Source organism: Lynx canadensis, chromosome B1 (genome assembly GCF_007474595.2).
Source record: "Lynx canadensis isolate LIC74 chromosome B1, mLynCan4.pri.v2, whole genome shotgun sequence".
In the NCBI taxonomy this organism is placed as follows: domain Eukaryota; kingdom Metazoa; phylum Chordata; class Mammalia; order Carnivora; family Felidae; genus Lynx; species Lynx canadensis.
Genome location: NC_044306.2, coordinates 205588565 through 205868806, shown reverse-complemented (window position 1 = coordinate 205868806; position 280242 = coordinate 205588565). Strand labels below are relative to the sequence as shown.

Sequence of the window (280242 nt, the reverse complement as noted above, 5' to 3'; positions counted from 1 at the left end):
GGTGGGATTGATAATTGATGCAACCACTGTGGAAAATATGGGGTTTCCTCAAAAAATTAAAAGCAAATACTGTAGGATCCAGTAATTCCACTACAGGGTATTACACAACAAAGACAAAAAACTAATTCAAAAAGATATATGCACCCCTATGTTTATTGCAGTTTATTTGCAATAGCCCAGATATGGAAGCAACCTAAATGTCCGTTGATAGATGAATGGATAAAGAAGATGTGGTATACACCTCATGCTAGTCAGAGTGGCTAAAATGAACAAAACAGGAGACTATAGATGCTGGAGAGGATGTGGAGAAACGGGAACCCTCTTGCACTATTGGTGGGAATGCAAACTGGTGCAGCCACTCTGGAAAACAGTGTGGAAGTTCCTCAAAAAATTAAAAATAGATCTACCCTGTGACCCGACAATAGCTCTGCTAGGAATTTACTCAAGGGATACAGGAGTGCTGATGCCTAGGGGCACTTGTACCCCAATGTTTATAGCAGCACTCTCAACAATATCTAAATTATGGAAAGAGCCTAAATGTCCATGAACTGACGAATGGATAAAGAAATCGTGGTTTATATACACAACGGAATACTACTTGGCAATGAGAAAGAATGAAATACGGCCTTTTGTAGCAACGTGGGTGGAACTGGAGAGTGTGATGCTAAGTGAAGTAACTCATACAGAGAAAGACAGATACCATATGTTTTCACTCTTATGTGGATCCTGAGAAACTTAACAGAAGACCATGGGGGAGGGGAAGGGAAAAAAAAGGTTAGAGAGGGAGGGAGCCAAACCATAAGAGACTCTTAAAAACTGAGAACAAACTGAGGGTTGACGGGGGGGTAGGGGAGAGGGGAAAGTGGGTGATTGGCATTGAGGAGGGCACCTGTTGGGATGAGCACTGGGTGTTGTATGGAAACCAATTTGACAATAAATTTCATATTAATAAAAAAAAGATGTGGTATATATACACAATGAAATATTACTCAGACATAAAAAGAATGAAATTCTGTTATTTATGGCCTACGGGTTACTAAGTGAAATAAGCTAGACAAAGGAAGACAAATACCATATGACTTCATATGCAGAATCTAAAAAACAAAACAACAACAAAAACAGAAACAGACTCATAAATACAGAGAACAAACTGGAGGCTGTCAGGGTGGGGGAGGGGTTGGTGTAGGGGTGTGTCAAACAAGTGAAGGAGACTAAGAGTACAAACTCCCAGTTATAAAATAAATAGGTCAAGGGGATTAAAAGTACAGCATAGGGAATATAGTCAATATAATAACATCCAGTGTCAGATGGTGATACTTACTGTTGTGAACATTACATAATTATTAATTGTTGAATCACTATCTTGTACATGTAAAACTAATGTAATGTATGTCAGCTATACTTCAATAAGAAAAATTTTTAAATAACTTTTATCTTTTTAATAAATTTTTAAAATGTTTATTTACTTTTGACAGAGAACAAGCAGGGGAGGGACAGAGAGAGAGGGAGACACAGAATCTGAAGCAGGGTCCAGGCTCTGAGCTGTCAGCACAGAGCCTGACACGGGGCTCAAACCCACCAACCGTGAGATCATGACCTGAGTCGAAGTCGGAGGCTTAACCAACTGAGCCACACAGGCACCCCTAAAAATTTTAAATGACTTTTAAACCTGTTATTAGACATGTATACATTGATATTTGTTATATCTTCCTGATATATTTACTTTATGTCGTTATGAAATATACCTCTTTATCTCTGGTAATACTCTGTCTTAAAGTCTATTTTATCTGATATTAATACTGCCACGCCAACTTTCTTTTGATTAGTGTTTGCATATAACTTCTCCACCATTTTGATTTCAATCTACTGTGTCTGTATTAAAAATGTATTGAAGGCTCTTATAAATGCAAAACTTAGGTCCTGCTCTTCTATCCAGTCTAACAATCTCTGCCTTTTAATTTGGAATATTTAGGCCATTTACATTGAATGTAATTATTTGTAGGTTGGATTTAGAGCTGTAAGTTCTCTATTTGTTTTCCTTTTTGTCACTGTTATTCTATTTCTTTCTTGCCTTTGAATTAATTTCATAGTTTTTAGTAGTACATTTTATCTTCACCATTGTCTTTTATTTTTTAAAAAATGACTGGCACTATCTTTTAGAATAGTTCTGAGTGTACAGAAAAATTCATTGGAAAGTGCAGGGAGTTCTCATATTACACTCCCCCACACATAGTTTCCTCTATTAACATCTTCCAGTAGTGAGGTACACTTATTATAATTGGTGAGCCAGTGTTGATACATTATTATTAGCTAAAGTCTACAGTTTACATTAGGGTTCACTCTTTGTCTTGAATATTTTATTAGTTCTGAGAAATGTGTAATGACATGAATCCACCATTATATCATTTATCATTATATAGAATAATTTTACTGCCCTAAAAATCCACTGTGCTCCACACATTCATCCCTCCCTCCCCAAAACCCTGGAAACCACTGATCTTTTTACTGTCTCCATAGTTTTTCCTTTTCCAGAATGTCACACAATTGGAATAATACAGTATGTAGCCTTTACAGACTGGCTTCTTTCACTTAGCAATATGCATTTAAAGTTTCTCCATATCTTCTCATGGTTTAGCTCATTTCTTTTTAGTGCTGAATAATACTCCATTGTCTGGAGGCACCAGTTTCTTTATCCATTCGCCTACTGAAAGCACTCTTGGTTGCTTCCAAGTTTTGGCAATTATGAATAAAGCTGCCATAAACATCTGTAACTGGCCAGTGTCACTTAGCGAGAATTCAGCTCCACTTCCTGCCATGAAGATCTTGGGACACAGTGTGCAGCTACATGCAGGGAACTTAGAGGAGCAGGGTGAGATCCCTAATATTGGTTGTGCAGAGACCCACAGAGCCCATGTCAGGAGAGGGTGAGGACCCGGGAAGGGAGGCCTATATGAAAAGAAATCCTGGATTACTTGGCATGTTTGGACACATGAACATCATGTTTTCATTTTTGTCAAAAGCTGGGGATGAGTTGGCCACAGGTTCATGGAAAACGTCAGTCAGTTGTTAATTTCAAGGAAAACAAGAAAGATAATGAGGTCATGGAACACTGTATACTTCACCAGTGGATGATGTTTATGATCTTAATAAAGTAGAATACTGGTTTTGGAAAAAAAAATCCAGAACTATTGGCATTGTGAAGAGAAAAGGTCGTGTGTTGAGTTGGGAGTGCCAGGAGTCTATCCCAAAGTTCAGTAATAAGAAGTCAGTAATCACACCCAAAATGGGAATAATCAGAATAGCAGTGTACTCATTGTTTCCCATAAATACAGAAGCATATTACCAAAGAAAGGGCTGCTTATGGGGGTGGAAATACAGAGTAGTAGGGCAAAACGATAGTAAAACTGACTGAAATGATGCATTATTAGTTTGATTTAACATTGAAATATAGATGAGTGTAATTTACCACAGTAACAGATTAATCGAGAAAATAAATGACTATGATGATGAGAGAAAAGCACTGATGGAATTCAATACCAATTTATACAAAACTAAACTAAAAATAGAAGAAAACATGCTTAAAATATGAAAAGATATCTACCAAGAGCCCAGGCAAGCCCCATACTTAATGACTTCAGTCCTGTCATCCCCACCTCTATTCAAGTTTGTGTTGGAGATCTTAGAAAGAACACTTGGGTGGTGGGGGGCGCCTGGGAGGCTCAGGTGGTTAAGCATCGGGCTCTTGATTTTGGCTCAGGTCATGCTTTCACAGTCATGAGATTGAACCCTACATCAGGCTCTGTGCTGACAGCATGGAGCCTGCTTGGGATTCTCTCTGTCTCTCTCTCTCTGTCGCTCTCTCTTTCTTTCTCTCTCTCTCTCCACCCCTCCCCCAATAAACAACAAAAAGCTTCTTTCTAAAAAAAGAAGAGAAAAGAAAAGAAAAGAAAAGAAAGAAAAGAGAGAGAGAGAGGTGGGGGGAAGAGGAGGGAGGGAGAGGGAGGGGAGAGGAGAGGGGACACTCGGGCCAGAAAACATGGCAGAGGGTTTGGAGACCAAGAAACAAAACCATCAATAATCACAGATGATATTGGAAATTGGTTATTAGAACTGAAAAGAAATGTTTGCAATGTTGCTGGGTACAAAATCTGTATACAAGATCAGTAATAGTCTTTAAACCAAACAAGTAGATAACGTAGTTTTCAAAAAGACAGCATTGACAATAACCACAAAACTTGAAATGCATCTCAGGGAAAATCTGACACAAGTCATGCAAGGTATTTACAGACAAAAATATGGAGATTTATTGACAAACATATAGGAAGACCCAAACAAGTGAAGAGAGAGACTTACTCAAGGATGGATGAACGGGCTCACAATTGTTGGGGTGGCATTCACCCAGATTAACATGAAAATCCAGTGTGGTTTCGTTCCGCACCCCGGCAAGGCTCTGCATGCCAAGCGACAGTCTCATCTAATATGCATGTAGAAAGGGCCAAGAACAACGCAGAAGAAGGCACTGAACAATCAGTACAGACACCTCTCTATTAAAGGGTGGAAATGCAAGTGAGGACACGGAGACACCATTTCCCAACAAAAAAGGAGAAGACAAAGCGAAGGGGTGCTGAGATGGGGACCTGGGGCCATGTGCTGCTGGGGGCTATAACTCTCTGAACCCCCATCTCCACACCACACGGTACAATCACACATGGGTGTGGGACCTACAGAAACAGGAAGACAGGTAAAGCATTTTCCTTGCCCTGTGGACTATGAGAGTGAGAGCGGACATGATCCAGGAGTGACTTACTGCCATTTGTCCGCACAGTGGAATCAGTGGGACACAATGTGTCAGAGGAAATATGCCACAGGCACAAGGAGCACCACAGATCAATCTCAGACACATAATGCTGAGTGCAAGAAAGCATACTACGGGAAGATCAAATACAGTATGATACCATCATGTACAGTTTAAAAACATGCAAAAACAATACCGTATCCTGTGCATGGACACACACTTTTGCGGTAGAAGGACAAAAATATGGCAATGGTCCGTAACCAGCTTGAGTGAAGTGTGGCCAGAAAGACGAGGCGGGGGCTCTGGCTGCTCCCGTAATACATTACAGTCAATAGATGTTACCTGTATAGATTTAAGAGTAAAAGAAATGTGGACCGAACATGGGAAACAACACTTCAAAATCTTAAAATTTGGGGTTTTAGTTTGACGTCTGATAGCAGCGCACACTGAATCTCAATGCTGATACGTGTGTGTTCGTTATATGCAAAGCTTTGTGTCTAACATTTTCCTCAATCAAAATAAAAGAAGCATGCGAGAGGCTGCTCTAAGACTCTCCACACGCAGCTACTGGGCATTTGAAATGCAGCTGGTCCAAACTGAGATGTGCTCTATGTATAAAATACAACCAGATTTCTGCACTTAGCGTGGAAAAAAAAAAAAAGAGAATGTAAAATCTCTTTGCCCTCCAGTTCCCCCAAGAGCAAGCACAGGCACTCGAATCAGGGTGAGTGGCAGGTTAGGGAGTGTGGGGCACCCTCTGGAACCCCCAGCATCTGGCCCAGCTGACAGTTGTTGAATGAAACACCGAATGAGGTGAGTTAGCAGAGTGCTGAGTTGAAGAGCTCGGAGGTGGGTGTGTACAGGGCACGTAGGACAGGATTCCGGGGGTGGGTGATGGGAGTCACTCAGCCAAGAAGGGGAAGCTGTGAAATTTGTGGCAAAAGCTGAGTTCAGGGTCCTCAGGGACCTGGAAGAGGGACGTGAGCAGGTGGCTGGTTATAAGCACCCAGGGGTCAGAAGGGACGTGGAGATTGTCACACTACCCACCCTGTGCCTGGGTTTACAAAACTCCCACAAATGCTGCTTAGAAACAGAAAATTGGTCCTGCCTTGCGGCTGGACTGAGTTCAGATGGCAGTTCTCACGCCGGCTCTAACCTGGGCACAGAACCCAGTTCCCCAAGTCTCAGCTTTCCCACCTGTAAAACCATCGTTTTCAAGATTAAAGGAGGCAGTGAAAGCAAAGTGCCTGGCCCATGCCAAGCACTCCATTCAAATTAGCCATTGATCAGGTGGTGCCCAGGCCACCCACAAAGATGATGGTGTGTGCCCAGGTGAAGTTTGAAAATATCCAAAAACAATACTGTATAGTGTGCATGGACGGACCCTTGGAATCCCGGGGGCTGGCCTGCAGTCTTTATAAATGCTTGTTGGTTGGGCAAGTGAGGACAAGACCTCCGGCAGCTGGCGGGGCCGTCTTTCCCCCAGCCTCAGGCTGGACGGGGTCGGAAGAGGAGAGGGAGGCGGCAAGTGGCGGGCAGAGCTCATGCTGGGAGTGGCTCCACCGTGGAGAACCAAAGTCACGCACTTAGGGAAAAATAACCTGAGTTACACCAAATAGGCAACAGGGACCCTCAGGGGCACGCCCCCGGGGACAAGAAGGGGGAATAGAGAGCAGACGCTGTCCTGCAGGGGAATCAAGGGAGGTCTCAGCAAAGGTGATGTCCCAGCTGAGCCAGGACCAGAGGACACAGGGTTGGGGGACAGGGGACGGGCACTCTTACAGAGGCTGGGAGGGGAGAGAGCAGGCAGAAAGAAAGCTCCTAAGATGAGCAAGATGGAGGCTGACCCAATGTCCTGCAAAGGCCCTGGGGTAGAGGGGCCTACAGGGATTCCTGCCAGAGGGAGAAGGTCACCTTCAGAATAGCCTGGGATCCTGAGGCCTTTGTTTCCCAGAAGGACTGGCAGCCCCTCCCCACCTCCCAGGCACTGAAGCCACTCCTGCCCCAACCCTACACGGAGAAGAGAATGACATGTGCCAGTCTGGATTTGCAAAATAATTCAGTTACTGTGGCTGTTACCTCAAAATATTTGCAAATAAACCAAATATAACTTATTTTCAGAAAGCATTTCCCCTTGGGCAATTAATTTTAATGTTTCGGCTTTTTTTAGAATATTCATCTGGAAGATCTATTCAGCTCCGTAAATACCCATGGTCTGATGAGGGCTCCAACGGCTTTATTCCCCAGCAGCACGTCCCAGGGAGGGAGTGCCTGTCCTCTGAGGTCCTGAGCAACTAGACCCGCACAGAAAGGCTTGAAGGCTTCCTGCAGAAAAGAATGAGCAAACCACAAACCTGAAATGAGCTCTGCACTGAGTTCAAGGTTTGTCCCCCAAAATGCTGGTCCACACAGAGCGTGGCCTTATTTGCAGGTCACGCTGGATTAGAGTGGGCCCTAAAGCCAATGAGAATGTCTTTGTAAGACACACAGAAGGGCACCCAGAGACAGAGGAGAGGGCTGCACGAAGGCAGAAGCAGAGATTGGAATGATGAGTCTCTAAGCCCAGGAGCACCAAGGAACACCAGCATCCGCCAGAGGCCGGGAGAAAGATCTGGAATCGATTAGTCCTCAGAGCATCCAGGAGGAAGCAACCCTTCCAACACCTTGATCTCAGACTATGAGAGAATAAATATTTGCTGTTTGAAGCCACCCAATTTGTGGTACTTTGTGACGAAAGCCACAGGAAACGAACTTGAGCCCCAGGTACCTGAGGTGGTCCAGGCCCCCACTACCAGCCCCACACTTGGCTCCAGAGACACACCCTCCTTCCTCAGCCAGTCAGCACCACAGCTGGTTCTGCTGTTCCACTGCACACCCAGGATCTGATGTTTGCCACACTATTCATTCAAAGGGCCCTACCAGATAGGAGCCCCTCGTCAGACTGTCCCCAGGCCCTGATGGCTCACAGAGAAGGCTGCGGGGTCAGGCTGGGCTGGGTCCACGAGATTTTGCTTCCCTTCAGGAACAGGGCAGTTCTTGAAGGCCAGTTTCTTAGTAGGACAGCACAGTCTGTCCCGTGTTTTAGGGAAATGTTGCATCAGGAGTAGAGGCGAAGAAAGAAATCAGGCTGGTGGTTTAGGAATAGGGTAAGGACCACAGCAGGTGCACAAGGTCAAAGCTGGGGCCTGAGTGTTGGGGAGAGGGGCAGGTGAGGTGGGGCACCCCTCCAGCAGCCGGGGAAGCCTCTGTCCACCCACTTACCTGTTCTGCACATTCCTGGTAGACCTGGCCACACTCAGGCACAGTCTTCAGGGCCAGGACAAGAGCCATGCAGAGACAAGGCATAAAGGATTGTTGGCACGTTTAAAGGAGTGTGTTGTGCTTTCACACAGATTTTATTGACCCTAAAGCGGCAAGACATATTATTGGCATTCTGTTGAGGATAGATGGCAGATGAAAAGGCAAATCAGAGATCAGGGCTTCTCTAGGTGAAATTCTCATGTGTAAATCGATTCCCCTCAAAACATGGAGATTTTAAGAAAACTATTAGAAACACGGCTCTGTGGTAGGAACCACCAGGCTTTCTCCTGCCACCCCAAGAAGTCCTTGGAGAACCCAGATTGGGGACATGACAATACATGAATACTATTTTCCTAGGTTAATTTTTTCCCATTTTGTTGGTGTTTTGTTACTGTGTTAAAGAGTGGCAAATTAAGCAGATATTGGATCATCTGGAAAGCAAACCAGTTGACATTAGGCTGTGGCCTCTGTCTCATATAAAAAACAGGTACACAGATATATAAAGTTCGCACATATCTTTATGCCAGAATTCATTTTTCTTATGGTCTCTATCATTTATTAATGTTCTTTCTTGATGAGAAAGCAGTGATTTGAGGGTAATAATAACCTTGAGGGCCCCATGGGACAGCGTGGCATGTAGCAGCCCTTGCTCAGCGGGGGAGTAGACCTCAAGGTGACCCAAAGAGGTCAGCACCAACCAAGCCGTGGCAGTGTCTGCAAAACAGGGACCCATCCAGGCACCTAGGAGGTCAGCCTGCCCCACAGCACTCGCACGGATGCCAGAGCACCTCTGATGTGGCTTGCTGTGCTGTGCAGGCATCCAGGTAAGGGGTCACCCCGCTATCTTCCCCGGCACGTGACAGAGTGTGCAGGCCTGCGTGAATCTCTGCACCGCGTGCCTACCCTCCACGCTGCAAGGGGACGCGCCAGTCTACAGTCGGGCCTCTCCAACTCAGACAGATTCTACCCGGACACCCCAGGCAGGGCTGCTGGCCTGGCCCTCAGACACTTCTCATGAGGCACTGTATGTGTGTGTGCTTGCGTGCGTGTGTGTATGCCCCACACAGTGTGTGTGTGCATGTGCAGACATATACACGTGGAACGTGTGGGCACTTATTCCTACACATGCATGCATGTGCATTTGTCCTTGTGTGCACGTATGTTCACTCGTGTGTGCCTGTACTTTTGTGTGCATTCACGCACCCGCACGTGTGTGTGTGTGTGTGTGTGTGTGTGCATGTTCAAGACTTCTGCCTGAACTGTGTCCTGACACCAGCCAGGAGTAAAATCTTTATCACCAGCAGTTTGATCTTCATCACAAACACTATCTGACTGGTTTTTAAAATTAAATGATTAATTGACTTTCAGTCAAAACTTCAGTTGCATGGTTCAGATTTGTGTTGCCAAGGGCAGAACACCCCCTCTGACCAAAGAAAGTCCTGTAAACCCAGATGCCTGAAACCCTGGGAGGGCCTGTTTAGCAATCTAAGAAAACATGCCTTGTTTGGTGGCTACCCCCTGTGTTATCTTAGTTAAATTATTCCCTTAAAAGTAAACAATCTTTATGTTTAAAATAATAACTTACAAACTCAGCATTAAGTCATGTAACAATGCTAAAATGTGTTTAGTTTAGTTCCGGTACTTTGTCATAATCATAAACTCTTGATCTGGCCTCCACCAGGCCAGGCGTTCGTTACTTATTATTCTGAGAGGCAGAGTAAGACCCATTTTAGGAAAGTTCCAGGAACTGGCACTATTTTCTAGAGCACAAAGAATCCATTTTAAACAACTAAAACTTACGGGAAGTAGAATGGACGTGAATAAGAAGTGAGGGCCGCGAGGCGGAGCCCCGCAGGGGCAGGAGTGGTCCCGAGGAAGTCACTCCTAACTGGAAGGAGGTTCAGTAGCTTCCTAATTCTCCACTCATTTCCCTGAGTACTGATCTTTGGAACAATGTGAGTTTGGGGAGACTTGATTTTATTTCCTCTCATAAACTCTAAAAAATAAAACCCTGGTATCCCACATCATTATATCAGCCTCAATAAAGTGGAGTTGACAATATCCGTGGAGTTAGACACACTTGCATCTTTAAAAATCTCATCTAGTCCGTTGGGCATGTAGAAGTTTGCCAGGGGAAAAGGAGCTGCCTGCACACCCCAGATGCTCCCTGCTGCCCTGGCCAGATGACCACCCACATGGCATGATGCTCCTGTCGGGCTCCTGTGCTGGCCCCACCCACCTCACCCCCTTCTGCCTTCTGTTCCATCTCAAGAAATGTCTGAAAGTTGAGAGAGGTCACTGATTTGGATTGCAAATTTGAAAGATTCATAAGGCATATGACATTTTAAGCTGTACAAACCATGGAAGATGAAACACTTCAGAAAACAAGAAAGGTACTGGGAGGTCTGACGTCTTGTGTCCATGCTGCCCACGTGTTTGCTCTGCTGGGGTGGTCCTTGCCTGGCGGCCTTCTGCAGGAACCCACCGTGTGCCCGTCTATCCGGCGCACAGTGGCCTAGCCACCTCCACTGGGTGAGCTCTGGGTGGTCAGCCCTGCAGCTGCCTATGAGGTCTCTGCTCCGGGAGTGGAGAGCAGCCCTGCTCAGGAAGCAGGAAACACCTGGCAATTCCTTCTTGATTTGACTTAGGTAGGTGGGGAAAAGTATCTTAAAAGCCACTTTTGCTGCCACTTATCACATTTCCTGCTTAGGTCGATGACCATCGGGCCGGTGGTACCAGGGCAGGTGCTGGGCCGGGCTGCGAGGACCAGCGGTGGGACTAGTTGAGCCATGCCCTCAGCCTGGCTGAATCCCGAGGCTGAATATGGACCAGTATCTGAAGAGGCCTGTGGTTCAGAACCTACTAACTTGGCTGTGAATCATCCTCTTTCCTCAGGCAGCATCAACATAACAAGGAGATCGCCATGTTCCACAGCAAGGATCAGGTGCTGACCGGCGACAGGTCCCCTCCACGCCTCTGCATGGAAGCCGGGCCTCCTCTCTCCAGCAGCCTCCACTGCAGCTGGGCAGCCCCGCCAGGTCCAAGCTGGGGTGGGGGCCTTGATTGTCTAAGTACAGGAGACTGTGGCTTTGGGCAAGGAACGTGGAGCTGAGGAGAGGTCTTATCCCAGAGCTGGCACCTGGAAACTCCACCTCCATCCCTAAATCCGGCTACTTTCCCACAATCAGAAGTGAACCCCTTTACGCTGCAAAGACATTACACATTATTTGTTTATTATCACCTAAAGTGTGGTGCTCACCCCTGGCAGAGCACTGGGTGTGTCCCTACCTCCTTTGGCTCGAGGCACACGCTATTCAGGTCAGGGTGGGGCCATTCCGCTCTTCCGCTACACTATTCTGCTCCAAGCACCTTAAGAATCATCGGCACACCTCCCTGGCGCCACAATCCCAGCACGTGGGGTTGTGCTACCTTTTGCCCGAGACTCTGAGCCTGCTTGGCTCCCAGCCAGGCCACCAGACTGGATGGAAACGTATTTTGCCGTCACCGAGAATACATTTCATATTGTGCGGGTAAGCATCCTAGGGATTTAAAAGTATGACCTTCACATCAGTTAAGGCTATTTAAGGGGTGTATTTTAAATGAAATGCTATAATATGCAAAAATTACCAGATCACTGAATTAATCAACAGGAAAATAATCTTTGCCAGAAAAAAACTATGACTGTGATTTTCCAAAATAGGATTGGATTGTTCATATATACTAACCAAAAATAAGCTCAGCTTTGCAGTAGAAACCCCACCGCCAATTTCCAAAAAAAGAAACGTTTGGGACCTGGTACACACACAGGGAAGTGAACTGCAGGAAGAGGTTGGATGGAGGCAACCGCCCAGCAGAAAACTCCAACTCAGCGTTTGTCTGACCAGGTCCAACCACTGGCCCCAAAGCGGGTTGTGTGTCGACACCCTCTAACTCCAATTTGATGAATATCTCCAATAACATAGCAATTAATTTAATAAAGGAACTAACCAATTTTAAATTGCAATAAATTTACCAAACATTTTCACTGTTTATGGAGAGCTTTACAGTAAGAAAGTATCAACAAAAGCAGGCACATCCGTGTACAAAGTGTCGCTTGTTGGGTGCGTTTTCACTTCTGCCATTCTGCTCCTTCTGTCCTCTCGGCGAGGGTTCTTCCTCCCGCGAAATCACCCTCTCTTTCTGAGCTCTCACCCTGGACCGGACTTTGCCAAAGAGAAGTGCGATGGGGGCGAGGCAGCCCCGAAACATTTATTGTAAACTTTAAAACGGAATCCGGATACGAACAGACACAGAAAAGAAGAGAAACCTCCCAGACACAGAAATGGTAATACTGGAGGCCCAGTCTCTCGGCGAGGGGCCCTCAGCGACGCGAGGCCAGTCCACCCCTGAAGGTGCATCTCCGCGGCATGTCCACGGCAGGCCTGGTCCTCGCTCGCGGGCGGCGGGCGGTGGTCGGCCGGGGAGGCCCGCGCCGGCTGGCGCGCCGCCGTCCGTCCGTCCGTCCGTCTTTCCGGGGAGGGCCCCGGGGCTCAGCAGGCCCGGCTCGGCTCCCAGGGGCGCGCGGCCTCGCAGGGCTGCCGGCAGCAGTAGGGATAGGAGGCGTTGAGGTCGGGGTCCGAGGGCGCGTACCCCGGCAGCTCCACCGACGGGTGCCCTCCGCAGCACACCTCCACACCCGCCTCGTCGAGCGCGTGGAAGACGCCCACGTTGATGTAGGAGACTGCGTGGTGCGCCCCGAAGCCAGCGCAGTCCCCCGGGGCGGCCACGTCCGAGTCCTCCGGGGACAGGATGGAAGCGTCGCTCGGCCGCGGCTGCAGCCGCCGACCGCGCCGGCCCCGCCGGCCCCGCCGCGCCCGGGAGGCTGGCGGCTGCGCGCGGAGCCCGGGGCCGCCGCGGGGCCGCGCCAGGGCCCGGGCCGCCCTCCGCCGGCCGCGCCGGCCGCGCCGCGCCTGCGACGCGCGGTAGTTCTTGACGAGCAGGAGGCTGAGCAGGCCCAGCAGGCACTCGAGCGAGTTGAAGACGGTGGAGAGCACCAGGCCGCGCTGGTAGTCCTTGAGCTGGCGGCACTTGGCCGACGTGGCGCTGTCCAGGGTGCTGCGGGCGCGCGGCGCGCCGGGGGCCGGGCCGGGGGCGGCGGCGGCGGCGGCGGCGGCGGGGCCGGGGGCCGGCGCGCGCGGGGGCAGGCAGTAGTGGGAGTACTTGCGCTCCACGAGGGACACGGTGTCGCCGTCGATCACGGCGCCCGCGAAGGCGCTGAGGACCCCGAGCATGAAGACGAGGACGCCGAGCAGCAGCAGGTTCTGGCTGCTCCCCGGCCCCGAGGGCCCGGCCGCGGCCCCCGGCTCTCCCGGCGCGGCCTCGGGAGCCCCCGCCGCGGCCGCGGGGACCCCGAGCCCCGGGCCCGGGCCCGACCCCGCGAGCGGCGCGTCCCGGGGCCCGCAGCAGAGCAGGGCGGCGCCGAGAAGCGAAAGGCCGGCGGCCAGCAGCAGCCCCGAGTAGAAGGCGCCGGCGGCCGCCCCCAGCCGGAACGGCTCCCCGCGCAGCTCCGAGCCCAGCGAGAAGCACTTGAGGCCGACGGCGGCGGCGCTGAGCGCGCAGGCGAGCAGGAGGCAGGAGGAGAGCGCGGCGCAGGCCCCGCGGACGCTCCACTTCATCCTCCGCGCCCGAGCCGGCCCGCACCCCGCGCGCCAGCCGCCGCCGCCGCCCGCCGCCGCCCCCGCCGCCTGCGCCTCCTCCCGGCGCCGCGCGGCCGGACCGCCGGCCTCCTCCTCATCCTCCCGCGTCCTCCCGGGCCCGCGCCGCCGGCGCCGGAGTCCGCATCCTCCGCCTCCCGCCGCCGCCGCCGCCGCCGCCGCCGCCGCGGCCCCGCGCCGGGAACCGATGCGGCGCGGAGGACCGCAGGGCGCGCGCGCCCCCTCCCCAGCCCGCGGCGCCCCTCCCTGGACGCTCCACTCCCCCCACCCCACCCGCCGCCCCGTGCGCCCGGCCCAGGCGCCGCCTTCCCCCGCCCCCCTCTCCACCCTCAACCCCCGCAGCCCCTAGGACTCCCCTCTGCCGCCTCCCCAAGGAGAAGTGACCCCCCTCCTCCCTCGCGCCTCTCCGCCTGCCTCCCACTCTCCCGGCCGCTCTGGGAACACGGCCCCCCACCCCCACCCCAGGTCTTTCTACCCCGGACTCCTCTAGGGGCCCACTCCCCAGTACCTCCCACCTCTCGGGCCCCTAAGGCTGCGCTTCTCCCGCGACCAGGCTCCACGCCCACCACCGGCCTACCAGCGGCCTGGAAGCCTGAGGAAGTTGGCTTGGGGTGCAGGGAGAGGGGGAAGAAGGGAGCCCGGGTGCTGGTGGGGTAGGAGGGAGAGCCTGGGTGCAGAAGGGGAGGGGGGCCAGTCTGCGGGACAGGGGAGGGAGGAGGACAGAGGAAGGGAGAGAGTCCAGGTGGGGAGGAGAGGGGAGAAGGGAGCCCAGGGAAGGGGTGAGCCTGGGTGCTGGGGGTGGGGGTGGGCGGGGGGGATGGGTGCGGGGAGTCTGGATGCCAGGAAAGGGTGGGCGAAGGAGATCAGGCGCTGCTGGGACGCTCCAGCGCACCCTGGAAATCGCCCGCTGCTGTGCGTGGGGGTGGGGGTGGGGAGAGGCGGGGAGGTGGTAGGGACGCTGCCCAACTGGAGGTGAAGCCTTGGACGTTAGTCTAAAAAAGCCCTGCTCCGGGATCATGCAGGAATTTCACCAGGGCTCGGGTGAGTGTGAGTTAATTTCATCAGAAGGCGGTTCACGGCCTGAGTGCCACGGTTGGGGGGAGGGGGCGGTAAACCGCCTCTTTCTGACCACCGGACCTCAAGGTGGGTGAAAGGAAGGCGTGGGGTGTGCGGGGCGAGGGGGATGGCCTTCCCCCAGGCCTCTCCGGGCCCTGCATCCTCTTGCTGAAAGGCGATCTGGGATGGGACGTCTCTGGAAGGCCCTCTGAGGTCCCACCGGGCCGAGCGGCTGGGCCTGCGCCCGTGGTTCCTTCCACACCGTCTCCGCTGCTGCAGCAGCGAGGCCGGGGGAGCAGATGACTCACTCTGCCGGCTAATTGCAGCGTTAAATAACTTCGCGTTGCATCCAGAAGCAGGCGTGGCCGCAGCTAGGGGAAGAGCTGGGGGAGGGGGCGGGGAAGGCAGGGGTGCTCTGGAACACACCTCTGTTCCTGCCACCTACTCAGCAAGTTCTGGCCTGCGGAGACACTCCCCCCACCCCCCCGAGCTCCCAGCTTCGTACCCCTTCCTGCACAGAGTGCCTGTCCATCGGCGCCTGGTGAGCACAAGACCCCAGCGGCTCCTTGCGTCTGCGGAAGGCCGCACCCACATTCGCAGGGGTCCCTCGCCCACACCTCACGGACACCATCTGCCCAGTAACTGTGATATGAACCCCCCTTCCTGCGGCTCTCTGGACATCTGCGTGGGACTGACTCGAACCGCAGTAGCTGCGAGGAGAGGAGCGCGTTTCGCTGTATTTTTAGCAGGGAGTGCAGATTTTAGAACATCAGCTGAACCTCCTCGTTCCGTCCTCTCCTCTGGCTGGGTGCCTTGCCAGAAAAGTGGGGATAGTGAACCTTCTTTCACATTCATGGCGTATAGGTTTGAAAAGGACAGTGTGTAAATCAGCTTGTATAATAATCGTGGCACCCACGCGCGTGAGCGGAGTTGCCATGAGCTCACTTCCAATGATTATTCCGGTTTCCAGGGAGACGAGGTTTGCAGCCACCTCCGTGGAGAAGCCTGGAGCAGCCCCTGCATTCCCCTTGCACGCCGCTGTGGCCAGACTGATGAGGCTCTGGGGGCAAAAGTGAACTGATGTTGGCTGGTCCTCAGCTCTCCCCCATCCTGGGAAGGAGGCCCCAGTCAGCCTAGGCCCGGCGGGGAGCGGGGAGGGGCCTTGCTGGAAGGCGCTGTGTGTGGCAGCTACCACTGGGTCAGAGGCTTAGGATTTGTTTTGAGATCTAGCCTTCCGTCTCCTCCAGTTCCCCTTCACGCCCCGGCCCCGCCATCAGCCCTTCACTAGACACTTCCATCCCCCTGACCACCTTCCTGTTCCTTACACTCATCCTGCCTCTTCCTGCCACAGGGCCTTTGCATATGATGCTCGGTCTTTCTGTTGTATGTTCCCCTTGCCACATCCTCACCTGGCTTCTGCCTTCTCATTTCTTACATCTTAGCTTCACCTCACTAACTTTTGCTGGGTGCCTGCTGTCCTCCAAACACGAGAGTGTTTGGGTTTTCTTATTCAGTCCTTGCAACAAACCCTGAGGCAGGCAGCCCTGTCATTCTCGCAGAGGCTTTCCATGAGTACGTCAGTGACTTCTGGAGCCAGGGTTCGCCCGGGCTCTGTGCACCACCTCCCTACACCTTCACCTCTGTCCTCCCCACTGCCTCTCTGCCCCCACCACCCTGCCCCCCACTGACTCCCTGTCCTCCCCCTTCATTACTCCTCTCCCTGCCTCCCCTTCTTCTGGTGACCCCTCCCCACCTCCCTGCCTCCAGCCCCTGGCAGAGGGTCCCCCATGACAGGTAGGATCTCCTGGTGGTCTAAATGTCTGCCTTCCCCATCAGATTAGGAACTCAGTGCAGGCAGGGCTCATGTTCAGCTTGTCCCCAGCTCCTCCCCATCAGGGCTCAGTCCTGCCCTGGTTGTGGGGAATGAGAGAGTAAGTGAGTAAGTGAATGGGTGGGTGGGTCGTCAGCTGCTAACCTTGGGTTGCTCTGTCTTGTGACAAAATCTAAACGTCTGCTTGGTTCTGCTCACTAGGAGACCCGGCCAGGCCAACAGGCAGAAGAGGTGCCCACGTATGTGTTCAGGTAGGGGAAGGCTCTCTAGGAGGGAGCCAGAAGGGAGGAGGGAGCTGGCAGCAGGAGGAAAGGCGGAGACCTGAGGAGGGAGCTTGGAACTCTTGGAACTCCTGGAACTTCCAGAGAAGTTGGGGGCAGAGAGCAGGTGACCTGTCAGGAAGGGTACTGAGCTGTGCCAGTTTGGGACTCATCCTGAGGGTGGGGAGACCCTAGAAGGGCAGGAGGATGCTGTGGTGTGTGTTTTGGAAGGAACCCTTCCAGGCGCAGACTGGGCTGAGGAGATGAAGGCATGCAGGGGTGGTGGGAGTGCTTGGGGTGCAGGCGGAAGGGTCCAGCTCCCATCATGGTGCCCATCACATGTACTGCAATCTTCCCGATTTGCTGTTTGGCACTCAGCATAGAGTCACCTGTCTTCCCGTCTGTCTACAGGGAGGAGGGACAGCAGTCTGAGGTCCCTGTTATACGGAGGTACCTTTTAGGGTGACCCAGTACCAGTCCCTCTCTCACAGGGAGGGCCTCTGCACCTGACGTGGTTTCTGACACCTGTAACCAGGAGCATGAATTGAAATGACCCATGCATATTTTGAATGTTCTTTTTTTGTTGTCTGCTTATTTATTTTTGAGAGACAGAGAGCAAGTGGAGGAAGGACGGAGGTGGGGGGTGGGAGGGACAGAGGATCCAAAGCCGGCTCTGTGCTGACAGCACAGAGCCCGATGTGGGGATTGGGCTCAAGAACCGTGAGATCATGACTTGAACGGAAGTTGGACGCTTGACCAAGTGACCCATGCACATTTCGAAAGCTGATTCTGTTGCTTTCTGGTGGAATCCTTTCCTCGTTCCCTTGCCAGAATCACCTGTAAAGCCCCTTCCCTCCCAGCCACGTAGCATAGCCAGAGGGGCCCCCTCGAGGGAGCAGCCATGGTCCACAGTGGGGTGATTTGGGAGGCTCAGAGGTCGGGCAGGGGGTCCACTCTGGAAAGAAGCACCACCCCAGTGAGCAATGACTTTAGACAGGTTGTTGGGGAAGGAAGAGTGACTTTAATCATCACAGAGCCCACCATGGGCCGCATACTTCCACAGACTGGTGTAGCATCTCCATGTGGGACACATCACTGCCTGATTCTAAAGATGGGGAAGCAGAGCCCAGAGATGATGACTCCAACAGCCTTGTGTGTTTTTCTGATTACAACAGTAATCATGTATCAGGTGAAGAGTATTTTCTTGATCACCTTTAAATTCATTCTAATGTTTATGTATTTATTAGCATTTGAAATCCAGTCTCCTCGAGTATCGATATCGTATCGACTTCAGTTAATTTGGCTGATTCCAATGACTTCTTTCTAATTTGTTTATCATTTAAGTTTTCAGTATTTTTTTAAAAAAACTTTAATGTTTATTTATTTCTGAGAAACAGAGAGAGACAGAGCACAAGCAGGGGAGGGGCAGAGAGAGAGGGAGACACAGAATCTGAAGCAGGCTGCAGGCTCCGAGCTGTCAGCACAGAGCCCGACGCGGGGCTCGAACTCACGGACCGCGAGATCGTGACCTGAGCGGAAGTTGGATGTTTAACTGAGCCACCCAGGCACCCCTAAGTTTTCAGTAGTTTTACCCTGTATCTTCTTAACTGGCTAAACACTCAGATTTTTCTTTTATTATTAATTCTCAGCCCCCTTTTTTCCAGGAACAATGAATACTGGTCTTCACTTATGGGTGCGTTGTGTGCAGTCATGTGCCCACTCTGCATAGGTGATGGTTCATCTAAAGAGCCCACTCTCACAAAGCCAGAGCCAGGGAGTCGTGGGAGACACAGGGATGCACTTCAGTGTTATTTAAATGCTTTGATCCTGTGAAGTATAATAGATCCACAGAGAAATCCATAAAATAGCACGTAGCAGCTTAGTGACTTCTAAATGAGCATCCATATACTTGCCACCGAGTCCAGGAACAGTGTTTCAGGACTCGAGTACGTAGCATGCCTCTCCCCAGTCACTGCCTTCCCCCCAGAAAGGTCCTGCTCGCTTCATTTGAAACCGTTTCCTTGCCTTTATTTATTCTTTTAGCGCCTAGCATGCAACCCTAAACACTTTAGTCTGGCATTGTGTGTCTTTTGAGCTTCATATAATGGAATTATAGAACATAATTGGTATATATCTGTCTTCTTTCATCCAGCTTGATGTCTGTGAAATTTATCCCTGTTGTTTTATGTGTCTGTAGTTCATTCCCTTTTGTTGCTAGATACTACGCCATTATAAGAAGATGCCACAATTTATTTATCTATTTTACTGCTGATGAACATTTGATTGTCTATAGCTTGGGGATAGTGTGAATAAAGCTGCTGTGAACTTTCTTATGTGTGTGCACTGATGCACTTTGGTGTGCATTTTGTTGGAACGTGAGTCATATATATGTTCAGATTTTTGTGCCCTTTTTTACTGAGATACAATTTACATACAGTAGCAATCAATAATTTTAAGTGTACAATTCCGTGAATTTAGACAACTGCACACAGTGTGTAAGTCGCCACCACAGTCACGATGTGGGGCCAGTCCAGCTCCCCCTGAAGCACCTCCTGTCACTCTAGCTCCCGTGCACCTGCACATCTGCGTTCTGTGCTATAGTTTTAGGGTAAAATTTCATATACCTGGAGTCATAAAAGACATATTCTTTTGTGCCTGGATTCTTGCCTCTGGTATAATGCTTTGTTTTTATCCATTTATTCATATTGCTGAGCAGAATTCCGCCAAAATTTGTTTACCCATTCACAAAATGGAGGACATTACAGTTCTTTTTCCATTTGGAGCTGTTATGAGTAAAGCTGCTACTAACATTCACGTACAAGTCTTTTGTGAGCGTGTGTTTTCATTTCTGTTGCATACACACCTAGGAGTGGGACTGCTAGGTTGTATAGTGAGTTTGTATTTAACTTCATAAGAAACTGACAGACTTTTCCGGAGCGGCTGTGACATTTGACATTCCCCACGGCCGTGTATGAGAGTTCCATACCCTCACCAGATCCTGATGTTGTCACTGTCTTCTTAACAATGGTGACCATGCTGCTGGGTCTGCAGTGGTACCTCACTGGAGTTGTAATTTGCATTATCCTGATGACCAATGATGCTGAGCCTCTAATATTTCTTCTTTGGTGAGGTGTCTGCTCCCACGAGCTCCTAAGAAGTTAATAACTTATGGCATTTCGTTTATCTTCTTTACTAAAATATCTTTCTGATTCTTTTGCCAGTTTTTAAAAATTGGTCTGTTTTCATTTAGTTGCGATGTAAGAGCTCTTTGTGTATTCCAGACACAAGTTCTTTACCAGATACTTGTGCAAATATCCTCCCTGTCGTGGACTCAGCTTTTAATCTGCTCGTCAGTATCTTGTAAAAAGCAAAACCTTTCCATTTGATGGAGTCTAACTTATTACCTTTTTCTTTTATGAGTTTTATCTAGGAAATGTTTGCCAAAACCAATGTCACAAATATTTTATGTCTTTCAACTGTTTCATAGTTTTAAAACATACATGTTTTCCATACATGGAATGGTCCACTTTGAGCTAATTTTTATGTGTGGCCTGGGGTGATAGTAGAGGCTTTTATTCTTGTTGCTCCAGCACCATTGCTGAGAATACTCACCTTTCCCACTGGACTACCTTGGCACTTGTACTGAAAGTCATTTGTCTGTAACACTGTGGGTCCATCTCCATGTTCCCAGTTCTGTCCCAGTGACCTATACGTCTGTCCTACACCGATACCCTACTGTGTTTATTATTGTTGCTTCCTACTAAATCTGGAGATCAGGTGGTGTAAGTCCTCCAACTTTGTTCTTTTTCAAAATCATTTTGACCATCCTAGACCCTTTGAATTTCCAGATAAATTTTAAGTTGGGGCATAACTGATTTGTTAGCAATGTTAAATTTTCTGACCCACGCACATGAGTGGCCTCTGTATTTATTTATGCCTTTATTAATTTCTCTCAATGTCTTACAGTTTTCAGTATACAGGCCCTGCACACATTTTGCTAAATTTATCTATAAGTATTTCATATGTTTAATGCTTTTGTGAATGTTACCTTAAATAATGTTACATTGGGGGCGCCTGGGTGGCGCAGTCAGTTAAGCGTCCGACTTCAGCCAGGTCACGATCTCGCGGTGCGTGAGTTCGAGCCCCGCATCAGGCTCTGGGCTGATGGCTCGGAGCCTGGAGCCTGTTTCCGATTCTGTGTCTCCCTCTCTCTCTGCCCCTCCCCCATTCATGCTCTGTCTCTCTCTGTCCCAAAAATAAATAAACACGTTGAAAAAAAAAATTAAAAAAAAAAAAAATAATGTTACATTGTCCGACTGTTTGTTACTAGTATGTGGAAATACAACTGACTTTTTAAAATTGCCTTTTTATCCTACAAGCTTGCTAAATCCACTTATTAGTTCTAACAGCTATTTTTGTAGGTTCCTTAAGATTTTCTAGCATAATCTTATCATGAGTAAGTAGAAAGAGCTTTACTGCTTCCCTTCCCACCTACATGCCTTTTATCTCTTCTTGCTGGGGTGTACCTGCTTGGCCCTCATGCAGAGCAGAGGTGGTGAGAGTAACATCCTTGCCTTCCTCCGGATCTCAAGGGAGATCATTTGGTCCTTCATCCTTCAGTCTGATGGAAGCTGTAGGCTTTTGTAGAGAACTTTTACCTGGTTGAAATCTCCTGTTTGCTGAGAGTTTTTATCATGAATAGGTGATGAATTTTGTCAAATGCTTTTTCTGTTGTCATAATCTATTATCCTTTTTACACATAGTTGGATACACATATCCTTTTTGCATATTATTTTGTTGAATGTTTTTGAGTCTGTGTTAATAAGGGGTATTATTTATGGTTTTCATTCTTGTAATGTTTTTGTCTTGTTTTAGTGTCAGAGTGATGTTAACTTCATTAAAGGAATTGGCACATTCTCCCTCATTTTCTCTTTTCTGTAAAGGTTAGTATAAAATTGGTATTATTTCTTCATTAAGAAATACTTAAGAAAACACTTCCTTAAGTGTTTGGTAGAATTCACTTGTGAAGCCATCTGGGGTTAAAGTTTTCGTTCTGGGATGATTTTAACTATAAATGCAAATAAATTCAAAAAATTTCTAAAAACAATTTTAGGGATATTCAGGTTAATTTTTTAAATGAATGCTAATAGTTTGTGTCTTTTGAAGAATTTGTCCATTATATTTACATTTTTAGATTTGTTGGCATAAAGTTGTCCACAATATTCCCTTATATATTGTTGTATCTGTTGAGATTATTGTATGGTCTTTCTTTTTCAGTCTGTTAAGTTGGTAAACGACATTTGTCAAGTTTCAATATTAAACCAACCTTGCATTGGGGTGCCTGAGTGGCTCAGTCGGTTGGACGGCCGACTTCGGCTCGGGTCATGATCTCACAGTTTGTGAGTTTGAGCCCCGCGTCGGGCTCTGTGCTGACAGCTCAGAACCTGGAGCCTGCTTCGGATTCTGTGTCTCCCTCTCTCTCTGCCCCTCCCCTGCTCATGCTCTGTCTCTCTCTGTCTCAAACATAAATAAAACATTAAAAAAATTTTTTTTAAATAAAAAAATAAACCAACCTTGCATTCCTCAGATAAATCCCATTTGGTCATTGTCAAGCAAGTAGCATCTGTTGCCTATTATCAGGAGGAGAAGTACAAATACTTCTGCCCACTACATCTTGGCATTGGAGTCACAAAAAAGAAAAAAAAAACCCACAACACAGTCAAGTACTGAATGGAACAGGTTCACTCATAATAGAAGTCACAGACCAAGATCAGCTTCAGTGGTGAGGGTCAATCCTCCACGGCCAGTGAGTCCCTCCCAGTGGCTGATGCATGGCCAAGGACCTGCGTGCACCCTTCTTATGCTGCAGCAGGAAAACTCCAGCCCTCGCTGCATGGACAGATATAGCAGTGGACTGGGTCAGGTACCACATGGCACATACACTTATGCAGAACAATGGAGCACACACTGAATCTAAAACAAGGAAAGATATTCCCCCACAAGATGATAAGCCCATGGGCATTTAGAAGTGACTTTCTCACTTCCTCCCACATTAGCCAATGCCACAAGTCAGTTGCCTGAGGTCAATTGCAAGGATGGAGGGGGTGGATCTCAATCCTGTTACCAGAGTGTTGGCCACTGCTTTAGGATCCCAGCTGGGCAATAGTGTCTTATCCTGGCTCCAAGTCCTGAAGCCACCTTGCTTGCAGCTATAGTTTGTTCTGGGCAAACTGACCCTTCGAGCCAGACTATTCCATCAAGGGGCTTTTAGATCTCCTTCTTGGTCCTTGGGTCTGTGATCATCACTTGAGTTTCTCTCTCCCAGTCCTCTGTAATCACACATCTTCTCTGAATTGAGGAACTTGTCCCTTAGTACTTATTTTCTAATGCACTCCATCTAACTCTTCAGTCTCACTTCTCATGGTGAGTCCTACTCTGAGATTCCAGGCTTGAGACATGCCAATCTCCTTGCCCGGCTGAGAAAAGGGGATGAGGAGGGCAACGAAACCTATGGTAAACTCCAGTCCTCAATGGTGCCAACAGTGCTTCAACCAAAGCCTGCCCCAGCAGGTGCCATTGGATGTTTATGGGACCCGATTTTTGTTCAAACATTCATCTTCTTCCAAGTAGCCCAGGGACAATGACCCTCCTGTTAGTTTGCAACCTCCTTGGGAGCTTCCCAGGTGAAATCGGAAACAGGTCTCCATATATGGAAGGCAGGGAGAGACCAAAGAAAGAGGCAATCTACTTCAGGTTGACAAGTGGCAGGTTTAAGAAGCAAGGGAACTTACATATGAGGGTTGTTTTGGGTGGGCACAAGACAAATAGATCTTCACATCCGCCTTCCGGAATCTTAAATGTTTACATAGAGGTCTTAACAGGATTCGGTCACATATGCCATCTAGATGATCTCAACACATTACTTTCTCAAGACTGTTCTTTGAACAGCTTCTGGGAATGGAGAAGTGAAGCAGAATGAACATTCCAAGGACAGGCGAGGGAGTGAGCAGCCTCCAATTACCCAGGTCCAACTCATGGGTGAACCAGCAGTCACGTCCTCTCAATCACTCCCTCCGACACCTCTATCAGCTCTGGGCGGGGCGGGGAGCTATGATCAAACTAAGCCAGAAGATAGCAAACATTTTCTGTCAAGAGCCAGATGGTAGGGGTGCCTGGGGTGGCTCAGTAGGTTAAGTGTCCGACTTTGGCTCAGGTCATGATCTCACTGTTTGTGAGTTTGAGCCCCTCATAGGGCTTTCTGCTGTCAGAGCAAAAGCCACTTCAGATCCTCTGTCCCCCTCTCTCTCTACCCCCTCCCCACTCACTCTCTCTTTCAAAAATAAATAAAAACTTAAATATATATATATATATATATATATATATATAATTAAAATAAAAAGAACCAGATGGTAAACATTTTAGGCTTTGCAAGCCACATGGTCTCTGTTGCATGGGCTAACCTACAAGTAGCCTATTGTGTGAAGCCCGTTGTGAGCCACCTCTCCCTGGAGCACGTGCCCCTCAGGGGTCCCTCCCCTCTCTGAGGTAGGATCTGACGGACTCTGACTTGTTGGGGGCCCAAGCTAAGCCAGTCAGCACATGGGGTTTGCTGGCCAGTGTGGGCACTTGTAGCCCTGACTGCCACCGCCACCAGCTGGGGATCCCCCAGTCGATGCTGAGGGGTGCAGAGCTGGCAGGAGGAGAAAAGCCAGAACTTGAGCTGCAGGGACCCCTGGTTACCCACCTTCCTGAGCTTAGGTTGTGTGAGATGCACATTTCCTCACTGTTTAAGGCAGTTCGAGCAGGTTTCCGCTACTGTCCTGGCTGCTCTGAGCAGGACCTCACGGCAGCATTGAGCACCCAGATGGCTGGGTCCCAGGTCACCATGCCCACCCCAGGGCAGCTCCAGCCTCATCTCTGAGGCCGCACCATGTAGCATTCACATCCCATATGTGCGGTGCTGGCAATGGTCTCTGGGCGGGAAAGCCTTGTCTCAGTGCTTGGATGGAACTGGGAGGCCTCCATGTGGAAGATGAGCAGAAGCTCATGAGACAGAAGCAGAAGGGACGATAATGCACGTCTAAGATCAGGGCTGGCTCGGCCCCAGCAGTCATCTTCAGGGGCAAGCATGGGCTTGGGGTGTCCGGTAGGGCTGGGAGACTGTGGCCTCGGAGGGCCAAGTCCCACTGGTTATCAACCCAGCTTTGTAGGGCACAAGAGCTGATCTTTAAGCAGCTGCAGTGGTGAATTTTATGTGTCACCTTGTCTGGGCCACAGGGTATGTAGATATTTAGCTAAATGTGATTTCTAGGTGAGTCTGTGACAGATTAGCATTTGAATCAGTAGACCCAGTAAAGCAGATGGCCCTTTCCAATGTGGGTGGGCCTTGTCCAACCCACTGAGGGCATGCACAAGACAAACACTGGAGGAAGGGAGAATTCACTCCTCTGCCTGACTGCTGAGCTGGGGCATCAGACTCCTGTATTGCATCCCTGGGTCTCCAACTTGTGGACAGCAGATTGTAGGACTTCTTAGCCTCCATAACTACCTGAGCCAATTCCTTAAGATAAATCTCCTTCTTGCTCCCTAACATATCCTATTGGCTATGTTTCTCTGGGGGTCCCTGACTAGTACAGTAACGGAACTTTGACGCACACATAAATAAATCTCTCGCAATGCTTTCCTTTGCAGTTACAGAAAAGCTGCTCAAATGGCTGGAATGACAAATTGTTAAGAGAGGGAAGGTTCCAGCTCCAACCCCCCCCCCCAAGTTCTTAGGCTCTTCCCTCCTCTGGTCTTGGCTCCACCCTCAGACTTTCCTTCCCCAAAACAGCTGCAGTTGGGGTAGGTCCAGAAGAAGGAAAGAACCGTGATTCCGCAACATGGGCCAGGAGCTCCCTTCTGCACCTGTAGCAGTTGCCGGGAAACATTCATCATGGCTCAGAGCTGGTCCCCAACCAGTCTGGCCAGAAGGCTGAGGCTCAGACCAGGCAAACTGTGGCCCTTGGGCCCAACCTGGCCCACCACTTATGGGAGTCATCTAGGACTGCCTTAACCAAGTACACAAAGTGGAAGCTTACAACAACAGACATTTGTTGTCTCTCAGTTCTGAATCAAGACCAGAAGTCCAAGATCAAGAGCAGGTTCCCACTGGGGGCTATGAGGGGAATCCACTCCAGGCCTCTCTCCAGCCTCTATGGTGGTTCAGGCAATCCCCGGTGTCTCTTGGCTTTTAGACCACCCCTCCAATCTCTGCTTCCACCCTCAAATGGCCTTTTCCTCTACGCCTCTTCTTATCAAGACACCAGTGGTTGGATCTGGGGCCCACTCTAATCCAGTGTGGCCTTGTTTTCAATTGGTTACATCTGCAAAGACCTCATTTCCAGGTAAGATCACATTCACAAATTCCAAGTTAAAAAGCAAAAGGCACAAGTTAATTCACCACAGCCGCCTTTGCTGTAGTTTTTTTAATATTTTATTTATTTTTGAGAGAGAGAGAGAGAGAGAGCGAGAGAGCACCAGTGGGGGAGGGACAGAGAGAGAGAGAGAGAGGGAGACACAGAATCTGAAGAAGGCTCCAGGCTCTGAGCTGTCAGCACAGAGCCCAATGCGGGACTCGAACCCACGAGCTGTGAGATCATGACCTGAGCTGAAGTCGGACGCTCAACCGACTGAGCCACCCAGGTGCCCCATCTTTGTTATAGTTTTGAAAAGGAAAGACAAGGCAAACCCCTGTGTTATGGAGGTGTCGCCCTCTCCCACTGCCCTCTCCTCTCTGAGCACCTATCCCAGGAGGCCGCGGCTGGCAGTCACAGCTATTGGTTGGGTGAAGTGAAACCACTGAAGTTCTGTAGGCTTGAGAAACTCCACCTCTTCTGCCCTCTTCCCCTGGGTGCGAATCTGGTAATAGCCCAAGCAAGTGCTCTGGCCAGCCGGCCAGCACACGAGGCCTCTGTTCTCATGGAGTGCCATCGGCAACAAGGGGGGAACTCAGGGCTCCTCCATCCACTCTCCCGCCTGTTCCAGAATGGGGCAGAGAACAGGGCATCACTTATTCTTCTTCAGATCACAAACAGAAACATCCTAAATGTCCGTGGAAAGGAGATTAAATAAGCTATGGAAACTACATAATAGAATTCTGTGCAGTCACTGAAACTCGTGATGGGCAGGCTACGAAACGTCGTGTGTCCTGTGGTTTCATCACAGAACGATTCACATCGACATGCATGCAAAGAAGGGGCAGTCTGGAGAGATGTGACACCATCAATACGCGTGAAGCTCTTGGGGTGGAAATGGCATTGGTGAGTGAGGTGTGCATCTCCTACCACAGACCCTTGACCTCTTCGCAGCAGGTGGAGGCATGATTCTGTCTCTGCATCTCTAGCTCTCCAATGACTCATGCTTTCCTATGTGGCTTCTACGTGTTCTATTTCGAAGGAAAAATTGCATCCTATTTGGTGGTGATATGCTGGGCACATTGTGTCAGACTCACCCAGGCCCTCGCCTCTGGTCCACCTCAGCCACCTCCGACTGGTCCACTGGGCCCACCTGGTGCTGACCAATCTCTTGCCCAGGGAGGCCACCTTCCCCCCCTTAGCAGGCTTCTGCTGCTTCTGGCTGGGATGAAACACCACCCTCTCGTTTTCTGGATGGCTGCCCAAGGGGGTGGGAGTACCCCCTGCAGGTGTGGAGAGCTCCTTCCCCATGGGTAAACTGACCAGTGCCAAGCAGGAGACTGGACAGAGTAGAGAAAAATTCCCCTCCTTCTGCAGCTCTTCTGAGGTGTGGTTTCTCTGCAAGCCTGCTGAGCTCCTAGGGTCCTTGAGAGCCAGGGCTCAGGGTGCTAGTGTGGATTTGCCCCAATCCTCCCCAACTCACTTTGTACCCACCCCCATTGCTACCTGGAATTGAATCACCCTTACAAAGTATTCACACTGTGACACCTAGGGGGTTCAGTCAGTTAAGCATCCACTTCGGCTCAGCTCATGAACTCATGGTTTGTGGCTTCGAGCCTCACATCAGGCTCTGTGCTGACAACTCAGAGCCTGCAGCTTGCTTCAGATTCTCTCTCTCTCTCTCTCTCTCTCTCCCTCTCCCCTGATCACACTGTGTCTCTCTCTCCTTCAAAACTAAATAAACATTAAAAAAAATTTTAGGGGTGCCTGGGTGGCTGTCAGTTGAGCGTCTGACTTCGGCTCAGGTCACGATCTCACAGTTTGTGAGTTCGAGCCCCGCGTCGGGCTCTGTGCTGACAGCTTGGATCCTGGAGCCTGCTTCGGATTCTGTCTCCCTCTCTCTCTCTGCCCCTTCGCCGCTCGTGCTCTGTCTCTCTTGGTCTCTCAAAAATGAATAAACGTTAAAAAAAATTTTTTTTAATTTTAAGCATTCACACTTTATCCATGCCCCAGGCTCTATTTTCTAGAGAATCCAGGAGTATTATATTTTCTGTATGCCCCAAAACTTAGTGGTTTAAATAATTTCATTTGTTCATGGTTCTGTGGGTCACTCATTTGGGTTGGGCTCAGTTGGGCAGTTTTTCTGCCAGTCTTGCCAGAGGTCACATTGTAGCCTGGTCAATGGGCAGTCGGCCTAAGATGACCTTTCTCATAAGTCTGGAAGGTGAAGGCAGCCCGTGGCTGGTTGGACTAGGAGACCTCAGCTGCTGCCACAGCTTCTACCCTTCCCCTCCCTGACCTGCTGCCCCTGGGGGTGGGCTCACCAGGGGCAACCAGTCACAAAGCCCCCAAGTTGCTCTCTGAAGCACTCCAGATCCTGCTGGAATGAGGCAAGGGACGCCCAGATCATCAGAGGGATGTGTGTTCCACCTTCTGCCCCCACATCTGCCCTCAGTGTGTTCTCTTATTTAAGAGCCTCTTATGGTTTGCCTCCCTCTCTGTTTGTATCTTATTTTTCCTTCCCTTCCTTATGTTCATCTGTTTTGTTTCTTAAATTCCGCATATGAGTGAAATCATATATTGTCTTCCTCTGACTTACTTTGCTTAGCATAATCCACTCTGTTCCATCCATGTTGTTGCAAATTTCAAGATTTTATTGTTTTTGATCCCAAATAGTGTTCCATTGTGTATATACACCACCTCTTCTTTATCCATTCATCAGTTGGTGGACATTTGGGGTCTTTCCATACTTTGGCTATTGTTGACAGTGCTGCTACAAACATTGGGTGCATGAACCCCTTTGAATCAGGGTTAGGGTTAGGGTTAGGGTTAGCTAAAGAGACTTTTTTCCACTGGATACTCTTTCCTGCTTTGTCAAAGATTAGTTGGCCATACACTTGTGGGTCCAATTCTGGGTTCTCTATTCTATTCCATTGGTCTGCGCATCTGTTTTTGTGCCAGAACCATACTGTCTTGATGATCACAGCTTTGTAGTAAAGGCTAAAGTCTGGGATTGTGATGCCTCCCACTTTGGTTTTCTTCTTTAATATCACTTTGGCTATTCTGGGTCTTTTGTGGTTCCATACACATTTTAAGACTGTTTATTCTAGCTTTGAGAAGAATGCTGGTGCAATTCTGATTGGGATTGCACTGAATGTGTAGATTGCTTTTAATTTTTTTTATGTTTTTATTTTATTTTTGAGACAGAGAGAGACAGAGCATGAGCAGGGGAGGGGCAGAAAGAGAGGGAGACACAGAATCCAAAGCAGCCTCCAGGCTCTGAGCTGTCAGCACAGAGCCCGGCGCAGGGCTTGAACTCACAGACTGTGAGATCATGACCTAAGCCTAAGTCGGACGCTCAACTGACTGAGCCACCCAGGCGCCCCAAGCTTTTAATTGATATTTTAACACTATTTATTCTTCCAATCCATGAGCATGGAATGTTTTTCCATTTCTTTGTGTCTTCTTCAACTTCTTTCATAACCTTTCTATAGTTTTTAGCATACAGATCTTTTACCTCTTTGGTTAGGTTTATTCCTAGACATCTTATGGTTTCTAGCGCAATTGTAAATGGGATCAATTCCTTGATTTCTCTTTCTGCTGTTTCATTATTGCTGTATAGAAATGCAACTGATTTCTGTACATTGATTTTATATCCTGCAACTTTAGTGAATTCACATATCAGTTCTAGCAGTTTTTTGGTGGAGTCTTTCAGGTTTCCAGGTAGAGTATCATGTCGTCTGCGAAGAGTGTGATATGCAGAAGAATGAAACTAGACCACTTTCTTACACCATACACAAAAATAAACTCAAATGGCATGAGAAACCTAAATGTGAGACAGGAAACTATTAAAATCCTAGAGGAGAAAACAGGCAGCGATGTCTCCCGATTTATCTTTGACTTACCTTTGCCAATTTGTATGCCTTTTATTTCTTTTTGTTGTCTAGTTGCTGAGGCTAAGACTTCCAACACTGTGTTGTGCAACAGTGATGAGAGTGGCCATCCCTGTCGTGTTCCCGACCTTAGGGGGAAAGCTCTCAGTTTTTCCCCATTGAGGATGATGTTAACTGTGGGCCTTTCATATATGGCCTTTATGATTTGAGTTATGTTCCTTCTATCCCTACTTTCTTGAGAGTTTTTATCAAGAAAGGATGCTGCATTTTGTCAAATGCTTTTTTTGCATCTATCAAAAGGATCATATGGTTCTTAACCTTTTTTTTATTAATTTCGCATATCACATTCATTGATTTGCAAATATTGAGCCAGCCCGGCAGTCCAGGAATAAATCCCGCTAGATCATGGTGAATGCTCCAATCGAAAGAGACAGGATATCAGAACGGATAAAAAAAACAAGATCCATCTATGCTGCCTACAAGAGACTCTTTTTTTATTATGAAATTTATTGTCAAACTGGTTTCTATACAACACCCAGTGCTCATCCCAAAAGTGCCCTCAATACCCATCAACCACCCACCCCTCCCTCCCACCCCCCCATAAACCCTCAGTTTGTTCTCAGTTTTTAGGAGTCTCTTGTGTTTTGGCTCCCTCCCTCTCCAACCATTTTTTTCTTCCCCTCCCCCATGGTCTTCTGTTAAGTTTCTCAGGATCCACATAGGAGTGAAAACATATGGAATCTGTCCTTCTCTCTATGACTTATTTCACTTAGCATAACACTCTCCAGTTCCGTCCATGTTGCACAAAAGGCCATATTTCATTCTTTCTCATCGCCACGTAGTTTTACATTGTGTGTATAAACCACAATTTCTTTAGCCATTCATCAGTTGATGGACATTTAGGCTCTTTCCATAATTTAGCTATTGTTGAGAGTGCTGCTATAAACATTGGGGTACAAGTGCCTGGGTACAAGTACCCTGTATCCCTTGGGTAAATTCCTAGCAGTGCTACTGCTGGGTCATAGGGTAGGTCTATTTTTAATTTTTTGAGGAAACTCCACACTGTTTTCCAGAGTGACTGCACCAGTTTGCATTCCCACCAACAGTGCAAGAGGGTTCCCATTTCTCCACATCTTCTCCAGCATCTATAGTCTCCTGTTTTGTTAATTTTAGCCACTCTGACAGCGTGAGGTGATATCTGAGTGTGGTTTTGATTTGTATTTCCCTGATGAGGAGCGACATTGAGCATCTTTTCATGTGCCTGTTGGCCATCTGGATGTCTTCTTTAGAGAAGTGTCTATTCATGTTTTCTGCCCATTTCTTCACTGGATTATTTGTTTTTTGGGTGTGGAGTTTGGTGAGCTCTTTATAGATTTTGGATACTAGCCCTTTGTCCAATATGTCATTTGCAAATATCTTTTCCCATTCCATTGGTTGCATTTTAGTTTTGTTGATTGCTTCCTTTGCTGTGCAGAAGCTTTTTATCTTCATGAGGTCCCAATAGTTCATTTTTGCTTTTAATTCCCTTGCCTTTGGGGCTGTGTCAAGTAAGAAATTGCTGTGGCTGAGGTCAGAGAGGTTTTTCCCTGCTTTCTCCTCTAGGGTTTTGATGGTTTCCTGTCTCACATTTAGGTCCTTTATCCATTTTGAGTTTGTTTTTGTGAATGGTGTAAGAAAGTGGTCTAGTTTCATCCTTCTGCATGTTGCTGTCCAGTTCTCCCAGCACCATTTGTTAAAGACACTGTCTTTTTTCCATTGGATATTCTTTCCTGCTTAGTCAAAGATTAGTTGGCCATACTTAAATTGAAGAAGATATAAAGAAATGGAAAAACATTCCGTGCTCATGGATTGGAAGAATAAATATTGTTAAAATGTCAATACTACCCAAAGCTATCTATACATTCAATGCAATCCCAATCAAAATTGCACCAGCATGCTTCTTGAAGCTAGAACAAGGAATCCTAAAATTTGTATGGAAGCACAAAAGGCCCCGAATAGCCAAAGTAATTTTGAAGAAGAAGACCAAAGCAGGAGGCATCACAATCCCAGACTTTAGCCTCTACTACAAAACTGTAATCATCAAGACAGCATGGTATTGGCACAAAAGCAGACACATAGACCAATGGAATAGAATAGAATAGAATAGAATAGAATAGAATAGAATAGAAACCCAAGAGACTCATTAGATCTAAACACATTTGCAGATTGAAAGTGAGGGGTTGGAGAACCATCTATCATGCTAGTGGAGGTCAAAAGAAAGCCAGAGTAGCCATACTTATATCAGACAAACTAGATTTTATTTTGCTTTTTAAGTTTATTTGTTTTGAAAGGGAAAGAGAGAGAGTGAGTGGGAGAGGGGCATAGAGAGAGGATCCCAAGCAATTTCTACTCTGTCAGCACAGAGCCCAATGAGGGGCTTAATCCCATGAACCGCTGAGCTGAAATCAAGAGTTGCATGCTTAACCGACTGAGCCACCCAGGCACCCCAGACAAACTAGATTTAAAAAAAAAATCAACATTTATTTTTAAGAGAGAGAGAGAGAGAGTGCAGGGGAGAGACAGAGAGAGAGGAAGACACAGAATCCAAAACAGGCTCCAGGCTCTGAGCCATCAGCAGAGAGCTCAATACAGGGCTTGAACTCACAAGCCATGAGATCGTGACCTGAGCCAGAGTCAGACACTTAACCAATTGAGCCACCCAGGAGCCCCATGTCAGACAAACTAGATTTTTTTTAATTTATTTATTTTGAGAGAGAGAGAGAGAGAGAGAGAGCATGAGCGAGGGAGGGGCAGAGGGAGAGGATCCCAAGCAGGTTCCACACTGTCAGCACAGAGCCCATTGCGGGGTTCAGTCCCACGAACCATGAGATCATGACCTGAGCCAGAACCAAGAGTTGCATGCTTAACTGACTAAGCCACCAAGGCACCCCAGACAAACTAGATTTTAAAATAAAGACTGTAACAAGAGATGAAGAAGAGCATTACATCATAATTAAGGAGTCTATCCATCAAGAAGGCCTAACAATTGTAAACATTTATGCTCCAAATGTGAAAGCACCCAAATATACAAATCAATTAATAACAAACATAAAAAAAACTCATTGATAATAATACCATAGTAATAGGAGACTTTAATACCCCACTTACAACAATGGACAGATAATCTAAACAGAAAATCAGCAAGGAAACAACTGTGAAAGACACACTGAACCAGATGGACTTAGCAGATATATTCAGAACATTTCATGTTAAAGTAGCAGAATACACATTCTTCTCAAGTGCATATGAAGCATTCTTCAGAATAAATCACACACTGGTTCGCAAAGCAACCCTTAGCACATACAAAAAGATTAAGATCACACCATGAGTATTTTCAGATCCAGTGCTATGAAGCTTGAAGTCAACCACAAGAAAAAATTTAGAAAGTCCTCAAATACATGGAGGTTAAAGAACATCCTACTAAACAATGAACAGGTTAACCAAGAGATTAAGGGAGAAATAAAATACATGGAAGCCAATGAAAATGAAAACACGATGGCCCAAACCCTTTGGGATGAAGCAAAGGCTGTCCTAAGAGGAAAATACATTGCAATTCAGGCCTGTCTCAAGAAGCAAGAAAGGTCCCAAATACACAACCATCCTAACCTTACACATGAAGAAGCTAGAAAATGAGCAGCAAATAAAGTCTAAAGCCAGCAGAAGGGGAATAATAAAGATTAAAGCAGAAATAAATGATATAGAAACAACAACAACAAAAAAAAAACAGTAAACAGATCAATGAAATTAAAAGCTGGTTTTTTGAAAGAATAAACAAAATTGATAACCCCCTAGCCAGACTTATCAAAAAGAAAAGAGAGAGGACCCAAGTAGACAAAATCACGAATGAAAGAGGAGAGATCACAACCGACATCACAGAAATTCAAGCAATTATAAGAGAATACTATGAAAAATTACATGCCAACGAACTGGGCAATCTGGAAGAAATGGACAAATTTCTAGAAATTCACACACTACCGAAACTTAAACGAGAAGAAACAGAAAACTTGAACAGACCTGTAACCTGCAAAGAAATTGAATCAATTATCAAACATCTCCCAACAAACAAGAGTCCAGGGCCAGATGGCTTCCTAGGGGAGTTCTACCAGACATTTAAAGCAGAGATAATGCCTATTCCTCTCAAACTGTTCCAAAAAGTAGAAATGGAAGAAAAGCTTCCAAACAGCCAGCATTACCTTGATTCCAAAACCAGACAAAGACCAGTAAAAAGGAGAATTATAGGCCAATATCCCTGATGAATCTGGATGCAAAAATTCTCAACAAGACACTAGCAAATTGAATTAACAGTACATTAAAAGATTCATTCACGATGGTCCAACACGGTTCTCACCCAAGGTTTGCCCCCCACCCCAGGCCAGCACGTACCCCAGACAGGTGGCTTCAACAGCCCCTCCTCCCACTGCCTCCAGCTTTGCACGTCTCCCTCTGTACCCCCTCCACTTAGGCCTCCGTCATCTCCCACACCCCATCCCACCCTTCTCCCCCTGCTCATGCGGGAATGGGGTACTCTGCAGCCTGCTGTCAACAGGATGTGCTAATGCCCATACCACATGCTTTACATCACCCTTTCTCACCCCCCCCAAAAACATGGCAAGATCCTGTTGGCCAGGAGCCAAACAGGAGCCCAGAGAAGCTGAGACACTGCCCTGAGGTAAGGCAACAGGTGAGAGCAGAGGATAGAGCCAGGGTTGGGGTGCAAGCCCACCTTCAGCTCACACGATGCCCCAGGCCCCACCCTGGGGTCAGAGTCTGAGGCATCTCCCTGCTCAGCCCACCCCCCACTTTGCCATCTGTCCTTTCCCAGTGGCGACCCAGCCAGGTAACACATCTCCCGTCGTCCCTCCGGCAAAACTCATCCTGTGGACACTCAGGTGCCTCGTGGATATGTCCATTTCTGCACTGCATTACACTTCTGCACTGGAAATGTAATGAGATTTCTGAGTGTGAACTCTGATTTTCACATCCCTGCCATCCCTCTTGACTGGTTAATTTTAATCTCAGAGCATAATGCTCCTTATGAAATTGCATCCTCCCCACGGTTTGGGACAAGACACTGGAGTTCTCTTCGTGGAATAGCTATTTAAGACATATTCCTTGTTATAAATGGCTCCCGGGGTGTACTTGGTAATTCTGAGATTCCACATTATGATGAGGTCAAATTAACAGGAACCTAGAGAGCCCGTTTGTCTTCGAACATCTCCCACGTCCATTTGTGGAGAGCTTACCCGTTGTGTCGGATGGGCCCTTGCACACGGGTGTACATCACAGGGGTATCCACAGGCCCGCCTCGCGGGTATACCTCACCGGTGCGCCTCTCAGGTGTGCTCTGCAGGGGTGCGTCACAGGCGTCACTGATGGCTACCTCTCAGGCTCACCTTCAGGCATACCTCGCAGATGCACCTCGCAGACATTCATCGCAAGAGCATCTCGAAGGTGTGCGCACAGGCACAGCCCACAGGTGTACCTCAGGCACAAGCGCCCCTCCCAGGTGAGCTCACAGGTGCATTTCATAGGCTTGTCTCGTGAGTCTGTCTCCAACCGAAACAAGAGCCCACCCTTTCAGGGCTGTGCAGGGGCCCCAGGTAACATCAGTGGGTGTGTCAGAAAGTGAGACGAGGGAGGGCAGGAGCCAACCCAGAATGTGTTGCTGAGCAGTTGTCCTGGGGCCCCCAAGGTGGGCAGCTGGGGTATTTACACACAACCCCGTGAGTCACAGGTCAAGGGCTTCTCCAGGGGCGTTAACTTCTGGTGTCTCTGGGCTCTCACACCTGCGAATACTGCAGGCTCAGGGGCAAGGAAACCCACAGGTGAAGTGACACAGGTACCACAGGGAAGGTGTGGTGGGCACACTGTGTAACGGAGGGTTGGAGCAGGGCTCACCTATGCTCTGGGCTCTCTTCTGCTCCAACCCACCACCCCAGGTTTCCGGCTAGCGCCCTGAGCTCCTCAGCCAGCCCCTCCTCTGCTCCCCACCCGTTCTGCCAGGAGCCCCCTCTGCTCCACCAACACTGAGTACATCGTGCCTCTGAGCCCATGGCCATGCCATTCCCACTGCTGCGACCCAGCCCTGCAGTTGCCAGACATAGATGCATCCCTCACCGAAGGGCCTCCCCTGCCCCAGGCAGGTAAGCTGCACATCTACACCCCGTTTCCTCAGCCCTGCAAGGAAGGAGCCAGCTGGCAGGAGCGGGGTGCAGAGGCAGGGAGGGTTGTGCAGCCCTGAGTGAGCCTCAGGATGGGGCGAGCCAAGGATTTGGGAAGCGTCCCCCACAAAGACTCTGCTGCCCTGGGCCTCTCGGCCAGATGGCTGCCTCATTGGCATGGCCCTCACATCAGGCGTAATTTGGACTGCAGCTCTGAGTGTCTGGAGACAATATGCTGGAAGGCTCTGGAAGCTGTCTGGGGACTGAATTCAGGGCAAGGTGACCCCCAACCCTGGCCCCAAATCCGAGCACCACAGCACCCCATCCACAGCACCTGCCTCCCTGCTCTCCCCCAGTCCCCAGGCAGAACTCACTATTTTTAGGAAAAGTGGGATGCTCAGAGCAGATCCCTGAAAGGAGTCTGCTGCATGACTAAGCACAGGCAGGAATGTCATAGCACAAGGGCCTGCGCCGGCGCTCGGCCAGCTGGGCCCATTGTGGCCAGCCCAGCTGCCAGGCGCCAGCCCAGAGCCCACGCGGAAGGTCCCCCGGAACCAAGGCTTGTGCTGAGAAAACGTGTCTGAGCCCAAGAAGTTCCCTGGCCCCACAATCACACATGCATGCACACTCACACGTGTGTGCATATATGCATGCTCCCACACGCACAAACACATTTTTGCCAGCTGAATGCAGTGAAATGCAGAAGCACACACAAATCCCGCATCCTGGTTAAAAGGTAACATGAGGGAACCTTAGGCCTTTTCCTCAGGCAAGGCCCCTGGTTCGTGATTCCTGGTCCTTGGCTTGGAGAGGCCTAAAGTTCTTCCAACAAAACTGTTCTGCCTCTGCCTCTGCCTCTCCCTTTGTGGACAGAAACGTGGCTGCTGCCTCAGAAGATGAGTCCAGAATGCCAGGTGCCCACCTGGCACGCCTCATGGATGTACCTCACAGACATTCTGCTGGGTGATGTGCACAGCCGGTTCACACTGCGGACGTAGCTCCGACCCCCAACCTTCCAGCAGTCCCTGGGCATGCACACGCATGCACACTCATGCACGTGCACACCCAGCCCACATGCACACGCAGGCACATGCACGCCCAACACACCTGTACGTGCACACCCAGCGTGAACACACACACTCATGCGTATGCACACACATTGCACGCCAGCGGCTGGAGAGTCAGACAGACACAGAACAAGCCACCCCGTTTGAATCCAACCTTTTTGTCACGTCATGGCCCACAAAGAAGCTAATCCCTGTATGGCACCCAGGCAGGTGGATAAGGAGAGAGGATCTGCCTGCTGTCCAGGCACGCTGGTCACTGTTTGAGGCACAACCAGGAACAATCTCGTCTATAGAACATGGCAGTACCTGCAGTGTGGTTGTGGACTCTGTGAGGAGGGGGTCTGGCAGTTTGAATGAAGGTTGCCCGGTAAGTAGGAATGGGGCCAGGGAAAAAGATGTGTGGTGGGGGTTCACTGAGACTTCTAAGGGCACTAGCTCTTAACAGAGAAGCTCTGTTGTGCACCCAGGTGACCTATTCTCACATGCAAAGCCCTCACCTGCAAGACCAAATGCCCAGGCCACCTCCTCACCATCAGAGAGAAAGGAAGGTCTCTGCAAACCCCCATCTTGTGGCCCGACCTCCACACTGGATGCCGGACCATCTTCCTCCCTTCTCCTCACTTCCTTCCATGAGGACGGAGCCGTGGAGCTGCATTTGTTGACCTCTGGCACCATAGGAGGGTCCCCCTCTCCCTGCCTGGGGCTGGGCTGCAGTTCCCCGAGGGGGAGAGCTGGTGCCCCACCTCTCGAGCACACCTGAGCCCAGGTATGAGGGCCAGGAGATGTGGGGATGCCTGTTGGGCCATCCAGAATTATCAGGCAATCCCCCAGGCAGAAAGGGTCACGGTGTTTGTGGGATTACCCCTCTGGAGGATTAGGTGCGAGGGGCTGCTCCGGTGGAAGCCAACTCCCTACCCCCAGCTTCCCAGGACCCCTGCCACAGGCAGAAGCCCCTGAGCTCCCATCATCACCCACCCCTGGGAAAATCAGACCAAGTCCAAGATCTAAGGCAAGGGGGGCAAGCGTGGGTGAGTCAGCTGGCGTCCTCCCAGTCCTCAGTAATCGTCACTAAGAAAGGCTTTGCTGATGACAGTGTTTGCTGGGAGTCTGTGTGTGCCTGGGGACCGGCCACGACTCCTGGACGGGCAGTGGGACACCATGAGCCTCAGCGGGGAGCAGGTGCAGCAGTTCCTTGACCAGAACCCCAGTTTCGCGGACCAGTACTTTGGGAAGAAGCTGAGCCCCGAGAATGTGGCTGGCGCCCACGAGGACGGACAGCCGGTGGACTGTGCCAGCTTCCGCGAGCTGTGCCAGGTGGAGGAGAGCACGGCCCTCTTCGAGCTGGTGCAGGACATGCAGGAGAGTGTGAACATGGAGCGGGTGGTCTTCAAGATCCTGCGACGCCTCTGCACCATCCTGCGTGCCGACCGCTGCAGCCTCTTCATGTACCGCCAGCGCAACGGTGTGGCTGAGCTCGCCACGCGCCTCTTCAGCGTGCAGCCCGGCAGCGTCCTAGAGGACTGCCTGGTGCCCCCCGACTCTGAGATCGTCTTCCCACTGGACATTGGGGTGGTGGGCCACGTGGCTCAGACCAAGAAGATGGTGAACATCAAGGACGTGACAGAGGTGGGTTCCGGGCCACGACTGGTGCGGTTGGCGAGAGGTCCCTACCCGTCCCACGGCCAGCCTGCGGGCCATGTGGGGACCTCTTCTTTTAGGAAGACAGCCTGGGGCAGTGGGGTGAGCGGGGTGAGTGGGGCGGCTTGGTCCAGAGCTCACAGAAAGGAAGGAAGCCAGCCTTGAGGTGGCTGGGAGGGTGGCCCGGACAGGCCCTGCTGCCTCCCTGACGCATAGGCCCCTGCTGCACAGGAGCTTGGGGGGGGGGGAGGGGGTGGGGGGGAAGGGGTCAGAGCAGGGAGCTGTGCAAAGGCCCAGAAAGGAAGGGCCAGTTGACCCTGGAGCCTGGAACTCACAACCCCATAGGAGACCATGCTGCTTGCTCGCACAGGCAAGTTTGGGGGTTCGGGAGAAGCAGCAGGGAGACCAGGGCTGGTCCAGGCGGCGCAGGAAGGGTAGGCAGGAATTCGTGTTGCTGAGAAACAGGACAGGCTCTTGTTGGGTGGGAAGGAGGGCGAGTGTGGGGCTAGCACAGCAGGAGGACAGGGGCCCTGGGGTGGAGGCCAGGGCGGGTGGCACTTGAGGGAAGGAGGTGCCTGTTGGACACGTGTGAGGGGCAAGGGCCTCCAATGTGGGCATGGGGTTGAGGAGCTCCTAGAAGGAGCAGGAAGAGGCCGCTGGGGCAGAATGGGAGCCACTGCCTTCTCCCCTCTTCTCCCTTCTCGCCTTGAGAGGGGCAAGCAGGAGCCCTGAGCTGGACCAGCCTCTTCCACTTTCAGTGAAGGAATCTAGAGCGGGTTGCCCACCAGGGTGGGCTTCTCTCAAAACAGCTTCTGTCCCCTAGTTCCTGGAGGCGAACAGACACGTGCACATCCCCCCAGGTCCCTTGGGAAGGAAGTGGTGGCAATCCTCTTAAACTTATCTGCTCTGAACAACCCCAGGTCCAGCGACCTGAATATAGTAATCTCTGGGATTAGCTTCATCTCCACTCCCGTTTAAGAAATGGGTCACCCATGCATCAGAATATCAGGAGCCTGAATTAACAGGAAAATAAGGAATTCGGCAGTGGGGAAAGGTGCGGGGGGCTTGCACTGAGTGGCTTCCCCTGCTCCTTCTCTCTCTACATCTTGACCCCTCCCTTCCTGAGTCTGAGGCAGACCCCTCAGCCCCCAGGGGCCTGTCCTCCGACTGGCCTCCCAAGCCTGTGCTGGGTGAGGGTCTGGGTCAGGTGGCGTGGCCATCCTGGGTCCTGTGCCTCCTCTATCCCTGGGCCCTCGGCTTCCTCAGACCCTTCCGCCTCCATGAGGACAGCCTGCCCTAATCTGTCCCCCGGTGGGCCAGGGGCATAGCATTGGCCTCAGTCTTCAGGGCTGTGCTGGCTCTTGTTTATCTCAGACGCGGTAGCACTGAGAACAGAGCCCACATCAGCCAAAAAGCACACTTCCATTAAGTGTGTCACAAAGCTCTAAGCGTTGCCGATGTCAGGCTCCCAGACCCAGGTTGTCGGCAAAGGGGATACTGAGACAGAGCCTTGCTCCGTCCGAGGCTCCAGCACCCTACTCGCGGGATGAGAAAAGCATGGAAGCTGTTTTCGGAGGGTAGTGTGTGCCAGCGGGGCAGGGAACCCTTGCAGGCAGCCGGGACAGCCAGTGTGTGGTGGCAGGAGGACACCGCAGGGCTGCAACATCACCCCACCACTACTTTGCAGCTCCTAAGACCCCCAAGGGTTCATGGCAAGCAGCCAGGCAGAAGGGACATGGTTCTGGGACAGTCTCTGACTCCCCTCCAAAGAGCTGTGGGCCCAGAAACAGTCCATCACAAGGGTCCCGCGTATTGCCAAGGCATCCAGACCCCAGTTGGGGCAGCCAGCCGTTGGGGGGTCGAAGGAGGCTAGACTGGCATTAGGGGCACGGCTTTGTGGGGAAGGTCTAGGAGCCAGGCCAACTCTGAAGAGGGAGGAGGGCGACAGCACCAGGCCGGCAGTGCAGAACATGGATAGATGCTGCAGGAGAGCAATGAAGAGGGTCTGGGCAGTAGGGGCAGGGTTAGGGGCACTTTCGAGCAGTCACGGGACCCCTAGACCCACTGAGGCCAAGGGGGAGGGAGGTGCCAAGGAGACACCAAGTTCCCCTCCATGGGGTGGTGGGTGGCTTCCAACCCCTGGACTGGGAGCACGAGAGGGCAGACGTTTCGGGAATGAGGTTTAGGATGCCGTGGGGCTGGGGCTGCTCCTACTCTCACACTCTGCTACAGGAAGCTCTGGTTCCAGGGCTTCTGGGAGCCTGAGCATAGCCCCCTGCCCACAGTGTGGTAGGGGCTCTGAGTGAGGTGGGGTCTGCTTCAGCAGAGAAGCCGGGGTGGGAGCGTTGAATGGACACAGTGGAGAAGAAGACGCAGGCAGGGAGCCTGATTGGGCACAGGGTACGAGGGTGTGGCACGCAGGTGACTCCAGCCCTGGGGTGACTCTGCTCAGACCGCACAACTCTGGGCCAGAACCTTCCTGAGGCTCCCTTCACCTTGTACCTAGGGTGTTGTGGGAGCTGACGAGCTACCTGCAGGGACAAGGAGAGGCTACAGCCACGGGCGTCAGAGTTAGGGTCCCAGTGTGGCAGGAACAAGAGGGGGTGTTGGTACGGAGGGGGGCACCTGGGAGTGGGGGTGCTGCTATGGCGGGGGGCACCTGGGAGCAGGGGTGCTGGTGGGACCCCAGGTGGGAAGAGGGGAACACAGCTGAAGGGCAGGAAGGAAAGTCTGGGGCAGAGTCGAGGGCCTGCCAAGAGACCCAGCCGTGTGGCCAGGAAGGTAACTGGAGAGCTCACAAACACCGAGGATGGGAGCGTGAAAAGGGCCCTGAGCTCGTGCCTGTGCTCGGCCTGGGGTGGGGTGGAACACCCCCTTTTGTGTCACGGAACACTGGTGCCACTCCCCACGCTGCTGCCACCTCCGGGGCTCAGTACTGATTTCCCTTTGTGGCTGCAGGTGACAGCTACCTCTCCAATCATCAGGCAGGAGAGGAACTGAGAAGATTGGTGCCAGACGCATGCACCTCTTCGTGAGAACATGGGATGTCCTCGTCCCCAGCAGGCTTCCTCTGACCTCCCATTGGCCTGAACTGTGGCCCTGCTGCCCATGCAAGGGAGTCTGGGCAGCGGACGCAGCGTCCTTGGGCCACATGAGGGCGGAGCCACAGAGAAGGCGCGGGAAGTCACATGGGGTCAGTGACTCCTCTGTCTGCCACAGGACCAACAGTCCTTGAGTAAACCCCAAAGAGCTCTTTTAACAAGTAATAATAACCAAATGTAGGGAGCGTTTACGGAGATTGCCTCGCTCAACCCAAGCTGACGGGTGAAGAGAGCAGCCCAGGGCTGTCCCACCCTTGCTGGAGGTGACACGGTGACAAGCCCAGGCCCTGACCCAAGCAGCCCAACCCTGAGCCATCCACTGCAGCTCTGTGTCTGGTCACTTGGGCCTCATGTAAATAAATATGAGCACCAGGAAGTATGAGGGTAGAGCTGGAGTCACATCCACTCTGAAGGACAGCCCCAGTCACCTGGGGGACCTCATCCTGGTGACACTCCGTCCCTTGTTCCCTGTGGGAAATCCGTCAATCAGCTCCCAATCAAGGAGCGACCCGGAGGAGCAACCCTAAAGCTAGCGGGACTTGCCCTGGGGGCCAGACGCGGACACATGCCTTATCGTAGGGGCAACGGACCCCACGGAGCACCTGCTGGCTGGAGCATGACCCCAGGAGACTCCCAGGGGACCCTCCACCCCGACTCACACTCACCCTTTATTTAGCCAACACACTTTTTGGGAAGGAGCATGTGGGGGCTGGCCCAGAGGGAGGTGAAGGTAGGAGAGGGCGGCCTGATCTAGGAGGGGCTTTGGGACAGGTATCCAACAGACCTGCTTAACCGGATGACAGCAGGTGCGGAGGGACCCAGGCCTGCCACATCCAGGCTTGTGAGGGCTCAGCAGAGTCTATGATGGAGAGCTGGGGTAATTGGCTCCAAATCGAGGGATAGGGACTGCGCCAGGCTAGAGCCACAAGGACAGGCCACGGGCTACGTCTTCCTGTGCTGCCTGGGCTCCCGACGCCAGCACCTGGGTCTTAGCACTGGCCTGGGCAGTGGACTCTGTGCAGCTTAGGCCCGGCCTCCCCGGGGTCAGGGTGGGCCACGTCCACAGACTGACTGCCTCTCTTTTCTCCCCTCTTGCTGCCCAGTGTCCCCACTTCAGCTCCTTTGCTGATGAGTTGACCGATTATGTGACAAAGAACATCCTGGCCACACCCATCATGAATGGCAAAGACGTCGTGGCCGTCATCATGGCCGTGAACAAGCTTGACGGCCCGTGCTTCACAAGCGAAGATGAAGACGTGAGTGTTGGGGGCCCTTGCGGGCATGGGTGCCTCCGTGTGTAGGCCACCCCGTCCCCAGGTCTGTCCTGTGCTGGCGGGGCACGCGTGTGTTCTCTTGGTGTCTGGGTGTAGACCTCCCCTCCTCTTAGCTCTGAGAGCTCGCGCATGTGTGTCTCCTGCACGCCTTGGGCCTGCGTGCGCTGAGATCAGTGCTGCGTACGGGCCCTGCTCCGGGCAGCCGGGCGTCTCTGCACCCTTGCACACCCGAACGCCTTCTGAAAACTGGGGTTTTGAACTCGTGCTGTTATAATCCCCGTCTCAGGTTTTCCTGAAGTACCTGAATTTTGGCACGTTGAACCTGAAGATCTACCACCTGAGCTACCTGCACAACTGTGAGACACGCCGAGGCCAGGTACCCGCGCGTGCACCCGGCCAGGGCCATCCCGCCCCAGCCTCCCAGCCCTCCAAGATGTCCAAGTGTGTCCAGGTCCCCGTGTCAGTCTCTCTGGACAGAGACAGTGCGTGTCCAAGCTGGGCCAGTTCCAGAGAGCTCCAGGGAGCTTCCCATGGCTTTTTGTGGTTGCGGTGTGATGCTGTGAGTGGGCCGGCTACAGCGAGGCAGTGTTGGGAAGCCGTCGTGCGGCTGGGACTCCAGAGAGGTTGGGTCTCTCATCCCGTCTGCCCACCCTGACCCTGACCGGGCGGGTATGGGTGCCTGTGAATGCTGCAGGCACTCCTTAGAAGCTCCCTCAAACCCTCTGTGGCAGGAGCTGGGGCAGGAGAAGAATGGACAACAGCCACTCATTGCCTGAGTCTCCTGGTGGGTTCAGCCCTTGCTACACAGGATAGCAATTGCTTCCAGGGCTGGAATCTGCTTCCCCCCAGCGAGGAGGGTGTGGGGCCTGATGCAAGCAAGGTGGGGCCTTGTGTTTCGGGAAGAGGTGCAGAGCTCACGGGCACATGAGGTAGGTTCCCTCTGTGTCCTCCTGCCTCGGGCCAGGGCCCACTGGAGCCCTGGGAGACAGTGAGTGGGCCTGGCAAGAGGACAGAAAGGCAGCTCCTGACACTCCGGGCCTTGGGCTGGGAAAGCTGTACGAGACGTGGCCTTCAGGCTGAGCCTCAGAAGATGCTGAGGATGAACTGGTCACTCTAGGCCATCCCCACTGTCTGTTCTGTCTGCAAACGCTGGGTGCATCCTGGGCACCTGCTGTAAACTTGCTTAAAATGATGAGAGGTTCCTGTGCTTCTCTCAGAAAGGTTGTCTGGGAGCCCCCTCCCGACCCACGAGCTACAGAAGGAGCAGCCTAGGCAGGTGGTCTGGGATCCCCTGAGGATCTTTTGGCCAGAGGCCAGCCCTATTGATAGAGAAGAAAAAAGCCTCTGAGAGAGACCTCCCACAGGCTATGGCCACATGGGGCTAGGGCCAAAGCCCAGGGGGACAAGGCTGGCCATCCTGGTGCTCCAGCATGTCTGTGCAGAGGGGGTGATGGGAGGATCCTCTGGTGAGGACAAGAGGGTGCCCTGGGCAGAAAGAAAAACATGGCCTGAGGCCTTAAAGGACATGATTGCTCAGTTGGGGGCTGGTCAGGCAGGGCACAGAGCCGGCGGGGGAACAGCTTAAAGGGCTGTGAGGCCGGCATGACACTGGCATCTAGAAAGGCCACCAGGTTGACGGTGCCCTTTGGAGGGAAATCGCTGTGAGCCCCACACTGTGGGAACAGGGGTTTGCACCGGAGATATGTCTCCCCTCGCCCATTTATTAATTTATGCAATAACTTATTTTCATCAGTTCGGAGTCCTGAGTATTTCGATTACAACCCTAGTCAACTTTATTGATTTTGTTGTTCAATCTGTTCTGACTATAGCCACTGGGAGCCTCTCAGTGAGCTCCTGTGCCATCTGACATAACCCATTGACCCCATTATTCTGGGGTGTTTTTGTTTGTTGGGTTGGTGGATGGGTAGGTTTCTTGGTTTGGCGGGGGGAGGGTTTGCACATCACTTTCTTTCTATTTTAATTTTTTTTTTTACATTTATTTATTTTTGAGAGACAGAGCACAAGTGGGGGAGGAGCAGAGAGAACATCACTTACTTTCTGATGCTCCAGGGTCATTTGTATATTTCCTGTCCAGTCCTGAAATCAGCAATTCCTCAAGGAGCCCTGGTTCCTTGTATCGGGGAATGTCTTAGAAACAAAGATCTGGGCACTGGGTGTGCTCCTTGCTACCGGGGTGTCAGCTTCAAGGTCTGGTCAGCTGACAGAGTAAGGAAGTCTATGTGTGCATACTAGCCTGTGCATAGACACATCTACAAATATTTCTACATGTAACCATGAACCCATATTAAGTTAAACTTGAGTTCTTGCTGGTGTCCACAATGTAACCTGACACCACAAGGATGTTCTGGCCTCCTCCTCTTTCTGGTAAGCAAGTTTCCACTCTGACAGTGAGATACCTGGCTTCTGTCATCCACCACTCATTTACTTAATTGTTCAATTCTAGTGCATGTGCGCAGCAAGAACAGAATTGTTAACCCATGGGATACAACTTTACTAAGCAGAGGACAGTGTTTAGTCTTACAAGTCTCTGCTCATTTCCAAAAATACTTCCATCAGCACCTTTTCTCTGCCTCCTTCAGTGAGGTAATTTCAAGTGTTACAGTTTGATTTTCTTGTCAGAGTCTGCATTCTTTCATCCCCCCCCCCCCATCTGCTAAATGACTGTGCTATTGGCACACATTAAGGTTCATTCTTTGTGCTGTAAATTTCTACCGGTCTTAACAAATGCATCATGATAGTTATAAACTCTCACAGTATCAAAAAGAATAATTTCACTGCCCTGAAAATCCCCTGTGTTCCACCGTTCACCTCTCTCTCCCCATCTCCACTGAACCACTGGCAACCACTGATCTTTTTACTGTCTCCACAGTTTTACCTCTTCCAGAATGTCATATAGTTAGAACCATGCGGTGTGTAGCTTTTCAGATTGGCTTCTTTCCCTTAGTAAAAGGCATTTAAGATTCCTCCACGTCTTGGGCCGCCTGGGGGGCTTAGTTGGTTAAGCGTCTGACTTAGGCTCAGGTCATGATCTCACGGTTTGTGAGTTTGAGCCCTATGTGGGGCTCTATGCTCCCAGCCCAGAGCCTGGAGCCTGCTTCAGATTCTGGGTCTCCCTTTCTCTCTGCCCGTCCCCCCCCCTCAAAAAAATGAATAAGCATTAAAAAAAATTTAAGGGCACCTGGGTGGGTCAGTCAGTTGAGCATCCAACTTTGGCTCAGGTCATGATCTTGCAGTTCAGTTCACGAGTTCAAGCCTCACATCGGACTCACTGCTGTCAGCGCAGAGCCCGATTTGGATCTTCTGTCCCCTTCTCTCTGCTCCTGCCCTGCTTGTTCTCTCACTCTCTCTCTCTCTCTTTCTCTCTCTCTCAAAAATAAATAAACATTATATTTTTTTTTACTCTAAGATCCTTCCAAGTCTTTTTATGGCTTGATAGCTCATTTCTTTTTAGTGCTAAATAACATTCCATTGTCTGGATGGACCACATTCACCTATGGAAAGACATCTTGATTGTTCCCAGTTTGGAGCAATTGTGAACAAAATTGTTAAAAACATTTGTGTGCAGGTTTTTGTGTGGATGTAAGTTTTCAATTCAGCTGAGTATATACGAGGAGTGGAACTGCTGAATAACATGGTATAATTACATTTAACTCTTTAAAAATTTTTTTTCAATTTTTTTTTTTTTTTTTTGAGAGAGAGACAGAGAGAGAGTGTGTGTGAGCTGGGGAGAGACAGAGAGAGAGACACAGAATCTGAAGCAGGCTCCAGGCTCCAAGCTGTCAGCACAGAGCCCGACGCGGGGCTGGAACTCACGAACCGTGAGATCATGACCTGAGCTGAAGTCAGCTGTTCAACCAACTGAGCCTCCCAGGTGCCCCTAATTGTACTTAACTTTGTGAGAAACTGCCAAAAAGCAACTGTGCTATTTTGCATTCCTATCAACAATGAATGAGAATTCCTATCATCAGTTTTCAGTATTGTCAGTTACTTGGATTTTAGTCATCCTAATAGGTGTATCTCATTTTTGTTTTGATTTACAATCCCTAATGATGAATGCTATTGAGCATCTTTTCTTTCCTTTTCTTTCTGGATTTTTCTTTTTTCTTCTTTTTAACTTTATTTTTTATTTTTTTAAATTTACATCCAAATTAGTTAGCATATAGTGTAACAATGATTCCAGGAGTAGATTCCTCAGTGTCCCTTACCCGTTTATCCCATCCCCCCTCCCACAACCCCTCCAGCAACCCTGTTTGTTCTCCATATTTATGAGTCTCTTCTGTTTTGTCCCCCTCCCTGTTTTTATATTATTTTTGTTCCCCTTCCCTTATGTTCATCTGTTTTGTCTCTTAAAGTCCTCATGTGAGTGAAGTCATATGATTTTTGTCTTTCTCTGACTAATTTCACTAGCATAATACCCTCCAGTTCCATCCACATAGTTGCAAACGGCAAGATTTCATTCTTTTTGATTGCAAGTAATACTCCAGTGTGTGTGTGTGTGTGTGTGTGTGTGTGTGTGTGTGTGTGTATACCATATTTTCTTTATCCATTCATCCATCGATGGACATGTGGGTTCTTTCCATAATTTGGCTATTATTGATAGTGCTGCTATAAACGTGGGGGTGCATGTGTCCATTCGAAAATGGCATACCTGTATCCCCTGGATAAATGCCTAGTAGTGCAATTGCTGGGTCATAGGGTAGTTCTATTTTTAGTTTCTTGAGGAACCTCCATACTGTTTTCCAGAGTGGCTGCACCAGCTTGCATTTCCACCAACAATGCAAAAGAGATCCTCTTTCTCTGCATCCTCACCAACATCTGTTGTTGCCTGAGTTGTTAGTGTTAGCCATTCTGACAGGTGTAAGGTGGTATCTCATTGTGGTTTTGATTTGTATTTCCCTGATGATGAGTGATGATGAGCATTTTTTCATATGTCGGTTGGCCATCTGGATGTCTTCTTTGGAGAAGTGTCTATTCATGTCTTTTGCCCATTTCTTCACTGGATTATTTGTTTTTTGGGTGTTGAGTTTGATAAGTTCTTTGTAGATTTTGGATACTAACCCTCTATCTGATATGTCATTTGCAAATATCTTCTCCCATTCTGTCAGTTGCCTTTTAGTTTTGCTGATTGTTTCCTTCGCTGTGCAGAAGCTTTTTATTTTGATGAGGTCCCAGTAGTTCATTTTTACTTTTGTTTCCCTTGCCTCCAGAGACGTGTTGAGTAAGAAGTTGCTGTGGGCAAGATCAAAGAGGCTTTTGCCTGCTTTCTCCTCAAGGATTTTGATGGCTTCCTGTCTTACATTGAGGTGTTTCATCCATTTTGAGTTTCTTTTTGTGTCTGGTGTAAGAAAGTGGTCCAGGTTCATTCTTCTGCATGTCGCTATCCAGTTTTCCCAGCACCACTTGCTGAAGAGACTGTCTTTATTCCATTAGATATTCTTTCCTGCTTTGTCAAAGATTAGTTGGCCATACATTTGTAGGTCCATTTCTGGGTTCTCTATTCTATTCCATTGATTTGAATGTCTGTTCTTGTGCCAGAGCATCTTTTCATATACTATTTGACATCTTTATATCTTATTCTTTGGTGAAGTGTCTGTTCAGATATTTGCCCATTTTTAAATTAGTTTTCTGCTTTCATTTTTAAAGTTTTTATAAATTTTGGATGCAAGTCCTTTATCAGATTTCTGTTTTGCAAATATTTTCTCCAAGGGTATAGCTTGCCTCCTCACTCTCTTAACAGTGTGTTTGGAAAAACAGAAGTTTTAAATTTTAATAAAGTCCAACTTATCAATTTTTCCTTCATGAATTATAGTTAGATGTTGTATCTCAAAACTCATCACCATGTCAATTGATACATGAATGGATAAAGAAGACAAGGCATATATATATATATATATATATATATATATATAGTGGAATATTACTCAGCCATAAAAGAGAATGCAATCTTGGCATTTGTAACAATATGGATGGAGCTAGAATATATCATGCTAAGCTAAATAAGTCAGTCAGAGAAAGACAAATCATACCATATGGTTTCATTTGTATGTGGAATTTAAGAAACCAAACAAACAAGCAAAGGGGAAAAGAGAGAGAGAGAGAAAGGCAAACCAAGAAACAGACTTCTAACTACAGAGAACACACTGAAGGTTAGCATAGAGGAAGTGGGTGGAGGGATGGAGGAAGTAGGTGATGGGGACTACAGAGGGCACTCGTGGTGATGAGCACCGGGTGATGTCTGGTACTGTTGAATCACTATATTGCATACCTGATTTAACATAGCACTATATGTTAACTAACTGGAATTAAAATAAAAACTTAAAAAAAAACACCTCATCACCAAACTCAAGGTCATCCATATTTTCTTCTATATCATCTTTTAGGAGTTTTATAGTTTTGTGTTTTAATTTCTTTCAATGTTTATTCATTTTTTGAGAGAGAGAGAGAACATAGCGTGAGTGGGAGGGGTAGAGACAGAGAGCACAGAATCAGAATCAGGCTCCAGGCAGGGCTTGAACCCACAAACTGAGATCATGACCTGAAACAAAGTCAGAAGCTTAACTGACTGAGCCACCCAGGCACCCCTATAATTTTGTGTTTTATAGTTAGGTCTATGAGTTAATCCTTGTGAAAAGTGTCAGGTCTGGGTCTAAACACACTTGTTTGCATATGGATGTCAAATTGTGCAAAGATGAACCTTTCTCCATTGAATTGCCTTTGTTCCTTCATCTAACTGCAGTTGTCTGAGTCTATTTCTGGGTTCTCTATTCTGTCTTATTCATCTATGTGTCTATTTTTTCACCAATACCATAGTGTCTTTATCATTATAGTTTTATAGCCTTGAAATCAGAAACATCAATTCTCCAACTTGTTTTTTCTGTAGTATTATGCTGGCTATTCCATGGGTGGGGGGAGGGGCCTTTCCAATTAAACTTTAAAATCAGGGGCTCCTGGGTGGCTCAGTCAGTTAAGTGTCTGACTTCGGCTCAGGTCATGATCTCACAGTCCATGAGTTCGAGCCCCGCGTTGGGCTCTGTGCTGACAGCTCAGAGTCCACTGCTTGCTTCGGATTCTATGTCTCCCTCTCTCTCTGACCCTCCCCCGTTCATGCTGTATCTCTCTCTGTCTCAAAAATAAATAAACTTTAAAAAAATTTTTTTAACTTTAAAATCAGTTTGTCTATATCCACAAAGTACCTTGCTGGTATTTTAATTGGGACTTCATTTAATCTGTACATCAAGTTGGGAAGAATTGGCAACAATAATGGGTCTTCCAGTTGATGAACAGACAATCTTTCTCCATTTCTTTAGATTTTCTTTGGTTTCTTCAGAATTTTGTAGTTCTTGCATATAGATTCCACATATATTTTGTTAATTTGCACCTAAGTATTCCATTTTTATGCTAATATAAGTGATATTGTGTTCTTAATTTCAAATTCCAATTATTTATTGTTGATATGAAGAAAAGTAACTGACTTTTGCATATTAACCTTATATCCTGTGACCTTAAAACAATCTCTTATTAGTTCCAGGAAGGTTTTTTAAATTGACTCCTTGGTATTTTCACATAAACAATCATATCATCTGCAAACAAAGACAGTTTTATTCCTTCCTTCCCAATCTATATGCATTGCATTTCTTTTTCTTGTCTTATTGCACTTGCTAGGACTTCCAGTACAATGTTGAATATGAGTGGTGAGAGGGGACATCCTTGCTTTACTCCCAATATTAGCAGAAAACATCCACTGTCTCACCATTAAGTTTGATGCTCACTAAAGGTTTTTGTAGAATTTTCATCTAGCTAAGGAAGCTCCCCCTCTGTTTCTATTTTGCATAGAGTTTTTATTCTGAATGAGTGTTGGATTTATGTCAAATACTTTTTCTCCATCAATTGATATGATTGTGTTTTTTTCTTCTTCAGCCTGTTAATGTGGTAGATTATATTAATTGATTTTCAAATGTTGAAACAGCCTTGTATCCCTGGGAAAAATACCACTTAGTTGTGGAGCATAATTATTTTTATACATTACTGGATTGATTTTGCTAATATTTTATTATGAATTTTTGCATCTAGGGGAACTGGGTGGCTCAGTCCATTAAGCAACTGAGTCTTGATTTTGTGTCAGGTCATGATCTCATGGTTTGACATAATTTCTTCCCTGTGTTTGGTAGAATTCATCAATGAATTCATCAAGGACTGGTACTTTCTTTTTGGAAGATTATGAATTATTGTTCTAATGTCTTTAATATGTACAGTTCTGGGGATGCCTGGGTGGCTCAGTCAGTTAAGCATCCAACTCTTGGTTTCAGCTCAGGTCATGATCTCACAGTTCGTGAGTTTGAGCCCCACATTGGGTTCTGTGCAGACAGCTCAGTGCTTGTTTGGTATTTTCTCTCTCCCTCCCTCTTTGCCCCTCCCCTATTTGTTCACTCTCTCTCTCACTTTCTCTCTCTTTCTCAAAATTAACAAATAAACTTTAAAAAATGTTAAATGCATACAGTTCTATTCAGAGTATTCTATTTCACCTTATGTGGGTGTTGGCAGTTTGTGTCTTTCAAGGCATTAAAAAAATCATTTTACCTACGTTGTCACATTTTGGGGCATAGTGTTGTTCTTAATGTTTACTATTTATGTATTATTTTTTTTTTCCTGCTTGCTTTATGCTTAAATTGGTTTTCTTTTTATAGTTTATTTTCTAGTTCTTTTTCTAGATTATTGATTTTGGATCTTGCTTCTCTTCTAATATGTGCATTTAATATCATAAGCATCCCTCTAAGCACCACTTTCACTGCATCCCACAAATTTTAATAAGCTGTATTTTCGTTTTTATTTAGTTCAAACGCTTTATAAATTTCTCTAGAGACTTCTTCTTTGACCCATGTATTATTTAGAAGAGTTTTTTGTCTCATATATTTTGTAATTTTCCAGCTACTTTCTGTTTAATTTTGGATCCTTAGTTTAATTCCACTGTAGTATGATAATATATTACTCCTTGTGGTTTTTATTCTTTCACATTTGTTAAGATGGGTTTTATGGCCCAGAATATGGCCGATGTTGGTGACTGCTCCATGTGACCTTGGAAGTACATATTTTCTGCCATTGTTGCGTGGAGTGTGTGTTGGTGTCCGCTGTCTCCGGTGCTCTTTTGACAGCTCTTACTGATGTTCTGTCTGCCAGATATATCGATTACTGAAAGAAGAGCACTGAAGTTGCTGACCGGTTGCTCTCTCAAGTCCCATCAGTTTTTGCTTCTTGCGATTTGCTGCTCTGTTGTTAGATGCATACGCATTAAGGATGTTATCTTCCTGGAGAAATGACCCCTGTACCATAATGTAATGTCCCTTTTTACACCTGATAATTTTCCTTCTCCTGAAGTCTGCTTTGTCTATAACTGACATGGCTACTCCAGCCTTCTTTTGATTAGTGTTAGCATAGTATATATTTCTCCCTCTCTTTACTTACTTTTCTAATTATCTTTCTTGTGCTAAAAGAAACACTATAAAACTTGGTATCTTAACCATTTTTAAGTCTACAGTTCAGTGGTATTAATTACATTTATATTGTGTAACCATTATCACCATCCATATCCAGAACTCTTTACACATTTCCAAATTGAAACTCTATGCTCACTAAATACTCACCCCCCCCCAGGCCCCTTGTCCCCAGCACCTGGCACCCATCACTCTACTTTCCATCTCCATGATTCTGACTACTCTAAGTACATTATATAGGTGAGATCACACCGCGTTTGTCTTTTTGTGACTGGCTTGTTTCGTTTAACATAGAGTCTTCAAGGTACATCCATGTTGTAGGAAGTATCCAAATTTCTTTCTTTTTTAGGCTGAATAATATTCATTGTCTGGATAGACCACATTTTGCTATCCTTTTGTCCATCAATGGACACTTGGGTTGCTTCCACACTTTATTGTGAATAATACTGTTATAGGTATGGGTGCACAAACATCTCTTTGAGAACTTGCTTTCAATTCTTTTGATTACATACCCAGAAGTGGAATTGCTGGTTCATATGGTAATTCTACTTTTAATTTTGGGGGGAATTGCCATACTGTTTTCCACAGCGGCTACACCATTTTCCATTTTCCATTTTCCCACCAACAATGCACAAGGTTCAAATTTCTCCACATCCTCACCAATACTTGTTGTTTTCTGTGTGTTTTTCATAGTAGCCATACTAATGGGCATGAAGAGGTACTTCATTGTAGTTCTGGTTTGCACTCCCCTAATGATTAGTAGTTATTGATCACCGTTTCACATGTATATTGGCCATTTGTGTATCTTCTTTGGAATGTCTGTTCAAGTCTTTTGCCCACTTTTGAATATGTTTTTTTTCTTTTGTTGTTGAGTTTTAGGGGTTCTCTACATATTCTACATATTCACTCCTTATGAGATACGTGATTTACAAATATTTTATCCCAATTTAAAGGTTGCCTTTTTGACCTGTTGATAGTGTCCTTTGATGCACAAAAGTTTTTAATTTTCAGAAAGTCCAATTTGCCTGTTTTTTTTCTTTTGTTGACTATGCTCTTTGCTGCCCTATCCAAGAAATCATTGCCAAATCCAATGTCATGAAGCTTTTTCCCTATGTTTTCTTTTAAGAGTTGTGTAGTTTTAGGTCTTATGCTTAGGGCCTTGATCCATTCTTAGTTAATTTTTGCAAATGATGTGAGGTAAAGACCCAGCTTAATTCTTGGACTCTCTATTCTATTCCATTGATCTATATGCCTGTCTTTATGCCAGCATTAAGGAAGCTTTGTAGTAAGTTTTAAGTGCAAGAAGTATGAGTCCTCTTTGTTCTTCTTTTTCAAGATTGGCTATTCAGGATCCCTTGAGATTCCTTGAGATACAAACTTTAGGATTTTTTCTAATTTCCACAAAAGAATTTATTCAGATTTTGATAGAGATTACATTGAATCTGTAGGTCACTTTGGGAGGTATTGGTATTGTAACAATATTAACTCTTCCAATTCATGACTAAGGCAGTTCTTTCTCTTTATTTATGTCTTCTTTAATTTACTTCAGCTATGTTTTCTAGCTTTCATTGTTACAATAATGCTACATTTTATAATTATCCATGTATTTGCCTTTATTGAAATCTTTATTTATTCATGAAGCTCTGAGTACCTGTCTTGTGTCCTTTCATTTCACCTACAGGGCTCCCTTTAATATTTCTTTCAGGGCAGATCTAGTGGTAATAAATGTCCTCAACTTCTGTTTACCTGGAAATGTCTTAATTTCTCTCGCAATTTTTAAGGACAGTTTTGCCAGATATAGGATTCTTGGTTGACAGAGTTTTTTTTTTTTTCTTTTAGCACTTTGAATATACCAACCCATTGTCTTCAGACCTCCAAAATTGCTGATAAGAAATCTGCAGACAACCTTACTGAGGATCCCTTGTGTGTGACAAGTCCCTTTTCTCTCACCATTCTCAAGACTCTCTTTGTCTTGGCTTTCAAAAATTTGATTATAATGTGTCTTGGTGTGGATATTTTTAATTCATTTTACTTAGAGTTTGTTGAGCTTCTTGGATATTAATATCCATGTGTTTCATCCAATTTAGATGGTTTCCAGCCATTATTTCTTCACTATTTCTGTGTGTCCTTCTGCCTTGGTAGGGTCTAGCCCACCTCCCTCACAGCTAGTGTCTTGAGTGGCTCTCATTCTGCCCTTGCTCTGTGGTCCCCTCTTCTCCCAGGAGTAGTTAATGCAGCTTTCTCTTGGTCAGGCCCCTTAACTTAATTGCTGTGAGGACATTTCCCCATTTCTTACCATCAGCTGCTCCCAAGCAGTGACCTCAGGCTAAGATTCAAATCCAACCCCATCTTCCCAGGTATGTGCCTCAGAGAGGCAAGTCTGGGAGCATTCTCTTGGCCCTATCCCACCATGCACACTTCCCCCCACTGGGTATTCCTCAGAGGCAGGGGACACAGTTCCCTCCAGGAAAGTTGCATCACAGGAAAAGCCAGGTTTTCAGTTCGCTGCCTGTCATATCCTGAGCCCTTACCTCCCTCTCCAGCTACCCCTGCTAGAGTGCTCCCCTTTATAAACACAAATCAGGGCCTTGTCTGCCGCTGTCATGGACACATCACAGGGTCCTTCTCCCTCTGCATCTTGTCAGCCCACTCCCACTCAGCAGTCAGAGCCATATTTTGAAAACTTAGGTCATGTCACTGGATGACCTCAGGGGCTCCCCTGCACTGCCCTTTCCCTCCTTCTGGCTCTCCCCACCCTTGCTCCACCCCAGCCATTGTCCCTCAAAGGGGCCTTTACACCTGCAGGTCCCTCTGCCAGGAACACTGTTTCCACACACCCTGTGGCTCATCTGCAGAGAGCTCTCCCCTGCCCTGAGCACCCCCACTTGAGCCCCGCATTCCCTACCCAACCCTGCCTCCTGTATCCCCTCTGTCTACTCATCTACTTGCAACAAGCCATAAGGCTGTTTATTCTGTTCATGTTCTAGCACCCCCTGTCCCCACTTAGAAGTGGATTCTGAGACTCAGGGATTTTGGTCTGTCCTGTTGTCCAGTTATGCTAGACCTAAACCAGCAATAAGTATCATTCTGGCAAATGAATTGCCAACGCTTAGGAAATGCATTGTTTCCAGCTCCTCAGACCACACGCGTGTACAGACATGCTTTAAGTCAGAGCTCTACTGTGGGCTTCAACAATGGATTCATGTTTCATTTGGGTGCTTTGATTTTCCACTCAGACATCACCTAGTCCTAGTAAAAAGCTGTTTCTGACACCTCATACTATGAACAACGTTTTTAAGAACCCTAATTAATTTGTGCAGAGCACAGGGCTCTACCTCACAATCCCTTTTGGAGCAGAAACTCTAAAGTAAGTGAAGACTGGCACCAACACGGTTTGTAGTTAAGCCTGGCACCTGCTCCTTGCTTTCTTTCCCCCTTGTGCTGTAGGAGAGCAGCTACTTGGGAATTAAAGCAGTTCTCACGAAGAGGGTGTCCCCCCCCCCCACCTCCTCAAACCTTAGCAGCTCTCAGGGTCCTGAGACCTGCCCTCCATCCCCCAGTCAAGAACTACTCAACCCTGACTATGCTCCCTGCAGACTCCACCCAGGGCCCCCTGCCAGTCCCTTCCTGACAACACCGAGGCCTCTTTAGTCAGAGGTGACAGAACCAACAGGGTGCACATTAGGTTTGGTCAGAGACGGTGGAACTCTCCCTGATCTACCACATCAAGCTGACTGGCCCGCTTTCGCTGAGTGGTCCCCACTCCCCAGCAGTCCTTGTTGCCTCGTCGGTGAGGACTCTGGCCTCTCCACCTTCTAGGCTGCCTGTGTGCCATGGCCTGCTGGCTGGCTGAGAAGACCACAGGATGCACGACCCCTGCCAGGACTAGACAATTTCAGAAAACCACACAGACAGTTGGGAGGAGATGTGCCCTATTCCAGATCATCTTCCACCATAAGTAGCCTCAGGAGCACAGGTGATAGCGAACTGCAGTGGGATAACGAGGAAGCAATAAGGTTGCACATTGGTACATTTGTTTTAATATACTTTTCTTATTTTTGAAGTTTACATCATTTCATTTTAATAATGGCCATGTCTAACCACTGGGCATCACAATCTCTGAAGACTGAGCAACCAGTTCTCAAAAGCTTACAACTCACTAAGAGCCCTGGGAGCCAAGGCTGACCAGAGCTCACTGGCTCACCTTTCTTGTCTGCCCCCCACCCTCCACACATCCTGACCTCTCCCTCCTGGAGTATGAGTGCCAGGTTGGGCCTCACAAGACCAGCCTCTCCATTCCAGGAGGCTGTACAGGCCTCTGTGTTGTCCGTCCCCACATGCAATTGGGCGCCAGGGCCCAACTGGGCTCCTCACCATCACCCCCATATTTCTCATTTTGGAGCACGAATCTATGAGGGGCAACACTGCAGCCCCCGGCTGATCCTGGCTCCCGGTCCCTCCATCACCTGGTGCTGGGTTCACATAACATGTGGCGGCACTGGTGTGCTGATGACAGCAGGCACAGGCTTGAGGTCAACATGTGGTGGCCACTCCCTGGAAAGGAGCTGAGGTCCAGAAGACGAGAAGTGAGCTGCACCCCGAACGGTGGGACATGTCCTGAGCCACACGAGGCCCCAGTCTGATTCCACAAGTTTTCCTACGTTTTAAAGGCTGGATTTCACTTAAGAATCTGGGTTTCTAACTTCTCTTGAAAGTCTGGGGCCCATTTACGGACCCTTATGTTTACTCCCTGAGGGTCCTGGCCTGCTAATCTCCAGCAGGCAACATAGACGTTGTCGGCCAACGGGTGTCAGAACTCTCCTTGGTCTGAAGTCAGGGGAGGGGGAGGCTATGTGGGAACTGGATGAGCAGGAGCAGCCTCAGATGGTCCCAGGTTGGAATCAAGGCGGTGGCAGAGAGGGCATCCGGGAGGCCCAAGCCACTGGGGATTCAGGAACAGCACCCCAGAGTGACACAGAACAGGGACCGCATGAGACACCTCGCTGAAGTTCCAGAGCACTCCGGGGCCGGAGGTCACAAGAACCGTTGCCGAGACAGAGAGGGTGCTATGTCGACCAGGGACTAAAATGCTCTAAATTCTGACTGCACAGGTGTGTGCCAACATAAAAATCCACCCAGCTGTGTTCCACCGCACTCGCCTACCGAATGTGCCAGACTCAACTCAGAAAGTTAAAAAAGGAAACAGGGAGAGAGGGGAATGCAGAGGCCCTCAGTGAGCCAGGACGCCTGGCTTCAGAACACTTGGATGTGTTGCCTAACCTGCTAAGCCCCTATTTCCTCAAGGCCATGGAGAACCTGCTTCGGAGCAGAGTCCAGCAAGTGGCAACGGGCCCCTGGTCTGACTGGAGCGGCCGAGGGGCGGGGCGTGACAGGAGGCGCTCTGCAAGGAGGGCAGGATGGGACGGGGTGCGGGGTCGCGGAGGGTGTCCCTCAGATGCTATGCTGTGAGGCACAAGTCCTTCTGCTCGCTGTCCTCCTCCGGGGGGACAGGCTTTGGGGACCAAAGTACTCAGGTGACTCAAAACTTGGATGTGCAGCTCAGGCATACACCCCTGCCTGTGCTCCAGCAGGACCGGGGACAGCTGACCCTGACGTCTCTGAGCACCCAGCCTTCCCCCCGCCTGACTCCCCCAATTCTTATATCTCTGGTGTGTGTTCTGGTCCTAGTCAGGGCTGTGTGCCCAGGGGAAGCTTGGTGAGTATCTGTGGAGTGCACACCCAGGTGGCTAACACACTCATGTGCACACTCACAGACATGGGCTCCCGAAAGCCAAGCACTCTTCTCGGAGCCCAACTCCTGCTCCATCATTCCTCTTCCCAGCATCGTTATCCCCATTTTACAGGTGGGGAGGCTGAGGTCTGGAAGTTAGCCAACCTTCCTGAGGTCATAGAGCTGAGGGGAAGCAGATCAGCACCCTTATCCACCATGTGTGGGGGAAAAGGATGAAGGCTTCTGTGTCCAAGCCACTAGCCGCGGAGGACCAGGTTGCTAAGCCAGCGGCTCAGAGGTGAAGGAGACACAGTATGGTGGGTGTGGGTGACCACAGAGTCCTGCCCTCCCCTGCCATGCATGTGCAGTCGTCCAGGTAGCAGCTGGCTACAGGACCTGGAATTCAGACAGTCTGCCTTAGAGCTTCAAAGCTCACAGCCTTCTGTGCAATCAAGAAACACACAGGTTTCAAGGCACTCGGGCGTGAAGTACTGTGTAGCCATGAAGAAGCTATGCCTTCTGGCCTCATGGAGCTTGTGGTGGAGTAGGGAGACAATGAAACTGCACCTGCATGAGGTCAGAACAAAATGGAGTGTTGGGAGGGGTCAGGTTTGGTGGGTGCTCAGACATGCCTCCCAAAGATAACTTTAGGCTGAGACCCAAAGATGAGGAAGCCCTGGAATGAGTGCTGTAAAAGCAGAGGATAGAGCTTGTGCAAAGACCCTCTGGTCAGTCACAGTGAGGGCTGAGGGCACTTGGTAATGCCTTGGAGAGGGATGGGCAGAGAGGGGGTGGGGCCAGGCCACCAGGTAAGCCTCATCCACCAATGGAGAGTGGTGGGTGGGACCAGATCTCCAGGAGCCTTGTGCACCAGTGGAGAATGTCAGGGATAGGGTTAGGGTTAAGCGCCTCCTGGTGAGAGGCTCCAGGGCAAGTGGGGCCGCCAAAGCCCATTCTGCCATCACAGTAAAGGGTGGGAGCTGCAGAAAGCCTGAGAGGGGCTGGCAGGAGGGGAAGCAGCATGGCGGCAGGAAGGGCTTGCCCCAAGCAACACTCCTTACAGGCCAGAAGACATGTGCGGTGGTGGGTGGCACAGGCTGGAGTCACCTGCCTTTGGGCCCTGGCTGAGGAAATAGGGAAATTCCGCCCGGGCAGGAGAGGGGAGAGCCCCACAGGGTTCATCTGAGCCTGGTCAGTGACCCTGGACAGCAGCCAGGGTTCAGTTGGGGTGTCGACGTCCCGGGGAGGGTCTGGCCAGGGCCTCGTGGAGCATGTCAGTGACCTGTTGCTCTCAACTTGCTTTGTGACACCCAGAACACAATGACCCCGTGTTCTCAAAACCCAGCTTCTCAAGGCTGATAAGGGAAGGCTGGTCAAAGCTTTACCTTTCAATTCTAATGCATTCACTCTTTCACTCACTGACCCAGCCCAAGGCCAGCACGAGACAGTGAGGGTCCGCGACGCGGCCGAAGCTTGGAGGGCTTACCTTCCAGTAGGTTTCAGGGCACCTGGGTCAAGGAGCAGATAGCCTTGTGCTTGGATGAAATCCTGGGTGATGGCACTCTGTGGAGATGCTGTTGGGAGAGGCACCATCAACCAGTGTCCCTCTGGGGCTCTGTGGTCAGCTGCATGTGTGCCTGTGTATGTTTGGTGTGACAGTTCACACCCAGGTGCTGCTGTGGTCACACAGGTGTGTGTGTGTGTGTGTGTGTGCGCGCATGGCACCACAGGCTCACCAGTGTGCCCCGCCACCAGGTGCTGCTGTGGTCAGCTAACAAGGTGTTTGAGGAGCTGACAGACATCGAGAGGCAGTTCCACAAGGCCTTCTACACTGTGCGGGCCTATCTAAACTGTGACCGGTACTCAGTGGGCCTCCTGGACATGACCAAGGAGAAGGTGAGGCCCCGCTGTCCCACCAGCCTCCTGGCCAGGCTTGACCTGCTCCAGACTGACTCACTAACTCTCTCCCCTCTCTTCCTGGCTCAGGAATTCTTTGATGTGTGGCCTGTGCTGATGGGAGAAGCTCAGCCGTACTCAGGCCCACGCACGCCCGATGGCCGCGTGAGTCATGGTGGAGGGGGGACAGGTCCACTTGGCACACTGTGGTTTCCCTGACTCCAACTCAAGTTCCAGGGCAGGAAGGGGTCTGTCCCAGCTTGACCCAGGGTGGGAGAGGGAGGGTTTTAGGAAGGGTGTGGGGAGGTGGGAACAGACCACTGGGGCCGGCTGGCTGCCTGACTGCTCTGAGTGCTTGTCTGCTGTCCCGCCTGACTCCACCCCATGCTCTTGGGCCAGGTGGGGCAGGTGCTGGTCTCCCAATAAGTGTCATCAGCCTGGTTTGAATAACCAGCATCCGTCCTGATTGGGTGGTCCTTCCGCTGCCCCTTGAAACCACTGTAGCTTCTCCCTAATGGGGCCATGTGTATGTGTGTGCACACGCGTGTGCATGTGCATGACAGAGGCAATATGAAAAGTGCATGGGAACATGGGCAGATACCTGTGCCCCTTATCGTGTGTGCATCCAACCTGGTACACACCACCCAGCCTGGCCATGCTTCAGTCTCCCCACCTGCTAACTGTGCCCTCCTCACAGGGTTGTGTGTCAAGTGTATAGACGAGTTCCTGCACAAGGCTGGGCTGTGACCATGACCTGCCACAGTTTGTGTGTGTGTGTGTGTGTGTGTGTGTGCGCACGCACGCAGGCCTGGGTGGCTGTATGCACATGTATGAAAGGGTATGGGACCCAGTTTGTGTGTGGGCTTGAGTAGGACACAGACAGAATGAAGGTAAGTGTGTAATGTGTGTTGCACAAGTGTCATTGATGGTCTGCACGTGTGTGTGCACATGAGGGTTGTGTATAACTCTGGGTGTGGAACGTGCTGTGTATGCACATGCATGTGTGTGTCTGGGTGGGGCACCTGGGTGGCTCCTCTCACCCCTCAGGGAGGCTCCCGCTGGGAAGCTGGCCCGGGGAGCACCTCACGACTGCTGTGGTCCATTTCACAGGAAATCGTCTTCTACAAAGTCATCGACTATATCCTCCATGGCAAGGAAGACATCAAGGTCATCCCGTAAGTGCCAGGGCTTTGAAGGAAGCACCACCTGAGGGTGGGAGCACCCTCAGACCCATGCTGGGTTGGCTTTGGGGATTTATCACAATGGATTCAGCAGCCTTTGGCCCCTCGCACAGACCATGGTGCTCCCTATGCTGTAGGGCAAGGCAGAAATGGGGTGGGAAGGGAGGGTGACTCACCAATATGGGAGGAAATGAGTGAGGATGTGGGGAGGGAGGCACAGAGCATGTCCAGGGCGCACTTTCAAAGGCTCAAAGGTAGCCCTGGCAGCAGCAACTGACCTTTGAGGCCTCAAGTCCATTCCTGGTTCACCCAGCCACCCACACAGGTGGGGTCCCCAGAAGGCACACCCAGTGGGGCAAGATAGGGGGGATGTCTGTCCCAGTGGAGGCACAGCTAGGCAGAGGGCAGGGAGGGGCTCCAAACTAGACAGACTGGGGAGAGGTGTTGGCCATTGCCAGCTCTATAGCTGCATGACCATGTGACCCTGCAACCCCATAAGCCTGTCAGGACCCCACCCTGCAGGTCCCACGAAGGGTCTGGGATCCAGGTGCGAAGCCACAGGATAGGTGACTGACACTGAGCCCTGGGGCTGGGTTGAAGCGTGGGGCCCCCAGTGGTGAAGGGGGCTGCTACAGGGTAAGGGGCCTCAGCATAGGCAGAAGAGGGATAAAACAGCACAGTCATCCCCAAACTTAACCCCTGGCCTCCTCCTGATCTCCCTGAGGCACAACCTGCTAGCCTTCCCGCCCCGCCCAGAGCTCAGAAAAGGGAATGAACGTTAACACACACACTGTGCCAAATCCACACGCACACATCGGACAACCCATCCACCATCTGCCCCTCTGTTCTCTCCCCCAGCACACCCCCAGCCGATCACTGGGCCCTGGCCAGTGGCCTTCCAACCTACGTGGCAGAAAGTGGCTTTGTGAGTCTGCTGAGGCTCTGTCCTCAACTGGCGCCCCAGCCCTTCCCACCAGCACGTGCACCTCTCCCAGCTGCCCTGCTTCGCCTGCTTAGAATCCATCAGGCTGGATAGTCTGGTTTAGAACCATATGGTACATTTGGCTGCTTCAGGTGAAATTGTTTTCCTGATCCTCTTTCAGATCTGTAACATTATGAATGCCCCCGCCGACGAAATGTTCAAATTTCAGGTATCTATCCATTCATTAGAGAAAGTATGCCGTACTTAGGGAAATGATGGACTGAATTAGTTTTCGCTCCTCAAGAAAATCTCAGGCGCTAACAGCAGCAAACACGTACTTCCCGTGCTCAGGTCTCGGGTTGGTGGGGCAGGGCCAGGCCACAGTGAGGTTTCCTGCCCCTTGGGTCCTCCTCTGGGGACACAAGGCCCAATACGTTCTTTTCTGGAGGGGGCCAAGAGTCAAGTGGGCCAGTGCAACCGGCCTTTGTCTCCAAGGCCTCTCCCAGGAGCTGGCCACTGCTCATATCTCACTGGCTATGACCAATGGACGGTGAGACGATTCGTGGGGCCCAACAGAGTGGGATGCAAGGCCCCGTGCTCGACAGCCATGAAAAACTTTAAGAGCATGGCAGCAGAGATTCAAATGAGCGTGGGAGCCTTCCAAGAGAAGGATCCTGCGTGACCACAGAACTCACACCATGAAGCCGCCCTGGCGGGCAGAGAGCGTCATCCTTAGCTGGTGGGAGAAGGCACAACACAAACCCATAGACGTGAGGTGCTCGTGCATGGGGGGAGTGAACACACAGGAACAACAGCCCAGTCACCGCAGTTTGAGGGCAGCAGAAAAGAGGTTCACACTCTCTGGGTGACAAGCCTGGGCCAGGGCCAGGCCCAGAGTAGCAGGTGTCTCTGGACGCCTCTCCCTGCAGGAAGGGCCTCTGGACGACTCAGGGTGGACCATCAAGAATGTCCTCTCCATGCCCATCGTCAACAAAAAGGAGGAGATTGTGGGGGTCGCAACCTTCTACAACAGGAAAGACGGGAAGCCCTTTGACGAACAGGATGAAGTCCTCATGGAGGTAAACACCTGTCCCAGGTGCGGCTCTCAGAGGTGACACCTGTGTGATGGCATGGGACACAGCCATGGGGAGTCCCGCCCCCCCCGTCACCTACTTTAGCATTTGGACCCAGCGTGAGGCCCAAGGAGAGTGGGGACAAGGGGGAGCTTGAGGCCCCATCCTGGAACCCCCTTTCACCCCGGAGACCCCATTAGAAGCACTCACTGCCCCAGAGTGACACTCCACACACCAGGACACAGGGCCTGGCACCCAGCGGGCACACGGCAGGTGGTGACGCTGCTTCTCTGTCTGCAGTCCCTCACTCAGTTCCTGGGCTGGTCAGTGCTGAACACTGACACCTACGACAAGATGAACAAGCTGGAGAACCGCAAGGACATCGCGCAGGACATGGTTCTCTACCACGTGAGATGCGACAAGGACGAGATCCAGCTGGTCCTGGTACCGCTCCTGTCACAGCCTGGCCCCCTCTCCACAGGCAGCACATCCCAGTAGTTAGGGCACGTCCTGTGCTCAGAGGGCCCAGCCGGTCCTGGAGTCCCACATGCTCTGCGTGGCCAAGGGCAGTCCCTGCCCTGTGTCCTCAGCTGTGAGCAGCGTCCAGGGCCCTCCTGGTTGTGCTGTGCAAGGGCTCCATCAGTTGTCCATGTGGACAGCACAGAACAGTGCTGGGGGTGGGGGGGACACGCAGGAAATGTGAGGTACCCCATAGGCACTGTCACTTACCTCTGAAGCTCGAGGCTCCAGCTGTGGCTTCCCAAGGCAATTGTTGTCTTGTGCCAGACGTCACCTTGTCTCACAGTCATGAGGGGTGTAGTGCTGTCACCTCGTCCCATGCTCGTGAGGGGCATAGCTGGCACTTTCTCTGTCTCAGCGCCTTTGTTTTCTCTCCTAGCCAACGAGGGAACGCCTGGGGAAGGAGCCTGCTGACTGTGAGGAGGATGAGCTGGGGACAATCTTGGTCAGAACCTGACTCCCACCCCTCAGGTGGAGACTGGAGGGGCCTGAGGGTCGGGAGAGACTTCCTCATTCCTAGGAGACCAGAGCATGTCACTTCCTGATGTCTGCTGCTGTCTGCATATCCCTGTGCCTGGGTCCGTGTGTGTGTCTGTGCATCACGTGTGTGCCTGGATCTCTTTACGTGTGTGTTTTTGCATCTGTTTTCCTGACAACACCCCTGTACTTGTTGTGGGGCCTTGGGTGGGGGCTGAAGCGCAGGGCATGTGAGTGTCCCAGCCACAGGCCAAAGCAACCGCGAGGGGGGATGTCACCACACAACTGGGGCATCTGAGGCTGGACAGAGGGTCCTGGGAAGGAAGAGAAAAGCCTGCCTCCCTCAGCCCCACAATTCTTCCCACAGAAGGAAGTGCTTCCGGGGCCCAACAAGTTCGACATCTATGAGTTCCACTTCTCCGATCTGGAGTGCACAGAGCTGGAGCTGGTCAAATGCGGCATCCAGATGTACTACGAGCTGGGCGTGGTCCGAAAGTTCCAGATCCCTCAGGAGGTGGGGTGGAGTCGTGGTGAGGGGGTCCCAGATCCACTATGAGGTGGGAGGTCCTGGTGAGGGGGTCCCAGATCCACTATGAGGTGGGGGGTCCTGGTGAGGGGTCCCAGATCCACTATGAGGTGGGAGGTCCTGGTGAGGGGGTCCCAGATCCACTATGAGGTGGGGGGTCCTGGTCAGGGGTCCCAGATCCACTATGAGGTTGGGGTTGTGGTGAAAGGTTCCAGATCCAGTGGGAGGTAGAATTTGGAAATGGTTGGGAGCCCCAAACCCCACAAGAGGTGGGAGAGATGTGGTCAGGAGTCCTAGGTCCTATAGGAAGTTTGGCCACATGCTCATTACAGAATACACACAGCAGGTATGCCTAGAACACATCACCGGATGAATGTATCCGCGGATAGATACATGGATGGAATGTCTGATAAATACTTGTTCCTGGCAATTTGATCATCAAGTGCCTTGTTGGGCAACAGCAGGGCTTTGGCGTGGGGTGGAGAGGAGGAAACAGAAGGAGCCCATCAGCTGTGCAGAAAGCACAGACCTCTCAGCCTAAACACAGAGACCCCCAGAAGTCACCCCAGGGAGGAGGGGTGGCCCTCCCAGCTCTGCCCTGAGCTCTGCTGCTGTCCTGAGTTTTCTGCCACCACACTTCCACCTCGTGTGCCCGCCCCCCCCACCCCCCGAGAACAGGTGCAACAGGCTGGCATTGTCAAAAGAAATTTTACTAAACACTAAAAGAAAACACAAAGGAAAAAGGTGTAGAAATCATTAACTGAATTTCTAAACTTCAGAATCATTCTCTGACACTAAAAATCACAGTGGAAGCAGCAGGGGCTCCCTTGGCCCACATTCTGTTGTCCAGAGATAACCGCCCGGCAGAAAATGTGTCACGTTTTATTTCTGCATCACCCTTGCCAAGTACCCACAAATACTGCCCCATTCAAACACGCATGCCCAAAACAGACCTTTTCTTCTAAAACACCCTGTAGCCCTTGCCTGGGGTCCTCTTCCCAATTTGGGGCTGGGAAGTCAGGTGGAGGCCCGGGAAGCCCCAGGAATGCTGGAGCTATTCCTAGCTTCGACTCTGTGCCCCACAGGCTGCCTGCCACCCCTCATGCACCCTGCAGTGACAAGCAAGCCCCTCCCACCCAGGAAAGTCGTCAGGGGCCAGTAGTGTGAATCGTTGGGACAGAAAGGGTCATGGAGGCCTCGGGTACAGGAGTGAGCAGGGTTTTCACACCAAGCTGTCAGTCTGTGAATGCTTTGGCGGGACTGACATTCAGTGTCCAGAGCCCGTGTTTCTCTTGGCTTCCCGCAGGTCCTGGTGCGGTTTCTGTTTTCCGTGAGCAAAGGGTACCGGAGAATCACCTACCACAACTGGCGCCATGGTTTCAATGTGGCCCAGACCATGTTCACTCTACTCATGGTGCGTGTACCGTCAGGGGCCAGACATGCCTCCCTGTCATCCCTCCCATCTGGCCAGGGTCCTAAGGCCTCTCCTGGTTCCATGGGCCGTGCCCCAGGTGCTTGGAGGTGGGGATTCCTCTGCGTGGGGGGTGGAGGCCTTCAAGGGCAGAGGGGAGAGGAAGTGGAAGCCCCTCCCACCGGTGTCCACCCCCAGCCCCGGAAATGGGTACAGAACACCAAGTCTGGGGAGGGCCCAGCTCCCCACCCATCCTGCTTGCCCCACCCCCCGCCGCCCCCGGCCCAGGGAAGGGAGGGTGGGCGAGGGGGCTGACAGAGCTGAGCTGCAGAACTGTAGGTGCGTGTCTCCTCAGACCGGGAAACTCAAGAGCTACTACACAGACCTGGAGGCCTTCGCCATGGTGACCGCTGGCCTGTGCCACGACATCGACCACCGTGGCACCAACAACCTGTACCAGATGAAGTAGGTGGCTCGCCTGGGCGCCCTGGGGGCTGAGCAGGAGAATCTGTCGCGGGGTCCCACGGGAGGCGCCTGCCTACGGCTGGCTGAGGGGCAGGGAGGGGAAGGACAGGAAGCCTAGAAGCCGCAACCAGCCACTCTGGGGGCTTTTTAAATTTTTTTTTTTTTTTCAAATTTTATTTATTTTTGGGACAGAGAGAGACAGAGCATGAACGGGGGAGGGGCAGAGAGAGAGGGAGACACAGAATCGGAAACAGGCTCCAGGCTCCGAGCCATCAGCCCAGAGCCCGACGCGGGGCTCGAACTCACGGACCGCGAGATCGTGACCTGGCTGAAGTCGGACGCTTAACCGACTGCGCCACCCAGGCGCCTGGGGGCTTTTGACCAAAGTTTCATTTTAGTAAAACCTCTGTAACAGATCCCAGAATCCCTTAGCCAAGCTCCATGGCTCCTCGATTTTGGAACGGCATCACCTGGAGTTCGGGAAGTTCCTGCTCTCAGAGGAGGTTCGTGTCCAGTTAGTTACTCGCCCAGGGCGTTTCTCCACCCACTGACCGACTGACCGTCGCCTGCACCCCTGGCCCCTCCCACCTCGGTATCCCGCGGGGGCGGGGGGGGGGGGTGGAGGAGGGTCATTGGTGAAGCACCCACCGCAGGGCGGGGTGAGCTCAGCCCTCAGGCCAAGGTGGGGAGGGCCACGGCTAGGGGTCAGCGAGCCAGGCCACCGGGGTCCGGTGCCCACGACCCAGGGGGAGGAGCAGGCCAGCAACGTGCGAGGGACAGACGGACGGATCCTGGGAGGGGGAGGGGACAGGCGGACCGCTTCTACCACCTGAGCCCCTTCCCGCAGACCCTGAACATCTACCAGAACCTGAACCGGCGGCAGCACGAGCACGTGATCCACCTGATGGACATCGCCATCATCGCCACGGACCTGGCGCTCTACTTCAAGTGCGTGCCGCCCTCCCTGCGGGGAGGCGTCGGTCAGGGGCTCTGGGAAGACCCAAGGGACCCCTAGGAGGTGGTCCTGGCTCAGGGGTGGGGTGAGGGGCTGGGGGTCGATTCTCTCTCTCTCTTTGTTCTTGGGGTTCAGGAAGAGGACGATGTTCCAGAAGATTGTGGATGAGTCTAAGAACTACGAGGACAGGAAGAGCTGGGTGGAGTACCTGTCCCTGGAGACTACGCGGAAGGAGATAGTCATGTGAGCAGCGGGGGAGACAGGGGCCATCTCTGCCCTGCTTAATCCTCAAACCTCCCGGGACAAAGATAGGAAACCCCACCCCACCCCACCCCGCACCCCCATGACCCGCAACAAGAACAGCTGATCTCTAAATGGCTTTGACACGTCAAAATAAATGCTCCATCTAACCTGCTCCTCCTTTTCTGGGAAGACCATACAGGATTTGGGGTCAGACAGTCCATTTCCTTAGTTTGTGGATTTGGCAGTATTTTACTTATTTTATGAACCTCCGCAGATGCATGTACAAAATGGAGATTCAGAACTACAGTCCTCCCCCAGGCCTATCCCAGAGATCCACCAAAGCAAACTGTAAATCACGGGCACTTAGAGGCTGCCTGATAAATATTTGTTGATTTTAGCTTGTAGCTGCAAGAAGGAGGGAGAGGTGGAGTATGAGGGGGGTGGGCTGAAGTGTGTGTGTACAGTAAGATGCCTACTACTAGAAGGACTCTGGAGCTTGGACCTGTGCCCAGAGGTGGAGGTGGAGGGGAGGGAGGGAGGCCAGCCTGGGCATGCCTGGAGCTCCATCTCCCTGCAGGGCCATGATGATGACGGCGTGTGACCTGTCTGCCATCACCAAGCCCTGGGAAGTCCAGAGCAAGGTCAGAAGTCATGCAGGGCCCCCACCTCTTGTCAGTGCCTCTTGGGATTGCATCTAGGGGAAGCCTGAGATAGGCGGACAGAGCCTTCATTTGCAAGTAGCACTGAGGGCTGCCCCTTTGCTCTGGGGATGGGCCAGCAGCCACCATATTGGAAAGTGCCAATGTGCTCACTGTGTATTAGGCCCAGTCTGAAGAATGGGGATCCCAGAGGGTCTGGGGCAGAGAAGACTGAGGGCACAGAGGCTCCAGGCAGGAGCCTCCTTGGTCATTCTCTGACCAAGCACTAAGCTCCACAGGATGACTGCCTTTTACATACCTCCCAGGTAGCTCTGTTGGTGGCGGCTGAGTTCTGGGAACAAGGTGACTTGGAAAGGACAGTTCTGGATCAGCAGCCCATTGTGAGTGTTAATTCCAGAATCCCCATTGTGGTCCCTGGGAAACTCAGGCCTCACTTAGTGGAAACAGGGGACTCCCAGGGATTTGGGGGTCCTGGGACCTCAGTCTCACTTTGTGGGGTCGTGTGACATGAGCTGAGTGTGAAATTAGGTGACTCAGGAAATGGGTAAAGTTATAGAAATAATAGGGTTTGGATAAAGCTGTGGTGCCCATGCAGAGATGGAAAGCCATTATCAAAGCTGGTAGAAGCAGGCTGTGGCCCGTAACCCAGAGCCTCCATGGCCTAGGAAGCTCTACAGAACCTCAGCCAAGCTGTGAGCTGCTCCAGAAAGGCCTTCAACTGGGAAGAGTACGGTGCCAGAGGGAGCCAGTGGCTGCAGCCCAGGGGCCCACACCGTGGCAGATGGGCAATGCTGAGATCTTCGGGTCAGCAATGTGGGGCCAGGAATATGCTGCTAGACTACAATGGCACCTGCATAGGAACCAAGGGTATGAGGAAAGCATAGTGTTGTCCAAAAGGCATGTGGAAGAAATGGAAAGTCAACTCCAGTCAATGAGTAGCTGTCTCAACCCTATGGGGTTGAGAAGGCTTTGGGGCCAGGTACAGACTGCAGGTAAGGGTATCCTGACCAACCAGCCAAGTCCCTTGGGGGCCAGGCCTCTAGGTCCTGCATGACTCACCCTTGCCACATGGAGCTTCAGACAGTGGGTAGCTATGAAGAACAGACTAGCAAGGGCCAACTCAGGTAGTCTGGAGTGTGTAGACAGTATGGACAGCCCCTCCAGAGGCATCTGAGTTTTGCCCCCCAGGGGTCTCTGGTCAGGTCTTGAGTCAGCACCATGGATAGCTCCCAGGGGACTGGGAGAAAGGGGCTCAGGGGACAGGGAACTGGGAGCACCATGGTGGACCTAGCCCTGGAACTAACTACTAGATGGCTCAGAGGGGACAGGGGTGTCCTAGCTGTCTCCTTTCAAGGGCCAGCATCTATCAAGGCAGGCCAGGCCCCAAGGCCAGAGGCTTCACCTTCATCCCATGGACACTGCTTAATCTGTGTTTCTGTGGACATGTTCATCCAAGCTGGGTGGGGCTGAGTGAGTCCTGTGGGCTCAGAGAAAGTGTCTCTGCTCCCCCCCCCCCAACCAAGCCAATGATGGACCGGAACAAGGCAGCCGAGCTCCCCAAACTACAAGTTGGCTTCATCGACTTTGTGTGCACATTCGTGTACAAGGTGAGCAGGGCCTGACTGGGTTCACAGGAGGAGGAGGGGACTGGTGTGGGTTCACCCAATGGCCTGACTTGCCATAGCCCCTATCTCCTCAGACTTGCACTTAAAATCTGAAATCCTCAGCGTCACCCCAAGGAGAACCTTCCCACCTTCACCTAGCCAGCCCCTCAGAAGCACTTCATGCTTACCCACTGGCTTCCTCCCTCTGGAGGGTCCTCCTGCTCTCCATCAGGTCTCACCTCAAATGTGCTTTCCCAAGACCCTAAGGCACCCCCACCTGTGGCCTGCGTGTTATTTTCAGGGCACTGACTGCAGTTTATCTGTGGGTGCATTTGTTCAGTGCCTGTGAACCCAGGAGGACAGGGATGGGTCCACCTGTCACAGCTGGGAATTCCTTGCCCAGCAAACACATGTTGCACAAGTGACAGTGGGACACTGTGCTGAAGACATGTGCTGTGACGTCACTGGCCAGGGAGTATGTTGGCGGGGGTGGGGAGGGCTCTGCAGTCAGAGCCCCCTCCCCGCAAGTGATGCCCACATGCCCATGGACTCCACTCCATCTGGTCCTGGGGGCTGCAGGGTCCCATGCTCTGAGGAGGAGGTTGTCTGGTTCTGAGTAAAGTCACCCCTGACTGGACCAGTCCCATCCCCCCTTTGACCCCCACAGCTCCTGTGCTCCCCTTTACTGAAACACCATCTCCCTTTGCTACCCCCTCATTGGGGCTATAAGTCCTGGGAAGGAAGGCAGGACCAGGATGTACATCCCAGTCCTGAAGGTCACAGGTCACAGCCCCACTACACTGCTCCCCTCCCACTGCCTTCCCCAAGTCCATCCACATGCTCCATAGATTGTATGTGTGTTTGTGTGTGCACACATGTGTACATGGGTGATGTGTGCATAAGAGACCAGAGAAGGAGCCTCGGGACTTGCTTGTCTGCCCCCGTGTTCCCACTCCCTCTGCCAAGGGACTCCCCTTCTGCCATTGTTATTTTCTATTTTATTCTTGGGGGCCTCATCTGTGCCATAAGCATTCATACCCCACATCTCCCCATCCTATCTTCTCCATTTCCAAGGCTTTGCTGGGAAAGTGACGTCTCAGTGGCAGGCAGACCCCCTCCCAGGTTCTCCTCTTGGGGGAGTGGGGCAAGGTGGTGGGGGGACAGGCTGGTGCCAGCAAGGGCCAAGACGTGGGGAGACCACCTGCCCCAGCGGCCCAGGAACAGTCAGGCGGTGTGGGCAACTTCTTCATTCCCTGTCCAGGAGTTTTCCCGTTTCCACGAGGAGATCCTGCCCATGTTCGACCGACTACAGAACAACAGGAAGGAGTGGAAGGCTCTGGCTGATGAGTACGAGGCCAAAGTGAAGGCCCTGGAGGAGGAGAAGCAGCAACAGGAGGAGAGGACAACAGTCAAGAAAGGTCTGGGCTGTGGGGGCGGGCACTTGGTTAGTCCCCACGTTGAAGTGTATGAAGAGATGGAGTTAAAGACCAGAGTCAAGTCTCAAGAAAAGGCAGGTGCCAGACAGCACTGTGGCTGGCGTGCTCTGGTTCCTCACCGCAGGGGCGGCCATCCCTCAGGATCGGCCCTGCTCAGGCAGTGCACCCAACACTCCCAGACTGGAAGGTCTCCTTGTGTCTCTAGCCAGGAACTCTCATTTTCCCTAATGAGGTAACTGAATGTCACTTCCCTTGTAAAGGGGAGGAAATCCCAGCCAAACGTCGTGAACTCTCAACAGGTCTTTCTTCCACCATCAGGCTGCAGTTCCCTCCTAATTAACTCAGAAAATCTACCTCTACTCCCACGCTATCCTCAGAAACAAAACAGAAGACCTTAAAAAATAAGCGAGCTATTTAAAAAAGAACAAAGAAAATTAAAAGAAAAAAAGTGAGCTCAAAGAGCCAAGTGTGCATGACACCCTTCCCTGTGCCGACTCAGAACGTTTCTTTACCTGTCCGCCCCTCCCCTTGCTGTGGGAATGTGGCTTCATCGCAATGAGTCAGCACACCCCCAAGATGGAATCCCCGAAGTTGTTGCCTGTGCTTGGCCACCTCAGCTCTGGGACTTCTGTTGCGATTTCCTGCTATGGGGAGGGAACCAATGTAAACAAGACTGTTTCAGGGTTGGGGGGGGCGGGGGCGGCAGAACTGAAAGTGTCACCAGAGCTAAGATAAGAAAGGCTGAGCCCTGGCTAGACTAATCGGCTTAGGGTCCCCGCAGGTCCCACACTCTGCCCTTCATCCTGCAGGGCTGGTAGAGGACACGGGGCGGAAGGGAAGGAGCAAGGCCAGTGCACACGGTTCTCACTCAGCGTCTTGTTTTCTCTTGCAGGGGGCACAGAGATTTGCAATGGCGGCCCCGCCCCCAAGTCTTCAACCTGCTGCATCCTGTGAGCTGCTCCGGGGGTCCGGACCGCTCTTTCATCCCGTACACCTCCTGGGACTCCACCTCTAACCCTTTGCTACAGGTTAGGAAGCCCAACGAAGTGACTGAAGACAATTTTGAATATTTTTTTTTAAGGCTTGCGTTTTTATAAATGAAAGTCAACGATGAATAATTTAAACACTTTAGCCTACCTTACGCTCATCCATCTTTTGGGTACATAGCAATACCACAGAGATCTTCGGAAAGGGTCTGCGAACTGTGTCTGAAAGCATCGGGTGAGAACATTCACGACTGCACATTTATGTGTGTATGGGCAAGTAAGATACGTAGGTACCATTGCCTATCTGGTTTAAGGGAAAATAGGACCAGAAATTCAGAAAAAAAAAAATACATCATCCTTGTTTTAATTCGGCAGAAATTACAGGCACATCACATATGACCTGTTGGAAAATTCTGCCAGAAAGCTCAAGGCCATGAGTGAGGCAGTGATCAGACACAAGTGACCTGTGCATAAATACGTTTAACAGCCCTGTGCACAGAGGTGCACTGACAGACCCTGAGATCAGGGGGCACACTGCCATGCCTAGGGTCTGCCCAACTCCTGTACCAGTGAGGGTTCCCTTAATGTTTATGAATTGGCATAGCCACACCCAAACAGAACACTACTCCCATTTGAAACAGGTACTGATTATCTGGTAGAAATTAAGGGCTTTTAACTTGAAGTCCTTATAATGTGAACTCCAAAGCATTTGTTCCCCAGACACTAGACACTTAACCCCTCCTCTCAGCTGCAGGTTGAGACTGGTCGCTGTAAGGCCAATTCAGATGCCACCCAAGCCCTCTCCTAGAGCTCCAGAGCTCATGGGGTAGGTGGGGAGAGAGAATGGGGAGCACCCCCCACCAAGCCATCCAGTCACAGATGGAGGTAGTTTCCATCTCAGCAGTGACACCTGGTGACCGCCTGTGATTAGGGCCAGGTGCTCCTCCAGAGGGACTCAGCACCAGCTGGCCACACTGGAACAGATCCCACCAAATTCAGGAGGAGCTGAGGTGGCCTCACTCAAACCTCACCAAAACTAAAACCAAGGCTTTAAAATGTTTATATGCTTGCTTCTCATTTTCTCCTCACATTTGCAAATGAATTCGTCCTACCAATGAAATTTGGGCTCAAAGCCTAGGGAAATCTGCTCAAGTCCTGTGACTGGGAAATAGTAACATTCCAATACCTGGCCTCAGAGGTTGGAAGGGGCACAGCCAGGAGGGGCAGGACCCGGCTATCAACTCGGCAAGAGCCTGAGTCCGATAACGAGCTTGTGCAGCACCCCAGTCGGGTCCCCGGGCGGCCACATGCCTTCCTGTGGGTCGAGGAGAGGATCACAACAGGGGGATAGAGATCCAGGTCCCATCCCGACACTTGCACGGCCCACCCAACGGGTGGCCTAGGGCTTAGCAAAGACCAAGCAGCACTCACAGCACCCAAGCTGGCTGTGTCGCTACTATAAACTGCTCCCTTTGGGCCACCCCCCCCCCAGATGCCCAAGAGAAGTGGAGGAGTTCCACAGGCTCATTTGTGCACTGCATCCTGAGTCTGTGATGGCTAGTCAGTTCTTCTGAATTCCCCCTCCCCATCCCCACTCCCACTGCACATAAACCAAGCCCAAGTCCAGAAATGAGACAAGCGGGGACAGTCCAGGAGAGCATCACATAACAAGAAAGAAAATTTTATTCATCCGCACTTCCAGGGAGGCAGGCTCATTTTAGTATGCTGTCATCTTGGGCTGAAAGGTTCAAAAGAAAACATACGTGTTATTACAGCCTCAGGCGATCCCAACAGACCATCTCAGCTCAACATCATCCAGTCTCTAGTTACGGCGCAGCCCGACTACGCTCTGCTTAAAGCCTTGTCCTTGGTCTTCCTTGTGCCGCACGTTCTCACTGGAACCTGCCAGAGCAGTCAGTGGGATGGGTGTGCCTGGTTCCGGTCCTGTGGGCCCCTCTCAGGTGGCACCACCAGGTCACATTCCCAGACAACTAACCTCTAAGGCCCAGGGACCTGAGCCTCACCAAAGGCAAGGCGTCATCATGTCCCCGCACCCACGCCTCTGCTCCACCCCCCCCCCACACACCCCCAGGACCCACAGGGCCGGTGCTGGATGAAGACAGGGGGCTTCTCCCTCCGCAGTGGGGCCCCGCGAAGCAGCACTGTGTGTCTAAAATCCGGCGGAGGGCAAATCTGTACGATGCAGTAATTCGAGTACCTTCTGCCAGCTCTCTCTCAATCCGTTTCCGTTCATCCTGCTGCTTCTTCTCCTCAGCGGCGATCCTCCTTTCCTCTTCCGCCCGGGGTTTCAGGTAGCCTGTTTAAGGCAAACGGGAAGGTGGGGAGACACTTGAACTTCCTCACTGAAACGCTGCCTAGCGGGGCTTCAGTCTCTTCAGCTGCACTGGGAATGCCGATGCCCCGGCTTCCCACCCTTTACTTCGATGTAGAAGGCCTGCCGCTGCCGCTGCCGCTCCCGCTCCGCAGAGAGCCCAACCCAGAGGGCAGCTGCAGGGTCCCCGCTGCCACCCGGCTCGTACTTCGCCCAGTCCTTTAGGTCGCCAGAGGCCGCCCCGCGTCAGACCGCAGCACTCCTCCCACACCCACCTGGCACCACGTGCCAACTGCAACTCACCGTTTTTCTGTTCCCCGGGGGCTGCCCTGCATCAGGATGCACTTGGGGTCCTGACCGCCTGAGCCAGTCCCAAATCAACCCACACACCTGCCGCGTCCGCTCGGGTTTCTGGCGCCTCCCACTCTGCCCCCCTTCTCGCCCTTCGCTGGGGTTTAGCAGACGGCCCTGGGGAGCCCCAACAGGCTTTGAGAAGCCCCAGCGCCCCCTCTGCCGTCGGCCGAGACAGCGGCGCGGCCGCCCGCGGTCACTCACTGTAGCGCTTGGCTCCGTAGGCCACGCCGAGGAACAGGGCGGAGTAGCGGCCGAGCTGCGGGGAAAGGGCGGTCAGAGGCGGGGTCGGGGTCCGGTGGGGGTCCCAGCCCGCGGCGGGGTCGGAAGCGCAGGGCGGGGATCCGGGGAGCGCGGGGAGGGGGGAGGGGGGAGGGCAGGTCGCACCCGCGGGGGCGCGGGTCCAGGGTTCCCTGAGGTCGCGCACGCGGAGCCCACACGGAGCCGAGCACGCGGCGACGGCCGCAAAGCCTAGTCACCTTGATGAGCGGAGAGACCTGCACCGGCGGCACCATCTTGTCGGTAACCTTCACGCCGGAAGCACAATCCGAGGAGGACGCCGCAAGGGCTCGGAGAGCCGCGGAGACGTCAAAGCGTACCAGGGCGAGCGCATGCGCCGTTGGCGACGAGCAAGGGCACCGCTGCGCCCCCCGGTGGGCGGAGGTGGAACGGCGTGCGCCCGCTCGGGGCGGGGAAGTCACCGGGCGCGCTGTTCGCGACCAGCTGCGCGTGCGCGACTGCCGAGCAAGCGGGTTCTGGCTGGGCGGCGCGGGTGATTTTGTCCCGGGTGTGAGGCGCTGGCCTCCCGCCACGTCTCCTGCAGCCCCGGACGCTGTCAGGCCGGGTTGAGCAGCAATCGAGCCCGCCCATTAGATGTCCAAATATTTGAAAACTACAAGTCGAAGTCACAAAGTGTAAAATAGATTGCACCGTATCCTCCTGCTTTGCCAGGGCTCTCCCGTCAGGGCCTGGAAAGTCGGGGAAGGAGGCCACCACCACCCACGCCGGGCGGCTGGAGTGCGGCCTGCGGCCCCGCCCAGGCCTGTCCAGGTCCCTGGCCGTCCCAGGTCAGCCTCAAGGACCGACTGGGAGGGGGCCTTGGCCGGGAAAGGGGTTTGAGGTTTAGGACAGGGAATACCGGGTCTAGGTACTACTAAGTGTGACCTGAGCGCTGGCCCCCTGGTCCCCAGGCTCCTCGCGCATTTGGGGGGGGGGGGGGGGGGGGGGGGGCTGTGGCCAGACCCTCTGCACTCAGGCCTCGCTGATTATGGTGGCCTCAGAACCCCCTGCTGGGAGGGCACTGCCTTGGGAGCCCCTTCCAGCCACCCCCCCGCCCCCAGTCTCAGTCCCCAGTCCCCTGGCAGAGCAGAGCAGAGCAGGAGCTTCTCCGGCACAGGGGGCTGGGGTCTTCCTGGGAGCTAGCAGACCTGCTCCCTGACTGCTGCCCTCCAGACCCTGCAGTTCGAAGCTCCAAGGTCCACCTCAATCAGGGCCCCTGGGTCCACAGAGCCCCCAGATGGGCCCTCATTCTCCCACTTCTGCTGCTTAAGTGGGACGGGTAGGGGGTAAACCTGCCAGTTACTCTGTCCCCCTCAGAGTAGCCGGTTTCCCCCACTTCTGTGGTTAGTCCTGGTGAAGACGTGACAGGTCAGCTGCAGCTGTGCAGAGACTGCCCAAAGATGGGGCAGTGGTGACCAGCCAGCCGGCCTCCCAACAGCGCTGGCTGTGCGGATACGTGGTTCCCAAGGCAATCAGGTGGGGGTGGGCTGACAGGAGGACCACTCACCCCCTTGGGCCCTGCACGGATCCAGGCAGAAGCTCCCTGAGAACCAGAGTTTGGGGCTCACTAGGGCCCCCAATACGACGGAGGGAGCCCACTTTTCCCTACTCTTCCATACCCTTCTGTTTCCAAAGACAGCCTAACTATAAATCTAAAGAGAATGGAATGCAGAGGCTAAAACTCCAGGGCACAAAGCAGGTGCTCAGTAAATCTGCATGGAGGGAGGCCCTTCTGGCTCGGCAGCTTGCTCTGGAGTCCTGGCTCTGGGACTCCAGCCGAGAAATTGGAAAATCACCTGCGCTGTTTCCTGGGATGGCGGTGGGAATAAGGAGGCCCATCCTACAGGGTCACCAGGCTCTTCTCTAAGGACTCTGAGACCTCTGCCTGATGCCTCCACTGGTGCTTCTGCCCGGCCTGGGGTGGGGGGAGGGCCTTCCCAAGCCCCCTCATTGCTCCCTGAGGAGACTGTACGCACATGTTGACCCCACAAGGCACAAAATAACCCTCTTTCACCAACATGCCATGCGGCAATCCAGAGTGCACACCCCCTACCCCCTTGAGCAGCTAGGCGGATGACCTCGGGTGATGAGTGTGTTTTCCCTTCCCTGGATTTTAAAATAAACAGGACTCCTCAGCAACTCCTGCTTCCAGAATCAAAAATAAATGTCTCTTGGGCTGAAGATGAGGCCAGAGTGCTGGTAGGGAGCACATACCAGTAGCTTCTAGTGGGGCGGGGGAGACGGGGAGGGGACCAGTGGAGGGCACACACAGGCACACGTGCCCTATGTACATGGCTGCCCAGGGAAGACCCCTAAAGCTGAGGGAGACTTCCTTTGGCCCAGGGCCCTTCCTGAAGGCTGAGGGGGCTCCCACCTGGCTCAGAACACTGGGACCGCCTGCTGATGCCCCTGCACCTGTCAGGGCCAGCTGTCCATGTTGAATCCCGATATTCTCCCAGGAGCCAGACTCCACGGCTATCTTTAGTGCTACCAGCCCAGGAAACCTCCCCAGGGTCCCTGCCAGTGTCTTCTGGCCTTCCTCACATCAGGGGCCTTCTGAGCACAGATCCTACATGCCTTCCCTTCTCGTTGCAGTGGTCCCCACTCCCGCAGCCCTGCTAGGGTCTCCCCAGGCATCACGGTCAGACCCTGCCCAGCTGAGAGTGCAGCCCTGCCTGGGTCTCCCACATTAGTGACAGGTTGTCCCTCTGGGAGTCCTCCAGGCAGAACCCCAGGAAGCCCCCCAAGTCCCCCCAGGCATGTCACGCCTCCCTAGGTTCTGCGCAGTGTCTGTTGTCTCATACTTAGTGGAGACCAACAGTGAGCTGCCCCTGGGATCGCCTCAGGGGTGTCACGTGATGGAAGGTGTGTGCCCCAAGGGGCACGACCCCTGCTACAGTGGCACTCACATGTGATGTGGTTCCCAGACGCACCTGCAGACTGGCTGCAGCTGATGCTTCCCTACCAGGTGCAGGCACAGGGGCTCTGAGGGCTTGTTCCCCAGGTGTGGAGCTGCAGAATCCTGCCTGCCCACTTCATTCGGCCACCAAGCGCCCTCCTCCTGCTCAGCCTACAGACCCCACCCCCGTCTTTTCCCACCCCTGACCTTCACTCCCCTCAACCCAGGACCAGGACATCCAGCCCCTGATTCTGCGGTGACCTTGGTACCTGGCACCATTCACAGGCACCTGTGTGCCCTCCCCAGCTTCTGCCTGCTGGGCCCCGATGTAGGGGGGAAACTTGCCCGAGTAATGGCCCAGGGCCCAGCCCATGTGGATGGCCCTTCATCCCAGAAATGCTATCCCCACTGTGTTCCAGGCAAGGAGTTCCCTGCCATGGGGACGGGGCCCTGGGACTTATCTGCCACCGAGGCAGATAGGTGAGGGTGCACACAACATGCTCGAGGAGTGCATGGTGACCAGCCCCCAAGGCCACTCACAGTAACTTTGTGCAAATCTGGGAAAGGTGCTCTTTCCTCTAGTTCCCATAGCTCCCGGGTCTTTGGTCCACATGTAGGTGGCCCTGGAGATGTACAGAAAACAGGAGAACAAAAGCTTCTGGGTGAGGGGCAGTGGGGAGGTGCCTGGAAACCTGGGGGCCCTGCTGGGCAGGGCAGGATGGGCATCTGAGTCACCCGCCAGCTGCCAAAGCTCACTCTGCAGTTGTCCAGTCCCCAGGGTAGCCCTGCGCCTGCCCTTGTAGGGAGCGGCAGCCGGAGCCCGAAGTGTCCTGGGGGACTGGGTAGGAGCTTAAGACAGGCGACCTAGGCAGGGAGGGCACAGACCATCGCATCAGGCAGACCTAGGCATGGTGAGTGTGGCCCGCAGGCCACTGGGGCAGGAGCGAGTGTGAGTGTGTGTGTGTTTATGCACAGTGTGCGATTGTGACTATGTACACTTGCGTCACCTGCACAAGCGTGTGGTGTGTGTGTGTGCGCACACCAGTTGAGTCTGTTTACGTGTGTGAGGGTGTGTGCAGTGGGGAGGAAATCTGTGCTCCGTGGCCGTCTCCATGCAGGTCTGGGGCTGAGAGACGAGGGCCCTGGCCTTCACCCTGGCAGGGTCCCGAGAACAGCCCCACCCACTTGCTGGCCACCGGCACAACCCATCCGCTCCTTGGGTATTCAGGCCCAGCTGGTTCCTCCTGGCTGGATGGCAGGGCAAAGCTCGAGATGAGCTGCAGGTGCTGTGCTGTCAGGGCTCCTCACACCCACACCGGGCGCCTACAGCCATCCCAGCCCAGGGACCCGGGCTTGGGGTTCCCCTGGAGCCCCTGGTGCTACAGTCCCTGCGTCCTCTGCCTTGCCTTCCAAAATGCCAGCCTGGAGGGCCCTCAGCCTTGCTGTCCTCACATTAGGCCAGCAGGAAGACCAAGAAGAAGGAAGGGGGGGGCCTTCGGGCCCAGAGAGCATCATCGAACGTCTTTTCCAACTTTGAGCAGACCCAGATCCAGGAGTTCAAGGAGGTGAGGCTTTGCTCTTGTCCCAGGTCCCCTCCACCCAGAAGCTCCTGACTCAGGGGCCCCCTGGGAATCATAAGGCAGGTGACCCAAAGACCCTATGTGAGCCTCGCTCCAGAGCCAGTGAGAGTAGATGCCTGTCCTGACATGGTGTGGCTGGCCTGGCAACCTAGCGACCCTGGCTCCGGTTTCAGGCATTCACGCTGATGGATCAGAACCGAGATGGCTTTATTGACAAGGAGGATCTGAAGGACACCTATGCCTCCCTGGGTATGTGCCGTGGGGCAGAACCCCGCCACACCCCACCTCAGAATGTCCTCCAGCCCTGGAGAGCCTTGCTCTACACTTGGGCCCTACAGCCTGACCTGACATCCCACGTCCCATGGGCCATGAGGAGGTGGGCCGGGTCTCCCCTGGGGGAGAAATCCCTCTCTGGTTTGGCCAGGGCATCACTAGATGCCCAAGCACAGGCATCATGGATGGGGGGGGGGTTGGGACCAAAGCTCCAGGGAAGGGCTAACCTCCCAGAGAGACACCACTGCATGGGGAGGCTTGCCCTCCTGCCCCCAGGCATGCTAAGGAAGCCCGGAAACAGACCCGGGAGAGAATGTAGAGCCAACTTATGCTCCTCTGAAGAGCCAAAGACTGGCCCTTTCCCCCTCAACTTCCCATCTGGGGCCATGTTCTCAGCCTGAGGCAGTCCCAGGGGAGGACAGGTAGGTTTCTTTCCTCTGGGCCCCCTTACACCCAGGTAAGATCACAGTCTCCCTGGACCCCATGCGTGGCCTCTTCCTCCTCCTCAGCAGTCCATCTCCCCGGGGCTCAGGTTTTGGGGTTATGCCGACGTGCAGAACCTGTACCCCACCACACTTGGGCCAAGTGTCCCCCCCATCTGCTCACTGCCCTCCTTCTGGTCTCCCAACTTGATTCTGGGGTCACCTGGAGAATGATGGAGTTGGGAGGCCAGTGGGGACAGCAGACACATCAACAACAAGAACAGCCAGGGTGAGCGTGACATTCCTACCCGGCATCCCCGGTCTTGTATTGGCGACAGGCAAAACCAACGTCAAGGATGATGAGTTGGATGCCATGCTCAAGGAGGCCTCGGGACCCATCAACTTCACCATGTTCCTGAATATGTTTGGGGCGAAGCTGACGGGTGAGAACCATGGGGTGGGGAGCACCATGGAGCCAGGCTTCTCCCTGGCCAGGGGCAGCCTTCAGGCCAGTCTGCCAAAGCCATCTGTATTTCGTTAGCTCCTAACACTTACAAACCCAGGCATTTCACATAAAAATCCAAATTTTCCAATTTGATGAAAAGCCTAGCATTCTGGTACCCACATCTGTGGGCCACACGCCCAGCCTACCTCCCATCTGCCTACTGGCGACAGCCTCTGTCCCTCACTCGCTGAGCACTCGCTCCACCTCTGGGCCTGGGTAGAACTCTAGGGACCCCCAGAACAGTCCCCTCAGGGTGGGTAGAACTCCAGGGACCCCAGAACAGTCCCCTCAGGGTGGGAGCTGCAGAGTCTCCCAGGCGCTCAGGAGCTGGAGGTGGGAAGGCTCTGGGATGGCCCAGAGCAGGACTGGAGCCCTAAAAGCCCCTGGTTCAAGGCCTTTTGTGGGCAGGTACGGATGCCGAAGAGACCATCCTGAATGCCTTCAAGATGCTGGATCCTGAAGGCAAAGGCAGCATCAACAAGGACTAGTGAGTTTGGTCACAAACGCCTGGGTGTCTCCCCTGAGGGGCACCAAGCCCCCCCCCCCAACCTGGGCATCTCTCCTGAGGGGCGCCAAGCCCCCCCCCCACCCCGCCCCAGGGTCCAGGTGTTGGGCTGCCTGCCCCAAGGTCCCAAGTCCCTCAGGGTAACTGAGGGCAAAACCAGTCCTACCCACACCAAGGCGGGGGCACCCAGTAACCCAGCTGGTCATGCCACTTGTACGATCACTGGGTCTTCAACCCCCTTTGAGGGCTACATCAGCCAAGCACTGGGAGTGGGCACATTTGGTGTGCCAGGCACTCGCCTCTAATCCCTCCTCAGTCTCCTCCCTGCAGGTGGAGCCCCCCACAAGGGGTAGTGACCCCTGAGTGTCAGGAAGGACTCCCAGTGACCACTCCCCGGTGCCTAGGACTCCCCCTAGAGCCAGGCTTCCAAAAGACACCTGCACTGTGAGTGGGTGGGACTAGAGGGTGAGCGTCCCCCCCTTGAGGCATCCCACACAGAAGAGCCAAGTCACGCGGCACCCCTGGGGCCACCCCTCCGGTTCTTCTGGTGATGGTCCCTTTCTTCAGAGCAGCCTAATTTGGCTTCTCCCTCCTCGTCCTCAGCATCAAGCGGCTGTTGATGTCTCAGGCAGACAAGATGACCGCTGAAGAGGTAACGGTCCACTCCGCCCCCACCCCACCCCCTCCCCCGTGGCCCTCCGTGCAGCTCCAGTGTGGCCCTCTGGGCTCCAGGGGGGATACTCCCTGGGCCTCCAGAAGCTGCACCATCAGGGTGGGCAGGACACCCAGTGGCTGGGCCCTGGTCCCACCCCTGGCTCCCCACAAGCAAAAACAACACTGGGAGCTGGCTGGAGTGAGTTGCCTGTAATTCAGTGGACCATTTTGCTCCTTCGCCTCCTCCCGGGCCTGACCCGCCCCCACACCACCCGGGCTTGCAGGTCGACCAGATGTTCCAGTTTGCCACCATCGATGCTGCAGGCAACCTGGACTACAAGGCACTGAGCTACGTGCTCACCCACGGGGAGGAGAAGGAGGAGTGAGGGGCATGGCCCCGTCCCCACCTGGGCTGCAGCCAGTTCAATAAACATGAACCCACAAACCTGCCTGCCGGTGTCTGCAGAGGGAGAGGAGGACGCGTCACCTGGGGGTGGGACAGTCTGCAGGTGGGGAACTTCCGCCTGGGCGGGGGAAGTGTCTGCCTTGGCAGGGAGAGTGTGGGGAGGGTCCACTGTGGGTGGGAGTGTTTGCTTGGAACTAGGAGAGTCTGGAGGGGAACGGCCTGCTGGGGTGGGAGCATCTGCCTGTGGGGTCCTCCCTCTGCTTCCCCTCCCCACCCAGCCTGCCCCCCACCCCCACGCTGTGCTAGCACTCATCCCAGGGCGTTAGGCCACTCAGTGGTCAGCAGAGGTTGAGTAAAGCTACGGGTTGGGATCCCCCAAACACGGCCTTTCTCACAACGGTCGACTCCAGACTCGGTCATGCTAGGGGCCCCCAGGGCCCCCAATCCCTCCACGTCCCCCTCGGCTCTTGTCTCTCTTGCTGGGTCCACTCCCATACGCTGCTCCAGCACCAGCCACCCTGGGTCTGGCCTGGCCACTGGGGTGTCTGCTTGTCGCACGGCACCAGCAGTTCTTGCCACAGCCACAGGGTCCTCTCTGGGCCACCCTGCCTTGCCCCAAGTCCCCCCGGCACCTGCATGAAGCTGTCACCCTGTGACCAAAGCCTGTCTCTCCTGGCCTCCCCTTCATGTCCCCAGAACCACTTCTTGATCACTAACTGCTCTCTTAGCTTCCAGATCTCGTCAGGGACCCTTGTGACATCTCTGCAAGTCCTGAGGGTTCCAGGGGCTCAGGGCTCCCAGGAACAAGAAGGCGGGGGCAGGAGAACAGCTCTAGGGATGAGTGGCCCCGAGCTTCCTAGGGCGCCAGTGCCGGAGGTCGTGTGGATGCCTCAGGGGGTGGCTGCCGGGTGGGGTTCGCGGTCCACGGTCGCAGGGGACATGTCCTCCTGGATGGAGCAGCTCGCACTGGCCTCAGCCTGGAGGCGCCGGTATGGTGTGTGGAAGAAGAGAACCAGGAAGCAGCTGAAGAGGGTGCAGAGGCCAGCCATCAGCAGCATGGACACTGGGGAGACACAACCCAGCTCTGTTCTGAGGCTCGCCCAAGCAGCCAAGCTCCCCACACGGGACCCAGAGTAGCCACACGGCTGGCAGAGCCCCCGCGGGCCCCACTGGCCACGACCAGAGAGTGACCTGGAAACAGATCTTGCCCAGCATCCAACGGGCCCTGAGGGCATGTTCACAGACCCAGGTGTGGTGAGATCCAAGGTCGACGGCATGGGGTCCCTGGACGTGGCCATCCTCACCCCTGTCTCTCTCTCTCTCTTTCCTCTCTTTGCCTCGCTCTCTCTTTCCCTGATCTCATTTTTAAACAACTCACGTGGGCTTAAAAGTTGAGCTTTCATCAGGGCCTCAGGGCTGCTCCCACCATCCTAAGCCTTGGTGGGGAAAGGTCGGCCTTGTTGCCCTCCAACTCTACCCCGCCCTAGCCCTGTGCGTGCCCTGCACGTGCCAAGGAGAGCAAAAGGTGCCGAGAGGAAGGGGCCCGTGGAAGGGAGTTTCCAGGGCCGGAGGTGGGGGGGCTAGGCCCTGAGGTCCCATGCAGGCCGGGGCACTCACCCTGCCAGTCCAGTGGGCCCTGGCCATCCTGGCAGGTGGAAACAGACGGCTCCGCACGGCGCACGGTCAGGGCAGTCAGCAGGACCATGATGAGCACGCCCTCGGCCTGCCTAGACAGCCACGAGGCCTTCAGCCCTGCCCCAGGCACCGCTCACTGCTCTCAGTGCCGTCGGTCATTCTGAGGGCAGCGTGCTGTTCCGGTCAGCGTGGACCCCAGCAGCCAGCCTAGGACTGCACGCAGCTCAGAACGTGCAGGTGACCCACTGTGTAGCCTGGAGTGGGGTGAGGGGAGGGTCTCTGGGGTCCCAGGGAAGTGGCAGAGGGACCGACACTCACCCCAGCACGAAGATCAGGCCCGCAGCCGCACCCTCACCCACAGGGAAGGAGCACTCAACGGCCAGCTCCATGGCAATGGGTGCCACCGCGAAACCGAAGAGGCCAAGCAGTGAGCAGATGGCAGCCAGCGCGAGGGTCTGTCCCTGCAGCTGAGACACCTAGGGGGCAGTGAGCCACACAGAGGGATGGGACACCCAGACCCAGCCAGGCCCTGTACCAGCACCCTGTCTGAGCTAAGCGGGAGACAGGGTCAGGGGACCGGGGAGCTCATCCCACCCAGGGACCACTCCAGTGGGCAGAAGGTCGAAATTTCTGCTTTGACCCAGTTGCCAGCTGCCCTGCCCCAGAGCACCCCACTCCCACCACTGTAGGGTAGTCTTGGTTCGAGGGGACTCTCACCAGAGCAAAGGCCACACAGACCACGGAGGTCAGACAGAAGCCAATCTTGACAGCTTCGGTGAAGAGCTTGGTCCGGTCCACATACAGGCTGAGAACCAGGGCCCCCAGGACCCCAAACACAATGAAGAGAGCCCCGCAAAGGCCTATGAATTCCTGGAGGGGAAGAGGGGGTGGAGGGCACCCCATCATTGGGGCACAGTGACACCGGGGCCCCAGGAGGAGGCACTCACCTTCAAGACACACACCATCACCAAGAGGCCCATGGCAGGGTGAGAGGGAAGGCTCAGCTGTAGGATCAGCTATGAGCGAGGGGTAGCATGTCCTCCACTGGAGGCGCCGCTTTCCTGTGTCGCCATGCCCCGGGAACTCAACAGTTGCTAAAGGCAAGGGCCTGGTTGCTGTAGCCACCCTTCAGTGCCCACGGGCCCCTCATGAGTTGGGAACATGCCAGGCCTGAATCCCACACCCAGGGCTGATGCCAGACGGGGGAGGGCATGGCCAGAGATGCTATGAGCAGAGCAAGGCCTTTCCAGTCTCCAAATATCAGAAGAGGACCCTTCGGCCCTTCAGGGTTGAAGCCATCCTGGGTGGGACACTGGGAAAGATAGCGGAAAGCACACACAAAATCCCAGGCCACATGGGCACCGCCACCATCCCCTCCTCAGGGCCACCACTCATCCTCAGACTGTATTTGGCACCTGACACAACTTTTCACACACGGCATCTCAATACCACCCACAACAGGAGGTTACCCTGTCTAGGTGTGGAAATGCAGCACTGGGGGAGGTCCTGGGCCACCTGACGGAGGCAGAGGCAGACGGCCTTCAGGGTGACAGTAATGGCCCCCAAGCCCCACCCTTGAGCAGGAGAAAGGGTCAGGGTGGGGCAGCACTCACGTTGGAGTAGCCCCTCACACAAAGGACCTGCTCCAGGAGGGCCGAGAAGCTGGAGAAGATGCCGATGCCGCCCCCGAAACACACGGCCAGGACGACATAGGCTCTGTTACACAAGAGCTGGGGGAGAAGGCGCCGCTCAGCACAGGAGCTCCCGCAGGACATGCAGAGGCTCCAACAGGGCCTGTCCTGACCCCCTTCCCTCCTCAGCTCCTCCCCACCCCGATGACCCCAGCCCGGGATCCCACGGCACCGACCAGCTTCAGCCCATCCAGGAACTTCTCTGAGGTGGAGTGGATGGCCCTGGCGGAGGGTGGGGTGGGGGGCACGCTCTCCAAGAGGCAGGCGGTGGCCAGCAGGCAGGTGATGCCGGCAGGGATGATATAGATGCCCAGCTGGGGAGAGGGTGCACGTGAGTGTGCGTGCGTGTGCAAGTGTGTCTGCGAGCACACGAGTATGTGTGTGTGCGCAGGCCCTCGCAAACACGTGCACATGCACACGAGGGCTTCACGTCCGCCGCTCTGGGCACCAGGTGGCACACGGCCCCCCCTTGCTAGCCACCCCCACCGGCCATCCCTAGGCAGACAAAGGCAAGCCTGGGGGTCTGCTCGGCTTTGCTTCATCCGGAGCCCTGGCTTTCGAAATGTCACACAGAGAGACTTCCTCGGTGACAACCTTAGCCCCAGACTCACCCATCCGCCTGCCAACTGAACCTTCCTTCCTGCCTTTGTGAATGACCCCAACACTTACCTGGCTGCACAGCTGGAAGCCCCTCGCCTCTCCCAACCTGGCCTGAGCTACCCTCCCCCGCCCCACCCAACCGAAGTCCCAACGCCCCGCCTGGACGCTGCAACCGTGTCTTTGGCTCCCCGAGTCTTTGGGCCAGGTTGAATCGCTCTCCCCCTAGACACCCCCGGGGTTTCCATCACATCAATGGCAACCACCTACCACCTGGCTGACCCTTCCCTCCACGGCAGACACGCTGGCCTCTGGCTGCAACCCCTACCCCTCAACCTCACATCCACCTCAGGGCCTTTGTTGGTCCCTCGTCTCCCTCTCCGGCCTGCCCCATAAACACTGCCTCCTGCTCCAGTCAGCCCCTCAGCTCACCAAAGGCCTCTCCCCACCAAGGAAACCAACATCCTGGTCCCTAGAGCTGTGTCTGACGAGGTGCCTAGGACTCGCACATGTGGAGAAATCCCGCGTGCACCGGGGCCACTTGCTGGTGTGGCCACAGGGAGGGGCAGGTGCATACTCACACTGGCTCGTGCACACATTCCACACAAACACTCACGTACACACGTGTGTGCACACGCGAGCCCATCATGCCCACACACACACACCGCACACAAAGGCACACGCGTGTGCCTGTACCTCATGAGCTCCCTCACCATCATGGGGATGTCCTCCTCCTTCTTCACCAGGGCAGGTGACAGCAGGTTGGCCACCAGGATGCCCAGGGGGTTTGCTGGATGGACAGATGGAGACACATGTCAGCTCAGCCGTGGCCAGGCCTGGTCCCCAGCCCACAGGCAGAGCCCTTTGCTCTCTGAGAGCTGGGAGCACAGAGGTGGCAGGACCCTCTCACTAAGCCGCGGGAGACCATCAGCCTCACCCCCCGCCACTCACACATGGTGCCAATCATGTTGGCCGTGGCTCGCTGGTGCTCGGGGAACCACAAGGCAGCCAGCTTGGCCGGAGAGAAGACGACCAGGCTCTGGGCCAGGGCACAGAGGCTCTGCCCACCCATGAGGAAGGCAAATGGGTCCTGGATCCCGCCGACCATGAAGGGCAAGGTTCGGAACACGCTCCCGGCAAAGTTCAGCCATGCGCACACGATGGTCTGCAGGGATGGGGTTGGAGCGCTGCCTGGCCAGCCCGGACTCCCGGCCCAGCACCCTGCCCTCCGCCCTGCCACCCCAGTGGCTCTGCCTGGAGATCCCCAGAGAGGAAGCAATGGCTCTCGAGCCCTCACTCGAGGACCCTGCCCCATTCAAGAGCTGACCCTCACGTGGGGTCTGACTCACTGCCCAGCGGAGCCCAACAGAATCCAGAACCCAGATGGCCACCACACCGGACGGGATGGACGCCACGAGGTAGACTCGCGAAAGCCAGTTGATCTGCTCGGTGGAGAGGAGGAAGTGGTGGGCAATCATGTCGGCCACGGGTGCGAAGCTGAGCCACAGCTGTGGACACACGCTGGCGTCAGCCCACGGGGCAGGTGCCACGGACACCATAGCCACCCACTGTCCCAGGCTCAGCCAGCCAGTCTGAGGGAGAGAAAGTGCCTGGCGATCCCGTGAGGGCCAGTGTCTTCATCCAGTCACCTCCAAGGGAGTGCACCAGGTTGGGGGGGTGGTCAGACAGTGTGCCCGGGATGCAGAACAGCACCATCCTGCAGGCACGGTCCGGTGGGGGGGGGGGGGGAGACAGAGGCTGAAGATCCGGCCAGAGCCTGCGGGACCGTAAGCCCTACCAAGACTGACCCTCTAAGGAGAAAGCCCAGAGGGCTGCCAGTGAGAGGCAGATGTCTGAAGGGGGAAGGGGAGCTCTACACAGTGCATGGGCATGAGGAGGCCTAGACCAGGTCCTGGACAGCACTGGAGCCTGGCAGGGTAGAAGAGGGGGTCTGGATCCTGGCACCCCAGTCGCACAGATGTATAGATGGCCCAGACTGGCTGGGCAGAGGAGCGCATCTGGGGGGACACTCGGTGCCTGCGGTGAATACCCAGATGGATAAGGGTAGGAGGCTGGGTGGGCCTGCAGCCATTGAAGGGATGTTTCCACGGGAGGGCGGGGGGGGGGGGGGGGGGCAGAAAGGGGCCCAAAAGGTATCTCTAGCTTGTCTGCAAACTCAGTGATTGAGTCCCAGGTGGAAACACCTGGATTATGCGCTGGCCCTGCCCAAAGCCAGCCCCACCTGTCCTACAGGAGACCCAGGTGTTTGGGACGCGAGGCCCTCCCTGACAGGTGACATTTCCCAGCTGTAGGTGCTGTCGAGTGCTGGGACTCAACTCCACAGACCTTCGGCCAGCAGACCTAAGGCAAGACCTTAAGCTCGACTGGGTCAGTGGGGAAGACCACTGACCTTCCTGGCAGAGCTGAGACCCCTGCACGGGTGAGGCAAGAGGGGAGGAGGGGCTCTCCAAGGATTACTGCAGGTGGGAGAGGGGAGATGGGCCAGGGATGGACCAAAGACAAGGGCAGCACAATTCAAAGTGCACAATCACTGCAAATCTGAGAGACCCAGAAATGCAGGGGCTGGCCCCAGACCACACCCTCCGTGGTGAGGCCAGTGAGATCCAGGCTTGCTGACCCAAACAGACATTGACCACAAAGTCTCACATGACAGAGAACTTGGGCAACAGCTGCCTTTTCTTCCTTTTCCACCCCCTTTTTTAGGACAAAACAGAGGACAGATCTTCCAGGTTCAGAAAAAGACCTGTTCCTGCCCAACTGATCCAGCAAAGACAAACCGAGGGGTCTGTGCTCCAAACCCGCCCTGCTGAGCCGAGCCCATTCCTTGCTCCTCCCCAAAGCTTGTGGCTGGCAGGGCAGAGACAGGTCTAAACTGTGCAAGGCAACATGGGGACAACAGTTTATCTCCACTGCATACAAGAATTCCCTTCAGGCCACTCCAGCCCTGCCGGGTGCCTCCTTGTATCCCTTGAGTGTGCTGACAGATGCCCCACGTGCTGGCTCTTGCCCAGACCACGAGGCTATCTCCTTGGGTCACTCTGAGGCCACCCAGACCTCACTCCAGACACTGTTCCACCTGCCTCTGACACTGCCCTCTCAGAACCATGGAGCTGTGGTCACCTGGCTGCAGACAAGTCCACGAGGGGACATGGCTGGGGTTAGCCTCATGGTCGGTGTTCATCGTGGTGACCAGAGCAGGGACCGTAATTCCCGATGAGAGTCCTGCTTGCTCCGTAACGATTTGTGGACCAAAGGAGCGTGCAGCAGGATACTGCCTCAGTGTCCAAGGGACTTCTCAAGGCCACTCATGATACCCATCCCCTCTCAGAGTCATCAGAGCAGTTCTAGGGGCTGTGTCCTCAGACCGCTGGGCCCAAAGCCAGCTCCGGCTTCCTAGCAGCTAGAAGCACCTGGCCGACAAGCCACTGTGCAGAGTCCCGTAGAGAAAAGAGGTTTCCAGAGTCACAGCAGACTTCAGCCCAGGCCATGGATGCCACCTGGTCCCAGCACAGGGCTGGCTCTCCACACGCAGTCAGCAAGGAAAAGAGGCAAAAGGCCCTGATCAGTTTGGAATAACATCCAAGAGTGGTTGGACACCTCCCTGAGGTGTCTGCCCACACTCAGTTCACCCCCACTGAGCCCGCTGTACGTGACGGGCTAGGGAAAGAGGGGCCCAAACCTCTGCACAGAACAGCTGAGGGCTCAGGGGTGAGCTGGAGAGAAGCAGGTTGGGGAGCTGAGCCCCTGTAAGTGGTAAACCCTGTTCTCACTGCTCAACCGGTCTCCGGTCTCTGCTCTGTGTGGGTTTCCAGGGCAGGGTCACTGCCAGCAGTGGTAACCATTCTAGAACAGGTAACGGGTCACTGGGGACCCCAGCTGGGGAACTGTGGAGAGGCTGTGCACACAGGTAAGGAAGGCCCCCTGTGAGGGTCCCGCATACCGACTCAGAAACCCAGTGAAGGCTCCAGGGCACAGGTAAGCAAGGCGGCTGAGCCCTGCCTGCCTTGCAGACTGGGGTGGGGAGTTTGGAGAGGGAGGGCAAGAGCCAGATCATGAAGGCCTGTAGCCAGACGTTGGGTGTTCCGGAGGAAGACCCCTCTCCAGCTATGACAGTGACCCCCACCTCCTCCTGAGGAATGGAGGGACTCTTTCGAAACCACCACAGGTCACAGGGCCCAGGCTGGGCCGCCTGGAGGACAGATGCCAGCTTTACTGCCTGTGCAGCCACAGCGGGGAGAAGGGCCTCTGGTCCCACGGCCGCGCGCTGAGGTCGCCGGCGCCCCCACTCCCAGCGGTCCCATAGTGCACACCGACCCCGCCCTGGGTGCAGCGGGACACTGGAAGGTGCGAAGCGCGCCGACTCAGGCGGGGTCCCAGCTCGGGCCGCCCGCCCCCGCCCGGAGGCGACCCCAGGCCCCCATACCGGGGCATTGGAGACGGAGGCGACCCCAGAACCCCGCACCGGGACATTGGAGACGGAGGCGGCCCCAGACCCCCTACCGTGGCGTTGGAGAAGCTGAGAAGGCTGAGCACCAGCAGAAAGACCCAGCGACGCGCGTAGACGCGGTAGTCCCACAGCGCGCCCAGGGCCTGGGTCACGTCGGCCCCCGGCCGGTCCCCCGCGGGCAGGACCATCGCCCGCCGCTCCCGCCGCGCGGGTTGAGGAACGCGGCGCCCGGGCCAGGACCGCCCCGGAAGGTGGTGCCAGGCGCGCGGGGCGGGGCGGGGCGGGACGGGCGCTCGGGGTCAGTCCCCGCCCCGAGGGACGGCGGTCGATGCTCCGCCCAGGGGGAAAGATACCAGTCATGAAGTTGGACCCAGCTCCGTCGGCCAGGATGGAAGTCTCTGCCACAAAAACAGGGACAAAGTCCCCTCGCCGGGGCGAAGGAGGTCACGGCCTCTGTGCGGTCGCAAGGCGGACACGCCCACGCGGGTGGGTACAGGAGAGGGCACCCAGGAAGTAACCCTGCCCGGCACGAGGTCCGCATTTCCTGAAAGGGGTTGTGGAAGGGTCCCCTACACTTCCCCCCACCCCAATCGCTGCCGTCCAGACAAGTTACAGGGCGCGGCAGGAGGCCAGTGGAAGAGGAGGCTGGGGTCAGTTTGCCAAGATCCTCGAATCCAGACGGGGCATTAGATTGGGCCCTTGTTGGGAGCAGGAAGCAGGGGACTGGGCAGAGTTGGTGCTGCTCAGGAGGAAGGCAGGGTCCAAGGCTAGCCTGGCCTGCCCAGGGAAAGGGCCTGGGGACCTGGGGGCACTCAGCCTCCCCCATCCGGTTATTGTCTGCAGTTTGCAACTGAGGAAACAGCTGGGGCAGAGTGGGGCGAGAACCGTGAGCTGCAAGGCAGAGGGGAGGGGATGTCTGCTGTCTCTCCCACAGAACACGCTTGTGGTGGGCCGGCCTCCTCTCCAGCTTCCTCCTCACCCAGAGGTCCACCTCGGAAATCTTCCCTTCTACTCCCCAAATACTACTCTTCCTAAGGTCGCCCGTGATCTCTGTGGGGCTGACATGAATGGACGAGATGCTATTCCTGTCCACCTCTGTGACCCTCCTGCTCAGCTTGAGAGGGCCCCTCCTCCCATCCTTAGGGCTCTTACGTGGAGTAGGCAGCTCAGTGAGGTCGCAGTCGTATTTTTTCATACCAACGATGGACATGTGGAAACTAAAATTAAAGACACAATACCATTTAAAATTACTTTGGACAATTAAAAATTTTAATCTTTAAAAAATTTTACAGACCCTCCCCCCCGGGTCGGTAAAAATTAATAAAAGGAAACCTCAATAAAAATGGAGTCAGTGGGGTGCCTGGGTGGCTCAGTTGGTTAAGCATCCGACTGCAGTTCAGGTTATGATCTCCTGGTTCATGGGTTCAAGCCCCATGTGGGGCTCTGTGCTGGCAGCTCACAGATCCTGAAGCCTGCTTCAGATTCTATGTCTCTCTCTCTCTCTCTCTCTCTCTCTCTGCCCCTCCACTGTCTCTCAAAAAAAAAAAAAAAAAATTTAATGGAGTCAGGAGTCCAGAAGGGGGAGCTCTCATGCAGTACCATTCAATATCAGAAATTGCCAGTACAGACCCTAACAGAAGAATTGTCAACAGGAAAGAATCATCAGTTACAGGCCCCAACAGGAAAAGATACGCATGATGCATCTCCTGCAAGGAATTAACCACCCCTGCAACTCAGCCAGTGAGAAACTGTCATGACTGTACACTCTTGTCTTTTTCCAGTGGACTTTAATTCAAAACAACCCCTCCCAACTTCCTCCTTCTCTTTAAAATAACATTCCTCTCCTTTGTTTGTTGGACTAGCCTGTGATTTTGGCCGTAGCTTGCTTGTCCCAAATTGCAATTCTTTGCTATTCTCAAGTAAACTCATTTTCTTGCTGGTAAAATAATTGACTTATATTTTTAAGGTCAAAAGGTATAAATTTAGCAAACTGTACACAGAACTTGTATGCTAAAAATTATGCAACACAAATGAAAGAAATCAGTGAAGACCTATAAAGAAGGGAGAGATGTACCATGTTCATGGATCAGAAGTCTCAACATAGTAAAAATGTCAGTTCTCCCCAGATTGATCCGTAAGATTAATACAATTCCTATCAAAAGAGTTTTGTAGGGGCGACTGGGTGATTCAGTTGGGTAAGCGTTGGAATCTTCTTGATTTTGGCTCAGGTCATGATCTCCTGAGTTCATGAGTTCCAGCTCCTGGAAGGGCAGAGCCTGCTTAGGATTCTCTTTCTCTCCCTTTCTCTCTGCCCCTCCCCTGCACACAAGCACACACATTTGCTCTCGCATGCTCTCTCTCTCTCTCTCTGAAAAGTAAATAAATAAACAATCAAACAAAGCGTTTTTTAGACATAGAGTGGGAGAAAATATTTGTAAACCACATATCCAACAAAGGACTGGTATCTAGACTATATAAAGAACCCTCAAAACCCAACAGTAAAAAAGCAAAGCGAAAGTTCAATTAGCAAAAGACATGAAGAGACATTTCACTGAAGAGGAAATACAAATGGCAAATAATTATGAATGGCTAACATCATTAGTCATTAGGAAAATGCAAATTAAAACCACAATTAAAAAAACACAATGGGGACGGCTGGGTGGCTCAATTGGTTAAGCGTCCGTCTGTCGGCCCTGGTCATGATCTCGTGGTTCATGAGTTTGAGCCCCGAAGTCAGGTTCTGTGCTGACCGCTCAGAGCCTGGAGCCTGCCTCAGATTCTGTGTCTCCCTCTCTCTCTGCCCTTCCCCCACTCGTGTGTGTGTGTGTGGGGGGGGGGGTGCGCGCGCTCTCTCTCTCTCTCTCTCTCTCAAAAATAAATAAATATTAAAAAAATTCTTAAAACCACGATGAGATACCACTACACACTTCTCAGAATGGCTAAAATAAAAAACAATGACATCAAATGCTGGTGAGGTTGTGGGTAACTCGGTTACTCATCCATTGCTGATAAGAATGTAAACGGTACAGCCACTGTGGAAAACAGGTTGGCAGTGTCTTATAAAACCAATAAGCAGTTATCTTATGACCTGGCAGCTGTACTCTCAGAGTTTATCCCAGGAAAATAAAAACTTATTTTCCACAAAAATCTGTACCCAAATGTTCACAACAGCCTTATTTGTGATACCTAAAAACTGGAAATGACTCAGATGGCTTTTAGTGAGGAAATGTTTGAGCCAACTGCAATGCATCCAGACCGTGGAGTGGGCTCACTGGGAATGGACTGTTCATACAGGAAGCAGTCTGGGTGAATCTCAGGGCAATTACGCTGGGGGGGAGGGGCGCAGAATCCAAACTCAGAAGGTTATATCCTTTATGATCTATTAACTTTAAAAATAAAACCGCCACTTATTTTACCAGCAAAAATGTGTTTATTTGGAAACAGCAGAGAATTGCAATCCAGGGCAAGCAACCTACTGAAAAACCATAGGCTAGTTTGGAGAACAAAGCAGAGGAGGCTCTTTCCGAGAGGAAAGAGAGAGTCAGGAGGGCAGAAAGTCCAGCTAGGAGCTGGAAGTGTAGTGGCTTCTCATTGGCTGGGCTGTGGCAATCTCTCATTGGCTGGGCTGTTGCTGGGGGAGAAGGAAACCTTCCTCCTGGTGGGATAATAAAGCAGTGGCAATCTAGCACTAACCTAGGAGGTCCCTCCCCTCCTGTTGATTTGCAATTAAGAGCTTCACTTGTGGAAACTCCCTATTCCATTTTAGTGAACTTTCCCTTTATTAATTTTCACAATTCCATTTGTTAACATTTTTGAAAAGATAACATTTTAGAAGTGGAGAGAAGATTAGTGGTTTTAGGCATGAGGGGGCAAGTGGGAGATAGGGTCCTCCTGGTGATGGAATCTCTACCTTGGCTGTGGCAGTGGGTACAGGAACCGATATGTGTGAAACAAGCACGTGAAGCTAAGTACACACATATGAGTGTAAGCAGAACTGGAGAAATCTAAGATTGTGATTCATCAATGTTGGTATCAGGGTTGTGATATCATACAGTTGTGTTTTGAAGATGTTATCTTTGGAGAAACTGGGCAAAGGGTACAAGGAATCTCTTTATTATATCCTACAACTGCATTTAAATCTATAATTATCTCAAAATAGGTTTAATTTTAAAAACTCACATAGGGCACCTGGGTGGCTCAGTTGGTTAAGCGTCCAACTTTGGCTCAGGTCATTATTTCACGGTTTGTGAGTTCAAGCCCTGAATAGGGCTCTCTGCTGTCAGCTCGGAGCCTGCTTCGGATCCTCTGTCTCCCTCTCTCTCTGCCCCTCCCTTGCTCACACACGCGCAAACTCTCTCTCAAATAAATAACATGAAAAATAAAATAAAATAAAAACTCACATGGGGTGGAAAGCACATTTGTTTGGAAACAACTCTTTCCACTCTCACATTTTATTGAAATTATGGACAACTATCTTCAACATAGCATCTAAGCTTTTCAGATTTTGAATCCAGGTATAGCACCATCCACAGAAGTGTCTTCCTGAGCCCAGAACACATCCGCACACCTTTGGGACCCCCGCATCTTGAAGAGGCCCTTTAGTGATCTCCACCTGGCGTCTTCCTTTTGACATGACCTTTAAAGACTTGTTTAAAATAACACTCAACACACAATTATGACTAAATGTGTTTCAGTTTTTTATCTCCTTTTTTCTTAACCAAATACAGACTCCCATCAGCAACCCAGACTAGCACTAGTCAAGACTTCTTCAGGCTACCCGTGTCTTCCCTAAATAGTGTCTTGTTCACAATTAAGCGATTGAGAGCAGTCCCTTTGCCAAGAATAGAGTAGAGGCAACGCCTTCTTCACTGACAGTATCTGGGAAGAAATCTTACCTTATCTGACGAGATGGCCACAGCCCGTCCTGTTTGTTTGGTCTTTACTTGTCTTTTATCTGCTCCTCTCAAGAGAATGTCAACTATTTGAGGGCAGGAGCTGGTATGCCCACGCCCAAATCCCTGGAACAGGATACAGCCAGCACACAGCTGCGGGAGAAAATAGAAGTGTGTGGGGTGGGTGACCTTCTGGCCTGTCTAGCAGGTTCTCCACAGGGTGGCCCACTCCCCTGACCCCACCCTGCAACGCACATCCTGGACAACAGCCTCTGGCCTGTCTGATTCCAGAAGCACACCCTCCCTTCCCAGCACCCACACCTTCGTCCACTCCGTGCTGCTTTCCCTGAGTTCAAGGCTGCTGAAAGCCCACACACACCCAACACTGCCCCACAGCAGGGAACTGAGCAAGCAAGCAAATCAGAATCTGGATTCGCAGGCTGCCTCAAAAAGGACGGCGTGCCCTAGTCCTTATCCTTATGGGAGGCCAATCGGGGAGTCGATCTGAAAACAGTTCACAAATCTGCACCGGAATGTGTACCTGTTTAGTTAAATGAACAACACCCGTGGCCGCCGTGGTCTGCACTCCAGTTGGCTCTCACCAGCAAAGCCCTTGGGGTTGCCTCCCCTAATCTGCCCTCTGTGTCTCTGCCACAGTCCAGGGAAGTCAGCCTGGGAGGCTCGTTACATCTTAAAGTCATGACAAGTATCCTCCGCCCCAGCTGGCCAGCCCCTCCCAAGGAGGACTCTGGGGTCCATTTTTTTCGTGCTGCTCAGACCTGTTCAGCCAGCTAAAGAAGAGGGGGGATCAGTGTTCTCACAGGTGCATATGCACACACTGTGAGGTGGCCAGTTGTTCTGTACGTGCATGGTGTGAAGTGGCGTCTAGTATGTATACGAGAGAAATAAGGATCTAATGTTGCGCATGGCCTGACGTGCGCCTGTTTTGTGTGTCTGGTACGGGATGGTATGATAGTGTGTGTTCGTGGTGCGTTATGTAAGACTGTACGGTTTTTGGTACGTGCGGTGCAAGATGGGTCTCTCGCACGTATGCGTAATGGTGTGAAATGCTTATCTGTTTTTTTCTGTCTGAATGGGTGGGAAAAACAGGCATCTAATTCTTTGGTGTGTATTATGTGAAGGGTGTGTGTGTGGGGGGGGGGGCATAAAATGAGCATGTGTTAAATCAGAAATTGTGCTGGGTCTGAGATTTTGCTCTACTTGTAAGCTAACAAGGTAGCCTACCGCAGGTCACGTATGTGTGTATGCAGGAAGCACGGGACCCAGGTCAGAGGTGAAGGGCAATGCCTTGTGTTGGCTCCTCGGGTCTTATCTCCATGGGCAGACAGGTGGCATGCACTGCAGTGGGGTACGTTTCAGAGGAACCCTGAAATAGGAAACTCTTATCTTAGACAGGACTACTGTGACCCTCCCCACCCTGCGTTCCAGAGAGAGACCTTCTCTTCGCACTGGAATATGAGCAAATCTTCTCTAGGGAGGGGAAGGGTGGGTATTTTTCCTGGCTATATTGGAATGTCTCTGAGACAAACATTCCTAATCAGGCTCTAAACGACTTTGCTCTGACGACCTGGACCATGCAGAAACAGAAACATGAGATATTCATGGAGAACTGCCTCCCAATAGGATCTACCCTTCAAAAACACCTCTACGAGGACCTAATTTTTTGTTTGAGGATATGGCATGATGAATCTTTTAACATGGTGTTCTGAGGTGGAAAGTAGTGGGGGGGTGGAGAAAAGGGGGAGACATGAGTGTTTATTTGTGAGATGGGTGTCTAACCTTTTTCTCTGTATGGTTGAAATTAGTATCTCAGTTTTCTGTGTATTATGTGGTATGACATTTTGTGTAAGTATGATATACTTAGGAAATTTTTCATGTACATTGGAAATGAATGGGTATCTGTTTGTGTAGAGTGATGTCTTTATTTGTGTGTGTGCTTTGAGGTCATTGCAGCCCACCTGATTGTTGTTTTGTTGGGGTTTTTTTAAAAAAATGTTAATGCTTATTCATTTTTGAGAGGCAGAGATAGAGCATGAGTGGAGGATGGGGCAGAGAGAGGGGACACAGAATCCGAAGCAGCTCCAGGCTCCGAGCTGTCAGCACAGGACCCACAGGGCTCGAACTCACGAACCATGAGATCATGACCTGAGCTCAAGTCGGGCGTTGAGCCAACTGAGCTACCAAGACGCCCCGTTTCTTTTGTGGTTTTATCCCTCTCTGTTTTATGAGGGGATTCAGAGAGACGCAGAAGTCCTGCTACTGCCACCAGCCGGCGGCAACCCACAAGGATTTTAACACGGGCAAGCACATAGGAAACAAGCAATAATCCCCATTTACTGGGCAAGTGGCAGCACTCTGCACACCCTCTGTCCACACTGCTTATCTCAACAATGCGGTCTGGCTCTCGTCGCTCGTGGCAACCCCGTGACAGCATAGATGGGTATTTGCCTCTCTGTTTGCAGCCGCCGGGACCCACAGGGTGCAGACTCGATTGTTTATTAATTATCACATGTGGTACCATGTGGACTGGCTCGTTTTTTCTATTACAAATTATGCCTCAATTAGTAGCCTTGTTCATGCTTCAAAAAAAAATTTTTTTTTTGCATTTTTGCCAGTGTTTTACCAGTTTTCCCAATTTATCTTTGGGATAAATTCCTACTTGGGGATTGCTGGGCCAAAGGATAGATGCCCACCTAGTTTTGCAGGTTATCGTCAATCTCCCCACGGTTTCCAATAGCAACGTATGAGGGTCTTGCTATTATATATTGGCACCGTTTAATAAGGTGAGTTATCAAATGGCGAGGCTTTGTCACCAGACTGGTCAGGAGAGGCCTCAGGTGATATCTGACCATAGGCCTGAGGAAGGAAGGAGCCCCACGGGCACCAAGGATGGGCCATCCAGGTCTAGGAACGGCTCTGCCAGGCCTTGAGATGGGAGGGCCTAGCGTGTCCAGGAGAGCCATGTGGTTGGAAGAAGTGAGTTGGGGAGAGCAGCCAGGGCCGGGCCAGAGTCAAGGCAGGGCTTGAGCCCAAGGCAAGACCTTGGAGGCTCAGAGCATCCACTGGGCTGCTAAGCAGAGGCCTGGCACCCTCTGACTTAGGCATTGAAGGATCAGCTTATTGGCTGCTCTGTTCAGCACAGACTGGGGGCGGGCACAGAGGCTGCGGAACCAACCCAGACAGGATAGGTGGGTTCAGGCCATGGCTGCAGCTGTGGAAGCCATGGCTGGATGAAGGCATATTTGAAGACAGAGCCAACAGGACTTCCCCAGGAATTGGATGTGGGAAAACAGAGAAAGAGAGTCATCAGGAATGAGTCCAAATGTTTGTGCCCCAGTAACAGAAAAGGTAGAGTGGCTATGAGAGAGGAAAATGGAGGGAAGCGGGTCACCCGGGAAGGCCCAGAGTTGTGTCCTGAACCTGGTGGGAATGATGTCTGCTGTTCACTGGAGGGACACATAGTGCATAAACATTGGAGGGCAGCCAGCATCTGGACTGAGCTTAAAACCATGGATGGAGTGGGGCGCCTGGTGGCTCAGTCGGTTAAGCATGCGACTTCAGCTCAGGTCATGATCTCACAGTTCACGAGTTCGAGCCCCGTGTTGGGCTCTGTGCCGACAGCTCAGAGCCTGGAGCCTGCTTCAGATTCTGTGTCTCCCTCTCTCTCTGCCCCTCCCCTGCTCACACTCTGTCTGTCTGTCTCTCTCTCAAAAATAGGTAAACATTAAAAAAATTAAAAAATAAAATAAAATAAAATAAAACCAACAGGGGCAGAGCGATCACCAGCCAGGAGAGGAGCCTCAGGGAGAGGAGAGGAGGCCTGACAGGAAGAGCCCGGGAGGACAAGAGGATGGCAGAGGGGCCAAGAAGGTGCTAGTCAGGGGGCAGAGCATGAATGGAGAACCAGGCAAAGGGAAAGTGTTTCAGGAGAGAGCAGCGCAGGGGTCACGGAGATGACCCTTGGAGATGGAGATGACAATGGCCCTTGGCACAGCTGCACAAAGTCTTGGGTGTCTGGACAGAGCATTTTGTTGGAGTGGGGGCAGAACAGAAGTCTGAGGGTTTAAGAGAGAACATGGAAAGGGAAAATGGAGAGGCTGAGTGTAGACAGCTCTTCGGAGAAGTCGTGCTGTGAACATAAGCAGAGAAGTACACCATCAGGAGAGAGCCTCACTCTGAGTTTGTAAGCAAATGGAGTGACCCAACAGAGAGGATGGCCTGTGGGGGAGGGGGGGTGAGGAGGGACAGCTGGGTGGGTGAGCAGAACAGGCCAGTGCCCAGGGATGGCTGGGTGGCATAGGAGTGAGGACAGCTCACCTTCCAGGGAGGAGGAAGCAGTGGGCTGGGGGGCAGCCTCCTCTCACTGCTTGTACCATGGTCTCTGGCTTCTTCTTTCTTTATTGCTCTATCGGGGTATAACCACACATACGTAACCTGTACACTTTGATGAGTTTTGACCCACAGATACACCCATGAACTCATCACCACCATCAACACAGCACACATTTCCATCTTCCTAGGTTTCCTTGGGTCCCCTGTAATCTACCCGCTCTTGGGCTTTTGTTCTGAGTGACACCCCTTTTGAGCAGAGGAGAGACATACCTTGACTAATGTGTTATGGCAGTTACTATTCTGTGTTGAGAATAGGTTGGGCGGGGGGCAAGGAAAGAAGCAGAAAGACTAGTCTGGAAGCCATGCACTAATCCAGGAGGAATCAGTGGGCTTGGGCCAGGGTAGGGACGGAGAGCCATAGCCAGATTCTGAGGGGTCTGCTGACAGCAGTTTTGGGGTTGGAAGAAAAGACCCCACTGTCTTGGCTTAGCTGGCGTGATGGGGCCCTCTCCTCTGCAATGGGGGCTGGGGTGGGTAGCAAGGTTGGGGGAAGATCAGGAGTTGATACTCTGATATCAGAACCTGAGCTCCCTAAAGATATCTCAGTAGAGATGTGGCCAGCCAGTTGAATACAAGAGCCCAGGGTTCAGGGTCAAGGTCTGGGATGTTGTTGCTGACAAGGTCTCGGGAGAGAGCAGGCAGGCCAGATGTCTGGTCTGCATCCTTTGAGAGAGACCAGTGGCCATGCGTCATGCACACGCTCCTGGCTCTCCCCCCTTTGCAGACAGATGGCTACGGTGTCAGAGGGCCCTCAAATGACTTCCTAGGGTCACTGTGCCCTCCACCCAGAACTGATCCCGGCCTGTCGTCCCCATTTTTGACATCCAGGCCTCTACTCCCGTCTGGGCCAACTTAGCTGCCATGTCACTGGAAAATAGAGGCAGCTGGATGAGAGGGTGCACAGACCCCCCACCTCCTGCATTGGGGCTGCCTCCTGCAGCGTGAGGGCCGCCACAGCCCAGCCCCATCTCCAGATCTGGTCCCTGGCCCCAGGTGAGGACTTGGGCTCAGGCAGCCTTCCCTCTCTCCAGCGTGGCCAGCCTCCCCCTGCACTGCACCAGTACCACTGAGGCTGCAGCCCAAATGTGAAGCAGCCCTCTAGTCCCAGAAGCTCCTCCACAGCAAACCACCTGGAAAAGTTGCCTGTATTTACCCTCCTCTCTTGAGCCCACCACAATCCAGTTTTTACCCCTACGTAACCTGTACGTAGGCCAAGGCCCCAGAAGGGTCTCACTCCCCTTGCCCCTTTCAGCAGCTGACCAGACATCACTCCTTCTCTCCAGCTGTCTCAGTCTCAGTCTTTCTTACTGGATCCACCTGGACTTGCTGATTTTTCCACGTGGGCAGGGGGCTCAGCCCCCCAACCCTCACTCACTCTTTTGACCAGCTCACCCATCTCCACACGCTGCAGACTCATCCTACACGTACTACACAGCGGCTCCACTGGGGGGCCAATGGACCTTACAACTACACTCTTGACTCCACCCTTGTGCACTCCATCATGCTGCCCGGACTGTCAGCAGCCGCCCACCCTTCCAGCTGTTCCCCACCCATCCCTGCCTCTTCTCAGGCTGATCCCCCAGCAGTTCACACTTCCTCCCCTCCAGGGCACCACTTGCCTCCTGCTCTGCTCCTGCCAGACAGACACAGCACAGCCAGAGGGAGGCTTACAATGCCAGCACCATGCCGTCACCCCTCTGCTCATAACACCCAGGGACCTCTCCCTCCGACCTCATCTCCTGCCTCCTCGTGCCCCATTCCCTCTGGCTTCCATGCTGGCTCTCTTCAATCTCCCCACTGTGCAGCTTGGTGCTGGCAGGACAACTTGCCTGTGAACCCCACCTGCCGATACTCGCAAGGCCCTTACCTCTATGTTCCTACTCTGTGCTTCTATGGCGCCTTCCCCTCTGTCCCTTCCATGCCCACCCACCCTATTGTAACTAACACTCCAGACATCCACGGCCTCCCCCAACCAGTTTATCTGGCTCCCACATTATATCAGATTTACTTTTTCTTGTTATTGTCCCCCTCCCGCTAAGGTGTGGACCGCACGAAGGGGTGGACGTCACGCTCCAGGGCAGGGCCTGCGCAAGGGTGGACACACAGAGTTTCAGGGTCGGCCCTGCTGCCCACTGGACTGGGGCCCGGAAAGCAGGGCCCTGTCCGTGTGCGGCCCCCGGCTCCTGCCTGGTGCATGGAGAGCTCTCGCTGCTACGTCCCAGGAAGGACTGAATTGCAAGAACGAGACGGATTCCGCCACAGGAAAGCCCCGGTCAGGTCCCGGAGCCGGAGTCGGCGTCAGCTGCCTGCTGAGTCCAGTGTACAGGAAGACTCATGCCGCAGACCTCACCCCCTTGGTCCACGCCCCCTCGGGCCACGCCCTCACGAGCCCCCGCCTCCGCCGGGGGCCCCGCCCCCGACACCCTCCCCTCTCCAGATCCCTCGGCCTAGCCCTGCCGGAACGCGCCTGCGTCTTATGACCACGCCCAGGCCCCGCCCTCGGGCTCCGCCCCTCCAGATCCCGCCCCCCGCCCGGCTGCGGGGTGGGAGCCGGGAGGGCAACGCGCATGCTCCATGTGCGGCGCCCCCGACTCGCCGCTCGGCTCCGCTCGGGCATTTCCGCCTCTTTGTTTTAAACTCCGGACGGGTTTTTTTCTCCTGCTCTTGGGGGGGACCCGGAGGGAGCGGCGCCCCCCCCCCGCTCCCGGCGCTGCCCCCGCGTGCGCCCCGCTCGCCCGCAGCCGAGACGGCAGGTCAGTGAGTCCGCACCCCGCCTGGCCTGGCCCGAGGCGCCCGCTCCTCAGGCCGCGGCCTCGGCCCGTGTGCGGGCCCCTGAGGCTCGGAACCCCGGCCCGCGCCCCTGCGCCCCTGGTTGGCCCGGCCCGCGGGAGCCCCGACACCGCTGGGCAGGCCCCGGGTGCGGGCGCGACCCACGGGGTCGGGACCCCGGGCGGGTCACGGGGAAGGTGGCCGGACCCCAGGACGGGTCATCGGGGAGGGACCAGGGAGGACCGGATCCCGGGACGGGTCAGCGGGGAAGGCCAGACCCCAGAACGGCTCACCGAAGAGGGCCAGACCTCAGACCCACCATACAGGGACCAGGAAGTGCTAGACCCTGAGATAGGTCACTGAGGAGAGTCAAACCCTGGGATGGGTCATCCAAGAGGGTCCAACGCCAGCTCGGGTCACTAAGGGGGATTGTGACCCTGAGACCCGACAGGAACCAGAGATGTCTGGACTCTGAGACAGGTCACTGAGGGGGGCCAGCCCCCAGGATCTGGCAGGACCTAGGGAGGGCTGGGACACGAGGCTGGGTCACTAAGGAGGGCCAGGACACGGAGGCTGGTCCCAAAGAGGGCTGGCATGCTGAAACAGTCCTGTGAGCACTTCTGAGACCCTGAGACAGCCCCTTCTGAGTGGGAGGCCAGGACCCTGGGATCTGCCATGAGGAGGGTTCATCCCATGTGACAGGCTCCGGGGATGACCAGGCCCCAGCTAGGTCATTTAGGGGTATCTGGATGCTGGAGCGGGACCATGAAGAAGCGAGGCTCTCAGGGAGGGCCAGGACACTGATAAGAGCTGGAACTTGGAGACCGGTCCCTGCCAGAACTCCTGAACAAGTCAGTGGGATGCACCCAGATCCCAGGAGCAGAAAGGAAGGCTGGGACCCTAAGCCAGCCCTCCAGGGGTTTGGACCCCTGGGGCAAGATCCAGAGGTGCCTTTAATGTGCCCATTCTACTCAACTGGACCCACGGCTGTGAAGGCTTGGGGGCATCAGGGACCCTGCTCGCCTGAGCCCCACAAGTGCAAACCTCCCTGAGGCCCCCGATATTATGAGCACCGGGGCCAGCCCCACAGACCTTCTGACCTTCAGCAGATGCTGCCTGGCTGGGCCCCAGGGGCAGGTGTGAGGCAGGGTTAGGGTCTGTCCTCTTCCTTCTAGGGGTTCAAGTGGAGCTCCTAGTCCACACTGGCTCCATGCCCCAGTGCCCGCTCCCCAGATCCAAGAAGCTGTCTCCTACCCTGTTCTTCCTGCCCCTACTGCAGGGCTGCTCTTCTTTCCTTGTGGTCAGTGTCCATCACCTTCAACCACTCCTGGCTTCCCCGCCCTCCGTTGCTGGAGGTCAAGTGGTCGGGTGGGTGTATCCTCCATCCAGGTGTGTTTTTAGTGTCCAGGAAGTTCCAGGAGGAGTGGGGTTCCTTAAGGAGTGTTGGAAGCTTAAGGAAATATTTGGGGGGCACTGGGCCCAGGGTAAGAAGGTTGGAGTAGGTGAGCATACATGTCAGGTGAGTGGGTCAGGCACCTTCTCCACTCCAGGAAAGGAAAATATTAAAGGACCTAGCAATGGGGGTCTTTGCTTGTTTGAAACCTTTGGATGAGACTTTCGTCTAAAATTTGCCCGTGTGTTCCTTTAATTTGGAAGTGTTGATGAAAAAGAAGGGTATTCTATGTGCTGCTCTTTGATTGGGTAATGACTCCAGAGCGTGTCCAGTAAGGTAGTGCTGGAGGACTTTAAGAGAATGAAGAGCCAGGAGGGCAAGGGCCTCGTCCAGCTCAGCTGCCAGAACTGGTTCCCTGGCCTGAGGTCGGCCGGCAGTGCACGACTGTTGAATGAAGTGAGTGCGTGAATGAATGGATGAAAGGCAGGAGTACTTTTAGAACTTGTGTTAAGTTTGCAAACTTATCCACAGGTTGGACAGTAGGATGAGGTACAAGTCTAGAACTCTGAGCTGTGTGGACTCCCAGGGGAGGCACCTGAATTGGTCACTTCAGCGTCTCATTTTGTGCCACAACGTTGCCGCTTGGTTACTTAGGAGAAAACCTAAGATTTGCAGTTGAGATTTTCAGATTGACATTTCATAAGACCGAATCTTAACCAAATGGAGTCCCTGAATGGTCTAGCTTAGGAACTTTTATTTGCCAAATGTATCCATACTTGGGACCTTCCTACTCAACACTTCTGATTTTTTTTTTTTTTAATACACACTTTACTTTTTTAAAAACTTAATTTGTTTTGTGAAGTTTTGGAAAAGACTTGCAAAACTGGGCATTCAAGTTTGGTTAGGCTCTGTTTTCCTATTTTGGGATTTTTAAAGGTACGATAGTGCTGTGTGGTTGTATTATTTATATATTGCTGTCCAACAAATTACCCCCAAACATAGTGCCTTTAAACAACATCAGCTATTATCTTACAGTTTCTGTGGTTCAGGAATCTGGGCGCAGCTTAGCTGAGTCCTGTGGCTCTGGGTCTCACAAGGCTGAACTTAGGGCGCTGGCTGGAACCGTGGTTTCATCTGAAGGTTTGACTGTGGGATCTGCTTCCAGGCTTGCTCACTCAGCTGTTGGCTGAAGATGTCAGTTCCTTTTCACATGGGGCTCTCCACAGGACAACTCAGAGGGAGCCAGTGATAGAAGAGAGCGAGCAAGGAGGCCACAATCTTGATGACCTAATCTTGGCAGGGACATCCCATCCGTTTGGCCACATTCTCTTTGTTAGGGCCTAGTCACTAGGCCCAGCCCTCACTCAAGAGGAAACACGTGTGTACTGGGTGGCGGGGTGACACACGCTGTGGCCATCAGGGTTCCGCTGATCTAGGGCCTGCACCTGAGAAATACCCAAGTAAATTAACACTTGTGTAGAGGGTAGCACGTTGAAGTACAAGGTTGCAGCAGCCCGGCTGTCTCTTTAATTGTATCGGTTCCTCTGTTGTCGCCATTAATGACTGAAACCACTGGAACTTACACATGAGGGAAGATAAATTATAAATAGGGAAGATTGTTGGGAATTAACTTCTAATGTAACACACCTGTAGCAAACCGTGACCCGCCCCCTCCACCCCCACCCCCGCGCTCAAATTAAGTGAAGTGGTGTGGAATTCATTGATAGCTTCAAGTGCAATGATTTCAATGTTTCCCAAGAGTCATTTTATTCCTAGCAATGATTTTGCTCCAGAAATTGTAAACTGACCTTTGTAAGAAGTTTTTAAGAAGTCAGATCCTGAGATGTTTTGGATATTTGACATTTGTAAGGAAGTCATGCTCCAGGAGCCTGTATGCAAGGTCCTCGGTGCTTAGGACCTGTGGCTCTGGGGTACCTCTGTCTGGCACTCTGGGCTGGGCTGTAGCATGGGGCTGGAAAGGACACCATCCGGGGCCCGTATGGGAGGCCTCCATGCAGGACTTGTCCCAGGAGCCCTACGTGGACGGAACTGTCACCTGTGCCCAGCTCTCTAGATCTGCCAAGGCCCCACCCAGCCAGTGTGAGGCGGGGCCCTGGGCCAGTGACTGGAATGACTTATTTGGGTTGTTTGGGTCTATACTGTTAGTCTTTAATCTATTAAATGGCAGGATTTATTAATTCATTTGGAGCTATTTGCTTAGTGGTGAGAATCAAATTTGAAGTTGAAAACGTATTTTTCTTTTACTGTTGAAATATGTTGAGGTTTGGGGACAGTTTCTTATTACCTTTCTGGTATTTGCTGTTAATAGTCCAAAAATGCTTCACAATCCCTTGTCCTTCAGAAAATGGAACCACAGGATACTGTTGTACAAGTGATAGTGTATCAATTCAATTGTAAGAAGACCTTTAAAAATAATAGGACTGTCATTTCTGATGTGGCATGTTCCTCCCTACAGAACTGAATTATCTGAAGGCCAAAATGACAAAGAGCTATAATGAAACACTTAACACATGACGAGAGAGTTAGTTAGGGTGTGAGCCTTGCTTAGACACATTTTCAGAACTGTCTGTTGAATTAAGCAACGGCGTCTGTTGAGAAGAACTAAAACTCACTTGAAAATACCGTCCTTAAAAACTGTTGGGTTGACTGTTTTTTTTGAAGAGAACTTCTAATATTTAGGTGAATTTGGAGAGTGGAGGTTAATTGGATTATTTTGCAAATGAATCAATATTTGCTGGACTTTGCTACATGAACAGCAAGTTCCAGATGTTTAGCAAGAAATATGCAAACTGTGGAAAGCTGTCTGCATACTTCTTTGAAGCCCCTGCTAACTGACTGTGGGCTTCATGGAGGCAGTGGGTGTTGTGGTGAATGTCAGCCGAGCCCTGGCTGGTGTGTGTGGTCCCGTCCCGGAGGCGCGGTGTGTGCGAACCTGTTTAGTTCTCAGAGCCATCCGAGGACTGCTGTTTGATCCCCCCGCCCGCCCCCCATTTGCCTGATGAACATGCAGGCACAGGGCACAGTCACAGCTAGGAAGTCAGGAGCAGAGAAAGGGTAGCCTTTCCTTTTTTTTAAAGTTTCAAGTGATTTCATTTTACTTCCCCCCCCACCCCCAAGTTTTAATTTCAGAGAAAACACAGTGGAGAAGAACAGAAAGAATTCTGCACTGAGCAGTCTTACACCCCTGCCCCGACCCAACAGTTATTCATGCTTTGCCATATTTGCCTCATCTCTTTTTTCTAAATACGTATTTATCGTCATTGAATCATCTGAAAGTAGTAGCCACAGACAGCCTACCGTGTTCCTTAAGTAGTTTAGAGCACACAGGTCACAGGACAACCACGACATCATTATCACACCCGAGAAGTGGGCTCTTACTTCACATACTAGCTAATTTCCTGTTCATTTTCAAGTCTCCCCCCTTGTCTCAAGAATGTCTTCCATGTGTTTCCCTTAACCAGACCCAGGCAGGTTCCTGGTGTGGCACAGCGGGTCACGTGCCTCCTGAACCAGACATAACTGGGTTCCCAGAGTGGCACTGGGGGTCATGTCCTTCCTAAACCAGACACAGGCAGGTGCCCTGAGTGACACTGAGGTCATGCCCCTCCTGAAACAGACAGGTAGCTTCCCTGCATGGCACTGGAGGTCATGCCTTTTCGGAACCAGACAGAGGCAGGTTCCCCGTGTGGCACGTCCCTTGGTGTCTTTTCAGGTTCCCCACTTGCCCTCCACAGGGTTGACTTTTCTAGGCCACCTGTTACATCTGGATTTTTCTGAGTCTTCACTATTTGTGTCCTCCACTTTTGTCTGTTGTCCCTGTGTACTCTGTAAACTAAAGGGAACGAGGGAGAGGCCGAGTCAGGCTCGAGATTTGGGAGATCACTTCATAGGAGCAGTGAGTGAGTGTTTCACGCGACTTTGGGGACATGTGTTCAAGTGGTGGTTACTCGGGTCCGTGCTGCAGGCCATACTTCTGGCGCCCCGGTCCCCAGTGCCAGGAGAGATGTGGAGCCCCAGCACAGGAACCCAGGGGAGAGTCCCACTGTCTTCAAACAAAAATTTTTTTTAATTTTTTTTTTTTTAACGTTTATTTATTTTTGAGACAGAGAGAGACAGAGCATGAATGGGGGAGGGTCAGAGAGAGGGAGACACAGAATCCGAAACAGGCTCCAGACTCCGAGCTGTCAGCACAGAGCCCGACACGGGGCTTGAACTCACGGACCGTGAGAGCATGACCTGAGCCGAAGTCGGCCGCTCAACCGACTGAGCCACCCAGGCGCCCCAATGTTTTATTTATTTTTGAGAGAGAGAGAGAGAGTGGGGGAAGGGCAGAGAGAGAGGGAGATACAGAATCCGAAGCCGTCAGCACAGAACCCGACGCGGGACTTGAACTCAGGAACTATGAGATCATGACCTGAGCCAAAGTCGCACGCTTAACCAACTGAGCCACCCAGGCGCCCCAGAGAGTCCCACTGTCTTGCGATAGGGCATGTCCTTCCGGGCCACCTCATCCGTCTCTGATGGGGAGGTGCCCTTGGCCCTGTTAACCCTTCCTCACAGGCACACAGGGGCAAGTCCTACTTGTCGGCTTCCATACTTTTTAGCAGACTTCATAAAAGGTTTAGTGGGTGGAAAGTGTTTGAAATTGTTCGTGGAAATAGGACTTCTGCTGACAAATAACGTTTCCCTTGCATAAAGCAAGTGCCTTTCTTGCTGTAGAGACACGGCTGGCTAGAGACAGCCGGCCTTTTATTGAAGGCAGCCTGGTGAAGAAGACAGACATCAGAAACCAGGAAGGGGCTCAGTCAGCTCAGCCGCTGCAACAGAACGTCGTAGATGGGGTGGGGTGCTCACACGGTGGAGACTGAGAGGCGGCGAGCCCTCTTCTGTCTCTTGTAAGGACACTAATCTCATCACGGGCCCACCCTTGGGAATCTAACCCGAATCGCCCCATGGGCTCCGTATTTGGAGATGGGGGCTTAGGGTTTCAGCACATGAATTTTGGGTAGGCACAATCCAGTCCCCACCAAGGGGCTCTAGCTTCTTCTGCTGGTTTGTTAACCTGTTCCTTGTCACTCCAGTTGGGAGAATAGTTGCCTAATGAAAATGTTTCCGGGGTTGGTGGCCACTCTGTATTTTACATGCTGGGGAAACTGACCCTGTCTTCTGCTATTAATTCCGTTTCTTTTAATACCGTTATGTTAATTTTGTAATTCTGCATCGCAAATTGCCACAGAATTAGTGGCTTAAAAGGACACCAACTCATTAGTCACAGTTCCATGGGTTGGAAGTGTCGTGCAGTGTGGCTGCCCGCCCCCCCTCCCCCCCCTCCCCCCCCTCCCCCCCCCCCCCCCCCCCCCGCCCCGCTCAGGGCCTCAGAGGCCGAAATCAATGCGGTGGCTGGGTTGCAGCTCTCATCTGGGACTCAGGTCGTCTTCTGAGCCCGCCCGCTGTTGGAGAACCCATGTCCTGTGGTTGTGGCACTGGGGTCCTGCTGTTCTGCTCACTGTCAGCTGGGGACTGCCCTCAGCTCCTGGAGGCCCACGGCTCCTCGCCCCAGGGCCATGAGTGCTTGACGGGTCCAGTTGCCCTGTGCCAGGCAAGTAGGACTCGTCCCTCTGGCCTCCTCTTCTGCCACCAGCTGGGAAGAACATTGCTTTGAAAGGCCATGCTATTTGGCCAGCAGATACTTGCTCTGTTTCAAGGTCAGCTCATTTGGGACCTTAATTTGCTCCTTAAAAATCCCTTTGCAGCAGTGCCTGGGCTAGTAAGGCAAGAGGTATGTGTATGCCAGGGCCTTCTCGAGGCTACCTTGGAATTCCGCCTGCTATAGTCCCGGCCCTCCCAAATTGATATCCCCCCAAATGCCAAACACACCTACCCTTCTTCTGAGGTTCCCCGGGGTCTCCTCCCACTGCAGCACCGGCTCAGAGTCCCAAACCTTGCCTGAGTCCCAGAACTCCAGAGTCTCATCCCCCGGGTCACCCGCTGGGTACCGCTTCCGGGCACTTGCGGACCAAGCGACACAGTTAGCCTTCCCAGCGACCCCCACGCAGCGGACAGGTTGTGGGACCACAGGTGTAGATTGGCCAGTTCAGAAGTGGGAACTGGACACAACAGGAAGTCCTGGGCCCAACACGGTTCTGAAACCCAGCGGGGGATCCCCAGTCAGGAGCTCGGGGTGACCCCCCTGGCTCCCTGCTTCGCTCCCTGGGCTCCCGTTTCTGCCCTGAGTCAGCCTTCCTCGTGAGGGGGATGCGTGTCCGTAGCTGAGCGGCCTCTGTTGGTAGAAAACCTGGGGCCCCACAGCCCCTTTCACGGCATGTTTTTTGTCTTCTCCAGGGGTTGGATCTGGCAGTTAAAATGGATGTGATTGTATCATGATCTGTTATACAGCTGACTTCTAATCTCCCTTCCTTTTTCCTTACATTGCCTGACGTTACTGTCTCCTGTTCCAGATTCTCAAGGGTTGCATCTGAGCCCTTGTCCTCCTTGCTCCTCTGTCCTCGTCCCCCTGCCCTGTCTGGATGCCTCATCCTCCAGGCCAGCCGGCTTCAAAGTGGTCATTGTACGCTTTGGGGGATCCCTTGCCCCGTCAGTGGGGTGTCTGCTGCTCTGGCCCCTGCCTCCAGGCCCAAGGTCAGATGTCCCTCTGCACCGGCTCTCCTCTGGTCACTTTCTAAAGCAGCCCCTCCACCTGTTCTCTGCTTCGCTGCCTTGACCTACTTTCTCAGTGGTGCTCATCTCTCTTTGCTGATGAGTTTGTCACGTCTCGTCACCAGCTGGAACAGGAGCTCCATGAGCACCAGGCCTGTGATAAGGTGTGAGCACCCTGGTTGGCTCAGTACGCATGCTTCGGCTGAGCACTTGAGCACTTTCCTCAGTGCTCTGAAAGAATCGCTTTCTTACTGGTAGGGTTCACTGTTGCTGATGAAAATGCTATCTGATTCCCAGTCTGTCGTGGGGAGGGACCTCCTCTCCTCCCAGAACCTTCAGGGCCCTCTCTTGTACCCTTGATGTCTCGAGATTCTAGGACTTGGTTAGACATGGGTCATTTTCATTCTCTGTGCCTGGCACTCAGGCCTTTGCAGCCTCATGGTTCTTCCAGCGGGGGGAATACTTGGATAATTTTTTCCAAATCATGAAATAAAATATTAAAGTATATTTGGAAGCTCCGTATCTCGGTTTTCTGTTTTTTCTAAAACACCTGTTGCTTGGATGTTGGCTCTTTTCTATTTCCTGTCTTTATCTGCTCTTGGAGAAGGTTTCTCAGCTTTATCATATAACCCTTCCATTGAATTTTTAATACTGCCAGTCACATGGCTGGCATCGTAGTATAGGGAGATGGGTAGTAACAAAATAAGTAAATTATAAATTCGAGGGTAGTGTCTTAGATTTGTGGTGTGTACCCACATAGCATGTAGTTTTAAGTAAGATGGTCTGTAACAGTGTTGCTGGGGGTAACATCTGAGGAGAGGCTTGACAGAGATGAGGGGCCCCGTGTAGCCATATGACAGAGAATGTTGCAGCTACAGTAAGTGCAAGGGCCACGAAGAAGGAGCACACCTAGAATGTTCTAGACCTAGCAGGGTCCACCGTGGCCACGGTGGACTGCGAGGCAGCTTGGGCATCGCTGGCCACTGGAGCCACTGGAACGCTTTGGAGAGTCTGTGCCACAGCCACCTGCTCAGGTGCGTTTTCATGGGATCCCTGGGAGCTGCGTGTGGGCAAGTGTGGCATGGTATGCCTGGACAGCAGGGCCAAATGGGGTAAGTGTGAGGGGTACAGCTGCCCCTGTCTCTTGCACACGGGTGTGCGGTGGGCAGAAGGTGCAGGAGGGATGGCGGACACGCAGAGGAAACTTGGAGATGCTGGCACCCGCGTGGAAATGCCCTGCCTTCCCAGTGGAGCATAGGGAGTTGACGTCTGAATTTGGGGTCCGGGAGTGTCGAGCTGGAGGAACAGGAGGCACAAACACGGAGGTGGGGGGCCAGTGGGACGTGACTGGAAGTGAGGGTTGGCGTGGGCTCGGCCACAGGGACTGGTGCCCGGGAGCAGCTCGGTCCGCTTGCGGTGGATGTCACTGATGGGGCGGGCCTTGGTGTTGCTCAAGACATGTGCCTGGGATCCCACCCTGGACTGTATGTCAGGTCACTAAGTTACACCCAGATATTTGTACAAACTCTTAATTTAAGAAGTAAAAATTGGGAATAAACTCACCAGTAGAAATGACCATCAGTCTGCCGTATCGTTGAGCAGGTATTCATCGAACGCATGTTAGTGGGGTACTGTGTGATCCTCCGAGCACCCAGTGATGCAGGAGGAGTAGCCGGGGGGGGGGGCACGGTGTCCCTGAGTGGGGAAGTGAGGACGAGGCCTGGGGAGGGAGCCCCGTGCAGCTTTCTGCAGGGCTGAGACCATGGTGACCTGGGGGTGACGGGATGGCAGGGGTGGAGGTGGGGCGTCGGGTCCAAGTTAGGGGAGAAGGTGGAGCAGGGATTTCACTGTCCTTTGAGTCACAAACCCTTTTGAGAGTCTAAATTCAAAGCATTTTTGTTATTTCATTACTTTTTTTAAAAGCTTTGATGGTGGTATGTAGCCATGTAGAAATACATTTAAAGTTTCCCTTTTTCTCGTAATCTTGACCTGATTTCAGTGACCCAGGGAGGAACATTCGTGATCTGGTTCTGTTTATCTGGAGGTTGCGATAAATCCTGGGTGTTTGGCCCCCGTGCAGAGCCCTGCTGGCGGCTCCTCCAGGCCCGGCTGGAGGACCTGGTGACGCCCTCACGGGGCGCGCTGGCTCGGCAGCTGTCAGTGCCACGGCCCCACTGGTGAGCAGGACTGCACCACGAGCGGGCAGCAGTGTGCGAGTGAGTTAGCTGGGTGCCGGAGGGAGAGCAGTGAGGAGCCAGGGGTCTGGGAGGTAGGCCCCAGGCAAGAGGCTGCAGTGGACCAGGTGGCAAAAAGTAGGGTTCTTTCTTAAGCACCTGCTGCGTGCTGACTCGGGCCCTCTGGCCGGTGGGAGAGAGAGGCCCATCAGATGGGGCACGGCGTGCGGAGGCAGCTTCCCTCGGCCTTACACGTAAACATCCCGACCGTAGCAGACTGGTTTGTGAGGCGAGGGTGTTGGACGTGGGGCAGGTTCAGCAGTTTGGTGATTTTTGTGTAGAAGTAAGTACAAACAGGACTTCTAGAGTGCTTAGGTGAAGATAGAAATCTCTCTCGTTGGTTGCTCAGTGTTGACTTCCTGAGCAGCAGCTCTGGGGTGGGCACGCTGCCGGACACGACGTCCCCCAGGGAGCTGCAGCCTCAGCCTGCCTGGGGGTTCACAGTGCCATGGGAAGCGGCCTGGGCACGGCTCTGAAGATGCTGACGGCGTGGGAGTTAGAACAGCAGCTGGCTTTAGACCTGGGGTTGGGGGGCCTTTCCGGGAGGCTCAGGGTCTCACTGACAGCCTGCTGCCCTGAGGTTGGAGGGCCGGGCTGGCAGGAATGGTGCACACCGGTGGCACTGGCACGGACGAGCGCTCCGACACGGACGGGCTCTGCCCGTGGATGGAGCCTGACCTGGACAGACGTTGTTAATGGACGGGGCTGGTGTGGACAGAGCCTGACGTGGACGGGGCCAGCGTGGATGGAGCCTGACCTGGACAGACAGTGATAATGGATGGCCCTGATGTGGACAGAGCCTGATGTGGACGGGGCCAGTGTGGATGGGAGCCCTGATGTACATGGGGCTGGCGTGGCTCATCAGGAGTCTGGACCCTTTCAGGGGTTTCGTGCAGGAAGGACATGTCTGATTGGCTTTTCTACATGTTGCTTAAACTTGTCCATGAGACTGGGTGTAGGAAGGCCTGTTCTGGATGGGTCTGCCATCCAGATGGGAGCCATGGAGTGTCCAGGGAATGGCCGTGGGCTCAGAGGGCGTGGCATTCAGGGAGGAAGGGGCAGGACTGGGGAGAGGATGGTGTGGGGAGGAAGGAGAGAAGACAGAAGGACCCCCACAGGGCAGCTGGAGCTTGGAGGTGGGGGGCGGGGGGGAGCAGGTTGGCGATTTCTTAGAAAGTTGTCAGATAGCCGTGTGTGGCTCCCCGTGGTGGGCATTTACTCCAGAGCGTCTGTCCACCCAGAGGTGTGGCCGTGAGTGTTCACAGCAGCCTTAGTCCTCACAGCCCCACAGGAAACAACCCAAATATCCATTTGCTGGTGAGTGGGCCAACAAAATTTCAGTGGACGCTGCTCAGGAGGAGAACGAGCTGTTGATGTGACAACGTGAGCGAGCCTGGAAACAGGATGAGGGAGACAATTGTGCTGTGTGACCCACAAACACAGTGCCCAGAACACGCCCCCTCGGTGCAGTTGTTGGGCAGACCGGGGGGTCTCTGGGGCGAGGGTCCTCATCTCCGTCGTGGTGGTGGTTTTCAGGCAAACGTCAAAACTTAACAAGTTGTCTCTTTATTTATTTTTTTTTTTTAATTTTTTTTTTCAACGTTTATTTATTTTTTTTGGGACAGAGAGAGACAGAGCACGAACGGGGGAGGGGCAGAGAGAGAGGGAGACACAGAATCGGGAACAGGCTCCAGGCTCCGAACCATCAGCCCAGAGCCCGACGCGGGGCTCGAACTCACGGACCGCGAGATCGTGACCTGGCTGAAGTCGGACGCTTAACCGACTGCGCCACCCAGGCGCCCCCCAAGTTGTCTCTTTAAAATACGTGCAGTTTGTTTTGTCAAATATTTCTCCTTAAAAGCTGTTTAATAAAGGTTATGGGATAGATAGATGAATAATCTAGAAAAATACAACTTAGCAAAGCTAATGAAAAAGCAAGTGGATGGGACGCCTGGGGGGCTCAGTCAGTTGAGCATCTGACTCTTGATTTCAGCTCAAGTCCTGATCTCATGGTTCGTGGGATCGAGCCCCACGTCGGCCCTGTGCTGACATCTCGGAGCCTGCTTGGGATTCTCTCTCTCACTCTCTCTGCCCTCCCCTGCTTGTGTGTTCTCACTCTAGTGCAAAACAAATAAATATACTTTAAAAAAATAATTGGAAAACTTTAAGATTCTTGTAAGATGTGGTTAACGAAAGGAAGGGATGACCCCTGGGTGTTTGCACAAGGGGGTGGATGCAGGTCCCTTCTCCTGAAGGGTCCCCGGGGCAGGTGGGCCTAAGGAGGGTTCGAGCCGCACGGGAAGTTGGGACCAGCCGGAGGGGGTGCTTCCGTCGGGGACCCCACGGTCACGGAGCCGCCATCGTGCCTCGCATCTGTGGGCAGGGCACACCACATGACGCTGTCCTCACTCAGCTGCGGCTGAGGCCCGAGGGCCTGAGCTCTGGAGTCCACTTGCCGTGTGTGCTGGCACGGGAAGGTACCCCCCGTGGTTGACTAGTTATAATAACCACATTGTAACGCATCATATTGTAGTCCGAGGTTGGCTTTTTAGTAAAGATGGAGATCTGTGTATACGTGTGAAAAGTATTTAAGGGTGAACCCACAGAGGGAAATACACCATCACGCTAAGGACGACAGCTCCTTTTTGGTGATTAGGGTTGTAGGGTTCTTTTTTTCCTTAATATTATTCTTTACTTTCCAAATCACGTTCAGTAAATGTGCGTATTGCTTTCATATTGCAAAAGAAACCCAATGTACTCACCTAAAGGACAGTAATGCAGGATGTGGGTGTGATACGGGGAGGGCGGGGTGGGGAAGTATCCACTGAGCGGTGCCCAGGGGCTCGGAGGGAGGGCGTGCTCCGGATCGTGGAGCCGTGTGCAGCAGAGCGGCCGGGACGGAGGCACTGGCCTAACAGGAAGGACTGTCCGTGGTGGAGGAGGCTGGTTGGAGGGGCGGGTCGAGGTGAGTGGACAGGGAGGCAGGACCTCTTCACACAAGCATGGCTGCCTCTGGGTCCGAGGTGTGCCTGACACACCACCCACGCCCTTCTGGAATGCTCCGGCACCAGTGCAGCCAGCCTCCGTGCACCACGGCAGGGAGCCACATGGGAGAGGCTCGGGTCTCAGACTGGAGGGGTTGGCCAGACCACGGTCGGGGCAGTGACCAGTGATCTTGGATACAGGTTATGTTGGTAGCGTCCTCGTCACTGGAATCTTGTCAAGAGCAGTTTGCTGGAGTCGGGGGGTGGCAGATGCCAGGGAAAAGAGTGCGCTGGTGTGGGGGGCCTGTAACACCCTCACTGAGTGTAGCTTGCATTTTCTGGGTTACTAGTGAAGCTGAACATTTGAAAATATGCTTGTTTGGATTTCCCTTTTTGTGAAGTGCCCGTGGTTCCTTGTACGGTCCGGAGCCGATGTTGGCAGATGTCTTGTGTAAAGAACCGGGCAGCAAACACCTTAGCTTTTTGGGTCATCTGGTGTCGAGAGTCCTCAGTCCCAAAGCGGTCACAGACAGGACACAGGTGAGGGGGCGCGGCAGGCCCCGTCTCGCTTTGTTTCCAGGCCAGCCTTGCCGAGCCCCGTCTGGACTGTAGTCTTACCCACGGGGGTGTTTTCGTCCACCGTGGCCTCTTCCACTCTTGTGGTTTTCGATTATCTGCTGCCCTTCTCTTTAAGAAAGTTGCTCTTCCTAGGGCGGTCCGTCTGTGGTTAGCGCCTTCTGATTGTTTGGTAACCTTTTCTCACTGAGGTCAAGATGATGTCCTCCCCGGGATCTTCTCACATTTTGAATTGTGCTTTCACACGTGGGCTTCATCCACCTGGAGTTGATCGTTTGGGGGTGAGGTAGGGGAGATCCCTGTTACGAGGTAGTAAGAGTTGGTTTTCGTTTCGGTTTTCCTGTTTCATGACTGGGGATGGCATTGACGGCAGTTTTCTTCATTGTAAAATGCACTTTTTGTGGAGGTGTCGTCTACACAGCCTGAAGCTCACCACAGTCTTCGGTGTGGCTGGTGTCCCTTGGTGCATCTGTGACCGCACCCCAGTCCCGACCCCAACTGTTCATCCCCTCAGCCTTCCAGCCACCGGTCCCTGCCACCGGCCGGTCCACAGGCACCCAAATCTGCCTTTTCTAGAATCGTGTGTGCGCTGGGACACGCACTGTGTGGTCCTCGTGTCTGGCTTCTTTCCTGCAGCACAGATTTCGCCCCTTGTTCATTTTGGTTGCTGAGAAGTACCAGCTGTGTGGATGGGGCACTTTCCGACTCCCACCACCCGTTGATGGGCACTGTAGCTGTTTCCAGTGCGGGCTGTTATGAATAAAGCTGCTTTGAACATTCAGGCATAAGCCTTTGAGTGCGTATTCGTGTTTGTGTCTCTTTTAAATTAGAGAATTTTTATTAGCTTCTAAATTGGTGAAGAGGTTTTTGGTGGGGTTTTTTTAATGTTTATTTTTGAGAGAGAGAGAGAGAGAGAGAGAGAGAGAGAGAGAGAGACCGCAAGCAGGGGAGGGGCAGAGAGAGTGGGAGACAAATCCAAACAGCTCCAGGCTCCGAGCTGTCAGCACAGAGCCTGACGTGGGGCTCGAACCCACGAACCATGAGATCATGACCTGAGCCAAAGTTGGACGCTCAACCGACCAAGCCACCCAGGCATCTAAGAGTTTTTTTAAAGTCATGAATGACTAATGAATTTTATCAAATGATTTCTCTGCATCTTTGGGAAGATCTTGTCGTTTTTCTCCTTTTTCGTCTTTTGTGAAATTGCTTCTTTTTCTCATATTAAGCCCCCTTGTAGTCTGGGGTAAACCTAGCTTGTGAGGCACGAACCTCCTTCTCAGACACTGCTGGGTCAGGTGACTCCACGTGCTGTGACTCTGACACTAATGTCCACCAGTGAGGTCAGTCTGATTTTCCTTCCAGTTCTGGTCTGGTGTGTGTGGATGTTAGTTTCATAAAAAGAGTTGGAAAATACTGTCTTATTGATTCTCCAAGTGGGTTTGTTTGAGTAGGTTTGCTTTGGCTCCTTGAACGCTTGGTAGGACTGCCCTCGAGATGGTAGGCCTTCACAGACCTTCATCCTGTCTCCTTGGGCTTCATAACATGGGATGTCCCCTGCCTGCCCCCACAACTCCCACATGCTCCCCGTGCACTCCCCTGTCTCCCACGCCCTTCCAGCCCACCAGCCCCTGGGCCTCAGTGACACCAGACTGCCACTGAGATCTGCCCGTGTGTCTTTGGTCGATCCTGGTTCTTCGCTGTCTCAATTCTTATTTTTCTCTGGGTTGTTTTAAGCAAGCAAATGAACAGACCGGTGTAACTGGGCAAAGCCAAAGCTGCTGGTCTGGGGACGTGGGGGGAACACGGGCTCTGTGTGGTCAGCACGTGTGAGATGACACTCCTGGGTTGTGTGTCTCCACAGGCTTCAAGATGTAGCAGAGGGCTCCGGGCTGCCGTGTACAGGTAAGTGCGGTCTGAATTTTCTTTCAGTGCACGCGAATTGCTTAAATGTACCTTGGATTGTACTTTGTGAGATTATGGTAGCCATAGAAGAAGTCAGTTCCCTCTGACTCCTTTCACACGTAATCTCTGACAGCTCTGGAGGAGATTAGGGCACAGCTACTTTACATATATTCAAGTTTTCTCTTCATTAACACTTCTGCTTGACTCTGTCGTGTTGTTTGCTACGTGGGACTCACCTAAAAATTCTAGAAAGAACTTAATGGCAGGACTGTGTGCATCAGACATAAAAGACGTGAAATAACACGTGCGTTTCTGTGCCAGAAGATGGACAGAGAGCAAGGGACGGAGGGGAGGCACGGAAGCGAAGACCCGCAGGGCAGAGTGCGGCCGCTGGCGAGGTGCCCCAGTGTCAGAGCAGCGGCCTGAGCGCCCAATGCGAGGGCAGGAGGAGGGGGCCGAAGACGTCTAGAGGAGGTGAGGCACGGTGTCCCCAGGGTCCCCAACCCTCCGTTCCCACAGCCACTGGTGTCAGGTGGGGAGGAGTCCACAGCCGTGAGAAGCCCACCGTTGAGACAGGGCCGTGTGCTCACATTCGCTGCCGACCTCCCCTAGTGTCCCTCCTGCAGGGAGGTCGGAGACGGGCCAGGCGAGGCGTCTCAGGGTTTGCCGGCAGGTGCAGCTTGTGGAGGGTGCGGGACTGAAAGGTTTGCACCCCTTTTGCTATTTGCACCCCCACCTGGTGTCCAGTGTCCGGTGCTGAGCAGGGGCCGCCGAGCATAGGAGGTGCAGGGACGGTGACAGTGGACATTTCCCTCCTGAGTGCAACTCCTTGTGGGCCTGGGGGCAGGACGGTGGCTGGCCATGGGGCCCAGCGTGGGCCGAGCGGGCACTCGGCGGCAGGGGTCCCTCAAGTCCGCTCTTGTCTCCGAATGCGGTGGTCAACAGGCAGAGGGTTCCTCTTCCGGGCTGTCAGGGCCGTCCCCTCAGCCAGGGGCTGCGCTTGGGTGGCCCGCCCCTCCACCTTCCCTTGTCCCCGGTGACCTCCCTCCCTTGGGGCTCATCCGGGGTTCCCTGGCGGTGAGACTTGTAGCGGGAGTCTCCGAGGGATGCTGTGTCTTTCGCAGCTTGAAGGCTCTCCTGCCGCCCATCTGGTGCCCACCTGCTGTCACCTGGTCACTCAGTAAGTGACGTCTACGCAGCGTCTCCACACCGAGGCCCTGCTCTCACTCTGCCTGAAAAGTGGTAGGGGGTCTTTGAGACTGAATCTTCTCTTCCTCAACAAAGCCTCCACTGGTGACTCCCGAATAAATTGTCACCGCAATTACTAAGGTGGTGGTGACTCCTACTCCACACGATCAGCTCACCTTCTTCTGGAAAGACGTGTTCCTTTCTTACTCATCTGTCTCCCTGTGGACTTGTGAGCTTCTGGGTTATTCTGTCGATTATAATCTGATTCATTCTGTTCACCTAACGATAGTTACTGCTTATCTTGAAGTTCTAGTTGCCCCGGGGTGTCTAGTGGGGCCCTTTTGAGCTGGGGCCAGGTCCCCCTGCTCCAGTTCTGTTACCTTCCGGGCCCAGCCTTGGGTCAGTCACCTGCTCACGCACCCTGGTTCCTCGTGGTGGATAGTGCTGTAAGCTGGGACCTAGGCTGCCAAGGAGCGCTTACTCCCAGGCCCTCTCAGGGGATAGAGCTGGGGAGGGGGTGTGGAGTCCACAGCCACATGCACACACACGTCTTTATCTCTTTACCCACCTGCTCATAAGCATGAGCTCACACTGACCCTGGTCCCTCAAAGGGGCCAAAGGCCCTGTCAGTGCCGGCGTGACCGCGGCCTCTGTTTTGTCCTTATGAATCTGCTTGTCACCCTCATGCAGGGCCACGCCAGTCTTCTCCACGTCGTTCTGATTTCAGCGTGTGTGCTACTGAAGCGAGCACTGTTGTGGCTTTCGTTTCGTGGTTCAGTTACCTGGGGGTTGGGAAGACACTTTGTCGCTGAGCACATTCCTGTCTGACGGGAATATTTGCGTGTGGTCACATCCTCAGTGGCTGGCTTGGAAACAGCTCCTATAGAGGGCTGTGGACATGAGGGCAGCACTCCCTGGGGCCAGCGCGGGGCCTCACGCCAGAGTCCTTCATGTCGGCAGGGCCCCGTTTCCTGCTCTGCTTTGCTTGGGATGATTCCTGGGTTTCCCTTCTCTCGGGTTGTTCTCTGTCTTTTTTTTTTCTTTCTTTTTCCTGGCTCCACACGGTGGTGCTGGGTTCCCAGGTCAGTCACCTGGCTGGCCTCAGTGCGCACACTCGCTGAGGACAGGCTTTACTAGATTCCCAGTCACGTCCGTGAACCCTGACCCACAGACACACCTCGCTGCAGGGAGTTAGGAAGGGTCATCTCCAGTGGAGACCGTGTGTCTGCTGCAGCCTGATGTGCAGGGAGGAGAGATGTGGGCGAACGCCCAGGAGTGTCAGCTTCCACCTCACTCTCCGTGGAAAGCCCAAAGCGGTACTGTGGTCGAGAGACCCGCCGCGTTCCATCAGCGACGTTAGTGGGGCGGTCTGGCTGATTGCATTCGTTTGCTCTGATAGTTTGTGGGTGCCGCTGGGTCTCAGGATGGGTGACAGTGTGCCTCCAGATCCTTGCTCCCTCCGGGTCCCTCACCGCCTCTTCCAGCCAAAAGCCCTGGCCGGGCCCCCGTGCCGCGCTGCACGGTGGCGGGCGTGGCGGGCATTTGCCCTCGGACTTCACGCGAATGGAAGTGGGTCTGAAGTCCTCCAAGTGGTTTGCTTTCTTTTTCATTTTCCTTAAATGGCATTGAGCAGTGAATGTCCTCGCTGGCGGCCTGGGAGCCGTGTGCGCGATGGCCACTGGGTGCGGCCAGCCACCCTCAGCGATGCCTTTGACTCTGATGTCTCGGAGCATCTGTTTCTGTTAGTCATCTTACCGGGAAGACATCCGTTCTGTCAGTATTTTCTGGAGCAGCGTTTTGTGTGGGTTTCCTGCTGCTGCTGCTGCAATGAAGGGCCACAGGCTCGGTGGCTACAGCAGCACAGATGTGTCACCTGACGGTTCTAAACGTCAGGGGTCCAAAAGGGTCTCAACCGGGCTATAGTGAAGGTGCCCGCGGGGCTGGCTCCTTCTGGCTTCGGGGAAAATGGATCTTTGTCTCTTCCAGGCACCCCACCCTTGGTTCATGGCCAGCAGCCTACCACTCCCAGTCTCTCTGACTCGGACCCTCCCACCTCCCTTTTAAGGGCCCTGTGATGACAGGGGGTCTGTGGGGTCATCTGGGACCATCTCCCAGCTCAAGGACTTTTTGCCTTGTGAGGTGACACGCAGATTTTGGAGTAGGACGTGTAGTAGGACAGTAGTTACACCTCCTGACACAGCTCCGGAGATGCGGTGACAGAACCCAACCTCGCGGAGCCTGTGGTCTAGCCAGGGAGACGGAGAAAGCTGGAGCAGAGCAGGAAGGGGCCCCAAGATAGAGACAACATGTCGGCACTTTGGTGCACAGATGATTGGACTTTGATGACGCCATGGTGTATGCAGTGCTGACGTTCTGTGTGACAGTGACAGGGATCAGCAGGCGGCCCAAGGCGGGGGCTTCCGTGTGCCCCCCTGCTTCTGGGCCTGGGCTTTCCGGAGCCAAGAGGCTCCTGAGCCCCGGGGAGGGGTCCTGGAGGGCTGGTTGGGCTTTCCCTGGACAGGGCAGAGGGAAGGGGGGGAGGGTCTGGAGCTCATGCCGGCTAAATGAAATCGCTTTCCGAGCCAGTCCTCGGTGGCGGTTTTCTGTGATTTGCCATTTGAAACAATTGCAGCGAACATCTTTTTTTTTTCCTTTTTCTTCTTTTAACGTTTACTCGTTTTTGAGAGACAGAGAGAGACAGAGTGCAAGCAGGGGAGGGGCAGAGAGAGAGAGGGAGACACAGAATCCGAAGCAGACTCCAGGCTCCCAGCTGTCAGCACAGAGCCCGACGTGGGACTCAAACTCGTGAACTGTGAGATCATGACCTGAGCCACAGTCAGATGCTTAACCGACTGAGCCACTCAGGTGCCCCTGCGGCAAACATCTGTTGAACTTGTCCAGTTATTACGATAAATGTCTAGAAATGGGATGGCTCCTGTTCCATCTGGGCACATCTGGGCCCCTCCTACTGCCTGCTTCCCTGGGCCTTGTCGGGACTGGACATTGACTTTCCTGACCCTTCTGATGTCAGAATCACGTGGTGTGACTGTTTGTATCAGGGTCTCATCGAAGGACTTTGCTTCTCCTTCAGGTTTGGCCAGTGCTGCCCTTGCTGGTGCCCCTTGGGGTCATTCATGCCCTAGGTTTACAGAAGAGCCAGAAGCTCTAGGAGTGACCCCTCAGCCTCCTGCCCCAGACTCAGCACAGCCCGCCCATTCTCCCAGCCTGTCTCCCTGCACCTTCACGATCCTCCTTCACTTGCCTGCCGCCTCACCAGCTGGCCTCAGCTCAGTCCTGAGCAGGAGGGGTCAGGGGAGCCGAGAGGGGCAGTGCCACAGGTGGTTAAGGGGATAGTAACGTTTGCAGAGTGCTGCCCATCAGGTGTGCGGCGGGACGGTCCCAGTCCTCTGTGAGAGGACTTTTGGCAGTTCCTTCTCCAGACGGAAGTCGGCCCACGGAGCCTTTGTGGCTTGGACCTGCCGTGGCAGGTGGCAGCCTCTGTCCACATGATGCTGTGCCCTCCTGGAAGGATGTGCCGTAACTTGATTTGCATTTAGCCTGAGCCTTTGACAACACATGGGAGTATTTCAGATATTGATACTGGTTTTCTCTTCTAGAAGCCAAAGATGTTGACCAGAAAGATTAAACTCTGGGACATAAATGCCCACATCACCTGCCGCCTGTGCAGTGGATATCTCATCGACGCGACCACGGTGACCGAGTGTCTGCATACGTGTACGTGGAGAATATTCTAGAACGTGGCCTTTGACAGCTGTGGGGGTGTGTGTGTGTGTGAACTATCTGCATGTGTGTATGGTGGAATGATCTAGAACATCCCTTTGACACCTGTGGGAGGTGTGTGTGGACTGTCTGCATATGTGTATGGCGGAATGTTCTAGAACGTGGCCTTTGACAACTTCCAGCCTTATGCTTTCTTAATACTTGTGGTTTCTTATTTTTCCTTCCTTCCTTCCTTCCTTCCTTCCTTCCTTCCTTCCTTCCTTCCTTCCTTCCTTCCTTTCTCCACCAAAAGCTTTTAGCTCAAGCACAAAGCAAAACACAGAAGCAGGAATAAAGATCTTAAAAATAAATCCGAAAAATTACTTCAAATTAAAAACATTGTGGGTAATTTCAGTAGAGATACCGTTTAGGAAAGCTAAGTACAGGAAAAATTTAATTATTTCTATATAACAGCAAAACCAGTAACTGTTATGACAGAATATTCATTTCTAGTGGACAGAAATGCTTACTTTTTAAATTTTTCCAAATGAATTCCTTAAACGTTTTAAACACAAGAATGTGGTTCGGCTCCTCACGACTAATAAGCCCGTGTTCTGATGTTTAGAAGACTCTTAGCTGTGCTGAGCTTGCGGTTTTAATGCCCCAGCTCAGCAGGAGATGCTGCTGTTTACCCCGAAGCATAGTCACCGCTGGGGTGGTTGAGGAGTCAGGCCGGAGTGTCTCCGCTGGCTGTGGTAGGCACGCCGTGTAGATAGGGTCTTTGCAATACAGCCGGTGCGTGTAATGCAGATGACTTTTGACTGTGTGTTTTCCACTTCAGAAAATAAAATATTTGACCCCTTAGGTAGAACTTTCATTTTAAAGGTAACTGTAGTTTTTGGATTATTATTTTCATTGAATTGCCTTGAATTTTGGTGTACAAAGAAAATCTTGTGATCTTTTTTTACACACATGAAAACTGTAATTATTGGCCCCTATGGTGAAGATATTTGGGGGAGACAAGTACTTTCTGATGATTTCTCAGCTCTTGGCCTCTGAACACCTATTCACTTAGGTTCTTCGCCCCTCTTATCCCTGCACCTCAAATCTGCCGAGTGAGGCCGCTGACTGAGCGCCTGGGGCTTCTCCGTCGTTGCTGAGACCTGAGAGGTGGCTGCTCCATCACAGCAGCCACGTGCGAGGTGGCCTGCGCCTCAGCCCCCGTGTGTGCCGAGCCCGAGGGGGTGCTGGCATCTCCCTCCCTGGTTACTTTCTGACACAAGTGTGCTTTTGCAGTCTGTCGGAGCTGCCTGGTCAAGTATTTGGAGGAGAACAACACCTGCCCCACGTGTAGGATCGTGATTCACCAGAGCCACCCGCTGCAGTACATTGGGTAAGTGTGCCCAGGTTCCGGTCCCAAAGCCACAGCTTCCGGCATCTCCCGGTGTGTCAGGGACCCGCCCAGCACGGGACACGTGTGACCACGTACGGCAGCCGATCCAGCCAAGTCAGGCCAGTGAGCGCTGGGGCTGTTCCCACAAGTTTCCAGGAATATTTGCTCAAATTGAGTATTTTGAGGAACCTCAGGACACACCTGTATTTCACTAGTCTTGCAATAAATTGGCTGAAGTTTACTCTGAAGTGGATAGCAGCCCCTGGTCCACCTTCCTGTCATGGGACAAGTGGTCCTAGGTCCCGCGTGGCTGCCCTTTGTGTGTGGCCTGCGTCTTGCTCCCTGCAGCTGGTGCTGCAAGGAGTCACCTCCTTTGGTTTCGGGGAGATCGGACCCCCTTGGAATCAGCACCATTTGTGAGGGAGGCGCCAGGGAGTTGGCACGACCAGACTTGGGGGTCAGGCTATGATGGGCAGGAAGTGCTGGCTTATGGCTTTTATGCAGAGTTTTAAATGACTTCAGATTTGGCCGGGGGGGCGGGGGGCTCTCTAAAGGAAGCCAAGCACTGCCTGCACCACATGGGAGCAGCAGAGGTAGGGCTGAATATATGTTTTGAAGGAAGAGAGGGACGTGTGTCTCTCCACTTCCCAAGTCGTGAAGTATGTCGTGTGCGCACAAGGCGTTTAAAAACACACGAATGGCTTATAGGGGCACAGCAAGAAACCACTCCCAGATGGAGAAGTAGAAATCACCAGGCCCAGAAGCCCCCGCCCCACCCTGGCCGCTGTCCCCACACAACATAGCTTAGTCTCCTGTGGTCCGGCTCGCTACATGGGGAACCAGCTGTGTTTTCGTGGCCCTTGCCCTTGACCCAGCCTGTTCTCCAGACTGGTCTCTGTTAGTGGGGAGGTCTGTGCAGGTGGACATCAGGGTGTCCTCTGTGGGCCCTCCGTGCTGCTCTGGGCATTCCCGTGCAGGTGTCCCCCCTCTGTCAGCCCTCCGCAGGCTGCTGAGCTGTGGAGCTCCCGTGCCTTCCTGTGCGCTGCTGGGCTGCTGGGCCGTGCACCGTCTTGATGTGTCCTGTGGGTGCCTGTGGACTGCGTTCTGGCCACATGGTGGCTCCGTAGGGTATCTTGGCCTGTCGCCCTGATTACCAGTGAGCACGGTCCTTTCTGAGATGTCACCTGGCCACTCGGGCTGCCGGGAGATGTCTCTTCACATCTCATTTTTCTCTTGGGTTCTTTATTTTACTTGTTTGCTTTGAAGAAATGCTTTATATGCTCTGGGTACTAATTGTTGGCGGTGTGTGCACGTTACCTGCGTTGGGGGCATAGTCTTGCAGAGCACGGGGTTGCTTTCCTGACATGAACTGTAGAAGGCAGGTGGTGGTGGGGGCTTCGTGCTCGTGGGAAGCTGTGGAGACCCTGCCCCCACCCCCACCCCCGTGCTCTGGGGAGACAGCAGGCAGGGCTGTCTGGAGAACTGAAGCCCTTTAGCAATCTGAGACCCCAGTGTTCCAGGCAGAGCCTGGCCTGCTAACACACAGGAGGGGGCCGATGGGAAGAGAGCTGGCCAGGTGTGCAGGCCTGGGTCCAGAGGGCCAGGGCCAGCGAGACGGAGGTGCAGAGCTGGGAAAGATGCGCAGCCCCAAGGCCTGCTGTGGGCCCTGGGCTCCAGGGTGGCTCTTTCCTGGCAGTCCTGTCCCTTGCTGTTTGCTCCCTGTGCTCTGCCTAAAGCTACACTGGCCCAGGGTGGTTTTCTTGTTCTCCCCTCCTGATGCCAACTCTGCACTTGGCTCAGAGCCTTGTTCCTGACACAGCTTCTCCAGCCACACCTGGCCCGGCCTCCTGCTCTGATTCGCTACCCCCCACTGTGCAGCTGCCCCAAGGGAAGGGCTTTCAGCTTGGGGCTGGGGCAGTGTGGGGAGAGGGCAGTTAGGGCAGGGCAGCGGGGCCTGGTGGCACCGTGCGGGGCCCCGGGCAGTGACTTAGGCCTTACGAGGTGGGATGATGCCGAGTGGTGCTGGCCGCAGGCGGGTGCTGGGCCTGAGCTCCTGGTGCCTGTTGGATCCCTGAGGCAGCCTCATCTTAAAGCCAAGGGCTCTTGTCACGTGGGCCCAGGAGAGACCTCGGCACAAGCGAAGGGCTGGGAGAGGGTGTGTGGCCTGTGGCCTAGAGTGTAAACACGAAAGCCTATTTCAAGGGGCTGCCCCCTCCAAGAGCCTGGATGTGGCTGACACCAGGAGAAGCGCGCTGTACTGTTCTGTCCTGCCTGCCAGCACCCTTTCCAAGGAGAGCCCCCCCAACCCCGCCCCTCGGCCCTATGGGTCTGTGGCCAGGCAGGCAGGGCCTGGCACGGTCATTCGGAGGACCCAGAGTCAAGCTCTGTGGCGGGGATCTCTCCACCGTCCTCTCCTCGTGCAGTGGGGGGAGCTTTCCACAAAGCCGTGGGGGTGTCCTGCGTGCTGCGGGCCGGCTGTGGTCCATCATCTTCGCTGTGGGCACGTGGGCTTCGTGGTGGGAAATTTGAGAAACCCTGCTTTGGTCTGCCACAACACAGGCTGAGATGTCAGACTGATGTCTATTAGAACTTAAAAGTTCTTCCTGGAAATGGCGAATGAGGGTCTCTGCAGGCCCTGGTCGCCCGCCGTTTGTGGCCTAACCGTGAGCCCATTGAGTGGCTGCTGTGTGCCCGGCCCTGGACTAGCCCTGACAGCTAAATGTCTAGAAGTTTTGTGGAACCCCATCGTTTGTCCGTTATTTACATGCTACTTGTCTGGGTACTTACAGGTTTTCATTTTAACGCATGATGTTTGAAAATTAACGTTGATTTGAAAAGTTACTTAAACATATTAATAAGTTATGTTTAAAAATAGCAAACTGGAGTAGAAACTATATTTGAAATACTGTGCTTATATAGCCTTTTCAGAAAACCTTTATAGGTAGATCTTAAAGACCACAGGGAGGGCCTGATCTTAGGGCCTTTCCTCTACATTATTCAGAACATGAAAGAAAAGTTTCCTGTCTGGTGGAGGCCCAGGAGGCACCGGTGGAAGAGGTGGGGGTGGGGGCCTGTGTGGCCCCTGGAGGCCGCATCTCTGGGTGTCCGGACCACGTTCAGCAGGCAGAGGGCACTCATCATCTAGAGGGTCTTGTCTGTGCCGCCATTCCTTGAAACTTCTAGAACCTGAATTAAATGATACATTGATTCAGGTTGTTTATAACTTTTGCTAGCACAAACATTTTTTTAAGTGCAAACTAGAAGCAAAACTCAAGCAAAATTTCAAATTCGCGATTGTGGAGTCTGATACCGTTAATGGAAAATGCGCACGGATTGTGGAAGTGGCGTTTCTAGCTAACCTCACCTGTTATGTTCTCTTTGCCAGTCATGACAGAACCATGCAGGACATTGTTTACAAACTGGTTCCAGGCCTTCAGGAAGGTAAGTGTCAGAACGTCCACCTGGACCCCTGAGTCTGCGGCTCAGCCCCTGAGCACTTTGCTCCTGGGGGTCCCGGCCCCGTACCCTCTTTGGGAACAGCACCATCTCGCTTGTCCCTGCTCTGAACTCGTGAGCGCCGTGTGGCTGGCTTCTCCCACTGTCTCTGTCTTGCCGAGCGTGCTGCCTTGTTGGGGCAGTGGGGGCACAGCAGGGCACGGGGGCAGCCTCCTCAGTCACACGCACACGGACGTGAAGCTGGTAACAAGTGTGTGGATAAAGTTTGACTGTATTTAAAGTCAAGTCTCACTGAGAATGAAGAAGAAACATTATGCAGTGTGAATACCCTCAAAGTGGAAATGGCTGTTCCTTTTCAACCTTTTCTGCAATTCCGAACACAGAGACTGTTGCTCCCCCTCTTTGTGGGGCTGGTGATGGGGGAGGGGAGGGAGACACTGGCCTCAGAATCCCACTCAGGGTCTGATGGTGGGCGGGCGTGGTGGTGCTGGCTGATACAGCTCAGGTACACTTTCTTTTAAAGATAAGATATGTGGGGCGCCTGGATGGCGCAGTCGGTTAAGCGTCCGACTTCAGCCAGGTCACGATCTCGCGCTCCGTGAGTTCGAGCCCCGCGTCAGGCTCTGGGCTGACGGCTCGGAGCCTGGAGCCTGTTTCCGATTCTGTGTCTCCCTCTCTCTCTGCCCCTCCCCCGTTCATGCTCTGTCTCTCTGTCCCAAAAATAAATAAAAAACGTTGAAAAAATAAATAAATAAATAAAGATAAGATATGTTAGGGATTCACTTGCAAGGGCTGTGTTTTCTCATTGTAATGTTTCGGAAGAGGGTTAAAATTTAAAATACAGCTTACTACCTTAGATCAAGAGAAAGATATTACACCTGGCTTTTCCTATAGAACTGTTCCCCCCCCCCCCCGGTTTATTTATCCTTGAGAGAGAGAGAGAGAGAGAGAGAGAGAGAGACAGACAGACAGAGACAGAGCGTGAGTGGGGGAGGGGCAGAAAGAGAGGGAGACACAGAATCCGAAGCAGGCTCCAGGCCCCGAGCTGTCAGCACAGAGCCCGATGCAGGGCTCAAACTCACGAACCGTGAGATAACGACCTGAGCCGAAGTCGGAGGCTTAACCGACCGAGCTACCCAGGCTCCCCTCGTACAGAACTTAAAGAATAATATTGTTAAGGTCTTTTTTGTGCCATTCACCAATTCACTCATACAAGAAGAATTCAAGTTTCCCGTAGAATGCGGACGGAAACAATCTTTTGATACCTAAAAGTTTTTGAGTCCTCAGAAAAGGCAAAGAATACGTCAAAATAAAATGCCAGTACCTTGAACAATGATCACAGGGTGTTTTAAACATAAGAGCAGGCAGAACCACATGTAGAACCCCATGTGTTTATTGCCCAGCCCCTGCAGCTCACGCGGAGCCCGTTTCATCCTCTGCTTCCAGCCGTCTTCCTGTCCCAGAAGATACCCTCTTTGTAACACGAGTAACCACAACACTTCGTAAACCTAGGGAAGTAATAGTAATCCCTTAGGATCAAGTACCTGCTCAGCGTCAGCATTTCTAGCTGCCTCGTGAACACCACATGTTTTGAGTTTCCTTGTTGTCGTTTATTTTAATCAGGGTCCAGGTCAGGTCAGCCCCCAGGCCGACTGCTCTGCCCCCTCTCAGCCCCTCCTGTCACCAAGTCTGGACTTGTTGAGGAGGCCCCATTCCTGTGAACCGCTGGCGTCTGCAGGCCTGACAGGATTCTGGCTCGTGTTTTTGGGAAGCCCACCCCCGGGGGTTATTCCGCCTGGACGGGTGCAGTCGGCCTGGCTCCCGTGTCACCCCAGCCGCCCTGCCCCGGCAGAGCATCAGTCCACGATTCGTTAGAAGTGGCCAACCCGTGCCTGTCCTGGCGCCCAGCCCGGCCCGCGTGCCAGGTGGACCGTGGGGTTCCTGAGGCCCGTTTTGTACCGACTGGCAGATCGGAGCCTGTCTTTCCTTTGCGCGCGGCACGCTGCCTTAGTTCTGGCCCCTCCGGCCCCGGTCAGGGCCGTGTAAACGTACACGTGTGTTCACAGTGCTTCGTGGTCCTTGTCCTTTCTGAAGCTCGCGCCCCCCCCCCCCATTCCCCCCTCCCCCGTTGGCAGCTCCCGATACTGCCCTGGGAGTCTGGGGTGACCGGGCGGGTCCCAGGCTCCTCCTGTTGACTTCCTGCCCCGGGCAGTGCCGGCCATCTCCCCACGGAGTCCAGGTGCCCTCAGCGTAGGGGTCGCCCGGTGACAGAGTTGTAGTGGAGGGTTTGTTGGTGAAGAACGTGGTGCGGGTGTGTGATGACCCTGCACGTGGGACGTGCCCCCTCTTGCCCCTCGGGCAGGGTTTCTCTTCCAGCAGGCTCTCAGCTTCTCTCTTGCTCAGGCTCTCGGTCGCTTGCTGCCCCTAAGTAGAAGGAAACCCTTCCCGGCGGGAGGGCTTCCTCCACACAGTCTGTCTGCTTGTGCCAACGGTCGCAAACCCGGTTTCTCAGACGGAGGCCCCTTCCTGGCAGACGAGCTTCAGCTGACAAGGGCCGGGGGCAGCAGGACGCCTGCCCGTGCCGCCGTCCAGGCCTCCCGAGTGGCCGCTCCCTGGGGTTCGCTCCCCGCTGCTGGCCCCGCACCAAGTCTGTTTCTCTGTTCCCTTGTAGACGAGGCCTTTCTGCCGGAGAGTTCATTGTTCAGTGGTCTGTTTCCTTTTTCAATAGTTTTTAAAAACCTGTTTTTTAGAGGCAGCATTTTAAGTTTTTATTTACTTTGAGAGAAAGAGCATGCATGCACACGAGCAGGGGAGGGACAGAGAGAGACGGGGAGGGAGAGAACCCCAAGCAGGCTCCACACTGTCGGCACCCAGCCCGACACGGGGCTCGATTCCACCAACCATGAGATCATGACCTGAACCAAGGTCAAGAGTCAGACGCTCAACTGACTGAGCCCCCCCGCAGGCGCCCCAAAGAGGCAACATTTTATAAAATTTATCAAATTATTTTTTTATGTTGAGCCACCCCCTCCCTTCTTTGCCTCACACTGCCCAGCTGGCTTCTTCTGCCGGCATGGCCGGGACGCCGGGCTGGGCCCTGTCGTGAGGGTGGCTGCGTGGGGTTTGCTCACTCCCGTATGCCTCCTGAGGGACACTCAGGACGTTCTCGTCCTTGGCTTTAACAGAAGAGGGGGTGCGGTGACACCTTTCGCGTAATTTTGTGTGGATATGGGTGGATGTATTTGGCTTTATTCTGGAAGTGCAATCGCTAGGCCAAGGCTTCTGCATTATTTCTTTCTCTTGCCTTTTCGCCCTGGCTGGAACAGGGTTGGCAAACTGCAGGCCAGATCGGGCTTGCTGCCCCTCTTTCCATGGCTTGTGAGCCAGGAATGCTTTTTATACTTTTAAATGGTTAGAAAAAAGTCAGTAATACTTGTGATGTGAAAATCACAGCTCGCTCGCTCCTGTACCGTTTGTGTTCACGTCACGACGCAGAGCAGCAACCGGCGGCCGACGGGATGTGCGCTGTGGCCGCTCCTCGCGCTGCAGAGCTCAGAAACGCAGTGCTAACTCGACGGTGTTTCAGGAGCCATGTGCGCCACTGGTGCGACTCTCCTTGTTGCCAGTTCGTACCCGTCATGTCGAAACAGGAAGAAGGGAGGTATGGACTTCAGATGTTGCCCTTTTAAGCCACAGTGAAGCGTGGACGGTTTTGTGCTCGTGAGCCGACTGCGCCATGAGGCGCGGCCGTGCCGAGCTGGAGGGGCAGAGCGTGTGCAGGCATCGCCAGACGAGTACACGGCGCTCCCAACGCACAGGAAAGCGACGTTTGGAAAGAACTGAAAATATCAAACGGAATACCTCATCGCGGAAATAAAATGTGGATATCAGGCTACAATCGAAGTAGGTTTCTGACTGACTCCTTTGTTAAGCCAAACGAGGAAAGCCGCTTCGTAACGTAAGTTAATCAGATCTCGTTTGATTGTAGCCGCTGAGCCAGTGCGTCCAGAGAAGACGGGCTTGTTTTGGGGAGGGAGCCTCTGGGAGGCAACATCAGGGGTCCACGAGAAAACGAGGCAGGCGGTTTTGAGTGGTTTTCCTTGGCCTTGGTGTCGCCAGTCTGCTCAGTTGTTCATTCGGTGAGTGCGAAGTGACTGAAGAAATAACATCTCTGAACAGTCTGCAGAGAGCAGCTGCGGGCAAGAGTGTCGTCCGGGGGGTCGAGAAAATACTAATTCAGTGCAGCCTGAAGTGGGGTCTGCCAAGACGTGTTCCGTCCAGCGGCACTAGAAGCGTCTGGGGGTCAGGAAGATGCTAACTCAGACAGACTAACCGAGCTGGTAAGAGTGTGAGGTGTTCAGAGGGCATCGTATTCTGCATCAGAGCAGGTACTCTGTGGAAGACGAGTCTTTCATAGGTCACCGAACCAGCGGAGTCCGCGGCAGGCTTCCTTCACTCTTTCAGATGTCACTGTCACCAGGGAGATCAATTTGTCAGGAGTGGAGCCTAAACACCCTGACTTTCTCCCCCAGACGGCACTTTAATAGTGGCTTAGTAGTGGTGAGTGTGTGTGTGTGTGTGTGTGTGTGTGTGTGTGTGTGTTGTTGTCATTTTGAGCTAAGGACAAATTGAAGTTTTTTGGAATGGAAAGAAGTTCCTTTAACCTGGAATGACTATGGAAATTAGCTTTTGCTAAAGATTTGATAATGTTTCCCAACATTATGTTGGGATGAATTCAGCCCAACAGCATAAGGCACAACAGGACTACTCGTATGCAGACCTCTGTTGCGAGTGAAGTCGCTCAACAGCAGTGAGTGCTGTCCGTGCTACGTGACTTCAGACATCCTGCTTTCAGAAGAGGGGGAGCGAGATCTCTGATCCCATTCAGGTTTGTCGCAGGCTGATCTGAGCTCTGGCTCCAGGCCCAGGAGCTCAACACACATGCGAAGGTAGTTTCCATATTTCAGAGTCCATTAACTGTGCCACGGAGGAGCTTTCGTCCGCCCTCTGCCGGGTGCGCTGGCTTGTGGTTGGCGCCACGAAGGCCAGCACCGGGAGGAGAGTCTGACGGAGCTCCCTGAGCGCCCCCACGCTGACGCACGAGCCACACAAAGTCACGTGCTTGTGGACTGATGTCAGCATTTCTGTATGAAAAGACACTTCCAAAAATGAAATGTGTGAAATATCATTGAGATGAACACGTGTAGTCAGTTTTGATGATAAGGAACACTAACTTTTAACACCAATTAAATATTATTCCCCCTAAAAGGAGCCCATTCTTCTTGTCAGTAGCCTATATTACAAAAATTGTACTCAGTTATAATTACGGTTTTTTGAATTTCGTGACTTCTGGTTTCTACTCCCTCATATAAGGAACTCGAAGTCCCCACTTTGTTCTAACAAATAAAAAGCTGAACAGCCTGAGAAATCAGCCAGCTTTCTTGGATCATAAAGAGGGAGGGACACAGAGCAAAGTTCTGCGTCAAGAGTAGAGAGACTGACAGTGGATTTGGGGACACGGCTTCCCGGAGCAGAAGCCTCTGCAGGAACCAGCTCAGGGCTGAAAACCTGAGCTGTGGTTGCGGAGCTGCTGGAGGCCCCGTGTGGACAAGTCTGGAAAACCTGTAGGAGATGTCATCATGGCCAGGGCCTCACGGTATCGTGAACGTCACCTCCAGGAGCTCGGCTGAGGTCTCTCAGCAAATATCAGAGAGAAATCTCTCATGCTTCCAGCAGGGGGTAGAAAAGGAGCCATTCTGAAATATTTCTCACAAGGCCTGCCCCCGGGGACACTAGTTAACCAGAGCCAACCTGAGCAAGGGGAGCTGGTCAGCTCCGCTCACCCCTCCCCGCCGAGGGAGAGAACACAGCTGGGAAGCTCTGGTGACGGTCAGTGTGGAGGCGCCACCCACGGAGCCCTTCCCCCGCCCACCCTGCCCCACATCACCGCGGGCCTGGGCACACCAGCTCTCTTCCCTGGCACATCACATCTGGCTCACAAGGAAAAAATCACAGGGCACACTAAAAGACAAAAACACAGTTTCTAGAGACAGAGGAAGCATCAGAACCAGACATGGCAGGGATGCTGGTGTCGTCAGACTGGAATTTAAAACAACCGGGATAGGGGTGCCTGGGCAGCTTCAGCTCAGGTCATGATCTCACGGTTCAGTTTGTGAGTTCGAGCCCCGTGTCGGGCTCTGTGCTGACAGCTCGGAGCCCGGAGCCTGCTTCGGGTCCTGTGTCTCTCGCTCTCTAACCCTCCCCTGCTCACACTCGGTGTGTGTCTGTCTCTCCAAAATGAATCTTTAAATAAAATAAATAAAATAAAATAACAACTGTGATACATATGCTAAGGGCTCTAACTGGTAAAGCGGACTGCATGCCAGAACAGGTGGACGGTGGAAGCAGAGAGATAGAAATGCTGAGAAGGAGCAAAAAGTGCTGGAGCAGAAACGAAGAAAGCCTCAGGTGGGCCTCCTAGTAACAGGACTTGCATGTGGAAGAATCTCGAGGTTGAGGACCTGTAACAGAGAGTCGGAGGCTGAAAATGAAAGAGCACACACTAAAACAAAGCCAAAATCTCTGAGGACGTGGGATGGCCCCAGAGGTGTGTTGTGTGTGTAATGGGAACAGGAGAAGCAGAAGAGAAGAGTGAGAAGGAACAGCAGTGAAATGATAATGATGAGATTTCCCCCAAATTAATGTCAGACACCCAACCATGGATCCAGGAAGCTCCGAGAACACCAGGCAGGATAAATACCAAGAGCACAACACCTGTGCATGCTCTTTTCAAGCTACAGAGAAACAAAAACAAGCCAGAGTACAGAGGAACAAAGATCAGAATTCACCTGACTTCTCCAAAACTGTGCCTGCAAGGAGAGTGGAGGGTGAAATGTTTAGTGTTGAGAGCGGAAGGCATCCACCAAGAATTCTGCACCCTGAGGAATTACTCCCCAGACGTGGAGAAGCAAAGACTCAGTCAAACAGAGATGGAGGGAGTTTGTTGTCTCTAGACCAGCTTTGCAAGAACAGTTCCACGAAGTTCTTCAGAGGAAGTATAGGTCGGAAACTCTGACCCACAGGAAGGAGCAGTAGTGAAGGTAAAGCGAGAACTTTTGTTTTTCCAAATCTGACAGGTGACCATTTATTCAAAGTGATAAGGAGCAAGAATGTACTCACTTACTATGCTTGTGGACGTGTGTATATTTCAATAAAAGTGCACCTTCTTCCTGTTATACAAGCGCCTGCCTCGTATCACAGTTTTGCTGCTAAGCTCACACATCCCCTCCTCTAAGAGACGTTTGTCAGCCTGAGCTCTGACTGTGACGCTGAGTCCGAATGGCGAGCGTGGACGCGGACGTGGGTGGGGCCGGGGGGGGAATGCAGTATACCTTCCACACCCGAGTGTGAGGTCGGCCATGGGGCCCCGTAGGTGCCCTTCGTCATTGAGGAGGTGCCGAGAGCGTCAGGAAGGGACACTGGCTTGTGCCCAGGGTCGCGTTGCGTTATCGCTCCCCTGGATTCTCACAGCATGGTAGTCACACCAGGGTTACACTTGGAATTTTTACCTATGACATCGCATAACCTGTCGTTGGCATGACAGCATATCGTGGTGCTGGCTCCACATCGATAAATATGACCTGTATCATTTTTTTAAGGTTTATTTATTTGGAGAGAGGGTGTGCGCCAGCAGGGGCGGGGCAGAGGGAGAGACAGGGAGAGGGAGAGAATCCCAAGCAGGCTCTGCGCTGTCGGCACAGGGCCCGAACCGGGGCTCGATCCCATGACCCTGGGGTCGTGACCAGAGCAGAAAGCAAGAGTCCTGATGCTCAACCGACTGAACCACCAGGAGCCCCTTAAATAGCAAGTTACCTTGCTGAAAATCATCCCAGTTAACATTTCTATGCTGGCATATTCCTGGCAGAGAATATCGTTATTTTCAATCTTTTTTCATTCTGACAGGTGAAAAATGTTTAAATGGGAATTAAAGCAAGGTAATGGGAGCTGCCCCATTTCTACAGGTGAGGAGAGAATTCTCTCTCACACTGACCAGCAGGGCTCCGTCACCCTTCTTGGAGAACCTGGGAACAGCCCCACACCATCTCACGCCTTTATTCCTGAGCCAGCTCTTACAGGATTGTTTGATTTCTTTTCAAGCTAATCCAAATTTTCCAGACCAGCCTTTTGGTTTGGCACTTGCCGTATTTGGTTCCAGCAGCCCATCCCTCTCTAGTCCGGCAGTGCTATCCCTTCAGTTCTGAGGGCCACCCTCTTTCCGCCAGAGCCCCACCCCCTGCATCGATGCGCTCCCACATGACTGGGCACGCCAAGCGTCTGTGTGGGTCCAAGATGTGACCAAGATGTATTCCTGGCTCCGTTGAGCTCATGGCGTATAGAAGACAGACGTGCAGGTAAAAAGTGCAACAGTTACCAAGTGAGCTCCACAGAAATGTTCTTCGTAGAGTGATTTGTAGGTTATTAGTTGGAGCAACTTGGGTGTGAATTTTCTTTGCTGCTGCTGTGCGGCCCTGAGCAGTGACTACTTACTTCATTCCCCGGGTGTTCGCTTCAGAGTCACTTGTTGCTAAAAGCCCATCCATAGCTGCGTTGTGTCCTACGCTCCTGCCCTCTCATTGTCCGGCCCGGTCCCCGCTCCGTTTGGGGAGCCTCCTCCGGCGTAGCCAGCAGTGACTGGAGTGCTGACTGTGGGGAGCAAGAATGCTGACTGGCATGGCTTCTGAGGAGGAGATCACAGGGCCCCGTGGTGGATGGCCTCTGTTCCCCAGGGAACCTTCCTCTGGCTTCCTCCTCCGGATGCGGCGAGCTGTGATGCCTGGCCACGGACACCAGGGGGCAGCGTTTACACACCGCCGGGCACACCTGGGTGGCCATCTAGCTGTGAAAGCACAGTGCGAATCAGGGGCACTGCTGGTTTCTAAGCTGTGGCCGTAGGCGTGAGGTGCTAGAAGGCCCGAGTCTCCTACTGAGCAGCCTAGAGGTCAGCGGGTCGTGTTTGCTGTGCCCCTGAGGAGTCCCAGAATGTTGACCAGACGCCACATGTTGAAAACAGCAGTCTTGGGTCTCGGGGGTAGGGGGGAGATGGGGGCGGGGGGGGGGGGCATCTCTTCACACAGCTGCCCCGTCCTGCAGCCGGGAGTCTATGCATCGATGGGGCGGGGTGGCAGCCGCTCCAAGATCCCGAGGATTCGGTCCAGATTTATCTTCTCATTAGTGGCAGCCGTCGAAACCTCCCAATCCCGATCCGTCGTTTTCTTCATGTGGTGTTTGTGAACAGCATTTTAATGTAATTCGTTGCCTCCTTAAGATTAAAGAGTATATATTCATTTTTAATAGCGGAAATGAGAAAACAGAGGGAATTCTACCACAAGTTAGGCATGGAAGTGCCTGGAGACATCAAGGGGGAGACCTGTTCTGCGAAACAGCACCTAGATCCCCATCGGAACGGTGAGTGGGCTTCTGCACACCTGCTGCCAAGGCCGGCCTTTATTATGAGCCCCTTTCTCAGGTGGCCCTGTGCCTCCCTCCAGCGTCCTCCGGCACTCCTGGTGCCGATGGGAATGCGGGGCGGAGCTGAGAAACGGCTTGTGGACAGAGGGGTCCTGTGTAGGCGAAGTGAGGGAAGCATGGGGGCCCCGAAAGTACCTGGAGGTGGGGTGCAGTGCAGGCGGGCCTCCTGAGACTTCCCCTCAACTGTCCTGTTGTAGAATGGCAAAATGCCATTTGGATTCACTGAAAAATTAGTGGTATTTTTAAATCGACGTGCCATAACAAATTATTCAAATCTTTGATGCCATGGTACTTTTCTAGTGAGCACAGGGATTCCTGAGAAGCTTCTAGACCACTCTGTGTGTTTCCCATGTTAGAAGAAAGGAGAAGTCCTGGCTGGGACCCCTGGGAAAGGTGGAGCCCTGCAGAGACGGAAGGAAGGCAGTTGGGGGCTGTTGGGGAAGCCAGGGGTCTTGTCCCAACTTCTTACGTACAACGGAGTCTTCATTTTAAAAGTAGTGTTGGAACAATAAATATTGTGGGAGTCCTGCATTACTCGTGGGTAGTTGGTGTGTTAAGCATTAAATAGTATTGGGTGTGGGGGGTTTCTCTGCCCCTTTCACTGTCCCTTCACCCTGCTGTGCCCTTGTTCACACACTCACAGACCCATGCACAGCTGACTTCAGCTTCCTGGGGCCCCTGCACTTTACAGAATACGGAGTTTTAGCAGGTGCTTTGGAGACCAGCTCTCCCCAGTTGCATATGCTCTTAAAGGTGCAACTGTCTTATTTGAGTGAATTTTTATAGCATTTTGAGTATACCGTACAGTTAAAAAAGTAATGGTTTAACATTCTGGAGTTCATAATATAGTGTCTTCTGTTTTTGCTGAAAGGTGAAACCAAAGCAGATGACAGTTCGAACAAAGAGGCCGCGGAGGAGAAGCAGGAGGAGGACAACGACTACCACAGGAGCGATGAGCAGGTAGGTGGCGCTCTGCCTCCATGGCCGCCCCGCCCGCCCCCTGCAGGTGCCTTGTACCCCGTCCCAGCAAGAGAGGTGCTGCGGACTGTCCCGCAGGGGGCTCCCTCCACTTAGGAAGGAAAGGCCAAACAGCCAAGTAGACATGTTAAAATGTCCAACGTCTTAGTTTTTCCTTCTCTTTCTTTTTTCTTTTTAATTGCCACAGTAATATATGCTTACTATAAAACATCTTAAATATAAAAACATTAAAGTCCATTCTCCACACATCACTCCACAGGTGGGAAAATTTGGTGCCGGGCGTTTTTCTGTGCATGTGCCCATATTATATAAAAGAAGGTACGGTCCATTGGGGCGCCTGGGTGGCGCAGTCGGTTAAGCGTCCGACTTCAGCCAGGTCACGATCTCGTGGTCCGGGAGTTCGAGCCCCGCGTCAGGCCCTGAGCTGATGGCCCAGAGCCTGGAGCCTGTTTCCGATTCTGTGTCTCCCTCTCTCTCTGCCCCTCCCCCGTTCATGCTCTGTCTCTCTCTGTCCCAAAAATAAAATAAAAACGTTGAAAAAAAAAAAAAATCTTTAAAAAAAGAAGGTACGGTCCAGTCATGTATTAAAGGAAAAGAAAAAGTGCAACATTGAGGAAAATCTGTGCAGACGTCATTTACTGCATTACCAATTTAAAAAAGAAAACAATCACAGAGATGCTGTTAAGAGCATTTGATCAAGCCCTATAGCCATTCCTACCCAGCTTTTAATACAGCATCCAGTGAGAAAATTAAAAGGCCACAGAGTGGGGGAAAATATTTGCAAATCATATTTTTTGTCTTTTTTTTGTCTTTTCTATCTGTGTATCTATTATAATTTATTGTCACATTAGCTAACATACAGCGTATACAGTGTGCTCTTGGCTTCGGGAGTAGATTCCCGTGATTCATCGCTTACATACAACACCCAGTGCTCATCCTAAGTGCCCTCCTCGATGCCGTCACCCGTTTTCCCCTCCTGCCCACCCCTCTACCCCCACCATCAACCCTCAGTTTGTTCTCTGTATTCAGGAGTCTTTTATGGTTTGCCTCCCTCTCTGTTATAACTTACTTTTCCGTTCCCTTTTCCAATGGTCTTCTGTTAAGTTTCTCAAATTCTACATATGAATGAAAACATATGATATCTGTCTTTCTCTGACTGAATTATTTCACTTAGTATAATACCCTCCAGTTCCATCCACGTTGTTGCAAATGGCAAGATTTCGTTCATTTTTGTCACCAAGTAATATTCCGGTGTATATATAAACCACATCTTCTTTATCCATTCATCAGTTGATGGACATTTGGGCTCTTGCCATAATTTGGCTATTATTGATAGTGCTGCTGTAAACATTGGGGTGCATGTGCCCCTGTGAATCAGCACTCCTGTTTGGATAAATTCCTAGTAGTGCTATTGCTGGGTCATAGGGTAGTTCTATTTTTAATTTTTTGAGGAAACTCCACACTGTTTTCCAGAGTGGCTGCACCAGTTTGCATTCCCACCAACAGTGCAAGAGGGTTCCCCTCTCTCCGCATCTTCACCAACATCTGTTGTTTCCTGAGTTGTTAATTTTGGCCACTCTGACTGATGTGAGGTGGTATCTCACTGTGGTTTTGATTTGTATTTCCCTGGTGATAAGTGATGTTGAGCATCTTTTCATGTGTCTGTTGGCCATCTGGATGTCTTCTTTGGAAAAGTGTCTGTTCATGTCTTTGGCCCCTTTCTTCACTGGATTATTTGTTCTTCAGGTGTTAAGTTTGATAAGTTTTTTCTAGATTTTGGATACTAACCCTTTATCTGATATGTCATTTGCAAATATCTTCTCCCATTCGGTCAGTTGCCTTCTAGTTTTGTTGATTGTTTCCTTCACTGTGCAGAAACTCTTTATCTTGATGAGGTCCCAAAAGTTCATTTTTGCTTTTAATTCCCTTGCTTTTGGAGATGTGTCGAGTAAGAAGTTGCTGCAGCTGAGGTCAGAGAGGTTGTTGCCTGTTTTCTTCTCTAGGGTTTTGATAGTTTCCTATCTCACATTCATGTCTTTCATCCATTTTGAGTTTCTTTTTGTGTCTGGTGTAAGAAAGTGGTCCAGGTTCATTCTTCTGCATGTTGCTGTCCAGTTTTCCCAGCACCATTTGCTAAAGAGACTGTCTTGATTCCGTTGGATATTCTTTCCTGCTTTGTCAAAGATTAGTTGGCCATACGTGTGTGGGTCCATTTCTGGGTTCTCTATTCTGTTCCGTTGATCTATGTGTCTGTTCTTGTGCCAGTACCATACTGTCTTGATGACGACAGCTTTGTAGTACAGGCTACAAGGCTGGGATTGTGATGCGTCCAGCTTTGGTTTTCTTTTTCAACATTTGGTATTTGGGGTCTTTGGTGATCCCATACACATTTTAGGATTGTTTGTTCTAGCTCTGTGAAGAATGCTGGTGCTATTTTGATTGGGATTGCATTGAATGTGTAGATAGATTGCTTTGGGTAGTATTGACATCTTAACAGTATTTGTTCTTCCAACCCATGAGCATGGAACGTTTTTCCATTTCTTTGTGTCTTCTTCAATTTCCTTCATAAGCTTTCTATAGTTTTCAGCATACAGATGTTTTACCTCCTTGGTTAGGTTTATTCCTAGGTTGTTTGGTTGTTTGTTTTTTTTTTTAATTTTTTTTAGCATTTATTTCTTCTTGAGAGACAGAGCACAAGTGAGGGAGAGGCAAAGAGAGAGGGAGACACAGAATCCGAGGCAGGCTCCAGGCTCTGAGCTGTCAGCAGAGAGGCCAACCAACAAACCGCGAGATCATGACCTGAGCCAAAATCGACTGCTTAACTGACTGAGCCATGCAGGCGCCCCATTCCTAGGTATTTTGTGGTTCTTGGTGCAATTCTAAACGGGGTTGATTCCTTGGTATCTCCTTCTGTTGCCTCATTATTGGTGTATACCAATTTCTGTCCATTGACTTTATATCCTGTGACTTTGCAGAGTTCACATATCAGGTCTAGCAGTTTTTTGGTGATGTCTTTTAGGTTTTCCATGTACAGTATCATGTCATCTGCAAAAAGTGAAAGTTTGACTTCTTCGAACTGCCCGTTTGGATGCATTTTATTTCATTTTGTTGTCTGATTGGCTAGGACTTCCAACACTGTGTTAAATGACAGTGGTGAGAGTGGACATCCCTGTTGTGTTCCTGATCTCAGGGGGAAAGCTCTCAGTTTTTAACTGTAGGCCTTTCATATACGGCTTTTTTGATGTTTTTAATATTAAAAGAATTATTCACCATGACCAAGTGGGATTCACTCCTGGGGTGCAGAGCTGGTTCAGTATTTGCAGATCAATCAACGTGATATATCACATTAGTAGAAGAAAGGATAGAAACCCTATGATCCTGTCAATAGGTGCAGAAAAAGCATTTGACAAAATACAGCATCGTTTCTTTATAAAAACCCTTAAGAAAGTCGGGATAGGAGGAACACATATGTTAGAATGAACATGGCAGAAGACGCTCTTTTCCACAGTAGTCTGCAGAGCTGCGTCTTTGTGGAGAAAGTCACGTTACAATTGGGCTTCAGTAATTTAGGTTGTGCTTGCGGTGAGGTCTCTGGTCTTCTGTAGTCTTTGCTGCTTTCCACTCAGAGTCCCCCTTAGGATCTCCTGCAGGGCTGGTAGTGGCCATGAACTCCTTTAATTTTTGTTTGTCTGGAAAAGGCTTTATCTCTCCTTCTATTCTGAATGACAGCCTTGCTCGATAAAGGATTCTTGGCTGCATATTTTTCCTGTTCAGCACATTGAGTATTTCCTGCCACTCCCTTCTGGCCTGCCAAGGTTCAGTGCACAGCTCTGCTACTACCCTTATATGTCTACCCTTGTAGGTTAAGGACCATTTGTCCCTAGCTGCTTTCAGAATTCTCTCTTTATCCTTGTGTTTTTCCAGTTTCACTATGCTATGTTGTGGTGTTGACCTGTTTTTGTTGATTTTGAAGGGAATTCTCTGTGGCTCCTGGACTTGGATGTCTGTGTCCTTCCCCAATCTAGGGAAGTTCTCGGCCATAATTTGTTCAAATAAACCTTCTTCCCCTTTCTCTTCTTCTAGAACTCCTGTGATACAGATATTATGAGGTTTCATAGAATCACTTAGTTCTCTAATTCTCCCCTCGTGGTCTAGTAATTTCCTCTTTTTCTCAGCTTCATCATTTTCCATAATTTTATCATCTCTTTCACTTATTCTCTCCTCTGCTTATTCCATCCTTTATGTCACTACATCTAGTTTATTTTGCCCCTCATTTACAACATTTCTTAATTCATCGTGACTATTTCTTAGGTCCTTGATCTCTGCAGCAAGAGATTCTCTGCTGTCTTCTATGCTTTTTTTTCGAAGCTAATGTCTTATGACTATTATTCTAAATTCTTGTTCAGACATGTGGTGTATATCTGTTTTGAACAATTCTCTGGGTGTCATTTCTTCCCAGAATTTCTTTTGAGAATTCTTCCGTTTCGTCATTTTGGCTAGTTTTCTGTCCCTTATGTGTTTTAAAAGCTTGTTATGTGCCCTGCACCTGCAAGCACTACTATATTAAAAAGAAGCCATACAGAGTGCAATGCCTGACCCTTAAGGAGGTGTTTTTGGAGTGTGTTGCATGCTCTCTGTTACTGTGACTCTGGTTGCTTTATCTCCCTATTTGTAGTGGTGGTTTGGGCCTTCCATCAGGTGTTCTTTGATTTGTTTGTTGAAGTAACCCTGGAAAAAGGAGAAAGGAGAGGGGGAGAAACATTATCCCATACAAAGAGAGAAATGAAAGGTGTGGAAAAAAAAGACCAGGCAGAGAATCGAAGAAACTATAAGGCTTAATCCAGAGAGAGAGAGGAAAATAAAGAAGAAAGAGATACAGAAAAGGTAAAAAGAATAAAGATGCCTGATTAAGCAAACAAACAACCAGAACAGAGAAAGAAAGAAAAAAAAGAAAAAAATATATATAATAAGAATTAACCAAAAATCAAATCAGAAACCATGAGGCTGATTCCCAAGGGAGGAGAAAAAAAGAGGAGAGTGGAAAGAAAAAGAAGGGAAAAGAGAGAGAAGAGAAGAGAAAAAAATAATAATATTAAAATGTTAAAAAGTACCAAACCACAGGACGATTCCGTGTTGGCGCCTGGGACCAGGTGGCAGCTCTGGTCTGGAGGAGGGGCCGTCTGGTCGGGTCAGTGTCAATCTCACTCTGGTCGATACGCAGTTACCAGGCACGGAGGGGCGGGTTTGGTGTAAGCAGGCCCCGCCTCCACTGGGGGCCGCTGTCCTGTTCCCTGAAGCCCCACTGTGTTGGTGATTGGGAGAAAAATGGCAACACCCCAGTCTCTCCTCCCTGGACTGGGTGTCCCAAACCACGCTGTTCAGGTGGTCCTCACAGAGCAGCATGGGAGGCCAGCTTGTCTCGCTCCACAGTCTCCCGTGCCTCCTGGGCACTCAGCTGAGATTCAAAACCTGACGTCTTAAAGAGTCCCATTCTACGCGGTCCTGGTTCTGGAATAATGCCACTCTGCCCAGCCGACAAAGGGCATCTGGCTGGCACCTGCAAGGTCTTTTGTCCTTGAGGAGGGCAATACACCTTCTTCCCACAGTACTCAAAGGAGGGACCGCTCTCTCCCAGTGCGCCCCTGAGATCGCTATCACGCCCAAGCAGGCTCCCTCCCCACCAGACCCATGCACCCGGCTCTGGTCTGGAGAAAGTCACACACCCCTGATAATTACCATCTTTAGCTTCTGAGGCTGTTTGCAAAGTAGAAACTGGCACTCTCTGTGTTTCTCGTTCCCCCGTCTGTGGTCCAGAGAGGTTTTTCTCTTGTCCAAATATAACGCCACACTTCCACAGCCTCTCTTTCTCTTCCTTTTGTCTCCACTAAAGGGTTTCCCCGCTCCATGCTTATACTGACCGTTTTATCTTTTCTGATTCGCATACACACACCTCTGTCCTGCCAAGCTGTCTCTGTCCACCTGTGAAGATTTTTCTGTCTCTCCGCAGACTGATTTCATGGGTGTTCCAAGTGTTGTGACGTCGATACTCCTGTGTTTGAGGGACGAGGGAAATTGCGATCCCTCTACTTCTCCACCATTTTGACTCCTCTGCAAATCATATTTCTGATAAAGGACTTATATCTAGACTATATATCTGTTATAACTCAGTAAGAAGATAATCCAGATAAGAAATGGATAAGAGATTTCGGTAGATGTTTCACCAAAGAAGACATAAAACTGGTTAGTAATCACATGAAAGGACGTTCAATGTCATGAGCCTCTTAGGGAAATAGAAATTAAAACTATAATGAAATCCCGTTTTATACCCACTAGGATGGCCGCCATCAAAAAGACAGCCACTGGCAAGTGTTGGCAAGGATGTGGAAGAATGGGGCCCTTGTAGCGTGCTGGCAGGAACATAAAATGGTGTGGCCACTTGGGAAAACAGTGTGGCAGTTTCCTAAGGAGTTCAACATAAGCTAACCATACAACCCTGCAATTTTCCTAGGTGTATATGGAAACCTATTCACACAAGGATTTGTACATGAATGTTCACAGCAGGGCTATCATACTCATGATAGCCAAGCCGGGGAACAGTGCGAACTTCAGATAGACAAAATGTGGTCCACGCATACAGGGACGTTCTGGTCAGCAGTGAAAAACAATGACCCCAGCACCTGCTACACCACAGTGACACTCGGAAGGACTTTACAAGGCAAAGAAGTCAGATGCAGAAGACTACATGTTGCACAGTTCCATTTGTGTACGATGTCCCCCAAAGGCCAATCTTAGAAACAGGAGGTAGTTGGGTGCCTGGGGCTGGGCAGGAGCAAGGGTTGAGCACAAAGCAGGATGTGGGTCTTTATGGGGTGGTGAAAATTATGTAAAACTGGATTCTGGTGGTGGCTGCACAGGTCTGTAAGTTTACTAAATACTATTGAAGTGTATACGAAAAACATACGTATGAATTATACTCCAATGAGGCCGTTAAAAACATACTTTAGTGTGTTTAAACAGGTGACACACTCATGTACTTCCGAGTTCATATCATATGAAAGATATAACCTGAGCACCCCTGCGACCGTCCCTGCTGCCCCCACATCCACGCAAACCTGAGTGAAGCAAATAGTTTCTTACCCCCCTTCCCCTGTGCACACGGAGAGCCCAGCGGTGGTGCTTAGGGCTTCTTGTTGGTCTCTAACTTGCATCTGCTTACCGCACCCTGGTCTGCATGATGCCTGTTGCTCTGGGCTTGGGGAGCAGATGGCCAGGTGTCCTGTGTCCTGACAGGTGTCCACTGCTGGGGACAGAATTCAGTCTGGCACTTACAGAGAAGCACACAGAAGGCCCCCATCACACTTAAGGATTTTACTGTCCCTCAACCTTCATTCAGTTTAAGGTTGTTCCCAGGTGCACTCAAGTTTAGAAGTGTTTCCCATCCTTAGGGAATTTTTTGTGATTACGCTTTCTTTCTTAAAGTCTGCTTTTTCTAATATCAATGTAGCTGTGTCAGCTTTCTTTGGTTAATATTTGCTTGGTATTTCCATTTTTTTCCTAACTTTCTTAAATGTGACGCCTGTCACAACACAGAACTGGGTTTTTTTTTAAAAATCAAATGGGAAACTTTCTTTAGCTGACAAGTTATTTCACATTTTCCATTTACCGTGATTAACAGTAACTCTGAGTTTCTTTGTGCTGTCCATTCATGTTTTTTTATGTTCCCCCCCATTCTTACTTTCTATTGAATTAGTAAGTTTTCTTCAATCCCTTTTTTGCCTCTACTTAGCAACTAGTTGACGAGTTATATGTCCTATTTTTATTCTTTTAGTGGCTGTGAAATTCTAAAATGAATGTTTACATTTTTTAAAGGTCTGAAGTTAACGAGAGTCTCCCTTTCCCCGAATGACACAAGGGCCTTGCTCACTCTGCCTGGGGCCACCCTCCCGCCTCCTTTCTCTCTTCCCAGACCCAAACCGGCCGCGGACTCTTGTCCCGCCTCCCGGCTCACCCTTCTGTGGCTTCCCATGTCTTCCTCCTGGACATGGGTCTCTTTTCTTCAACTGTACCCCCTCCTAGTCGTTCTCTGTTTTGTTTACAGATGGCTTTGTTTCATTTTAAGTCTTGAGTGGTAATTTCTCTGTGCATTTTCTGCCAGCGCCTTGCTTTCCAGGCTCCGTGGCCACATCTGGAGAGCCGTCCACTGCTCCTTCCTGGCGCCTTCCCCACTTGTGCGTAGGTGTAGGGTTCCTTTTCTTTCTTTCTTTCTTTCTTTCTTTCTTTCTTTCTTTCTTTCTTTCTTTCTTTCTTTCTTATTATTTTGCTTCCTAAATCTGAGAATTTATGTCCTCCATTATTTTGGGGAGATCCTTAGTCGTTATTTCTTAAATTTTGCCTTTCCCTTCTTCTGCCTTCTTCCTCCAGAACCCGTTACAAGTTTGTCAGACACCTCGGTGCATTACCCTGTCTCTTACTTTTCCTTTGTTTTGTTATTTTAATTGACCGCTTGGCCTCTATGCTTCTTTTACGTAATTTCTTCATATTGGTCTTCTGGGAAATTAGTCTGCCTTCAGCTGAGACTAATTTGTGGTTCGGCCACCTGTGAGTTTTTAGTCTAAGTGACTCTGCTTTTATTTTTAGAAGTTGTAGTTGCTTCTCTTTTATACCCGTCTGTTCTTTATTCATAGTATGTTCTGTTTTTAATTCCTTCTTTTGTATCTCTGGTGATTTTAGGCCTACATATTTCCATTAATTCCTTGTTAATTCTTTTATCTGAATTTTCGAGAGTCTGTGCCAGCTTTTAAATTTTTTTTAATCTTTATTTATTTTTGAGAGAGAGAGAGCGGGGGAGGGGCAGAGAGAGAGGGAGACACAGAATCCGAAGCAGGCTCCAGGCTCCGGGCTCCGAGCTGTCAGCACAGAGCCCGATGCGGGACTCGAACTCTGAATGGCGAGATCGTGATCTGAGCCCCCCGGGCGCCCCTGATTGTGCCATTGTTTTGTGGCTGCTACTGCAGACTCACTCTTTGGAAGCGCTGTCCGGCCGGACCTTCTCTGCAACGCTTTGTGGCCTTCGTGGCCTGGGGTCCTTGGTATTGCATCTGCCAGGCATCCCGTGGGCTAGAATCCCTTTTATTTCGTTACCTTGTGGTTCCTTGTTACATGACCTACCGTGATCCCCTGTCCTGTTGCTCATCCAGGAGGGACTATGAACTTTCAAACTTTGTGGCTTCGCTCATGCTTTTTCCTGTGCTAAGAGTACTTTTTCTCTAGTCAGTCTGCCATCCTCCTTCGAGGCCACGCTTCACACTTACTTCCTTTATGAAGCCTTCTTTGGTGCATCTCGCGTAGGCAGGGGCACCCGCTTCAGATGGCCGTGTGTCCTTCCCCCTCATGCCAGCAGAACACTCGGCCCGGAGCCTGTGGGAAGACGCACATGTGTCCCACCAGCCGGAAGCTCAGGACAGGCTGCGTCTGCATCAGCTAAACTCTGAGACCAGCGCCATCTGGACAACGGATAAATAATTCTCAGATTTACTTTAAATATTTATTTGTTTATTTTTATTTGAAAGAGCGAGAACACACACGATCAAGGGAGGGCAGGGAGAGAGAGAATCTCAAGCAGGCTCCGTGCTCGGTGCGGAGCCTGACGAGGGCTTGATTCCATGACCCTGGGCTCTAGACCTGAGCTGAAATCAAGAGTCAGACACTCAACCGACTGAGCCACCCAGGTGCCCCTCAGATTTACTTTCAAGTAGTATGTTTATAAGACAGAATACAAGACACTGTTAGATTACATTTCACAAAATGGTAAACAGAGATTTTAAGAGAATGTGTGTAAAACGAGTAAAATGAAACCCTCTCCCACAGTGTTGAGGTCAGACAGATGTCTGATTTCACGAAGTCCGCATTCTCACGTCTGACGGAACGAGTGGGCACGGGAGCAGGGGCCCCGAGAGGCAGCCCGCGGACCCCTGTCTGCGGGGCTGCCCAGCTGTGTCCTCCTCCCACAGGTGAGCATCTGTCTGGAGTGCAACAGCAGCAAACTGCGGGGCTTGAAGCGAAAGTGGATCCGCTGCTCGGCCCAGGCGACCGTCCTGCACCTGAAGAAGTTCATCGCCAAAAAACTTAACCTTTCGTCTTTCAATGAGGTAATAGTTAGGCCACAAATAGAAACTATGACAAACCGGTTCTCATTTGTAAAAGCGATACTTCTACGGTTCTTTGTGGGTTTTTTGTTGTTTTGACATCTCTGTTTAGAGATTTTAAGTCAGAAAACAAAACTCTCAGTTTGTTTTGCGTACCCCCGGACAGCGTGACATGGGACATGGTGATGACGAGAGTGGAGGGAAGGCCAGATGGAGTGTGGGGAGCCCCCACAACGGGAGAGCGTGCTGGCGGGCGGTGGGGACAGTGTGACCGTGCTGGGGGGTTTCATCTTAGAGAGACTCTGTTCTTTCACAAATGGAGGGCTGACTGCCTGCTGGGTGGCAGCGAACAGGTGGGCAGGTCAAGATCTTGTGGGGATGACGGGCGGCGGGTGTGCGCGGGGCTGGTGGACGGAGGGCTGGGCGAGCACTTACGCTGGGATGTGAGTCGTCAGTAGGAGTCAGTTGTGCGTAATTAAGTGCAAGGAGAAGGCGGCAAGAGGTATAGCTTTAAAATAGTCCTCAGGCCGTGAGGAAAATGGGTCACTGGGGCCCAGAAACGGAAACAGGAGAGGCCAGCAGGGGCATCAGTGGCAAGAGTCCAGGGGAGGCGGACCAGGGTGGTGCACTGCAGACGGCAGAATTGGACAAACTTGAGGAATGTTTCAGAGGGAGTAGTAGGTTGAGCAGTAGCCCCCCAAATATGTCCACATACCCCAGAATCTATAAATGTGACCTTTTGGGGGAAAAGTATTTTTTTCTAAATTGAGTAAGGATCTATAATTAAGAATCATGAGATGAGATAACCCGTGAATGTCCTGAGCAGACCCTAAATCCAATGACGAGTGTCCTTACAAGAGAGAGCAGAGGGAATCTGAGACACACACACAGAGGAGGAGGGGATGTGAGGGCAGAGTCACAGGGGGTGATGTGGCCACAAGCCCAGGAGCACCTGAGCCACCCAAAGCTGGAAGAGACAGGAAGGATCCTCCCCTAGAGCCTCCAGAGTGAGCTCAGCTTTGCCAGGGCCTTGATTTTGGGCTCTGGACTCCACATCTGTGAGGAAGTAAAGTCCTGTTGTTTTAAACCACCAGGTTTAGGGTACTTTGTCACAGCTGCTACAGGAAACCAGAACAGATTTTGGTACCAGGAAGTGGGGTGCTGCTGTAACAAATACCTAGAAATGTGGACATGGCCTTGGACTTGAATCACTGGTGGAGGCTGGAAGAATTTTGAGAGACGATGAAAAAGGCTGGATTGCTGTTGGAAATAAGGTCATTTAAGGTGACTCTGGTGGCCCCAAAGGAGGTGAGGGGCGCAGGGAAACCACTCTGTCACCTAGGAGGATACATGTCACCACAAGCACAATGTTGGTAGAAATAGGAACATGAAATATGCTTCTGACAAGGAAGAGAGGACGCAGAAGAAAAGCAGTCACCATCACACAGTGGCAGCAAGCACAGGGGGACTGCGCCCTCTGACCACGTGGAGGTGACGAACTTGGGTATTTGGCCCAGGAGGTCTCCAAGCCAAGTGTGAAGGTGTGGTCCGGCGTCTTGCTGCTGTCAGTAAAATATGAGAGATGTGAGTTGGGGAAGGGACTGCTAAGCAAAAAGGAGCCAGCGCTTAGGCCTGTCCCGACTACAAACAGACCGGAATACTAGGGTTTCACTGTTGGGAAAACATGCTCCGGAGGGAAGGTGGAGAGTGTGGCCAGACAACCTTTTGCTGAAGACATTGGATGTGTGACTCAGCTGTCTCACAGAAGCTAGGAATGGATCTGTGGAGAACCATCCTGTCTAATGGCCTGGATCCATAACACATATGGGAGACCCACAACATTTTTGAGAATGTTGTGCCAGCAGAATGACCATCACCTTTTCCTGAAGGGGACAGAGACGGGAAGAAACAAGAACAGGCTGTCAGACTTCCAAAGTTTTGCAGGCAGGAGATAGGCTGACAGAGCTGCGCTTCGTGAAGAAGAAATGACGCGCAGGGCAGAGCCTTAGGCCCAGGTGGCGAGGCCGTCGTGGGCCCAGAGAGCAGAATCTCACTCAACCCACAGTGCTGTTTCTCTGCCTGGTTTACCAACTTGCTTGGGACCAGTGAACCCTCTATTCTTCTAATATATTACCCTTTGGAGGAGGACTATCCTGTGTTTTTCCCAACCTTGTGTATGGGGAGCAGACAATGTGATTTTAGTTTCATAGGACCCACAGCTAGAGAAGAATTTCAACCCAGGTGGATACCCAGAGCCTCACCTCTGCCTGATTCATATGCTTTGGAAGGGAAGGTCTGGGACTGTTGGCTAATGGTGTCCGAGGAGATTTTGGAATTTGGAGTTGCTACTGGAATGGGTTGAGACTCTTGGGAATGTTGGGATGGGGTGAGTATATCTTACATGTGGGATGGATGTGGACTTGCGGGGACCAGAAGGCAGACTGTCTATCGCAGGTGAAATGATGACTCCACTAAAAGATGTGTTCATTTCCTAACCCCTAGAACATGTGAATATGACGTGATTTGAAAAAAGGCCTTTGTCGATGTGTCAAGAATCTTGAGATGAAGAGATCATCCTAGATCATCTAGCTGGACCCTAAATTCAGTGACAAAGGTCCTTATAAGAGGAGGGCAGGCACACATTGCCTCAATAGATTTTAAAAGATAGATACTTTACAAAGCACCTTCTCTGATCACAGCAGCGTGACATTAGAAATCACTAACAGAAGGAAGACTGGAAAGTTTGCAAAATTGTGGAAATTAAACAACTCACTTTTAAAGAAGTCATGAATCAAAGAGGAACTGGAAAATACTTATAGACAAATGAAAACGAAAACACAACTTACCAAAACCCTTGGGGTAAAGCAAAAGCAGTGCCAGTGGGAAATTTACAACTATAAATACTTACGTTAAGAACAAGAAAGGTCTCATCAACAACCTAGATTTACAACTTGAAGAAGTAGAAAAAGAACTAAACCCAAAGCTAGCAGAAGGAAGTAAATAATAAAGATCAGAGCAGAGATAAATGGAATAGAGAACAGAAAAACAGTAGGGAAAGTCAGCAGTTCTTTGAAAAGATCAACAAAGTTGACAAACTTCTAACTAACGGACTAAAAAAAAATTACTAAGATCTGAAATGAAAGTAGAGGCATTGTCATAGCTCTAGAGAAATCAAAAGGATTGTGGGGCACCTGGGCAGCTCAGTTGGTTAAGCATCCGACTCCTGATTTTGGCTCGTGTTGTGATCTCGCAGTTGTGGGATCGAGCCCCATGTTGGACTCTGCACTGACAGTGAGGAGCCTGCTAGGGACTCTGTCCCTCTGTCTCTGCCCCTTCCCCGCTTGTGCATGCACTCTCTCTCTCTTTCAAAATAAATAAATAAACAAACAAACAAACTTGAAAAAATTTGTTAAAATGTTAATATTACCTAAACAATCTACACTCAAAGCAATGCCTATCAAAATCCCAATGATGTTTTTTGCAGAAATTAAAAAACCCATCCTAAATTTTGTATGAAATTTCAGGGGACCCTGAATAGCCAAAACAATCTTGGCATAAAGACAGACATCTAGGTCTATGGAGTAGAATAAAGAGCCCAGAAATAAACCCTCACGTATGTGGTCAAATGACGTCCAGCGAGGGTGTCAAAACCACTCAATGGGGAAAGGACAGTCTTCTCAACAAATGGTGCTGGGGAAACTACACATCCACACCCAGAAGAATGACGTTGAAGAGGTGTGTGCACCCCACGTTCACAGCAGCACCGTTCACATCAGCTAAGACGAGCAAGAACCCAGGGTCCGTCGACAGACGCGCGGGTGAGAAAACGTGGTCCATCCACACGGCGGCATGTTCCTCGGCCTCGAACGGGAAGGACGTCCTGCCGCCTGCCACCACACGGATGGACCTGGAGGACATTGTGCTCCGTGAAATAAGCCGGTCGCGAGGGGACAAGCACCGGGTGATTCCACTTACAGGAGGCCCGTGGGGGACGCAGATCATAGAGACAGACAGTGGATGGTGGGGGTCAGAGGCTGGGGGGGGGTGGGAGACGGGGAGCTAGTGTTTCATGGAGCAGAGCGTCCCCTGGGAAGATGAGAGAGTTCTGGAGGTGGAGGCTGGGCGTGTTCACCACTGCGAAGGTGCCCAATGCCACGGAGCTGCCCACGTAAAAAACGGTTAAAATGGTAAATTTTATGTGTATTTTATCACATTAAAAAAAAAAAAAACAGTAAAAAGGAATGAACTGGTGATAGAAAGCCCCAGAGACCCCAGGGGAGTGTGGCCTCCTGGCGTCCAGGAGATTAAGTGTGAAGCCCCCCAGTGGTGGTGTTTCAGGGAAGGCACAGGAGACTGATACTGAGAGAGCCAAAATGATGTGCTGGTGTTTTCGGCGGGGCTACTAGAGGGAAGAAGGGGTCGGGAATGAGCACCCAGGTGGATGGCCTCTCGAGACAGGCCGCTGTGGCCACTGCCTGCACACAGTGGAGAGGGAAAGTGGGAGGTGAGTGTCAGGGCCCCGGGTCAAGGTTGGGGTCCTTGGTGTGTGGTGCCATTTGGCCCCCGGGGTCATGGTGAGGTTGTCCAGAGGAGAGGGTTGGTGTGGGTCAGAGGCACGCCTGGGGGAGGTGGGGTTCGGCGTTGGGACAGTCTCCTCCGAGTTGGCCCCAGGTGGCCCCACATGTGTCCCCTGCCCAGCCCTCGTGCAGGTGTAGGGGGCTTCTTCCCCTCGTCCTGAGGGAGTTGAAAAGACCACTTGAGTCCACATCATTTGTCATCAGGGAAACAAATTAAAACAGTGAGATTACACTCCACACCTATCAGAACACCAAAGTCCAGACCTCTGACCACCACACGCTGGAGAGGGTGTGGAGTAACAGACCCCTGTTCACGGCGGTGGCAACACAGAATGCTGCGGCCAGTTTGCAAGACAGGTTGTCAGTTTCCTACAAAATGAATTACACTCTTACCGCATGATCCAGCAGTCCTGCTCCCTGGCGTTCGCCCGAATTAACTGAAACCTTACGTCCACACGCACGCACCTTGCCCACAGTGTTTGTAGCAGCTGTGTTCATAGTTGCCCAAACTAAGAAACAACCAAGATGTCCGTAGTAGGCGACGATAATAAACTGTGATCCACCCAGACAGCGGAATCTTACTCATGCTAAAGAGAAGCCAGCTATGAAGCCATGAAAAGACCCGGGGTGGGGGGGGGGTGCGGATCTTAACTGCACGTTACTGAGGGGAAGAAGCCAATCTGTTTCCAGCTGTGGGACATTCTGGAGAAGGCGGAACCACAGGGGCTACGGCGGGAGGGGAGGGGGGAGGAGGGTGACCAGCTGGAGCCCGGGGCATTTTTAGGGCAGCGACGCAGCTCCGTGTGGCGCCAGGGTGGTGGGCGCCTGCCATCATGCGCTCGTCCAGACCCACGGGACGTGCACCACCAAGGGTGACCCTGCCGTGGACTCGGGGCGATGACGACGCATCAGCTCCAGCAGGTGCACCACCTGGTGGGGATGTGGGTCGCGGGGGAGGCTGTGGGGGGGCAGGGGGCGTGGGGCATCCCCGTGCCTCCCTCACGTTTGCTGTGAGCCTAGATCTGCTCTCAAAATAGTCTTTTTTTAAAAAGAAAGGAGAAAGACCATCTGAAGAGCCCATTACCTTTCTCCACTGAGGTAAGAGGAACAAGCTTGGCCAAGAGGTGGACTGAGGTGGAGAGAGAGACAGGTGCTCTGGGGTGACAACAGCTGAGCGCCCCCTGGGGGCCGTGTGGTGGGTGTGGACCCAAGCCCCAGGTGCTCTTGGACCTGGGATAGGTTGGGGCGGGGCCTCCCGAGTGCTCCCCACCTGTGCCACCTGGAAACGGGGCCCGTCGGCCACAGGCAACTGACTTGTGTGACCCGACCGGCATCGCTGGCGCAGACCGGAGGCCACGTGTGCTGAGCGCCGTGCCCAAGGCACCCTGACTGAAGCCTTCTTCTCCCGCCAGCTGGACATTTTATGCAACGAGGAAATCCTGGGCAAGGACCACACGCTCAAATTTGTGGTTGTCACGAGGTGGAGATTCAAGGTGAGACCCGTCACTTTGTAAAGATAGGGTTATTTGATTTTCAGAATCTGCTACAAATGACAACTGCTTTTCTGTGCATATTTTCAACTAAGAGCTTAGGAATAACAACTCAGTCACAGGATTATTCTGGAATCATCAACACCAGAGTCGGTGTGGCCGGGGCCCTCAGGCGAGCACCGCCCCTCCTGGCCAAGCTGGCTGCCCGCAGTCAGCTGTGGGGGTCAGAGGACGCCCACAAGCCTTTGGGTACCTCTCTAAAGCAGGAAGCAGATGGCAGGATCCCCGACTTGAGGGGCAGCCCGGAGAAGGGGGTGACAGCCAGTAGGACCCCAAGAGGAAGGGCGGGATCGGGTGGGGCAGCAGCTGTGCGGAGGGAAGGGGCCCGTCCAGTCCCCCTTCCCTGCCCCCGCGGCTGGCGATGGTGACGCTCCGCGCTCTTTGTCTTGCAGAAGGCGCCTCTCCTGCTGCACTACAGACCCAAGATGGACTTGCTCTGAGCTCGGCCCTGGGCCGGCCCCGCCGCGCCCGGGCTGTGGCCGCCCTGCAGGTGTCGTGGGGACCAGATTTCTGAACAGAGTATTTATAACTTTTGTATGAGAGAACTCACACTCACCAAGACACTACCAGCACCGCGGTCACGAGACGACGAAACACTTTACTGCACAGTCTTAGTGGCCGCAGAGGCGCCTCTCACAGACTGGATGGTAAACACAGTGGCCACGCGACCTTCGCTTGCTTTCCAGGCCTTGGAAATCTGGTCATTTCAGTTTAGTTGATGAATTAGGGTTCACGATAAGCCTCGAAAATACTTGTATGTTTATTGAACCCTTCCTAAGTTATTGAGAAAATATCTTTTCATGGTGAATGACGCTATTTATGTTGCCTTTAGCTTCCTGAAGACTTAGAAGGTATATAAAGGTTTAATTTAAAAGCATACCAAAAGGGGTTTCCATTAATGAGTTAGCCACGGTATTTAATTTCCACATTAGGAAACGGGAAAAGCCGACGGCGCCTCTGCCTCGCCTGGCGCTCCGGGCTCCGAGGGCCACGCGGCCCCGAGGCGAGGAAGGGCCCCCACCGCCCCCCAGACGCCCCCGGACGCGGCGCACTCAGCAGGGTGGGGTGGCTAGGCCGGCCGCACGCTGCCTGGTGGAGCCGCCCTCGTTCTCAAACATCACTGGTGCGCGTCGGGTTCCGAGGGCTGAGGGCCCCACTTAATTCTTCCTATCTGCATCTTGCTGAAGGGAGGGGTGGTGGCTCTGGGGGCTGTTCCCGTCGGATGAGGGCCGGTGCCCCAGGGCGCAGGCTCCGGTCCCCACCACGTCCACCCTTGGAAAGCTGTCCCCCGCCCCTGCTTGTGCACAAAGCTGGCACTCTGTTGCTGTTCCCAGCCGAGCCTGGGAGGAGCCTGCTGGCTGCTTTTTCAGTGACTTAATGTTCTCAAGTGCCGGTCACAGGCAGCACACATTTTGTCAACCCCTTTCTCCTCCCAAGTGTTAATATTTTTGTGGAATTAGAGAATAAATATTTGTTCCTTGAAAATAGTAACTTGGAACACGTAAAGCAAGGAGGAGAAAGCAACCATTTTCCGGGGCAGTGAAAGTGTTGTCCTGGGTTCTGTGTCTGTCCTTGTCCTCTGCCCCCCGCACCGTGCTTCCTCAGTGAGCTTTGGGTTCCTGCCCCCCACCCCCACCCCCCCGCCGTCACCTCCGCTCACCCTGCAGGCAGGCTGGGGGCCCTGGGTCCATCAGCCCCCGTCCACCACCTTCGTTCATGGACTGTTTCACCTTACTGACCGGAATTTTTTTCTCCATTTGCTTCGAAAGTTACGGTTGGGTTTCTTCTGCTTCCCATTTCGTGCAGGTAAATGTCAGGAGCAGCTACTAACGAGACCTGATCTGGGTGACGAGAAAATCATCCCAATTAACTCAGTCCAAGTGATTCTAACGTAAGGCCTTTTACAAACATAGCAACAGATTGTTAGGGATTGGTCAAAATTCACGTCTTCATTTAAGCCCATGGACTCCCAGTACTGTTCGAATTGTTCAGTTACCTAAGCTTGCTACTCATCCAAATCATGTTTTAGAGTTGCTCTACTAGGTTTAATGAGTAGATGTGTATGAGTAAATATTACCTGTCTACCTCAAAATACACATCACTGCTGAAGCACTCTGCACAACCATACATTACCACAGTGCGGTTTTAGGGTTAGCGTTAGAACTTGGGGATTTGCCTGTGTAGTGGAGGGGGGGTTAGGGTGAAACAGTGTAAGCACCCAAATTCAAACAGAATCGGCTCACGGTTCAGATTAGACTGAGTATCGCCGTAATCCTCTCATAATATATATTTGTAACTTTGTAGCTATCTTTGAAATCACTTGAATTTGCTATGGTGCTAAGTGGACGTACTTAAATACACGGAGAGGTGGAGATGGTCGGAGCCAGTGCTGACATGGCCGGCAGGCTGCTGGCCCTCCTGTGACCCCTTTTGTAATCGTGTCAACCTGACGCAACCTCAGCAGCAGAAGTACCTATTTTTCTAAGATTCCTCGTGCAGACTGTCTTCACTACAGGACGGCCCCGGGGACCCCGCCCCTCAGCTGACAGGAGCCCAGAGCCTGCGTCCCAGGGCAGCTTCCGTGGCCCCTTCCCCGCTGTCACGCTTTCGTGTCACATCAAAAGGCTGAATTTAATTTCTTCCAGCATGAAAGCCAGGATCAGTTAGTGATTGGATCCTACGAGGTTTGTTTTTTTTTTAACAGATGGAGTTACTGTGAGTAGTTTTCACGACCGTTTATGCTGGTAAGCAAGAGCTGTTCAGTTACCTTCCCGCGTCACTGTCCGCGGCAGCGGGACTCCCTGCCCAGCACGTGGTCTCGCTAAATGCAGTTTTCATGAAAATAGAAAATTCAGATAGAATATATAAATATTGAATTTAAGATTTGGGGGGTTAAAAAAAAAGAAAACTTAACTTTATAAAATTATTTATTCTATTTTAAGTCTTCTATCATATTTTCCCATCCGATTGTTTGGTTTCCGTGGTCCAGCTTTATTTACAGGCATATAAAATGAAATTGTGACATGTTTTGCAAGCTTCTTCTTTTACTTTGAGTAGCTTTTAATTTGTACTTTTTTTTATATAGATACAGAGCACTGTTTATGCTTTTGTGCAATAGGTCCCAAGATGCATTTACTAGACATCTGTTTAAATTGTAATGCCGCATCTCTTCTGCTCAATTGAAAGGGAATGTAGGTGGAATTTCAAAATATGTACATTCAGCTATTTGGTTTCTCCTTTTACTGTTGTTACGAGAATGCTGTTTTGGGGGATGGTGTGTGTGTGTGTGTGTGTGTGTGTGTGTGTGTGTGTGTGCGCGTGCGCAAGAACACCTGCCAGCAGTATCGTAGGGCACGAGACCCAGCAGGCCGCCGTGGAGCGGCACGTGGCCGTCCCGGACCAGCCTCGCGGCCACCCTGGGTCCCCTATTTTCAGACCCCGTGTGCGGCCCTTGGGTGCCCTGCCCCACGCCGACCAGACCACGGATGTGTGGGTGCTACTTCCACAGGGGCTCCCGAGCCCTCCAGGGCGTGTGGCCTCTGATGCCTCCTTGTGGCGAAGTCTTTAGAAATCCATTTCGTTTCTTCCTCAAAATGCACAGGATGGCATTTTACAGCAGTTTAAAACGTGTCATTGGGCTGAATGTTCCAGAAACGAGTCAGCTGATTTCTACTTTACATGCGAGTGTTAGATGTGCTCTTAAGACACTGAAAATAAACTTAGCTCAGAACAAATCCTGTTTCTGTTTCCTCAGGAAATCATTTACGCTCCATCATGTGTGACCTTAGCGCCATAAGCCAAGTGTCTCTCTGCCTTGGGATTTAAACCAACTACGTAGGTCAAGATCAGTAGATTAGAAAACCGTGATTCAAACCAGCCGTCATCTTGACACATTCTGTCCCTGCGAGGCAGGGACAGGGGTGGCACGGCTGTAGCCTCCGGGCCATCAAGGAGGCTCTGTTTGTGCGAATGCCCGCCCACGCTTGGCCTGCATCACGTGGGGTTCGCCACGTCCACGAGCGCATCTGAAGGAGGGACTGTGGTTTGAGTGTCCCCTAAAACGTGTGTAGCGTTAGTGCAAATGTCTGTTCCAACAACTTAATTGGGTATAAGAAAACCATTTTTCCCCAAACGATGTAGGGTTCAGGGGTGTGAGCCGCCACTAACCTGACCGTCACACGTGGCCACATGGACGCTGTCGCGGTTTGTTGAGATGAAAATGCAGATACATATTTTTGACTGTTTAATTTGAAAGTTTACATTTTTTATGCTTTGTGTTGGTGTGTAATTTTTGTACTATTGGTGGCTAGTTTTTGTCTAAAATCTTTTTTGGAATATTGCTTAAACGTTTTGATTTTATGATAGTGAAGCTTGTACTCAGTGTTTTGCCAATTAATATTATATGCTTGTAATAAAAGCAAAAGAAAAACATACCTAAAGTTTTTTCGGGCTGGAAGTTTATAAAATATTTCTAGGAGCATAACATGGGTGATCTGTTGGCACCGCAGTGAACTGAAAATTACCGCAGGCGCTGTTGGCACACACCCCTCCCCCATGCCCTCCCCCACCCCGAGCCCCTCACCCCAGCCCTCCCCCGCCCCTCACCCCGAGCCCTCCCCCACCCCAAGCCCCGTGCCCTCCCTCACCTGTGCCCTCCCTCACCCCATGCCTAGCCCTCACAGATTAACTACCTTCTCACTCTGACTCACGCGGCACTTGTATCTTGGACACAGAACTTCACTGAAATTGGTCCAGTGTTTGGACCAGAGGTTTGGCGGGACCTGTGTGTAAAGTCCATGCTGCGCATCTATTTGCTTGCAGCAAGAACTCACTTTGGTTTAGAGCTGCACGTGCCGATGAAAATACTGTTAAAAAAAGAACCTGCTAATCCCTGTGGGTGGAGTGACAGCGTTTGCTTCCCTCTGTTAAGATGTTAACGGGCGTTCTCCAAAGGAGCAGAACCAGTAGAAAATACGTGCGTATACATATCTGTGTGCCTGTGTGTTCACGAGCATGCTACAGAGCACACAGGGGTCCTGATTTCCCCACGGTGTCAACTTTATTCAGTCGTAGAGCAAGGTTAAAGCAGGTTTACATCTAAACTCAGGGACATTTCACTACACGTTTAATTTGGCTTCATACACAGCACACAAAGCAAAGCACATAAAAAAATCATTAAAAAACAAGATACAACTAGGGATAAGCTAACAAACCAAATGCAAAGTCAGTCTGAGTGTGGAGTTGAGTTGAGGACTTCTTCCGGTCCAAGTCTATGCAGACTGCTTATTCGGTCCAAGTACTGGAGGAAATGTTCTGTCCGAGGAGTAGAGGGTCTCTTCTGTCCAGGCAATGGGGGATCTGTGTTCTGTCCAGGCGGTGGGGGATCTGTGTTCTGCACAGGCGGTGGGAGAATCTGTTCTGTCCAGGCACTGGGGGATCTGTGTTCTGTCCAGGCAGTGGGGCATCTGTGTTCTGTCCAGGAAGTGGGGGATCTGTGTTCTGTCCAGGCAGTGGGAGAATCTGTTCTGTCCAGGCACTGGGGGATCTGTTATGTCTAGGCAGTGGGGGACCTGTTCTGTCCAGGCGTTGTGGGATCTGTTCTGTCCAGAGATCACTTGGGCAGAGTATGCTGTGGCTGTTACCTTTGATATGGTCAGACATGAAAGGGTCAGCATCTGGAGATGCATTTCCCGGTCTTGGCTGTGGCATCACTGCTTGACATGAGTGACTCTGTCATTCTGCACACGTGTAAAAGGAGACTGGTCATAAGGAGTTTACTCACAGGATCATGGAGACTGAGAGACCCAGGAGGACCTGTGCAGTGCCATCGAGGGCAGGAGGGGACCGTGTCCCAACTCAGCAGGATCCCTTCCCTCTTCCTCCACCCTTCTGCTCTACTCCGGCCCGCCAGGACTTGAGTGACACCCACCCACACTTGGAGGGCTCAACCCACCAAACCAGGTGCTCCTCTCACCCAGACACTCCCAGAGTCATTTCAGTCCCGGCACCCCGGGACCCATTCAGGCGGACACATGAAATTACCCATGGCAGACGATTTCGGGGGAAAGGGCAGTATGCCCAAAACTGTAAGTTTTAAAGGCTAAGTAACACAGAAATCGTGAAACTCTGAGAAAACGGGAGCTGAAAAAACAGAGCATGATGACCAAAATGGTATTTTCTCATGGGTTTCAGTAAACTTGAAAGAAAATTTAGTGTAAGAAACTGACTGCCTATTTTAATTGATTAGGTAAATGGTGTCCTTTATCTTAAGGAATGAGAAGTTATCAGCTAAAACCCCACACAGACGTTCACGTTCACCTGCATGCCGAGGTCAGCGGCAGGGCGCGGCAGGACCGGGCATCTTCAAGGTTAGGCCCCCTCGGCTGGTCGTCCACGTGGGCAGATTCTGAAGTCTGCGCTGCCACCAGGTGAGGTCGGTGGGCACCCGGGGGCTGACAGCCTCCTGCCTCCACCAGAGACCAGTTGACGCCCCAGAAAGGTGACTCAGGAAGAACGAGAAGGTGATTGGACCCTCTCTGCGGGCCTCGAAGGGTTGCGTGCGACCATCAGCCACTCTCGTCTGCACATCTTCCTGGCGGTTGACTCCTTCGGTGTGAAGCCACGTGGGTGGAAATATGTGATTCCCGGTTTAACTCTAAGAGCAATTACAGGGATGCCTGGCTGGCTGAGTCAGTTGGGCGTCCGACTCTTGGATTTCCACTCAGGCCGTGATCTCCCGGTTCGTGAGATCAACCCCCAGGTCAGGCTCTACGCTGACGGTGCAGAGCCCGCTTGGGATTATCTCTCTCCCTCTCTCTGCCCCTCCCTGGCTCACACGGTCTTCTCTCTCTCTCTGTCAAAAAAAAAAAAAAAAAAAAAAAGCTCTTTTTTAAAAAAGAGTTATTACTGACCGAAGTGATTATGCGTCCTAAATGTCAGACGCCAGAGAAACCCCACCCGCCAGGCCTTGGCCTTAGTACCTCAGGAGCACACCGCGCAGCACAACCAGAGGCCTGCAGATGCCTCTGCGTGGCCGCGAATAAATGTCTTCCTTGGATTTTGCTTCTTAAGGATGGAAATCCCAGTGGGTGCAACCAGACCCCCATAGGGGGCGGCCGTGGCCAGACGTGCAGGGGGCTACCTGCTCCACAGCCTCCACTGCCTCGTACTGGGCGCCCCCTCCCCCCCTTACGCTGAGATCCCCCCTCCCCTGGCGATACTGAAAGACGCCCCCCAACCCCCGCCGGTTATACTGAAAGACGCCCCCCCCCCCCGCCCCCCGTTATTCTGAAATACATGGTGTTTCTCCAAGTCACCTGCAGGGGGCAGTCCGCGCCCTCTGTCAAAGACCGAAGACCCCCTCTGGCACGTGGGTTGTATTTGTACCTTCTGCTCTGATTCACGTGACGGTGAGATGCTTTCCCAGCTCCTGAGGAGAGGGGCAAGTCTGTCCCAACCATGTGCAGGCTAATCAGTGGCGCTCTGAAATAGCGCTCTTGTCAGCTATTTTTACGAGGCTGGACTTGATTTTGGTATGGAAAACAAATTATTTGACTGCTACGTTTATTCCTACGGGTTTTTTTTTTTTTAATTTATTGGGGTACTATGAAAACAAATTTGCTGCTCTAAGAACATTTTTGGTCAAAAAGTTTGTGAATGATAAAGGGACCTGGCCTCTATCATAAATAGACCAAGTATAAAAAATGTTCAGACTAAGAATATACTATTGTTGGTGGGAAATCACTTCTTTAAGTTCTTGGGGAGCACAAAATGGGCTTGGCTGAGAGTTCTAGTGTCGTAGACTCTGGGTCTGGGGTTCTCTCTCGTCCAGCAAGAGAGCGGATGCAGGATTAAAAACGCCAGAGAGGCTCATGTCCGGGAGGAGACAAGAGCCCATAGCACGGGTCCTTGCTCCATTTTTGTTAGGATCAGAGGCTTACAGGCGTGCTGGGCAGGCACAGAGACACAATGAAACTGCCAACATTAACTCACGGGTGTGAGGGAAAGGGGGTTTTGGAGATATGCGGTGTCAGGAGTTTGGGTCAACACAACAAGATTCCGGTGCTGGCTGGAAGGTTGGCCTAGGGGACGAGACAGACAGAGCATGCTACCTCAGGGTCCACAAGGCACCTTTCTTTTGCTAATTAGCTCCCCTCTGGGCAACTTCACCCTGCAGCTGTCTATAGCCCTATTTACCTCTTTACCTCTTGTGGTCCTTCCTTCCTGTGAAGGCAGCTTTGTGCTATTGTCCTATACTTTTGTCCTACACTGGGAGCCTTTGCCCCATTTACCTAATCTTGTTTACCCGAACTTGGGTGTGTTCGTTCTGTGGCTTTCTAATTCTTTATGCCTTGTGAACCCATCAGTGCAGGCTCGGGGAATTCCTAAGCTCATTCCCCACCTGCTACGAGGTGCTTCTGGTGATTGTACTGTTTCCCATTCTGTTTTTTGTGGGACCCCAGGGCTCAGGAAGGCGGTCCTGGGATCCCAGAGCTGTGGAAGGATGGGGGCAGTGGTCCTAGGACCCCAAGGCTGTTGAGGGTTTGGGGTGGTCCCAGGACCCCAGGGTTCTGGTGGGGGGGATCTTAGGATTCCAGGGCTCTGGAGAGATGGCGAGGAGACGGAGGTCTCCTGGATCCACAGGTGTTACCCTGGGAGGTCACTGACTCACTTCCTCCTGCCCCTCAGCCGTCTCCCACATCACACGCCAGAGCAGTGGAGGGGTCACCGTAGGTGCCTCGGCCCACCTCCTGAGAATGTGGTGGGATGGGCTGAAGTACTTGCCCAGGGAAACATGGCCGGTCTCAGATCCACCTGCCTCCCTCAGTGCCACCAGCTAGTGCCTACAAGGACTCTAGTCATTGGGACCCACTTACACTCACGGCTCCCAGAGGGCACATAATGCTACACCAGGGTGGGCCAGAATCGCAGGGCGCAAGCTTTGTTTAGTACAGAAAGTCCCTCCTGGCCGTTACTTTCTGGGGCGGCTTTCAACACCCACATCGTGGTGGCATGTTTGTGTGTCTTTGAAAGGAGTTTCTGCGTTTTCTTCATAGAGTTCTTACATGTTCCTTGTCTGGTTTATTTCATGTATTTTTGCTCCGGAAGGTACGGGGGTGGGGGAGACGTGGCCCATTGCAAACTGGTTATTTTGGAATTGAGAAAACGCTTGTTTGTGCTGAATCTGTTCTGAAGGTTCCAGGGTGGAATTTCTTGGATGTCCACACAAATGATGCAGTCACACGCACGCATGCACACGCACACGCACAGAAGAGCCTGTTTCCAGCATTTAATTACTTACTTTGCTATTTTGTGGTTTGCTCTCCCTACTGGGACCTCTGGACAAGCATGCTGTGGTTTGAGACTTTGATGAGAATATTCTTTTTGTTCGTTTATTTTTGAGAGAGAGAGAGAGAGAGCAGGGGAGGGGCAAAGAGAATCTGAAGCGGAGTCCTCACCACCAGCTTGGAGCCTGTTGCAGGGCTTGAACTCATGAACCCTGAAATCATGACTTTAGCCCAAATCAAGGGACACAGGCTTAACCAACTGAGCCACCCAGACACCCCATGGGGATATTCTTAATGTCTCCTTTTAAGCATAATGGTTGGGGGGTTTTGATAAATCCCTTGTACTAAGTCAAGGAATTGCCTTCTGTTACAGCTTACTAAACATTTTAATCAGGAAGGAATATGTGTTAATTATTTTTTTTTAATTTTTTTTAACGTTTATTTATTTTTGAGACAGAGACAGAGCATGAACGGGGGAGGGTCAGAGAGAGAGGGAGACACAGAATCTGAAACAGGCTCCAGGCTCTGAGCTGTCAGCACAGAGCCCGACGCGGGGCTCGAACTCACGGACCGCGAGATCATGACCTGAGCCAAAGTCGGACGCTTAACCGACCAAGCCACCGAGGCGCCCCTAATTATTTTTTTAAGTTTATTTATTTTTGAGAGAGAGACAGAGTGGAAGCGGGGGAGGGGCAGAGAGGGAGACACAGAATCCGAAGCAGGCTCCAGGCTCCGAGCTGTCAGCACAGAGCCCGACGCAGGGCTCGAACCCGCGAACCGTGAGATCATGACCTGAGTCGAAGTCGGAGGCTTAACCGACTGAGCCACACAGGCGCCCCAGGAGTGTGTGTTAATTATAAATGTTATTTTTTAGTTAAAAGTTTTAAATTAAAATTTCTGTTTCATTTTTGAAGTTCAAACACCTGTAGACTCATTAACCATTCCAGTCAGGACACAGAATGGCTCATCACCCCAAAAAACTCCTTCCTAGTGCCTCCCCTCTATTGCTAACACTCTCCTCACCTAGAACACCTGGCAGCCACTGACCTTCAGTATCACACTTGCCTTCTCAAGAATTCTATCAGCACACGACCTCAGACCCCAAGCTGCTGCCTAGCTCAGTATTTCCCTTTTTCTACTATGTGGATATCACCCAAAGAAAAGCTTCTGTGTTTTCAGGTTTTTTTTTTAATGTTTATTTATTTTGAGAGAGAGAGAGAGAGCACGAGCATGCGAGCAGGGGCGGGGCAGAGAGAGAGAGAGAGAGGGAGAGAGAATCCCAAGTAGGCTCCACACTGTCAGCACAGAACCTGATGTGGGGACTTGAACTCACAAACCGCGAGATCGTGACCTGAGCCGCAATCAAGAGTCAGACGCTTAACCGGCTGAGCCGCCCAGGCGTCCGTGTTTTCAGTTTTTTGATGACTGTGAAGAAAGCAGCTGTGAGCATCCATGTACAGGTGTGGATGTGGATGTGAGACTTCAGTTTTTCTAGAAGTAGAATTGCTGGGTCACATTCTGACTGTCCACTTAACTGTATGAGAAGCTGCCAATGCTCGCCAGAGTGGCCGCCCTGGTTCGTATTTCTAACCACAAGGTCTGAGAGCCCCGGGTGCGCCACACCCGTGAGTTGTCAGTGTCCTCCCTGATTTTAGCCGCTCCACAGGCGTGCATAGGGTCTCAAGGGGGTTCGAGTCTGCCTTTCCCTGGTGGCTGCTAATGTCGAACGTCTCTTGTGCTGGTCTGCCGTTACAGCACTTTGGGTGCATCTTTCACCCACTTGGAGGGTTTTTTTCTCATTGTGGAGTTTTGAGAGTTCTTTACATACTCGGGACCTAAGTCCAACACTGGATTTGAGGTTTGCAAATACTGCTCTCAGTCTTTAGCTTGGGTTTTCATTCTCCTGACACTATCACTGGAAAAGCAAATGTTTTTAATTTTGATGAAGCCCAATTTATCAGTTTTTTCTTTTATGGGTTATTTGCTGGATTACACTTTTGGTGTCGTGTCTAAGACTCTGCTAGATGCCAGGTCATGAATATATTTTTCTGCTTTCTTGCAAACATTTTATAGTTTTATGCCTATTTATATGTGATCCATCTCGAGTTGGTTGTAAGGTATAAGGTTTAGGTCAAGGTTCAATTTTTTGCATATGGACGACTAATTTTTCCATTACCGTTTGTTGAAGACTGTCCTTTCTCCACTGGGTGGCTTTTGCACTGCTGTCAAAGATCAGTTGGCCGTATGTATTTGGGTCTGTTCCTGAACTCTGTTCTGGTCGTTCACCTCTGTGTCTTGTCCCCTTGTCAAACCGCACTGTCTTGATTGTTGTTGCTTCAGGGAAAGCATTAAAATCGGGTAGTGTGATTCATCCACCTTTGTTCTTCTTTGCAAAAATTTCTTAAGCTATCTTAGTTCCTTTGCCCTTTCATATAAATTTTAGGGTCATCTTATCTGCATCTACAAAAATATTCCGCTGTGATCTTGGAATGGCGTTAATTGTATGGATCATGTCGGGGGAGATTGATACACTGTGTTGAGTCTTCCCATTCACGAGTATACTACATCTCTCTATTTATGTAGATCTTTTTAAATTTTTTATCAGCATGTTGTAGTTTTTAGCATGTGTATCCTATACACGTTTGGTTAGATTTATGCCTAAGTCTGTCAGTCTGCTTTTTTTAACTTTTTTTTTTTTACATTTATTGGTTTTTGAGAGACAGAGTGATAGAGCAGAAGTGGGGGGGGGGGGGGCGGGGCAGAGAGAGAGGGAGACACAGAATCCAAAGCAGGCTCCAGGCTCTGAGCTGTCAGCACAGAGCCCGACATGGGGCTTGAACCCAGAAACCATGAGATCATGACCTGAGCCAAAGTTGGACACTCAACCGACTGAGCCACCCAGGTGCCCCAGAACATACTTGTTTTGTAGCCCAGAATATTATCCATCTTGGTAAATGTTCTTCACATATACACTTGAAAATGTATATTTTGCTGGTATTGTGTAAAGTGTTCTACAAATGTCCATTAGGTCAAGTTGGCTGATGGTATCATTCAACTATATCCTTGGTGATTTTCTGGTACTTGTTCTATCATTTATTAAGATAAGGGTATTGAAATCGCCAGCTACAATCTACAACTTAAATTTACAGTTGGGTTTTGTTAAAAAAAAAAAAAACTGGTTTTGCTTCATGTATTTTAAAGTTTAATTATTAGATGCAGAACCGTTTAGGGTTATTATGTCTTTTTGATGAATGTACCAGTTCATCATTATGACACGATCCTCTTTTTTTAAAGAGTTTTTTTTTCTTAATATTTATTTAGTCTGGGACAGCGCAAGCAGGGAAGGGGCAGAGAGAGGGGGACAGAGGATCCGAAGCGGGCTCTGTGCTGACAAGCTGACAGCAGCGAGCTTGAGGAGGGGCTCGACTCACAAACCGTGAGATCACGACCTGAGCTGAAGTCGGACGCTTAACCGACTCAGCCACCCAGGCGCCCCCCAGAAAGTTTTCTTGTGAATATTAACAAATACATTCTGCGGTTATTTGGAGAGGCAAAAGAGCTAGAACAGCCAATACAGTATTGAAGAAGAACAAAGATGGAGAACGTACACTACTCAACTTCAAGACTCACCATAAAGTTACAGTAATCACAGTGAGGCGTTGGTGAGAGAATAGACAAATACATCAGTGGAGCAGGACAGCCAGCCCAGAACTAGACCCACACAAATACAGTCAACTGATCCTGACAAAGGAGAAAGACAAGACAACGGAGAAAAGACAGTCTGTAACAAATGGCGCCAGAACAGCTGGACGTCCACATGCAAAAAACGCATCTAGACACAGACCTTACGCCTTTCACAGAAATTAACCTAAAGTGGAGCACAGGCATCAGTGTAAAAATGCAAAACTATAAGCTTCATACAAGATAACATAGGAGACCTTGGGTTTGGCAGTGACCCCTTAGATACAACACCAAAATCATGAAAGAAAAAATTGGTAAGTTGGACTTCATTAAAATTTAAAACTTGTGCTCTGTGAAAGAAACTGTTAAGAGCGTTGAAAACAAGCCTCAAGCTGGGATAAAATATTTGCAAAATACACATCTGACAATTTTGTTATCCAAAATTCACATACGCTTAAAAGTCAAAGATAAGACGGGCTCCTGGGGGCTCAGTCGGCTAAGCATCCAACTCTTGAGTTCGGCTCAGGTCACGATCTCAAGCCTAGTGTCGGGCTCCGCACTAGAGCAGGCGTGGAGCCTGCTTGGGATTCTCTCTCCCTCTCTCTTTCTCTCTGCCCCTCCCCCACTCGCACACACACTCTCTTGCTCGCTCTCTCAAGAGTCAACCATATGAAAACAAGCAACTCAATGAAAACACAGGCAAAAGACCTGAACGGACGCCTCATCAAAGAAGATACGCAGGTAACAAACAGCATATAAAAAGATGCTCGCGATCTATGTAATTAGAGAATTGCAAATTAAAATAATAAGGAAACACCTATCAGAATGGCCAAAACCTGGAACGCTGACAACTTCAAGAGCTGGCATGGGTGTGGAGCCCAGAAACGCTCCCCACTGGTGTGGGAATGCAAACTGTTGCGGCCACTTTGGAAGACAGTTGGCTGTTGGTTTACAGAACCATAAACATACTCTTCCCGTATGAAGCAGCAGCTCCGGTCCTCGGTATTTACCCAAATGAGTTGAAAACTTACATCCAGGGGCACCTGGCTGGCTCATTTGGAGGACTGTGTGACTGTGGATCTCGGGGTTGTGAGCTCAAACCCCACATGAGGTGTAGAGATTACTTAAATAAATAGTATTCTAAAAAAAGAAAAAGAAGAAAACTTACATCCACACAAAGTTTTCACAAATGTTTATAACAGCTTTATTCATGATTACCAAAGCCTGAAAATAACCTAGATGTCCAATAAGCAAATGGGTAATAACCTGTGGTCCGTCCAGACAGTGGAATATTATTTAGCACCAAAATGAGCTACAGGCACCCGGTGATTCAGTCAGTTAAGCGTCTGACTCTTGATTTTGGCTCAGGGCATCATCTCACAGCTCATGCACTGGAGCCCCGTGTTGGGCTCTGAGCTGAAAGTGCGGAGCCTGCTTGGGATTCTCTCTGTCTCCGTCTCTGTCTCTCTCTCAAAATAAATGAACTAAAAAAATAAAAACAAAAAAGACAACTTTTTAAATGGACGTCTCCAAGGAAGCTATACAATGGCCAACAAGCTCATGAAAAGGTGCTCACCACTAGTCATCAGGGAAACGTAAATTAGAGCCAAGATGAGACACCACGAAAAACCCCTGAGAGTGATTGGAACTTCGGTGACCGTTTCAGACTAAATGTTTGTCTCCCCCAAAGCTCCTACATGGAGCTCCTAACCCCCAAAGGTGATAACGTTAGGAGGTGGGGCTTGGGGTGATCAGGTCATGACTGAGATTATAAAAGAGACCCCAGAGACCTCCCCTACCTCTTCCGCCACGGAGGACGTAGTGAGAAGATGCCCCCTGTGAACCGGGAAGAGGCTCCCACCAGACCCTAAATATGCCGGCACCCTGATCTCAGACTTGCGGCCTCCAGCACTGCGAGAAAGAAACGTTTGTTGTTTAAGCCCCAGGCCGTGGGATTTTGATTCAAGCAGGCTGAACGGATGGAGACCGAGATTAGCGGCCCGCCCTGACGAGAATACGTTGCTTCTTCTCCAAATATTACTGGCACAACCACTTCGGAAAACCGTTTCACAATTTCTTCCGGTTAGGAATACAGCTACTCGTGACCCAGCAGTGCCACCCATAGGTCGTTACCTAAGAGAGATGTTCGTAGAACGACCGCGTAGTGGCTTATTTTCATGACTGAACCGGATAACGACTCAAGGTTCATCAGTAAGAGGACAACCAATGGTGGCGGACTGGTGCCATGCGTCACTGTGTAGCCGCACAAGGGCACACACACCACCTGGCTGTTATGGCCTTGGAGCCTGGTGCACTGCCAGTGGCGGCTGTGGTAACTGGGTGCTACAGCATGCCAGGGAGTGATGTCCCCTCTCACCAGGGGCAGCAAATAATCGTTTCCAACCCCATCCAGGGGACCCGCTTCCTTGATCCACTCTTGGTGTGGACTGTCTTCGTTTGTATTCCCCCTAGCAGCCACCCCAAAGACAAGTGTCTCAGTCCTTCACCTAGAGGTACAGGGACCAGCAGGTGGGAAGTGAGGACACGGGTCAGGGAGGGAAGGCAGAGAGTGAGAAAGAGAAGTGCAGCTGTGACTTCCAGGGGCTGGCCCACCACCCCCGGGAAGGCCCTGGGGTCCCCACTGAACAGACACAAGTTCGCAGGACCGTAGAGCCAGGCAAGGCCACACTGGTGGACAAAGACAGGAACAGGAGCACTTTGTAATCCCGCTGAACACAGACAACATACAAACGCCGCAGAGACGACCCAGCACCCCCGTCCTGGCCAGCGGGAGTGACACCCGTACTTCACCAATCACAGGACTTGCCTGGCTCCAGGCCTCTCCCTCCCAGATGAGATGTATCCAGATCCCTGGCGCATCTTCCCCGGGCCCTCCCCGCACACCAGCCGTGCCACATCCCAGAAGTCCTTTCTCACCGAGACGTCCCCATCGTGTGTGACGAGTGACCACCCAACCTGTTCCGCTACAGGGTGTTTCTAGTGGGTTTGGGCGAGAAGGTAACAGACACAAAAGACGTGGTCTCTTGAGCTTCGTGACGTTCATTCCCGTGGGGGAGCTCGCGGTGCGTGACGGTGCCCATCTTGGAATCGTTCCCCTTCTTTGTTCCAGGGTGGAAGGAGCCGGGGTGGCCCACCCCGCTCGCCAGACCCGGGGTGCCCGCTCCCTGGGGCCTCTGGCTGTGTCAGGAGGGGAGCCGCCTTGTGGGAAAGAGCAGCAGACACCGGCAGCCGGGCGGTGACCGGCAGCCAACGATCCGGGTCCCGGGACGCAGACGGCCATCCTGGCATCTTAGATAAGGGGACTTATGGGCACTCGGTGCTCCACTGTCCTGGTCTCGCTTCCTTTCCCCCCTCCATTCCTGTCCCCTATTAGATTAACCAATTTCTCCACCCCTTTGTTCCTCGACTAGGTTGTGAGCTCCGCATGCGTGTTCTCTCAGTGGTCACTAATGACAAACTAAACACACAACAGTCCATTTCAGTGTCTTCTCTGGCCTAAAATAATTTACAAGTTTAATTTCCAAGCCTATGGGTGTTTCTAATTATCTTTCTTGTTGCTCTTCGGATTAGTTGCCCTGAGGCTAGACCACATGTTCTGTCTTGTGACAACCCCATGAATTTTGTTGGGACAAGCTTATGGCCTAATCAGCAGTAATTGTTGTAAATATTCATGTGAACTTTAAAAGAATATACACGGGTGCCTGGGGGGCTCAGTTGGTTAAGCATCCGACTTTGGCTCAGATCATGATCTCACAGTTCATGAGTTCGAGCCCTGCATTGGGCTCTACGCTGTCAATGCAGAGCCCGCCTCGGATCCTCTGTCCCCGCCCCCCCATAAACATTTTTTTAAAAACAGAATATGCATTTTTCAGTTGAGTGCAGATTTAGCTAATTGCATGAAATCCTCTGTATCTTTTTCTGATTTTCAGCCGCTTCTTTACTGAAGAGATGTGGTAAGTGCTTTATTCTCAAATCAGATCTCGAGCCACAGGTTCTTTCCCTCAGAACTTTGAATTTTATTGAGTTCATGTTCTCGCTATGTTCTTTCTTGAGGTTTTCCCTGCTAGGTTAGGGTCTTGGTCCATGTTGGCAGTCAGTATTCGCTTGTTCGCTTCTCTGTGATGTGCCTGATTGCCTTGCTGGTTCTTTCCACTTTCTTCTGCTTGTACAGTCCTACCCAGAATCGATTTTCAGCTTAGATACAGCATGCGGAGGTTTTACACTCTCCCCACCATTTCTGAGAATGACTTGCTTTTTCTTCTGCGTTGGAGCGCCATGGGGCTTTTGATGACCCTGCAGGCCTCTTGGCCCGAGACTTTGGCAGGGGCTGGGCAGCCAGCCTTATCCGTGCTCAGCTGAGGTGGTGTCAGGCGGCCTGGCCAGGTTTACCCCAACCAAGCAGGACTGGGGCAGCAAGGCAGGCACTTGGCGACATCCCCAGGAGGAAACCGTTTCGGACCTCTCCTTCCCGTTAGGAACCTGCCCGCTCTTCTCTCTTTTCACGTAACCTGCCTCCATGCGGCGGCTCCCACCTTGCCTGTGAGGAGGCAGGAGAACATTCAGGAAGCCCAGGACTGTCCATCCCCCATGTGGCTTTGCCGCTCTGCAACGAAGCTGCCGAGGTTAGGGGGTGAACCTGCGCTTCCTTCTAGGTCTTTCATCAGCTGCTGGTTTTAATGGTGTTTGAATTGAATTCTGCCTTTTCCAGATGAATTTTTTAAGTAAACTTTTTGGAACAGTTTTAGATTTTAAAAAAAATGCTGTGAATGGGGTGCCTGGGTGGCTCAGTCAGTTAAGCGTCTGACTTCGGCTCAGGTCATGATCTCACAGTCCATGATTTTGAGCCCCACATCGGGCTCTGTGCTGACAGCTCAGAGCCTGGAGCCTGTTTCAGATTCTGTGTCTCCCTCTCTCTCTGCCCCTCCCCTGCTCATGCTCTGTCTCTCTCTGTCTCAAAAATCAAAATTAAAAAAAAAACATTTAAAAAATGCTGTGAAGATAATGCAGAGTGTTCCCATATCCCCGCACCTCATTTTCCCTATTAACATCCTCCATAAGTAGGGTACATTTGCCACAGAGAATGAACCAACTTTGACACATTTTTATTAAGTAAAGCCCATTCTTTATTCAGATGTCCTTAGGTTTTGCTTGGTGTCCTTTTTCTGTTCCAAGACCTCATTGAGGATATTGCATTTTTTAGGTGTCGTGTCTCCATGGGCTCCTCTTGGCTGTGGTATTTTCGCCCACATCCCTCGTGTTATCTGGCCTTGACACTTTTAAGGAGTGCTGGTGGTCAGTTATTTTGTAGAACATCCCTCAACTGGGGTTAGTCTGTTTTTCTCACGGTTCGATTAGGGTAACAGGTTTGGGAGAGGAAGACCACAGAGCTGAAGTGCCCTTCTCGTCCCATCCTATCAAGGGCACACACTATCAACAGGACCTATCACTGTGATGTTGACCTTGACCTCCTGGAGGTGGTGACTTCATCAGGTTTCTCCCTATAAGCTAGTCTTTTCACCCCTTTTCCACACTGTGTTCTTTGGAAGGAAGTCACTGTGCAGGACTTACAGTGAGGGGGTTACTCCATCTCCTTGAAGGCCGTGTCTACGTAAACTATTTAGAATCATGCATGGCGGATTTCTCTCTTCTCCCCACTTTGTTTATTCATTCATTCGTATCAGTGTGGACTAATGGGTATTTATTCCATACTTGAGTTCTAACCCAACACTGCCTGTGTTGTTCAGTGTCGCACCTTTGGTCACCGAGAGCTCGGCCAGTTGGTGCTGTGTCTGTGCCTTTGACATGTCCCACCCTTGTGTTTATTTAGCATTTCCTGCCTCCAGGCCCATCGTGTATATTTATTGCCCCAGTCATAGGTGAATGTCTCCTGGTGGGTGAATTTTGATTGTCTATTTATTTCTGCTCCGTGTAGGAAGAATTAACAGGAGAGAGAACCCGTGCCCAGTGTCAATCATCCGTCTTAGCTGGGAAGTTCCAGCCAGGCCCATTCCTGGGTGGGTGAGAGAGGGGGCTAGGTGTGACGGGGTGTCCCCCTCTGCTTGAGCCCCAAGGTCAGGCCTAGTGGAAACATGTGACCATAGGCTGAGTTCTGACTGATGGACCCTGGAGTCTAAGCCTCCTTGGAGAGAATTCAGATTTTTGGCCAAGTGGACACAGAGCACAAGGCCCTCCTCTCTTTGCCACTGCACCAAAGGTTTCTTCTTTTTTTTTTTTTTTTTTTTTTTTTTTACTTTTTAAAATGGTTATTTATTTTTGAAGGAGAGAGAGACAGAGCATGAACAGGGGAGGAGCAGACAGAGAGGGAGACACCCACCGTCCAGGCCTTTCCCTAGCCAGGCCACACCACTCACCTCCCTCCCCACAAAGTCCTTTTCTGTCCCTCTGCAGGATAAATCCCATGGACTCAAGGGTGCAAGAAATAAGGGTTTTGTTTTGCAAAAATCAACCAACCCTCAACTCGCACGCCTTGTCCTCGGGCTGAGAGAAATCACCTTGGGCACCACTGGCACGTGGGGGCTGGGGCTCAGCCCTGGGCAGGGCCCCGAAGCGGGGACGCGGGACCAGCAGGAGGACGCTGCCTGCCTCACCTTCCAGTGTGAACCGCGCAGGGCCCTGTGTGCCCGCTAACGACCTGCTGCGCCTCGGGCTGCAGCGTGGACCCGGCGGCCAGCCTCGGTCACTGCCACCTGCACCCCTTGCCCCAGGCCCTGCCCTCAGACCCGCACGGACCTCTGCTTGGCCAGCTAGGGCCTCCCGGGCCTCCTCGCCCCCCAACAGGCGGCGGCCTTGGCCCCTGGTCTGGGGGCAGCAGGAAGGACGACCCCACCCGGGCTGGCTTCGGCCCCTGGGCGAAGGGCAGAGACTGTGCTGTCGCGTCCGAGGATGAGCCACACGTGGCAGCCCGGACGTGTCCCCTCTCCGGTGCCGGCCTCCCGGCGGCTGCTCCCGCCCAGGATCCGCGGCCGCCTCCCAGCCGTGCGCCCCTTGCGGCCTGCGGAGGACTCGGGGAACACTGGGGGAAGGGTCGCACGGGCCTCGGGAGAACAGTGGGGGGACCCGGCGCCGGGCCGTCCCCCGATCGCCGGGAGCCGCACACTGGCGCCTCCCCGGCTCTGATTGGCCGGTCTCCCGCCACGTGACACTCTAGGAGCCAATAGTGGCGGACTACCTAGCACACGTTTATTGGCTCAGGCCGGTCAGGTGGGCGGGAACAGAGACCGGAGGGGACTGCGGGCGGCGGAGGCTACGCTGCACCGGCCGGGCTGTGGCTCCCAGATGCGTCGTCTTGGCGCGGCCTCGAGTGGCCCTCGGCCGGGGTCCTGGGCGGCGCCAGCTCGGCCCCCAGCCCCCAGTGCAATCCCGCCCCTAGCCCAGCGCCGATCCCCCACCCGCCTCTGGGACCCCCGCTCCACCGCGACAGGACCCCGCCCTTCAGGCCTGAGGGAACCTGCTGAGACAGGTGGAGACGGTTCCACATTGTGTGGACAGGTGGCCGGGACCGGGCTCCCTGAGCCGCGCCGGCTGTGACTGGACAGCAGGGCTTGTCTAGCTGCGGATTAGCGCGGCTGGACCAAAGCGTCCTTACTGCCAGACCTCTACACTTTTGTCCTGACCACCGTGTACTTAAGTGGGTGTCAATAGCTCCTATAGTGCAGGACTCGAGAGGACAGGAGACAGGAAACCCAACCCGCCTGGGGCTGGCTGCCGGTAGGGACCAGGGGCAGGAGGTCACCAGGCCAGGACCTGGCAGGACCTGCCTGCCTGCAGAGTGGGAGGGCGGCTCTGGAGGGCGCCAGGTATCACCGTGTGCTCTGCTTCGTCTAAAGACTTAACATGCAGAAAGGGGAGACTCTGCTGAAGTCAGTGTGGACCTAAAACAAGCATCCTGAGCAAGGCCATGGTCAGCCGAGTCACAGTCACGGCCGGAAGGGCCCGGGGCAGCTCCTGCCTCAGGGTCCTGGGCATGGCTGTTCCTCTGTCTGGAGTGCTCTCCCATGGAAGTCCCCCAGGGCTCCCTCTTCCTCTCCCTGGGGTCTCTCTGCTCCTCCTGAGAGGTGAAATATTGATCCTCACCATCCTGCCTGCCCCCTTATCCCACTCAGTTTCCTCCGCAGAAGAAATCACTTGATTTACTTTTTTATCATCTCTCTCCTGCCACTGGAAAAATGAGTTCCAGGAGGAGGGACCTCAGTTATCCCTGGTGCGTAACACCCCGCTCGGCACATCGCAGGACTCAGTAAAAATCAAGCGGACAAATACCTTTACCTGGAGTCCTCAGACACTCTCACCTGAGGGGTCTGACCCACCAGTTACTGCGGAAGGGCTGGCCAGCGTTCAGAGGGAAGGCGTGCCGGGTCACCTGGCAAATCCACGTTGCTGCTCAGGACTGAACCTAGCCCATGACAGGCTGGAGAGGTGGGGAGGGGAGTGGAGGCTGAATGGTTGATGCCGTTTCCGGTGACCCTCCTTTTTTTTTTTTTTTTAATGTCTATTTATGTATTGAGAGAAAGAGAGAGAGAGAGAGAGAGAGAGAGAATCCCAAGCAGGCTCCGCACTGTCAGCACAGAGCCCGACCCCGGGTTCAAACTCCTGAACCTCGAGATCGAACCTGAGCCGAAATCAAGAGTTGGACACCTAACCGACTGAGCCCCCCAGGTGCCCCTGGGTGCCCTTCTAAGACTGGCCACGCAGGGGATGGCATGCAGAGCCCAAAGACACAGTGGGCTGCAAAACCTGTCAGTGTTTTGGGTCCAAGGAGGGAGGGTGAACAGTGGCTCCCTCAGGAGCCTCAAGAAGCACAAGGCACCCTGGGTGGTACTTGGGGCTGAAGGCCAGACGTTCCCCAGAGGCAGGTCCTCCCAGACCCCCCCCCCCACCACCCCACCCAGCCTCTGAAGCCGAGGCAGAGGAGCGGTGGCTCTAGAGTGAGCAGCCTTGGGGGCACAGCCCAGTGGGGAGGGTGCAGGGGGCAAGAGTGGGGGAGGAGCCAAGACTGGGCCAGCAGTATAAGGAAAATCGTGAGGCCCTCAGAGTGGAGGTCAAACAGTCCTCTCTGAAGATACAAGTAATCATGGCACCTTGGGTGGGCTTTGGGCGTAGGAAGGACGTGGTGGGGGCCCACGACCAGGCCAGAGAGCTGGCAGTTCCACAAGCACCAGCCCAGATGGGCAGGCTCCCCTAGGGGGTGAGGGTGGAACCCAGAGCTCCAGCAGGGCACAGAGGCCTCCCTGAGGACACGGGGAGGAGAGATGGTCACCAAAGGACAGACTAGAGGCAGGACCCGCAGGGCTGTGCAGTGGGGGGGGGGGGGGGGGGGTGCCTAAAGTATGGCTGGCACAGTGGGGACCTGAGCCCCCAACGGCCTGGCATAGCTGTGGGGAGGACAAGGCCTGTCAAGGGGTCTGCAAAGCGGCAGGCTCATGGAAGGAGGGGGGAGGAAGAGGGAGGCAGGGAGCCCCAAAGGGGAGGGGGCAGGGAGCCCCAGAGGCGCTGGTCTGCCTTTTAGATGATTACTCTGGGGCTGCCTTAGGGGCAACGGGTGAATCTAGGTCAGGGCAGTGGGGAGACCCTGCAGTCGTCCCAGCAAGAGGGGAAGGGACTTCCTATGTGGCAGCACGTCGGACCAAGCGAGGCTCATCCGACAGGGTCCGGGCCCTCCTCCCAGTCTGCCCACGTCGGCTGCCCGCGAGGGCCTCAGGACTCCGGAGAGAAGGGCCACGCGGTGTGAACTCACTATGGTGTTTATTGGCTGTGATTCCATCCAGAGAGAACACACGCGGCGGCCCCCCACATGCAGGAGGAGGCAGGCGCAAGGACAGAAGGACGGACGACATCCACGGTCTACGCTAAGCTTGGCGGCTCCGGGCGCCCCATGCGCTGGGAACGGGATGCGGGGTTTCTACGAGACAAGGCCCTGTCTGCTCGGAGCGGGCTTGTGGACGTGTGAAAACAGGCATTTAAAAAAGACACGGGACCGGGAGGAGTCGGAGGGCGCAGGGCGTCCGAAGGTAGTATTGCAGTCTATTATGGCTTCTCTAAAGAGCTACGTGGGGCCGCGCCCCTGGCCCACAACACGTGGACGCGATGAATGTGTGACACGGACAGAAAGGGGCCCCCGGACACCGAGGCGACGGGCCTTCTGTCCCGATAGAACTCCCCAAACACGTAAGACCTCATTTACCTGAGATTCAACATATCGTGATGCAAAGGAAAACAAGGATGAAGAGACAGAGGGTCAGGGAGGCCCGCGGTGGCTCCCCACAGACTCCGCCTGCGCCGAGGTGGGGCCACCTGGCAGGTCCCCACCTCGAGGGGCCCGCACCTGGCTGGCAGAGGAGGGCCTCAGGGACCGTCTCCAGGTGCCGCGCTCATCCGAGGACCTGAGCCTCCTCCCCGCTCTTGCGGAAGCTGCAGGCGCACAGAGGGTGAGGGCAGGGGAGCCCGCGACCCCAGAGCGGCCTCCGCTAAGAAGATAGGTGCCAACCAGGGAGGGGAGAGGGCTGGGCCGACAGACGCAGAGGGGCGGGGAGTCGCAGGGCGCGGGAGGGGCTGCACTGTTCCACGCTGCGCCGGGCGGCGGGGGGGGGGGCCGTGTCGGAGCTCCCCCAGGCCTATTGCTTGGTTTCCCTTAGTTTGGAAGAGAACCGGGTCCTGGTATTTGTCCGAAGCAAAGCCTTCCAGAGGAGTGGGCCGAGAAGGGGGGGTGGAGGACAGGTTGAGACAGATGGACAATGTGAGGGGTGCAGGTGGAGGTGGGCAACCTGCAGACTGCAGGGCCCAGACCCTGCAGCCCAGGTGTCACTGCGGGGGTGGGGGAGGCTCCCCACCCCTGCCGCAGCTCCCCTCCCAGCCCGCACGCCCGCCTTCCCCCCACTATGGCTGTGCTCCTGAGTTTGGGACGGGACAAGCGCCCAACAACGCAGGGACGGCGCACCGACGGCTGGTCGGGATGCTGGCCCTTCGGTGGCCCTGGCCTCGGGCACTGCTGGGTGGGTGTGAAGGGTGGGAGCAGTAAGGGACGTCCCAGGCTCTGGGGGAGGAGGGTCCAACCCAGAGGAGCACGTGGGCCGGTCCACGGTGGGGGGGGGGGGGGCCTGGGGAGGGGCGGGCACCCCTCCCCCCCAGGCGGTGGCAATGGCAGTGAGGGGAGTGGGCTGGTGGCGAGAGGTGAGCGCAGGCTTCCGAGGCGCGAGGGGGCATGGGGCGGGTAGGTCTAGGACTATGGCTTATATTGGCATTGGGGGACTGCACTCTGCTCCCGACATCCCTTCAGGGGCCTCCGAGGAGGGCATGTACAGGGGGTAGGTAGGCAAGGGGGGCGGCGGGGGTGGGGGTCCGGGCTCAGGCGGGCTGTGTCCGGCGCCGGGGCGTTACTTCTTGAACATGTCCTGCAGCGGCCCGGGCAGGTACTTGATGACGGTGTCCAGGATGCTCTCGTCCTCCTCCTCCGGCTCGTCCCCACAGCCGGGCGGGATGGCTTTCTTCGGCCGTGTCAGGCTGCCCTCCGAATTGGCCTCCATGGCGGCCTGGGCCTCAGCCTCACGCTCTTCCTTCTTCTTGATGCCGTACTGCGGGGGAGGGGCGGGGGTCAGACCGGCAAGCGGTCTCCAGGCCCCAGGCTGGAGCCCGGGCCACACAGCACTGGGAGGGCTGGACCCCTCCCGCAACCGCGGGATTAGCGGAGAGAACATTGCCTGCGGCTGACAAAGGCTGTCGGGAGCCCCTGGCCCCACGGACCACCACCAAGACCCCTGATGGCAAAATCCCACCCAGGAGGGTGCCTGGTGCCGGGGGGCCGTGGCGCGGGGGGGAACCCTCACGGAGAATGCCGGAGCGACAGCAGAAGCCAGGGCTCAGGGCTTGGGGGGCCGCATTGAGGGGGGAAGCGGGGGGAGGGGAGGTCGGTCCCTATGGGGTACCAGTGACCCCGCCCCACCCCTGGCCTCTCCACCCTACCCACCCACCTCGCCTTCCCAGGAGGCTGGCCGTGTCCTCCGCCGGCCTGAGCTGTGGTCTAGGAGCGGTGGGAGGGGCGGGCAGGACATGTGCACGCAGTGGCGGATCACCCATTGCTCTGGGGCTGGCCGGCCCACACAGCCCCAGATCCCTGGTCGGGTGACGTGAGGTCAGACCGTCATGCCTGGCCAAGTCCCCCTAGATGTGGCTACAACGCCCGCCCCTCGTGGACAGCCAGCGGAGGCGAGTGCCCAATGGCAGCCCTAAGTGGAGCCCCCCTAGGCGTGCCCTCAGCCCATACTCCTGGCCACCCCTGAGCCCTCCATTTCCGGTCTCCTGTGTGTGTCTCTGCCCTCAGCTCCTACCCAGGTCTCCCGTCTCTAGTGGGTTGAATGGTGCCCCCCCAAAACTCTTGTCACCTGGAACCTCAAAATGTGACCTTATTTGGAAATAGGGTCTCTGCAGATGTAACTAAGATAAGGAGACGAGATCGCCCTGGGCCCTAAATCCAGTAAGAGTTTCCTTGTAAGAGAAAAGAAAAGGACAGAGAGAGGCATATGAAAATGGAGAAAGACTGGAGTGGACACGAGCCAAGGACGCCAAGGACGCCAAGGACTGCCAGAGCCACCGCAACAGAACTGTAAGAGGCAAGGAAGGCTTCTCTCCTGCAGGTTCCAGAGGGAGGGCAGTCCTGCCCACATGCTGACTCGGGACTTCCGGGCTCCGGAACTGCAAGAATTCGTTTCCAAGGGACTAATGTGTTCCCCTTACCCCCAGGCCATCACCAGCTCCTCAGACGGGGAGCTCGTGCTCAGCGTGAGGCCTCCTGTCTCAGGGCTGGTGGGAAGCGGGTGGGGGCAAGCTGGACTCATGCTTTTGGGGGCTGGTGGTCTGTCTGACGGGCCGAGCTCAGGACCCACTCAGGCTGGAAAGAGGGGCGCCCGTTGGCCGGGTCCGAGCTTCCGGATCACACATTAAGGAATGCACGGGAGCAGAAGCATTAACAAGGATGAAGAGGGGAAACTGGGGCAGCGTGTGGGTGTCGGCAAGTAGCCACAAGCTCCGATTCCTGCTGGGGGACACACGAGCACAGGATCACGGGCCCCGGGGAGGACACGCTTCCGCCCAGGCGGAGGACTCACCCCACTGTACACTCCTCTGTCCTCGCCAGCCCCACCAGAAGTGGTGGGTTCTGCTTCTGGTGCTTGGGCGGAGGGGGGGACGCCCTCGCTCTCCAAGAAGGGCCTTCCTTCTGCTTCCAGATGTCGGGGGGGCTGCTATGTCCCCCCCCCCCCCCGCAGCTCGCTAAAGGTACTGAAGGAAACCTCTGCACCTTCTCCTCTCTGAGGCTGCAGATGGCTTCAGGCACGGGGGAGGCAAGGGCCACCTTCAGCAGCGATCAGAGAGGGGGGGAGCCTCGCTCTCTGCCCAGCCGTGACCAGAGCTGGGGCCCCCTTGGGCAACTGCCAGACATCAAGGAAAGAGGAATGAAGGCTTTATCTAGGTTTCTTCAGCAGGAGCCCTGAGCAGCCCACATGCCCCTACGTACCCTGAACAACTGCCAGGAGTGCTACGAGGGTCTCGATGAGGACCTGACGAGGGCACCCCGAGAACTCTTTGGCAGCGGGCACACTGACCAGAGGGCCCTCCCTACTGAGCACTGATACCAGGTCAGCCAAAGGCACGGCGTGTCACAAGCTGCCCGGACACCAGGCACTCCCTCGCCCAAGAAGCACAGGCCCTCTTCCTGGGTCACCATTCTGGGACAACCTTACGGCGGACGGCAGTGGCCCTTGGGCTTGGAAAGGAAAGGAGGGACATGTGGCTTGGAGCCCTGTGGGGTGGAGCGTGGGCGGGGGAGAGAAACACTTCCGGAAACTAGGTCAGACCAAAGAGAGCTTCCCTCCAGCCAAGGGCACAGAGTCCAACAGACTCCTAAAGCCACAGGGTGTCTACGCACAAGGCGGGCACATTTGTGTGCCGGGGTGAAGGTCTGTGGGCGGGACCCGGCGAGAATAATCTGGGGGAGCCCCATCTGAAGGGCAGGCGCAGGAGGGAAGTGGGGAGGGTTACCTGGACAGGTGGAAGAGGGCTCAGCGGACATGAGAGTCAGGCAGATTCTCTTAGGGGCAGGACCCGGGGGCTGGGTCACTCAATGGTGCTGGGTGCAGAGGGGACCAGGTGCTCCCCACACCCAAGCGGGCACGCTGCCCTCACCACTCAGTACAGCTGCTGGCAAGGGGGCCAGATCTCCCCCAGCCACAGCCACCCCCACCCCCCATTCTTCCATTTCTGGGGGACCCTGGGGCAGGTGGGTATTTTTCCCGAGCTGAAGGCTCATAGGAGGGAGGGGGCCAAATTCCGGAGGTTAGAGTGGTGCGGCCGGGAAGGCCTGGGGCTCCAGCGACAGAACGCCTCCGGAGCTGCCTCTGACCCATGGGTGGAGGGGCTCACCATCGTCCCCATCCGCCCAGCACCGCTCCCCCACCGATGCCTGGCCAGGCGACCACTGTCTCATTTAGCTCTGCAGCCACAGAGGCAAGGCCCCCACCTGGCACACTCAGCTTGGGGTGATCAGGCAGACCCCAGCAGGTGTCTGCTCCCCAACACACCCCTATCTTCGCTGCTGGTGGGTCCTCTGGAGGCAGGTCCTGACTCACTGCTCCTGCCTAATCCCGCAATAGCTGGAAAAGCGATCAGGCCGGGCAGGTGAAACCATGGCCAGCCCCACTGTTGGAGCAGGGCGCCCCCCTCCTTACAGCCCCACTGGTAAGAGCAGCAAAGACGCGGGCCCACAGGTGAACCCTCGTCCTGGCGAGCCTGGGTAGCTGATGTGGGCTCCAGCGTGTGCAATCCAGAGATGTGCTCCACGGAGCCAGGCGAAGGAGAGGGTGCGGGGCAGCCCCCCAGGCCCCGCGCCCACCTTGTCTCGGATGCCCTGCCGCATGGCCTCGCGTTCCGCCTCCATCTTGGCGTACTTGGCTTTGCGCTCCTCCTCCTCCTGCCGCAGGGCTTCCTGGCGCTCCTCCTCCTTCTTGGCCGCATCGGGGTCCTTCTCCTCGTCACCCCCGAGCATCTTCCCCATGTCCTTTGTGGCCCCTGGGGACAGAAAGCCGGTGAGTCCGGCCAGCGAGGGTCCAGGCCCGCCCCACCCCCCTCCGCTGGTTCCGGAGCGCTCCCCGCCGTCAGGGGCAGCCTGGCCTGCGTGAGTGTCGGGCGGAGGTCAGCGCTGGCAGGAAGTGTGGACGTGCGCCCGCGGTGCTGGCGTGTGTGTGCGCGTGCGCTTGCAGCCGCGGATGCGTGTGTGTGTGCGCGCGTGTGCGCGCACGCGCGCAGGTGTGCGTGCGCGTGCGCTTACAGCTGCGGATGTGTGTGCGTGTGTGTGCGCGCGCGTGCGGGTGTGTGCGTGTACACACGTGTGCTTGCAGCTGAGGATGTGTGCGCGTGTGTGGTTGAGGCTGCGGATGTGTGTGTGCTTGTGTGTGTGCACGCGCGCGGGTGTGTGTGTGTGCTTGCAGCTGCAGAAGCGTGTGCGTGCGCGCGTGTGCTTGCAGCTGCGGATGTGTGTGTACTTGTGTGTGTGTGTGTGTGTGTGTGTGTGTGTGCTTGCTTGCAGCTGAGGATGTGTGTGTATGTATGGCGTGTGCGCGTGCCCGCGTGGGCCCGGGAGCCCCTGGCGTGTATCCCCTCTGGCTCTCGTGTCCAACAAGCTCAGCCTTCCGAAGGTGCTGGAAGGAGTGGCTGAATGCACGAGCACGGGGGCTCGGGGGTTCGGTGTCTGCAGAGGCTCCCAGCAGGGGCTGAGGGCGGCGGGCAGAGCGGCTGGGGGCCGTGTGCCGTAGCACCAAGGCCCTAATTTCTCTGCGGCACCAGCCACCACTTTTCTCATGAGCTCCTGATTCACAGGCGACAACAAAACACCTTCCCGGACGCCCTCCGTGACTCGGCCCATAGGACAGAGACGCGTAATTACAGCCTCAGAGCTCGGCTGGCACCGCAGTGGGCCCTGGCCCCCGGTGGCTGCTGGGAGCGGAGCGGCCCCCCCTCACAGGCACCGTCGGTGGGCGCCGATCTCAGCCCGGGGCGGTCAGCCCGTGGGGGCGCCCCCGCATGGCCAGTGGGAGGGAGGCAGCCGTTCCGTCACCCCTGCAGGCTTCCTGGGAACTGGCCGCATCCGTAACGGGTCCACCTACCCCAGGGCTCCCCTGTGCCTGCCATCCACCCCCTGTGACCCTGAGCGAGGGCCAGTGACTGCCCAGCCCCACTCCCACCCTTCCATCGGCCTCGCCGGCACCGGCCCCTGAGGGTCTTGCCTCTGTCCTCCGGTCCCGTGATGAGCCCTCACAAGCACGGCCCAGGGCTAGCCGAGTCCACGCCTTGGGCACGAACAGTGAGGTGGACAGCGAGGTGGAGACACACAAGAACCCCTCAGGTAAGTTTGTGAAGGTGGGCGCTGACACGACTGCCCCTCTCCAGAAGGGCCCCCATCCCCACACTGGCATTGAGGCCCAGCTCCGTACTGCCCCCTTCTCTCCACATGCAGCGACTCCATGTTCTGATCCTCTCCTTCCATGTCCTTGTACTACCGCACTCACGTGATACTGCACAGGTACGTGTAGCGCTGAACCTGGAGAGAGTCCCCTCCCTGCAGATATCTGTGCCATATGCTGCTTTTGCCTGTTACTCGGGAGTGATACCCCCCCCCCGCCCCCGCCCCACCCGGTGAGCAGAGGAAGAAGTTTGGAAGGCCACCAGCTATTGGTGGCAATAGGACAACTCTTTGATTGAGTGCTCTGGGCCGAAAACTAGATGTTTGTCAGGCTGGGCCACACCTACACCGTGGGCCTTCTTAGCTGCTGGAAACTACCACAGGGTCTCGGGGGATGGAGAGGCTAAGGGCCACTTGCCACCATGTCACTGTGAGGACAGGGAGTCCTCCCAGACTAACAGAAAGCTAAAACCTCAGGGTCAGTTTTCAGGCACATCTGCAGAATTCTGTAAAGCATATTTGAAGCCAGTGTTTCAAGGGAAAGCAGGTCATAGAGTCTAGTCACTGACTCTTCCAATAGTTGCCCAGATGACGAAGCAGATTCTCTGTGCCTCCTGGCGCTGCTGCTACCTCTGGCGGGGGCGGGGGGGTGGGGGACAGGAACAAACTCCCACAATCCAGGGAGCAGCTGCAACTTCCCCCACCTCTTTGGCCTGTTGGCCAACCAGAGCATCAATGTACATCTCCCCTCTTGAACAAGCTAATTCACACTAAAGTGAGAGTGACCAGCTGCTTTTCCTCCCTCCTAGGAAGGACTGATGTCTTAAAGCAGAACTGGTAAACCTCTCCTGGGAGGGGTGAGGGCTGCGGGGGCGCCCTTACTTGGCGGCCTCTAAACCCGCTTCTCCAACGCATCACATGGGCTATAGGCCTAGTGATCAAATATGCATTTATTGGGCACCAGCTGTGTGCTGAGCTCTGCTATACCAGGTGTGGGCCTGGGAGGGGAGGCTTGCCTAGGACCCTTCTGGCTCTGAGTTTCATGGGCTCCCCAGGGTCCCTGGCGTTCTTGTCTTGCCTCTAGTTGAGCTCTGGGTGGGTCCATTTGGCCAGAGGGTTAGGGAAAGCCAAAGGAGGAGCTAGTCCCTCAGTCGGAAGGGTGGCCCTGGGAGGCTGGATGGCCTCTCCTAGACCAGGGTAAGGGGACCAGAGGTCACTGCAGCGGTGTGGATTCGTGCCACACCGGCCGGCTGCGAAGCCACTCACTGTCTGAATGGGACCACCCTTTGGGGCATCCACGGTGCCATGTGGCAAGGACCACTGGCCCCCCACCCTCCCCTGCATGGCCTCCACTGCTGCGCAAACACACTTCCGGAAGCCCCACCTGGCTGGGAATTCGAAAGGCAGCCGGCGCCACGGCAGAAACCGTGGGAAGCTTGTTCCTGGCACAGAAACCCAACATGCCATTTGCTGTCCTGGCGCAGAAGCCGGGGCGGCCAGGCTAGCTCGGCCAGGGCGGGGCTGCCGGCGGTGACGCCTAGGGGGTCCCTGCTCCAGAGCCACCAGCCACATTTACAGATGAGGAGACCGGCACGGGGCACTTCCACCCCACGCTCAGGGTCCAAAGTCTCTGACTGCGGAAGGTGGGTGGTATCTGAGGCTGGGGGTCCCGCAGCCAGGGTCCCACGCTGGCCCCCAGGGGCATCAGCATGGGAGAGGGGGTGGAGTCTACCCCATCTTTTCCGTCACTCTTCTCTGAGCCCGAGTTTCCCAGGTGAGAAGTGAGAAACCAGTGCCTGGGGTTGGGGGACGCAGACCCAGCTCAGGACGAGGTGGGGGCATCTTTCCACTCAGGAGTGGGTCCTGTACTTGGCGGCGGTGGGGGGGGGGGTGGCATGCAGAAATCCAACAACAGCCAGAGAGGGCCACTCACTGAGGTTCACAGAACGCCAGTGATGAGAAAGCATGAGCAGGGGGTCTGCATGCCCACCCAGCCGGTGGGAGCTGCCAGGCCCTGCCCGGGCCCCTACCTGCCCCAGTTCTGCCCACTCCCTCTGCCCACAGCCCCACCCGCCAGATCCTCCTCCCTCGATGCCCCTGCCAACATAAGAGCACTCCCCTCAACTCTCAGAAGTTTTCTCTGCAGGCCTGGGGAGGCAGGGGCGGAGTTACAGGCTCTGACGTTCCTACCTCAGGGCCTTTGCACTTGCTGCCCTTCCTTGAGCTCGTTTTCCAGAACTTTGTCCACTACTCCTGACCCAGTATCTTCCCAGACAGCCTTTCCCGGGGCTCCTCGCATACACTAGTCACCCCTGTAGTCAGAACCCTGCTCAGTGTTCACTACCATGGTGGGTTCATTTATGGTACCTTATACGTAATTGAAAGTATGCATATTTAAATAATACATAAGCCAATCAACATATGTTGATTTTTGAAACTTCATTTTGAAATAGTTTCCGATTTACAGAAGTCACGCAGGTGCTACAAAGGGTTCCTGCACATACCTGACCAGATCCTTCTAATGTCAACCATAACACCTTCATCAAAACCATTATAACGACACAGGTACGACACTGTGAAGTGGACCACAGACTTTGTTTGAATGTCACCACTTTTTCCACTACTGTCCCTTTCCGGTTCCAGGATCCAATCCAGGATTCCGTGTTGTATTTGGATGGAAGTCAGTTTTTATTTATTTTTATTTTGGTTTTTTTTAATTTTTTTTTTCAACGTTTATTTATTTTTGGGACAGAGAGAGACAGAGCACGAACGGGGGAGGGGCAGAGAGAGAGGGAGACACAGAATCGGAAACAGGCTCCAGGCTCCGAGCCATCAGCCCAGAGCCCGACGCGGGGCTCGAACTCCCGGACCGCGAGATCGTGACCTGGCTGAAGTCGGACGCTTAACCGACTGCGCCACCCAGGCGCCCCTGGAAGTCAGTTTTTAAAAAGAGAAAAGTGTTTTTTAACTTGAAGTAACTCTATAGGAAAAATTACAAAATTTAATGAAAAACTAAAAAATATCTAAACAAATAAAGACACTTGTCACATTCATGGCTGGGGAGACTCCGTAACTCAGCACTCAGTTCTCCCCAAAGTGAGTTACGGATGGGTGTGATCTCGATCACACCCCCAAGAGTTAGACAGGAAATTCTGTGAAGTTTGACAAGCTAAGAGTTTTGCATACAAAGAGCTAAAAGTCCCCTAATGGTCAGGACAGAAAGCTGAGGGAAGAGCCAGGAAGAAGACAGGACCCAGTAGACAGCAGCCTGGTTGTGGTACAGGGGAGGAACGCAGAAAAAAGGGATTGGAGAGGAGAGCCCATCCGCAGACCCACAAACACACAGACACGGGACTGGGACACCGGTGACAGAGGCAGGGCCTCAGAACCCTGGAGAAAGAACCAGATTTCCCTAAATGGGGCGGGGATAACTGAGATTTTGGTGGGGAAGCAGGACACTGGACTCCTGTGTGGCAGGACAGATTCTTGTCGATTATAGATCTGAACATGAACCCAAAATGAAAACGGGAAAGAGAAGACACCCTCCTCAGCCAGGTACCACTATCTGAAATGATAATTTATTAGCTTTTTTCTTGTCAGTCTCGGCCGATAGAAAGTGAGCTCTATGAGAGCAGGGACTGACCACTCGCAGCTGTGCCCCCACCACCTAGAACGGCATCTGGCACATAGTAGGTGGTCGACAAATACCTGGCAAATAATGAACTTAAAAAAATTGTTTAAATATGTATCATGCACTCAGCCACAAATAAAGTCTTAACAAACCCTTCGGCTAATGTCATAGTCCGTGATGAAATACTGCTCCATAACAAAGCTGCCAGGACAACTCAAGAGGGAAGGACAGCCCTCTGCCAAGCGGCACTGAAACCATTAGGATCCCCAGGCCAACAAATGCGCCAGTTTCTTCCCTCGCCTCACTCCTATACAAAGCTCAATCACAGACCCAACTGTAAAAGCTAAAATTCTAGAACTACCGGAAGTAAACATAAGAGAACAACCTCTGTGAGCCTGACTTCCACGAAGTTCTCACATAAGTGAGACTTGAACCTTAGAAGAGTAACCGGGCTTCATCAGCATCCAAGACGGAGCTGCCCCAGGTCCCGCTGCGCCCCGCCCTGCAGGCCGCAGTGACAGGTGGGGCAGGGGGCTCCCTGCAAGGAGTTCTGCTGAATTTCATGAGAAAACACACATACCAAGTTCTGCTGGTGACGTGGCCACACACCTAAAGGACTCGTGACATCCAGGGAAAATGTGGTCGAACGGCTACATGAGATACTTACAGATACACATTAATCGCCGATACATAACCGTGCGTGATGTGGATCGTCCTTCCGACGGAAACTGCAACAATTCTTTCTTCTTTCTTTCGTTGGGGTTTGGACCAATCAGGATTCACACGGTTGTAGTACAACCGTCAGGGAAGAGCTGCCCCACGGGCCAGAGGGAAAAACGCACCCTCGCCGTGAGTCCCAGAAACGTCTGGGGAGCTTCAGACAGTGCAAAGGTCATCAGGTCGGAGTGGTTTTAAACGTGACAATGGCCACTGCAGGGGCGGGGGGGGGGGGATGCTGGGCTGTGCCCTGTCACAGCCTCCGGGCGGGGGGGGGGGGGGTGGTCACAGCAGTGTGGGCGACCTGACACTCTCCAGCACGTTTCCTCTCGAGTCCCCCCGACTTTCAACCCTGCACCCTATCCGTCCACAACAGTCCCATTAAAACAAACGCTCAGCCAGGTGCAGACAAGAGTATCACAGACGCCTTGTTTGGAAAGCCCGCAGACAAAAGCCCTCTGTATGAACATACCCATGTTTTCCGATTATCGAAAGACAGAAGAAAGGATCAGTAGGTTACAAACCTAAACCCTGAACAAAATAGCATGAGTCCTTTTCAAACTCATGGAATGTTGGCAAAATGTATCAAATGTTGCTCTACATCACGATGAGACCCCACTTTACAGCCGTGACTATTACAAAATAATAATAGTTTAAAAAGACGAAAAACAGAAAGCAAGCCTTGGCGAGGGTGTGGGGAAACCGGGAGCCTGCGTGCTGTCCGTGGGAATGTAAAACAGTACAGCCACTGCGTGAAAAAATCAGAGCGTCCCCCTGTGACCCAGGAAGGGTTCCCCTAGGTAAATGCCCCAAAGGACTGGAGACCGCAGTATTCACAATAACCGACAGGTGGAAACAGCCCAAATGTCCCCCAGCAGATGGCTGGACAAACAATGTGGTCCATCCACACAATGGAATATTACTCAGTCTGAAACAAGAATGAAATTCTGACACCTGCCACCACACAGATGACCCCTCAAAATGTCACACTGGGTGAAATACCCCAGACAAAGAAGAACCAATACAGCAGGGTTCCACTTATATGAGATCCTCCAAATGGCAAAGTCATAGAGACAGAAGGTGGATGGTGAGGGCCAGAGCCGGAGGGGGGGTGGGGAGTCACTGAGCAATGACGACAGAGTGTCAGTTTGGGACGACGAGATGGAAGGGGCGGTGGTGCCGCAACACTGTGACTGTCCTCAATGCCACTGAGCCCCCAGCAAAACATGGGCAAAATGGCACACGTTACACTATTGATATTCATCACAAAAAAAGAGAAGCATACAATTGAAGTTTAGTTATTTATTTATTCTGAGAGAGAGAGAGAGTGCAAAGGGGTGGGGCAGAGACAGAGAGAGAGAGCAGGGGAGGGCAGAGAGAGAGCAGGGGAGGGCAGAGAGAGAGCAGGGGAAGGGCAGAGAGATCAGGGGAGGGGCAGAGAGAGAGCGGGGGAGGGCAGAGAGAGCAGGGGAGGGGCAGAGAAAGAGAGCAGGGAAGGGACAGAGAGAGAGAGCAGGGGAGGGCAGAGAGAGAGCAGGGGAGGGCAGAGAGAGAGCAGGGGAGGGCAGAGAGAGCAGGGGAGAGCAGAGAGAGAAAAAGAGGGCAGGGGAGGGGCAGAGAAAGAGAGAGAACGGGAAAGGCAGAGAGAGAAAAAGAGCAGGGGAGGGGCAGAGAGAGAGAGCAGGGGAGGGGCAGAGAGAGAAAAGGAGAGCAGGGGAGGGGCAGAGAGAACAGGGAAGGGGAGAGAGAGAGAGGAGAGACAAAGAGAATCCCAAGCAGACTCCATGCTGCCAGCACAGAGCCCGACGTGGGGCTCGGTCCCATGACCCTGGGATCGTGACCTGAACCGAAACCAAGAGTCATATGCTCAACTGACTGAGCCACCCAGGCGCCCGAGGAATACAAATTTAAAACAAGTGTAATCTTACGTCTGAGAAAACAGCCGTCAAGCTGCGGAGACAACCTCACTGCAACAGCAAAGCAGGAGTAAGGCCACGTCTCTGACAGCCTCCTGGAAGTGGACAGCCTGATAAACAGTGGCACCAGGAACACGCGCCCCACCCCCCGGGCCGCTGTGCACGCGAAACCTAATGACAAATGCGCTAGAAGCTCTGGGTAAAACCACGACTGTGCGTGTCTGGGACCTGGAGCTAGGAGGCCCGAGCGCACCCCGACCCCAGGGGCAGCCGGTGCTGCAGACCCCGGACCGCGCCTGCATCGGCCAGAACACACACAGAGAATCGCACGGCCGCTTCGCGTCTCCGGAGGAAGAACCGGGGAAAGCAGAAGGCCGGGGTGGGCACAGCCAGCAGCAAGGAGAGTGCGTGAGGAAGACGACACGGGTCAGGCTGGCGGCTCAGGGGCCGACCTTGACATACGGTAGGTAGGGCCGCTCGGGGCGAGAAGATAGAAAGAAAGCACAAAGATGACAAAATTAGGGAAAACGAGGGAGAAATGGCGCCGCAGATCGAAAGGACACGAAAACGATCAAATGATATTTCGCGCACCGTATTCTAATACGTCTGTAAACGTGAATGAGGCAGATTTTCTGAAGAATGTTGTCAAAAACTGAGAACTATGTCTAAGAATTCACAGATGGAGTCTTTCAAACATTCAAGAAACAGATAATCCCGATGATATTTAAAATGTTCTTGGAAAGGAGAAAAAAGAAGGAAATTCCCCAGGTTATTTTTGTGAAATCTGCATAAGAACGATGCCAAAATCTGGCACAGAGAGCGAGCGGTGGGCCAGCTCCTACGTGACAGTGTGAAATGCTAAACCAGAGACAGGAAGGGAAGCTGGCGTTTCTTACAGAATTTGTTCGCAGGGGGGCCATCTTGGGGAAGCGAAGACGGTTCCACGTTGCGAGAATACCCTGCTGCCACCGTGCACAGGCCGTAGCGAGCAGGGCTCCGAGGCTCCAGCAATGGCCTGCCTCCTCTCCTACAGGAGGCCCGGAGCCGCCGTGCCCCTCCTCCCCCGCAGCCAGGGGCCGCGTGCGCTGCCCCTCTCACTCTCCTCCAGCGGGAGGTCCCCGAGGCTGCTGAGACGCCTGCCCCGCCTGTCCGCTGCCACCTGCCCCCCCCCCCCCCCCCCCCGCCGTCCCGGTTCCAACCGAGACCTAGGTTCTGGTCCGCGTGCACGACCGCCGCAGACACGTGTCCTCGTATCACAACCTGTTTTTAAAACAGTCGTGGAGCCAGTCGGCATCGCAGAAGTCATGCAGTTTGACAGCTGTGCACGTCCCTGGAACCATCACCATGACCGAGGTGACGGACACGTCGGTTCCCCCAAGGTTCCAGGCGGCCCTGTGCAACTCCTCCCACGAAACCGGCCCAGACGACCGCTGACCTCCTCTCCGTCCTCAGAGACTAGGGCGTGTTCCCTAGAACTCCGGATAAGTGCAGTCATACCACAGGCCGGAACCGGGGAGGCGGGTCCGTTTCCATCCACTGCGCCTAACACTTTGACGCCACCGTGCGTATCAACAGCTCCTCGAATTGGCCCGTGACACAGATGCACGTGATCAGTCTCTGCACTCGCCTGCCCGTGCCCCGTGCACATCCGGGGTGTTTCCAGTTTGGGTCTTTGGTGAATAAGTTGCTCTGAATGGGCGTGGACGTGGGCCTTCAGCTCTCTCGGGCAGATCCTAGCAGGGATTGCCGATTGTATGGTACATTTAGGGTTCATTTCTGAAGAAACGCCAAACTCTTTTCCAAAGTGCTTGCACCACAGTAAAGTCCAGCAGCGCCGAGCAAGGGCCTGCGTTTCTCTGTGCCCTTGTCCACATCTGCTGTTGTCCGTTGAGATTCCAGCCGTCCAGGTGGCCGTCGAGGGCTATCAGCTCATGGCTAACAGTGTTCAGCAGATTTTTATGTGCCTAATAGCTATTTTTATATCTTCTTTGGTGGAATACCTATTCAGATTCTTTGCACACTTTCAAAAACAAACTTATGTTAGATTTACAGAGAAACGTTGGAGGAAGACAGCACAGAGAGTTCTCACATACCCGCACCCAGTGTCCCCTGTTAACACGTTACATTAATGTGATACATTTATCACAATTAACAAGCCACGCTGGTGATGATACTATTAACTGAGGTCCATGCTGTGTTCAGACGTCCTTAGTTTTCGCCTGATGTCCCTTCTGTCCCAGCACCGCATCCAGGGTGTCCGGGACACCATGTGACATTCAGCTGTCACGTCTCCTTTGGCTTCTCTTGGCTGACGGTTTCCCAGGCTTGCTTTGTTTTTGATGACCTTGACAGCTTCGAGGACTTTTCAGGAATTTTCTGTCTCACAATTAGGGTTTGTCTGCTGTTCGTTCTCATGGCCGGACTGAGGTTATGGGTTTGGGAAGGAAGACCCCGGAGGGGGAGTGTCCTCAGCACATCACCTGCAGGGCACCTGCTACCAACATGTGCCATCACGGTGATGTGACCTCGACAGTGCGGCCCAGCCCGCTTACAAAGTGAGCATTAGGGTCCCCGGTCTTGCTTCTGCTGGTGTTACCGAATGGCGGGAGTTCTTTATGGATTTTGGATACAAGTCCAATTTTCTCGATCTTAAAGAGCTAGCTTTGGTTTTCTTTTTCCCTTTTTCATTCATTTCTGCTCTGAACTTCATTGCTTCCTTTCTTCTGCTTACTCTGGGTTTCATTTGCTGTTCTTTTCCTGGGTTCTGATGTTAGAAGCTGAGGCTAACATGGGAGACATTTCTTCTTTTTGAATAGGGGTGTTTAGGGACATGTTTCCCTCTAAACACCACGTTAGTGAATCCCACAAATTTTGATGGATTTTTTTTTCATTTCCATTCTGTTCACAACACCTTCTAGATTCTCTTTAGACCCACGGGCTACTTCAGAGTGTGTTGTTTAGTTTCCAAATACTTGGGGGGATTTTCCAGATGTCCTTTACTTCTCGTCCCACGCCACCGTGGCCACCATGGTCAGAGAACGGAATCTTTCACATTCATCAAGACTTGTTTTATGGCCCAGAATACGTTCTAGCTTTGTATGTGTCCCGTGTGTATTTGGGAAGACCGTGTCCTGTATCGTCGGGAGTGCTCTCCAGATGTGAAAGCTCAGGTTCGCTGACAACGTGGGGAGTCTCGTGGACCCCACTGTTCTCCTGCCTGTTCCATCAGCTGCTGGGCGTCTCCACTCCGACTCGTGGGTCTGTTCGTCCTTTTCGCTGTCTATCCGCCCGTTTTCACGTATGTGTTTCGGAGCCCGTACGAGTTGTGGAAGCAGGTGAGACGATCTCCTCCTTTCAACCTGTCAGCATCTTTGTCACCAAGAGAGGGTTTCCATCATCCCTGGTAACGTCCTCTGCTCTGCAATCTACTTTGTGGCCAGTCCAGCTTTCTTTTGATCAGTATCAGCACGCTTTATCTTTTCCATGTTTTTACTTTTACCATATTTATGTTTTTATATTTAAAGTGAGTTTCTTCTAGGGGCGCCTGGGTAGCTCGTTTGGTTGAGCGTCCGACTTCGGCTCAGGTCACCATCTCGAAGTCTGTGAGTTCGAGCCCCGCGTCGGGCTCTGTGCTGACGGCTCAGAGCCTGGAGCCTGCTTCTGACTCTGTGTCTCCCTCTCTCTCTGCCCCTCCCCCATTCATGCTGTCTCTCTCTGTCTCAAAAATAAATAAACATTTTTTAAAAATCTTAAATGAGTTTCTTCTAGGTAGCATAAGTTGGGTCTTGATTTTCTTTTTTTTTTTTTTTTAAGTTTATTTATTTATTTTGAGAAACAGAAGGAGAGAGAGAATCCCAAGCAGACTCCGCATTGTCAGCACAGAGCCCGACATGGGGCTCGAACCCACAAACTGTGAGATCATGACCTGAACCAAAATCAAGAGTTGGACGTTCAACCAACTGGACGATCCAGGTGCCCCAAAAGTTTATTTTTGAGAGACAGAGAAAATCAGAGTGCAAGCAGGGCAGGGGCAGAGAGAAGGAGACACAGAATCCGAAGCAGACTCCGGGCTCTGAGCCGTCAGCACAGAGCCGGACACGGGCTCGAACCCACGGACCGTGAGATCGTGACCTGAGCCGGAGTCAGACGCTCAACCCACTGAGCCACCCAGGCGCCCTGACAACCTCTGCCTTTTAATGAGAGTGCTCCAATAGCCACAGCAGAAAAGGCCATGAACCCCACCGCATCTGTCAGAGCGGGGAGAAGGGACAGCTTACCCGCCGACTTCCGTGTTCCTCTGGTCCTGCCTAACGAAGCCCCAGAATAAGACAAGAGAGAATCAAAGTGTCTCCGCAACTTGAGCGCATCTGGAGCAAAGCTCGTGAACACATTTAGGAAAACAAAAACATCTAGCATGTAACAGGGTGAAACTCAGAAGGTCTGGCACCCAGAGAACAATCAGCAGACAGGCCAGCAAGTGGGGCAGGGCAGCTCGTGACAGAGACACCACCCCAAACCCCGACGTGCCAACCACGTAAACGCATATGATGAGACATCCCGAGCAGCACAGAGTTAAGTGGCACATAACAAGCATAGAAAAGCATTAGTAAGTGAGAGAAAATTACCTAAAGCGTGTGATTCGTGAACACGGCAACTACAAGTCACGTGTTGAACGCTGTGTTCAGTAAGTGAAAGACGTTGAACGAAGACCAATTGGAAGTGAGAGCATTCTGTCCATTCAAGCAGCTTCACAGAATCCCGTGTGGGGAGCGCGTGTGTGACGTCCATCACGGAGCGCTGTCGGGGACGAGGGTTTGTGTGATCTTTCGGGGGGGGGGGGGGGCGCGTGTCAGAACAGGTGCGGCCGTGCACCTGCTCCTCCCACCTCGTGCTGGTGCCGGCAGGGACGAGCGGCTCCCCCAGAGACCCCTCCTCCCGCAGCCGTGGCGCCAGCGCCTCCGATGACACACAAGTCACCTCTCGCGTGGCGCCTACCACTGCCGGGCGCGGTGTTTCACCCACTTTGTGCTCCTCCGTTTCCCACACCGAACAGATGTTTCATCAACACAGACACCGTCTCCGCGTCTGGCTCACGGCAAGAACACGGTAAATAGCGACGACACGACAGGGTGAAAGCGCGGGGATGTCCACGCATCGCGGTTCACGAGAGCAAAGCCCCGGGCCCGTGACGCACAACACTTGTGTCGGGTAGGTCGATGGCGGTGAACCCGTGCAAGCTCACACCGGGCGTCCGGACACTGGGCAGGAGAACTCTGACCGTCCGTAAGCCACGTGCCCTCGCACTGATGGGTCGAACACACGTGCCTGTCGACGGCCTTTGCAGACGGGAGGAAAGAAATGTAAGAGTATCACCACACGAGGCCGCGCAGAACAGGCGAGGAGAGAACAGGTAGTGGAGACGTCAGGTCTGGGGAAGACGGAAGGCAGTCGCGGGGCGGAACTGAGCGGAGGAGGCCCCGCCAGGACACGGATTCGGCAGCAGGAGCGGAGGGGCCGGCCTCGGGGACGTGGGGGCGCGGGCTGGGCGGGCTGAGGGCCGCACGAGGGGCACCGTGTTCCTTGCACAGGTTCTGCCCCAGCCGGTCATCTCCCTGGGGAAATCGAACCAGAGCCCCGCAGACTCGGGCACTGGGGGCAGAGGCGACAGTCCAGCTGCAGACGAGGGTTAGGTGGGCACGGAAGACCCCTCCCCAAGCCCCCGCCCCCTGCCCTGTTTGCAGACCCTGCCATCCAGCCACGCAGGGTCCGTTTTCGGAGAAGTGGGACCACAGCCCCAAACAAGACCTAAAGATAGTTCACCGCGTGTTTATTCCACAGGCAAGCCCAAAGTCCCACCCGGCAAAGTTCCCCATCAGGCTCTCTTACCTCACTCTGAATGCGCAGCCCAGGAATGCCTCGGCCGTGAAGACAGCTCCCGAATCACAGGCAAGAGGGGCCCGGAGAACATGGACAGTACAGAGGGCGGGGCGACTCTCATTTTTATTTGTATTATATATATACGTATATATATTTTTTGTTTGTCTGTTTGTTTGTTTAAGTCTATTTATTTACCTTGAGAGAGAGAGAGGGAGAAGAGTAGGGGCAGGGAGAGGGAGAGACAGAAAATCCCGAGCAGGCTCTGTACTGTCAGCGCGGAACCCAATACGGGCCTCAGACCCACGGACTGTGAGACCAAGTGTCGAATGCTCAACCGACGGAGCCCCCCAGGCGCCCCAACAGGGCAACTCTTTAAAAAGGGGGGGGGGTAGTTTAGAACACACAAAAGAGCTCTTGGAAGCTAAATATAAATGTAGAAATTAAAAATGCAGTTCAAGGGCGTCTGGGGGGCGCTCTGTCAGGTGAGCCTCCGACTCTCGGTTTTGGCTCAGGTCCTGATCTCACAGTGTGTGAGGCCGTGAATCAGGCTCTGTGCCGACAGCTCGGAGCCTGCTTGGGATCCTGTCTCCCTCTCCCCTCCCGAGCTCTCTCTTTCTCTCTCTCAAAAGGAATAAATAAATAATCAACAAAATCCTGAAACTTCAGAATGCTAGTAAAACCTCTAGAGAGAGAGGAGATAAAAAGGAGGTCATGTAAAGAGCCCTGGAAATAAGAACAGCATCTGATGATTCAACAGCAACTTTAGAATCTGGAAGACAACAAAAAAATAACCTCACAATTTTTTTAAACTTTATTATTTTTGAGAGAGAAAGAGAGCAAGCCGGGGAGGGGCAGAGAGAGAGGGAGACAGGACCTGAAGCAGGCTCTGCACTGACCGCAGCGAGCCCGACCCGGGGCTCGAACCCACGAACCGCGTCTGACTCTTGATTTCGGCCATGATCCCAGGGTCACGGGGTCGAGCCCCGAGTTGGACTCCGCACGGGGCATGGAGCCTGCCCACGATTCGCTCTCTCCCTCTCTCTCGCTGCTCCTCCCCTGCTCATGCGTGCACACATACGTGCACTCTCTCAAAAAACTAAAGAGACAATTTAAAAACCAACTGCCAGTCACGTGTGAAGGCGCAACACAGAGACTTCCTCCCTACGCACCCTGCCACAGAACGTTCCCGAGGACGCAGCCGTAAGAGAAGACAGGGGAGTGCAGCCCATGCTGAGTGACAGCCTGGGCAAGAACCAGTGCTGACAGGAGCGGGACGTACCAGAGTCCTGGGGCAGCTGCACCAGAGGAGAGGAACAGCCAACCCTCCATCTGGAACCTTTGACCGCCCGGAAGGGTCGCGGTAAAGGGCTGCTGGCCGACGTGGGAAGCGTGAGAGACAGTCCGCAGAAACTTGGGCAAATGGAAACCGAGACACATGTTGGCTGCAGGGCAAGCCAAGGGCTTTATCACAAGAAAGAAGTGTTTGTACTGCCCTGCTTGGCTCGTCGGGGGGGCACTACTTACATCATCATCGTGACACCAGCCCCAGTGGCTGATACCGCCACGTAAGGAGCGTGGGGCAGGGGGTCTGGCGAGAGCTCAGTGCCCCCCATCCCGGAACGTCTGAGCTGGTCAGAATGAGCACAGGACCGAGAAACACACAAGGACCCCCGTGGGCGGTGGGGGCGGGGGACTCAAGGAAAAACTCTTATCCAGTGTGGATCAGAATCACATCTTCCCCCACACCCCTGCCAGGATGGTGGGGGGAAGTCTGGCAAATGTTGACAAACAGCTCCTTGAACTTGGAGGGAAGTCTGTTCTGATTCTGAGCCCATCACGCCAAGGGCGGGTTTCTGTCTAAATCCGTCTGCGAATGAACCAGACTTCCCTGAAACGTCCAGCTTCGAAGCCTGTTGTAAGGAAACGACAGTTACAGTGTTTCCTGCTGAACCCTATTTTAAACCACAGTCATCCTGAGAGGCTCTCTCCTCTCAGCCTTTGGTGCTACCCGCTGACCCTCCCGGACTAGTTCTAAGAAACCCACCGCGTAGAGCACTTTGCAGAGCCTTTTAAAATTAGAAATAGAACTGAAGGCATCCCTCCTTGAAAAAATATTTTTAAATTAAGTAATTAGACATTCTAACAGAATTTTAAAGTAACATCGTATCTCGATTATCCGTATCACTTCTTTATATTTTTCTGTATTATTTCAATTCCCTACCATAAGCATCCAGTTTCCTGTTAGAGAAATATGTACACATATCTTTTGTAAAGTTGAACGTGGGGCGCCTGGGTGGCTCAGGTCATGATCTCACGGTTTGTGAGTCCGAGCCCTGCGTCGGGCTCTGTGCTGACAGCCCGACGGGGCTCGGAGCCTGGAGCCTGCTTCGGATTCTGTGTCTCCCTCTCTGCCCCTGCCCCTCCCCTGCTTGCTCTCTCTCTCTCTCTCTCTCTCTCTCTCTCTCTCTCTCTCTCAAAAATAAATAAATATCGGGGCGCCTGGGTGGCTCAGTCGGTTAAGCGTCCGACTTCAGCTCAGGTCATGATCTCACAGTTCATGAGCTCGAGCCCTCAGTTGGGCTCAGTGCTGACAGCTCAGAGCCTGGAGCCTGCTTGGGATTCTGTGACTCCCTCTCTCTCTGCCCCTCCCCCCCCCGCCTCAAAAATGAAAACAATGAAAAGAATTTTAAGTTGAACGCAAAGATCAAAATATTTCTTTTATGTTAAGAGGACATTCGGCGATACCAACTGCCCAGGTCCAAATCGGACGGGCGGTGGGTGTGGACGGAGGCTGGGCCACAGGACTCCCGGACAGCACTGGCAAGGGCTCAGAATGCACAGTGTGGTTCCTGACGGTGACAATTAGAGCTGAAATAATGTTCTAAAAGGGCATGTAGGTTCCAAAACCCGCAGAAGGTTTTTAAAAAGAAACGTAAGTCCGTATATTAAAATAAGTAAAACAGCAGGAAGCCCTTTAAAAAGGAGAAAGTGAAGATGAGAGGCCGCGTCAGTCACGTCAACTGTAACAAGGCACACGAAACGAGGGACGTTCCTGCCACAGCCAAGTCCTGGTCATGGGCTGTCTGCCCCCACTGCCCCGCCCCGTGGGGCACGCAGCCCTGCAGAGCCCCCTGAGGGGAGGGGCCGTCCCGGTGAAGGAACAAAGGAGAACTAAAGCCAGCTCCCACCTCAGCCCCTGGTCAAGGTCAGAGTAACAAGCAAGGATGAACTGGGTGAAAGAAAGTTGGCTTCTGCACTGTCCTTGCTGGCACGGGGTCCCCACCCCTCCAAGCCCTTGGTGGGAGGCCGGGCACAAGGTCCGGGGCGGGGGGGGGGGGGCCCTGTCTCACCCGGCCGCCCTGGGCTGGGTGGCCTTGCCTCAGGCACTGTGAGGTGCTGGGTGGAGGGTGACCTAGAGACCCCCAAGCAGGCCGGAGCCCCGCCCCAGCCAAGTCACCGGTGCTGCTGTACTGAACGCACTTCCCTGAATTTCTGAGACGCCCCTCTTCTTCTTGTGCCCCAAACACCTCTCCTCTGCCTGTCAACTCCTTTCGTCAAAGGCTTTGCAAACCTTTATTAGTGGTCTGAGGATTTTCCTCCTGCTGTTTGCAAAGTCCCCCTCCCCTCGGGGACCATCAGATGCTCCCGCCCCCTGGGGAGGGGCCCCGGGGCCGGTGGAGCCAGGCGCCAGGCCGGCCTTGGCTTTCTGGAGAGGACAAACAGAGACAGAAGCGAGATGAAAACGCCAATTAGTGAGCCCAAACAGAGCCAAGCGCCGGGACAGATGGCACGGCCGCGGCTCGGGGCTGGTTGTAATCTCCACGTATCTGCCCCTCCATTCAGCCACTCTGCCACTCACAAGGCTGCCCCTTCACCAGTGCTGACAAGGAGGCAGGACGCTGTGGCCACGGCCCTGGGGTCGCCGCCCTTGGCCCCTCGTCTGCTGAAGGGGACGAGGACCAGGGATGGGAGGCCTCCCCAGGCCCCCTCTCCTCCTGGCCTTGAGTCTCAGGGACCTCCCACGATGCTCCCAGCCTGGGAAGGGCGGGTCCCGCTGGGGGAGGCTGACTCCAGCCTGGGTCTGGGCAACTTGTTCTCTCTCACGGCCATGGACCAGGTACAGAGCCTGGAGTGGTAGTCCACGTTTCTGGAACCTTCCTTCTGAAGGGAAGCTAAGTGCAGGATGGTCCCGTGGCCCTGAGACCAGCAGCTCTGCTAAGGCTTCCCCAGGCCCACCCCTCCTCCTATACTCACCCCTGCACCTCCCTCCCCCCACCCCTCCCCCTCCCCCCACCTCTCCCGGGGTTTCCCTGGGTCTGTGGTCCTTGCTTTTAAACCACTGGGGGCCAAACCGTGGAGGCAGAGGCCTGGGGCCAGCACGGCTTGGGGTGCATGCGGTGGGCAGCACCCTGCCCTCGAGAAGCCCACCACCCAGCCCAGGAAACAAGGCTCAGCACAGGGTCCGTCATTTCTGCCTGGACGAGGCCGCCGTGTCCTGAGGAAATCTCAGGAGCTGCCAGCAGGGCCAGAAGGCACAGGTGTGAGCACTGCCCTGCCGGACCGAGTCTCAACCCCCTGAGTCCCAGTCTGCAAGGGACTCGGCACCGAGCACCCGGCACCCACCAGACGGCACCCTCTGCACCCAGACCCAGCACTCGGCACCGAGCACCCGGCACCCACCAGACGGCACCCTCTGCACCCAGACCCAGCACTCGGCACCGAGCACCCGGCACCCACCAGACGGCACCCTCTGCACCCAGACCCAGCACTCGGCACCGAGCACCCGGCACCCACCAGACGGCACCCTCTGCACCCAGACCCAGCACTCGGCACCGAGCACCCGGCACCCACCAGACGGCACCCTCTGCACCCAGACCCAGCACTCGGCACCGAGCACCCGGCACCGAGCACCCGGCACCCACCAGACGGCACCCTCAGCACCCAGACCCAGCACTCGGCACCGAGCACCCGGCACCCACCAGACGGCACCCTCAGCACCCAGACCCAGCACTCGGCACCGAGCACCCGGCACCCACCAGACGGCACCCTCTGCACCCAGACCCAGCACTCGGCACCGAGCACCCGGCACCCACCAGACGGCACCCTCTGCACCCAGACCCAGCACTCGGCACCGAGCACCCGGCACCCACCAGACGGCACCCTCTGCACCCAGACCCAGCACTCGGTACTCTCAGCACCGAGCACACAACACCTAGCACCCTCAGAACTCGGCACATAGCACTTAGCACCTGACACAATACATGGCACCCAGCACTCAGAACCCGGCACCCCAAGCCCTCTGCTGGGCCCCAAGTGGCCACCTGACCTCAGCCCACCTCCTTAGTCTGGAGGTCACAGTTCACAGTCTGGCCCGTGGGACCAAAGGGGACCTAAAGAGTGGAACGGGGACTCTCCCTCAACCCTGCCAGGCTGTCCCTAAGAAAAGGAAGCCAGAGGTCCTGACTGATTTCTGCAAGGGTGGGAAGAACCACGTCCCCCCCACCGCCCCGTCCAGGGGGTGAGAAAAGTGCGAGCAACCCCAGAAAAGAGAGATGTGTACGACGCCTAAGCACACACAGGCCAGGAGGAAGGAGTGTGCGTGCGGACCCCAGCCAGTGGCCCCACCACCCCCTAGATGGGGCAGGGGTGCTCTGGGCGGCCGCTGGCCGAGAGCAGGAGTCTCAGGATGGCCCCGTCCCCCCCCCCCCCCCCCGCCGCCCCGCCTGATCCATTACGACCCGGGCTTGGGTCTACCACGCCAGAGTCTCTGAAATCGGGTGGCCTTAGGGTCTGCCTGGCCTTGATGCTCCTTCTGCTGGGTTGACGCCCCAGCATGACATGTGCAGTGTTCCGGAGCCAGCCGAGCAGTCCCTGGTGTCAGTGCAAGATCACCGTGAGCCCTGTCACACGGGAGCTATTAAAACAAAGGCTTTAATCCCAACCAGAATTTCTCGCCAACCAACAGGCAAAAAATAAATGACTTTACCAGTTGAAGTGCATTTATATCCATTTTATTCCCACACCGGGGCAAAAGCTTTATAACTGAGCTGTAGCTCAATCAACCAGGACCATATTCTCCTGAGGGAAAGACTGTCCTTCATTGTTTTAGGGAGAAAAGGCCGTTTCTCTGATGTGCCTTCCAGCCTCTGACACATGTGGGGTGAGTGGTGTCTCTCCCGAGTGCAGGGAGGTAACTTGATTCAACAGGGCATCTGGGAGGCCCGTTGTGAATGATGCTGGCGTTTTATCTTTGAGCCCCTGCTGGCTGCTTGCGGAGACCCCGGCTCTCAGGCGCCCCCGCCCTCGGAGGGCCGATGCTCTGGGGGCCTTACATCTGAAAATCAAGACTTCCCAAGGGGATGTGAGCCAGGTACCGTGAGCTGCCTGCCCGGCGCCGTCCGCCTTGTTCGGAGGGGATGCGCCCGGCTCGGCCTCACCTTCGCAGACCCTTCTTGCCCGTGCCGCACAAATGGAAACCCTCTGCCAGATCCCATAAACACACCTGCCAAGCAGAACCCGGGCTTGCTCCCTGGGCCCCCCGCTGCTTCCTGCCCCGTCCCGTCGCTGTGACCCGGAGCACCGGCAGCCACTTGGCGCCCTGAGAAGCAGGCTAAGCACGAAAGCCCAGGGCAGCTCGCCGCTGACAGCGGCACAGGGGGAGCCGAAGCCGGGCCCAGATGGCACCACGGAGCAGCTGAGCCACCGCCTGACACCTCTCTGTGTGAGGGAAACAAACGTCGTCGCCAGCCCCTCTCTGCTTCTCTACTGTGAGTCAAAAGCGTCTTCGCCAACGAGGTAGCACTTCCCTCCCAGCCTGCTCCTCCCCTGCGGCCCCGCTTGGCCTGTGGCTCCGCCAGCCTCCCGGAGGCCCTGGCCGCCCCCGGTAGCCTTCCAGCAGCGCAGCCCCAGGCCCGGGAGAGGCCCCCGATAGACAGGGTTAACTCCAAACCAGACAGACGGGTGGGCGAGCCGATGGGACCGGCCCTACCCTCAGGACCCGGGTTTGGGACAGGATGGGGATGCCTGGCCTCTCCGTCAGTGTAGGGCCCCGTGGGGGTGCTGGGGGTCCGGACAGGACCACCTGGGATCTCAGGGCTGTCTCTGCAGCTCTGACCCGAGGTCCTAGGAGGCAAGGTGAAGGAGAGTCTGGGAAAGAGCTATTTCTGACCTGCAAAGACCTCAGGCCCCCTGACGCCGTGTCCCCGAAGCAGCTGCAGGCACACACAGGCCTCAGCTGGGAGTCACGGAGCTAGCAGTGGAAGATGGGAGCTCGGGCCGGTTGACAGAAGCAGGGGCCAAACGAGGGAGGAGACCCCCCAAAGCGCCCCTGGAGGCGGGGGAAGGCACCAGCACTGAGGGAGGGGCTCCCAGCTCCCAGAGGGAGACTCACCCCACCGCAGCCCCACCCCGTCTTGTGCCGTCGATGAGGCAGGTGGGCGCTGCCCTGTTTTCTCTAGCGTCTGACCCTGGCAGGCTCGACAGATCCGGGGACTGATCCCCACGAGACCCCCAAGAGGGCGCCCCAACAGGGAGCAAAGAGCCCACCACCCACGGGGTGCGGAGGCCCTCGAGGTTCTCCCTGGGGTATGTGTCTGTGAGAGGCTGTTCTGTCCACGGAGGGCTGGGTGACCGAGGTTCATCCTCCTCCCATACGCCCGCAGTCTTGCCCGACGGAGAGACATGCGCTCGGACATGTGTTCATTCCCTCGCCCTCACCCTCCTCAATACACCAGACCACAGGCCCTCCGCCCTCCTACTCACCAAGACTGGACAGCCTCTCAGCCAAGCCCAGGCCGGGCTCTCCCCCCACAGGATGGCCCCAGGCCCCAGGCCCCTGCAGCCGTGGGCCACTGGAGAGCTCAGGGCAGAGCTGTGCTTGGTGAGAAGACCCCGCCCCTTGGGGCTTGGTCGCTCTTGTCCTGTAACATTCTCCTTCCAATCTCCTGCTGCCTTCCACACCTGTTCTAACCCCTACAGCCCCTGGGCCTTTGCACGTGCTGTGTCCCCATCTCACCTGCACATCCTTAAATCCCACCTCAGATGTCCTCTCCTCCGTGAAGCCCTCCCCTGTCCCCGCACCATCCCCAAGGACCTGAGCACGCTCTGGACACAAAATATGTCACACTAAGGCAGATCAACAGGATAGCCAGCGTTGAAAACCAGTTGTCAGGGCCAAAATAGTCATGCTGTACCTGATTTAGCCTGATGAGGGTCTACAACCAACCACACCACACTGACAGCTGCCCGCGCTCTCGGCCACCGTGTAAATGTAGCTGCGGGGCCATTTGCCACTTCCTGGCCTTGGGAGAAACCGTTTTTGCAAACGACGCCCTTGAGGGTCCTGAGCGCCAGGTCCGAGGACGTGTGGCCCAAGCACCTGGCCCCAGTTCCAGGCCACTTTGCCACCATCTCCAGTCCACCACTTGAGATGCTGCCCCAGACTTTGCATTAAATCCGGGGGGTGTCTTGATGGATCTTGGGGCAGCCCAAGAACATAAAAGCCTCCAGGATATTTTCTTAGAACAAATTTGCCAACAGCTGGGCACTTTCTTCACCAATTTGGCCCCAAGAGACTTCTCCTCAGCCAGCCCTGCGTGCCCATGGCGCCTACAGCCCTCTGCCTCAGCGTGGACCCCAGCAGAACAGTGTCCAGGGGGACCACGTCTGAGTTTGAAGTAACCTAGAGCCCTGGGAGCCGCTGTCCCCTCCTCCGTGGTCCATACCTGTCTACCTGCCCACAGAGAAGGAGCTGGGCACCAGGCGTCTGTGAGGTCATTGGTCAGTGCTGATGGCTTTGCTGGGACGCGACAGGACAGGACACTTGTGCTCACCCACGGTGGTTCTAAGGACAGCCCCACTCCCACCCGCCGGGCCCCCTCCCCCTCACTGCCCAGGGCAGCCCCTAGCAACTCCTAGCCACCTTCCTCCCCCTTCTCTTCCTTCCTGTGGCAGGTGGTCTGTGCCCAGGGGTCTGTGCCCTGCTCCCAGGTGGCCCCGTGGGCCCCAGGCAGTCAGTGGAGGAGAACGCCCCCAGCAAGGGTCACATAGCAACTGTAGTAGCAGAACCAGAAGCCCACTGGCTGGGCTCGGCGTCAACAGGGGCTGGGCCGCAGGGACCGGGCAGCATCAGACGTCAACAGGGGCTTACAGGAAAGGCCGGGGTCGCCTGGGCTTTCGCCACCGTCCAAACGGCATCCGAGGTCCTTTGGGACCAGCAGCCCCTGAACTCTGGACTGTCACTCAGTTCATCAGACCCTGAGCCCCAGCGTGGACAAGGCCCTACAGAAACAGCCGTGCACTTGCTGTCAACTCCCTGCTGCTCTGTCTGTCTGACGCTAGATTCCAGAGTCCTGTGGTTGCCATTCCTCCCAGGCAGTCACCTCGAAGCCTCTGTCCCCATCCAAGAGATGCCTGGTCAGGAAGACGCAGCAGCCCAGGGAGCTGCAGACAGCCTCAGGTGACCACAACTTAACTGGGCTTCGTGCAGTCCTCCAGCCAGTGCGGCTGAGTGTGGCCTGCCACCACAGGGCTCCCTCCAGACCCTCATCTCCTTCCTCCCTCCTGCTAGGGCTCTCTCTGCACGTGCAGGTGATGTGGCCTCTGCGCTTCTAGCCCTGACTCGATTCCTTAGTTGGCTTCTGACACGTCTCTGTCCCTGTGTCTCTCTCCACCACGCACCCCGCGCTCCCGTCTCTCGTCCCGGTTCCCTGGGCTCCTCAGTGTTCATCTCGGCGTGCCCTGTCTTTTCCCCTTGGCTGTTCTGTTCCAATTCTCCATCCCCCCAAGAGGCTGCTGTGCCTGAACTCCAGCCTGTGCCCCTCTGTCTCTCTCTTGCCTTCATCTCCCTCCAGCCTGCTCCATTTCTGGGGTCTGCCTCTTTCTGAATGGTTTCCTGGGTGTATCCCACTGGGTCTGTCTCTCTTGGAACACTTCTGGCGTCTGTCTCTGTCCCTCTGTCTGAATGTGCTCGTCCCGAGAGACCAAAATGATGCCTGCCCGGGGGAGAGAAAGCGCAGAAACAGAACACGAGGTCTCGCCCTGGACGTCAGGCGGCGCTCAACCTCAGTACCGCAGGGAAGGTGAACACCGAGCCAGCACTGGGCTGGGACACCCTGTCCGTGGCCACCAAGAGGGTGCCCCGAGGCACGTCCGCTGCCTGCCCCCCCGCCCCCCGCTGCCAAGCACCCGCTTGGCCCTGAGAAGCCTGCCCCGTCGCCGCTGCAGGAAAAACTCTGGGCTGACACGGAACAAAGGGAATCCAGGCTGGCAATTACACAGCTAATTTCAGCCACGTAGACAGCCAGATCAGATATTCCAGTGTTCTTACAAACCCACCTCAGGGCCTGAATTAGCCACCTAATTAATTATCTGTAGCAGTCTGGGACCGGCTGGGTGGAACATGGATTGCTCCTGGTGCCAGGGTGCTGGCTTGTCCCTGAATCGTGTCCCGGTGATGTAATCATTATAATTAGACTCAACCTGCAGCCTCTCCTTGACCACAAAGTCCTAAAAAGTGTGGCCCCGGGCCAGGCCCACTTGTGGTGAGCAGAAAGGCAGCCCACCCACGGGCCCTGCCCTGGGCTTCACGGCACTGTGCCGTCCTGCACCTCAGTGCTGCCACAATAGCCCGCTGGCTCCCCTCCTCCAGAAACACGGTCCTCATCCCTCCCACCACTGCAGATGCGCCACCTGACTCAACGCCAGGCTGTGAATGGCACCGGGTCAGGGTGTGGCCCACGGAGGCCACCAAAGGAAGACATCCGGAAATGGCACAGGCTCCCATCCCAGAGAGCTCTGGGGAGCTGGTGCTGCACCAGGACAGCTGGGCCCCTCAGGCCCCGCTGAACCAGACTGCTCTACCAGGAAGCACCTGTGCCAGTGTGGACTTCACTGCCCTGCCCACCTCCGAGGCCAGGGAGTCTGGCCACAAAGATGGTCTTTGGAGCCCGGTGGGCACAGGGTTCCCTCCGGATAAGAGTCAGCAGTGGTAGAAGGGCAGTCCCCTCCCCCAACACACACACACACACACACACACACACACACACACACACACAGCTGCACTGCCTCCGGGGAACGGGGCCAGGGCCCTACCAGCGATCCTGGCCTCTTCTCTTGTCCCTGAGCTCAGCGGCCCAGGCTCCCTGCACATGCTGCTGCCCCCACCCTGGGTGAGACCCACAGGGTGCACATCCAGCTCGGGATCCCCCCCACCTGCTGCAGTCACCCTGCAGCGTCCCATGGCTTTGCCCACCAAGAACAAAGGGCCTGTGGGGGCCACCAGACCCTGACGGTTAGGACTGGCTGTTGGTGCCCGTGAAATCCGCACTGGGCTGGGCCTTCCCCCCAAGGCCCAGGGAGGGTGCTGCTGTTTAACCCTTGACCCCATTCTCAGCACTGTCTGGTGGGCTCTGCCCTGACCACAGCACGCCAGCGTATTTCCTCCCCCCGCCTTGGTCCCTGGCTCCTTCCCAAGGGAGGGAGTGGGCAGGTGTGTTTTGGGGGATGTGCAGTGAAGGAACGTGTGAAGTCTGAGGGTGACCATATGCCCCCGCATGTCTGCATGCCACAGCGGCTTCCAGCCGGCGACCAGCTGGGCGGATCCTGCCCCCACTCCCCTACTTCCTACCTCCCAGGGCTTGTTTCATCACGAACTCCATGACGATGGCTTTGATTCCTCAGCGGCTCCTCCCGAGGATTGGAACTCACATGCACGTGTGGCCAGGAGTTCTCTGCCTGCGGGAGAGGAAGTGGTCACAGGTCACCCTGATCAGGCCTGGGGAAGAGCTTTCTCCTCATCCCCACCTGACGTCGTGTGAGCGTGGGTCTGGGGTCTGACAGAGCATCATTTGACAATCCCCCCACACCTTATGGCGGGACCCCAACACTGACAGGGACACCTGGCGGGGGGGGGCGGTCTCTGGGGAGGAGGGTTCCTACCACATGCCCTGACCAAGGCAGGTAGATCCCAGGACCCCAGCGGGACCTGCAAAGTGGTCTCACCTGGCCCCTAGGTTTCTGAAATTAGTTTTTGGTGGCCATTGCAGGGACGGAGCAGGGCGCTCACGACTTGGGGGAGCACAGCCCAGAGGAGCCAGGCCCGGTGGGGGCAGGGCCCAAGGGGTGTTTGAAGGTGACTGGCTCTTCTGCCTCCTTTCTGGGCCCTGGGCCACACGGGGGCTGGGGTCTGTGGAAGGAACAGGCACCCCAGTGGTTAGGGTGGGGTGGGGCCTGAGTGGATGCCCCTTGTGAGAGGCCCCCTTGGCTTCTGACAGAGGAGTCTCAGGAGACCAGGCTCCATCCAGGCGACACTCCAGTGCCCACCACTACAGTGAGGGAGGGAGCGGAAGGGAGAAACTGCAGGGAATCCAACCTTCAGGGAACAAATGCAAATGGGGGATGGGGTGGGGAGCGCAGACCACCCCTCCACCTGCATTAGCGTGGGGGGGGGGGGGCGCTCCGGGGTCCAGCTCAGCTGAACTCCGGTGGGGTGGGGAGATGCCCCCTGTAAAATCCGCGGCTGCGATCCCCCTCCCTCCCCACCTGCGGGGTCTCTTCCTGGCGGGGAAGCCCAGGCCTCTGGAGACCCAGTGTTTGACGGTGTTTTCCTCTGCAGACGGAGACCCGCGTTTGTGCGGCCTGGGGAGGGCTGGCTGGGTGGGAGTGCCCCCGCCTCCCCGCAGAGCGCTGGCGCGCAGGGGCGCCCTTGCCGCAAAGCAGATTCTCTTCCAAACTTCTCCCCTGGTTCCTGAGGGGGATGGGGAGCTCAGGGTCCAGCCACAGGGACACTCGGGATGCTGCTGGAGCCTCTCCCAGGGCTCCCAGTGCCGCCTCGCGCGGGCCGGGGCTCCCGCTGCCGCCGCACCCCTTGGCTTTGCGGGCGGGCGAGTTGCCCGGCTCCGCTGAGCGGCCCTCAGGCGGGAGCGCGCCGGGAAAGAAAGAGCCAGGGCACCAGGGAGGGGAAGGGGCGACTCGGGAGGCCGGGGACTCGGAGAAGGAGCCAGAAAGGGAGGGCGCGCGGCGGGACGGCGGGGCCCGCTTCAGCACCGCGCCGGCGGACAGCGCCCGCCCGGGGCCGGGAGCAGCGGGCGGGGAGCGGGCGGCCTGGGGCGGGCTGCGCGCGGGCGCGTCGGTTACCTTCCCGGGGCCGGGCTGCGGGCGAGCGGGCGGGCGGGCGGGCGGGCGGTCAGCGGCGGGCCGGCTCCATGTGGCGCCCCGGGAACTGCGGCGGCGGCTGAAGGGCACGGCGAGGAGGGCGCGTCACATGGAGGCGCTCCCCGCCCCCCGCCCGCGTCCGAGCGTGACGACGAGGGCGGGGCCGCAGCGGCTGGGCGGGCGCCCGCGGGGGGCGGGGGCGGGGGCGGGGAGACGCGCCCCCCTCTCCCCTCGCAAGCCCTGCCCTCGCGCCGCTTTCGGGGGGGCATCTCCGAGCCACCGCCTGCGACCCCGGCCCGCACGGCGGCTTAGAGTCCCAGACACTGCCCCCCACCCCCGACCACCATCCGACCTCCTCGGTGTGGACCCGGGCGGGGGTCGCCCTCTTCACAGACAGGGTCGCGCATCCCCACGCCCCCGCCCGTGCGGGGTACCTCGTGAGCGCCTGCGGAACCCCCAGTGGCAAAAGCTTTCTTTTCAGGCGGGGGTGGAGAGGCCTTGGGGGTTGGGGTCGCGCGGCTCCCCTCCCCATTCCACGCCGCCGGGGCGCGCAGGGGCAGGGGTTCCGTCGCGGGCAGCAACAGCGATCCCGCCCCGGACGAGTGACCCTGAGTGCTGCCCGTGACCCCGACTCCGCCGGTCTTGGGCCCCCTCGCAGCCCCGGGCAGGAAAGGGAGACCCCAGACTCTGGACACCCACCCTGGCGGAGACAGAATCGCAGAGCGGCCGGGCCCTGTTTTTCAGGGTAACCGCGTCTCCGAGTTTCAATCTAGGGGGACAGAGGCGAGAGACCCCCGCCCCTCGTACGGCCGGCGCGGCGGCGGGGGAGGGGAGGGCGAGGGAGGGAGGGAGGGAGGGAGGGAGGACACGCGGAAAGAGCGCGGCTGGCGCCGGTGGCGCAGGGCGGGCGGCCCCTTGCGGGGCGCGGACGCGTGAAGGTCACTGCAGACGACGGCCGCTCCGCCCCGACTGCCCTCGCGGCCCCGCCCCCACCGGCCGCCCCCTCCCCGGGCCTCCGGGACTGCCCCCCGCGGCAGAAGCCGCACTGCGGGGAGAGCGGGGTCGCGGCAAGGTCGGAGGCTGGGCCTCCAGTCCTGCCGCCCCTCCCGGGGGTCGGGAGACCCCGCCCCGCCGGCCGACCTTGTGGGCGGTGCTGCGGGCAGCGGCTGCGGCTCAGCCCCGGCCAGGGTCCCGAAGAGCGTCCGGGCTGAAAATGTTTCTCGGGCCACCGGCGCAGGGCTGACCTCCTGCTTGGTGGGCGGACAACCCTGGCGGCCACTGCATTAACTTGTCGGTGTCCCTTCCCGACAGAGTCATCGGGACGTGCCGGGCCTGGGGTGGAAGGGACGGATCCTGGAGCCCCACTCCGGGGAGACCTGCCCCTCTCTGCTCCTCCGCCCCATCCCCACCCCCACCCGCAGCCGTGAGGCTGAGATGAACTCGGGAAGATGTGCAGACCCACAACGCTTATGTCCTCCCGATCTGTTTGCCGCCTCCGCTCCCAGCTTCCACCCCTCTCTGACCGTCTCCAGCCCATACTGTGCAGGGCAGTGGCCGGGTAGGGCCCCAAGGGGAGGCTATGGAGAAATCCAGCGCTACTCCCTGGGAGCTGGGGTCACTGTCTACTCAGTGGCCAGTGACCCCGGAGGAGGCACAGGTCCCAAAACATACTTCTCAGGAAACACCCGGCTGCAGCCTCTCTGGATGCCAGGGCCCTGGGGAGCTGGCCTCAACATTCTCACTTTCTCCTGCTAACAGGTCCTGTCAGCTGGGTTTGGGCCAGGAGGTGAAGGGGAGGGGGGTGTGCTGCCCAAAGGGTGAGCCTGGGGGCAGGACATGGGACTCAAGCCCAGGCTGCAAGGAGCCCCTTGAGCTAGTGTGTGCCCTGGCTGACCCCCAGGAATGGATTCTAGACCCAGGCCTTCAGCGGCTCTAGGGATGTGTACTCTGTGGTCACCTGTAGCCCAGTACGTGAAGGTCTTGAGGGTCTGACTTGAGCCCCAGCTCAGGTCCTGCTCAGCCTGGCCCTTCCCGTGTCCTCAGTACCCGGGTGTAGATGCTGGAGGCAGAGGTCTGGTCCAGGAAAGAGAGGCTCTTCCCTCCACCTCTGCTGCCACCAGATGGGCCTGAAGGGTGAATCACAGCCGATCTGTGTCAACCCCATGCAGGATCCCATAGGTGATCTCAGCCAAGTCCAGAGCAGGCCCCACAACCAATGACCCTGGGTAACCTCAAGAGCCCCCTACAGGGAGACACTGCATTGACTCAGGGCAGCCAGGTTGGGCAGAGCGCTGCCTTTGTGGCACCAGAGCCTTGCAAGCTCATCAGGACGGTGGAGGGTCTTCAACTGGATGGGGACTCCACAGCCCCACCGACTCCATGATCTGGGCCTGGCTGAGCTCCACACACAGCCCTGAGCCAGGGGTCCAAGGATGCTGCCTGACCCTCCAAGCCTCTCTCCGTCTTTCTCTTGCCCTCCCTGTCCCTCTCTGTGGGTCTCCATCTGTCTCTCTGCTTGTTACCCTCCTACACTCACCACCATGCTGTGACCCCCTCAGTCCTGACAGTTGCCCAGCCCCTAAGCTGGGGATCGGTGGCCCGGCCAGGACTCAGACTCTCCCAGGGGAAACAGGCAAGGTTGGTGACAGTTCCGGATCAGAGTGACTGGTGTCCCATCCTGGCAGGGGGAGGCTGGCCCACTCTGGAGCCTGAGAAGGACGGCAGGGAGAGCAGTGCCCTGGGCAGGTAGTGAGGCCATGAGGTGAACCAGCTGGAAACCGCCCACCTGCCAGTTCTGCTCCCGTGGTGAGGGGGCAATGCTGCCCTTGCTGGGATGTGTGGCCCTGTGAGTGCCCAGAAGAGGACCTGGGTACCGGTGACTAGCTCCCAGTTCCCAGAACTGCAGCCGGCCACAGAGAGGCAAGAGCTTGGCAGGAAACTTCCGCACAGCTGAGAAAGATCCAGGAGGGAGTTCAGAAGGCACCTGGAGGTGGCCGCTGTCCAGGATGGGGCCAGGGCACAGAGGAGGTGAATGAATGGCGGTGGTACTGGTGGTGGGGGTGCATTCCAGGGAGTCAGAATGAGGGGAGAGGCGTCTCAGCGAGAGGTCGGCATTCGGGACACGTGTGTTTGGCTGTGGCACCCGGGCCAGCTGGCAGAACAGGTGTATGGCCCCTAGCTCAGCTCTCTGCGTGCCCTCCAGAAACTGGCCCCTCGAGGCCAGGAAGCCCTGATCCAAAGCAGGGTTGTGCCAAAGACCACATGATGCTGGGTTTGAGACTCCCTGCCATGCAGAGTCCCCTTTGTGGCCCTGCAGAGTCGCTCCAGATGGCAGACAGAGGAGACAGCCACCCTGCTCTGGCCCTCCCAGGAAACCCCTACTGGGTGCCCCTTCGCTCCCTCCGGGGAGGCCTGGCACCTGCCGATCCCATCTGTCCCACGGAGGGCCTCTGGCACCCCAGGGCAGCGCCCTGCTCCAGCCCCGACAGCATGGGAGAGCAGAAACAAAGTGAGAAGGAAACTCTTGGCTGTCTTCCATCAGCGCCGGGGCAGGACCATGGTGGCTGTGAGCGCAGGGGACCCTTATGTGCCCCCCCGACGCCACGACCCCTTCCTTCGTGACCGTGGGCAAGAAGACTCCAGCCCCCAGGGCCCAGCCTGCTGCGGGCTCACCTGCGGAGGCTCCAGGGAGTGAACCTGAGGTACGGCCCAGCCCGGGGTGCCCGCTTCTTCCTCAGACCAGTGTTCCGTCCCGCGTGCTGGTCACTCTTGCCTGGTCGGGGTCGTGTGATGAACTGCATTTTCTTCCCGACCATCTGTCTCCACAGAGGCCCTGCCCCCACCCCCACCCCCACCCCCACAGAGGCTGCTCCTCAAGTTCCAGAGACAAGGGGGACCCCTGCCAGGAACACCGGGGACCCACTTTCCTGAGGAGTCGGCCCAGGGTCTGGGCTCGGAGCACCGTGATGGGTCCTGCCCCATCTGCCTACGCTCTGCTCCGCTTCACACCCCAGCCCCCTGATGCTGTCCGCCTTCCCCGACAGGGCCCCAACCCCCGCCCGGGGTTGCCTCCCTCCCCAGCTCCGTGCCCATGTGGCCTTGACCAGCACCTTCCCTTCCAGGCTCCTGTCATTACTCCAACAGCCCCGGCACAGGGGTCCGGCAGATTGGGGGGGGGGGGGGGGCTTTGAGTCACCTGCAGGGTATCGTGTCAGAGAGGGGAAGGCACGCCTTTCAGAGATGCTCAGAGAAGTGGGCAGTGCAGGGGCGGAGGGAAAGCAAGGAGGGGTCAGCAGCGGCTGTGAGGCACCCCCCACCCCGCTCCTTGCCTTGAGCAGCCCCTCTGTGCTCCAGTGTAAAAATACACGGGCTTGGAGATGGGGTTTCAGCCTCTCACTGGCTGCTGTGGCGCAGCGGCGGCACGGAGGTGCTGGGACAGCCCCGAGGGGGTGCAGGCAGGCGTGAGGGACGGGAGGCATGGGGGAAGACGAGGCAGGGGTGAGTTTGCTCTATCCTCTGGACACCCAGGCCTCCAGCAGGGCCCCTGTGGGCTGGGCCCAGGCACTCTCGGGTGGCGCTGGGTTAGGCATGTCTGTGCCTGTCACACCGGGGTCTCTTCCACAGTCATGAGCAAGATGGACCCTGAAACGAAAGGAACGTCCGGGCTGGGCGAATGCCCTGGGGCATCTCTATGTCTTGGGGGACATCTGGCCACATCCACTGCAGTGTAGTGTAACATCCACGCGAGTGGCCACCCGGCGCTCGGAGCCCGACTTTCTCTCTGGCGCATGGTCACTCCCCAGAGCCTGTCATGTGACCCTGAGCTGCAGACCAGACATCCTTGCTCTGGGAATGTCCCCCCGCCCCCCCCCCCCGCCCTGCCAGCCAGGTGCTCCTGCCCACCCCCTCCCCACCTCAGTCACTCTGTTCCACCCCAGTGGCCTCCTCCACCTTCCAAGAAGCCACTGCACTTGCCTTGGGGACCAAGCTCACTGGGTCCCCCCTTTTTTTAATAGTTATTTTTGACAGAGAGAGTTAGGGAGGAGCAGAGAGAGAGAGAGAGGGAAAGAGAGAATCCCAAGCAGACTCCACGCTGTCAGTGCAGAGCCGGACTGTGTCACGAATTGTGACATCATGACCTGAGCCGAAGTCAAGAGTTGGGTACTTAGCTGACTGAGCCACCGAGGCGCCCCCCCAGCGGGTCCCTTTAACAGAACCTTCTGCCTCACTGCATTCCCAGCCCTGCCCTGAGGCCAGATTCAGCACCTGGACACAGGACGCCAGGCTGCGCAGGCATAGGAGTGAGCCACAAGGCGGGGGTGCTGAGAGGGCCCGGGGGTGTTCCCAGGGCCCCCTGGAGTCTTGGTGGGGCAGCTCGAGAGGCCTGGATCCCTTCAGACAGTGACCCCGATCCAGCCAGGACTCAGTCAGCCAACAACATTGCTGACCCTTGGAGGAGGGCTTCAGGGTGGAGATTCAGGTGCCAGAGGGAAGCTCTGTGTCACTGGCGGGGCTGCCCAGGGACTGAGGGGCCCAGATGCTGTGGTCACCACCCAGGAGTGGGTCCCCCTCTTCCCAGTAACACCCAGAGTAAGGTGAGGCCTGTGTGGGTACTGCTGGGATGCTTCGTGCCGAGGACACACTTCCTGGCTCACTTGGGGAGAGGTACAGGTCTTACCTGGATCCTCCTTGCCTCCTGGGCCTTGACCTTCTGGCTGTGCTTTGGTCCAGGAGGTGGGAAGGTCAGGTGGCTAATTCAGTCCCGGCAGGGCCCCTGTGGGCCCCGCTCTAGGGTGTGGTCCAAGGCCCTGGGGGGTGGGGTGCAGGGGCAGCTCCTTCTTAGCCAGGGTTGGAGGCCTGGCCCAGGGCACCCAGAGGTCTCTGCAGCCAGGCCTGTGCACAGCGGGTGCACCCCACGGAAGACGGGCGTTCGGCATTCCATAACTTCACGTCGGCGGCTGGCAACCAGCCTGAGTTGGGAGCACATCCACCACGGCGAGCGCCAAAACCAGGCTTTCTTTCCTTTGTTGTTTTCCTCCCCTGTCAGCTCACCGCTGCTTCCAAGGGCTCCCGCTTGGGCTGGGAGTGAACGCAGAGGCTCTTGCAGAGGACAGCCTGGGTCATATCCACGGCCTGCAGGAACCTTGGACCCGCCAGCGAGGGGATGAGGACGAGGACGGCCTCTCGACGGCAGAGGCCAAGCCATCCCCTGCCCCTCCGCCCAGCCACGGGACCGGGACCAGCCCCAGGCGGGCCAGCCCTGCCTGCGCACCCACGCGCTAGCTGGAGTTGTTTCCGGCCTCGGTTCTGGGCGTCACGACAGGTGCTGAGAGGAAGGACGCAAGGCTGCGTGCTCACCCAGCTTCTGCTCCAGGAGGGAGCCGAGGCCCAGGGGACAGCAGGTGGCAGCAAGTGCTGTGCGGAGACCAGCACACAGACAAGTGACAGAGACCCAAGGGTTTCGTTAGCGCATGTCTGAGCCAGGCCTCCGGGGGTATGTGGGCTTCGGGCTGAATTGACCCCGTGTCATCCTGACGAGTGCTGGGAAAGCTGGGTGTCCCAGCAGAAAGGAAATACTCCCGAGTCCAGCGTGGGGGAGGGCCGGGCGCACCAGCGCACCTGTCGGGCAGCATGACGCACACAGTGGCCACGTTACTAGTGGGTGAGTGTGGGGCGGGCCCGTGTGCTGAGGTCAGGAGATTTGGGGAGGACTCAGGCTGGGGGCCTGTAGGAGCCTCACCTGGGGGAGGCTATGACCTGGTGGGGAGCCAGAGTTTGGACAGGGTGGGGCACACTGGGCAGCTAAGGGGCCACTGGACGAGAGTCCTGTTTATGGGGGCCACCTGCCCCGGCCCCAGGCCCTGACCTACGCTCGCGTCTGCTGGCCACTTGGGGTTGGGGCAGGGCCTGTGTAGGCTCATCTTCCTGTGGTAGGAGGAGTAGATGGTTCCAGATCCTCAGCCAGGCCCAGGGCGGTGGTTCTGAGCCCCACCCCCCCCCCACCCCCCACCCCCCCCCCCCCCGCCAGCAGCAGGGACGGCACCAAGGTTTCCAGGCCATCCCATCACCTAGGGCAAGGCACTGTCCACCTGGACCAGGTGCCACCTGGACCAGGGCAGACCCCTTGGTTGGCTCTTCCACGGGGTCCCAGTGGATACGCCCCCCCCCCCCCCCCCACCATGTGGCCTGCCCGCTGGTCTGGGAAGGCACCAGCCCCTGGGCGGCTGAGGGTGATGGTTTACTTGATTCAGGTTCCTCTCTGGAGGCGGAGCCCGCTCCCCTTGGTTCAGGACGCCTTCAGATTTTACTGCCATTTTCTTTCCTGCATACAATGCTGCAATTATGATGTGATTTCTGGAACTGCTTCCCTCCCCAGGTCTGAAATCAGGGCTTTGCCAGTCTCCTCCTCCTTCTGGAGAGGGGGTGTCCGGGTCCCTGGGTCTCCCGCCTACGGGCAGACCTAAGTGTGCACGATCCTGACCTGCCCAGGGCCCGTCTGCTTAGAAGCCCTAGGTTTAGGGCCAGGGCTGTGAGGTTGTGTGTGAGGGTCTCCCTCTCTGGGCCACACCACGCTCACCTGGAGCACAGGGAGGGAGTCACAGCTTCCAGATGCTCACCGGGCACCTGATGGGTGGTATGGGGACGCGGGGACGTGTGCTGGTGCGCCCAGCCCTCCCCCACGCTGGACTCGGGAGTATTTCCATTCTGCTGGGAATGCAGCCCCCCACCCAGCACCTGTCAGGATGACACTGGATCAATTCAGCCTGAAGCCCACATACCCCCTGAGGTCTGGCTCAGACATCTGCTAACGAAACCCTTGGGTCTCTGTCGGTCGGAGCAGGTCAAACAGTGGACATGTCTGTGTCCCCAAACAGCTCCTTCCTCGTGTCTTTGCCCCCATCTCCCTTCTCCCCACCCTGGCAGACCCTAGGCCTTCTCCAGCTGCCGGGAAGGGGTGAGCGGTGCCCAAGAGGCACGTGTGATCCGCCTGCTTGCACAGAGAGGCCTGGCCAGCGCTGGCCAGGAGGCGGGTGTGGGTGGGGACGTGTGTGGCCTCACCTTGCTGCAGTGTTGGTGAGCTTGTTGTGGAAGGGGCTAACCCCCACCCCATCTCCTTGGGGCGGCCAGGTGCCTGCTGGCTTGGGGACTGTCAGTTGGGAGTTTGCTCTTCAGAGAACAGCCGATGGAGACTTCACACAGACATCCGTTTGGATTTCCGGCCTGAGACCAAAGTGGCCAAATGTGTGAGCGGTGGCCTGGCTCAGCCTCCAACCGGTGACAACCTCGTACAGCAGAGCCACTGCCCGTCAGGACAGGCGTCTACTTTGCACTGACTGTCGGCCCCTGGCCGGCGCTGGCCCCGAACCCCCTGCAGGGGAGCCCGGAGTGGAGGCGTGTGGCTCACACAGGGTGTGGTGGGCAGGGAGCCCGTGGTGCAGTCGGGGCAGACGACTGAATGGAGGGCCAGACTCTGACGCTGATCTCTGCCCTTGTGGGCAGCTGATGGGCAGCCATCCACTTGGCCCCCCGTCCTGACCCTGTGCCCTCGACACCCTAGAGGCCCCTTGCCAGCCCTCACCGATTCCCCAGGCCAGGCGGCACAGGGGCCGTGGCTGGACCAGTGTCCACTAGGGTCAGCCCCACCTGGACGTGGGTGTGGACGCCGTGCACGCTGTGCCCTGGCTATGGGCCAGGCAGAACCAGGGCTGATGGTGCAGCTCAGGGCTGGGGGACAACAGAGCCAAGGGACCCTGCTTGTGGAGCCTGGGAAGCAGACAGAGGCCCCAGGGAGGCAGCCCAGCTGAAGCCGAAGGTGTGGACGGGTCACCCAGAGGGAAAGAGGCCAAGAGAGGCTGGTGGGGCCGTCAGAAGTGCTGTGCTGGCCATGGCTGGACACCCCCTCCCCACCAGCCTGGGGCCCAGGACAGCTTGCCCAGAGCTGGGTGGCAGGGGGGGCGGGAAGGGAGGGCTTCTGAAGAAAGTCCTTGGGATCATGGCAGGCAGGGGCAGTCCCTCTGTTTCCGAGGCTGGTGTCTGGGCCAAGCCTGAGCAGGAGGAGGGTCCGCGTGTGGACCAGCTCTCTGCTCCGATGGTGCCTCCGAAGGTCTGCATGTGTGAAGGGCGCGGCAGAGCCTGGGGACTCAGCACCAGAGCCCTCCTGCCGTCCAAGGAGCAGTGGCACCAGATGCTCTGAGCGCGCCCTCAGGAGCCCCAATCCCCAAGGAAAGGCCTCTGTCCCGCTCTCATGCGGGTGCCCAGCAGAACGTGTTGGGTGGGCGGATGGCACGTGAACGCATGTGTGAGCCCACCTGCACCCTGGCAAGGAGCCCGTGTTCAAACCAACAGGGTACACGGGCCACAGAGAGGCTGGCGACTCCTCGGGGGGTGACTCCAGGGGGCCCAGAACCCTGCTCCCAGGGACATATCCAAAGACTGAAAAACGTGTCCAAACGTGAACGTGTGCCCACATCCGGGGCAACGGCATCACAACAGCCACAGAGCCAAGCAGCCCGACTCCCCTTGATGATGAATAAAGGTGTTTGTCCAAACAACGGACTCATCAGCCCTAAAAAGGAGCCAAGTCCTGATGACGTCCTCCTGACCAGAAGACCCCTTCTCCTGCACTGAGGGGTGGTGCCGTGCACCCCTGCCCTGGGGGTCACCAGTGAGCTCGGTCCGGACAACTGGACCTGGTTCCTCCCGGAGAGAGTCCAGTCGGTCCACCTCCAAGACCACGTCCGACCTGGAGAAACCCGTGTTGCACCCTGACCCGCGCAATAAACAAAGGAGTTACTTGTGAGAGCTGAGAAGCCCCGATGCGCCAACTACAAGCTGTCAGAGGCTCTCAGCGTTTCCGCACAGCTGGGTCGAGCTGGGCTGTGGCCACACCTCAGGCCACCTCCTGGGGTCCCCAGGCCACCTGACCCAGCCACGCTGAAAGAGGCTTCCCACCGCTTGGGGGGGGTCGGGGAGTCTTCCTCCCCAAGGGGCCCCATCCAGCAGGGGTGGACAGGGCGGGTGCCAGGCAGCAGGATGGGATCCTGTCCAGGCCTTACTCACCACCCAGGAGATGCTCCTGGCCTGAGTGCGTGGGCCACAGAGCTTGGCTGGACACCACGTGGTAACAGAGCCAACACCAGACACGCGTGTACAAGAGCCCTTGTGTGTGCACGTCTTTGCTCTGCCCTCCTGGTGGCCAAGGTACTCCCCTTCCAGCCTGCCTGCCCCGGAAGCTGCCTTGTGCAGGGAAGACAACTTGACCACTGGTCACAGCTTAGCCAGCCACTGTCACCAAGACCAGCAGCACGGTCTGGGCGGTTCCTGGGGTTAGGGGGCTGCAGAGCAACCCTGCTGGGGTCCAAGCTGGCAGTAGTGACAGGACAGAAGGGGTTCTCAAGCCCACGGTCCTGGGTGGGGGTGCACCCACAGACCCAGGGACACAGGCCTGAGGCTCCGACGGTCACCCTGTGGGCTGCAGGGACAGGGTGGCATCTCAGAAGGTCTTTGAGGGAGACCCTAGAATGAGTGGACTTGGCCTCGTGGCAGCCGGGCCAGGAAGGTGAGGCTGAGCCTTGGGGATCCACAGCAAAGCAGGGACCCCTTGTCACTCGAGGGCCCTATAAGCCCCATGGGATCTACCCTACGACCCCCACAAGGCTTGGACTGGGCCTTTGTTTCAGGGGCCCCAGGCAGAGAGGCCAGGGCAGGTGGGAAAGCTGGAGGCGGCACGCGGCTGAGCTAGACGCCCCCCTCGTTAAGGCCCCCAACTCGGCCACACAGCGGTGGGCTCTCAGTGAGTATTCGCTGAACAAATGAGTATTTATTTCCCACAAATAGGCATTTGCCAGGAATCAGGCTGGGGCAGGATTTAAGGCTGTTGGGGGCCAAGAACATAGGCCACGCTGCCAGAGGGTGTGCCCAGCCTTGGAAAGGGCCCCGCGGCCACCTGTACTACTGGGAACCGCAGAGACACCAACCGCAAAAGAGATACAGCAGGTGCTGGCAGGAACAAGGACGTGTCACGAGGCACAGAAATGAAACTACTTTCTCAAGACGCCGCACCTGCCACACTGGCCAGGACCCCAGAGACGGGCAATGCCTGGTGTCAGGGAGCAGGCAGGGAGGGGCGAGGCGGCTGGGGCCAGCGTGGGGATGTACTGTGTGGGTCACATACCCAGCAGTCACGTCCCTCCATGACCCCCGAGGACGCTGGTCACTGAGGCCATCATAGGCATGCTGGGTGTGGAGGCATCCTCTGTAGACCCTGGAGAGTGCGATGGGGTCCCGGGTTTGCAGGTGGGGGCAGCCTGGGAACCCTGTGGCACCGGCCAGAATGGCTCCCCCGCCCCGCCCCCGGGGCCCACAGAGGTCTGGCTCCCGACTATACTCATCACTGTGGCCCCACAGTCAGCGGACACGCCAGGTCACTGGAGCAGGCCCCACACTGGGCCCACGGCCTGTAGGGTCAGAGCTTTGTGGCCAGGCCACGTGGGAACCTCTGGAATGTCACCCCAAGACAGTAAATTAGGGCCGGTGCCAAAGGCAGAGGGGGCGTCAGCCCAGAGGCCGGGGGGGTGGGGGAGTGGGGGGCTCTGGATCCAAAGCAACTCTGATGTGAAATCTCTGATGTGAAATCTCTAAAGCTATTTAGGGCGCTCGTTATTTTTTAAGGGAGTCGGAAGCTGAAAATAGCAGCAAACGCATAACAAAGGCGGACTCCTTATTCTCCAAACACTGGGACGCTGTCTGCACAGGCCTGCAGCAGTCAATCAGCACTGAGGGCTCCATGCTCCGTGGCAGACGGTCACCTCCACAGACGGACGGCGGCCGAGCCCGGGGGTCAGAGGGCAGGGCGGGTCACAGCTCCTGGTGAGGTCCTGCTGGCTGCAGGGTCGAAGGCCAGAGCCTCCCCCCCTGCACCCTCAGAGCCCCGGCCCTCCCAGCCCCCTGGGCCCCACGCTCCGCCCACGCCCACAGGGGCTCCCAGCCGCAGTGACAACAGTGGTGGCCAGTTTAGGACAACATGGTCACGGGCAGTCGAAGGTGGGCTCTGAGCTTCAGGTCAGAGCGTCCAACTATCTGAGGACATCGGGGCTGGGCTCCCAGCAGCCCCAACGCGGCCCCTCCAGTGGTGTTTACAGGCTCACACGGAGGCCTTTGTGACCAGGGAGCCAAGTCCACACCAACTCGCACGTCCCATCCAAGAGACGGGTGTGGGACAGGGGCTGCCCCCTCTCCGGTCCACACCCCTCCCATGACAGGTCCTGCAACGGTCCTCAATTCTACCCAGCATCACACTGGACTCCGGAACTCACGTCAGGTAAAGAAGGGGGTGCACACAAACTCTGAGGCCTGCGGTGCTGACCTGGATGGAGGGGCGCCGCGGCAGGAGCAGGATGACCCCGGGAGCCTGGAAAGTCTCTTCTGACCAAAGCTTCGTGCTGATGTGCGCCACCCCCTAAGACCGCACGCCACGGCGACCCGGCCTGTGCAGTCGTGGCAGCCACGTCTCTGCCACGTGACACTGGGCACCTGGCTCTTCTCCAACAAGCTTTTCGTGAAAAGAGAGCGATGGTTCTCAATTCCCTAAGCGACGATCCAAAGGCCCCATGCCCGTCCCACTGCGAGAAGGGAGCCAGCAGGACACGGCGGGTGGGGGTGGGGTCACACGCCAGGGCTGACGCATCCGCGCCACGGCCTTCTGTCTTGGCCCCGTGCCGTGCCCAGGGCGAGGCCCACCGGGCGGGGTTCCCGCACTCCATCTCTGGGGTCAGAGCTGAGACCGGCCAGATGCGGCACAGCTGCAGAGGGGTCACGAGGCGCCAAGACAAGCGTCATCAGAAAATAGTTTAATTATGTACAAGCGGCTGCCGGGCTGGTCACGCACAGGAGGAGTCAGCGTCCACGAGTGGGATTCGGGGCGGGCCAGCTGAGCAGCGCGCTCTCGAGGCAATGGCCACTGGACAAAATGAAACAAATCACAAACCGCGACAACCGTTGGGGGAATGTCATCAACACGTTTCCTTCAGGACCAGAAAACGAAAAGGAGACTCAGAGGCTCTGGAATGCTTTCTTTCCTCGTGCCGCGGAGTGGGGAGCGGCGTCTGCTACGCACCCTCCGGGGGTGGTGCCCACAACGGTGCGGGTGCGGCCACGTGAGCCCACGCCACGACGGCCACAGACAGGCCCCTCCAGGTGGAGCCCAGCAGTTTCTGGCTCCACGAGCCACACGCGGAGCCTCAACCGCCGTGGGCTTAGAAGAGGGGCCGGGAGCCCTGGCTCTCGAACTCGGCCCAAGCGTCGCTCAGCTCCATGAAGATCATCCTGGCGAGCTGCTCGTATGGCTGGCCTGCGGCCTGAGGGACCGGACCAGGGGGTGAGGGGGCCTTGAACCTGCTCCCAGCTGCCCCCCCACCGCCGACCTGCTCACGTGCCCCCCGCCCGGCGCTCACCTTGTCCGGGTGGACCGCCAGCACAGCACGGCGGTACTGTTTTTTCACCTGCCCGGGGGTCACCAGGTCGGCCATGCCCACAGGGGTCCAGCGGCTCTCCCCGTCCCACAGCACGGTGTGGAGGGTGGACAGCAGTGCACGGATGTTCCTCTCCTTGCCCTCCGTCCACTCCAGGAGCTGCGGGGCGGGACGCTCAGGTGCTGCCGAGCACGGGTCGGGGCCTCTGCCCTCTCTGCCCGCCAAGCCACTGGCCATCATCCCCAGGGCTCCGTGCACGGTCCACCGCATGGGGCAAGGCTCTACCGTGAGTTGTTAGGACCAGACGCTGACCCAATGCCCCAGGACGATCAACAGTACTCCAGGGGCCTGACTACACATCACACAGAGGCCAGGGGCCTGGCTGTCAGCGGGACATTCAGAGACACCCTCCCACCGTGGCCCTGCCTGCCCCAGGATCCCAGTGTCCAATGAGGACAAGAGGCCTGGCTCCTGGGCGGGGGGGAGGGGGGGGTTTCAGATGACCCCCAAGGCCACATCAGCCCTGGGGGGGCTTTCAGAGCTGCCCGGTGAACTGTCCTGCACAGAGAACACGCCCTGACCCGCCCCCCACCCCACCCCCCCGCCCCCCCGCCCCGTCCCCTCAGCAGCGCTGCATCTCACAGCCAGCCATGCCCGGCAGATGGCCCTTGTCACCCCAGGTGCCCTGAGCGGCTCTCCCCTGGGCCAGGCTTGGCGCTGGGCCGGCTCACTGGCCTGATGGCACCGGGGACGGGTCCCACTGGCCAGGTCTCCAGAGGGGTGAGGCACAAAATCATCACCCCAAAACGCTTCCGGCAAGTCAGCCAGGCCGAAACAGCAGCTGCCAGCTCTGCGAGCACCTTGGACCAAAGACCTTTTGCGTCCGAGAGGCTCAGGGTGAAGGCCAATCACGTCCGCAGCCCCGGGGTGCCCAGGCCGCCCTCACCTTCAGCTTGAGTGGGTCTGCGTCTCTGGCCTGCTCCTGCCTCCGCATCTCTGCCATGGTCCTGGGCCCCTTCCTGTCAGACTTGGAGGAGAACCCCTGATCGGACAGCAGGTCCTCAAAGTCGCTCTCGGACACTCTCGGCTTCTGACCTAGGGGAGAACAGAGGCTTGGCAGACGGATGCAGCGCCGCGGGCCCTGGCCGTGCGTGCACACCGGGGGAGACCTTCCGTGGAGGGCGCGGTGCTGCCCCCACACTTCAGGAGAAGCGCAGCGAGGACGGTTCTGTCGCTCAGGAACTGGCCCCACATACAGAGCCCGCAGCCTGCGCCACCATTTCTGGCTCAACGACCCTGAGGGCTCCAAGGACAGCCACCTCCGTCACCTCCTGGAGTCAACGTGGATGTGCCGTCTCCACGACAGACATGGCAGCCAGGCCCAGGCTAGAAGGCTCCCGGACAGCGTGGGCCTGGCCGCCGCGTCCTGGCCCTTGTGACCATGGCCTCCCCGAAGGCTGCCTGGCCCATGCCGGCCCGGGAACGAGAGGAACACACCGTGGACACGGTCCCCCCAGAGCAGCCGCCCCCCCACGCCCCCCTCCCCCGAACACGCTTTCCCGGGACGAGCTGTTAGTTGGAGAAAACAAAGCAGATTTTGCTGTAACTACTTCCCAGCAAACCAGGCAAAGCCTCACATGGGAGGGGGAGCGCAAACTCACCGAAGCTAGGGGTGCGGAAACCCCTCTCCTCTCGGCCGCCGATCACACTTAGGTTGGCGGTGTAGTTAGGCCTTGGCTGTGCACAGGCTTTGGCGGGTGGCTTGGCTTGCGGGGGCCATGGGGCGCTCTGGGCCGGGGGCCGACTGGTCTGCTGCCAGGAGCTGCCGCCTGAGGGAGGGGGGGCGGTTTTAGGGCCGAAACCTCCAGGAGCAAATCCAGCAGGCGAGCCTGGGGAGACAGTTCACAGTGGGCGAGTGTCAGACGCGACAGCTGCTCAGTCCCCGAAGTTCCCAGCACTCAAGCCCGCACACATGCTGGAAACGGACACTCAGCTCAGAGGCCAGGACGGGGCAGCCGTCAAGGTGGCCCCCGCAGCTGGACGGTCCCCAAGGGCTAGGGGACAGTGGGGACAAGTGCTGCTTCTTTAACTTTTGACTTGGAACCAGACGGAACCAGACTGCCGGGAGGCCGCACGACGGGCTCCAGGGCCCCCAGGCCCGGCTCACGCAACGCGGGCTGTGCCAGACCAGCCGCCCAGCACCTGCCAGCTGGAGGGCACGCCGGCGTGTGCGCGTGGTTAGCACGTGCACGCATCAGGACGCTCCTCTGCTCTCCATCTCCGGGACTGTCAGTTCAAGAGTGTTCTAGAAATGGAATCAGAGAGCAGGTGAGCTCTGCAGTTGGTGCCCTGTGCTCAGGACCCGTTCCTGCTCATTGCTGAGGAGCATCCCATAGTAGTGACACACGGCGGGAGGTCTGCTCGATCACTGGCCCTTGGGAGGGCCTCACGGCTGGCTCTGGTTTTCGGCAGTTCCGGACGAGGCTGCTTCGAACACTGTGCACAAAATCCTGTCCTTTCTCTGGGATGAATGGCAGCCACACATCTACTTTCTTGAGAAACCGACGGACTCTTTTCTGGAGCGGCCGTGTTGTTTCACGTTCCCACCAGCCACACGGGTGAGACTGTTCCCCCTGATCCCCATCAGCGCCTCGTGCTGCTAGTGATTTCACCGTGGCCACGTGCTCGGGGCACCCCCGCAGCCTTCCAGTGGCTACCGCGTCACGACCCACCCATTTTTCTAAGTGGGTTTTTGTTTTCACCGTTCTCGTGTACCCTCGCTGTGAGTTCTAGGTCAGACACACGGTCCAAGAATGCTCCTCCTACGTCTGCATTTCAACTTTCTATCCTTCAGCAAAGAAGACTTCGTTCTGATGAAGTCCAAGGTTATTTTCTGTGTCGCGGTTCGTGGCCTAGGGGACAGGTAAACTGAACCCTAGGCCCCAGAGATATTCCCCTACGTTTTCTCCTACGGGCTCTGTCATCTTTCACATTCACGCTTAAATCTATGACAGGCTCTGAGCCCCCTGGCAGGGGGACGTGAGGTTTAGGGTGTGCTTCTGCCTGCAGAGGCCGCATCGCCCCAGCGCCGTCTGCGGGTGGCCGGGCACCCCTGTCGAAAACCGGCTGGGCCCGCACGTGTGGGTCCACGTGTGGGTCCCGCTGCGTTCGGCTGACACCAGGCGGTGCTGACTTCAGCAGCTACAGACTAAGCCTGAAGCCGGGGGGAGGGACGCCTCCCACACCATTCTTCCATTACAGAAATACTCCCGTCACTCAGGGCCTCCGACTCTCCACACAAGTGTTACTACGAGCTCGCCCGTGGCTCCAGAAACCCTCACTGGGCTTCCTGGTAGGAAGCTTGTGCTCAAGCCACAGACCCGTGAGCGCAGTCTGCCCCTCCACGTGCCCCCGCCACCCTCACCGGGCCTGCGTCCGCCGGCCCCGGAACACGAGCCCACGCCGTTTACCACCAACAGCCTCTCATACACCGTTGACGGGGTCGAGGACAGCTCCTGCCCGGCCCGGGACAGGGTGGACTCTGTTAACTAGCCGTGGAATGGGGAACAGCCTCACGTTCCTGGAACAAACCCTCCATGGTTGTGGGGCACAGCTCGTTCTGAGCGACGACAAATTCTCTTTGCCTCAGCTGTGCTGCAGACGTGTGCATCTGCATTCATGAGGGACACTGGCCCCACGGGCGTCTTTTCTCGTACGGACCCTCGATTTGGGGGTCAGGGTAACACCGGCTCCCCAAGACCACCTGGAAGGCATCTGTCCTCTTCCCATTTCCTGGAAGACGCCACGTGGATTGGTTCGAATTCTTTAAACATTTGGGAAAACACCCCTTGTGGGGTCCTGTCGACTCTGAACTCGTTCCCGTCACGGTCACGGGGCTGCCCCAGGGATGGACTCTGCGCCGGCTGGGTTCTGCTGGTGGCCGGCGCCCAGGAGTCCGGGTGTCCCTCGTCACCCTCCAGAGCCTCTAGGTCTGCAGGGACCCCCCCCCCCCACCTCACTCCCGATGTCGTCCTTCCCAACTGGTTTTAATAGAGCTTTGTCTTTTTGTCTATTTTACGGCTTTCTGACTTCTCTTCATCCTTTCAAAGAACGAGATTTTGTTTCTGTTTCACAGATCCAGGCGCTTTTCCCATCTCCCTTCTTTTTGCTTGGGGTTTATCTTGCTGTCTTTTCAAACACCCGTGGGGCGGGTCACGACACGGCTCAGAGGGTCCCTGGTGCCCAGAGCCCACGTGCTGCCCTGTGCCCGCTCAGCCCCGCCAGGGCCGCGGCCCCTCACTTCGGGATCCCACGCCGCTTCCTTCTGCCCCGCACGCTGCCCCGTCTCCTAACGGCCCGTGTGTGCCCGGCGTGTAAGCGTCTGAAGACCGAACGCTCCCCTTGCTGTTGCCGGTTTCCAGTCCATGTGGTCAGGGAACCACCACGGTCTTGGTGATGTCGCCCCTTCAAACGTGCCGAGCTTTGCTTACCAAGGCCCAGATGCGCCTGGGGAGAGTGTGTGCTCTGTGCTGTTGGAGCCGAGCACTGGAAGAGTCACGGGACCCTCCCGGCCAGGGACGCCTCCAGCTGTGCTGACCTCACGTCCTGCGGCTCTGTCATTTGTCGAGAGGGATTTGATGGCTGCAACTAGAGTCTGACTTCGCCGGTTTCTCCTTTCCATCTGTCAGCTCTCCCCAGGACTCCCTGCTTCCTGAGCGTGTGTGACGAAGGATCTGGGGTCACAGTGCAGACCTGAACGCCAGCCTCCATCCCAAGAATGGGTCACTCGGGACCTAAGACCAAGAGGTCCTTCCCCCCAGCACCCCAACAGGACTTGGGGCCAACAGCCTGGCACCACACAGGAGGCTCCGGGCAGCCCACCCCTCGCGTGAGTGGCCTGGGACACAGGCCACACAGGGGGAGACGGCCAAGTGCAAACTCAAACTCCCAGGAATGCCCTCAGAGAGACAACGCAACCTGGAACACAGGAACGTACGAGAACAAAACTACTCAAAGAAGAAGAGCCACAGGGACTCAACAATACAGACGCAGAATGAGCCCCAATATGGCAGAGACGTGGGCGGCGGGGGTGGGGGGCGTCCAGTAGACCCAATGGGCGTCACAAGAAGGGAGCAAGGAAGTACAAGCACGTCAGAGGCACAGCGGTTTGCTCAGCACCGAGGAACATCAGGCCCCAAACCACACCGATGCTGTGCCAGGCGCCATGCGGGCTGCAGGGAACACCCACTATGCTCCAGGAGGAGGAGGGCACGGTCCTGAGGCCCCACTGCCAAGCAGACATTATCTCCAGTGCCAGCCAACCGGCAAGGGATAAGGGACCGCTCACTCATGGTCCCAATGCCCCCCACACATCTGGAGGAGCCAGAGGGACCCCAAGGACAAGCGTCCCCGGGACAGATGCTGGGGGGGGGGGGGGCGTCTTGTGCACACATCCACTGCTCCCAGCCAAGTCCCTGCTCCCTAGATGGCCCATGCGTGCCTGACACTTCTCGGCGTTAGCTTGGTTCACAAGCACCTGCAACGAGAGCACGGCCAGGGACAGACAGCCTGCACCCTCCTGGGAGAGGTGCTCCTCCAGCGCTCCAGCCCCCTCACACCCAATGGGGCGGGCACGTCACCTTGGAGGCCAGAACTGAGGTCACCGAGGTCTGCAAACGGGTCCAGGCTCTGAGACTTGGTCCAGCTGGCCGAGGGGCCGGGAGGGGCGGGCTGTCCTCCAGCAGAGAAGAAAGGACCTGGAGAAGCGCAGAGAGAGCATGAGAAGGTGCACCCACGGGGTGCTCCTGAGGCCACGCCCAGCCAGTGGCAGCACCCACGCCAGCTCAAGACACAGCCCTGCGCGCAGCCACAGCTGCTCCTTAAGCAGCTAAGGAGACTCCTACCACTCTGACCCTGTAACCCCACTTCCCAGAACGCACATAAAGTGTGACCGTGCTGGACAACAACCCTCACAACAGTCACAGCGGAAGATGTTCTACCTGAGATGCTGCGGTATCTGAACCAGTTACCACCATAAACCCCACAAGGGAATGTCACATGGTCATTACAAATGATGGCTGTTCGTATACAAAGAGTTCGTACAATTAAAAAAAAAAAAAAAAAACAACTAAAAACATGCAAAATAACAGTCGATTTCCTTCAAAATGAAAAAATGCAAATTAAGAGAACTATGTATCAAATTAGCAACCCTGGTGAGAACCTCAGGCTTGGGACTGCTCCCAGGTGAACAGATGGCCCCCGAAAGGGGACACGGGTCACAGGCTCTCGACAGCAACTCGCTACTGGAACGTTCCCAACAAGACAGGATCCCAGACATACAAAAAGAAAGATGCATGGAAAGGGTGGGGCACCGCCCCTGCGCTGGCCACGCGCCTTCAGGAGGCAAAGGAGCCACGCAGACAGGACGCCACCAGGAAGCGCTACAGGGACCCCTCGCAGCACGAGCCGTGAGCAGGCAGAGCCTCCCACAAGCCCACCCCCCCGCCCCAGCCCACAGGCGTGGGGGAGCGGGGTCCCAGTCCCATCCCGTACCAGACACAGCGATACCAGAGCCTGGCGGGGGCCCGCCTGAGAACTGGTCTCCACAGGGCTGGGCTCGTACCTTCACTAGCAGGAGCAGGGGCCGGAGCCTCGGCCCAGGCCTCCCACCCTCCCAGCAGATCCGGGTGGCTGGCCGAGGCGGTCATCTTGCTGGGCTCTGCTGGTATATCCCCTGGAAAGATAGCAACGCTGTCTGGGGCGCCCCCTGGTCGGGGCAGGCAGTCACAAGCCCCCTCTCTGGGAGGCTGGGAGGGCACCCTCTGTCCCCCCGCACATGTGAGCAGCAGGCTGGGAACAGAGCAGCCCCCAAGGCACTCCTGGCCGACCCCCAGGGTCCCCGGGGAGCTGCACTGGGCTCGGTCCACACCGACCAGCTTCTTGCTTCTTCGGGGTCTCGAGGACACATCATGTGGTCACTGAACTTGCCAACTGGACAATGGGGTCAGCAGCTCACAGAGCAACGACAGTAGGTCTTCAAAGGCCTCCCCACCCTGTGGCCACACGTCCTCCCAGATGTGTGCTGATGCCCCCAGAATCTGCCTTCGCCAGTCCCCTGAGGCCCCGCCCCGTGCACGGGCTGGACACCCGCAGGCTGTCACCTTCCCAGGGGAGAGGGGAGCTGTGGCAACTCAGGGTCCACAGCAAGGGACGTCGCTGCCCACCCTCCAGGCCTCGACCTTGGCACTTACCCAGGTGCAGGAAGTCGGTGTTGCAGGCTGGGGGCGGGGCGCTGTGGGTGGAGGGGAAAGAGGTGGGAGCAGCAGGAGGTTCTGGATTAAGAAATTCGCCAAAGAGGTCGGGCTTGGAGCAGGGCTGGGTGTCTGGACCAGATGGCAGGAGGAGAGGATCAAATGGGTCAGCTGCAGAAGGACACCCAAAAAGCAGGTGGAGGTGAGGCTGTGCGTGAGTGCCTTTGGCCCAAAACATCAGGCACGAGGCTAAGTCCCAGCCAGCGCAATGGCCCCTCAGACCCAGGATGAGGCCACAGCATCCTCTGTAAGAAGGCACCGAACAGCCTGATGTCCTCGCCTTAGACTTTTCTTGGAGAGGCAGCCCGTGGGGGAAGGGCTGGCAGTTCCTGGGATGGACGGGAGTGTCGGGGGGGCCTCGGGAATCTGACCCTCAGAGCAGCCGCCTCGGGCCATCGCGCCCTGGGCTGCCCTGACCCCCTCCCCCCAACCCCCAAGTGGGTGGCCGAAGGGCAGGGCACTGAGCTCCTCCCAGGTAATTTTGATGGCGAGGCCAGACAACTAAAGCCTTAGTATCCTCTACTCCCCACGGGACGGATCCACGTACCGGCCACGGCCGGCCCTTCTCGGGGTGGGCTCTGTGCACTCAGGGGCGGAGCCGGGCTTGTGAAGAGCAGGGGGGCATCGCCGCCCAGCAGGTCGCCCGGGGGGACTTCCGGGGCAGTGTCAGGCGCCCCCAGGAGGCGGCTGAGCAGGTCGGCGTTACTGGGGACCGCCCCGCAGGCCTGCACTGGGGGTGCCGGCCCCGTCCCAGAGTGCAGCCCCAGGAGGTCGACGCTGTCCTCCTGCGACGCAGGCTCGTGTGGCGTGGCTGGTGTGGCCGCGTCAAAAATCGACTCTTGCTCTTGCGCCCTCCCCGCTGGGCCCGGTGTGTCCTCCTCAGCTGCGTCCCTGCTCTCGGCTGACAGCGTGGCCACCTCCTCGTCGGACAGCTCACTCCCGCCCGCATCCGCGGCCGGGGCTGGCACACTCTCCTTGGCGACATTGCTTTCTGGGCCCGTCTCTGTGTCTTTCTCCTCTGAAAAGAAAACCACAGGCTGCCGTGGCCGGAAGGCAGGGCACATGGGACGGCAGGGTGAGGCCACGTCAGAAGCCCAGGAGCGGGGCGGGGGCCGGGGGGGGCGGGGTCTGGAAATAGCCACGTGCACCCTGCCAGATGCCTCTGGGTGCCCCGCACCCACCGTGCCAGTCCAGCGTGTGGAGGAAGTGGCTGGTGTCTGTGCCGCTGCTCTGTGGTGAATCGGACTCCGTGGGCTCGGCATCGGGAGACCCCGCCTCGGCGTCGTACTGAGCGGTGGAGCCGGGCTGCCTGGGGAGCTCTGGCTTCCCTGCCGGGGCGGAGGTGCGTCAGGAACCCCGCCCACAGGGTCGGCCGCCCAATTCCAAACCCCTGGGAGCCCTGCACCGACGAACCACGGAGGGCCCGGTCGGCTCAGACGCGCACACCACACGTGCAGACACCCCCATCTCTCAGGGACACAGCTGTCCTCGTCAGGAGGACGGAAAGCACGCGGCACGAGGACCGAAGACCACCGTGCCGGAGTCAGCAGCCGAGACCACGGGCCCGGCCGCCGAAGGACCGCCTGTACCCGTACAGCCCGTGGGCGCTGAGCACAGCCTGGACTTTTTCCAGGTACATTTAAGACGATGCACGTCCAGAAAACTAACCCTCCCTCAACGAGCAAGCGACTCAAACCTGCCCCTCCCAGCGGGGCCGTGATGACTCCTCGGGCAGGGCTGCCTAGGGCCCCGGGGGGGTCTGGGAGCAGCCGTGGCTGCGTGAGTCCCCCCATGTCGGACGTTCAGGCTGCCGTCGGGGAGGGTCTCAGGTGGGGGCTCTGGGCCTCCCTACGCCGCGCCCACAGCCTGACACGGGGACGGGGCAGGCCCGGCCCCTCAGGGTTTCTCGAGCTGCAGGTGTCAAAACGGCATCACTGACCGTGTGTTTGGAAAACAAGGATCTCACCAAATTTAGACAGAATATCTTGCTGCTCCTCTCGGCTGGAAAACAGGATTTTGGGGTTTAGCCCCCTCATGCTGGTGCTCTCCCAGGGGGGAGCCTCCCGGCTGGGCCTGTCTCTGGGCTCCACCTCCACCTCCAGGTTCACTTGGAATAAATCCGGGTACTTCTCCTGAATGTCACACGCGTCCAGGTCATACCTGCAGGTGGAAGGCCAGATGCCAGTTTAAGAAGACCTTCATGGGTCAGTCGCTCCACATTCACCAGAAAGTGAGCACAGAAAGGCCCGTGTGCTCACCCCTCAGGTCCCGCGGTCCGGCTCGCGCACTACAGGGATCTTAAACGCGTGTTTCCGTAACACAAGGCCGTCCACCCTGGCAAGATCCCCCACCAGTTAACAGGTGCCAGGAAACAAGCCCTCGGGAGTGCCTGCAGAGTGGGGAGGGTGGCAAGGGAAAGGCACGCAGGGCTCACGGCCAGCGGGAGGGGTGCTCCCGTGGGGTCTGTGGCTGCCAGGTCACTGAACTCCCGTGGGCTCTGTGTCTCTCTAGGGAACTCCGGCATCTCTCTCCGTATTCCAAGAGACTGTGACTGACCACATTTCCATAGACCGCGTGGGGAAGCCCTGGTCTCCAGCCGGGCAGCAGGCTCCCAGCTCCGTCTGACCTCACCAGGCACCCACGTGTGCGGCCGACGGTCCAACTTCATCAAAACAACCCAATGACAAACACCCCACGGAACACAGAAGAGGGCAGAGGTTCCCCCAGCGGCCCGTGCTGTGGAGGGAGGGGCCCTGTGGTCCTCTGCGGCATCCGTGTGACACCTACGGCCCCAAACGAAACACAGCCACTGGGCAGAAGGACTGTGGACACGAGGGCAATGTGGTCTGTTTGGGTGCAAAACCCGTGGCAGACTTTAAGTCTTACTCCCATGGAATAAACTAAGTAAGCAGGTGGGACGCTGACCCTTCCCACCTTGGCGTGAGGGGAGGCAGCACAGCGGCGTGGCAGTGCTGGCGGGGACAGCCCTGCCCTGAAGACACCACTCCTCCTGCAGGAGCCACGTGGGCACAGGAGACTGGCCGCAGCACCCTCTGTCCACTCGTCCGCTTGTCCTGGCCCGGGCCCCCCACACGCACGCTTCCTTCCTCTGTAAGTCGGGCCACGACAAGGAGACACGGGCCACCGTGCGGCCAGGCAGGAGCAGCTAGTGTGGGGACCGCAGTGGTGAGCCCGAAGCAGTGAAGCCAGCAAGGACCAGGGGAGACCTAGACCCCCAGCCACAAGGAAGGGAGGAAGGAGCGAGGTGGGGGCCCCACAAAGAAGAACACGACTTCTGCAGGCTCAGCTCCTGGGGTAACAGGGCCTTGCAGGCAGCTCTGGGTGCCACACTGGTGGCCACCCCATCTCCCCACCTCCCCACCCTGGCGGGCCCCCGGAGATGACCTCAGGGCCGGGGCCTGCCCTGCCCACCAGCAGGCCAGTGAGGGAACAATGAGGGTCTGTGAGCAGGGCCACGACCCCCAGGGGCCCTGCTCTTCAGGAGGCACGGGTCAGCCCCGGGGCCCGACGTGCTCGCTGACTCGTGTCCTGCCCCCTCAAGCACACTGGGGACCCTCCGTTAGTCACAGGGGCCTCCTCGAGGACAGACCCAGACCCAGTCAGGCGTTCTCTGACAGTGGGTCCACTAACACCATTCCAAATTCTTTCCCCAAACGGTCCTGCTTCAGACAGCCTCTCTGCAAAATGAATGCTACCCACAGAAGACACACGCCTTCCCGCACCAACCAGACGACTTGAGAATTCTCTCCGTATTTATTTTTGGAAGCACGACACACACAGTGAGGCACAGATCCGAGTGCAGCTCAGTGAAGCTCTGTGCCCGAATACCAGGACTGTCCAGTCTCCAAGGAGGTCCCTACGCCTCTCCACCCTCAGAGGGAGCCACTCCCTGGTCCCCCGGCACCCAGAGCGGCACCCAGAGTGTCAGAGCCGACTCCTCCCCGGGGGGGGCGGGTCCTAGTACTCCCCTGTTCGCTGGGTAGGAAACAGGCACAGGACGTGGGCTGCGGCAGGCGGAGGTTTCCAGAGACCCCCTCCACTCCCCTCGCCCTGGAGTGGCACCTGTGTGTGCGTGTGGGCGTGTCTGCGTGCGAGACAAAGGGGAAAACACGAGCTGCAACCAAGATGCCCACGGTGCAGACCGTCCAACTGCCTGAACGCCCCTGCCCCCAACAGAAACCCTGACGCCCGCCGCGCGCTGGGGGCGGGTCAGAGAGCACAACAAACTACGCAGAGCCCTGGATGAGGCAAGAGAATCATCCCCGGCTGCACGCGCTTCTGTTCTCGTCTCTCACCCCAGACGACGACCTTCTCTCAACGCCCTCTGCCCTCCATGCGGAGCACAGCGTCAGGGACCCCACGTGTGGAAGAGCAACACACACCTGTTCACCTGGCTGTCCCACATCCGGCGCGCGAACGGCTGCGTTCCAACAGGACCCACACCGGGCCCGTCCCCAGCCAGAGGCGCACAGCGACAGCCACCGTGGCCCCCAAATGAGGGGCCACACACCGGACGCTGGGCCACGCTCAGAGTGGGGGCGAGACCCGAGACTGGAGCTCAGTGCAGCGACCCAGCCACGCACGAACCACGTCACTCTGCCCGTGTCCAGTGCGTGGAGTTCATTGCTGTGGGGCGCGAAGCGGGGCGGGGAGGCACCGTGCACCTGACCGTCCTGACCCCTCCCCACGTGAGACACCACATACTTTGCAAATTTCACGGTAGCTGCGTTCCGAGGCACAAACCCGGTGTGGAACTGGACCTGGAACATCTTCATGGACGCCACCTGCAGAGGGGACACAGACAGGGGACCCTGAAGCCGGGAAGGGGACCCAGACAGGGGACCCTGGAGCTGGGGAGGGGACACCAGACCCTCAGGTTGCAGACGGACACTTCACAGTTCCTGGGCTCTGAGAATCCGGTGCACGCCTCCAGGTGCTGTGGCCACACGGACGGTGGGACAGCAGCCTCTCAAGTGGCTCCTCGGGTCTGTGACGGGGCCGCCCCAAGGCCGCAGCCCAGACTCCCCGCGCAGACGGCGCCCCGCAATGGGGCACTCGGGGAACTCGGGTGTTCCGAGCTCATGGCCCCTCTGCCTCGTGCCCCACAGGCTGACGGCCCAGGGGGCCCGAGCGCCCGCGCACCTTGGCCTGAAGTCTTCCACCCAGCGTGGACCTCGCGTGGTAGATTACGATGAGCACGTCTCCCTGCACGGTTATGCCCAGGGGAATGACTGCCTTGCCATCCTCGATTTTAAAATCCCTGAAGAACAGGACGAGAAAAGGTTCACTTCCGCCAAAAAGACAGCTTGCCAGCCAAGAACAGCCAAGGGAGCGTGGGGCGCGAGCCCCGAGCTCTCCTAAAGCACCAACACTTCGAGCCACACCTTCTTCTGCTACTGGACGCTTCTGGGAGGGGGCAGCGCCGAAATGGACTTCCGGGGAGCTGGCCCTCAGCGCGCTGGCCCGGACCCGCCCGCCCCGGCCGCCACCTGCGCCCGCTCTCGGGGGTTCCCAGAGGAAGGAGGGGCCGGGAGAGCCCCGCGCTCACCGCATCTTGTCGTACTCCTGAGACGTGGTGGTGACTCGCTCGTCCCCCACATACACCTCGCAGAAGGGCCTACAGCCGTTTCTCTGCTTGCTGAACAGAGGCACGGGCGTCATGACCACGGCTTTCACCAGGATGGGCTTGCTGTGGGGCGTGATGGGTTCCTCGGCCACCATGTCACACACGTACTCGATGTACCTGCGGGGGCCGGAGGCACACCTCGTCCCACACGTGCTCGCCACACGTGCTGCACCCCCGGGGCTCTGGTCTGCTTGCCACACTTTTTTCCAACAGATACGAGTATTTAATGCTATGTTCAACTTTATCTCATAAATTTGATATATTTTCATTTGTTTTAAAATATTTTTAAACTCTCCCTGAGATTTTTTTTTTTTTTTGACTCACGGGTAATTTACCAGTGGGTTAATTTCAAAACATTTAGGGATTCTTCCAGTTTTCTTTGCTATCAATTTCTTTCTTTTTTCTTTTCTCTTTTTCTCTTTACGATTTCTTTAATTTCTTACGGTAACGCCTAAACCCCCAACGGGGCTCAAACTCACGACCCCAAGCAAGAGTTGTGTGCTCACGACTGAGCAAGCCAAGTGCCCCCATCTGTTACCAATACCTAGCGTAATTCTATTATAAACACAGTTTGTGTGAGTTTGCCGCAGTTTAATGGCCAGAACATCTTTCCCACCGAATGGCCCGTGACCACTCAAAAGACCTTGTGTTTTCCAGTTGCTGGGTAGAAGGTTCTCGAGAGATCATCCAGCTGGTTGCCGGCGATGTTCCGTTCCAAACCGACCATCCGTGTACTAGTTCCATCCGCTGCCGAGGTGGGAACGCCAATGCCACGCTGAACACCCATCTCCATCAACGGGTTTTCGGCTCCGCAAGCTTGATTTCTGCTCTCAGGACACTCGCGCCTCCAACTCTCCCGGGTGGTTTTCTCGGTGCCCCCGAGGTGCACACACCAGGCGCGTGTCCCTGCCCTCGTGTGACCCCGTCCCCTCGAGATGCGGAAGGAGTGGCGACTGGCTTCCCAGCAGAGGGAGAGAAGGGAGGCCGCTTCTGAACGCTAGGCTCACGCTGCATTGCGCTAGCATATCTGTGCAGGGGGCCCGTCCCCACGCCACAGGAGACCCGGACGCCCACACCACATCTCCGTCTACACGAGTGAGTCCCGTCAACACCCTGAGCGAGCTTGGACATGGGCCGGAGGAGGAAGCAGCAGACGTTCTCCGCGAGGTTCGTGCCACAGCACAGCCTGGCCGCACCCCGACGGCAGACTTGGGAGGTGCAAGCCGGGCCGGGACCCCCTGACCTGCAGAGGCAGAGGGCGCGTGCGGACGGCTGAAGCCGCCGGGCCGGTGGCGAGGAATCAGGCGGCAGCTGTACGGCCACCCTTCCCTGTCCTGATGGCAGAGGCGGGGCCCCCGCAGCCAGTGCATCGCTGGTCCTGCTGGTATCCGGTCAGACAGTCCCCGAGGCTGGCACACGCAGACCCTTCACGCTCGGCTCCTGCTGCGGCCGTGTTCCAGTCACCATCTTGCTGGCTGTTCTCTGTTCTTGACTTCTTCTTCGTTGGTCTTTTCTTGAGGCGAGTGAGCACTTTTTCTAATCCGTTTATTCCCTCTGCTGACCTGCTGACTCCAGTTTGTGAAACCGTCTGTCCCGGCTGCCCCGGGCGTCCGACGAGGACAGCAGCGTGGTCTGTGCCTTCTCCCTCTGGTGACCTCGCGACCTCGAGACCTCTGCATGTGGTCTCCGGCGGACGGGGCGTGCTGAGCCTGAGTCGGCTTCCCGCCTGCCTGTTTTGCATCCTCTGACCTCTGGACGTTTGGCGACTCATTAATTCGGGGAACTTCTCGGCTACTGCTTCTGCACGTTGCCTTCCTGCTCTGCCTCCCGCAGCCACTCGACACGGCCTGGCAGGCCCGGCTGCTCAGCCCCTCATCCGTGGTCTGTCTTTGGGCTCTGGCCTCCGTGACGCCACCTGTCCTGCCTTCCAGAGGCCGAGGCTCCTCCCTCAGCTGCCAGGACACAGTCTTTCTCAGGTCCAGAAGTTGCGTTCGACTTTTTCTCACAGTTCCCATCTCTGAAGTGACCACGTACTCCTGTGTCTTACCCATCTCCTTCCTCGGTACCCTCAACACATTAAACGCTTGCTTTAAATTCCCGTCAGATACTTTCGGGCCTTGTCCCGAAGCCACTCAGACTCCTGCCTGTCCCACAGGGGGACACCCTGTGTCCCTGCGGAAGCCAGCCAAGATTCAGGAGGGCACAGGCTCCCCCAGCTTGCGTGGCCTTGCCCACTTCTGCACAAGGGCCCTCAAGTCTCCCCACCTCTCAACACCCTCGGCTACGACCTGCCCGAGGGTGACACCTGTACGACACCCCCAAGGTGGGACACCGGTACCTTTTGTGAGATGGCCAGATGCCTGGCGGGCAGCGCTTCATGCTGAACATGTACACGGCGGCCTCTGCGGTGCTGAAGAGCCGGCAGAAGCACAGGAAGGAGCAGACGGCCACAGCAGAGGCAGCTCTCCCGTCCTAGGACAAGCGGCACAGGCCAGGCTCGTGCGGCCGCAGCTGCAGGAAGGCAGGCTCCCTAATCCCACACTTCCCCGCAGAACCACCACAGGGCCTCCCCCTGGCTGGGGACGTAGGAAGACACCCCTGCTGGGGCAAGAACTCAGAATCCAGAAAGATAGGGGCTCTTTAACAAGAAGCACTTGATGGCCTGCCCCTCCAGCTGGACACTGCTCACCACCACGGTCCCCAAGCGGGCCTCACGCTCACCGCCACCCCTCTGTACTCGCTCTCTTCATCATGCCTCCTGGGAGGACCTTTATCAACGCCAGAATCGCAGCACTAACCTCTGGGGCCCATTGTGGCAAGCATCCCGCTTTCTGTGACACCCAGAAACCTAACCCTCACTGTGCAGGTGGGAAACTGGAAATTACTGTCCTCAGCCACGGTAAGGAGGGGCAGAGACGGGGGTCCTATGAAGCAGAGTGGCCTCAGGGCACAGGGAGATGACAGAGTGACACACGGAGAGACCCCTCATGTTCTGTAAAGAAGGGTATGGGGACCACCTGTGTGGGCTCACTGCCCATGCGCGACAGTCGGCCACCGCTCCCCCCAGGATCTACCTTGAAACGACAGGGACCGTGCCAGGGCACCCGGGCCTGGGGCCACCAGCTGCAGACACCAGGACAGAACCCGCTCCTCACACGACCTCCCCCAAGTCCCAGTGCTAGCCCAGGACGTCCCAAACAGACCCTGGCTTTCAGGAAGCCAACAGGCAGCTGACGTTTGGTAGCACACTCGACACTGGACAAGGCGGCTTCCCCCCGCGAGTGGTCACTGCAGGTGACCCACGTCCTGCCAGGGCTGGGCCGTTACTGGTTAAGGCCTGTAATTGTGCAGCGGAAAACAGCGCCCTGCCTGGACCTCAGCTCAGCTCATCTTCACCGGCATTCAGGACACCCAGCCGCCCCCCCGGCCCCCCCTGCTCGGCATTCTGGACTTCACTCCTGCTCTCTGTCCCCTCAACGGGTCATGAGCTTCCCCAAAGCAGGGATTACTCCCCCTGGTTTATGTTTTCTTCCCAGGCGCGCCCCCAACATCAAGGGCAGGGATGAGGCAGCCTCCCACTCACCACACAGTGCACAACACAGACGTTCTTGTGGTCCTGCCTGAGCCACGAGTGCATGTTCCTGCAAACGCTGTACAGGCTGCGAAGGTTCGGGGCCCGCCGGGCCGCCCAGCCACACTCGGAAACCTATGGGCAGAGGGCTCGGCTCGGCCTGGGTTCCCTGCACCAGTTGCGGGCGCAAGCACAGGGAGCCCCACCACGGGCGCCCACTCCGGACAAACGCTGCCTCACGCACACCTCCCTCCCTCCCTTGCCCACGGACGTCAGCAGGCCTCCTGCCCCTGAGTTTTGTGCTCCAGAATATGTACCAAGCTTTGCAGACTTGGCAAAAAAGAACGGAGAACCTGTCCTTTCCCATGCTCGGGTCAGGGAGCCGCACCCGTGTCCCATGTGTGGCCTCACATGTGCCTCACTGGCAAGGAACAGTGAGGCATCGCTGATTTTTAGCCATCCTTAGGTGACCGTCACAGTTCACGTTCTGGAGTCTTCTGCGAGGATAGCCCTGCCCCTGCAGCCTACTGCACATGGGCCCCGAGTCACCGTATCCCAGCCCCCCAGCGCCAGGGACCTGGGCTCCGCTGGCTGCCACGGCTGCCGCTGGGGACTGTCAGAGGCCAGCCCGCTGCCACAGCTGGGTGTGAGGGCCGACAGTAAGAGAACCGCATGCAGTGAAGGCAAGCGCCCAGGCCACCCACCCGGTTATGAAACTTGGAGGGCCGATACGTCCTTGGGGAGAGGTTGTAGACCGCATAATGTCCTGGGTGCTTGGAGTCCAAAAACAACCGGACGTCTTCTATGTTGTTCTTGATAGCCGACTCCACACCTTCTGCTGGGAATGACATCACTGAAAGAGAGCAGCCCACGTCAGCCACAACGGGGCGGGACACGCGGCCTGTGTGTGGCAGCCTCACCGGCCAGTGGCAAGACAGCCGGCCACCCAGGCCCCTGCTCCTCACCCGCCGCCCCCCCCAGCTGCTGACTGAGGAGTACAGGGCATGTCAAGAACGGAGGGAGCACAGACCCCCACCCCCTCCAATGCCTGCCATTTACAAACAAGACCCTCTGGGATCTCCAGACAGTGCCTCTGGGACAGAAGTTCAGTCAGAGGGCCTGCCACAGAGCAGCGTCTCCAAGGGTCGAGATTTGGGTGTGGGTTTGGTCGGGAGACCCAAGTTTCAAATGTGCCTTGCATCATTCCCCTTGTGACCTCAGAGTTCCAGGAAGTTCCAGACCAGGGGGAGAAACTGGGTCGACACTGGCACTGTCCACTGCAGGTGCCCCAGGCCACATCCTGCACGCTCTGCCTGACACTGAAGCAAGGGATATGCTGGAGGCCAGCGTCCCACGAGTTGTCCTCAGGAGGGAATGAGAAGCACGTCCTATGGTCGACAGTGACAAACATACCAGCAATTCTGGATGTGATGTAAGATATGTCCAAGTCTCCCTTCGCGTAACTGGAATTAGAAAGAAGAGAGCTTGGTTAATCCCAGAAATTTCTACAGTTGAGTCACAAGAGCTTAAACTGGAGCAGGTCCTGGAGAGGCTGTGGGGGATCTCGCCGTTCAGGCCGCAGCTCACGGGAAACGTTGTGTGTGCATGTGTGCATGTATACGTGTGAGTGTGCTCCCGCCGTGTGCATGGAGCTGACGTCTAAGAGACGGAGAGGCAGAGACCCGGTAGAAACCTACTGCGCTTCTATTCCGAAGAGGCGTGACTGCACGGGCTGGCTTTAAAAGGAGACAGTAACAAAAATGGAAGAGAGTTTTTTTGGCCCAGCACATCATGTCTGGCTCACAAGAAAAAGTTACAAGGCCCACCAAATGGCAAAAACACAGTTTCAAGAGACAGAGAAAATATCAGAACCAGACATGGCAGGGACGCTGGAACTGTCAGACCAGGAACTTAACCAACTATGACTAATATGCTAAGGACTCTAACTGATAAAGTAGACAGCACGTAAGAACAGAGATAAAAATTCTAAGAAAGAACAAAAAGAAATGCCGGAAATACAAAACGCGGTGGCAGAAATAACACAGGCCTTTGATGGGCTGATTAGGCTGAACATGGCCGAGGAAAAAGTCTCTGAGCTAGAGGATCTATCAATAGAATCCTTAAAAAATGAAAAGCAAAGAGAACAAAGACTGAAAAAACCCAGAACAAAATCACGGGCAACGTGGAACCACAAAAGGTGTATCGTACATTTAACGGGAACACCAGAAGGAGAAAAGAGAGCAGGTACAGAAGAAAGGTCTGAAACAACAAGGACTGAGAATTTCCCTCAAATCATGTCAGACACGAAACCACGATCCAGGAAGCTCAGAGAACACCAGGCAGGATAAATACCGAGTCGCCGACACTCAGGCATCTCATCTTCAAACTGCAGAAAACCAAAGGAAAAAAAACATGGAAAGGGGACAGAGGGATAAAACACCTTACCTGCACAGAAACAAAGACAGGAAGTGCACCTGTCCGCTCTCCAGAAGCCACGTGAGCAAGGACACAGTGAAATATTTAGTATTGAGAGAAACACCCACCAGCCCAGAACTCCATCCCCTGGGAATCACCCTCCAGAGGTGACCCAAACACTGGGAGAAAGTGCTGCCAGGAGACCTGCCTGGAAGGAAAGGCTCTTCAGAGAGAAGGAGAATGATTCGGTCAGAAACGGGGTCTACACAAAAGAACAAAAGAACTCCAAAGAAGTGACAGTGAAACGAACACTTTTATGTTTCTTGCTCTTGATGGAGTCAGGAGAAAACTGCTTGTTCGAACTCGCCACGGCAACGACATGCCCACCTGTGCACTTGCCGCATCGACGACTCGCATACTCGCGTGCGTTTGTGCGGGTAAAGTGAATGCTAGCACGAGCACAGCGATGGGGCGCAGTGCCATCGTGGGGTGACAGAGGGTTGGGGGGCTGGTGCGGGCTGCCTGTGTAGATGTGGGTCAGCTGTAAACATGTACTGCAAACTCCAGAGCAACTAGTAAAAAAGCTGTTACTTTTTTTAAAAATAAGGATAACTGATATGATAAGAAAGGAGAGACAAAGGGACCCTATGAAATGCCCAGTTAAAGCCACAGAAGGCCGGGCAACGAGCAGGAAATGGAGCAGACATGGTAGGCGCCCACCCAGGACACCAAGAATCCACGTGACTATCAGTCAGAAGACACAGACGGTCACAGTGGACCAGACAAGACTCATGTACGTGATGCCTACAAAATAATAATGCAGCTGAGCATCTCCTAATAGTTTATTCATGGTTTGGCCACTGTTAGTCGCCTCTGTGCTTTTTTTTTTTGCCTACTAGTTTGCATAACTCACTGCACGTAATAGGTACCATTCTTTTGTCAGTTATGTGGTTTAAACGTATTTACTCCCAGTCACTGCCATAGCTTTTTGGAAATTTATTTTTTACTTTTTTTTTTTAACGTTTAATTTTTGAGAGAGAGAGAGAGAGATAGAGCATGAACGGGGTGGGTCAGAGAGAGAAGGAGACACAGAATCTGAAACAGGCTCCAGGCTTCGAGCTGTCAGCACAGAGCCCGACGCGGGGCTCGAACCCACAAACTGCGAGATCGTGACCTGAGCCGAAGTCGGACGCTTAGCCGACTGAGCCACCCAGGCGCCCCTATTTTTACTTTTTAAAAAAATGTTTACGTTTTGAGAAGGAGGGAGAGAGCACGTGCACGTGCAAGCAAGCGAGCAAGGGAAGGACAGAGGGAGGCAGAGAATCCGAAGCAGGCGCTGTGCTCAGAGCCCAACGCAGGGCCCGATCCCACAAACCGTGATACGACCTGAGCTGAAATCAAGAGCCGGATATTTAACCGGATGACCCACCCAGGTGAAACTCTTTTTGGAAATTTAAAAGAAATGTGATTTTGAGGAACATTAGATTTTTATTTTAAGTTTATAGTCATTCTTTCCACGGCTACATATTACACAATTTTTGTTAGAGTTAAGAAATCTACCTTACTCCACTGTTATAAAAACGCTCCCTCTATATTTTCATTTTCCCTAAAAAATTGCTATTGACAATTAGACCTTTTAATTCATCAGGATTAATGTATTTAGCTGTTACTGGATAAAGATCCAATTTTTTCATAGATACCTATGGTCTCAGCACCACTCGATAAGTATCCCGTGACTTTCTTCCAGACTTCTAGGTTTCATTAGTTTGACATGAGTCCCACATAGCTGGGTACTAGTTAGTGGTCTGCTCACTTCACCTACACCAGCACAGTACCCGTGTTTGAAGAAAAGTGACACAGAATGGGTTTGTCCCCTATTCTCATTTAAAAAAAAAATACTGCTGGCAATTCTGGGTAACTTACATACAAATTTTAAGATCAAAATCTGTAAAAACACCAGGATTTTTATTTATAGCGCAATGAATTTACAGACTGAGCAATACCATCTAAAAATTAGCTCTCCCGGAGCACGTGGGTGGCTCAGTTGAGTGTCCGACTTTGGCTCAGGTCATGATCTCACAGTTCATGGGTTCAAGCCCTGCATCAGTCTCTATGCTGACAGCACAGAGCCTGCAGCCTACTTCGGATTCTGTATGTCCCTCTGTCTCTGCCCCTCTCCCTGCTCATGCCCTGTCTCTCAAAAATAAACATTAGAAAACATTTGAAAAAAAAAAACCTCTCTCAGGGGCGCCTGGGTGGCTCAGTCAGTTGAGCACCGATTTCTGATTTCGGCTCAGGTCATGATCTTGAGGTTCGTGGCACAGAGCCCTGCGTCGAGCTCTGTGCCAACAGTGCAGAGCCTGCTTGGGACTCTCTTCCTCCCTCTCTGTCCCTCCCCCACTCGTGCGTGTGCACTCTCTCCCTCAAAATAAACACTTAAAAACAGAACATACAATACCAATAAAACAAAAACTTCAATCAGGCAGGTCACAGAAAGAGAAACACGTGTGAGCAGACATGCACATCCACAGCCCCACGGGCCACACACGCTCCGGACCTGGGCCCCGGCCCCCGGGACACCGAGCGGCCGTGGGCACACGCTGGCTGCGTGCGCTGGGTCTGCGTGCACAGGGAGGCCCTCCTCCAGGGAGAGGCCTCCCAGGACTCCTGGGCCCACGCGCCCTATGAAAGGGCTCTGGCTGTACCAGAGAGGGGCTGGGCTGCTCAATGGCCCCAGAGAGTCAGTTAACGCCCGACGCCACCTGCACCAAGGCCTTACTTAACTGGGCCCTCCTGTGGCACGTGGAGCTGTGCGGTGGCCACAGACCCCACAGGGGACCCAAACGGAGAACTCTTGGTGGACACGGCTGGCGGGCCCGGTGAGGGACAGAGCATGGCTGCCGGGCCCTGGTGGTCACGCGCGCAGACGTCACCGCTACTGGTCACATCTGAGGAAAGGGCCAGCACCAGCGTCTTCTGCCATTCCCCCGTCCGAGGCTCTGGCTGTCTGCGTGCTGGCTAGACAGACGGCCCGTCAGGGTCAGCCCCGGGTTTGTCTGCTTCACCGTAAGCTCCCGAGTCTGTCGGTATCCGAGGCGTCTGCAGCCCGGGCGGAAGACAGTTACGCAGGCCGAGCCGCTCACCCCGAGAGGCCTGCTTGCAAGTTGGTCCTCGGCTGCGGCCGCCGGTTCAGGAGGGTCCTCGCTCTTCCCAGAACTGGCAGGAGTGGCCCCTGTGCCCAGACTGCTTGCACCAAGACGTGCTTATGCTCACACCTGCTTTCCCTCTAGAGTCCGGAGGCTGGTGTGTGCTCAGCGGAGGGTGCCCGAGAGCAGCCGCAACCCACACCCTGGGTGACAAGGCTTCACCTGCGCTACAGCGGCTCGGGCGGGGAATCAAGCACCTCCCACGTGACGCCACGGCCGAGGACTCGGGAAGCCCCGCCTGTTCCCTCACACTTTGTGCCGGGAGCCTTTTCCCAGCGCTGGTCCGCTGACCCACGTCCTATCTCTGAGGAAAATCCCAGCTGTGAGGACGACTCCGCGCCCAGTCTTGGGTGTCCTTCGGCAAGCCTTCCACCCTGGGGATGGTCCCGGGACCCTGACACGTATCCTCTTTCTCTTGTTCTAGAAACCTTGATCCCGAGGACACCGGGCGATACCCTGTTTCATCCTCGTCTGCGCTCCGATCTCACCATCGCACCGGGATGACCCCGAGCAGCCTCCCAGACCTGTGCGCCCGCGCCCCGAGGCACAACCGCTAAGATCCCCAGGCCGCCACCCCGAGGCACAGACCGCATTCTGCTTGTGCCGCCCGTCGGAGGTGCGCTGTTAGGGTTATTACTTTTTGTTAATGTTCCACTCGAGGGTGTAAGATAGCTGCACAAACCCAGAGTCAGTCGCAACAGCAGCTAAATCCGGAAGCGAACCACCACCACCTCTAGCCTGACACGCAACGGGGGCCCCTGGGGTGCAGCCGGTGGAGCGTGTGACTCTCGATTTCAGCTCAAGTCGTGATCGCACGGTTCGTGAGTTCAAGCCCCATGTGGGCCGATAGCAGGGAGCCTGCCTGGGCTTCTCTCCCTCTCTGCCCCTCCCCTGCTCACACGCTTACTCTCAAAATTAAAAAATGTTAAAAGAAAAACACACACACAAGCAACGATTTTACGTTCCTTCGTTTCTCAAAACTGCTTTTAAGAGCAGTGCACGAGTGCACCAGCATGTGGCACCAAGCCCTCCCCCTCCCGCCGCACCGCCTCCCAGCCCTGGCTTGTCGGGGCGCCAGCATCCTGGTCGCACAGCAGGCCACGGGCACCCAGCCCCCGCACCCACCCTGGAGAGGCTGGCAGCCGAGGCCCGTCTGCTCTCTCTCTCTGCACCTCAGCGGAGAGGCCGTGAAATGCTGGACCTGCCTCACGCCTGAGGCCCAGCAAGAAACAGGGCTTCCGCACAGCTGGTGCGCCTTTTTCAGAGAGACTTGAGTAGTTTCTCCCGCGTTCAGGAACCTCCCGCTCATCGTCGTCAGGGGCTATGGCTCCAGAGCCCTCCGGTCCCAGAAGCCAGCCCCAAGACCCCTGCAACGTCACCTGCCGGGATGAGACCTGCCGCCCGCCCTGCCGGTGCTGCGGTCGCACGACACGCAGAGGATGACGGCCCGTGGGGTGAGCCACGTGGAGGGGCCCACGACATGGCGGCACCATGCGAGGTCGCCCCTCATCGGAGGCGCGAGTGGAGAAGCGCCGGCAGACGGCAGACGAGCCTACAGGCCACAGGCGGCCCCGCCTGTCCTGTCTGGGCCCCCCAACCAGAACGTGAGCCACAGCAGCCGGACCGCTCCCGGCCCCAGGGACAGACCCGGAGAGCTCCTTCGACAAGGCGTGGCCTGGGACACTGATCCACAGCCAGTAGAAATCAAGTCTCTCGTCGTTACATAAAGTCACATCGGAGACTGCGTGCGCGCTGCTATATAACACGGTGCTCACACATGCACCACTCACACAGGTGTGCGCGTGCTCACGCAACGTGTGTGCGACTTTACCTGTGTCGTCCGCGGCTGGTGTGTGCGCACACACAAGAACAGGGAAAGCCGAGGAGCCTCCACGCAATCAGACACACGTGGTAACTACAGAGAACAAGGGTCCCGACCCCCCGCCTGAGAACCAGCTCCCACGGATCATCCCCTGAAACCATCGGCACAGAGAAGCAGAGCCTCACGTGGACGCTCACATCCCTGAGCTGGCCTGCGGGGGGCAGCGTGCTGGAGACCCGGGCCTGTGAGGCTCCCGGGGAGCTCCCGAGGCATAGTGGAGACGCCTCCGGAGGACCTGGCAAACGCAGGCCATGTGTGCTGGCCACAAGGGCCTCGGGCCGGTGTCCAGGATGACAGGGTAGCCCCCGATTGTGCACATGTGCACTCCCCTCAACAACCTGCTCACAAAGCGACTTGATTTACCCACACGCTCAAACCCAAGCAGCCCGAGTGGGCCTGCGGTCGTGAGGGGTCCTGGGCCCCTCCACTGTCCCCCTTGCTCCATGCCACGGAGAAGAAACCACCCAAATGCGAGGGGCACTGTCCCGGTGCAAGGGAGGCGCTGAGGCTGGCGGCTCAGGTTCTCCATGGAAAAGACCTCCCGGGGGCGAGAGTGGCAGGGCCCCGTGGCTTCGGGCACGCCCATGTGCCCCTCCGTGGCGGGGGTGGGAACGGGTGGCCGAGGCACCCCCATCGGGCAGCGCCACCCCCCCTGCCTGGGCCCACGAGGCTGATGGCACAGCCGGTGCCGATGGCATCACACGCTCACCAGCAGCCTCAAGTGCAGGTCCTGCCAGGTTTGGAGGCGGGACAGAGCCCAAAGGTCGGGAAACCCCTACTACAAAGAGACCACGTGCTGTCACTGCCATCTAGACGCCGTGCCCACGTGCCCTCACTCACTTGGCAACGGACTGGATGACCTTGGAGGAGGTGTCCTTGATGTTTGTGAAGAGGCGCTCGGTGCCCCCCCGCAGGATATCCAGGAGCCCGCCATAGGGCTGGTCGTACTCGGCAAGCGCCAGGCCTGGAAGCAAAGACAAGTCGGCTCAAGTCACAGCACGGCCCGGGGCTGGAGGCGGGGCCGCGAGGCGTAGGTGGGAGCCAGCTCCTGGGGAGACGGGAGAACCAGAATGGGCAGGGAGCCCTGCTTCCTGTCAAGCCCGACCATCAGCGCACAGTATCCGGGCACAGGAACGAAACCAGCCAAATGCTGCCTGAGCCTGGGGGGGAGCCCCGCCCTGCCCGGCACCCACAAAGTGCCGAGCCAGCTGCTCTGTCCCCAGGGCAGAAGCTGGGCCCCGTGAAGAGGAGCTGGTCCCTCTGGGCACACGTGGCCCTCCATTCCCGTCTCGGTGATGTCCCACCAGCCCATTCCCAGCATGCACTGGATGCCAGCTGGGCCCCTCCAGTGCACTAACTCACGCTGAGGGGACCAGCAAAGGGGAGGCAGCCTGGTGGACACAGACACCACAGACGCTTAGAGGAGGAAAAGGTGGGGAAGGACGAGGGGGGAGAACACGGGGTGGGCCGGACAGGGGGGAGGCCCGGTCACCCCAAGCCAGGCCACAGGCCACACGGTAGACCTTGGGCATGCCTGGGGCACAATTCTATCTTTTGCAGGGACAGGGCTGCTGGCATAGAGCCCCGCCTCCTGACCACAGCTCCAAACGGGGGGCACCTGCAGGACACGGCTGCCTGGATGAGAACAGGGTGGTAGCAAAAGAAGGCAGTCCCTGAAACCCCAGGGCCTCCACGGTGGGGTCATCAGAGGGGGCTCGGGGGGGAGACGTCGGTGTGAAGAGACGAGCATGATCTACGACTGCATCTGTGCCGCGGGGGCCTCTCTGGCAGCCTCTGTGCGTAAAGCAGCAGCACCAGCTGCCAGACAGCCGGCCCGCGGCTGGGACGAGGCTGGACGACATGGCCCACACGTGAGATGTTTCTGTTGGTTCGTCACTAGGCAGTAGCTGGCCCAGCCCTGGCCAGGCACCACCGCTCGTGTGGTGTGAGCACATGTGCGGCAGGGTCGTCCCTTGGGGCCTTGAGAACCGCCCCCCCCCACCTCTGCCACCCCCCGCCATGGCAGATGAGGCAGCCCCACACACGGGACACTCAGGGAGGCACCCAGGGCCCACTGTGCACGGATATGGAGCACCAGGGCACGGGTCCTGCTGGCTGGCGGGGACAGCTGAAGGACCCAGGACTCCACGCCCCAAAGAATGAGAGGTGGGGGATGAGCACGGGGGCCTGTGGCAGAGAAGCACGTCCTGGCGTGGCCTTCCAGAGCTTTCCAAGGCATGGCCACACAGAGCTCAGGCTGAGGGCTTCTGTGGGGACACAGTTATGCCACTGCTGGGTACCCAACCCATCCTGATACACATCGGCCGAGGGGAGTAGAGGTCGCTCACCACACGTGACCTGAGCTATAGAAGGCCGCCGGCCTCACCTCCACTGCTGCCAGAGCCGACCCTCCGCCACCCCCCGTCTGAGTCCCCACTCGGAGCCCTCCAGCCCCCCAGATCCTACCATGGCCGCTCTATTCCCCACACCCTCCTTCTGACGTACTTGTCCTCCTGGCTACCCTCTGCCCTTCAAGGCACGCCCTCCTCTACACGCCAAGAAGTGACTTACAGAGCGGCTGTGGGCCTCCGAGGCGGAGTGAGCCACGCGGGTGGGTGGCAGTGCCCGTGTGGCCACCGCCAGTTGTCACTCCATGCTACAGAGGACCGGTACCGCCCTGATGGTGTCGGGAGAGGACAGCTGATGCTCACGCCTCTTCCCCTGTCCCCTGTGGTCCTGAGTGTGTCAGTTCCATTGAGTCCTGGCGGTTCCAGGGAATCTGAACCTGAGGGTGGTCCTGGGGGCCCTGAACACGTAGCCTGTGTCTTGCTGTCAGGTGCGCTGCACACAGCGGGAGCATGGTAACCCCAGGGGCAAACGGGGGGGGGGGGGCACAAGGCAGGGGGCACTCACCTCCACTGTAGCCACCGCTGCTGGAGCCCCCGAGGTGGGGAGGCCCTCGAGACGGGACAGCATTCCCATAGCCCCCATTCTGCTCTAGGAGCTGCAATGATTCCAAATGCAAATAATCAATCTCCAGAGGCCGGGGCCAGGGTTCGGGTGGCTCCTCCCCAAACAGAAAACCTTCAGATGCTGGCACAAGGTGCCTGTGGGCCCCAGGTACGCTGGCCACCCAGTTAACCTAGCTCTCTCTACCTGACTTACTAAAACATCCAAGAGAACTTCCCGGACTCTGAACAGCCCAGCTGAACCAAAAGGCAGACCACACTGACAAGTGACCTGCCCATGTGCTGCTCTGGAGCCGACGTGCTCGGGCACACACCTAACACAGAGGAGGCAGCCGTGAACCTGCCCAACTCTGCAAGTGCTCCCTGCACGCCCACTGCACGCCAAGGCTCCACGGCGACGCGGGGCAGACGGCAGACCCTTGGGGCTGAGGCATCTTGTGTGGGGAGGTGCACCCAGACTCAGTCGGCTCGCGCCCTCCGGCTGCCACAGGAGCGGGGCAGTGGGCTGTGCACAGTGAGGCTCTTTCGCGAGCTGAGCCCGAGGCCAGTGTGGGGCTGGAGCCTTGAAGAGATTCGTGCAGCCCGGAGGCAAGGTGCTCGGCGCAGGCCTCCTGCCCAGCCCCCTTGGGGCGGCCTCAGCCGTCCTCAGCCTTCCTCAGTCTCAGGGAAGATGCAGTTTCTGCCGGTTACTTGTTTTATAAGTCCCTCGGTAGTGTGCTTTAGGGTTTTTGGTGAAGCTTTACAAAATACGACCGTCGAGGTGGAGTTTTACCCCGTTAAACTCAGGAAATGAGGTATACGTGCTATCGTTTCTACTGAACGTGACGACATCTTGTCTCTCTTAGTGACCTCGTAGGGAATCGGTATTAACATCCTACAAGTTCCTGAAAACAACACACGTGCCACCAAGTGGTTGGCAACTACCACTGTTAGGCCACGTCTCCTCTTCGCAAATTCTCTATTTGCTTTATCAATTTCTGGAAGAAACAGAACATCCCCTACCGTGACCCGATGCCTCCCACGACTCCCTGTAAACTAACGAATGCTGCTCGGTATCTCAGACACTGTGTTGTTAAAGGCAGGTGAATGATACCCGTTTTCCTTTTAAAGTTCCTTTTCACAGCACCCTATTAAACCACACAGCCGAACACTTCGCATGCCTCCACTCTTGGGTTTCAGACTCGATTCCTACTCCCCCTCTCGAGGGGCTCTGTCTGCTGCGTGCGGCCCTGTGTGGCGGGCTGCCTTCCCGTGGGGAGGACGGCCTCGCTGCACACTCGGCCCCTACATAAGAGGTTTAAGGTTTGCACGCGTGGGGCACAGGTCTCAGAAGCACTAGCACAGGACACGCGCAGCAGTGGACCCACCAGGAGCTGTGTCTGTCCACGGGGAGCTCCCCAGGGGTGCGCACGCAGGCAGGCCTGCCCACCGATCAGACACCTCCCCACACCGCCCGGGGCCCCTGCTCGCCTTTGGGGACGAGCACGTTTTCTGCGGGGCTACGTGGGCACTCTGGGCCGACCTGCTTTAGCGCCAGACTGCTCCCAGGCTCTCTCTGGACCGAACCCACTGCCCACCCCCCCCGGCCCCCGACGTTCCGTGGCCTTCTCCCCCTCACCCCGCTGTGACCTTCCGTGGCCTCCTCCTCACCTGTGCTCCTCTCCACCTCTTGCCCTGGCCCCTGGGATGCAGGGAACCAGCCCAGGAGGTTAAGCACTGAGCACCAGGGCCCCACGCCCGGTTTACTCCCCCGGCTCCTATGATCAGGTGGGACGTTTCCCCTGTCACCCCGGCCTGTGGAGGCTCCACGGCACTCGTGAGCCCCCTCGGGGAGCCGTGTCTCTTGCCCTAGAGCAGGTGCGGCCTCTCACGGAAACGTCCTGAAAACACCCGTCAAGGCCCCTACCTCAGTGATGGGCGACTTGGGGTTCACATTCCTGGCGGCTGCAATCTCCTGGAGCTGGTTGACCAGTTCTGTGATGGACAGCCGCTCCTCGGGGTTGACCTTCAGCGTAGCGCCTAGGGCAGAGGCAGGTGAGCTCAGGTCACGGTCTGGGGTCAGCAGTGCCCACCCTCCCGGAGATCACAGACCCGAGGCCCCTCATTCCACTTACAGCACTGATTTCGCTTACAAGCGAGAGAGGGAAAGATGACAAGAGAGCCACGGCGAAAACGGCACAAAGTTACTAGAACCGGCCACTCAAAGCACCGAGAATTCACAAGGGGGCTGAACGCTAGGAAAAGCCCTGAGCAGAGCGGCCGCCACACAGCCATGAGGGGCAGGGGACAGCCGGGGCCCCGGATGTGACACAGGTCCCCGCACGCGGGACTTACGGATGAGGTCATGGAACACAGAGTACTGGGTGTCATCAGGAGGGATTGAGAACTTCCCGTTGACTATTCTAAGCTTTGCTCCGTCTTCAAACGGGTGCTGCCTGAAGCACAGCAGGTACAAGATGCAGCCCAGGGCCTGCAGGGGACAGGGGGCGTGGTGGGGGTGGGGGCGAGGAGGGGGTGTGGGGGAGGGGGCTGAGGAGGTGGGGGAGGGGGCTGAGAGGGTGGGGGAGGGGGCTGAGGGGGGAGGGGGCAGGGTTGAGGGGGGAGGGGGTTGAGGGGCTGGGGGCTGAGAGGGTGGGGGAGGGGGCGGGGCCCATCCAGCCAAAGGTCGAGGAGCTGAAGCCACACCCTGGTCTGAGTTCCGGGCACACCCAGCCCACTCTCTGCCCTCATCAGGCACAAACTATGGAGATCAGAGGAAGAACAAACAACAACCATCTTATTTTCTCAGCAAGAGATTCTTTCAAAGGGAAAAGTTCCCACATTCAGGCACTCGGGACCCAACAGGGCAGCTCGAGAGACCACTAGGGCAGAAACGCAGGGAGCAGGCCTGCGGGTCCTGGGGGTCTGCCCCGTGGCCTCCGATGCGGGCACACTCGTGGCCCAGACTGAGCAGGGCACTCGGGGCCCAGGGGAGGCCACGCCCTCGGCACCCAACGTCAGTCCCCCCATCAACCGCCGTGTGTGCGTACGAGTGTCCCCCAGCCGACCGTGCTGAGGAGCACCTACTGGGGTGGAAAGGAGATGCGCGGTGAGTTTGACACCACAGGCTGCCACCATCCCAAGAAAAGGCTCCAGCGTGCAAATCCTACCGATTCACACGTTTTAGACGGGGTGGAGGCCGTCACACCCACGGCGGGGTCAGCACTGGAGGCGGCCTGGGAGGTCTGGGGCTGTCCCTGCTCGGAGAGGCCAGGGAAGGGGCAGGGTGCCTCCACACCGGCGGGCGCAGCCCCGGGCCGCTCAGAGCTGCGCTCCCCAAGTTCCGCACCCTGATGCGGGACGAAGCGGTCAGCGGACCCCAGGAGGAGTGCTACGCCAGGCAGGAATGGCCACAGGGTTTCAGAAAGGTGAAGGGAGCGGGGTCGCCTAGGCGTTGGGGCCCGGCCCTCACTCTGGCCATGGCCAGACCGGCAAAAAGACCCGAGGCTGGGACTGGTCAGGCTGCACGAGGCCCCGGCTTCTCTGAAGGGGCTCTGAGCAGGGGGAGCTCAGGCCCAGGCCTGCAGGCAGCAGACAGGTCCGGGCATAAGGTGCCACCCCGGGACCCTGCAGCACGCGGACACTCCACCCAACTTACGCTTGGTTCCGCTCCACTAAGGGCAATCACGGTGGTTCTTGTGACAAGGAAAGGAGAAGAAAAAGAAGAAGGGTGGCCAGAGGGACGGGGAGCGGAGTGGGCAGGCCAGAACCCCCGCCCAGAGGCACGGCTGCCCGGGCACACAGCCGTGCCGCCTCACCCAAATGTCTTGCTTTTCGCCGATGGGGAAGTTCGAGTACAAGTCCACGATCTCTGGCGTCCTATACATGGGTGTGGTGTTCCTGGTGATCTGAAGGACAGACACAGACGTCTCAAAGGAAAGGCCACTCGTGAGCACCACTCGTCCTGCGTCGATGTCGTGCTACTTCCCCAAATACCCCGCAGGACGTCTGTGAACGACGCTCACTCACACCTCGTTGTGTCCCACACAGACAGCAGGCTGTTCAACTCCCTCCTCACCCCCACTGCCGCCCGTCTCCCGAGCGCCTCTGGTGCTCCTGACGCAGCCACGCACGCCAAGCATTCACTGCGGGCACCCTAGCTCGTGTGGGTGTGAGGAGAAGCAGGTGTCACCCACAGGAAGTGTGTCCAGAGCCGGGAGCTGGGTCGCTCGTGTCTCTGAGAGGAAGTGCTATTCTGAAAGAAGCCTCCTGACGGGATCTTGTGGACAAAGAACCTTCTCCAACGGGAGAGAGAACTAAACCAAATTCAGCTGGTCGGTTCAGGTTTTCACACGCAAGATCCTGGGACCCACGCATACAGGGCAGGACACGGGACCGAGGACAGGCTGGCAGCACAGCCCGGGGGGGGAGCCACAGCCCACGGCGTGCGTCGCCGCACACGGCACACATGAACACCAGCCACGGGGCTACAGATTCCGCTGCCACGACCTCAGCCGGACAAGGAAACACAACCACGTGGCAAGTGTGACGGGCTGTTCTCCACCTGAAGGTGCTACTCCACGGCAACCCTCTGAAGAGGCCACGGGAGGGGTGCAGGTGAGGCCCGGGGTCAGAGCGCGTAAGTCCTCGGGCGGACGCACCCGGCATGCCGCGAGGGAGGTGAAGCCGGGGGCACCACGCAGCCCAGACGTGGGGCGACAGGGACACCCACGCAGGACAAGTCGCCAAGCCGCACACTTGGGGTTCTGCGCCGCGGTGCCCGTCCGGCAAGCTCCCGTGGAAAGCCCTATTCTACGCCGGATTTGTTCACAGACCGGCCGCTGCGATCCAGCCTCACACCCTGAGGAGACACGAGAACCCACGTGCGGGCCGCTCGGCATGCTGCCGCCTGTAAGCGTGCAGACGACAGGACACCGGACACGGCCTGATCGTGAGCACGCGGCACTGGCCAAAGAGACCCAGGTGCAGAGGGACCCATGCTCCTGACCCAGCACAGCCCACAAAGCATGAAAAGCAAACAGAAGCCAGGAGAGCGTGTGCAGCGTGAGGGGCGGGAGCTGGGAGACGCGTGTCCGCGGGCCTATCCCTTCAGAAGAGACACGGCACCGCTTGCAGCTCAATTCTCCCGGAAACCAGCAACCGCTCAAAAAGTCAAGTCAAGTCATTAAAAAGTAAGATGCAATCAAACGAGTAACTAAACCCCTTGGAAGGAGAGAGCGCAGATGCGAGGACTCGTCAACACAGCATCTGAGAGCACGCGCCTGGTCTGTGCTGTAGATCGGGGGAGGGGGACACCCAAGGGCCACAGATCCACCCTGACTTCCTTCTGGGACATTCACGCTCTCTGGTGACACCAGAACTCGCGGACGTGCGCTGGAGTGGAGCGCAGGTGCACGTGGTGACGCTACTGGGCCCCTCGCTGGGAGAGGGGGACACACAGATGTGGGGTGGGGGGGCAAGAAGCCCACCGGACACACCAGAGTGGAGGCACTGGCACAGACGCGCGACTTGCCACAGGACATGCGTGGAGGTGTGCCCACACAGGCACGCACGCCCCGAGTGGTCTCCGGTGCCTCCCCCGACCCCGAGCCGGCGGCTCTCCTCCAAGGCGGGCACGCACACGGCAGGGTCGGCAGGGCAGGCACCTGCTCAGCCCAGAACGCCCTCCTGCCCCGGCAAGTGGGCAGGGCTCCCAAGGGATGGCAGCCCGACAAAGAACATAGGGTCAAGTGGGAAGCGAATCTGGGGCATTTGAGGACACACCACGAACCCTGAAAAAGACGGCACCCACGAGTTCTCATAAAGAATAATCACAGGAGGTGCGGGGGGGCTCCTGCCTGGGTGGTGGGGCACACATGCCACCAGGGCACACAGCAGAGGCGGGAGGAGGCACAGGACAGGAAGCCAGAGCGAGCAGCTCGCCCCCCATGCCCCCGCCCGGGAGACGGAGGCAACCAAGCAACCATCACCCAAAAACAGGTGTGCGTGAGACACGGTGGGTGTTCGCACACCTCCAAGGACCCACTGAGACCAGTGATGGAGACAGGACTCAGAGCCCATGAGGCGGTTACAAAACCACCCACCACACGGGACCGAGGGGCCCCCTCCCACGCTGCTATGCTGTTCCGTTCTGCCAGCCGAGCAACTGAAGGAGAGCGTTAAACGTGTTCTTTTTGCCGGGAATGACTTCCTTAGGAACGCTCTCACGCACAAGCAGGAATGCGCTGGGTTGGGGTGATCCGACATGCGTCCGATTCAGTAATGGAGCACAGTCAGTTCTAGGAACAGCCAGCAGGTCAGGAGCACCTGTGCTTTGACCCATGACACCCGGTCCAGGGACGGACTCCGTCCAGACAAGAGGTGCCCCGCTGGCCCACATCCCGTCCCCGACTCCTTCACGGCAGGCTTCCTCGGTGTCCCCGGCAGAGCACGGATGCAGCACCTCCCCTCCCCCGTCATTCTGCGTGGCTTCCTGTCTCCTGTGTTTGGCTTGTGTGGTTTCTGTGAGCTGCTTATCTAAGTACGAGCCCCTAGGGGAACGGCTCGGGGTGTCCAGCGGAGGGCGCACCAAAGAGCGCCCCAGGCCCCTCCCCCAGGCTGCACAGTCACACGTGCACGGGCTCTGTCCTGCTCTGTGCTGCCTGCTACCCACACGTGCTCAGGACAAACCTACCAATCTCCTGTGGGGTCTCCTGTGGGACCCGTGAGGGAGAGTTTTCAGTGATTTTTTATTTTTTTTTTTAATAACCACATTTGGGACAGTGAGAAAGTTCTGTGGATGGACGGTGGGGATGGCTGACCGATGACGAATGTAGTTAATGCCACTGGAACGTGCACTTAAAAATGGTTAAATTAAATAAGATGGTGAATTTTATGTTGCGTGTTTTTTATCACAATACAAAAAAAAAAACGCAATTAACAAAGGCCGTAAGAAGGTCTGGGATGAAGTGAGGGACGGAGACATGAGGTAAGCCTCAAATTCGGCGTCTCCCGGCCCACACACGAGCCCGGGAGGCGAACGCCGGGATGTGGGACGGGCAGGCCGCGCGGCCGCGGCCAGAGCATCGGCGACTGCGGAGACCCAGGCCGAGCAGACCACCAAGGGCACCACGTGCCACACGACTCACCTCCTCTTCCACCAGGGCCCGCCTCTGGGCGCTCCAGCTGTAGTCCGGGTAATGCGAGATGGTCGTAGCACTGCCAAAGTCACACAGCTTGATGGTCCCCTGGTTACTGAGCAACAAGTTCTCCACCTGCAGAATCCCAGAGGGCGGTCAGGGGCTCGGGTGCCGAGACCCAGGCCTGGGGGCGCCTTCCTCCCGCAAAGGGGAAGAAACAGCATTTTAACCTCTCTCTGATCGAAGTCAGCACGTGTACCTTTGAAAACGGGGAACTCAGAAAAATAAAGTCACGACCAACCATAAATTAAAGACAACTCTAATCGATCATGTAAGGTATACAAACACACAAAAAACCTTTATAAAAGTCAGTTAGGGGCGCCTGGGGGGGCTCAGTCGGCTGAGTGTGCAACTCTTCATCTTGGCTCAGGTCTTGATCTCACGGTTCATGGTATCAAGCCCCGACAAGTCAGGCTCTGTGCTGATGGCATGAGGCCTGCTTTGGATTCTCTCTCTCTCTCTCTCTCTCTCTCTCTCTCTCTCCCTGCCCCTCCTGGCTTGCACATGCATGCTCTCTCAAAATAAAGAAACTACAAAAAAAAAAAAAAAGAGGTGCCTGGGTGGTTTAGTTGGTTAAGCATCTGACTTCGGCTCAGCATGATCTCATAGTCTGTGAGTTCGAGCCCCACATCAGCTCTCCGCTTGTCGGCACAGAGCCCACTTCAGATCCTCCGTCCCCTACCTCTCTCTGCCTCTCTGCCACTTGCACACATTCTCAAGAAAAAAATTTAAATAAATTTAAAAAATAAGTCAGTTAATTGGGTGCCTGGGTGACTCAGTCAGTTGAGCCTCCGACTTCAGCTCAGGTCATGATCTCGTGGTTCGTAAGTTCGAGCCCTATGTCGGGCTCTGTGCTGACAGCTCAGAGCCTGGAGCCTGTTTCAGACTCTGTGTCTCCCTCTCTGTCTGCCCCTTCTGTTCATGCTGTTTCTCTCAAAAATAAATAAACACTAAAAAACATTTTAAAGATAATAAATCAGTTAAAAAATGAAAAAACTTAACATACCACTTCAAAATTACCAAATACATCAAGAACCTAGGAAAAAATTGAACAAAAGACACACAAAACACTTCCTATTCAGAAAACTCTAATTTTAAAGATTTCTTTTCTTATTTTAGAGAGAGAACCTGTGTGTATACACGAGAGTGGCAGGGGAGGGGGCCGAGGGAGGGGAAGGGCGGGGAGAGAGAGAAGAATATTAGCAGGCTCCAAGATCAGCCCACAGCCCAGCGCGGGGCTCGATCCCACAACCCTGGGATCACGACCTGGGCAGAAATCGAGAGTCAGACACTTGACTGATGAGCCACCCAGACACCCCTGGAAAACTATAAAAATTTAGACAAACTCTTAAAATCCAAACAGACAAGGGATCAGACCACACTCCTGACATGAAAGGCACGGGTGTGCGCAGCCACTCTAGAGCAGGCTCCCCAGCCGTGGTCCAGCCCCGCCTACCTCGACACAGCCCGCAAACTAAGAAAGGCTCTTACATATTTAAACGGTTGGTGGAAGAATCAAAAAAGATTCTGACATCTCCTAACACGGGTCCAGAAGCAGCTTTAGGGGCGTGGCCGTGCCTGGCTGTCCGTAGGGCTGCCTGCGCTGTTCAGGAAGGTTGGTATGCAAAGCTGAAATGTTTAAAGTCGGGCCTTTTATAGGAAGTCTGTCAACTCACGCTCTGGGGGTGAGGTGGGGTGGGGGTGGGGAACAGTCAAGGCAACTCACCAAATTCCAGAAAGTTTTTTGGGAGGAACCTAATTCAAAAAGTCATGTGGAGACGCAAAGAGCCAAAAAGAGCCACACGATCCCTAAGAAGTCAGGCCTTACTGTTAAGCTCTGTTAAAGAAGGCAAAGGAGCACAGGGTCCAGGACCAACCAACAGCCCCACAGGACACCCAGTGAGTGCCACGCCCGTGGCAAGGCGGCGCTGAGGGAACAGGACGGCCATCCAGGCAAGGTGTTGGGAGAGCCAGGGGGCCACCCATGATGCACCAAGGAAGACCCGCCCCTACGGGCAAAGGTGGACGCCAGGTCCCCCGGACAGCATGCCTGGCAAGGCGCCTCGGCAAGACACGGAAGCTCCACTGAAACCAGAGCATCCCATCGGAGACGCTGTGCAGAGGGTGACGGTGTGAGCCACAGCGTGACCAGCGCGGGCTCTGATGAGCCAAAGCGAAAGGGACCCTCCCACAGGCGCCCCCACGGAGAACGTCCAAAGTACAACACGCCTGAAAAGATGCTCAACTTCGTTAGCAGAAGGAAGATCCAACTAGGACCACTTAAGCCACATCCACATGACCTGGGTCACGTAGCGAAGTGCGGGCACGGGGGCCGCCACGCGCTGCTAGTGAGGACTTCCAACAGAGGTGCGAGCGTCCACGGGCCAAAGCACAGACAAGGGCATCGGGGTTCAGAACAGCTCAGGAAGCGGACATCAACCAAGTGCACAAGCACGAGCACACGCGTCCCCACACGAGACGGACGGACCTGCGAGCCATAATGCGAGCAAACAGCCCGACACCGGCTACACTCCACAGCCCGCAGGCTCGGAAGGAGCCATGCACAGGAGCAGAACAAGAAGGACACGCGTCCCCATGGTCTCTGCCATCCCCCGTGTCCCGCCTGCCCCTCCGCAGGGCGCCACACGGTGAGGTCCACGCACCGGCCACAGGGACACCTGCAGGGGGTCCCAGCACTGGGCGAACAGAGGGCGCTGAGAAGACAAGGGACGTCCAACCCGGGTTAAGCTCACAAGCGCTGATCCTTTACTGATTCTACCCTTCTAGATATCCCTTCCCTTAAAAAAACTACGGACACACAAGCACCCGCATTAACACACAAAGCATGGGTCTTGGCGCCCCGAAACAATCCACCAGCCCCCAGTCAGCTGAGGAAGGCCCATGCAGACAGCAGGGAAGGGCCGGCTGGTGTGCAGGGCAGCCGCGGCCCAGGCCCCTCCAGACACACCCCTGCAGCCCTGTGAGCGGGGTCCAGGGCGGTGGCCCCCACCTCACAGACCTTCTGTAACGGGGGCGCACGTGCCGACCACTCGGGCTGAGGGACAAAAGGAAAAGGTCAGGCTCGCCCAAGGTCAAATCTAAACAGAGACATCACTGCACAGACAGGGCACCAGGGCCTCCCTGGGCACACGGCCCTGAGGAGGAGAGGGCGCTGTCCCAGACCAGCCGGGTCGGAGGCACGCTTTCCTCATACCTGAAAGCTGGCCACAGACCAGACAAGAGAGAACGCTAAGGGACTGTAAGGTTCTCCGGCAAAAACAACCTGTGCCAGCAAGTAGGACACAGCGGGGGCCACCGCTCCCCCAAGAAGCGGTCGGAGTCAGGGTGTGAGCTTCGTGGACGTCAGGCAAATCTCACAAAGTCTTGAGTTGCCCAAAGACACAACAGGGGAAATAGAAACTAGGCCATTAAGCAGGAGAAGGTATTCGCAGCACAGACAACATGAAAAAGGCCGCCGTAAGAACAGAGGGAGGAGCTCCCGCTAACCAATAACCTGATGGACAAGAAAACAGGAAAAAAAGCAAAAAGCAAGTTAACTGAAGAATAAGGCACTGACTGCAAACACAGCAAAAACCGTCTATCTCACGAATCACCAGGAAAAGGGAGAATCGGGACCGCGGTGCCCCTCGTCCCCAGCAGGCGGGCGGCTGCGAGTACGGCAGCCCCACGGTGCCTGGCCAAGGCGCGTCCGCACTCCTCGTGGTCCCTCGGCGGCACTGGTTGCCGCGGGACAGCGAGCCCTGTGGTGTCACGCCTGGGGACGGATGACCACAGGGCGAGGACACGGACGACCCCGAGGGGCGGCAGCCTCCTCCCGGCTCCTGGGGGCGGATGGAAGGGAGCCTCAGCCGAGAGCATCCCCAGGCCGGCCGAAGGGCCGGCAGGGGGCATGATGGCCAAGCAGGTGGCATGAAGCCACAGGAGCAGGCCGCAGGAGGCCACAAAGCCAAATGACACAGAGAGAGGGCTCGGCGCTGCTTCAGGGGAGAAACTTCCAGAAACCCAGTTTGGCATTAAGAAGCTCCTCCTTCTCTGGAAAAGCCATCGCACACTTCACTGCTGGCAAGCTGGCCATCCTGACCGGGGGCAGCGGGGCAGGCCCGCGAGACGGACCGGAGGCGGTACCTTGAGGTCTCTGTGGATGATGGGTGGCTTTTGTCTGTGCATGTGCTGCACGGCTCTGCACGTCTGATAGAATATCTTCAGAACAGTATCGCACGAGAGCGGACCTCTAGATTCAATTTTCTTTAAAAATTCCACCAGCTGCCCTAAAAGAGACAATTAAATTCACATCACCATGGAGTCAGAAACGCTACACCCACCCCGGGCGGCCCCCCGGAGCCCACCGCGGCACTCGCGGGCAAGCGTCCGCCGCTCGGGCCCGGACACCCGGGAAACCCCGCGGAGGGACGTGAGGTTCAGGGACCGCCACCGGGATGCAACGAACTTACAGAGCCTCCGTGGGAACACCGCCGGCCGCGGCCACGTGGAACAACGGCCAGCGGTGCGCGCGGTACAAGGCAGCCCCCAAATTCACCACGGACCGCGTGCCCCGCGCAGCCGGGCGCCGAGCGGCAGCTACAAGAGGAACGGCCCCAAACGTGTACGCGGAGCTCTCTCAACCACATCTAGCGAAGCGGCCACCCCGCTTCCTCAGGCAACAGGTCACCTGTCTGTGAGCACCACGTCCCAGTAAACGCACAGACTGCGTGTGGACGGGGGGGAGGGGGGGAGAAGGAGGCCACAGGCAGGCACGAGGTACTGGGCCGCACCCCAGTCCCGGACAGAGCCCTCCCTGGGCCGTTCCTCCCCGTCTCTGTAGCCCAGACACCTGCAGTCCTTGGACCCGACAAACTCCGGTGCGGGGCCAGCCGGCTCCGTCGCACGCGGGGTGAGAGCTTTCTCCGTGAGCACAGGCCATCTCCTCCCCGTCCCGCACGGAGCACCCACGTTCATGCCTCTGGCGCCTGCGTCCACAAGCTGCCCACACACCACATGCCTCTTACCCTACCCCTCCAACCCCATTCCCACCTGTGGCCCCCTCCCTGGAGCCTCTTCCGGAAGCCCACCCTCTCCTGGGCCCTGCACTGCTCCCTCCCTGCTCCAGGCCCCAGGCTGTCTCTCAGCCTTGTAGCTCCTTCAGTTTGCCGGCACACTGTTGAAGCAGAAGCAAGGTGGTTACCACCCCTACAGGCCTTATCTCTTGTGACATCCCCACACAGACTCCCCTCCAGCCACATGCCTCCTTTCTGTCCTACCCCAGGACCTTCGCACATGCTGCACCCTCAGCTGGGACGGTTTTCCTGTCTCACCTCCTTCAGCTCCCGGTCTGCGCCATCACACCCTTTCCCCGGCCTCTTTCCTCAGTTTCGCACGGGACTACCCAACCATCACTGAGGACTTTGGTTAGGGTCTATTTGCTTTATCTGCTTGAGTCACTGAACCCCCGTGCCTGCATACAGTAGTGCCAACAGACACGATTCTCAACATGAACTAGATTCTAACTGCTCTGAACAGGCATAGCGCCTGGGGAGAAGTGTGGACTTCGTGCACTCCCAAGGGGTTTGGATTCTTTTCATAACTGCACCACCTTTGCAACTTTCAGAACAGGGAATCACGGCTCAGGACCCGCACGTTCTTGCCCACTGACCCATCTGCCGTGGAGCCTCCACTCTGGTGATCCAGCCACGATTCCCCACACACGTCGGACCCTGCCCTGCCGGGGCCACCTCTGCTGTGGCTCTGCAAGGATCTGCCCTCTTTCCAGACCTGCACACCAGCCCGCCTGGCCCTCACTCCACCAGACCGCCCCAGCATTCCCCTCTCCCCCCGCCACACCTGCCTCCCAGCCTTGCACCCGCACCCTCAGGAGGGATGGGGTGCCCTCCCTGTGATGCAGACAGGGCAGGCAGGGCACGGGCCCCACGAGGCATCGCAGAGGGTCCAAAGCAAGGGTGACACGTTGACCACCAAGCCGCCTGGAGTTATGGGAATGAGCCAGCCTGTGGCGGTGGGGACGGGGGGCGGGGGGGAGGGTGTCACGACGTCAGTTCACAGTTCACTGGCCTCTGGGACCAGCAAGAATTTAAAGGGAACTTTTTAAAAGTAACAATCCCCAATGTGGCAGGACAGCTGGAGAGGACACAGTGGAGGACGAGCGTGGGGAGCGAGGACCAGCGATGGGTGGGGGCTCGGTGAGCACGCATCCAGGCCCTCCTTCAGTGGGGCTGGCACCCACACCCCTCCCTGAGATCCCCTCCGCCCTCCGCCCACACCCTGCAAGCACCCCCAGCCTCTCACACTGCTCCCAGGCTGGCGGCCCATGCAGCACCACACCGAGGGCTGCACTCTGTGGGTTTGCCCCATCTTGGAACCACGCTGCCACCACCAGGCCCCACACCTGCTGCCTCTCATGGGAGGGACACTGGCGCTGGTGAACCCACAGCCTTCTAAAACCCAGAATGAAAGTGACCCAGAAGCACTGAGCGCCCTGAAGATGAACAGAGGACTCGGTAAGCGAACCAGACGTGCCAGCTGTGGAACGCAGGACGAGGCACGGCCAGCATCAGCAGCGGGGCCCCCGGGGCAGAGGGAAGCTGCGCGCAGCCTCACGCGTACTGACTGGGGGTTCCACGTGGCACCCCCTACTCCACAACCCCGACCACAGGATCGCCGAGCTCGCAGCAGCTCCGTGCACCAACATCTGCGGTCAAGAAACGGTACGCATCACAAAGGGGGTGCTGGTTGGGGACGTTGCGGGATGGACCCAGGAGGCCCTGCAGAGCCTTCAGGAGAGAACAAGTAGGCGTTTGGGCGCGAGAAGATGCCCGATGCAGGAAGCTTTTCTCAGAAAAGAGAAGTACGTGTCACAAACCCCCATTTTTAGGAAAACCTCACTCCCCTACGCTTGAACAGGGACGTCCTGCCCCCGGATGGTTCCTCACCCTGGCTCCTGGCCACTGCTGGCCGTGCACACCACGCTCAACGCCTCTGCCCTCACGCCAGCTACAGCGCCCGCCTTCTCCTCTTGCATCTCCACTCCTCCCCGCGCCTGTGCTCACAGCCCCCGCCGTTCCCTTCTGTGAGTGCTCCTCTCGGCGCTCCTCTCGTGGGCACGGCGCTCGGCTGGGCCGCTTGCTCCCCTTGGCCTGTGGCCACGGGGCTGAGGCCTCTTGTCTCCCAGCACGCACTAGCGGTGACTAAGAGGCAAGCGCACCCTGCTTACGACAGCCGATGGCTCCCGCCTCTGGCTCCAGACAGTCCTGGCCAGGCGTCCGCACCCACCCGGCCCCACAAGTCCCGCCTCCACTCTTCTCGGACAACTTGTGCTGTCTGGCGTCGCACATCAAGACCGTGAGCTCCAGCGGGCAGGCACTCGCCGGGCTCACTGCCGCCTCACCCACAGAGCAGACGCTCCGCGAGGGCGTGAGCCCTGACCCTCCCCGGGGCAGAGAGACTGCGCCCTGCCTGGGGGATCAGGCACGCCCCTCGCCCGCGCTCCCTTGGCACCATCCGCACACGCTCACACGGCCGCTCTGCCCCTACAGCTCTCTGGAAGGCGCCTGGGTCCCTCCTACTCCTGTGACGGAACTCAGGAGTCTAAGAACACGGGGAGTGCTTGACCTAGCAGGTCACGTGCCCTCAAAGGCCACGGCCGCAACCCCACCCTGTCCGTTACACCTGACCGCTCAACCATGTGACGATACTGTGGTCCAGACTCCAAGGAAACGTTACCTTTGCAGAGCTCGGTGAGCAGCAGGAACTCGGCCTGCCCCGTGTCCGACTCCTCCTTCCCTATGGATGCTGCAGAACAAAACTGGACAATATTGGGGTGGCCAGAAAGTTTTTTCTGCAGGTGTCTTGTTAAAGGAGAATGCGTAAGTCTGCACGTTTAAAAACAAATATACATGTGACATTAAGACACTAAAGTCAAAGTGTGGAATGAAATTACCTTACAGTCCCAGCACATCGGAGCAGAAAGACGGAGGGCAGTGGGGGGGAGGGGGGGGGTGGCGAGAAAGGCAGGCGGCAGGGAGGAGGGAACGGAGAGGGAAGGTGGGGGTGAAAACCGCCACCACGCTGGCCACACGCACCTGACCACGGGCCAGGCAGGACAGCAGACAGAGGGCACGTGCGGGTGCGGGAGGCCACGGGTGTGAATGAGCCCGCCAAACCTCTGCAAGGCGAAAGCCCGCAGGCTCACGGTACACAGAGCTTCGAGAGAGAAAAGAGAACACATTCTGACAGCAGAGGGCAAGAGCCCAGCTGAGGGAGAACATGTGCCAGAGCTGAGAGCCCGCAAGAGAAGCGCCACAGACCCACGAGCCGTGCACAGAAACCTGCCAGCCTGACTGCCGGGGGCCGGGTGAGGGACAGAGGGGCTGCTGACCAGGAGGGACACGGAGGCCCACTAGAACCAGGCCCAGCAAGGGTCCTGGCAAGAGCCGGAGCAGCGGGGCACGCCACGCTCACTAAGGGGAAGACGGAAGGGCGGAGAGCAGGAAACAAATCCTGCGTGAGCACGGAGACCTCCCGGGCCGCAAAGCTACTGAACCTCTGACTGTTACCCTGGGAGCGAAGGAGGAGGAAGGAAACCTTCTCCTACCAATACTCTACAGGCAGGTCCAGTGAAGGCGGAAGGCCAATTTTAGCGTGTCCGAAAGAGCAAGAGAGCGGCCCGGCGGCGGCGGGCGGCCACAACTCGACGCAGGCCTCCCCACGTGACCGCACGTGCTCTCGTCCCGGGAAAAGGATACCATGAAACAAACTTCCTGAATGATGGCTCTGTTCTTTTCCTCTTCGTTAGACAATAACCTCTGTATCGGGAAATAAACACAAAGATTAAGGAGTGTTTATCTTTCTATTCTACACCCAGGAGAATAAATGCAACGCATCTAAAAGCTTAACCTGCTTACCTGTATTTTAACATCTGGCCTGTGTAAAAATTTGACAGAAGGTTAAGACCCTTGAAAATGGTCTTTTATGACCCAAGGACACAAGAAAAATGAAAAATAGGAGGCTTTCTCCAAAGAGGCTACGGCAAAGTTAGAAAATCAAGGAAAATGGGAGAAGACGCCGGCAGAGAAGTGGGCCTCTGTTCCGAACCTGCAAAGTCAGGCAGCCCCTCAGCAGTAGCCCTGGCACCGGCACCTGCACGGCCCCAGCAGGCCCCCGCCCCCCAAGCTGTGGACACAGAGTTCACAGCAGTGACTTTCAACCCCCTGCTATCTGTGGAACCCTCCTTCTGGCAGTCGGCACTGAGGTCGCCCCTCGCCACAAAGTCGGAAGCCACAGCTTAAAGTGTTCTGCAGCTGCCGATGGCCTCACCCTCAGAGGGAAAAAACAGGACAGACTATTTAAAAAAAAAAAAGCAAACTAAATACTAGGGACGAATCTCCGGAAACTTAGAGATCTACTTAAAATGGCCCAAACCCCACACAAATGCCGCCCTCGTTACCTTCAAGGCGTACTCTCTGCCACTTCCCAGGTCTTGAGCCTCATACACAAACGCAAACCCTCCTGAAAATTAGAAAGACGTACAGGTCAGTTCAGTGCTCTGACTTCCCTTGACATTAAGCTTCAAAAATACGTTCGCTAGGTGAAATACAAACCGGGCTTGTGGCCAGCAATTTGCTGCAGAAACGACCCTCATTTATATGACGCTGTCTTTTAAATATCCCGCTTTGGGGACAGGAAGGAAATCAACACAGGAACAGAGATCAGTGGGGGAAAGAATGGAGAAAATCAACAACACCAAAGCTTCTGAAAGCCCACATTCTCTGAAAACAAGAAAATGAAACTGATAAATTCTAGATAAACTGATCACCGAGACAGTGAGAGCAAGAAAGGAAAAATTAACACAGGAGCAACTACCCCCAGAACAGAAGGCCAGCACTGCCTTAATGCCCCAAAACGACTTTAAAGCACATCCAATATCACATGAACACAAAAAGTCCTTTTTTTAAATGTTTATTTATTTGGGGGGTGGGGGGTAAATGAGCAGGAAGGGGCAGAGAAGGGGACAGAGAATCCAAAGTGGGCTCCGTGCTGACAGCGCAGAGCCCGACGTGGGGCTCGAACTCACAAACCAGGAGATCGTGACCTGAGCTAAAGTCAGAGGCTTAACCAACTGAGCCACCCAGACGTCCCAACAAATTTTTAATTCTGGGTAAAGTAAAATTTCAGCATATCAAACCCAACGATATATGAAGATAACACACTGCGACTAAGTAAGAGTTGATTAAACGTTTGAAAATCCCTGTAGTTCTCTTGTTTTTAGGTTTCATTTGCTTAGCTTCTTCTAGCTCCCCACGGTGGAAAATTACATCACGACACTAAGAGCTGTGAGCAGACACCCTACGATGCAGCAACTGCACTACAAGGTATTTATCCAAGGGATACAGGGATGCTGTTCCGAAGGGACACATGCACCCCCATGTTTATAGCAGCACTACCGACGATAGCCAAAGTATAGAAAGAGCCCAAGTGTCCATCGATGGATGAACGGATAAAGAAGATGTGGTGTACATATACGTATATATATATATATATATATGTATATGTATACATATGTATGTATACATACACACACACACACACAATGGAGCACTACTAGGCAATCAAAAAGAATGAAATCTTGCCATTTCCAACTACGTGGATGGAACGGGAGGGTATCGTGCTAAGTGAAATTAGTCAAAGAAGGACACAAATAGTGACGTCACTCATATGAGGACTTTAAGAGACAAAACAGATGAACATAAGGGAAGGGAAGCAAAAATCACATAAAAACACAGAGGGGAACAAAACAGAAGAGACTCATAAATATGGAGAACAAACTGAGACTTGCTGGAGGGGTTGTGGGTGGGGGGATGGGCTAAATGGGGGATGGGCATTAAGGAGGGCACTTGCTGGGATGAGCACTGGGTGTTATATGTAGGGGATGAATCACTGGAATCTACTCCTGAAATCAATGTCGCACTATACGCTAACTAACTTGGATGTCAGTTAAAAATTTTTTTTTAATTTTTTAAATAATAAAATAAGCAAAAGACATACAGAGACATTCCGCCCATGCAGGTGCACGGTCATCCTCCAGGAAGGTGCACCTGAAGGCACAATAAGGTATCAGTACACACCTGCTCGAATGATCAAATCAGAACACAGCACAAAACATTGGCAAGGCCACGGAGACACTGGGTGACTCTTGGTGGCCACAGACTCCACACGTTGAGCCCTAGCTCCCAGTAGGCAATTAAAGAAATGAGGTCATCATAGTGGGGCCCCGACCCAGCAGGACTGGGGTCTCTCTCCACCCACGTGCACAGACAAGGTGCCGTCTGCCGGCCAAGGGGGACAGGCTGCCCGGGAAACCAACGCTGCCAGTGCCGTGATCTGGGACAGGAGCCTCCGGAACTGAAAACACAAATTCTTGTCGTTTGTGCCTTGAAACTGTGCTGCTGTGCCATGGCGGCCTGAGCAGACTACCACACTCGTCTGCTGCTGGTCAGAAGTGTAAGAGGACACAGCCGCTCTGGAAACAGGCTGGCAGGTCTAGACAACAAGGTCTGCAGCTACCGCACAAGTCGGTCATCTGCACTCTTAGCCACTCACTCCAGAAAAATAAGAACCTGAACACAAGTGTTTACAGCATCTTTATTTCTAACAGCCAAAAACATCTGGAAACAACCCAGACGTCCTTCGGTGGGGGAACGGTTAAAGAGACGGAGCCACCCACACCACGAATACGCTTCACCAATAAAAATGAGATCGTGGACACAACCACCTGGGTGGATCTCCAGACGCTAATAGCGAAAAGGGCCAATTCCGAAAGGATACACACACAATGTCAAAACTGTAGAGACAGAGACCTGATTAGCGGCTCCCAGCGTTAAGAACATAGGTTTTAAGGGGATGGAAACTTCTGTGTTTTTGACTCTACTGATGTCAAGACGCTGGTCGAGACACTGACTAGTTTTTCAAGTTGTTACCACTGAGGGAAATGGGCGAAATATGCTGGTGCCATTTCCTAAAACTACAAATAAATAAACCCACACTTTTCTCAAAATTGAAAGTTTTCATAAAAATATTACTGCTGAATAAAACATCTCAAGAAACGAAAGGGCAGGCATTGCTAAGACGCTGCTGTATGCATTCATTCTGAGTATGTTCTGGAATTGGGAGACAGGCACAGGTACCTCAACTGTCAGGGCCAGACCCTTGCCCCTCAAAGGCAGGCTGGCCAGGGACAGCAGCGACCCCATCCATGGCTTCCCTCCTCCTCCCCACATGCGTGCACGCATGTCTGTTATATAAAATGCACGACTTGCATCTGGAATAAAAAGCTCCCACAACTCCTGCCCGATGGGAAATGGATAAGACTTAGGCATTTCACACACACACACACACACACACACACACACGCACACACAGATATGTGACTGGTTAACAAGCAGGAGAAAAGTGTTCACACTATCATCAGATAAATGTAAATCCCGTGCCAAGTAGACACCAGTGCACACACCTGAGGACACACACCAGTGCGTGCAGAGCTGAGGACGGGCACGCACACCCGAGGACGGGCACCAGCGCGCACACACCCGAGGACGGGCACCAGCGCGCGCACAGCCGAGGACGGGCACGCACACCCGAGGACACGCACCAGCGCGCTGAGGACGGGCACCAGCGCGCGCACCTGATGACGGGCACGCACATCCGAGGACAAGCACCAGCGCGCACACACCCGAGGACGGGCACCAGCTTGCACAGCCAAGGACGGGCACGCACACCCGAGGACACGCACCAGCCCGCGCACACCCGAGGACGGGCACCAGCGCGCACATCGAGAACAGACAGAAAGAACTGAAATGACGTTAAAGAACACTGGCGAGGGTGTGGAGACGGGAGCCCGGGGCCTGCCGGCCAGGGTGCAAATCGGCGCAGCCCTGCTGGAAAGCGTTAGCCGTGTGCACGTAAAGTTCATCCTACATCCAACCCATACCCAAAGATCCCCCTCCTGGGCACTTTACCTGAGAAAACACACTGCAGGCGAGTCAACAAACCTCAGAACCACACAGCTGGCCCAGAGGGGGCGCTCGAGGTGTGACGCCATGTGCATGACACTCTGGCAGGGGGGGGACTTGGAGCCAGTGGCTGGCTGGAGGCGGGGAAGGGGGCTGGGGGCCATGAGAGGCTTCCTGGGGTCACTCAGCTGTTCTCTCTCTCTTCAGGTGGTTGGCTACACGGGTGTAAGCCTTCACCAAAGCAGTTCCATTCTGTAGATTTTTCTGTATGCCGATAATTTAAGTGGTTAGTTAAAAGAAACATAGGCATAGGACATCGATGCATCATTCCAGAAGAGGAACCTGAGTAAGCTAATAAGCACCGAAAAACGCACCAACTCGTAAATCAGAGAAAGGCAAATCCACACAAGCCCACACGGTGTTTGCCCATCACCACGAGGATGGTGTGGGGACACTGGGGTGTGGCAGGCCTCCATGTAAGGTGGCGAACTGGCGGGGAAGACCGTGAGCACCAGGAAAAGATACGACGGCACGAGGAACAATCCGGGAGATTCACCACGTCTTGTCAGCACTGTTTCTAAGAAACACTTTCACAAAAGGAACAGAATCCTGTTACCCACGTCACATCCTCACATCGGCACCACACTTCTTCGGGGTACGTGACTATGCAGAAATGACCGTGCAGACGGCGGGAGTCCACAGAGAGGAAGAGGCCGAGCCATGGAGAGACAGACAGCAGCCTTTCCCAAGGCAACCTCCCCTCCCCCGGTGACCTTCGGGGAGGGTGACCTCCTCCCACAATAGCCCCCCCCCCGTGACCCCTCCACCATGACTTCCCCCCAAGGTGACCCCTCCCACGGTGACCGCCCCCATGATGTCCCACTCCAGCCACCTGCACCTCAACAGAAAGAAACTGGAGAAGTTACACACGCCTGCTGCTGCAGTTGCCCCAGGCACGGAGCAAAGGGCCTTGGCACTCGGCTCCCACCCTGGCTCCACAGCACCGCCCACTTCCATCAGCCTCAGACAGGTGCACTGCCCTTGCTTCCTTGACCTTGACGTCCTCCACGCCTCTCTCCCTTCAGGATGCACCCCACAGGCTGACCTGGGCCAACACGCAGGTGACCAGACACACTCGAGCAGATGCCAAGGAGGCCAGCCTCCCGGGGGCTCCCAGGCCCAAGTCCACCACTCACTGGCCAGCGGCTCTGGGAAGCTACTCCGGCCTTAGCTCAGCCACTGTCAGGCTCGCGGTCCACGTGAAGCACCAGGCACGGTGTCCACCAAATAGAGCTCCGTAAACAGTGTTACGCTGCTTACTATCATTTCACACTAGGTGTTCGTCACCACGGCTAAGGGGCTGATGACAAAGTCGCCAAGTCGCAGGTGAAGAGGGTGCGGCGAGGGGAGCTGGGAGAGGGCGACTGATCAGACGCAAAATCGGACGACACCACCCTGAATACTAGCATCAGTGCCCAAGCTCTCACGGCAAAGACCTGGCCCCTCTGTGCTCTCAGGTGTCTGGAGAGAGGGCCACTCAGCACCCCTCCCCGGGTGAGAGTAGCCGTGGTGGGCAATGGAGAAGATGACCTGGAAGAAGGCCACCAAGCCGCAGGGCTCGGGGATCAGGCACGCTTCCTACGTGAAAAGAGCGACGAGCGATAAATGAATGTGCTGTGACCACTGATCGTCTTTTGAGGTCAAGGAAAACGTCTTCTGCCGTGGACGCCTGTAGAGCGTGTCCTGCCCCAACAAGCGCTCCTCTCCCTCCATCACGCCAACCTCAGTGGTTCCTGACACCCCCAACCAAGAGTCCTGTCACACAGCCCCATGACCGTCCCTGTGCCCTGCCGGTCCCCACACCGGCTGCAGACAAGGAGGCAGAGGAGTGGAGGGCTCACGGTGAGCGCGCACTGTGCCCTCATGGCTTCTCAAGCCAGCACCGACCCCAGAGAACACAAGGGACCCATGTTAGGTTTATCAAAGACCACTGATACCACGCGTGGCACGCAGCGTTCCAGCAAACAGATGCTGACTGAAATTTCACGTAACATCCAACCAAACACACGTGACTAGTTACGCATAAATGGCGGGGCGGCTCTGTGGCCTGGTTTCATCTTCAGAAGAGAAGCCCATACACCACCTCGTGTACCTCACTAGCAGTGCAGCCAGAGTGAAGCAGTCACGGGAGAGGTGGGCTCACCTTGCGTGACAAAACCCTTGTCTTGGCTGTAGCCATCACCTCTGTTACCTCTCTTTTTTAAATTCAATTTTTAATTTTTAGAGACAGAGAGAAAGCAAAAAGAGGGTACGTGAGCAGGGGAGAGAGAGGGAGAGAGAGGGCGGGAGAGAGGGGGAAGAGGGGGGCAGGGGGGAGGGGGAGAGAGAGGGAGGGGGGAGAGAGAGGGAGGGAGGGAGGGAGAGAGGGGGGAGGGGGAGGGAGGGAGAGAGGGGAGGGAGACAATCTCAAGCAGGCTCCTCGCTCAGCACAGAGCCCAACACAGGGCTTGATCCCATGGCCCCTAGAGTCAAAATCAAGAGTTGGATGCTCAACCGACTGAGACACCCAGGTGCCCCGTTACCTCTTCTAACCGCAGGAAGCAAGCAAGAATGTGCAAAATCCAAAACAGGAGAACAGAAAGACTGTATTCTAGAATCTGCTTGGACTCAGCATCTCTGACGCGGGTGTCATTCCCACTAACTTGTTTTGTTGTTTTTTAAATGAAAACTTAAAACCAACTTTCGAAAGGTTAGGAAGCTATCTGGCTCCAAGTTCTGTCCACAACCCATTTCATATCACAGATGCAAAAAACAATGCTTCTTCCTAAACCATTGACAGCTAAATGTGATGTACCGTAAATTCACCTGGGGCAACACCTGACACGAACTGATATAGGGCTATTTAAAGACTTAATCCCCCACAGTGAGGATACTTATCTAAGTACAAACATCTGATTTGATTATTATTATTAAATACGTTCCCAACTCCTGTAGAAATATACAGGATATACAGGATGTCTACTATCTTCTGAACCCTAAATAATTCTAAAGTTGTCAACATCTGTACCCAAGGGACTGAGTTTGGAACTCCCCACGTTTACACAGGACAGCAAGAATTCCTGTGTTCCAAGGCTGATGTTTTACACGAAAGACTTGACACGAGTTTCTCAACATTTCAGTTCCGAAAGAGGCTTCACAACTTTAAAGGCTACACGCCAGCTGTTACGTGTATAAAGAGGAAATTTACAGCTCATAATTGTACTGGTTATGTTTATCTTCCGACTTGTCTAGATAGCAAAGGGAGTGCGTTCTTTTGCACAACCACATCGGCTGGTCCCATTTCCTTATTCTGCGTCCCGGTGTTAAACAACTTAAATGGTGACAGCTTCCTGCTCCACAAGACCCACCTCCCGGCTCTGATTACCCCTCCCCCTCCCCCACCCCCACCCCCAGGGCACACTCTCTCCCCTCTCACCTCAGTTTGGCCCTCTGGACCCCTCACCACTGCCTGTCCTGTCCCAACAATCCTCCAGGGCTGTGCGGTCCTGTCATTAGAGGGTGTGTCTAATTTTAAGTTCCAGGAGGCAAAAACCACCTACTGTCCACTATGGATTTCTTAAAAAACAAGACAATTGTCTGGTATTTTCAGAATAAATGAATTGACGTGAGGGAACTCTCATTCTAACAGGTACCACCCCTCAGAATGTTAATAGAGGTTCTGGCCTCACCTCTGAAGACCTTGGGTTGCTGTTTTTTTTGTTTGCTTTTTTTTTTTTTTTAACCAAATCACACCCAAAATCTGTTGCTTTTTTTACCCACGTGGAAAAACAGCGTGTGCTGATGCTGCAGCCAGAACATCCCCTCAGGCCTTTAGGAATAAGGTGAACGGTCAGCCGGTGTGGTTTCCTACCTCAAACTGAGCATAAACGGAAGCAGGGGTGGCCACGTGACAAGCTGAACCTGAGGTCCGGAGAGCTACCGGACAGGTCGGCTCTCCCGCCCTGTACCACTCCCTCGCCCCGTGTTAATTCAGGGAAATGCCGTTCTGTTTCAGTACCAGCCCCAAAGACAACTGTGTTTAGCCATTAAGCATCCCAGCTAGCAAAATGTGACATACCCCTGTGGGCGCCCCCGACAAAATGTAAGGAAAATCCAGAAGAGAGAATGGGATCACATCGACGTTGGCAATAGTCTCTGTGTGAGGAAGAGAAAGGACATCAGGAAGCTGGAAACAGCAGGCAGAAACAAAGATGACTAAAGAATGGCCCGGAAATCTCTCCGTGCCTGACGAGTCCAGCCTGCAAGGTTCCATACAGCTCACAACTGCTGGCATGCCCTAGTTTACACGGACTCACGAACAGAGATCAGGGCAAAGTGAAGCTCAGGTGGCAAGAGGAGGGAGCTAGGCTGTGGGTCACAGCACCGTCTACGCCAACATCCAAGGAAGTCAGGACTGCAGCCATCCTCACCGAGCTGCACGAGCACCCACGCCCAGGACCCTGAGAATCGAGGGGAGCTGGCCCGATGTCCGGAGATCCAGTGCTGTTCCACCGCCCCCCCCCCCCCGCCCAATGGCCCCAGATGTGAAGGGAAGGGCCATGACTCGTATGGGTTCCCTTCCTTCTGCCTCCGCTGTGGCCCCTCACCTGCTCACCACCCCCTCCCCGCTGCCACGGCCTTAACTCCGGCCGCAGGCCAGCCCCACACCTGCTCTGACTGCCACGCCTCCCACAAGGAAGTGCCCGGCCCTACGCCCGGCCTCACTCACCTTCGGCGGTCGCTCCGGGTCGGCCTCACCCTCTCCCCCCGCGGCGACCCTCCCCCATCCCCCGCCGCGCCGGGCCGACCCGCACCGGAATCAGCCTGACCCCGCCCCCTCCGGGCCGGCCCCGCGCCCGTCCGCCCCCACGCCGGCCCCCCCCCCCGGCGCCGGGCGCCCGCGCCCCCCGGCCCGGGCCTCACCCTCGGCCAGGACCCGCCGCACCCGCAGCCGCAGTTCGCCCAGCTCCACCGTCTGCCCCACGAAGTCGGTCTGGTCGCGGCCGGCAGCACCGCCCAGAGAGCCCGGGCCCGCCAGGAAGTCCAGCGCAGACTGCAGCAGCGACATGGCTACGGCCCCGCGGCGGGCGCCGGAGCGGGGAGCTCGGGGTGCAGCTGCGTCCGGGTCCGCTCAGCAACCGCCGGCCCCGAACCGCACCATCTTCCGCCCCGACGCCGTGACGTAGGCCCGCGGGGGGCGCGTCGCGGCCCGGAAAGACGCCAGCGCCTCACTTCCGCCGCGCCGGGCGTCGGCGCGCGCGCGGAGCGCTGGTGGCAGAGCGCGCCTGCGCGGCGCCGCGGGTCTCGTGAGGGGCCCGGCGACCGTCCGGCTCGGGCGCCTCGCCGACCGGAGCGCAGACGCGCGTGACAGTGGCCGCGGCGACCGAGCGCAGGTAGTCCGGCTGCGGGCCCGGGCCCTGACGGTTCCCCACTCCCACGCGGTCGTTTCTGCGGAGGCTGCTTCTCCGGGCGCCCTGGCTTGAGTGAGCGCGGCCGCCCCCTGGGTGGCCAGTCCCGTGGGGGTGCGCGGCGCGCGCGAGGGGCTTGCGGGCCGCGGGCGGGTGTCGGGGAACGCTCGAGCGACGTTTCGTTCTGCCTCTTGGAGGTGGAAATCTCCCGCGGCGTGTCGTGAGTACGATTGCGAGCCCCGGGCACGGTCCCGGCTTGCCGTGGCGGGGAGTCCACAGTAAGTGCCTTTTTTTAAAAAAGTGAGGTGGTTGCTACCAGAAGACTGAAAAACTTAAGTTAAACACACACACACACACACACACACACACGCAACAGTTTGCCAGCTTCTGTAGGAAAATCCTGTCTGGCAGCCTTGGACCCAGACCCCGAGTGTCACCACTCACCCAGAGCTGCCCCCTGAGGTAAGACACCAGCGTTTGCCTGGCCCGCTTGGCTCTTTGTGTCACCTGGCTGGTTCGTGGAGGCGTTGAAGGTTGCAGCCCCCTCTGTGTTCATCGTCAGCCTGGAAGCCGCGTCTCAGTTCTCTGCGATTTCAAGTTACTAAAATTGTGTTTCCAGACCAACGGGGCTCGGGGGCTTAGTTCACACCGTGCCGGCCTGTACGTAGTGGCTTATTTTTTTTTTTTATTTTTTTTTAATGTTTATTTTTGAGACAGAGACAGAGCATGAGCAGGGAAGGGGCAGAGAGAGAGAGAGACACACACACACAGAATGTGAAGCAGGCTCCAGGCTCTGAGCTGTCAGCACAGAGCCCGACGCAGGGCTCGAACTCACGAACTGTGAGATCACGACCTGAGCCGAAGTTGGCCGCTTAACCGACTGAGCCACCCAGGCGCCCCTGTGGTGGCTTATTTTAACGCTCCTGCGGGACCTCGGACAAGAAGGCACCACATGGTCACTCCCCACCCTGCGGCCTGTTTCTGGGCACGGGAAACATGCCCGACGGTATCGTTACTTGGCCAAGGCCGACGGGTGTTGCCGTTAGGATTCCACCCACGTCGTGGCTTTTCCACCCAGGGCGTTTGTCTGGTGGCGGATCGCGAGGGTCGGGCTCAGGAAAGCAGCCTCGCGAGGGACAGGTGCTGGGACGTCCTCCGCTCGTCGCTGGCAGTTGGCGGTCTTAAGAGCTGAAGGGAGCGGAGCCGTAGGCAGGCAGAAAGGTGTTAGAACATTCAGAGCACAGACCAGCCTGTGGGCAAGGAGCCGCCAGGGACGCGGGGAGAAGACCGCAGGCAGGAGCGATGTGTCATGGGAGTCACGGAAAGACGTCTCCAGGGGCAAAAAGCCATTTAAAAGTCAAATCGAAAAACACAAGATTTCCACCGGGTTTAGCAACGATGAGGTGATCTTGGTGATGGTGTCAGGAATGGCTTCGGTGGACTGTTGGGGTGGAAGCTGCAGGTCACAATAGGTGCAGGAAAAAAGAAACGAGAGAGGTGAAGAGGGGTGGAGAGTGGAGGCGACTCCAGAAGTGGGGGTGGGGGGCCTTCAGATGGGAGACCCTCGAGCTGCTGGAAGCTGGCGGGAGGGAGCCAGCGGAGGAAGTTTGCTGGTGCAGAGGAAGGGGAATAATGAAGAAAGCCTCCAGAAGGTAGAAGGGGAAGGACGTCCAGAACATAGGGCCGTAAGAAGACACTTTGCATTGTGGACACAGGTGACGGCGTAGGTGATAAACGCTACGTGTTTGTCGCAAGTGAAGGGATTCTCTGATGGCTTCTGTTCTCACTGAACGAGGAAGACTGAACGCCTACGGAAAAGGAGAAGGGAGGTGAGAGAGCTGAGGTTTGAGCAGCGTGGAAAAGATCCAACAGAGCTGCTGGGGTAACCCTAGGACACAAGTCACTGGAAAGCTGAGAGTTTGAGGGTTCCTTTGAATTTGGAGGCCATGAGTTGATCCTCACGTGACCTAGGATCAGGTGGAGATTTCTAGATGATGGAATTGCCCTGGAGACCACCATTTGCTCAGACTGGTTATTTCGGGAATTCTTGCAGAGCACCTTGATACACTGACACTGCACAGGCACTGTAGTAACAACAGTTAACCTGTCTCCACGCCACGCTTCCTTCCTGGGCTCTTAGGCACCTGTCGCTCCACATCTCCCCTCATACCCGTGTCTAAAACTGAATTTATGTCTTCATCTGCAAGCCTATTTCTCTGTAGATTTCACAACAAAGAATACTGTCCGAAATCAAGAGGATCATTTCATGGGGCTCCTGGGTGTCTCAGTCAGTTGAGCGTCCGACTTTGGCTCAGGTCAGGGTCTTACGGTTTGTGGGTTTGAGTCCCGCGTCGGGCTCTGTGCTGACAGCTCAGAGCCTGGAGCCTGCTTCCGATTCTGTGTCTCCCTCTCTCTCGGCCCCCTCCCCCACTCACTCTCTGTCTCTCTCTCTCAAAAATAAACATTAAAAAAAGAACTCTTTTGGGGCTCCTGGGTGGCTCAGTCGGTTGAGCATCCGACTTCAGCTCAGGTCATGATCTCACGGTTTGTTGAGTTCAGGCCCCTCCTCAAGCTCGCTGCTGTCAGCTTGTCAGCACAGAGCCCGCTTTGGATCCTCTGTCCCCCTCTCTCTGCCCCTTCCCTGCTTGCGCTGTCCCAGACTAAATAAATGTTAAGAAAAAAAAAACTCTTTAAAAAAAGAGGATCGTGTCATAATGATGAACTGGTACATTCATCAAAAAGACATAATAACCCTAAACAGTTTTGCATCTAATAATAAAACTTTAAAATACATGAAGCAAAACCAGGTTTTTTTTTTTTTTAACAAAACCCAACTGTAAATTTAAGTTGTAGATGGTAGCTGGCGATTTCAATACCCTTATCTTAATAAATGATAGAACAAGTACCAGAAAATCACCAAGGATATAGTTGAATGATACCATCAGCCAACTTGACCTAATGGACATTTGTAGAACACTTTACACAATACCAGCAAAATATACATTTTCAAGTGTATATGTGAAGAACATTTACCAAGATGGATAATATTCTGGGCTACAAAACAAGTATGTTCTGGGGCACCTGGGTGGCTCAGTCGGTTGAGCATCTGACTTCAGCTCAGGTCATGATCTCACAGTTTGTGAGTTCAAGCCTCACATCGGGCTCGCTGCTGTCAGCCTGTCAGCTCAGAGCCCACTTCAGATCCTCTGTCCCCGCCCTCCACTTGTACTCTCCTCCAAAATACTTTAAAAAAGAAATTATGTTCTATGACCACAATGAAATTAAGTTAGAC

The 280242-nt window shown here is 54.8% G+C and overlaps 8 protein-coding genes across 22 annotated transcripts; 3 read left to right on the top strand and 5 right to left on the bottom strand.

The window, feature by feature from the left end:
* Window positions 1–12624: 12624 nt before the first annotated feature.
* Window positions 12625–13749, bottom strand: TMEM271 (transmembrane protein 271). Its single transcript, XM_030311969.1, has one exon. It carries the CDS (start codon window positions 13747–13749, stop codon window positions 12625–12627), a length of 1125 nt encoding a protein of 374 aa, XP_030167829.1.
* Window positions 13750–38633: 24884 nt separating this feature from the next.
* Window positions 38634–73105, top strand: PDE6B (phosphodiesterase 6B). The gene is made up of 22 exons (XM_030311968.1): window positions 38634–39116; window positions 43333–43485; window positions 43790–43879; window positions 60499–60639; window positions 60730–60804; window positions 61750–61814; window positions 62679–62745; window positions 62924–62971; window positions 63672–63821; window positions 64116–64259; window positions 64714–64779; window positions 65179–65325; window positions 66644–66751; window positions 67104–67213; window positions 67629–67716; window positions 68061–68161; window positions 68304–68411; window positions 68989–69052; window positions 69376–69450; window positions 70594–70677; window positions 71936–72092; window positions 73003–73105. The coding sequence occupies exons 1-22, from the start codon at window positions 38649–38651 to the stop codon at window positions 73062–73064; spliced, it is 2571 nt and encodes an 856-aa protein (XP_030167828.1). The 5' UTR covers window positions 38634–38648; the 3' UTR covers window positions 73065–73105.
* Window positions 73106–74749: 1644 nt separating this feature from the next.
* On the bottom strand, window positions 74750–76372 carry ATP5ME (ATP synthase membrane subunit e). Of its 2 annotated transcripts, none has more exons than XM_030314434.1 (4): window positions 76259–76370; window positions 75984–76038; window positions 75315–75413; window positions 74750–74834 (listed from the first exon to the last, which is right to left on the bottom strand). In XM_030314434.1, exons 1-4 carry the CDS (start codon window positions 76292–76294, stop codon window positions 74809–74811), a joined length of 216 nt encoding a protein of 71 aa, XP_030170294.1. In that variant the 5' UTR covers window positions 76295–76370; the 3' UTR covers window positions 74750–74808. The 2 variants fall into 2 exon arrangements, with proteins under 2 accessions (XP_030170294.1, XP_030170293.1); XM_030314433.1 differs by lacking the exon at window positions 74750–74834 and adding an exon at window positions 74852–74998 and having other exon boundaries at window positions 76259–76372.
* Window positions 76373–79309: 2937 nt separating this feature from the next.
* MYL5 (myosin light chain 5) lies at window positions 79310–83288 on the top strand. The gene is made up of 8 exons (XM_030314521.1): window positions 79310–79437; window positions 80186–80240; window positions 80415–80522; window positions 80711–80786; window positions 81571–81675; window positions 82146–82224; window positions 82846–82894; window positions 83181–83288. Exons 1-8 carry the CDS (start codon window positions 79310–79312, stop codon window positions 83280–83282), a joined length of 702 nt encoding a protein of 233 aa, XP_030170381.1. The 3' UTR covers window positions 83283–83288.
* SLC49A3 (solute carrier family 49 member 3) lies at window positions 83088–92126 on the bottom strand. 5 transcript variants are annotated; one of them, XM_030314429.1, is made up of 10 exons: window positions 91747–91921; window positions 88575–88733; window positions 88177–88390; window positions 87939–88015; window positions 86805–86942; window positions 86551–86667; window positions 85655–85807; window positions 85256–85413; window positions 84920–85029; window positions 83088–84325 (listed from the first exon to the last, which is right to left on the bottom strand). In XM_030314429.1, exons 1-10 carry the CDS (start codon window positions 91879–91881, stop codon window positions 84159–84161), a joined length of 1428 nt encoding a protein of 475 aa, XP_030170289.1. In that variant the 5' UTR covers window positions 91882–91921; the 3' UTR covers window positions 83088–84158. The 5 variants fall into 5 exon arrangements, with proteins under 5 accessions (XP_030170289.1, XP_030170288.1, XP_030170292.1 ...); XM_030314428.1 differs by having other exon boundaries at window positions 83088–84365; window positions 91747–91919; XM_030314432.1 differs by lacking the exon at window positions 88177–88390 and having other exon boundaries at window positions 83088–84365; window positions 91747–92126.
* Window positions 92127–103585: 11459 nt separating this feature from the next.
* On the top strand, window positions 103586–160502 carry PCGF3 (polycomb group ring finger 3). Of its 4 annotated transcripts, none has more exons than XM_030314424.1 (11): window positions 103594–103751; window positions 119494–119534; window positions 119859–120008; window positions 124340–124457; window positions 125739–125835; window positions 129221–129276; window positions 138646–138756; window positions 139691–139779; window positions 149808–149945; window positions 155932–156012; window positions 156462–160502. In XM_030314424.1, the coding sequence occupies exons 4-11, from the start codon at window positions 124349–124351 to the stop codon at window positions 156507–156509; spliced, it is 729 nt and encodes a 242-aa protein (XP_030170284.1). In that variant the 5' UTR covers window positions 103594–103751; window positions 119494–119534; window positions 119859–120008; window positions 124340–124348; the 3' UTR covers window positions 156510–160502. The 4 variants fall into 4 exon arrangements, with proteins under 4 accessions (XP_030170285.1, XP_030170286.1, XP_030170284.1 ...); XM_030314423.1 differs by having other exon boundaries at window positions 119856–120008; XM_030314425.1 differs by lacking the exons at window positions 155932–156012; window positions 156462–160502 and adding an exon at window positions 155304–155440 and having other exon boundaries at window positions 103586–103751; window positions 119856–120008.
* Window positions 160503–178803: 18301 nt separating this feature from the next.
* CPLX1 (complexin 1) lies at window positions 178804–210837 on the bottom strand. The gene is made up of 4 exons (XM_030314422.1): window positions 210799–210837; window positions 209291–209397; window positions 183958–184133; window positions 178804–180646 (listed from the first exon to the last, which is right to left on the bottom strand). Exons 2-4 carry the CDS (start codon window positions 209319–209321, stop codon window positions 180449–180451), a joined length of 405 nt encoding a protein of 134 aa, XP_030170282.1. The 5' UTR covers window positions 209322–209397; window positions 210799–210837; the 3' UTR covers window positions 178804–180448.
* A 12812-nt stretch (window positions 210838–223649) lies between these two features.
* GAK (cyclin G associated kinase) lies at window positions 223650–276716 on the bottom strand. Of its 7 annotated transcripts, XM_030314413.1 has the most exons (30): window positions 276466–276548; window positions 275621–275697; window positions 267942–268003; window positions 267241–267300; window positions 266219–266333; window positions 262610–262752; window positions 258413–258538; window positions 255083–255172; window positions 254435–254614; window positions 253620–253755; window positions 253192–253304; window positions 251230–251320; window positions 249157–249280; window positions 242227–242276; window positions 241518–241666; window positions 240826–240948; window positions 239581–239714; window positions 237165–237359; window positions 236759–236876; window positions 236321–236400; window positions 233562–233755; window positions 232777–232923; window positions 232143–232613; window positions 231536–231706; window positions 230908–231018; window positions 229925–230041; window positions 225947–226174; window positions 225232–225380; window positions 224268–224444; window positions 223650–224171 (listed from the first exon to the last, which is right to left on the bottom strand). In XM_030314413.1, the coding sequence occupies exons 4-30, from the start codon at window positions 267241–267243 to the stop codon at window positions 224070–224072; spliced, it is 3837 nt and encodes a 1278-aa protein (XP_030170273.1). In that variant the 5' UTR covers window positions 267244–267300; window positions 267942–268003; window positions 275621–275697; window positions 276466–276548; the 3' UTR covers window positions 223650–224069. The 7 variants fall into 7 exon arrangements, with proteins under 7 accessions (XP_030170273.1, XP_030170269.1, XP_030170270.1 ...); XM_030314409.1 differs by lacking the exon at window positions 275621–275697 and having other exon boundaries at window positions 276466–276716; XM_030314410.1 differs by lacking the exon at window positions 275621–275697 and having other exon boundaries at window positions 225947–226114; window positions 276466–276716.
* Between the last annotated feature and the right edge of the window lie 3526 nt (window positions 276717–280242).

Bases quoted from the DNA above. Each gene is read 5' to 3' on its own strand.
- TMEM271 (XM_030311969.1), bottom strand. From the start codon at position 13,749: ATGAAGTGGAGCGTCCGCGGGGCCTGCGCCGCGCTCTCCTCCTGCCTC.
- PDE6B (XM_030311968.1), top strand. From the start codon at position 38,649: ATGAGCCTCAGCGGGGAGCAGGTGCAGCAGTTCCTTGACCAGAACCCC. The intron at 67,717-68,060 runs GTTCGTGTCCAG...CCCTTCCCGCAG, and splicing joins AGTTCCTGCTCTCAGAGGAG to ACCCTGAACATCTACCAGAA. The intron at 72,093-73,002 runs GTCTGGGCTGTG...TTTCTCTTGCAG, and splicing joins GAGGACAACAGTCAAGAAAG to GGGGCACAGAGATTTGCAAT.
- ATP5ME (XM_030314433.1), bottom strand. From the start codon at position 76,294: ATGGTGCCGCCGGTGCAGGTCTCTCCGCTCATCAAG. The intron at 76,039-76,258 runs GTGACTAGGCTT...CTTTCCCCGCAG, and splicing joins AGGTCTCTCCGCTCATCAAG to CTCGGCCGCTACTCCGCCCT. The intron at 74,999-75,314 runs GTACTCGAATTA...CTGCTCTGGCAG, and splicing joins TGAGAGAGAGCTGGCAGAAG to GTTCCAGTGAGAACGTGCGG.
- MYL5 (XM_030314521.1), top strand. From the start codon at position 79,310: ATGGCCCAGGGCCCAGCCCATGTGGATGGCCCTTCATCCCAGAAATGC. The intron at 79,438-80,185 runs GTGAGGGTGCAC...TTGGGTATTCAG, and splicing joins TCTGCCACCGAGGCAGATAG to GCCCAGCTGGTTCCTCCTGG. The intron at 80,241-80,414 runs GTGCTGTGCTGT...TCCTCACATTAG, and splicing joins AAGCTCGAGATGAGCTGCAG to GCCAGCAGGAAGACCAAGAA.
- SLC49A3 (XM_030314428.1), bottom strand. From the start codon at position 91,881: ATGGTCCTGCCCGCGGGGGACCGGCCGGGGGCCGACGTGACCCAGGCC. The intron at 88,734-91,746 runs GTAGGGGGTCTG...GTGTGTCCACAG, and splicing joins TCAGCTTCTCCAACGCCACG to CTGTGGCTCAGCTTCGCACC. The intron at 88,391-88,574 runs GTGAGTCAGACC...CCATCCCTGCAG, and splicing joins CTGTTGGGCTCCGCTGGGCA to ACCATCGTGTGCGCATGGCT.
- PCGF3 (XM_030314424.1), top strand. From the start codon at position 124,349: ATGTTGACCAGAAAGATTAAACTCTGGGACATAAATGCCCACATCACC. The intron at 124,458-125,738 runs GTACGTGGAGAA...GTGCTTTTGCAG, and splicing joins GACCGAGTGTCTGCATACGT to TCTGTCGGAGCTGCCTGGTC. The intron at 138,757-139,690 runs GTGAGTGGGCTT...TTTTGCTGAAAG, and splicing joins CCTAGATCCCCATCGGAACG to GTGAAACCAAAGCAGATGAC.
- CPLX1 (XM_030314422.1), bottom strand. From the start codon at position 209,321: ATGGAGTTCGTGATGAAACAAGCCCTGGGAG. The intron at 184,134-209,290 runs GTAGGAAGTAGG...TTCTGTCCCCAG, and splicing joins GATGAAACAAGCCCTGGGAG to GGGCCACAAAGGACATGGGG. The intron at 180,647-183,957 runs GTGGGCGCGGGG...CCTCCCCCGCAG, and splicing joins GGCAGGGCATCCGAGACAAG to TACGGCATCAAGAAGAAGGA.
- GAK (XM_030314409.1), bottom strand. From the start codon at position 276,610: ATGTCGCTGCTGCAGTCTGCGCTGGACTTCCTGGCGGGCCCGGGCTCT. The intron at 255,173-258,412 runs GTGAGTCGTGTG...TCTGTCCTTCAG, and splicing joins GGGCCCTGGTGGAAGAGGAG to ATCACCAGGAACACCACACC. The intron at 254,615-255,082 runs GTGAGGCGGCAC...GTCCCGCATCAG, and splicing joins GCGAAAAGCAAGACATTTGG to GGTGCGGAACTTGGGGAGCG.